Source organism: Podarcis pityusensis, assembly GCF_964106645.2.
Source record: "Podarcis pityusensis genome assembly, chromosome: 14".
In the NCBI taxonomy this organism is placed as follows: domain Eukaryota; kingdom Metazoa; phylum Chordata; class Lepidosauria; order Squamata; family Lacertidae; genus Podarcis; species Podarcis pityusensis.
This window is the reverse complement of record NC_138039.1, coordinates 43956723-44243542: the sequence shown is the minus strand read 5'-3', so window position 1 is coordinate 44243542 and position 286820 is coordinate 43956723. Positions and strand designations below refer to the sequence as shown.

The window sequence follows — 286820 nt, the reverse complement described above, 5'->3', positions numbered from 1 at the left end:
CTACATAAATTAAGTAGGTAAATAAATTTGGAGAAAGCAAAATGTTACTTAGAGAACAATCTGAAATATTTTCCTTGAAGCTTGAATTGGTTTTATTCTCGGTTGTTTTATTTGACGCTTTATTGTGTTGTAAACAGCTTTGAGATTTTTTTCTTTAAAATTTAAAGTGGTGTAGAAATGAAATTAATAGGAATAAGAATTCCCACTGAAAAAAGGTGCCTTACTGAGAGAAGGATAGGGGGAGTGTGACCCTGTTACTGTTTCTCTCCGCAGCTTTTTTTAATTATCAACCATGGTGAACTCCTGACATGGCTCTGCAATATGGGAATAAAGAGTTCTTCAGTGGTTCCATCCCTACCTGCCAGGTTGTTTCAGATAATAGGACTGGGAGCCTGCCTGGCCTCTTGGCAACTATGCTATTGGGGTCACATGAGGTATCATTTTGTCTTTCATGCAGCTTCTATATGAAGCTGTTGAGTATAGTTATAAGGAGATTTGAAGCAAAGTGTCACCAGAATGCTCACACTTGGAACATTGGAGTTAGACAGCCTCCTACATTGTACACCTTTTGTTGGATGCTAAAATCTTTTTTTTATTTTTACATGTTTCTCCAAATGGTTGAGTGAACTTGGTGATAGCATCAAATTCCTTTTTTGATAACTGTTTTATCAGTTTTTGTTTGCTGTATTTTTATTTTGTTGTACACATATGTATTTTGTAATGTTTAGTGATTTATAAACATTTGAAATAAATCTGTGACATGTATAAGTCTGCTAATCAGGAGACCTGAAAGCACTGTGTGTTCATATGGGCAGGCAGCTTTTATGATTTACTTCAACAGGAGCAGCTCATTTCAGAATTTTTTTCCTTTTTTTGGTATGCATTTCTAGTCACAGAGACAACAATATGGGCATATTTCATTAACATTGGTGGTATGAATAAATAAACCTGCTGCATCATTCAGACGCTGTAAATATTGGGATAACAGATGATTTGCATCCTGAAAGAGTAATGCATATTCTCCTTATTCCTAATAGCTGCTGTGAAGTAATGTGAATTCATTCCTGGTGTTGTTATGTCCATGAGCAAAAAGAGCAGCAGCCTGTAGTAAATCTACTACAGGCTTTACTATATTGGATCAATAGCTGAGGATATATTTGGCTTTCATCCACAAGCTGGATTTCTGAACCTGTTTCCAAAGTTGTGAGAAATTGCAGCAGGGAAGATATAAGGAGGGGGGAAACCCCTCTCACTCCAGGCCATAAGACAGCCAGAAAAAAAAAAAAGCAGACTAGTGATGGGATAGGGGAGAGTAGGAGAGTTGCCTATGATTGAGAGCGGAAAAAAATTTATCGCTTAGGCGGACTCATTGTTAAGATTGTGTTTATGGAAAACAATCTTACTCTGCTACAAGTGATCGCCGAAGAAAAGAAGCTAGTAGGAAAGTCTTTCACTGACATCGGCCAATTAGTCCCTTTGTTCTCCAGTTGTTTGTGGTGTCAGGTGTCAGTAAAACTTCTGACAGAACCTTGTTTTTGTCACTCTCCTGAACTTTAGAAGAGCACCCTACATTGTAGTATTTGCTTGATATTAACTTGTAAATAATTTAGGAGAGTTGCAGACCAATCCCATACACATCTGCCCAGAAGTAAGGCTCATTAATTGGTGTGGAACTTACTTCTGGTTAAGGGTACAGCAGGATTTCAGCCTTGTCAAGGAAAATGGCAACATTTAAATTATGGAATTAATGAACAATGTAGGTCATCACATTTTTTATATTTACATTACTGTATATTATTTTATTATTTTTTATTATATTTAATTTGAACACCACCCTTCATCTGAAGATTTCAAGGTGGTTCACAGCATAAAAATATAATACACAATAAAACCATGAAGAAAAACAAAACAAACCAATCACCCCTTCTCACAGAACACATTTAAAAGGACATAGAATGTTAATCAGCCAAAGGCCTGGTTAAAGAGGAACTAAAGATGTATAATGAAGCTACCAGGCAAGCCTTCCTAGGAAGAGCATTCCACAAACTGGGAACCACCGCAGAAAAGGCCCATTCTCATGTTGCTGCCCTCCAGATTGCAGGGTCCGGGTAGCTTCTCATGGGGAAAGGCAGTCCTTGAGGTCTTGTGGTCAAAACCAGCACTTTGAATTGGGCTGCCAAATTCTGCACCAGCTGAAGTTTCCAAATCATCTTCAAAGGCAGCCCCACATATCACACATTGCAGTATTCTAACCTAAAGGTTACTAGAGCATAGATGACGGAAGTTAGGCTATCCCTGTCTAGATAGCCTTAAGCAAATGATCCAGAAATGCCCCCAAGCCACGTACCTACTCCTTCAGAGGGAGTGTAATCCCATTAAAAGCAGGCAACCTCCCATCCATACAGTCTAAGGAACCCCCCCACTTACAGTACCCTAGTCTTATCTGGATTGAGCCTCAGTTTGTTGGCTCTCATCCAGTCCATTACTGAGGCAAGACAACAGTCCAGCACATCCACTGCCATACCTGTAGATATCAGTGAGAAGTAGAGCTGTGTGTCATCAGCCCATTGCTGACAGCATACTCCAAAACTCCAAATTACCCCATCCAGTGGTTTCATGTAGATGTTAAATAGCATAGGGGATAAAATCACACCTTGATAAACCCCACATTGAATGCTGCATGGGGCTGAAGAGCACTCCCCAAGCATCACCCTCTGGAAACGACCACCCAAGTAGAACCGGAACCACCACAAAGTAGTGCCACCCACCCCAACTCAGGCAGCAGCTCCAGAAGGATATGATGGTATGTTCTGTCAGTTTTTGTAGCAGACTGGAAGTCTTTGATAATGAGATTCAACAATATGTATATAAACTAGCCAGAAGTATAGAAATAGACTTTTGAAGTAGAAACAAATTCCTCTCAGTTTGTTTGTGCATCCTCAGTAGACTGTGAGTCACAGTTTGACACAACACTTCCTCATGATAGATCAAGAATGGGGAATATGTGGCCTTCCAGGTGTTGTTGGATACAGCTCCCATAGGTTTTGACCATTTACTATGTTGGCTAGAGCTGGATGGAAAGCAGGAGTCACTGTGTCCCGATCCCTACACTAGATGATTCTAAAATCTTTGTTCTCCAGGTTGTTTGAGAATTATGCAGGATTGGTTCCCCACCCCCATGGCTCTCCCTATCAACATAAATTAACCTGTGTAAACGTTGGAACTATTATTAATTACATTATGCAGATTTTTTCAGAGAGCAGATTTACATGGGATGCTTGGCTACATTTCAAGTTAACACATGCAAATGTCTAATGGTGTTTGCATGCAAACAGGAAGTAGATATAGAAGGCACAGTAAAATATGGTCTTGGTTTACCACTGTAACCCACAGTAATTTCCAGGCAGCATTTTCAGAAATGTACAAATCTTGTTTTTTGCATGCCAGACTTAGTTCTCATCTGCAGTACTCACATTTGAAAAGATCTCACTTTGCATTGTAGCTGTTGTTCTGTGTTTATAGATGGGTAGTGTTTTAGTGTAGCAACTTGAAGCAAACATGATTGTTAATTTAGTATGCAGGTGGTAGTCTTGCACTTTAGGAATATTCACTGCAAAGCAGCATCTCTGCTCACTTGGGGGGGGAAGTATTCTTCAATGTTTCACAAGAATTGTTTTAACCTATCAAGCCATAGGTCCTTCTAATCCTGTACTGTCTGACCAGTGGCACTGGACTCAGCTAGATTGTTAAAGAAAAGGTGTTTTATATGCATTGTATATGCAATATAACACTGTGACACCAGATGCCGCCATGGAGTCCCGTCTTTCCCTATTGGATTTCCCTGTGTGAGTTTATGACGTGTTTAACTGAATCGTTTCTTTGATATGTCTCGATCCAGCCATTGATCAGTGAGATCCCCATAGGAAACCCTCAAGCATGTTATAGTGGACAAGCTTTGGGTAAGGGATTTAGCTCAGTGGAAGAACACATACTTCTCATGCAAAAGGTCCTATGTTCAATGTTTAGTATATTCAGGTAGGACGGCAAGACTCCTTTCTGAAACCCTAGATAAGTTTCAGAAAGTATAAACTGCTAGTCAGTATTAACAATAGTGGGTTAAATGCTTGATAGAACTCCTTTTCTGTGTGTGCATATGAGAACCATATCCTGTTTGTCACCAACATCTGGTAATTAGAAGTATCCTGTCTCTGAACACAAAAAAACTGATTCTCAGCTATCATAGCTAGTAGTATCACAACCATCATAAAATTTGTGCCTTTTTTTTGGTCATCAAAATTGATGTTCATTACCATATCTTTATTCATGCTCTGTTCCTGTTCAGTGAAAAAATAGACCAGGATTCCCTAAATATACGGGACGCGGGTGGTGCTGTGGTCTTAACCACAGAGCCTAAGCTTGCCAATCAGAAGGTTGGCAGTTCGATTCCCTGAGACGGGGTGAGCTCCCGTTGTTAGGTCCCAGCTCCTGCCTACCTAGCAGTTCGAAAGCACGTCAAAGTGCAAGTAGATAAATAGGTACCACTCCGGTGGGAAGGTAAATGGCGTTTCTGTGTGCTGCTCTAGTTCTCCAGAAGCAGCTTAGTCATGCCCCAGAAGCTGTCTGCGGACAAACGCCGGCCCCCTCGGCCTGTAGAGCGAGATGAGCGCACAACCCCAGAGTTGTCTGCGACTGCACCTAAGGGTCAGGGGTACCTTTACCTTTATCCTAAATATGCTGCTGTTCTCCTGGCCCTTGGAGATTAGACTGAAGATTGGCATGGTGGCCTTTGCTTCAATAATAAGACTTGAAGCCCCATATTTGGTAAATTGCTTTAAAAAACAGCTAATTGTTCTTTGTATGTTTATTGCTGGTAATTATGGTATGGTTTCTTAAATTAAAACAAAAAGAGATTGTGAACAGCTTCAAATGAACCTCTCCAAACTGAGTGAGTGTGCAGTAAAATGGCAAATACAGCTTAATGGTAGGCAAGTGTAACGTTGGGACAAAAGATTTAATTTCACGCATATGCTCATGGGGTCTGAACTGAACAAGACCTTGGGGTCACAGTAGATAGCTCAATGAAGATACTGTTCCAACTGTGAAGAAGGCAAATTCCATGATAGGGATCATTAGGAAAGGAACTGAGAATAAAACTGCTGCTATCGTAATACTGTTATGCAAATCTATGGTTCAACCGCACTTGAGATACTGTGCACAGTTCCAGTCACTTCACCTCAAAAGGGGCATTGTAGAGGTGGAAAAGATTTAGAAAAGAACAACTAAAATGGTCAAGGCAATGAAGAGACTCAGCTATGAGGAAAGTTCACAACATTTGACACATTTTAGTTGAGACAAAGTTGAGTCAAGAGGTAACATGATAAAAGTTTATAAAATTATTCATGACATGAAGAAAGTGGATAGAAAAAAAAGCCCCCCCCCCCTTGTAACACTAAAACTCGTGGACCTCCAATGTTGGAGGGTTTAGGACAGATAAAAGGAAGTGCTTCTTCTTGTAGTACGTAGTTAAATTATGAACTCGCTCCCCCAAGAGGCAGTAATGGCCACCACTTTAGATGGCTTTAAAAGAGGGTTAGACAAATTCATAGAGGGGAAGGCTATTGATGACTACTAGCCATAATGCCTGTGCTTTGCCTCCACAGTTGAAGGCAGTATTGCTTCTGAATACCATTTGCTGGAAACCTCAGGAGAGAAGACAGTTCTTGTGCTTGGGCCCTGTTTATGGGTTTCCCACAGGCATTTTGTCTTGCTCTAATTAAGTAAAGTAGCAGCAGTGGTAAACACGCAAGTCAGCATGATAAAGGACAATTCAGTGGTGTCTGGGGAGGTACTGCTATTTTACATATTATTTTGCACAGACTGTTCCTTGGTGCTGTACAGAATGCAGAAGTAACATGCTGCTTACCCAGGGAAGTTAGTCTCTGAATGGAGAAAGCAGAGCATGTTGAGGGAATATTGTCCACCATGGGACAACTGGTGTGAGGAAGCACAGAAGGAATCTATCTAGTTCCTGAAAATGTTCAGCGCACAAACTTGGGGGGCTTTTGCAACGAAGAATTCGGAGAAGGAGGGGGAATTAGCTTGGTGAGAAGAGTGGAAGGCTGTCCTGGTGAGAGCTGTATGATTGTTGCATAATTAATTAATTAATTAATTAATATACCATCCTTCAGCCGAAGATCACACACATATGGAGAAACTGGAATCCTTAAATAAAAGGGTCAGGAGCTAGAGGAGCTAGGGTGGTTGAGTGCTAGAGTATTTACCTTAGATGTGGGAGATCCAGGTTGAAATCTCTAGTGAGCAGTGGACCTCACTGGGGAATCCTGATTAAATGTCTTCATTTTCTTCATTTAATCTGTTTATGGCTATTGAGCAGCAAAAATACTGTGAAGGGCAGGATCCAATTGTAGCAATTCATTGGGTTATGATACAGAGACTTAAGGAAGGATTCCTAGATGATGATGGATAATGACCAACTTTAATTGGCAGGAGGAAAAATGAGAAAACAGCAAGTCCCAGCATATTGCAAGACGGGTTTTCTTGATAGAAGGGTAGATGTGAGGCAACTGAACAGGAATTTGTGTACCTTTGAACATACTATTCAAATACTGGTGGGGCTTCCTGAATACTACTCCATTTCCCCCCTGCACCAGAGATCATCTTTATATATATATATTTTCCTGTACACAGTACACCAGAATGCATAATTCTTTAATAGAATTTTCAACAAGATATTATGGGCATTGGTTTACTTGCCTTAAAGGAGGTTTATACAAATTATTGGCAGAAAAATAGATTACTAGCAATAATAACTATATGCAGAGATCAGTAAAGGTGTCTGAACTTGGCAGCCAAAAATTATTTCTGCTAGTCACTAGGCCTGGGTGACATATTGCCCAGGACCGGTATGAGGACCAGACTGTGATACTGGCTTCACCCGGCGGTATATCATTGGTGAAACTGCCACCGCACCTGAGTTCCTCTCCTAGCGACTTCCTCCAGCAACCTTTGCTAGCAGAGGGACTCAGGAGTGGTAGCAGTTTCACCACCAATATATGAGTGAAATTGCCATCCCACTCTGCCCTCATACTGTGCAGAGGGAGAAAAAAAAGCTGCATTGGCGAGGCACCAGTACAGCTTGTTCTTCCTTCTGCATCTTTAAACTGCTTGGCTGAGGAGTGTGCAGTTGCTGCTCCCCTCAGCCGAGCAGTTAAAGGATCCCCCAGCCCAGCACTGGCTAATGTCCAAGCTGGGGGAGTACTGGGGATGGCTCTGCCAGGGATGGGAGCCCTCCCCATCCCTGGCAGAGCAGTGCAAAGGATCCGCTGTGCTCTCCCTGCTTGTCCACAAGGATGGCTCAGCTTGGGATTGGGAGCCCTCCCGCCCCACAGCTGAGCCGTACAAACAAGCTGCATTGTCCCAGCCCACTAGGCGCTGGGGTGAAACTGCCTCAGCTCCCTCAGTGAGAGTTGCAGCAATTTCACCCAGCGCCTCTCAGGCTGATGCCAACGTAGCTTGTTTTTTCAACACCGTGGTATATTGCCAGACTGTGATGTTTGGTGACATACCGCAATGTTGAAAAGCTGATATTGCCCAGCCCTACTAGTCATTGGGAATGTAGTAAAAGTGCTCCTGCACACAATAGATTGTCTTTCTCTCTCCACTGCTTTTGCTAGTGTATGAATAACTAGGTGCACTTAACTGTGCATGAATTCAGGCTGTAAGCTTTCACACTACACAGTCATATGGCATTTGAGCATATTTGCTCAACAGGAAGAAAAACATTGTTTTCTTGTCTGTGTTGGTGAGTGCTGCTGAATACAGTGGTACCTCGGGTTAAGTACTTAATCCGTTCCGGAGGTCTGTACTTAACCTGAAACTGTTCTTAACCTGAAGCACCACTTTAGCTAACGGGGCCTCCCGCTGCCGCCGCGCCACCAGAGCACGATTTCTGTTCTCAACCTGAAGCAATGTTCTTAACCTGAAGCACTATTTCTGGGTTAGCGGAGTCTGTAACCTGAAGCGTATGTAACCTGAAGTGTATGTAACCCGAGGTACCACTGTACCTGTCTGGTGGGGAACAGTATCTGAAGTGGGCTATTGCCATCAAGGTAGGCCCTGCTAATGCTTCTGTGTATCTGCTGTAGAAAACAGGATGCTGGGCTACATGAACCTTTAGTCTTATCCTAGTACAGTGGTGCCTCGCAAGACGAAATTAATCCGTTCCGCGAGTATCTTCGTCTAGCGGTTTTTTCGTCTTGCGAAGCAACCCTATTAGTGGCTTAGCGGATTAGCGCTATTAGCGGTTTAGCGGCTATTAAAGGCTTAGCAGCTTAGAAAAGGGGGGGGGAGCGAAAAAAAATCTCAAGACTCGCAAGACATTTTCGTCTTGCGAAGCAAGCCCATAGGGAAATTCGTCCTGCGAAGCGCATTGAAAAACGGAAAACCCTTTCGTCTAGCGGGTTTTCCGTCTTGCGAGGCATTCGTCTTGCGGGGCACCACTGTATAGCTGTTCTTATACACAAATTTGAGGATATATGTTTCCTGGTTTTCCTCCATGTTTGCCCAGTTAGCTGCTCAGAACCATATTTGTGATGAGAAGCAAACTGGCTCTCTCTTTGTAACTTTAAATAAAAAAGTAGTTCTTCGAGGAGAAATGAGAGCAAGCAAACAAGCATTCTCCTCAGTGGTATACAACCTGTGAGCGCTGCGGCATGCACACAATAACAAGTTAGAGGCTTTAATATTTAATAGACTGGAAGAAGATGTCTCTTCTTGCCTGAGGGATAAACAGCTCTAAAACATCTTGTCTTCCCCACTTATCATATCTAAAATACACACATATCTTCCTTCAGAAGCCAAGTATCCTATAATCTCTTGCTATACCTGTGTACAACATGTTTGCAAACAATTGCAGCAATATACTGTGTTACTATGTCCTCTCCAGGTTTCTACTTGCATGAGGCCCCGTGTGGAAAATACCTTTATAATTGCTACATACACAAATAAAGTATCTCAATAACTTTATTGTGTCAGAGCTCTCTAAGGTAGATAAGAAGAGATTATTTTTAATTGGACTTTCAGAACATCTTATATCAGATTATAATGGGTTTGTCAAGCTTAATTTGGTCTTTTGTGACCATGGAGTTAAAGGACTGCTTTTCTATATAAAATAAAACAATTGCAGGGTGGAGGGAATACCTTCCGCTTGAGGTCAGTTATTACATGAACTGCATTACTGAAGACACACAGATAATATATTTATTTTAATTGACTAGATATTGCAGGCTAGGGACTGGCAAGCCATCATAGCAGATGGAATCTAGCTTTAATAGATGTCATCCAGTATTCACTGACCGCCCTGGGGATTTCACACTTCTGTTTATCTCCTCTTAACTTGCATGAGCTCTGCAACTTACTCAGAATAGTACATTTCCTCAAGTCATGAATTTTTGAGTATGTCGGCCACCCTAACGACACATACTTCTCGCCTCAAAGAAAAAGCACCCTTCTAGTCAGTCTACTAATTTTTGCTTCTGGACAGTTTGGCAGGGTTGGTGTCCAGGTAAATGGTCTGGTTCATGCATGTGTACTTATCTTTATCTTAATACTTATGCACTTTATTAAATCATACAGTATATGTGCTTGTAATTAGTTGCCAGCTTCCATCCTAATGCAGCTCAGCACAAATAATATTTTTTTCTGCACAAGTGAAAGTATTGCTTAATCATTTAAGCTGTTACATATACTTTATGTATATCTTCCTAAATAACATAAAGACATCGTTTTGTTCTAAATCAGCATGTTTTGAAGCAGGGTGGCTAGTCTTCTTTGGCTTAAGGGCCACAATGACATTCAGCTACCACTGCAAGGATCAGCGCCTGCACATAACCACACAGTCACCATATGTACAGCACACACAAACATACACATAGCAGTTCACACATTAACCAGACATGCAGTCTCACACAACTCTTTGCATACATGTCTACCCATACACAGAATATTTTCAGCCCTTCCTACTGCACTACTGGGCTGGATATGGTTGAAAACTGCCTTTTACTCTGCATAGAAGGATCTGTACAAAGTATAAGGAAGCATTTCAGCTGCAGCATTGCAGGGAGGGGGGAATGCCCTTTTTTAATCTTAAAGAGCAGGCAAGGGGTTTATCACAAATACTGACACTGTGCTATCCACCTGTCTTCTGTGGACATCAAGATCTCCTAAAGCACAAAACAAAGGGGTTAAGGTTAAACAAAGTCCTTTCAATCCCAAAACAAAAATCCTTTACTGTAATAAAAGGAAGAAAGGGCGCCTAGATATTCCATTGTGGCATCCAGCAACATAGGTTTAAGGTGCTATTTGATGATTACCTTATATATCTGAGTATCTAACACTGGATAAAAGCTGTTTCTAGGTGGAACCTGGTTTTCCCTGTTCTTTACATTAAGATTTTAAACTATTATGTTTGTCTATAGCCAAAAAGGAACACCACAGAATGTTTGGTTTCATGTGCTCATAGTTTCCTACATTTGACCCCCCCCCCCGCCCCCGCCAGTGGAAGTTGTTGTTGTTGCTGAGTTATTTCTGTACCACTTTATATTTTAAAGGGGGAAAAATCAGAGCAGTCTATAACACATTAAATCATCAAATAAAACAATCCAGAATAAAACAAATTCAAGCTTCAAGGAATATATTTCAGATCCTTCTCTAAGTAACATTTTGCTTTCCTCATATTTATTTACCTACTTAATTTATGTAGCTGCCCCATAACAAAAGTGCTTTAGGAAGCCAGTGTGGTGTAGTGGTTAGAGTGTCAGACTAGGACCTGGGAGATCAGGGTTTAAATCCCTACTTAGTCATGAAGTTCACTGGGTGACCTTGGGCCAATCATAGCCTCTTAACCTACCTCACAGGGTCGTTGTAGGGATTAATTTAGAAGAGGGGTGGTTTTAAGGAATGTTAGAGTGATGTTGGACTGAAAATAAGTGGTTTCCAGCTGCATAGGTTAAAGTTAAGGATAGATTAAGATTAAAGATTAAGATTAAAGAAGTTTAAAGAAATGGAAATTTGGACTCGATGGCCCTTGTGGTCTCTTCCAACTCTATGATTCTGTGATTTTAAAAGGGAAAACTTTAAAGTTACAGGATATTAAGATCAAGGATTAGGTTTAAAAGAGTTGAAGTTATATATTTTAACATTTTATTAAATTAAAGATTGGGATTAAAAAAGTGGAAAAGAAACTGCTGGATAAATATATGTGGATTGGAATACAAAAGAGGGAGGTATGAGGAAGTCCAGAAAATAAGTAACTTAAAATTGGTAATGGAAAAGAGAGTTCGTTATTAATTGCTATGTGTTTATATTGTTAAGTTTTGTATTGTTTTTTGTGTGTGTTGTTTTTCTTTTTTGTTTGTTTAAAACCTTAATAAAAAATTATTAAAAATAATAATAATAATAATTTAGAAGAGGGGTGGTGAACCATGGAGAAAAAGGTGAAGTATAAATGCTCTTCTGCGTACCTGCTGAAGAAAGCTAGATCTCAGTTGCCAACCTGTATCCAGAGATCTCCATGTGGTTGCAGTTGGACCCGTGTCAGTCACAAAGTGTGCCTGGGGAATTTCAACACTGCTTTTATCTCCCCTCACAAAAGGTTGTACTCTCTCTCTCTCTCTCTCTCTCTCTCTCTCTCTCTTTCTCTCTCTCTCTCTCACACACACACACACACGACCATTGCATGCACTGAATATCTCTCTAGTGCTGTGCAAAGCTCAACTTGAAATGGTTACATAGCTTTTGAAATTGCGTTTAATTCATTTGTGCTCCCACCAAGAATTCTGCATTTGGACGGAAAGTGTTCTGCCACCCCCTAGAGAAATTGTATACCAGGGAAGTAGATTATGCAAGTTCAGTTTTATTTGATGTTGCTCTCTGACCCCACATCCTTATTTCAGGATAGGTTCATCAGAAGAAATGTCTGAACCAATATTCTTTATAGAATGTGTTCTCCAGCTACAAAACTTAATTTAGAAATTATCTTTAGTTGCCTGTGCTTACCATCAATTTTTACCTGGAGATGGCTTCTTATAATAATCAAGCAGGAAACAGGTTAACCTATCTGGAGTGTGTGTGAGTTATGTATATTTTAAATGTTTCTTTGAATCTTCTCATGAAGGAGGAATAAAAACAAGCATTTTATATATGTATAACTCATACATCTATCACAAGGGTAAATTGATGCATGAATACGTAGCTACCAGAAACTATATAGGGGTTAGTTACATCCAGTAGCCAAGAAATTCCTTGGCTGTTAGCCCAGCTTAAAAGGAATCTAGACACCACACCCTGGACACATTCACAGATGGCTGAAGTTGTCCCTGCCTTGCTGAAAGCTTGCAAAGTGATAACTTTCAGGTCATGTAGGCCAACTGGATCCTGGCCCAAGGACTTGGCCGGAAATGACCTGTCATCCAGAAATTTTGCAGCTGGTTTCTTCAAATCATGTTCTTCCATAGCTTAATAGCTCCTGAAGATGGATCAGCCAGTCAGAAGTGGAGAAAATGTGGTAATTCCAGGGCAACAAATGGAAATATATTCAAAATTAGTGGTTATGTCATGTTTGAGTTGCAAGCTAGAGCATTTTTTTTTTCATGTAACCATTTCCATGCTAAACCTTTGGAGACCAACATACTGTGCTCGTCTTGTCCTTGTCATCCAACCAGCTTCAATCATTTTGCAGGTATCCAACCTTTGGCTTTGCCTTTCTCTAGGCAACAAGAATAATGCTAGGACTGCATATATTTAGTTGACTTTGCTAAAAGAGTCTCTGATTCATCAAGGGCACAGAGAACTGAGAGGCGACATGCCAGGGCAATTTTAGACAGCCATTTTGTGTTATTAAATTATATGTATCTCTTCCATGATGGAACCTCCTCCTTTACTCCAAGATAGAACTTAAGTCATTAAAGGCATGTTAGCCCACCTATGAAAATTTCTTGGTGAAGGGATGCTAGATCCATGTTCATGTAGAAGAAATGGCCGACCTAGAGTTCTATGCAGAAGTGCCATGCAGTGGGTGTGAGGAGTTGTCACCAGTAGTGGAAAAGGAGCAGATTGCAAGATGGAAAGCACAGTTTTCCAGATTTGTCTGCAAATAGGATTCCTGATTTTCAGCAGCAGAGTTTTTGACCCCAGAAATGGGAGATATATTAGAGCTCTAAGCAGTCAGAGGGATTCTAGGTTGCAAGGGACTGCTTCATTCAGCAATACCTTTGTCTAAAATTAAAGTGGGGTTGTGGCCACATTCTCTGAGATGATCATTTCTCACCTTCACTGTCCTTTCCTTTCCTTCTAATTTCAAAGGAATCAGATTCCTAGATAGTAAGAGAAAGACTAACATTCTGGGAATTGAAACAAATTTATTTGCTACAGCATGAAAAGTGTTTTAGCTCTGGTACTTGGCACCAGCAAAGAGCATCATTTATCATTAGCTCTGAAGTGGAAGCCAGAAAATTCTGGCTTCTGCTCCGCTGTGATGGATACATTTCAGCCCAAAAGGTGGCTCTAGTCTTTCATGAGGGGCACTGTAGGTGCTTTGTGCTGTTTGCATGTGAAATATATTTGATTCAGTACAGCTCAAAGTTTGAGTAACTTTTTGAGATGCAGCCAGCTTAGAGGTTTTTGGATTTGTCTCCTGTTCCATGGTGTTTACTGGCCCATACAAGGGTCAATCCTGACAAATCTGGTCTTTCTTGTAAGGAGTTCTTGTGACTGCTGAAGCCAGTATGCTTACTAGAATTGTGTAGCCTGCCCCATCTCACAGGCTCAAAGTAATTTCATCTTGCTAGTGAACTGACTGAGTCCACTTCTGCAACTCTTGATTGTAAGAGTATTTATTTTGGTCTGCTCAGAAGAACACTCAAGGAAGGAGTGGGGAATCTGGGAGTTCAGTCAATAGTAAGAGGACAAGGCTGCCTTACATCCTTGCTGGGTTTTGAGGCACACAAGCAGTGTTAGAAACTCAGATATATAAGCTAGGCACCAAATGGCTTCTTAGACCAAGTTTACAGTCTCCAAAACTGAATGTCTAGTTGACATTTTTTCGTAAGGCACTCTAAAGTCTTATTTTTCAAATAATGGACTGTGTTAAACATTCTCAGTTAAACATCTGGCTAGTTCAGATGACAACCTTGAGCTAGGTTAAGAGCTTTGAGAACTTAAAGAAGAAAAGCCACTTGATCCAGGGACAATCCACATATTTATTGGCCTATTCCAACCTCTTTTTCTTAATGGTGACTGCTCCTGCCAAGGCTGCACAGAAAAAGCATTTTGGTTCCAGAAATTCATTCTGATTGTGCAGATAAAATATAACTGATAGAATTCTACAGGATTGAGCATAAGTGTGTGAAAACAGTCCAGATCCAATGATCCCCATCTCCAGATAGTGGAGATGTCAGGCCCCATCCTGGTGCTTGGGCACCTTCACTTGGTCTCAAATGATCAAAAGCCAGGTGCAAAATGTGCCTGGTGCCTGGCTAATTTTGAATACTGCACACAAGGTAAGAATAAGGAATTTGGTTGGCTTGGTGCCTACCTTGCCTGCTGCTAGTTTGTACAGTACCTCATGTCACTTCTGGATGCTAACACAAGGTCTGCCATCTTTAACACTAGATGACAGAATTTGGAGGCAAGTTCCTGGTGTGGGGACCTCTTTTGCTACCTGATTAGTTCATCTTCAGTAAAGTGCATTGCTTATTAGTGACTGGTACATATTTGCAGGCTTGGGGAGGCAACTGAAATGAGGAAGACCTTGGTTTTTTGTGTTGACCACCTGCCCACCTTCTTTGGGGTATTCATTCTCTTCTGCCCATTTCAATGTAATTTGCACGTCTTGCTTTTCTCAGTCAGGCCATATATCTCTTGCTGAGTTGTGTCCTAAACATCAACTATTCTGTAAGTGACAAGCAGAATCAGCTTTAGAGCAAGTATGATAATGACAAAAATGTAGAGTGGCTGCTTTATGGGGTAAGGTATTGTTTCACTAAGGGGAGATATAGGCAGAAATAATTGTTTCACTAGGTCATGGATGGGGAACCTGTGGTCCTCCAGATGCTGTTGAACCATTACTCTCATCAGCCCAAGGCAATGTGGTCAATAGTCAGGGAAGATGGGAGCTGTAGCTCATAGTCCAGCAATATTTGGAGAGCCATAGGTCCCCCACAGACTTTTGATCTGACCTACCTCTAGATTCCTATTTCTTTGAAAGCAGGATACAAAATATATACTAATTACAACCACGTTTATGATGCTACACATAAGCATTATGGAACAAGTTTATTCTATTCTTGAGCTACGGTGATTGAAATGTGTGAAGTTAAGATAAACTACAGTTGTTTAGTGAGATGTGGTTCCAACCACATGTGTCTTGAGTGCTGCATTGTCACTAAGAGAATAGTGCTGTTGGAGTACCCCTGCTCTAGGGGGAACCTTTTCCTATTTGGCTACTTACGATGTTGCATCCATAGGCAATAAAGATCTAGGCAGGTGGGCTGGAGTATGATGCCTTTATGTGTCAGGGTATTATTGATACCAGCAGTGCATGTTTAGTAACTTCAGTATCTGTGGTGGAACGGAAAGAGAGCTTGTTGTCAGCAGGCTGGTAAGGATGTGTGACTGGGAGTTTGATTCCATGGTTTCCTTGGTGAGTTTATGCAGTAGCCGAACCACTGCTGAATAATCAAGAATGAAATAAATTTACATAGAAATATATATCCAGATGGCTTTTGCTTTTGTTTGGGGCTGGTGAGCATTCTTGATTGCTAAGGATCTGGTACTTAGCCAGCTTCAGAAAGGCTATAGCTAAAAAGCATTGAGGATTTATGAGGCATTGCTATAGCTTACTTCAAGGTGACATTCCTCTGCTTTCTCAAATGTTGTTTTATGTGTGCTGCTTTTACATGTTGATTTTTTTTCCTCCATGGAAAATACCATGTAGTCCATAACTTTTGTTCCTTATGTATGTACACCAAGAAGCTGTTTCACAACACAGTGACCTAATACAGAACACCTCTTTGGCATTAGTAGAGATGAAATCCTTATGCCTCTTACAGTTGTAAGCACTCTATTGATCTTTCATATTGGGATCAGATAGATTCCATTTAAGTCAGTGGTTTTCAACTTGGGGTGCCTTGAATGATGGTCAGGGGTGCTGCGGGCTACACTGGCCTCTGTCCTGCTTTCCTCCCCTCCCTCCCCTGATGCCCTCTTGCATCTCTGCCTCCCAAAGGCTTGTTGCAGCAGCCCTGGCTACAAGCTCCCCAGGCAAATGATGCCTCTGGGGCAGTATGAGGAGACACCTCTCTCTGTGGGGCAGAGGGGACAGCTCAGCAACCAGGGTGGCAACTGCAGTTGCCCAGAGGACTCCCAAGGAGAGGGGAGAAGAGAGAAGGCTGAGGGAACACTCCACAAGGCAGAGTGTTCGAAAAAGGGTGAGAGGCTGCCAGCTCTGCAGGCAAGGGGTGACATAACTGGGCTCCTGCGCCTGACGGGGGTGCCACAGAAAGAATGCAGTTGATCAAGGGAGCCGTGGACCCCAAAAGGTTGAAAACTTCTAATTTAAGTAATAGTTGGTGTTTCTTGGGTGTTGTTTTTTTTTTAATGAGATGCATTCAACTCTAGTTTAATGGGAAAATACATACATTTGTCAGGCAGGGATACTGTACAGGGGTCCATGAAGACCCAGTGGGCACTCACAAATTTAAGGTACCTTAGTTGTGCATTTTTCTCTTCAGTTTTGTTGCAGGAAGTATGTTTCTGCCTTGCTGTGTATTGGTGGCAAGCACGAAGTTATCAGCCTTTGAAAGTCATCCCATTACTTACTAGCTAGTGTTGAGAGATGAAGTCTGTATGGCACAGTCCTGAAGGACTGGTTGCCTTTGCTTGCTAGTAAGAGACTTTAGGGTTGCTCAGTATCTTTCCTGCCTACCCTAGGGATTAGAGTTTTTAAATATATAGGATCTGTAAAGTCCTTACAGAAAGTAGAAGGATGGGAGTGTTTAAAAATTAAGCACTGCTTGGTTTGATATATATACAGTGGTACCTCGGGTTACATACGCTTCAGGTTACGGACGCTTCAGGTTACAGACTCTGCTAACTCAGAAATAGTACCTCGGGTTAAGAACTTTGCTTCAGGATGAGAACAGAAATTGTGGTCCGGCGGCGCAGCGGCAGCAAGAGGCCCCATTAGCTAAAGTGGTGCTTCAGGTTAAGAACAGTTTCAGGTTAAGAACGGACCCCGGAACGAATTAAGTACTTAACCCGAGGTACCACTGTGTGTGTGTGTGTGTGTGTGTGTGTGTGTAAATAAGGAGAAATATAAATAAGGATAACTAGGGAGAAATAAATTTCAATGTATGTTACATTGCTGGTATACTAAATTTATGTAAATACATGAGGTGTAGCATTCTTTTTAAACACACCTGCTTCTCCAGGCCAATTGTGGTCTAAGTGTGGACATTTCCACTATATAAATATCTCCTTTCCAAGTTGTCTTTCTGCTGGCTGCTTTGTGTTAATAGATGAGAACCTCTCCTAAAGAGTGTAAAAGACTGACCTCATTTCTTTCCAGTTTTGTCAAAATAATATATAGGTTTTTGGATGAATGTTTGGAGCGTGCTTTAATTTTTTGTGTTTTCAACTGTGTCGTTACAGTAGGCAAATTATATCAGTGCTGTAGGGTTCCTCACTTCAGTTTGATGTAACGATTGAGAAATAACAAAATTAATTCTAAGCAGTTATAATGAAAGAATGTTATAGTGCACCTCATGGAAATACAGTTGTTATATGAGTGATAGTTTGGAAACAGAATTATTAATTTCCTCACTCCCTTTACAGTTTTGGAACTCCAGAGACATGGAGTATCTCCTGCAGTCCTTTATGATCTACTTGGTGGTGAAGAGAGAGTGTAGTTGGGAGAGATATTTTGGGAGGACAAAGCATGGGGTCTGGGGATGTTTGGTTTTTAAATAGCCTGTATAAACCTGCAGGTCTTGAAACTGAGAGCTGTCATTCCTGCCTTGACTGTAAGGTGGCACAATAATCAGTGGTCTACAAACTTTGGCATGTCTTAGTAATCAACCTAGACTCTTGCAGGGTAGGCTTTTCTGCTTCTAGCTCCACAGAGGCAGATGTGGTTTTGTGTCCATTGCCCAATCAATGGATTTTACAGAGGAAGAGCAGCAGGTGGGATTTGCATATATGAAGGGGTAATGACTCTTTTTAGGCCATGATACAGATTCTGTGTCCTAACAAAAAAACAGGGAAACCAGAGCATGACAATTTTTTTGAAAGTGACACTCCATTCCCACCTTTGTTGTGTTAACGGAAAATCTGAGGGCTCCCTTGGACAAAAAGCAAAGACACCAGCCAGAGCAAGTCAGAGCAAAACAGCAGCCAGTAGGCCCGGTCTTTATTTAGGAAAAGACTGTCGCGACAGGACTCCCACCGCCCACAAGGTGAAGCAAGATGGAAGCCCCGAACAAAGGAAGACCCCAACTTTTATTAGTTCCTAATCCCCTAAGTTACACCCCTAGAAATACATCATATTTACATCATAACTACGTTAAAAAAACAGGAGGAGCCAGAGGAGGGGTCGCACAGGTAATCCGAGTATCCTGACACCTGGCAGGGCCCCCTTCCCCTCCTTGCCATAAGCCTTTTCGGAGAACAAAAGGGAAAGGCGCGATTTCCTGCCCCCTGAGGGGACTCCGGTCACAGTCCCTTTGTCATAGTCCGCGCTGAATACACTAGCATATGCAGTTCATTGTGTCCTTGATAGTCTTCCGTCTGAGTCCATCAAGGCGACTATCAAGGTTGCTGTGTCAACAGGGGGAGGGTTGCAGAGTACGTGCCTGCTCGGTCAAGGGATCATGGCTGATTGGCAACAAGCCACCCCCCTTTGAAAGTCCTTGTAATATGGAGTAAAATAAAAGTGGTCCGATGAGAATCCGACGTACGGTTGATTTATGGTGAATTTATGAAGAATACCGTTGCTGAAGTTCAAGCACTTTCACTCCTCAGGAAGTGGTTGCTACATTTTGATTAAATCAGTCACGGTCAATTGAACCCGGAAACTTTGTATTAGGAAGCTGTCAGAGACAGAGAAGCGAGGGCCTGCCGCCTGCAGTACCAGCGTGGCCGCCACAAGGGGCGCTGTTCGGTAACACTGATTGGCTGAAACGGCTGCCGGCTGACCTGGAGTTTATGCGCCTGGTCTACTCGTACTAAAGATAGGGCAGAGCGGAACGTGGAAGAAATATAGAAATAAATGCTATTTTTTTAAGAAGATCAGCGCTTCCTTATTTACGGAAGGCTTTAAGGGATGGCCCTCTAAAAGGGACATCCCTAGGGTCAGGAAGGGGAGATGTGTGCATGTGTGAGTGTGGTGCTTGTGCAACACGTGTCAAGGAGATGGGGGGGGGGTTTCCGGCGACAGTTCCCCCCTTCGGAGATAAGATTGCGAAGGTAGGGAAACCGCGCAATCCTTTTCTCCGCATAATTCAATAGAAGTTTGGCATGTCATACCTAGAGTCCAGGGTCCGGAGGTTGTGTAGGGGCCCCATTTCGAGTGGGGTTGGCTGAATTCCTGATGTCGGTGGTCTATAGGTGGTAGTCAATCGCGGGCGAAGGGTAGAAGGACAAGAACCGCAAGTTTGACAGCACATCGGGAAGCAGTGAATTGCGCAGCAGAAGAAAGCAATGCAGATGGTAACAGTGACCAATACTAAGAGGCCGTTTCCTAAAAGTTGTTTTATCCAAGCAGATCCAGGTAGCCAGCTCCAAAATTGAGTGTCTGACAGGCCCTCATGTTGGATATTTCTAAGTTCATCGGTCAGTTTATGAATATTATTGAGATGACCAGTGATGTTCAAGGTCTGGTCAGAGACGTGTGTGCAGCACTCAGTTCCCACGAGGGCACAGACCCCTCCAGTCGAGGCGAGAACGTAGTCCAAAGCAAGGCGGTTCTGAATCGAATTCTGCCTGACCTCCGTTAATTCCGTCAAGATAGATTGGGTAGCTGCATTGGATTCTTCCATAAAGTTTAGCAGTATGTCGGTCAGTTTGAGGATATCAACGTGGTTGGAGCCGGCTCCATACGCAGGAAAGAGGGCTCGGCCGTAAGTCTCCCCATTGGCTGCGACATCAGAGAGCTCTGACAAGTCCTTTGCTCTCTTATTGCGCCTCCTTCCGGGGGGGAGCTCTTGAGTAACCCGGACTCCAGGTAAAATCAGTCCAAGATAACAGGTGCCACGGGAGTGGGGGCTGGCCCATACATAGCCGCGGTGGCCGCAAATCCAGAACAGCCCCTGCAGGCACGAATCTATGCGCCCAGTACGGAGGGTGCGGAAGAAGCACTGAGAAATTGGGGAAGGGTCCCAGGGGTCAGGCAAGTTCATCACACGTTTCCATGCAGACAGTAAGCTAGGATGGGTGGAGGGGTTGCCTTGGTGCCATAGGGTAATTCTACCATTTAATGCGATATCAAGGGTGTACTTACAGGTGCTCTCCCCGATGACTTTGTCGTTGCCGCTGAATTTCCGGCAGAGGTCGCCTGTTGTGGGTCCGGTCAGGTAGATGTACTGGTGGGTTAAGTTCACAGCGGTCAGGTTCCAGGACCGTACATCAGCGGAAAGATGTTGTTCTAGGGTGAGGGGCACTCCAAGGAATGGTATGCCACTGTGGAGGTGTGAGGGAGCATTGGCGCAAATCCAGCATTCGTTGGTGGTTGTTTGCCTTGCAATTTGAGAGATCAGTTTTACATAGGTGTTGGAATGCCAGGTGGACAAGAGGTCATTGTTGCTGGAGTTTTGGGACATTGACAGTTCCCCCCTTTGTCGAGGTGCAGTACCGGCAGGATGAAGGGGGTCTTGGCGTAGTAAGTAGGTTAGGTTTGTGGTAAGGCCGCCACATCTTTGGGGGCCGGTGGTGTCCCATTCTGCTGCAGGTGTAACTGAGTGATGCCAGCCTTCTAGGTACGCCTTGCCGTCCCAGTTGGAGGCGAGTCCGATGTCCCAAATGCAGCAGTACCTTCGGAGGCAGACCCCTTGTAAGACGGTTTGACGGGGGGTAGAATCTACTCTTTGGCAGTAAAACCCGTGGATTAAACGGTCTGTGGGGTGGTTCTGGTCAGTATAAACGGACTCACCGCCGCCATTGTCGAGGACAGTCCAGTTCAGTGCCTGTTGTGGTGTACCATCAGAGAAAAGTACATAAGAGCCGTTGAGGCAATGGGCACGGTTCCAAGGGCCGTCTCTGGTGAGGATGAGTTTGCCGAGTGGCCTGAAAGATGGTGAGCGAATAAAAAGTTCCCAGGCTTGGTGTGTAGCTAGGATCGGTGAAATGGAGTGTCGAAGGAGGACGCGGGTCTCTGGCAAGCAGAATTCGAAATCTCCAAGGCGGTCTAATGTTCCTCGTTTCACCATATCAACAATTCCAAAGTCTAGGAATTTGTATTCAGTTTGTAATCCAGGGCAAGAGGCATGTGTGATCATGGTGTTTTGAGAGAAGGTGGTGGTCAGATGAAGGAGGAGAAGGGTGGGTATGGTGGTGGTCATCATAGTAGCGGAGGGAGTAAAGCTGTCAAACGGCAGAGCTGTCAGATGGGGAGCGGTGGAGCGGTGGAGCTGTCAAACTGCAGAGCTGTCAGATGGGGAGCGGTGGAGCGGTGGAGCTGTCAAACTGCAGAGCTGTCAGATGGGGAGCGGTGGAGCGGTGGAGCTGTCAAACTGCAGAGCTGTCAGATGGGGAGCGGTGGAGCGGTGGAGCTGTCAAACTGCAGAGCTGTCAGATGGGGAGCGGTGGAGCGGTGGAGCTGTCAAACTGCAGAGCTGTCAGATGGGGAGCGGTGGAGCGGTGGAGCTGTCAAACTGCAGAGCTGTCAGATGGGGAGCGGTGGAGCGGTGGAGCTTTGCGGAGTTTTAGGCGGATGGGGGGTTGGTCGTTTTGGCTAGCTGTGGTGATGAGTTCGGAAGACCAAAGTGTTGACGTGTGAGCTGGGTCAGGTCCGGTCTGTTGGGCCCGGTTCGTGCCCCGATCTGGTCCGGTCTGTTGGGCTCGATGCGTGCCCCGATCTGGTCCGGTCTGTTGGGCCCGATGCGTGCCCCGATCTGGTCCGGTCTGTAGGTCGTGTTCGGTGTTGATGTCGTCTTCTGCTGGTCGGCGTGGGATGTGGTAGGGCGACTCGTCCGATGTGGGCTCGGGTGGTGGAGCCGGCTTGCAGCGGGTATGATGCAGCCAGGCTGTCTTTTCTGCTACCTTAACAGAAGTTGGAGTGGTTAAAAGTACTTGGTAGGGGCCCTCCCAGGTGGGTTGTAGGGGTACCTTGTGGTGTGTTTTTGCTAGTATCCAGTCCCCTGGGTGGTATGAGTGGATGTTTTCGTCTAGGGGGATGTTTTGACTTGAGGCAGCATATCTGTGGAGGTGGATTAGTTGTCTCTGGAGCTGTATCACATATTGAGTTAATTCAGACTCTCCAACCTCTAACTCGGATGTTGGAAACTGGGTATTATATACCGGGGAGGGTCTCCCAAAGAGTAATTCATAGGGAGATAGGTTTAGGTTCCCTCGGGGACAAGCTCTGAGATTATGTAAAACCAAGGGGAGAGCGTTGATCCACTTAATTCCAGAGTCTTTACAGAGCTTTCCTAGTTGTGACTTCAGCTGTTGATTCATTCTTTCAACCTGGCCTGAGGATGGGGGATGGTATGGGGTGTGTAGTTTCCATTTGATCCCTAGAGCTTTGGCGACTTGCTGAACTATCTCTGAGGTGAAGTGGGAGCCCCTGTCGCTGTCTATATGTCTCGGGACCCCGAAGCGTGGTATTATCTCATGTAGTAGAGTTTTTGCAACCATTTGGGCATTGGCTCGGCGAGCTGGGAGGCATTCCACCCATCCGCTCAACTGATCAATGATGACGAGGGCATGCTTATAGCCTTGACAGGGGGGCAAATCTATAAAGTCAACTTGAAGACTTTCAAAAGGAACAAAGGCCCATGGTCTGGCTCCAGGTGGGCTTCTGGCGGTATGCTTTGGATTAAAGGTTTGACAAGTGTGACAGTTCTTTACTGCTGTCTTCGCGGCAAGGGCTAGTCCGGGGGCATACCAGCAGCGTTGGACTGAGTCTATAAGCTTGTCCCTTCCCCAGTGGGTACACTGATGCAGAATTCTCACATGCTTGGGTACCCATAGTCTGGGCATTATAAGTCTCTTGTCTGGAAGATACCAGATGCCATTCTCAAGGATGGCTCCGTGTTCTGCCCACCCCTTTTTTTCCTCAAGGGTGGCGGTTTTATACATTAAGTCAAAGTCTACGTCAGATGGAACTTGGGGTCCCTGGAATTCATTATCTGAAGACAGTGGTTGGAGGGCTGCTTCTTGTGCCATGTGATCTGCGCAGCTGTTCCCTATAGATACGGGGTCTTTCCCCTTTGTGTGAGCTTTACAGTGGACTACTGCTATTTCCTCGGGAAGGTGTATGGAGTCCATAAGGCGCTGTACTAGGGGTGCGTGGGCGATCTTAGTGCCCGCAGAAGTTAGGAAGCCTCTCTGCAGCCAGATTTGTCCGGTAGCGTGAACTAGACCGAAGCAATATTTGGAGTCTGTATAAATTGTGACCCTTTTCCCTGCTGCTAACTCACATGCTCGGATTAAAGCGATGAGTTCGGCCGCCTGTGCGCTATACTTGGCATGGATAGGGCGCGCTTCCAGGATATCTGTGTCACTAACAACTGCATATCCGCTTTTCCGCTCTCCCCCTACTATTTTCGAACTCCCGTCAGTGTACAGTACTAGGTGAGGGTTATCTAAAGGGAGATAGTCAAGGTCCTCCCGTGGTTTCTCGGCATGTCGTACTACTTGGCTACAGTCGTGGTGTGGGGTGCCGTCGTCAGGGAGAGGTAGGAGGGTTGCGGGATTGAGGGAATTCACTCTCTTTATGGTAACATTAGACGGACTGAGGAGGATGGCTTCATATCTGTTGAGCCTTTGTATCGTAAAACGTTGGCACCCTTGCAGGCTGAGAAGGGTAGCGACAGCGTGGGGGACGTTTACGGTTAGTTCATGTCCAAGGACAGTTTCTTGGGCTTTTTCTAGGAGTAGTGCTGCAGCTGCCACTGCTCTAAGGCATCCAACGGTTCCCATTATGGTGGTGTCTAGTTGAAGGCTGTAGTATGCTACAGGTCTATTCCTTCCCTGAAAGGGTTGTGTAAGGACGCCTGAAGCTACTCCTTTGTTTTCGTGGACGAATAAAGAGAAGGGTAGTCTATAATCTGGGAGTCCAAGGGCGGGCGAGGACCTTAATTCGCGTTTGATAGATTCGAAGGCTTCGAGTGCCTCTGCAGTCCATTGCAATTGATCTGGGGCACTATCATGCGTCATTGCAGTGAGGGGTCGGGTGAACTCTCCATAACGGGGAATCCATGCTCGGCAAAATCCGCTCATTCCAATGAAACCTCTGAGCTGCCTCTTGGTCTTTGGGAGGGGTAGTTTTGCTATAGCATCGATCCTATCGGTCGTGAGGGCACGGGTGCCCTCTCCGAGGATATGTCCAAGATATTTAACTTCCTTTTTGCAGTATTGTATCTTTTTTGGAGATACCTTGTGTCCCTTGTGCGCAAGTATCGTAAGCAGGGCTATAGTGTCGGATTTGCAGGATTCTAAATCCCTTCCACAGAGTAAAATGTCATCTACATAAAGCCGGAGAACGGAACCTCCGGGGAGATTGACGTCTAACAAGTCTTGGTGTAATATGGAAGAAAAAATTGCCGGAGATTCCACATATCCTTGGGGCAGCCGGGTCCACGTTAGTTGACCGGTCTGCCATGTAAAGGCAAAAAGAAATTGGCTCTCCGGATCTACGGGGATGCTGAAAAACGCGGAGCATAAGTCTATAACGGAGTAAACTACAGTTCCCTCCGGGATTGTGCTCAGAAGGTGGTGGGGGTTGGCGACAACAGCATGTCTCGGAATAACAAAGGAATTGATCAGTCGAAGGTCCTGTACTAGGCGCCATTTGACGGGATTTGTATTGGGTTTTTTGACGGGGAGAAGGGGGGTATTACATGGGGAGGCGCAAGGAACTAAGACACCCATTTTTAGAAATTCGTCTATCATTGGCGTAAGTCCTTCGATTGCTTCGGGGGGAAGGGGGTATTGCTTGGTGCAGGGGAATGGTAGATCTTTTCTGTAGTTAACTTTGACTGGGGTTGCAGATTTTAGAAGTCCGACTGATGTTGACTCAGTTCCCCACAGCCAGGAAGGGACATTGTTAAGGAGCTCTGGAGGTAGGTCAATGGTATTGTGGTTAGCTTCTTGAAGGATGCCTTGGAAATTGAAAAGGGAGTCGTCCGGCATGTGCAGGAAAATCCCTTCTTGGCCGCACTGTATGGTGGCATTTAGTTTGCAGAGCAGATCCCTCCCCAATAGGTTAACTGGACTGGAGGTGAGTAGAAAGGTGTGTTTAACTGATAAAGGCCCAACGGAGACGTTCGCAGGTTTGGAAAGGGGGCAATTCCGGGGAATTCCATCAAGCCCCATGACGGTTCTAGTTTCTTCACCCGGGGGCAAATGACTATTCGTTAGAGTTGAGTAGGTGGCCCCAGTGTCCAGGAGGCAATCGTAAGACTGCCCATCAATTTGCATGGTGCACATGGGGTCAGAGGAGGATAATTGCAAAACCGGGCAGAGGAAAGGGAAAGAGGCGGGATCTGCTTCTAATTGTCAATGTGTCTGATACTCTTCAACCATCATTTCGTGAGTTGGGTTTGCGGGGCGCCCTCCCTGCTTAAATGGGTTGGCAGTGTCATGAAGTTGGTTTCGTGGTCGCGGCTGAGGTAGCGAGGGTTCAGCGCGGGATTGCGTTAGATTTGAGGATTGGATAGGTCCGTATGGAAGAGTAGGCTCTCTGTACCTAGGGTGGGCATTTTCTGGGTAGTATGGTTTGGGGTTCTTATATTCGACCTTTCTGGCTCCTGTCCGAAGGGGGCAATTTCTCTTTATGTGCCCTACTTCTTCACAGTGGTAGCAAATGCGGTCTTCAAAGAGTTCGGACCCCCCTGGTTTAAACCTTTCTTTCGAGGTAGACATTGCGGCTGCGTAGGCCAACACCCGTGGGGAGTCAGGTTTTTGGTCTTTTCTTTTCCGTTCATCCCTCGAGTTGAAAACGGACTTTGCGATGGAGAGGATTTCATTTACGGTTTTTCCATCATATCCTAAGTGGGAATTTAGAGCCTTTCGAATGTCGGCTGTAGCTTGGTCTTTAAAAAATCCTTTGACTATTACCTCATGTTGTGGGCTCTCCGGATCTATTCCACCCCAGGTCTTAATAGCGGAGACTAGCCTAGAGTAGTAATCAGAGGGGTGCTCATCCGGTCCTTGAAGGATAGCTTGGACCTTGGTCCAGTTTACTGTTCGCTGTCCCGCAGCTTTAATGCCGTCTAGGATGGCCTTCTTAAAAATTTTTAAACCCCATATTCCATGTTCGGTGTTATAGTCCCAGTCTGGGTCGTTAAGTAGAGACTGGGCGGTCAGTGGGGTCATCGAGGCGGGGCGATTTGGTTGGTACCCTTCCCGGGCGAGAGCTTCTCCCGCCTTCGCTAATATCTCTCTTTTCTCTGCCTCGTTAAAGAGGGCCCCAAGCAGCATATGCACATCTGCCCAGGTGGGGTTATGAGTGGAGAAGATGGTAGCTACCTGGCGGTGGCATTTGTCGGGGTCGTCTCGTAGGGAGGGCATCTTATCGGACCAGTTCATTAAGTCCGAGGTAAGAAAGGGCTGGTGAGTAAAAACCATGCGGGGAGGATCTCCTGCCCTGGCGGGGGGTATTGGTAAGGCTCGCAGTGGAAAGGCACCCTCTACCTCTCCGTTTTGCAGATTATCCCGATTCCTAGTTCTACTGGAGACGGGTCCCTCTCCTCCTTCGGTCAAAAGTTGCCCATTGAGCAGGGGTCCGAGATTTAGATCTAATTGGTCTCTTGTTAAGCTGGATGAGCTTGAGGAGGGGTCGGGAAGTGGTTGTGTATTTGGAGTACTTTGGGAAGGTGCAGCAGCTGCAGGGCGAGGTGTATTCTCCCTTGGTCCTGTGCCCCCCCCACCGGCTCCTGTTCTGTCTGCCGCCCCGGGTCCTGGTGGTCGAGGTGCTTGAGGTTCGGGGTAGTAAAAGGGGACGAGGGTCCTATCCAGCTGTTCCTCCTGGGCTCTAATCTCATCATATGGGGGGGGTCCGGTTGTTTTCAAAACAGCCATTTGTCGGACAATTTGTGCTTGCTGCCGTTGAAATAGCTCGCGGGCTTCAGCGAAGGCATTTAGGTAGTACAATTGCCGGGGCTTTTCGTCAGCCAGGTAAGTTTTAAGTGCTTGCATCTTCAGGAGGTTAAAGGAACCATGGGGCGGCCACCTGGAAGCTGGTTCTAGATGGTGGGTGAAGGCAACCCACGAGGTGTTGCAAAGGTCCCTCAACTTTGACTTCGAAAGTCCTTTCCTCCCTCTCAATTCCTTCCAGTTTAAGAGGACAAATTGGAGGGGAGTGTCAGAGTCCTCCATCTGGCGGGAAGGCTTCGCGAAAGCCTTGTCGCCTGGAGGAGTCCAGTCGGAATGTTTAGAAGCCTGGGCTCCCATTCTTCCTATGTAGGGGTAGGGGGATAGGGACACACACAAGGGAAAAAGTGACGGGGGAAAGAAAAAGGAGGGGGGTAGAAAATATCCTCAGTGTTTGGAATATCTTAGACTATCGCAACTTTCACCTATCTTCAAGTTGCAATTTCATTTTAAGAAACTCTATACATGAGCACAAACTACACTGACGGGACGCCTGGCCCGAAAACCTTTTCCTCGGGACGCCTGGCCCGAAAACCTTTACCTCGGGACGCCTGGCCCGAAAACCTTTTCCTCGGGACGCCTGGCCCGAAAACCTGTACCTCGGGACGCCTGGCCCGAAAACCTGTACCTCGGGACGCCTGGCCCGAAAACCTGTACCTCGGGACGCCTGGCCCGAAAACCTTTTCCTCGGGACGCCTGGCCCGAAAACCTGTACCTCGGGACGCCTGGCCCGAAAACCTGTACCTCGGGACGCCTGGCCCGAAAACCTGTACCTCGGGACGCCTGGCCCGAAAACCTGTACCTCGGGACGCCTGGCCCGAAAACCTGTACCTCGGGACGCCTGGCCCGAAAACCTGTACCTCGAGACAAATTTCCCTTTCGTGTTGCTTCACAGAACTAAACCCTAGTGTGGGGCCCCAAGTTGTGAACCACCCGCTTTCTTTTCCACGACAGCCTCCTGCCTAGCCTGAGACTAAGTTCGGAATTCCCTACTGAACGCTTGCGCAGTGCAATGCCAGATCGGGGTCCGAGAAAATTCAAAGTTAGAAAGGAAGCAAACGACCTTGCGTTCTCACATACCCGGGTCATCCCTAACAAAGGTCGCCAGGCAGGAGGGGCGGCTTCGTTTGCATAGTCGGGGTAAGGGGAGAGAGCAAGAGGGTATTAGAAAAAAACGCCTCCGGGCGACTTCCGAGAGAGACGTCAGAGAAAGATAGTAAAGAGCCACGCTTTTCCGGACTCAACTCCGAGACGGAAAGCGGGGGAGAAAAAGGAGAGGGAGAGATGCTTTCAGACGTTTCTGGACGACTCCGAGAGACAACGTCGGAAAATAGTAGGGCCCCGCGATCTCCCTGGTCACCCTCCGAGGGGGAGAATCGGGGAAGAAAAGGAGAGAGTTTAGAACGCACCCGGCCGACTCCGAGGGGTAACGTTAGAGATAGAGGAGAGAAAGGCCCGGCTGTCGTGGAGATATTCCGTTTCCAACCCCCTCCCAATGTATTTACTTCAAACCATACTCACGTTCGGTGATGTCCCTCGCGGATCCCGGGATCCTTTTCTTTAGCCGGCTTTCACCTCGCCTTTGCTCTCTCTGGTTGGGCTTTTGGTGACGGTTGATTACCGCCCGCAAAGAGGAGGCAGGGAGAGGAAAAAAGATCCCTGGGCTAAGGTTGCCCAGTGGCGCCTGATCCCCTCTATCTCCCCTCTCACCTTTGCAGGAGAACCAAGTGTCCCTTCGTGGTTGCCAACTGTTAACGGAAAATCTGAGGGCTCCCTTGGACAAAAAGCAAAGACACCAGCCAGAGCAAGTCAGAGCAAAACAGCAGCCAGTAGGCCCGGTCTTTATTTAGGAAAAGACTGTCGCGACAGGACTCCCACCGCCCACAAGGTGAAGCAAGATGGAAGCCCCGAACAAAGGAAGACCCCAACTTTTATTAGTTCCTAATCCCCTAAGTTACACCCCTAGAAATACATCATATTTACATCATAACTACGTTAAAAAAACAGGAGGAGCCAGAGGAGGGGTCGCACAGGTAATCCGAGTATCCTGACACCTGGCAGGGCCCCCTTCCCCTCCTTGCCATAAGCCTTTTCGGAGAACAAAAGGGAAAGGCGCGATTTCCTGCCCCCTGAGGGGACTCCGGTCACAGTCCCTTTGTCATAGTCCGCGCTGAATACACTAGCATATGCAGTTCATTGTGTCCTTGATAGTCTTCCGTCTGAGTCCATCAAGGCGACTATCAAGGTTGCTGTGTCAACAGGGGGAGGGTTGCAGAGTACGTGCCTGCTCGGTCAAGGGATCATGGCTGATTGGCAACAAGCCACCCCCCTTTGAAAGTCCTTGTAATATGGAGTAAAATAAAAGTGGTCCGATGAGAATCCGACGTACGGTTGATTTATGGTGAATTTATGAAGAATACCGTTGCTGAAGTTCAAGCACTTTCACTCCTCAGGAAGTGGTTGCTACATTTTGATTAAATCAGTCACGGTCAATTGAACCCGGAAACTTTGTATTAGGAAGCTGTCAGAGACAGAGAAGCGAGGGCCTGCCGCCTGCAGTACCAGCGTGGCCGCCACAAGGGGCGCTGTTCGGTAACACTGATTGGCTGAAACGGCTGCCGGCTGACCTGGAGTTTATGCGCCTGGTCTACTCGTACTAAAGATAGGGCAGAGCGGAACGTGGAAGAAATATAGAAATAAATGCTATTTTTTTAAGAAGATCAGCGCTTCCTTATTTACGGAAGGCTTTAAGGGATGGCCCTCTAAAAGGGACATCCCTAGGGTCAGGAAGGGGAGATGTGTGCATGTGTGAGTGTGGTGCTTGTGCAACACGTGTCAAGGAGATGGGGGGGGGGTTTCCGGCGACAGTTGGCAATGGTTCTTTTTTAAAAAATATAAAAGTTGCTCTCCTGGACAGTATATTTTCTTTTATGATTGCCAAAATTAAACTTCTGGTCACCATTGACAACTGCATTTTGGGACCCTCTGACTGGGATACAGTTAAAACAAGGTAGCTGACTACTTGATCAAAGGCATCCTTACCATCATAGAATATGTAAGTGTGGACTTTTATTTATTTTATTTATTGAGTTTATATCCCACCTTTTCTCCAAGTAGGTCAAGGTGGTGTACATGGTTCTCTCCCTCTTCATTTCATAAGCCATCACTTAACCTGGCATCTTAGTTTAAGAGAAGCCCTTTTGTGAAGTCATATTCTATTTTTGGCTGTGGGTTGAATCCAATATCAGTCACAACCCTGTGTGTTTCTGCAGATGTACTCGGCAGGCAGTCTTATCAAAAGTTCAACACTATTGATACTTGCACTTCATTGGTGTATTTATTTTGCCCTAGCACTTGAGAGTTATTCACTGAGTGCACCTTTTCATAAGGATGATGCAAGTCTGGGCAGTAGAAAAGGAGTGTGTATGTGTGGATTGTCAATGCAGAATTTTGGATGGATGGGTCCTGAAGATTTGGAAGAAGAGATAGTGGCTATGTTAAGTCCAAAAAGATTCACTTTCATTGAGAGGGTCCTAGATCCCTTGCTATATGTTCATGACCTAGTGCATGAAGCTTTAAAGGGACTTTGAAGTTGGTGGTAGTCAGGTATGTGCCATTTGACATTATAACACACTAACACAGCTTGCTCATCTGGCAGTGGCTGATGTAATTTTTTTGGAGACTTTTTCTCTGCAGTCCAACATTTGCACTTGCCAGTAGTTTTCATTGCATGTCTGGCTCTGACAATCTGTTTAGTTCCTGAGCCTAGCAGGAGTTTTTGCACAGGAGGAGAACACAATGTAATTACTACCTATAGGGAGATTAATGATTCCCAGCTCTCTTCTTTCCCCATCAGCCTGTCTCTCGTATTTTATGTTGAGCAAATATACTGGTCTTGTTTGCAGCTCAGAAGAGATGCAGAGGCTTGCCATTGAGAGATGTGGAGCTAGGCTTCAGTTCTTCCCTTTTCTCCCAGTACTTCCTCTGACATGTATTCTGGTCAGCAGGGTATATTCTCTCATGGCCTTCTTTGAAAAGCTCTTTATAAGATTTTCTTTCCTTCCTTCCTTCCTTCCTTCCTTCCTTCCTTCCTTCCTTCCTTCCTTCCTTCCTTCTCTGTCTTCAAAAGCTGCAGGGAGGATTGAGCTACACATGCTCTCCCTTCCTTCTGTCTCCTTTCTTCACCCCGACAGCTGATAAATGATACTACATTTGTTCCATGGCAGAGTGAAATATGAAATCCCATAAAGCCACCTCACTTATTAGATGGTTCTCAGCAAGCTGCTTATTATGCTCTGTGGCATAATGCAGATTACAAATGTGACCAAATGATAATTAGCAAAGCTGGAGTGGCAATTAGTGTTCTTCTGCTGAGTGCTGATTACCTTTCAAAGTAGAAAGCAGCTGAAGGGTTTGCAAGCCTGCAACTACCCTGACTCTAAATGCACCAAGAAGTGCCCAGATCTGTATACAGGGTATTTTGTGGTGAAACAGTTTCCATCTTCCAAGATGAAGTGACCATGGTTTCTTGCTGAGTATTTTGCTTTAATATGTGAGAGGAGGGAGCATCTGCTCAGGATTAGAGAGCAGGGTTTTCTGGAGCAGCTGGTTAGTTCCATTCTCTGTTCTCACAAGCAACAGGTAGAGGTTTCTAGTGTCTTCTGTGGCAGTGTGACCTTGATCCTCAACTTTAATTGATAGGTCTCCACCTGGGAGCTCTTCAGAGGGTGTCAGTCCAGCTGGCAGAAATTCTGAGAAGTGTAAGAAATTCTGAGAAGTCTAAGTGTAAGAAGTGTAAATGTTGGGGCTGTAGATGACATTCCTTTCTAGGGTGGTGTCAGAGCTGTTGCCAGAATCAAGGCAAAATGTGCTTTAGATTGTTGTGAGACTGCTCTAGGGAATTGTCCCAATAAACAAATTCTCTCTTAGTCAGGATAAAGGGGTATGCTGCCACCACTGAGACCTTTTCTTGCTCCCAGACACCTTGGAATCTTTGCAATCTTTGCAAATGCATTGTGATTACAGTGTAGCTACTTAGTGTCTAGGGATGCGGGTGGCGCTGTGGGTTAAACCACAGAGCCTAGGACTTGCCGATCAGAAGGTCAGCGGTTCAAATCCCTGCGACGGGGTGAGCTCCCGTTGCTCGGTCCCTGCTCCTGCCAACCTAGCAGTTCGAAAGCACATCAAAGTGCAAGTAGATAAATAGGTACCACTCCGGCGGGAAGGTAAACGGCGTTTCCGTGCACTGCTCTGGTTCGTCAGAAGCGGCTTAGTCATGCTGGCCACATGACCCGGAAGCTGTATGGCGGCTCCCTCGGCCAATAAAGCGAGATGAGCGCCGCAACCCCAGAGTCAGTCACGACTGGACCTAATGGTCAGGGGTCCCTTTACCTTTTTACTTAGTCTCTGCATGCCTGTTTCTTTTCTGTCTCCATGTCAATCTTTATCAGAAGCCAGTTCCTAAGCTTGAAACTAAGCAAATTGGCCTGATTTCACAAATGCAGTCATTGGGGCCTGGCTCAGCAAAATGTGACATACCCCACCATGCACAGAAGACTGCACTTCTTTTGCCAGGAGACATTTTAAAATGCAAGAGATATAAGCCGGGCTCAAATCCTCATCCTCCCAAGCATGACTTACAGCAGGGATGGCTAACCTGTGGCCATACAGATGTTTTTGAACTACAGTTCCTATCAGTCCTAGCCAGCGTGGCCAATAGCCAGGGAAGTGGAGAATTTTAGTTCAGCAACATCTGAAGGGCCAAAGAATAAGCAGCTCTGGTTTAGAAGATTGATAACATGAGCTGAGTGTTCAACCATGTTCTCCCTCCTCTATTTGCTGGTTTTACTTTACCCATAGTTTGACATCAATCAGGCAAACTATAGTTGGCACAAACTTCCAAACTATGGGTTGAAGTAGATTTGAAAACCATGGTTTGGAAGTTAAAACTAACCATAGTTACCTGATGGTTTGAAGGGTTGTCTTGGCTATGTGGGAAGTGTACTGAGAAAGTGGTACATCCATAAATACAGGTTAGATTTATAGCCTTGTTCTAACATGCTAGAAATGTGTAGGAATGTTTTTTTTTTCTGCGAGAGAGCATTTGGTCTTGAAGTGAGGGCTGAGGGAACTGGTACAATCAAGATACAGACTTACTGCCTCTGAGAGAACTAGGCCATAAGCTTTGCTACCTGCCTGGGCAGATACAACCAGCTCAGTCACTGCAGATTAAACTGGCATCCAGTATTAAATGTTGATGAGATTGGATTTGCTTTGTTCAGCTGTCCAGAGCAAGGATATACACAGAAGGAGAAGAAGCCAAACGCAGGCAAGCAGGCAAAAGGCCCTCTGGGTGTTTCGTTCTGCTATGTTAACATGACTGGAAGTGAAAATCCATCCCCAGAGCTCAGCATTGCCCACGTTCTTGGGCACCGAACCTTGCCAAAGGGGAGGCAGCTGTTTCCCTCAGTTATTGCTCGTGTGATGGGGAACATTTAATGAGAATGTGTTCACTGAAGGATAAACATGAGGGCTTTTGCCTCCTCATCCTCTTTCAGGGGCACTAGCTAACATAGAATTTGTCCTTTCCCACCATTTTCTTACTAAGTTTTTGGACACAATTATTCCTGAGAGTTGAAGGGAGCTCAGTATATTTGCGATGATACTGTACAACTCTCCCCTCCCAAGGATTGTTTTGGGAACATTGTAGAGATGTAATTCTGATGTGCAGCACTGGGCACACAAGAATCCACTTGCTCTCTTTCATTGCATTTAATTACTTTATAAAAAGACATAGCTAGTTGGGGAGGGGGAGGGGGAGGGGGATGGCATCAGCTAAGGAGGATTATCTGACAACTGTTCAAAAACCAGAATTAGTTTGAATGTGTGTGTGTGGCTGTTGGCAGTATTGTTCCATAAATAACTCCTGATTTTATGTACATGAATGTCCATGGGAAAGAGAGTGTGGCAAAGGGGCTTGGAGATTTTTGCTTTTGGTTCATCTGAGACCAAGAACAGCAGGCTATAATCGCCAGCAAGCAGGCAGATTTCCCAAAATGACAGCTTGAAGCCTTTATCCCCCTGATTGGAATGTGTCTGCTCTTACCAGAAGATACCCAGGGCCATCACTTGAATGTTGAGTGGCATTTGGAACAATTTTTGAATTAACTGATTATTTGAGGCAGCAGAAGCCAAATTGGAAACCTTGTACTCAAAAACTGATTCTGTCTGAGCAGGCAGCATCTTCATGCTGCAGATTCTCTTTCAGGGGTGGCTGAGGGATTTCCTTTATAAGGTGGTTACTTAAATTGGGAGAGGGAGATAGTTCTCCTTTGAAAAGAGATGGGCAGGTTGGATAAGGCCCTGAAATTGCCCTTTCTTCATATGTGACATGTGACCTGCGTATTAGAGGTGATTTTCCTGCTCTTTGTGGTAGCAACGTGATCGCTTGGTGGCAGGCTTCAGGGGATAACTTGCATCTGCCATATTGGAATCTGTTTCTATAGAATACACACTGGCCAATAACCAGGCTGACTTGTGCCTAGTTCTCACCAAGGCGGTAAATGTATGTCTGGCTTGTACCACATCAGACTACAGATGCAGGATTTGTGTGTTTTAATGCTCCTTCCTACAAAAATAACTCCAGAGTTGGGGAGGGGTAATCCTTAAATATCAAGGAGAAAGAGGTCTAGCCCATCCCTCTACCCATTGTGCCAGTTTTAAGTGTGTGTGTGCACGCGCGCGCACACACACACATGCATTCTGTCCATATGAGGTCCCATCTATAACCCAGAAAGAAGCTTACTACCTGGGTGAGAGCTAGGCCTTGGTCTCCTTTTCCCTTTTAAATAAGAGCTGCATGTGTAAGGAGGCATACAAGGAGGAGGGGGCTGGATGAGTCAAAACTTAATTTGTAAAATGCTATAATTTCCATTCACAAGTTGGGGGTGCAAAAAGCACCTAGATTCTGTCCTCCAGTGCTGAACATATTGAGTAAGAACTTGTGACATCTGCTCCTAAAGCTAAGATCCAAGTGGCAAATACAGGGCCTAAATGCCAGACCATCTCAATTTGGGGGTGTTGCAGACATAAGGAAGACCCAGCTTCCCTTATCCATCTGTATTCATTTGTATTTTCTCTTTTTCCAGATGGAGTCTCCAGTGTCCACCCCTGCAGTGCTACCATTGCATCTTCTTGTTCCTGTTGTCAACAGTGATATCTCATCACCATGTGAGCAGATAATGGTACGCACTCGCTCTGTAGGGGTGAACACATGTGATGTGGCTCTTGCTACGGAGCCAGAGTGCTTGGGCCCCTGTGAACCTGGCACCAGTGTCAATCTGGAGGGCATCGTATGGCAGGAGACAGAAGACGGTAGGTGTCCTTCAGTATGTTTGTTTTAAGAGTAGTGCTGGTCAACTGATGGTTCAAATGCTGTATCCCAGCCTAGTTCAATTTGTGTGGCATTGCACAAAATAAATGTTGCCCCAGAGGACTCTGCCATAATGCAAATTGCTCTTAATTGGGTCAGTATTGTTCCTTTGGAAGTGGTGTAGTCCAGGGTAAAAGCTGCTTCCAAGAAGGCTCCTCTCGCTAGGCAAAATGAGAACACACTGTAGAGGCTTCTGGGGTGTACCACCTATTCTTGCATCCTATCTTCTTCAGCAATCGCACTTCTTCACAAACAGTGAAGCAGCACTTAGGTGTTGAGATAAAAGACTACACCACATCTAAAAACTTGGTCATGCCTGTTGCCTTGATTTTGCTGTTCTGGGTTCCTATATTTAGGCACATGAAAGATTTTTTCCCTTCACCTTTAGAGTGCCTGTTTTACTCTGATTATAAGCTAAGGGGGGGGGGGATCCCTTGATCTGAGGCCAAAGCATCTTACCTGCTACAAATTTGCACCTTGTTTGAATTCTACATTCTGCCCACTTCCTGACCTTGTATTTTCTAAAACCTCCTCTCAGGGCCATTGTTCAGATTAGTCTTTTAAGTTGGAGGTAGAATGAAAGTTTGCCAGATGTGCCTGCTTCTAAAAACTGTGAGTGCATTTTCTACCCCGGCAAGCCAGTCCATGTTCTGCCACCATCACTAGCCCATTGCCTCTACTCCTTAAGAGATGTGATTCATCTACACAGACAGCCAGTAGAAACTGGGAGGTAGGCAATTACCTTGAGTGAAAGTGATGCAAGGACAGCATCTTGCTGAGAAGTAAAATATATCTCCTTGGCCTCTTACATATCCATCTTCATATGATGCCAGGCAGAGTGGAATTGACAGGTTCTAAGCAGTTATTATTTGAGAAGAAAGCCCTGACAGGTGCTCTTTCTCAGATTGGTAGGTCTGCACACTGGTGTCTCCAGGGCTTTTTGTGGAAAGGCTGAAAGAGATGATCAGTGAGCACTGGATCACCTATTATTTGCTTTTTGTAGTAACCTTCTCTCGATTGATGCTACCCACCCCCTTTCTTCTACACTCTTATATTTACCAGGCACATATCAAAACTTTGATGTGCAGAGGATTTGCCACAGGGACTCATTCTTCTGGAATATCAGAATACTGTGGGACAAGCCCATTATTCCTCTGGATTCTGTGGTAGTGGCACCCATAATTATGTAGTTTACATATCTCATGATATGGCAATGTTCAGTCCTCCTATATGTGTTTCAGAGAATGCTGCTTAGGAGGCAGGCAGAGTATGGCACTTGTCTTATGCTGCTGGCTGCCTTCCCTCTTGCTCTTAGCTTTTAATAGTTTTTGCAGCCTGTCCTTTCATGTTAGTCTTTTTTCTTTTCTTCTTTAAAGATCAGCTATGATTTCAGGACTTGCCTAGGAGGTATGCTGTGATTCCTGTAGCTCAGCTATTTTTAACCTGTACTCATTCAGTGCAATGTGTGCAAAGATCTTGCCTGTGAGGCTACTCTTGGCTGCTGCTTGGTCCCTGCTGTCAGAAGTGATGATTTTCTCTCACATCAGAGGCTGTGCATCCTTCAAAGCAGTTTGGAACTATTGCATCATTGGCTGACTTGAGTATGTGGAGTCTGGTTAATGTATGTGGCAAGAGGTTCCTGCCACCCTCCCCACTTAATGGATTTCAGGTTAATGTTTACAATTTTGGTAGCTTAGGTCATTTCTCTTACATTGTGTTAGATGCTGAGCCAAAATATACATATGACAAATAGCAGAATTTTATTTCCAGTTATTATCAAAAGGAATTGAAAGATACCAATAATAATAATAATAATAATAATAATAATAATAATAATAATAAAAGAATCAACACCAGGCTTATCCTTCTTTGGTTTCTTAACATGTAAGCACACCCTTCTCATGAGTCCTAGTTCTCTTTTCTGTGTGTACAATGCTGTTGGTGCTCTAGTGTCCCCAGCTGATGTTGCCACATTATGGAAGCTGGTAGAAGTTGAAATGAACAACAAAGCAAGGAGTAGCCATCTTAGTACTTCATGAGAACAGATAAAAACTCTCCACAGGATTTCAGCAGGTTTGATCAGTGTGGGCGGGTAGCAAATCCTCAGTAGTAGTTAACCAACAAGGTTAGTTTATGAGAACACGTTTTTTTAATGACCTCCCATGGGTAGTTTCAGGTTTGTACTCTCACTTGGTTGTCTGCGGCAGGTAAAAAACTCTTTCAGGTTGTCTGGCAAGAAAGGGTAAAATAAACTGGTACATTCTGTCCTTTCAGGCCTCTGTGTCACAAATGACTGATGTCTGTATTTTTGTGGCAAGGTGAATTGCTACATTTTTTGTGGAATTGTTTGCATGGCTGGGCTACTATCTGCTTCTGAGGCCGTCAGCTTATGCAAAAGTTGTAGCACTTCTCTATGTTCCATAGGTAGCTATCTGCTTAGCATGGCAGCTGCCTTCTAACTTCTGCTTGTTCCTTCTGCCTGCCTTTCACAAGGATATGTTGTGTTAAATACTTCTATGGGCATTTTAAGGCATTTAAGACAGCTGTCTTAGCAGTTTTCCTAATTCTGTTAGGCGTGATTCTGATCTGCCGGGATCTTTAATGGATCTAATTATACTGGAATGCAGCACACCACTTGCTGCCTTATGAGTTGCCAGGCTCCCATTTTCCTTTTGCTGTGATTAATGCCACTGGGGGTTGGGGAGGAGGGAGGAAGCCTTGTAACTAAAGAGAGCCTCCGGTCTCTCCAGACCTGCTCCATGTGGGGGAGGTCCAATTTCAACCAACCCCTAAAACTGATGATTCAGGCACCATCACTGCTCACCTGGGAAATATCTCAGCCAATAGCAATAGTGCTTAGAGCTAAAAAGCTATTGTCTGACATGGAGATCTTCATAGCAACAAGGATCACTGCATGGCAACAGCAGCTGCTGCACAAAGGAAACGCCAGAAGCGTATTTTCCTGAATCTCGTGCCTTTCGTTTTATCTTGGGGTTGTGATGTTCCCTTTTTTTGTTTTGAGAGGGGTTCTTTTTTGTGAAAAAAGGTGGCAGTTCACACAGTCTCTGGGCAGAAGAAGGCAATGCCATTATGGTGATTTAGTGCATACAAAACCACTTGAATTTTGCATTACTGAAAACTCAAACTTAGCAAACTGAGTTGTATCCAAATTAGAGAATATATACAATTTTGAAACCTTGCATAGCCCTAGCTGCCACAGTTTTAACATATTTTTTTTATTTTAAATGAAATACAGTCCTCTCCCCGCATCTCCACCCCAGCTGTCTGCCCTAGGGGCTAATGATTGTAAGTCATGGGAAACAGAAATGATGGGTTTTGTGAAAGCAGACAATTTGGAAAGGAAGAAAAATGTTTCTTAAGCTGTTGCTTCTCTTCATAGCAATGGAGACTTGGGGCTGGTTAAAAAAATATGTGGAGATGTGCACTTCAGTATTGGAGTCGGTTAATGTACATTTATGTATTTATAACTATTATTTATAGCTATAACTAGATACTTTACAATCCAAAATAATCCTGCAGGTTTACAGTCTAGTAGATATCGAGACATAAGGTAAAGGGGCAAGGATGAGGCAATAGACTTGAAAGAAACAAAGGAAATGTGGTGGATTCAAATAAGTGAATGAAAATTAAATAACGTTAAAAATGTTGGCAAAATGGCACCTGGGAGGTGAATGCGTGTCATTTATCCCCAGTGATGTCATGAGCATTCAGGGTCTGTGATGCTTGTGTTGTCACATTCCACACAGTAGTCATTTTCTCCATATGTGTGCCAGGGAAAAATGCATTATGCTTGCAACAGAAATGTTTCCTTGGGGAAACCTTTCTGGATACCCCTACAACATCTGAGTTACAGCTGCATATCTATTACATACAAAAACAATAGTCTCAAAAGACTCTTGGTCTGAAAACAATCTATGTCTCTTAATAGTTGCCATCCCTCTGCATCTGAACTTGCCACCAGTAAAAGGGCTGCAGTTTGGAGTCTCTGACCAAGGAGTCTTAGCTCAGCAGCTGGATTTGTGATTTTTAGGTGAGCTGCTGCTGCATCTCTTTGGCCCTATAAAAGTAGGGATTATTATCCTGATTTGCTTTTAGAAAGCACTAGGGATGAGCTTAGGAATAGCATAAAAAAGCAGGGTTACTGCCAGAACATGGTAGGTTTGTAATGCTTTGATAAGGTCTCTCCTTCTCCAGTCTTACAGCAATTCCAAATGCCTTAATCATAGTTGGCTCCAGATTGCTAGTGCTGGCTGAACATAGCCCTTCCACTTCTCTCTTTCCCCCTCCCTCCCCAACTAGGGTGGTTCTTCAGAGGCAAAGGCTGCATCGCAAATCATCTTGCATTTCACAAAATAATTCTGAATGTATTTGCTGGGAGGGATTTTTTGTGTGTGATTGATTGAGGTAGGTTAAATCTAGGACACGGTGTGTCGGGCAGGAGTTACAATTAGTCTTGTGCTTTGTTTGGTTGCCAGAGCAGCAGGCAAAGGGAGGGGGCAGCTCAACCACCGCTGAGGTCTCTGCTTTACAGAGCTCTTCATCTTTCTCCTGTGATCATGGCAGCAGGCAGACTGCCAGAACGTCCTTCCTAATCTGACCTGCCAGCTCCGAGATGGAAGCAGCTGCTGGCGTCTTGCCACGCAATTAACTTGTAAGGCTCTGCAGGAAAGCAGTGTGTGAAGCCTGAGCATAAAGCTTTACAAAGCAGCCTTGCATTGAAGAGCCGGAGCCTGCTGGATGATGGTGACACCTGCAGGAAGATAGATCCTGGAACTTCAGGAAGGATGTTGGGTGGAATGGGAAGTGGTGTGGGCGGCAGAGGAGCCAAGATGCTGAGAGCTTTCTGAGGAGGCAGGGAGCCTTCTCCAACAATTTAAAAAATAAAAAAATAAAAATCCAGGCTTTGTGTGCACTTCCTAACATTCTGAGTTTCACAGTCCCACAGTCAGAAGAGCTCTCACCAAGACAAGCAGCCTGCCAATGAACACATTGCAGACCCCCAGTCCCGTTGGTTTCCGGACCCTTGATCATGTAGGTCGCCCTCCTCTGCACCCATTTCAGCTTATCAATATTCTTCTTAAATTGCAGTGCCCAGAACTAGACACAATATTCCAGGTGTGGTCTGACCAAGGCAGAATAGAATGGTACTGTTAGTTCCTGTGACCTGGACACTATACTTCTCTTGATGCAGCCTACAATAGTATTAGCTTTTTTTGCTGCTGCATCACACTGTTGACACATTAAACTTGCTAAGACCCCTAGATCCTTTTCACATATACTACTGGCAAGCCATATGTCCCCCATCTTATATTGGTACAGCTGATTCTTCCTGCCTAAGTGTAGAACCTTACATTTGTCCTTATTGAAACAATAATGTTCAGTTGGGCCCAGTTCTCTAATATTTTAAGGCCATATTGAACCCTGAATCTGTCTTCTGTAGCATTAACTACCCCTCCCAGTTTGGTGTGATCTGAAAATTTGATGAGCATCCCCTCAATTCCTTTCTCTAATTCATTTACAAAGTTGTTGAACAACAACAAGCCCAGGACATAACCCTGTGGCACCCAAGTTGTTGTTTTCCAGGATGACAAGGAACCATTAGTGAGCACTCTTTGGGTTCTGGCAGTGTACATGGCAGATGTTGGTAGGGACCCGGAAGAACAGACTCAGATGCTTCTGTGGTAAAACCCAGAAACTGTAGGTCATTAACAAGTGCTTGCTTCTGTTTGAGAGAGAAATAATTTTTGACCCCAATTTGAAAATGAAGATTAAAAAGGTCCCTATGTTTTTCACAGCTGGTTATTTCAAATATTTGCTCCTTCTGAGACTTCATGATTGACCTGTAAACTAAGTCTGCAGACAAAGAGTATCCTGAGTGAGCACTACAAATTTTGAAACTGGACAGCTGAGCACAGCTGGCCTAGGAGTGCTTATGAGTCTATTCTATACAGTCAATAATCCTTTACTGAGATCCCCACTCCAGTTTTAATATTTTCTTGATACGGGATTAGAGAGACTAGTTGCTCAGTAGGGCATGTGTTGTCTAGTACAGAGTCTTTACCCCTCAGGTTCTGCTCCTAAAGAGGGAGACTCAAAATGAATGCAGGGTGGTGCAAGTTTCAGCCCTCAGAAGTTGTTTGCCCTTGGATGGGCTTTGAGCAATGGTGGAGAATCTCCAACATATGGACCTGACATCTTAAAGCATTAGCTGTGCGACAGTTACAGTCAGAGCTGACAGGAATACTCCTGATTGTTCATTTGCAATGGGGATTGCATTTGGCACTGTTCAAATTTGGCACCAAGGATAAGCTCCATGGTTTTCCATGGAGAAATCCATCTAACATCATGAAGTCAGGTGTGTAGTCCCACCCAGCTGTTGGATGTGGCCCTCAGAGGGTTGGCCATGTATTTATCAAGTCTGCAAAAAAGAAAAAAGAAAAAAGTGGGGCCCACCTGTGGACTTGATTCTTCTGTAAATGTGTGATCCATCATATGTTTTGTGGAATACAAAGATGAGATTAATGGATGTGTTTATAAGCTCTTCAGCTGTTCAGTAATAGAGCTGCTTTGGGCACCAGCTTTTGGGCAGTTTGACTGTTTGGCACAGAAAAAAATGTGTTGGAAAGGTAAGGGTACCTCTCCTATTGGACCTGTACATGTGCCCAGAGGCAGGGTTTGGCTGTAGCTGTGAATTTCACCCCACAAAAGCACCTGTGTTTCCTAATAATACTGCTTTGTGCAGAATTGAAGATACGACCAGTGCATTAAATAAACATAGTGCTGTTTATGTGTGCTGTTTATAGCAGCAATATTATCAGAATCCTGACCTTGAGGACTATTCTGAACCGTCTACAGCCACGCAACCAGTAAGGTGGGGGTTCTTCAGTTGTATTGATGGCCAAATAACTAAATGAATACAAAGCCCCAAGCAAGTGCTACCTGAGTTCTGCTGCAGGCTTTGGTAACTGTCTCCACCCACACTTGTTCTGACCTGTTCAGCAGGATGTTTCTGCATTGTGGCTAAGTTGTAGGCTGAGGATGGGGCAAGATTTGCAAGAGAACTGAGTGTTCACAATCCTCCCTTTTACTCCTGCAGGTATGCTGGTGGTGAATGTCACCTGGAGGAATAAGACTTATGTGGGGACACTACTGGATTGCACGCAGCATGATTGGGCACCACCCAGGTAAAGCATAAGGCAAAAAGGCTCTTCCTGTAGTGTGCTTGGTGACTTTTTCCTCTCACTCATTATGGGATTCTGCTAGAGGATGGATACTTTGATTTTAAGCAACACTAAGAAACTGTCATACTGTAAGGAGAAGGGAATGTATAGGCACATGTAGCAGGCTGGAATAAGAACTAAAGCAGTTGCCCTGTTCTGTCCTAGGCAGGAAGAATTATTCTGATTTAAATTTGAAGTTCTCTGTAGCCAGTGTTGCTGTCCTATCTTGATTACCATGCAGTTTGCCATTGATGCAATTTCTCCCTAGAGAAACTGAGTTCAGTTACTGTACCTCATCTCTTTTGAGGGAGTTTAACTGTTGCACTCCTCTTTGTATCAGTATGGTTCCTGGGGACAATCATCTATTAATTTGGCTTGAGTTCACATCTTGTTTTAGAAGTTGTGGAAGAGTCCTTCCATTTTTAAATGCTTGAAATAGATATGTTAAAAGCTAGAAGTCTCAGGATTCTAACACGGTTCTGCAGGTGTCTGAAAAGAACCCTAAGGGCCATACAGTCTGCCTCCTCCTGATTTAGAAAACAGTGTATGTATGCCTCCTGCTTGCCTACTTCTGGGAAACCCAGCCAAGGATGTGTGTATATAGTAGCTTTGCAGATAAGAGCAGGAGAATTGTGCCAGAGACTCTAGTACTCTCTCAACCACTTTGTGGTAGCTTTTGAGGCAAGAGCCAATTGCAGAGGGTGGGCATGGCTTGAAGTCTAACCTTGAATGTTCCTAAGCCCTGTTCTGTTATCGCCTAGGTTCTGTGATTCTCCCACCAGTGACCTGGAGATGCGAAATGGTCGAGGGAGAGGCAAGCGCATGAGACCCAACAGTAACCCTCCCATGAATGAGAGCACAGCAGCCTCTGATAGCAAAGGGACAAGTAACAGCAGCAAGACTCGGGCAGGGGCCAACAGCAAGGGACGCAGAGGCAGCCAAAACTCCTCAGAGCACCGCCTCCCACCCAGCGGCACAACTGAGGATGTCAAGGCCAGCCCTTCGTCAGTGACCAAGCGGAAGAGCAAGCCCCTTTCTGACATGGAAGTGAATTCAAGTTCTGAGGACTCCAAGGGGAGCAAGCGTGTTCGCACAAACTCTATGGGTTCAGCTGCTACACCAATGGCTGCGGCAGCGGCAGCTGCTGCAGCAGTTGCCACAACAACTGTCAAGGTAGAACCCACCATTCTCGATAGGAACTGCCCCTCCCCCATTCTCATTGATTGTCCCCACCCCAACTGTAGCAAAAAGTATAAGCACATCAATGGACTCAAGTATCACCAGGCTCATGCACACACAGATGATGACAGCAAACCTGAAGCTGATGGGGATAGTGAGTATGGGGAGGAGTCATCTCTTCCAGCTGACCTGGGCAGCTGTAACGGTGCTTCTGGTAGCCAGAAAGGCTCAGTCTCCCCGGCTCGATCAACTACCCCCAAAGTACGGCTGATGGAACCGCACAGTCCATCACCATCAAGCAAGTTCAACCCCAAAGCTGCTTGCAAAAAGAAGCTTGGTGGCGAAGGAGACCCTGACTCTGGTGCTCTGTCCAATGATGGATCTGAGGATGGCCCTCTGGTAGCTGATGAGACAAGCAATGATGGCTTTGACTCAGTGGAGAAGAGGAGCAGTGACAAGGAAAAAGCTAAAAAGCCTGTCAGTGTCAAGCCTGAGAAGATATCATCAAAGAGCATCAAGTCTGCTCGACCCATAGCCCCAGCCATCCCACCACAAATCTACACCTTCCAAACAGCTACATTCACTGCTACCAGCCCTGGCTCCTCCACTGGCCTCACCACCACAGTGGTTCAAGCCATGCCCAACAGTCCCCAGCTGAAACCTATTCAACCCAAGCCAACTGTAATGGGAGAGCCTTTCACGGTCAGTCCAGCACTTACTCCTGCCAAGGACAAGAAGAAGAAGGATAAGAAGAAGAAAGAGTCCAAGGAACTAGAGAGCCCCTTGACTCCTGGGAAAGTGTGTCGAGCTGAGGAAGGCAAGAGCCCCTTCCGGGGAGAGCCCAGTGACCTTGGGACAAAAGGGGAGAGTCTCCTGAATGGCTCATCTGACCCCCACCAGAGCCGCCTTGCCAGCATCAAGGCTGAGGCAGATAAGATCTACAGCTTCACTGATAATGCCCCAAGCCCATCCATTGGGGGTGCCAGCCGACTTGATAGTGCAGCACCCACGCAACCCATGACTCCGCTTCATGTTGTAACTCAAAATGGTGCTGAAGCTAGCTCTGTGAAAACAAATAGTCCAGCCTATTCTGACATCTCAGATGCAGGGGAGGATGGTGAAGGCAAGCTGGAGAGCATGAAGGCAAAGGACCCTGAGCAGCTTGCCAAGGAAGGGGCCAAAAAGGCCCTCTTCCCCTCGCAACCTCAAAACAAGGACTCTCCCTATTATCAAGGATTTGAGGCTTATTACTCTCCAGGTTATGCACAGTCAAGTCCTGGTTCCATTAATCCCAACAGCCAAGCCACCATAGACAGTCAGGCCCTGAAACTGAAGAAAGATGAGGAACCACCGAGCCCAGAGGTAAAAGTGAAGAACGAGGTTTGTGAGGAGAAGAAGGCAGACCTGGGTCCTTCCAGCCAGCAGCCGTCTGTCATCCAACAGAGGTCCAATATGTACATGCAGTCTCTTTACTATAACCAGTATGCCTACGTGCCTCCTTATGGCTATAGTGAACAAGGCTACCATGCCCATCTGCTCAGCACTAACCCTACCTACCGTCAGCAGTACGAAGACCAGCAAAAGCAGCGCCAGAGTCTGGAGCAGCAGCAGCAGCGTGGGATTGACAAGAAAGTAGAGCTGGGGCTAAAAGAGAGAGAGGTGGCACTCAAGGAGGAATGGAAGCAGAAGCCGTCTCTACCTCCCACACTGACCAAAGCACCCAGCCTGACTGACCTGGTCAAATCTGGACTGAGCAAGACCAAGGAGCAGGGGGGTGATGTAGCCAAGTCAGTCATAATTCCCAAGTTGGAGAATTCCTCAAAGCTCCAAGGCCAAACTGTAGAAAGCCTCAAGGGGAAGTTAAGTGAAAGCCATCTGGGGAAAGAGACAGAGTCAAAGGCAGGTTTGGACTGTGGACGGCAGGCTGAGGTGGACCCAGTACTCTGGTACTCACAGGTAAGCAGGAGTCTTTTGGGGAGACGCAATCTAGCTGTTCTCTAAATCAGTTCAGTAATACTGAGGAGCACAGGGCTTCAGACTGGTTCTCAGAGACAGTTTGCTACTTGATTGAGTCAGACATAGCTTCCAGTGGGTATTGTGTTGGACCAGTGGCCGAACACTGGAACCAGAGTTATCCCACTTTGCTAATTAGCAATGTAGTGGCACAAACTGGATTAGGGGATAGAAGCAGACTACTGGAAAGTCGAGTTCAGTTTTGGGGGGGATTTGAGATGTGGAGTGAACATTGCTGGGTTCTGTTCAGATTTTGTTGAGGCTCAGAGATGTGTTACATGGAGTGAAAGAGGTTTCACAAATATCTCTAGCTGAATGACCTATACATTAGTCTCTCTTGCCTCCCCTCCCCTTCCTCTCAATCAATAGGGGATAGTCAGGGATTTTGGAAAGTAATGAACACATTTTGATACATGATATGGGTGGGTAAGTGCCAGCTGCCTCTGTGTTGGTTAACATTGTGAACTGTTCACAGAGGCTGCAGAGAGAAATATTCTGTGGGGAAGGAAGAGAGGGCTAAACCAGTCCAAATAAGATTGTTCGTGTGTTTTTCATACTTTTGTTTCTGTTAACCTCTTGTTCCTTTGCGGTTGTCCATCCCCTTACTCATACCTAGGCTAGGGGCAGAGTGATTGTGACTGAAAGTGATGAAGCTGGAATTCCATTGCCAGCACTGAATGCATTGACATGTTGCTCTTGGACAAGTGTAGTTGTCTGGGTTTGGGGGCCTACAGCCTAGACAGTGGTGAGGGCTATGAGGTGTGAAGCTTTCCTCTTTCTTTGGTCAGAGCCAGTGCTTTTTTCTGGGGGGACGCAGGGAGACGCATATCCCTAAACATTTTGTGAATCTAAGTTTGGCCTCATTGAGGAGCAGTATTTCAATATGAGTAGGAAAATGAGAGTACCCCTAAACATTTTTTTAAAGAAAGAAAGCACTGGTCAGAGCTTCATGCCCAGCTTCTTTTTTAAAAAACCCCCAGCTCTGCCGACATAATTCCCACACTTTGGGAGTGGTAACAAATTCAATAAGATGATTCGTCAGAGCTCAAGAATGAGTAAAGAATGTTTACCTAAGCTTGTGCATAACTTGCATTCTAAAATTTGTAGGAATGCAGAATATCAACTTCTGGACAAGGATTTGGGTGATGGCAGGAAAGCACAAAAGAGGCTACTGTAGGACAACAGTAACAAATAGTTAAGAGGAAATATGTGGAGGGCAGATATCTTGCTCATTGTTCTTTCACTGGTGAGGCTTTGGTGGATGCTACCTGTGGTCTCCCACTTTAATTGCACCCACAAAGGCCCTTAATTTTAAGTCAAATCTGAGATTTCCAGGACTTCAGAAATGCCTTTGATTCTAGACACCTGACATCCTTGACTGTATGTTGCTACAGGAAGCTGAGCCTCGCATGTGGACTTACGTTTACCCTGCTAAATACTCTGACATCAAGACGGAGGATGAGCGGTGGAAGGAAGAAAGGGATCGAAAGTTAAAGGAGGAGAGGAGCCGCAGCAAAGAGCCCATTGCTAAGGAAGATGGGAAGGAGAGCACAAGCTCCGACTGCAAAGTGCCCTCCAGTGAGGAATCGCGCTTAGTGGCGAAGGAAGCCAGACCCAGCACCCATGTCCCAGTGTCTTCACCCCTCAGCCAGCATCAGTCCTACATCCCTTACATGCACGGCTACTCCTACAGCCAGTCATACGATCCCAACCATCCCAGTTACCGCGGCATGCCCACTGTTATGATGCAGAACTACCCAGGTATGGGGGCTTGAGGTGGACCCTGAGAATAGCAGAACTGTATAAATCATAACGGGGTGGGATCTTCCATGGGGAAGGGGCCATCGTTTTCATCCTTGGAGATGTTTGATAGCTGGAAATTGGAGTGAATATGTCTGGTATAGTGTGGTGACTATCCAACAACAAGAAGATGCAGAAGTGGTACGTTTGGGTTAGACCAGGGTGGGTAAGTTGTGGCCCTCCCGATGTTGCTAGGCTACAAGTCTCACAATCTCTGACTCTGCTGGCTGTGGCTAATGGGAGGTGGGAGGGCCACAGGTTCCCCATCCCTGGATCACAGACCAACAAAGCAAGTTTTAAGATCAACAGTGCAATCGCACTGTATAGCTATTAAATTATTTTGCAAGTTAGCTTGCAAACCGTGGGTTAACTTCCAGAATAGTGTGTGTAACCTGTATGGCCTTCCAGAAGAAAACCTCTAATGCAATCTTCAATATGTAAAAACATCAAGAATGTGTAAGCTTAAGAGAGAGAGAGAGAGAGCACGCAACATAAAATAAGATTTGAAATTCAGATGCAAACAGAGCTTATTTAAAATGTTTTCCTTAAATAAAAATCCATCTGATCTAATGTTTCCGTCTAGCTCAACACAAAACAGGTGTCAGGTATTGTAGCAAGCCTGGATAATGAAGTTAAAAGTACCCCATTGAAATGTCTACGTCCCAAAGACTGCATTTATTATCAGCTTCCCCAGTAAAATGAAATAAATATACTGGAACCAAAATGAAGAATGTATACTGAAATAGAAACCTCCCAGATACACAAGCTGATGATAAACAGTGTTAATATTTGAACCGTGAGAAAGTATCTAAACATATGGAGCTGCCTTTTATATGGAGTCAGACCATCTAGCTCTGTACTGTCTGCTGGGAGTGGATCTCCTGAAAGTCAGGCAGAGGGTTTTGGGAGTTGTATTGGAGATGCTGGGAATTGCACCTGGGACTTGCTGCAGACAAGGAATGTGCTTTGCCACTGAACTACAGTCCCTCTTGTTTTTAAAAAGAGAGGGGAGTAGGCAGACTTGTGTATATTTTGTGAATTTTTCCTGATGTTACTGTTTCATCTTTTGTAAAGTGCTTTGAGGATTTTTTTTCAGCCAAGTGGTATATAAATTTTATGAATCAAAAATAAAATAATATTTGTACAATTTTGCTGATGCCCAAGCAAGTAATGCTAGTTAATTGGAATAGGCAAGATAGTGTGCAATGCATCATCCACTCCTCAGGTACTAAAAGTTCTACCAAAGGGTCCTTTAGGCTTCTGAATCTGCTATGGATGGAGCAATGGCTGCTTTAAACTTGTTACTGCAACCCAAAATAACTAGGAACATTTTTTTGGGCAGGATTGAGATGTCAAATTCTCTTGGATCTGATTGAATGTGTGCAGTCTCCACAATCCGCTTCTAAACTTCTCTCTGACAGAATCCCTGGTTCAGGTCTTTCAACTTCTCACCTCTTCTGGTTAGGGGATATTTAAGGGCAGTTGGTCTCTTTAATAGCTTGCTCTTCTGCTGTGTGTGGGAAAGTACTAACCAGCATCTCCTCCACAGGCTCATACCTGCCCTCCAGCTACTCATTCTCCCCATACGGCAGCAAATCCTCTGGGAGTGAAGAGAGCGAGAAGTCCCGCGCCAGCCCCAGCATTGGCTGTAAATCCAGTTCTGAATCCAAGGCCCTAGACATCTTGCAACAGCACGCCAGCCACTACAAGAGCAAGTCCCCAACGGTAAGTGGTGTGCTGGAATGGGAAATAGATATTCAGTGCTGTCCTTGGCACAGAACTATCCAGGTGTAAATGCCGTACTTTCCAGGCTGATTCTGGAACCGGGAACTAAAACAGTGGGCTGTTGCCAGGGATTCCCTAGCTTTTTATTTCCTGGAGTGTGAGTGAGTGAGTGAGTGAGTGAATGAGTGAGTGAGTAACAAACATGGCTTGCAAGGAAGCCACAGAAGAGCTGGCCTCATTTAGGTACTTGGCTGGCCTGTTCTTGCAGATTCATGTCTGGGCTTCAGCATGTCTGTCTGGTTACTTTTACAGATAGGCGACAAGGCCTCTCAGGAGCGCTGTGGGGTGGGAGGAAGCAGTGCAGGCTGCAGCGGTGTAGGGGGCGCCAGTGGTGCTGAGAGAAGCGTTGACCGGCCTCGCTCCTCTCCTTCACAGCGTCTGATGTCCACACATCACCATCACCATCACCTGGGCTATTCATTGTTGCCGGCCCAGTACAACCTGCCCTATGCAACAGGTGAGAGCATATGGGGCATTGGCATTGGGGTGGGTGGGTGGGAAGGGGAATCCAGAAGCACTGTTGGTGGGAGTTGGGGGCTGTGGTGGTGGCAGAGGCAGGTGCCCTAGCAACTGTTAGTCACACCTTCCTGGGTGCCCTGCTGCTGCTGCCTTACCCAGCCATTGAAGCTCCTCTGAGGCACTGTGCAACATCTCCACTGTAAACCTGAGTCAGCCCTGTGCTGGAAGCTGCTTTAGTACCCCTCATACCATTGTGCATTATGCTTCTGCTTCTCTGCAGGTCTCTCATCTACAGCCATTGTTGCCAGTCAGCAAGGCTCTGCTCCTTCCCTATATCCCCCGCCCCGGAGGTGAAAATGGTAAGGATGCCCCTGTTATGTCATTGGCTTGGGGAAGGGTATGAAGAGAGGCAACATCACAGGCTGCTTACATTACAGCCTGCAGGCAGAGTGGGTCTCTTTCTGGAATCTAAAGTAGGCTGCTAGATGGCATGTTACGATTAGTAACCAACAAGTAAAAGGGATTGGCGATTTACAGTGGCACCAAAGTGCCATACAGAAGCTTCTTGTGCAACCTGCAGCCAGGACATAGAGCTAAGTGAAACATGCCACAATAAGCAGTGGGTCTCATGCAGCGCCATTAATTACTTTCATTCCTGCACTGTATGTATGTGTGTGTGTACCTACCTACCTCCAGTTGGTCCTAACCCAATATTTCAAATTTCCCAGCTGTCATGGCTACAGTAACTGTGTGTGATCTGTAGTGTTTTGCTTCTTCTCTGCAAGAAGCCTTCTGAGTCAAGTGTTTCTCCAACTGAGGATAAAAAGATTACTGAAAAAACTCCTAGTTTCTGGTTGCTGTCACTCCAGCACCATCATGTGGTTGAAACTGAAATTGCTTGAGCAGTTACATTTCTCCTTTTTCCCCCAACAGGACACGTGATCGGATAACCTAGGCTATACTCAGTCATGTGACTGGCTCACATGAGGAAGCGCTGGAAATTGCATTAGACATCAGTTGAATGGTGTTGATTGTTCTGCTTGACGGTCCTGCCATAATGTGAGGCAGACTCCGCCCCCTCCCCTACCAAACACAAGCTGAGCCCTGTACGTGTGAGTTGTGGAGCTGGGACTTGCAGAAATATTTATTCACCTGACTTGGGGTTGACTGGCCAATTTCCAGAACTCCTCTGGAGCAGGGACTTTGTGGTGGTGGGCCAAGCAGTGTGGCATCACGGGACATTTGGAATGCTGGGGAGGGAGGACACATTAGCCTTGGGTTCCATCCAAGGCTCTTTTGCTCCTGTGCTGCAGCCCAGATGGCTACTTGGGTGTTGACGGAAGGTGAGAACATCCAGATTGGTGTATTTATACTTGTGATAAGTGGTCATCTGGCACAAGCACATATATGGGCACCTGCAAAGAAGACCACAGGAAAGAGACGATTCTGTTGAGTCAAGATGTCCTGGGAAATGTGGGGGCGGGGAGGCAGCAGGGGCTGCAATGAGCACAAGCCAGCTATGTGCTCCTTTGGCAGGAGCAATACTGAAACTGTAGCACTTTGCCTCCAGGATTGCTGCACCCTGAAAAGCCCTCCCTTCCATTCACTGTTTTTCCAACACCTCTCCCTGCTGGCAGGTCATGTGTGTTGCAGTGGCAGATGCTTCTTTTGCTCTGCAGCACAAAAAATACACCCAGTTTGCATAAAATAGGGCCTTTTGGCAGGCTGGCCCTGCTCTCATTGGGAGGGTCTCTACTGCTGCCTAGCAGTCACCTGCTTCACTCTGCTGGAAGGTTACTGGCTGCCTGTCCTTCCTGTCTTCCCCAGCCCCTGCTTTAAAACAAAACACATATTTTGTGTTCATAACAAAAAAATGTGCTGATGGGGCTGGTTGAATTTCAGACATGCAGTTCTTCATTCTCCATACCTTGCAAGACCTTCCCTTCCCTGCAGGGAGTGAAGGGATGGATGTCTTGGCCTGCGATATTTGGATATGGAAGCTCTTGGTCATGCGGAGATGGAGGAGCAAGCCTAGGAGCTGGCTGCCCACCTTTTGAAAACCTGCAGTGGGTGCGAGCTGTACTGGCCCAAGGCCGTCAAAGAGTGACCTCTTGTTAAATGTCCCATGCCCTGTTCTGGTGCTAGAGGAAGCCTTCCCCTGTATCACAAGATGATTGTCTGGATTTCTTTCCCTTGGTCTGTTGCTTAGTGTTCCTTGCTGAAGCTTCTGCCTGGAGCACTGCCCACATTTATGGGAATTTCCTGCCCGTTTCTTGCAGGGTGGTCAGCTTGAATAGCAACTGGGAAGGTCTGCTGTGCCCCACCTAGCTGATTTGTGTAAATCAGGTGCTGTGTGTCCCAACAATGCAAGCCTCCCCAGCTCAGTCTTTCTGTTCCTGTCTGTATGTTGTGTGAGGCCACCCTCTGCCTCTTGGACTTTGTACATACTGTAAAAAGGAATTGTTTGAAATCTGTTGTTTTTTTCTTTCTTTCCCAGCCTGGGAGTACTTATAGTTCCATTCATGTAGAAGTAGCCTCTTTGAGCTTGGGGAGAGGTTGATCCTTCATGGCAAAGCCTTATTTGCCTGCTGCCTTACAAAAGAAAGCACATGGTGACCTTTGACTCCAGGAAGGAAATGTGCTGTGAATACCATCTGCCATTCCAGACCGTGCCACTCAAGCACATCCCGAGAGCTCTGCCTACAGAAGCTCCTCAGTGGTGACTGGCTTTGGTATCCAAACGGGAAGTGCAATGGGAAAACCTTAATGTGGGCATGGGAGATACACAGTCTGCTTTGAGGAATGTTTTTCTCAGAGGTTGCTATCTTATCAGCATGTTGTCCTTTTACTGCCATGTGTCAGCTGTGTAATGACCTGAAGCTGAGATAAGGCTCCAGTGCTTTTAAGCTTTGTTCATCATACACAGGAGGATACAAAAATTGTTCTCAGAATGCAAACTTCCAGGCTGGTTTTCAGCTATGAAAAGGGGACATATGATGTCCAGCTGGTCTGAATGGATTGGTGTCCTCTTCATTCCTTTTAGCCCAGAGTGTAGTAGGAGGAAGGTTTCTATAGAAGCACCAACTTATAATCATTTCTATGCTGCATTCCTCATGGTTTTAGGAAGTCACTTCCTCTGTTCAGGTTCCCTTTTGCCCCTTCACTTTAATTAGTACATTTCTGACCCTGGAAAAATGTCTGCCTCAGATCAAAGTCTTTTTTTCATTGGAACTGGTATGCTAAGGTTTCATTTAGAACTTGCAGCCTATGCTGTATAAAAAAGTGTACATTATTTGCTAACATTTGGGTTTTTTATGCACACTTAAACACACACCACCAGTGCTGTGGGCCTCTGTACATGCAAGGTACTGAGAGCAAAGTAAATAGTTAGAAGAGATAATCACAGACAACAGGTGGATCCTCTTTTGATCTCTACTTCTCTCAACGCTGAGGAGTCTCATTGCCTTTTAATTTTTTACTGTCCTGGCCCTATTAAACTGGAGTCAGATGCAGCATTGACTAGACTGAGCCTAGATAGCTTAATCTAGATGTGTAAGCACTGTGTACTTTTGTGCTAGAATGACTGCATCACTGCTTATTTTTATAGAATTATTCTATGACAGATGGGAGATTTAAGGAGCAATGCAGGGTACTGACTACTGGATACCTTTTCAGTCACTTTTTTGATTGCACTAAATTGCCCACACATAAGGGATAAAACCATTTTATATATAAAAAAATGCAATCATCATTTCAAGCTCTGTTCTTTTCAGCCCTAATGAGGGTTCTGTGCTTAGCACACAGTGCTCACGGCTAAGGTGACACTATGCTACTTTTAAAAAGATTCTTAATCAGATCTTCAGTGATCAAAATGAGGCGGAATGGTGCTAAAACTAATCAGATAGTGCTTTATCAAGATGAAAAATTGTGTTCTGGACAAAGGTGTAGGAGATGATAGAGGGCCATCCGATGTCAGCATCATGGAGGAACCCATGAGGATTGAGGAAACTACCTATGTATTAAACCTCTGTACTGCAACATGCGTATGATGGTAACAAAATCAAACAGCAAAAGGTAATAAACGAGCAAACTTTTTCAGGGATAAGGTAAGTAATGTTCTTCAGTGATCACTGTTAGGGCCCTGTTTTGCAGTATTTTTATTGCTGACCTAGGGACACAGAGGAATGGGTTGAAGCTTGCAGATGAAAACATAATACAATAGCACCAGTTCAAAAAAACGTATTTGAAAAACCACACAAGACTATCAGGACAATCTTTCAAACTAGAAAAATATGAATGGGATTCTCACTAACTAAGCATTTGGTGGGTATATTTGTTGGAAGTTAAGAGAAAAATAACATTTGCTGATTACACCCATAGTATTCAAATGGAGACATGGGCCATTTGAAGAGGCAAATTACTTTGGCAGGGGAGCTGAGACAAGTGGAACTTCTCCTTTTGCAAAAGACGCTGGTACATTAAGTAGATTGCTTTTCCAGTGACCTCATCTTCGTAATCAAGCAGCTGCTTGGTTATAGAGAGGGTTTGTGTGTGACTTTTATACTTGTGCCTGCAGATACTTGCTCAGACTGGATACAGTAGAGCTAAGGGATGTGGACACAAGCTCAAACTGGATTACATACAGTGTACCACTAACTGGCAAATACTCATTAGCAACAAGGAGGAAGGGGTAATTAACTGGCTGTTGTAGCTTGCCAAAAATGACACTAGAGGGTAGCAAGAAAAACTTTCTCATTCACTGGATTTGTTTTGCTTTTTAAAGATAATCATGTGTATGAACAGAGAAGTACTTTAAAGTTGCAAGATCAGTGAGTCACTAGTGTAATATTATTATGAGAAACAAATGTCATTTAGGATCTAGCTGATCACAAATTACTACTAATAGAAGTACTGGCATTTTTATGTGCCAGCTGCAGCAAGGACACAAGTGAATAAAATACAAAGTGAACAGAAATAATTTCGAAATGCCAGAAATGCATTTTGGCAGTTCTGACAACCAGGGGCAGGAGGTTCTGGAACAGGGCCTCCAGAGCAAGATACAAATTGTTTCATAAGGGAGCATAATAAATTTCATGTCCTCTAAGGAACCTTACCTTTTCCCATAGTTTTAAGAAATAGGCTGAATGCAAATATATTCATGGACCAATTAGTAACTTACTTAGCAAGTTTCCTATGCCCTGTATAGGGATTCTTCTCCCTATTTACACAATATTCACCAAGTGCTTATAGTCCCACATAAAGCAAATTGCCATTTGTATTTACCATCTTTTCTTTTTCACCAATGAGCATCTGTGTATGAATTACTTCTGACAACCAGATCATGGTAGACATTGAGAAAATGTGTGCAATGAGTACCAGGACTTTTCTCTAATGCACTGAAAGTACCAATGCTTAGAGTTGCAAATTCCTCAGTAGACACCTAATCCCTCTCTTTACTCGTAATACAATGCCAGCTTCCATTGGGTGGGAGGAGACAACTTAAGTTTATTCCCATACATTCCTCTCCAGAACCCCAATTTAAACACTTCCCATTTCAAGCAGTAGCCCCTTACCTAGGTGAGAAACATACTGGCCACTTCTGGGGTAAGACCCCATAGGATTCTGCAGAACTCCACCTATGAAGACTAAATAGCAGATACCTAGCTACAAAAAAAGCATATTGCACATGTATTCCCTCCTAGACTGTCTATATTTTTGCTTTTTTGTAATAGTTGAATCATCTTAGCAAAAATCAATATAAGCAAGTTTTGGATACCATTGTTTCACATTGACATCAGTTAAACAGACAAGGAAAGTGTTTGAATCGTATGTTATGAATGAAGCTTGAAGGAACTGGCTGTCTTAAGAAAATATAAGCAGGATAGTTGTCTTCCATTCTACAAAAGAAAGCCGTTAAGGGAAGGATGAGATGAAGCTTCAAGCACCAAATAGTTTTCAGAAAATTTTCCTAGTTGTTTATTCAGCATTAAGCACTAATGCATGCAGTAGTGCTTAATTCCTAGTGGGAGAGCATAGGATTGCTTTGTTTATAAGCATACTGCAGTCCATTCCTAGGTTTCTCAAGAAAAGCTGGCTGCAAGGGCATCAGTCAGAGCTGCCAGCATAAAATTTTCCCATCACCAGCTGGGGAGGCTAGATTTGAGTACTTGTTGCTTTATCCTCCAATTATAATTTTCACCCATTTATTCAAAATCTCCACTCAGAGTTTTACATCCACTTCCACTACAGAATGCAGTGAAAAACAGCAGAACTATTACAATTCTGGGAAAGGGGTGCTTATGCAGTTCTTTCTCTCTAAAAATCAGGGTCAGCTTCACATGTTTTTTGAATGCCCCTTTTTATTGAAAGCTGTACTAATGCAGTTTTAATACTAACCTAATAAAAAGGCTAGAAAGAGCACAAAGCTTCTCAGGAACCCACAGTGTTGGTTACTCCAGGGGGTACCACCACCTAGGCTTTGCTAACAGTGTTACTGTTCCTCACATCCCTATGCCCAAAGCATGCCTCCTGCTTAAGTCTGAGTGAACACAAAAGTATACAGTTATTTAAAATGAAAGCCAAATAACCAAATGAACAGAAAAGCCCAACGCTAATTTAACAAGTCAGATCTGTGTCCCTCTTCACCTCTGAGCTCCTTGCCCATTGGGTGGCTGGACAGGATGTCTGTCCACTAGGCTAACCAGCAGACAACAGAGCTGTATGAAAGGGCTCCATTTACCTTCCATTTACTATTGTGCGATTACATGTGCAGACTTTATATTATTCACTAGGTAACACATTTCAATGGAAAAGTCAACTCAGAAGATATACAGGTCACTCTAACAATAAGAAATGCAGTTTCAGTCCAGAAGAATTTTGTTTTTCCTTTCCTCCGAAGAGGAGTTTTAGCCCCCTCTCGTCTTTGAAGCATGTTCGGGTCCCACTGAAGTGCTGCACTGGGTCTAATCATCATCAGAAGAGACCTGATCCAGGGGGTATACCATGAACAACACATCTGGTCGTGATGGGACACAGGGATGGCCAGGCCTCACAATTTCAAAGCCCAAAAAACTGAATGTCTTCAGTAATGCAGCTGCAAAGACAAAGATTGGCAACATCAGATAGGTGTGGTTGTAAACAAGCTGTGCTCCTAATGCAAATTCCATGACTTTAATTGTATACAGAAGAAACCATTCAACAACAGTCTGTGAAGGTTGAAAAAAGCTTCTTCCCTGGCTCGGAATTGTCTAGTAGGTCTTGCCATATTTCATACCCCTTTCCTTGTCCGTTCTGCGCTGCAATCCTGTTGGTTACTGGTTCGTAATACCTGTCATCCTACTCAATAATAGTTCAGCCGTATTTCTTACCTCTCCCCTACTCCCGCTAGCCACCAAAAGGAAAACACAATGTTACACTAGAAAGAAGCAACTCGGTTAGGTGTTAAGGATAGCCAAATGCCAACCATTAATGGCAAGTTCACACGTAATACTCAGCCAGACCTGGCAAAGTGTGAACATGCAAGTATGCAGATACTCATAATAAAAATCCTAGCCACTTCACTCTTCTCCTGCCATTGCATTGCACAGGGCTAAGCCATCGTTTGGCTTAGATCTGGACACAACCTAATACAGTGGTGCCTCGCAAGACGAAATTAATCCGTTCCGCGAGTCTCTTCGTCTTGCGGTTTTTTCATCTTGCGAAGCACGGCTATTAGCGGCTTTAAGAAAAAGGAAACAAACTCGCAAGAACTCGCAAGACGTTTTGTCTTGCGAAGCAAGCCCATAGGGAAATTCGTTTTGCGGAACGACTCAAAAAATGGAAAACGCTTTTGTCTTGCGAGTTTTTCGTCTTGCGAGGCATTCGTCTTGCGGGGCACCACTGTAGTTTGCCAGCCCCAGACAAACCATAAGCAGTAAGCCAGGAATGAAGTTTGGTTATAGCTCATGCTTTCTGGGGAGGCAAGCCATAATTCGGATGTAATGCTAAGGCAGACCGTGTCTTAGCCCTGGGCTCTGCAACAGGGATGATCAGGGGGAGGAGTGGCTGGAGTTTTACTGCGAACCCTAGCACACTCCTATATTCACACTTAGCTGTGGTTTGGCTTAGTGCGGATCAGGATCCAATAATTACATTGATGTACAATCCTCTTTTTAAAAATAAAGTCTGATTTTGAAACTGATAATCTAAATACAAACCTGAAAAGACCAGAGTCCTGGAGCCAGATTCTAGACTACCTCTAACAAAAAACTCCTCAGAACAGTTTTAATCAATATGCAATTTAATTCCTTTGCTTCTAGATAAGCTTACTGTGAACAGGTCACTCAATGCACAAAAGAAGCAATTCAGAGGAAAACTGGCATAGAAAGGATTTGCAGTTCCTCTTATAGTACTGCCACTGTTACAACATGCACCTTCAATTAGTAATTATATGCTTTACACTGAATCCCTAAACTTCCTTGATTTAATCTTCTATCTATAGATGCTTAACGCATTTTCTAAAGGTCTGGAAGAGGACAGAGGCATTGAAAGTCCAGTTCGTCAACCTCACTTAAACCTGATTTAAGAACTTGGGCATCCAGCCAAATACAGCTATTGCACAGACATGCAAAGCTAACAAGAGAATGTTACTTCCTTTCTCATTTGAACCAAAGAACTGTAGTATTCTGACTGGAAACATATGTAGCAATCTTATTTGTAGTTACCCAGGAATAAGCCCTATTTTGAGCATTCTGAGTAAGTTGCACTCAGTCCTCCAATATTTCAAGAAATGCTATTAACACCATTCAGACTATCCCCAGCAAAGCCCTTTAAAAAAACAACACCCCACACACATTAGTTTAGAATACAACACTTGGCACCTGCAGGAAAATTTACCCCCCCAAGTAAGGGCTACTCTTGCTACTCTGCAAGCCCCAAGGTTAAGATTGGTGGGGATAACAAGAGGCTAAAGCACTAACCTCTGTCTTCTCTGCTTTTTCGGAAGCAAATAAAGACATAACTTGCTTTCATTTTTTCTTCAGCAAATTCCAACAGTGCTAATAATCTGCCAGGGGAAAAGGAAAAAAAATCACATCATACAGACACAATTTCCCTGAATTTGTTAGCTTATTCTAGGGTCTTCAATGTGACTGTCATTCACCCCAACCCACTATTTTGCCAGACTGTCAGAGAAGACACAGAAGTGCCAAGAAAAAGGCCTTGCATTTTTTTGGGGGGTGGGGGTGGTCAAAAGTAGAAATTTAACATGGCTGCTAATGAGCATATGCACAGCAGCACACAGGAGGAAGGCAAGATGTTACACACAGGTCCCATGAGTTGTAAATATAAGTTCCAGAAGGGTATGTTATTGTCACTAAATCCTTCAATTTCCTTGGAAGTTCCCAGAGAGATGGAATCTGTTGCACTGGTGGGGATAAATATGACTAGACTCAGGTCACTTTATTTCAGTAAAGCCAGCACACACAAAAAAATGTAAAACCACTTAAAACATCACAGCATGGACATCAAGTAAGCAGGACTCTTGGGAGGGCATTCTGTAAATGGGGTGCCACTACTGAAAAGACCCCTCTCCCTAGTAACCACCTCAAGCTCACCCTTAGCCTGGAGCAATGAAACCCAACACATTCCAAAATACTGCAGATTCAGGGGTTGGTCTACTCTGCGTAACCCTCATGCCAAATTCTGAAATACTGTACAAGCCAAAGCACAGGGTGACCTCAGCCCTAACCCTCTGCTTAGCCAGGCATCGCTTGCCACTGATTTAGCAAGCTGCAGTTAAAAATCAGGCTTTAATCATTGCTTAAGTGAACAATGGCCACAAGAGTCAAAAGCAGCAGCAAGCAGAGATTAACTTGGAAGGGATTTTGTTAATATGATAATGATCCATTTTAATTATAACCTTCAAGCTGCTTATTTTAGCTGGCTAAAAATAAACAGTTATGCAATTGTACTGAAACCATGCCAACAGTAGAAGTACTGTCAAAAGAGTGCTGTTAAGAGGATGGGATGAATGGGCTGACACATTTATAAAAAGGAAATATAAAGGATAATTTGCCCTTAAAAATTGTGTTGTTACCTTTTTTTGGATATCAAGTTATCCGTGTACTAGTGGAGCCCATGTGCAGGAATCCAGAGAGGGAAGAGAATGTCTTCCAACACTCGCAGAGAAATATGGAGCAATCAGACATATCCCTCCTTCCACAGCACCCAAGTACAAGATAGTGGGGTGCTCATTTCTATACTTACTTCCCTCAGCAAAACACAAAGGCCAGCAAATCCCTCCCAGTCATCACCTGGAGGGATAACTGGTTTCCATTTCAAAGCAACTGAGATGGGAAGGAAATGGGTTCTACAATAACACCCTTTTGGTGAGCTGTCTGAACACAAATTTCTACCCCGCTCTCCGAAACAAAGCGAGTCTGCATTCTCCACAGCAACTAGGGGAAGGGACAAACCAGGAAATACTTTCATGAGTTCTTAATCGTGCTCCCTCTCCTTGAACCTGAATTTCAGTGTCTTAAATCATTATTTCAGTCCACCCAGCAAGCACAAACAAGGACAGGACAAAGAAGGAAAACAGATTACCAATTCTGATCTTGCCAACCAAGGGTGGAATCCCAAGTTGGGCAAGCAGACTTCTACTTGCACAATGAGACTTCAATATCCTCTCCTCCCTGCCAGCACACCACTATAATGTTCTCAAGGTTCCCCTCCACCTCCGGAAGCAAATTTTGTAGAAGGCTACAGGGCTAGGATGGGGAGAGCTCCGTTAGTGTGTGGTAAAGAGGGTAATGAAATCACACTGCACAAGCAGAAGTCTGTTCTCACGCTGGGATAGTATTGGATACAACTGAAAAGCATGTACTGTCCACAGCATATATCAAAATAAGATAAATTCAGCATCTGTCAAAATGGGTAAATTCATTAAGAATTGGTTACCTCAAACTCAAGAAAAACTACTCTAGCAGGGAACAAGAAGGTGCTGTCTCTAAATTAATCCCTCTGAGGCAGATACAAGCAGCATCAGATGTGGAGGGAGAAAATAATGAATATATTTCAACACTTAGATCTGGGTTGCTTGATTTTAGAGGAGACCAATGATACAGTGTTAGAAACTGAGATATGAAAGCTAGGAGCTGAATGGCGCCTTAAACGTAGGCTATGGGTGCTGCAACAGAATGTCTAGGCATGCTTTTTTATAACAAGAATACAAAGCTGAAAATGAATGAACTGCAGCTAAAACCTTACATTCATTTTTCACTGCCAAAAACAAAGCCATACTTCCCCTGCCTACCCCCCTAATATTCTTATGAGGGTCCCTTCTCCAGTCATCGAAGTGGCTGGAAGTGGGGAAGCAGAAAAGGGTCCTCCTTTTATTCCAGCAGTGGCAGTTTTAATCTGAAATCTTAGGCGCAGTACTGCTCCCAGTGCTCAGAAACTGCTCGCGTTCATGAAATTTCCTGTCACAAAACGCTCCTAGAACAATGGGAGCTTCAAAGGCTGCATAGATATAATGAGTGTAACTGAAACCTAGTGGCAGGGTTTATTCCACCATGCAGCTGGACAAATTTTTGTACAGTGTCAAAAATAAATTGTACGGTAAGAAGTTAGTTTTTGCAAATCAGGCATATGGGATTTAATAAGGAACTAAGTAGCTTCTTTTAAAAAATAATGAGAAAAGATTGAAGATGAATACTGGTGTCTTTCAAATCATCAGAACCTTAACAGTGTATTATAGTATATTATAGTATATAATGAGGCTAACTACTTAACTAGTCAAAGGCATTGATTCATAGCGAATTCTACTTAAACAGTATATGTCATTACATCCCAGCAGAAAACTGCTATGGTGGTTCCTTTCACATTGTGCTAAGCATGTTAAAATTTCTTTTGTTTCAAGATGCGGTAGGGGAGGTTGGAGGTCAGCTTCAAAGTTATGGTTTGTGGGGGAAGGAAGTCTCTGAACCCAACTCTAAGTTAAGTAAGGAAGATAACTTATTCCCACCCCCATTCTTTTCAAGGCGCCTCTATTTTTCTTAGTCTCTTGTTGTCCTTCATTTTCACAAATTTCCTGTCTTTTCTTCTTTCCCTGTTCTTTTTTCCTTCCTTTCTGTCTCTCTACAAAAAAGTCGGGGGAGGGCACTGTGCTGGCCACTTGTACAGTTGGGGGCAAAAAGCTTAGAATAAACCCTAGTGTTTGGGGTGAGCCATGAGGCAGCCAAGCATGCTGATGACAAAATTTGTTTAAAGTGGTTAAAACAAACAAAAATTGCAACGCGCTAGCTCCAAACATTTTTCTCCCATCTGGGTGAATGGGCATCAGAATGGCAAATGCAATTTAATGTAAACATGTGCAAAGTGATGCACATAATTTCCACCAGTTTTCCTGGACAGATGATCTATATTCCTGGATCCCTCTTTCAGCAATTTCACACCAAAATTCTTTTTAAAATGTTCAGGTGGATGGGAATCAGGTCTGTCCATTCTTTATGTCAACAAGGCCTGGAATTTTGCCTCTTGTCCCCACTTTTTGCCTCAGACTCCTTTCCTGAGAAAGTTAGTTTAAGCAGAGGGATCTGTACTACATTTTCCACTGTAAAAACAAATGCAAATAAATTATCCAGCTTCTCTGCAACTCTCCTTTTCCCCCTTCAGCACACCTTTGATTCCTTTGTCTACAAGCACTTTAGTAGAGTATGAGACTCTTAATCTCAGGGTCGTGAGTTTGAGCCCAACACTGGGCAAAAGATTCCGGCATTGCTGTTGGTTGGACTTGATGACCCTTGTGCTCCCTTCCAACTGTACAATTATATGATTCTATAATACCATGATAGCTATAGGCTCAAACACTTACCCTTCTTTACTCCCATCAGCTAATACGCCATCAGGGATTTCCACAAAAAGACTCTGATTGGATAGCACTGCATCCCAAGAGGAGACCTTTACTTCCGTAACTTTGTACTGGAAGTGGACAATGTGTGGTTTCCCATCGTGCACTGGAAGATCTTGGTTAACAGTGAGCTTCTCATCCTTAAAGAGTCACAGAAAAAGATTTAAAAGTGTTAAAAGGAAGTGCCAACGAGAATATAATATTCATTTTTTCTTCATTGCCATGAGGACTAAAACCTAAAAATACTCTATTTTTAAAACAACTACTGAATGTCAGTGCTTCTACTTAATTAGAAAGTTTGCTCAGTTACAGCTTAAGTTAATTTTCGTAAGAAACTATTACATATGTTGCTTTTGATGACACAGTCCAACATCTCTGAAGACTGGGTCTTTTGATCCCCAAATCAAAGTCCTATCCCCTGGGCAATCTTCAGGTGGGTACACCTTACAAAATAACTTTCTGCCAAGAGAATTATCAAAACCTGAACAAACTTATTTTGCCCTAAACCACTAGACATTCTCCTGGATAACTTAATTTGTGGCATATAGAACTGCACAGGGAATAGTTTAAAGCTCTGCTTCTTCATGAGCATGGGATCTTCTCTTGTTCAAATCAGAAAGCAGGACAGCAGCTACAAAGCAACTATTGTCAACTGTGTGTTGTTGTTGCTTTTTAAAGAAAAACAGCCAAGCATATTTTTTCTCCATTTCTTGACTGGATACAGAATATGATCCAACTATGAACTTGACAGATAGATATGTACATTTTAACAGAATCTTAAAATCCGCATTGTATAATAAGATTAGCGAGGTCCAGTCACCCCTGCAAGTTAATTAAATATTAATAAAATAGGTTGGGTTACAAAATTAATTTTTGTATGAAGACTTCAAGCACCATCTTAGAAAATGCACTCCCACTTCTGGAATAGCTCTTCTAAGACCACACCAGCAGTGATTTCCGAGTATTAACTAAAAGCAAATATATCATCTTCAAGATTAGTTTAAATCGTATAAAAACCCAGAATTAATCAACCAAATTAAAACCCCCGCTATCAACTAATTTTTTTTTTAATTAAGTGTCTTTTAATCCACTGTGTGACTAACGCCCTAGTATTACAAAGATTACTTGAATGGCAACTCTGCATTTCAGGAGAATCTCACTCAACTGCTCTTCTCACCATGTTTTCGTAGTACAACATACTGAACAAAATGAGTGTCGTTACTATGCAAGCATCAAATGATGAGCGGTTGTGTCAGAACAATATTTAAATGAATTGTGTAGGGAAGGTGAATATTTCCCTTTATAAAGACACAAATATAAGGAACCATTTGCAATCAAAGAACTGCTCAATTCAACATGAGAGGCAAAAAAAGAAAAGAAAAGAAAAAAGAAATCACACCAGCAGCATATGATAACCAATATTCACAGGCATTAAGAACTAGTAATAGTCAGCCAGTATTCTTTGGTGAGATCCAAAGATGAGTATGAATAGGCCTTTTCTACAGCAGAGCTTCAACACTGTGGCTTCCTGTTTAACACTGGCCTACATGGCATGTTTGCAAATATAACTCTTCTACTCCTGGAAAGTAGGAAAAAGCAAAACTTCAGAGACCAGATGGCAAAGGCTTGGGATTTGCTAGTCACAGATTTATCAGGATCCACAGTACAAAATGAGAATGGTGAACAGTTTCAACCCGTCAGAATCAGCTGTGGCTACTGGTCTCTTCAGATTAATCTATAGATGGCTCTGCAACTGCCCACCCTTTTCAGTTTCTAATCTGAATACTGAAAAGAAATTCATTTGCCTCTTTATTCCTTTTTCATGGCAATAAAACATTCAGAAACCCATTCTATGAGTCAAAACACTAGCTTTGTAAGTGTTATGGAAACACAACTCTGGGGAGAAGAGCAGTTGGGTAATTATTTAGAGCAATCCAGAGGGAGAATTGAAACCTAGTGTTGTTTTCTCCATTATACACACTCCAAATCGGTACTGGCTTGGTGCAGACTGCCATTTCGCTATGCTTCCTAATTTGCTGTATCATAAAAAGCAAGCACTGGGGGGTGCTGAGAAAGGGTACCCAAAGTCCATTATTTGAAGAAATAGCCCAGACTATACAGTACTGGAAGTAAATGCTTGACCTATTCTGTTTGAAGAGCTTTGAATTTAAGAATATCCATTGCATTCTTTGATGTGTGTATTCTTGAACATAAGTACATTCCCTCAAACAAGGCTTATTTAACAACATCCAAAGACATCATCCCAACCACACAAAAAAGCCACATCATACAAAGGCAATCAGTCTCTAGACATTAAACTAGGCTCACCTTATATATCAAAGCTGAGAGAGAAGGATCCCTGCCAACCCCTCGCCCACCGGGGATCTTCGACAGTGGGTGAGGGGCATCAGGAGCACCACAGAGGCCCTGGGACAATGTGCCTGCAGCACTGTAGTTGGGGGCAGTTACTCAAAGGCAAAATACTACTGGAAGAGAGGAAAAAAAGCACAAGGTTAGATTTGCAAGGCTGGACAGGATTCAGCTGAGACTCCAAGCATGTCAGCTTAGGCTGGGCCCAATGCATTCTGCAGGGCCGGCTGGCCTGCCCATGAAGTGAGGTGGGGCTGTTGCCTCAGGCGGGGGCTGCTGCGGCTGCACCCTGCTGCTGCACTCTCCCCGCTGCGCTCGGACTGCTGCTGTGGTTGCAACCTGGCTGCCAGACCTGCAGGGCACAGCAGCAGCAAGAAGGGTGCAGGACCAGACATGTAGGGTAGGGGGCAGTGGTGGCAGGGTGTTTTTCCTCAAGCAGCAAAAACGTCCCAGGCCAGCCCTGGCATTCTGGGTAGGCAGCTCTTAGACAAGTGGCAGAGAAAATGATTCCTACTGAACAGGGAGTGTGAATAGCAAACCCCTTCTATTGGCAGAAGTCCCAGATGACTAAAAACACATGATCAGATGAGCATACATTTTTCAATAAACAACTAGAAATAGAGCGACAAGATTCTTGAAGGAGAGGGGTTAGGTTTCATGTTTTCAGAAAGGGAAAGAGAAGAGTGCTGGTACTTCAAACCTTGTAACACATTATTCTAAGATTAGTGCAATGCTGCCACTCACAAGTGATCTTATCTGATGTAAATAATAATAGATGTGGTCCCTTTTGTTACATGAAGGCATGAAAGCAAAGGGGAGGGGAAGCATGCCAGTGCGATTTCAGATGTTATAAATTATTCCTGGATACTGCAGGTGCCTCAGATGTGGGGACTGCCTGAATCTCCTTTTTAAAAAAGTCTACCCAAGAGAGAGTCAAATTAGTCAAACATATTTTCTGTCCAAATGGCTCTTCTCTGGGAGAAAATCAAGACAAGTGTTGTTCACTTATCTCTCTGAAGGTTTCTTTTTGCCTAGCACACCTTGAATAAATTTGTCTCTGCACCCTCCTACAGGTTTTTTAATGCTTCTTACAATGTTTGAAGCAGCTCTGAAATTAGGAGTTTTCTGTCTTCACTTTAATAAAACATGAACAGCACACTTCCCATTTGCAATTTTGACATGGTGAAGTTACCAGAATAATATAATTAGCATTTCTTTCTAATCAGTTCCTAGTTCCTGTAGATATTTCACAACAGCAAATGCTTAGTGTTCCACCTGTTCTTTTACCACTGTACTCAAACAAAGCAGCACAAGATTACCATTTAATCATTTTGGTATGCTGGGCCCTGACATAATGCTAGGTGACAATAAAAATAATACATAATAAAAATAATACACAGCCAGTAAGAAAATATGCTCAAGCTGAAATAACTATTGCATTTCTTGTTCTATCAGATATTTAATGATGCCAAATATTTTGGCCCACTTTCTGCCCCATCCCATTTGGGGAGTGGGATGGTATTTGTCCCAATGTGGAGGGACACAGGGAGACTATGAAGTGAGAGGCCTGTGTTCATGGGTTCCATTTGCAGAAGCACACCAGTGGACACCTTGTGGGGGTTGCTGAGAGCTGTCTATTCCTGCCACATGCGTACATTCATGTTGCATGTCATATGGGGCTCTTCACAATGACACTGTTGTACTTGCATTTGACATTTGTGTTTTCCAGTTATGGCAACAAAGGGGAACCTTGACCCTGGCACTGAGGTAATACTGCCAATCAATGCTGCCCTTCCATAGCACACCAACTCATTTGGCACCACATAATATCTATACAGGTATGGCTAAATAGCAGCAGTCCTCTGCACTCATATGGAGGGCAGTCCTTCCAACTGGTGCAAGGCCATTTAGCATCCTATACATGCCAGACACTTCTGTACTAAATAGAATTAGGGCCTTTCCAGCACATATTAACTGCTTCCATACATTATCTCAAATTTTTTGACAAGACACCGGTAATTTATGACAATTGTTTATCATCCTCATTTTACAGAACACTTGTTATAACACAGAGAACAATTCTTTCCTCCCAGGATGGGCAAAACAACCCCCTATTGAAGGAACATGAGCCAACCTACTAAGTGGTTTACTTAAGGCAATGTTACAAATTCGCTCCCAAGGAACTTTCAGGCTCAGAGATCATGCTTCTGACCACTGAAATAGGAATGACTTAAAGAGTCTGAAGGTACCTGCTATACTATGCTGTATTTCCTAGAACGTTTGCGGAAAAACAGGCAGCTTTTCAATCTTTCACTCTGTTCTGAAGTAAGAATACTTTCTACCTGAAAACTTCCCAAACCAGTTCCCACATGCCAATGTCAAAGGGAGCTGCACATACTTTACAGCACTGAGCAGAGCTCAGACTCAACAAGTTTCAGCTAGAAAATGCAGTCCTCACATGCCAGCTATACTAATTTCCAATACTGGAGCCCCAAGCTAACATACCCTGAACAACAACTAATTAACTTTACTGAAGCCAAGTTAAATTGACTGTATGCCCAACTTGAAAAGCAAATTGCTTGTACAGAACAAACAAGCATTCTTACAGAAGTTAATTCTGCCCATGAAGACTGATCCAAAGCAGCTGTATTGAAACTGTCAGCAACTAAACTTGTATACATTAACTCGGTCTGTCTTCATCACCCATATACACTGCAACAATTAACTGACAAGCAGCTCTTCTTTTGTGCTGGTGTCTGGTAGAGGCTGGTGTGGCGAAACACTTGACTGTGCATCTCTTCCCATCCCCCTTTGGCCTCCTAATATGGCTGCCAGATGTGCTTGTTTTCGCCAGTCAACAATACAGCATTATTGCTGCTGGAGGAAGCTTGAATAATCTAGTGAAGTGGTGAAAATCAAGATTTGTTTTCCCATACAAAGCAGTTCATTCTTGAAGTGCAAGGTTGTATAAAGAACCTTGGAGAGATGGATTCATCACATCTCTGACTAAAAGATGTGCATGTCTACACAGGCACATATACCTATACTTGAAGTTCCTGCAGCCCAATGAAGGGCAATTCTGCAACAAACAGTAGCTGTACGCATTATGCAAATAAGTACAGTATATCTGCATATTTTGTGGAATAGTCTCCTTCTGCCAGTCATGGGGGCAGCTATGCAGAACAATGAAGCCCCACCCCCTGACTAATGGGAATCTTGCTCAGCCCTCTCTGGCTTCAAAGTGATCAGGCAAGGCCCATAAACTTTCAAACTCACCTCCATAAGAAATTAAAACTTTTTAAAAGGAAAGCTGAAATTTTCAGGATACTAAATGTTTTGTCCAGTGATGGTTTCTGTGCTTTTACAATGTAAATCCAAAGAACCCTGAGCTTCTTCAATAAAAGGCACATATACCACCATTGTTGTGAACCTGTATGGAAGTACCACCTAATCTGTGGTATGCATTGCTTACTAGTATGCCTTCATATCGTTAGTCCAAAAAGTGGAACTTCATATCACTTACACTACATGCTCACCATTAGAAAAGCACAAGAAACAGCTATCTCACAAGCAGAAATAAAGGAATCAGAACTTAAATCACCCTAAGGATAGAGATGGAGTTAAAGGGTGTGTTATCAAGCCATCATTGTCCATGGTGGGTGTACATTTCCCCATTTTAAGGGGGCATTGTAGTGTTTCAAAACAAAAATCTGCTAAATATGTTTGGCCAGAAAAATAACAAAATCAATCAATTCTCTGAAAAAGAGTAATGTATGGCTACAGCCTAAATAATAAGCCATACTGTGATGATCTGCCATTAATTCAACAATTTTCATACATCACAAGGATATGATCAGCCTACCCTAGTCAACCTCCAATCCCTCTTATTGGGATACTGGAATCAGAAATTACAGGGAAAAACACTGCAGACATTATATTCATGCCTTTGAAAAAGGTCTATATTCTGAAACAATCAAGATGAGAAAACAATCTGTATATGATACACTTGGATATTTGATTGTATAGATTCATCCCAACTGGCAATTAATGTCATCTGATATATTCACTCAATGATGAAGATAGAAAAAAAGTCAAGTATTGCTTCTCCAAAGAAGGGCTTTCATATCATAAAACAAGAGGCAGAAATTCCAAGGTTCCTGTGAAAAAGCAAAGCTGAAATAACTGGGTCAGTAACAACTGGTAAAATTAAAAGACCAACCACAGATTACGTACATCATATCAACTGGAAACCACCAAGTGACGGAAAACAGCATACAACGGAAATTTTAAATGGCATGGACAAAGAAGCCCGTGTGCGTGAGTGAACAGAAGGTTCACTGGAACTCCATCCCTTGTTTCAAATAGTACCACCTAGTGTTCAGAAACTCATTCTGAGATGCAACACCACACACAAGAGTTAACCACAGAAATAACTTAATTACCAAAATGGCAGTAGTATGTACACAAAGAAATCAATCAATCTATCAGCCAATAAAGACCTAGGAATCTAAGTAGAGAGGATAAAGTCCTATCCAAAGTAATATTGATTCTGTTTTATCCACAATAGCATAAACTGCATTCATAACAGCAGCAGACAATTTAACCAAGGAAAACAACAATACCCATCCAGTTGTAGGCTACATCTAGGAGAGTGCATGTGCGTCCCCTGCCTAGAAGCCTGTGAGGATCACTGCTAGGTAGAGAAATTGTTTTCCATATACCACACAAAGAACGTAAGTAGACAAGTGGACTTGTACCACTGGGGATTCGTTTTTAAGGCTGTTTCAATGTTCTTATGAGGAGCTCTTCTGCACACTAATGTCAATAATCACTATTAGGCTGTAGCAGAAAAAGAACTTTTGAGCCTTTTGTTAACACTAAAAAAAAAAAAAAATGCTACTCCCAGAATGAAAGAAAGAGGAAAGGCCCAGGAAACTGATAAAACACCAGAATGCCACTGAGTTAACTGTGGGGACTTCCATTATGGAATGCCCTATCATGACTCTGATAGTTTAAGTAAACAGAGTTGTAATTGTGAGCTTCACAAACATCCTATTTGTGCACTCTATGAATGTTACAGAGTACAAATTATACAATTTTGCTTGCATACAAATACCAAACCTGGAGCACAGAAATGGTGAGTATAAAGAATTGGAATCATAGAGTCAGAAGAGACAACACAGGTCACCAAGTCCAACCCCCAGCTGATACAAGTAATCTGCTGTTACAGCATTCCTCATAAGCAGCCATGCAACCTCTGCTTAGAATCCTCTAACAAAGACAAAGACCTTCCACCATAATTTGTTTAACTGTTGAAAATGAGTTTTCCTTGATGTTTACCTTTCCTGCAAACTGGAACCTGTTGGTTCAGGTCATACAAATTTGCCCTATGATAACAGAAAGAATGGGGAAACTCAGCCCAAGGGGCTCAAAGCAGCCCTCCAGGCCTTTTTGTTTGGATCCTCAAGCCACACACCCTCTTCCTACATATTCATTCAGTCCTAGCCTATTTCCTCCTTGAGTGTTGTCACCTGTCTAGGTGTTCTTGAACTGTGATCATGTCTGCCTAGAAAAATGATAACGGAATAGGCCCCTTGCGTTGAAAAAGATTCACCACCCCAATCTATGTGAGAGCCCTTCAGATATTGGACAATTTCTATCTTACCACTTCTTAATGGTCTCTTCTCCAGACTAAGTATACCCTGTGTGCAATCCACACACAGAGTTGACTCTGTATTTTTCAACATCTACTGATACATCTTTTCAATAAGATACATACAAGGGTACAAGCAAAAGCAATATTTACCGTAACTGGAAATAGAACACTAGGTTCGTCAGCCAGCCAAAATTTCAAAAGAAAAAACTAGCTGTGCTGCCAGGTAAAAATGCATTCTAGAATGCAGTAATGTTTTGACATACTAAACTTGATGTTTTTACAACAAACATATTATTTAAAATAGGAAGTCTAAAATTAGTTTTAAACTGCTTTAATGCTTTATTTCATGATGCTCTAATCTGCCCTGGGACCTTCTGGTGAAGAGCAGGTGTTATAAATCAAACAACAACAGGATCTTACACTTTGAAGCGAGAGTGATACTTGCAAGGCAGATTGTTCATAAACTCCAGTGTATGTTAAAGAGGATCACTACCACACACCACTATTGCTGACCTAATTTCTAGACCTCTGAATGGATAGAATTACTTAACCATTTACATAACACAAGAGGCCTTAAGTAGATTTTTAAAAACATCCTGATGAGTCTCTTATGTTCATCTTACTCAAATTTAACAACACATCAGAGCCCCTTATTCCACTTTGTACATTCTGAATAATGGCGAGTAAAATAACTTTAAGATTGTATTTGTGCTTTTTTGGAAGTTCAGCTACATGTATGTCTTGGACAAAGCTAAGAACTCCTTCCTTTGAACAGCTGTAAACAAAGGGCCTTCCTGTTTTGCAAAGCATCGAGTTTTTCCAGATATGCATGTAAGCACTTGCCAGCTCAAGTGACAATTTGACTTCAAACTTTTAACTATTCAATTTCAAATTAGAAACTAACATTTTATGTTGGAGAAAAGAAGCTGCATGCCTGAGAAGGCTGTTCCCAAAAGCATTTTAAGCAGCTTCCTTTCTGTTTTAAAATCTGGGCTCTGCTGCCAGGTGGGCTATTCATACATTGGCCTTCCCAAAGAAATATTTGCCTCTTTGAGTCACCTGAAGACATTTTTGACTTTCAATTACTTTCCAGTCTACGTGTGTACAAGTGCACATACATACACAGATGAACCCAGAGCTTTTTCAAATAGCCACTCTTGGGGAATATACATGGTATATAAGAGCTAGCAAATATATGTAGCATATCTGGCAAATATCTGCAGGTTTCTCTCTTGTATAAAGAGTTATTTATCAAAATACAGGATATGAGTGGCTGTAGTGCAGTTTGGAGCACAGCTAATAGCTGGATGGAGGCCAGTATGATGTGGACATGGCAGGGGCCAACAGTGAAGCTCACCAAGTGCCATGAGCAAGTTTATGTCTCAGCCTAAACTTCCACAAAGGACAGTCACACAAGTAACTGTAAAAGTGCTTTGTAAATATTCTGCTTAATCTCCTGTATTTTTCTCCTTAGATTTCCTTCAGGCACCTTCACTCAACTCACTTTTGGAAGGCTTGCACCTACATCTAATTGCAATTTGATTATTGACCAATCACCACAAGCAAAATGTGGGGTGCAGGGTGAAAATTATCACAAGACCCGGAGAAGAACTGCCTACTCTAACTGGTTGTTAAGAGTCTGTCTTCACCCTCCTAGTGCAGAAGACTGAGCACCCTAAAAAAAACAACCCCCTCATGTACTGCAATTATTAAGAGCCTTAGTATAGCTATCCAGTTTTGGGGGTAATTCTGTGTTTCCACAGTAGTACAGTAAACATTATTTAGGCATACCCTAGGGAAGCTGGTTATTCATCAGCCCCAGATACCTAACTATTCAATTACAGAACCAGACCAAACCACAATCCCAAGAGTGTGCGTCCACCTAACTTATTTGTGCATCCACCTTTCTGAAACACGGAGCATCCATGAATAACACAACTAAGCACCCTGATGCTGTTTGGTGTTCTTACAGCCATTTTGAATGCAATGTGATGTGCTGTCACAAACCTTCCCAAAGTCTTCTGACCAATGGTGTACCAAACCATTAACTGAGTTCCTGGTGCAAGATTTCTATCATCACTATACCTGTTTCCTGTACCATTTCCTTATCTATTTCCCTCCTATTGATTTCGGACTTATTCCTCCTAGTCTGCACACATTTGCACCTTGCTCTAACTTGTTAACCCCGGATTTGCTTCTTTGTTAACATAGTATGAGTGCACCCAGTGAACAGTCTGGGAACACCTGATGCTTCATTGAAACTAAGCATTAATTCCTGGACGGGGAGGCTGTAAGGGAGTCCCCACAGAGGTAACTGTCGTATGCCATTTTAAAATGCAGAGTCACCCCATGGATTGGGGATTGCAGAGTGTCAGGATCTTAGCTTCAAGGGGGCACGGGGGGGGGGGCAAAAGTGGTTACAGGATTTAACAGTGGATTGCAGAGACGGGGGTGGGGTGGAGACGGGATGGCAGTGGGACAAAGCTGCCTCTACCCATTTACCAGAGGCTGAAAAGGGGGAAGCGAAGACGAAGAGGAAAAAGCTCTCTTCGAAAACAAAAGTCCTGCGATCGCGGTGACAAGAAAACACCCGCCACTCCTTCGCCCGGCACTTCTGGACGGTTCTGGGGTAGACGTGCAAATCTGCAGCAGGCGCCCCCCACCCTCCCTCGGTCCACTGCCGCCCCCCAGCCCCACCCGCCCCTTTTGCACGAGCGCGTGCAAAGCGCCCCGCGCTGCAACCAGCCCTCTCCACCAGCGCGGGCGCGCGCCCACAAAAATAAAATAAAATAAAAGCAATCCCCGCCGCCCCCTCCCCACACGCATTTCGCTCTCTGGCAACTCCACCCCCCCCTACCCCCCTCCATTTTGTATCATCCGGGTCTATTCTGGGGTTACTGAAGGTAGGCCGCTTCCAAAGGAAGGCCACGATCCTGAAGGGCGGCGACGGGAGCAGAGCGGTGAGGAGAGGAGATGCGGGGCGAGGTACCCCCCCTCGTCCGCCGCTTCCTTCGGGGTCCCTGAGGCGACGTAGGCCGAAGCCTCCCCTCCTCCGCCCCCTCAGTACCTGTCCTGGGTGTTTATCATCCTCGGGGCTCGGCAGGGCGGAGGCGGGGGGGAGGTCGGGAGGAGGCGCTCGCTTTCGGGCCTCACAGCAGCTCCTCCCTTCGCGAGCGCCCAGCTCCGACTGACGGACTGGCAAACCAGGAGCGCGAGCCGCCGCCGCCGCCGCCGCCTATGATGCCTCCGCCCGCCCCGTTACTCATCTGCATAGCCACGCCCCTCCGCCAGGCTGCCTGGGAAACAGGCCGCTCGAAACAAAGGCGCGCGCGCGCGGCGGAGGGGGGCAGCCGCGCGTACTGCGCAGGCGCGAAATAAGTTGACAGGCGGCACGTGGACAGTTACGTGGGCTTTTTTCATCCCGGGGTTGGTAGAGGTGGGCTGTTGCCTGCGCGCGCCAGTTTAGGATCCACGCAGCCCCGGCTCCAACGCTGCGCGCGCCTTACCTGTTGCTCTGCAAAGCCACCTATTCTTATTATTCTGGAGAGTTGGCCTTGGTCAAGATTTGACGTTTTCATCCCCAAAAAGTTTTTGATCTGAGTTTCTACTGAAAGGAGGCTGCATTTTAATGCTGTATTTTAATCTTGTTTTTAAGTTTTATTTTACTTCAGTTGTTTTATACCTGGTGTTAGCCGCCCTGAGCCCGGTCTTGGCTGGGGAGGGCGAGGTATAAATATTTTTTTTAAATTATTGTTATTATTATCATTGCTGCTAATGCGGCAATAAGTCGCGTTCTCAGGTTGGGCTGCGCTTCTTTAGCTCGAGAGCTCGCCTCTGAGCGAATAAGTGCAGGGTTCAGACACGTGTCGCTGTGCACGCAGAGCCCATGGCCCATTAAGTTCAATGGAACCTACTCCCAAGTACTCGAACATAGGTGGCTGGGTGGCCACGCCTTATACTTCTTAGAGGGCAGACCCCTATTTGAGGGCGCCCCCTGTTTTAAGGGATGTCTGCTCAAAGTCCTTTTTTAAAAATGAAGGGAGAGCAGGAGGGGCCTTGGAGTTGCCCACCAGCAGTCAGCACCTGGACAGCACACTGAGCAAGCACACAGGCCACTTGGTCAAAGTACAGTCATACCTCAGGTTACGAACGCTGCGGGTTGCGCGTTTTCGGGTTGCGGACTACGCCGAACCCGGAAGTACCAGAACGGGTTACTTCCGGGTTTCAGCGCTCGTGCATGCGCAGAAACGCAAAATGACGTAACGCGCATGTGCAGAAGCGCCAAATCGCATCACACGCATGCATAGACGTGACACTTCAGGCTGTGAACGCTGCGGGTTGCAAACGTGCCTCCCACACGGATCACATTCGCAACCAGAGGTATCTCTGTTAAGGTGGGAGGTGACATGCATGTATTTGAATTATAGTAATTATTTGTTTTCATAATGTGGATCTATGGGTATAAATTAGAACGTGCAATTCGAACATGCAATTTTAATGCAAATCTGTGTCACCCTTTTTTCCTGAGATGCCTTTCCTCTTTTCGCCACCCTAGTTAATATGGTTTTACACTGCCATAATCGCCCTCTCTTGTTTTAGTTTGGTTTTTTTTAAAATGATATTTATTAAAATTTCAGAAACAAAAAATTACATAGTTAAAGAGAAAAGAAACAAGGGAAAATATATATAAAAAAAAGAGAAAAAACATACAAAATACAAAGTACAGAAAAATAATAATAAAACAAAACACTTAAAAACAAATTTATCCTTCCGTATCTTACATTTCGTTTCCTTGCTTCCCTGACCTCCTCTCACCTCCCTTTTTTGTATTCCAGTTCAATTGGTTAATTCAGCAATTCCTTTCCCTCTTTGTTTATGTCTTAGTCCTTTAGCTTAATATATTATAACTTTAGATTCTCACCTATTAACCATCCATTTTTACATACACCTTTATGACATTGCTGCTAGAACCACTTAATTTCATTCTAACATTCATTAATTTTACAATATTTCTGTAAATAGTCTTTAAATTTCTTCCAATCTTCTTCCACCGACTCTTCTCCCTGGTCTCGGATTCTGCCAGTCATTTCCGCCAATTCCATGTAGTCCATCACCTTCATCTGCCATTCTTCCAGAGTGGGTAGATCTTGTGTCTTCCAATACTTTGCAATAAGTATTCTTGCTGCTGTTGTGGCATACATAAAGAAAGCCGCTCTTGTTTTAGTTTGATGTTTCCTTGCTAACTACCTCAAAAAGCTAACTAGACTAAGGTTGCACACATTTAATTAGGTTGGGACTGGGAGTAGGATCATCTGAACACAATTAAACTTCCCAGGAAACATGCATAAGCTTGTACTGCCTAGCTGCAAAGCTATGCACGCTTCATTTTGAGCATGGCTGGTTTTTCTAAAGTTGCATAGGATTAAGCAGCACAAGGTGAATCACTGCAGGATGTGACCTTTGCCCTGTTTCTGGGTTAAATGTGCTGTGCAAGCAAGCACTTGTCATGGGAATCCCTCTTCCGTCTCTTGACACCCTCCACTGAGCCACAGCCAGACATCAAGTGTTAAAAATGCCTCTTCTTTAATGCTGACGATACAAACTGACTCTTATAAGAGCTGAAGGCTTAACGGTGACAAGCAAGACAAAGGCTTCTCCCATCACAAGAGATCACCAGCCTAATGCCTAATCCTATTTGCCATGGGACAGGGAGGAATTATTTAATGGCCACTCACACTTATTACATAATAGAATTTGCTAAAAATATATTCTAGGGGGTATCTGATTTCAGATGAAACCACCACAGGAAAGATGTGTCCTGTTGCTAAGAAGAAAGGAAGAGGAAAAGGGAAATCTAGTAGGTCTTTAGAATAAGAGATTCCAATAACTAAAATAGGAGACAGGAGCAGGAAAGAAAAGAGCACTAAAGGGGAGAATAAAACAGTTGCTGAGGACCACAGGGATTGTAAACCACCATGCGACCCTCGGATGAAGGACAGTATAGAAATTTAATAAATAAAATTTATATTTGTGTGTGAGAGAGGAGAGAAAGAGAGAGAATCACATACAGAGGTTCACTATATCAGGAGAAAATGCTGGCGAAAAGGTGTCCATTTGTCAAAACCTTACAAAAATATGTTTATTAGAGGAAATTTGCATGGAAATGCTGAAGAATTTTCACTGGATTTTTTGTTCTTTTATGAGGAGATTCATCAGTTGCTGCAGAAATATGGGGAACTGGATTTAAGACTGGAAAAAATGGAAAACCAATAGAAGCAACATTGACGGATACTTCCACCTGTATTATCTAGGATAGCTGTCTTCTACAGTGGTACCTCTGGATGAGAACGGGATCCATTCCGGAGCGGTGAAACCCAGAAGTAACGTGTTCCGTTACTTCCAGGTCACCACAGAGCGCAACCCGGAAATGCTCAACCTGAAGCAACTTCAACCCGAGGTATGAGGTATGACTGTACTTCCACCGTCAGAGGAAGATATCTGAGATGCCTTTTCCAAAATCTGCCCCTGAGCACAGGCTCCTCTGTGCTCACACCCACCCCAATGCCAACTGTATCACAGGTGACTTTCTTTCTCACTTCTTTAGATGCTACAAGTCTGCTTCTCCCTATGTAACAGCTTGTTCACTCTACAGGAAGTCAAAATCAATTGGAGTCCGAGTTCAAAAGAGGCCTATTACTGTCATTCTCCCCACCCTCCTTCTCATTTAATGTCCTTATTAGAGGAAGAGCTCTATTTATATTGCTCAGGAAAAACAAAACCAGCCTTTCCCCCAGAGGCTGCTGATTGTTACTAAAGGAAGTTGGAATGTGCTACATATTATTTTTAGGATTCACATGGGAAAAAAGCTTGTACTGTTTCATTTCCAACCACAGGGAAATAAGAAAATGGTATCAAGTGCGACATGTTTATTTGATACCAGACTTCAGTCTGCTTCGTACTTTACAGGAGTGTTAACAAAATAAAAATGTTTCTTCCCGTAGCACCTTAGAGATCAGCTACGTTTGTTATTGGTATGAGTGTTGTTGAGGATGGGTTTTGGGGGGGTGAGGAAGAAAGAACCAGGTACTTTGCAATGAGCTCTTGGATAAAAGGTTTGGAGGGATGCCATAAATCAGAAACACCCTAAAACTTTAATGCAGATATAGACAAAGTGCTGCCCTACAGGCGTTGCAGGTTTTGTTGGGACTACAATTCCCATCCAGTCAGCATAGCTAATGGTCAGGGATGATGGGAATTGTAGACCAATGACACGGCTGGGATAGCTCAGCTGGTAAAGCATGAGACAGTTAATCCCAGGGTCGAGGGTTCAAGCCCCATGTTGGGCAAAAGATTCCTGGATTGCAGGGGGTTGGACTAGATGATCCTCATGGTGCCCTCCAAATCTATAGTTCTATGATTCTGTGACACCTGGAGGGCATCATATTGGCTACCCTGGCTTTAATGCATTATTGTGCAACCCTGGAAGTAAGTTATATTGAAATAAATGAACCTTAGTCTCTGTCTCAGGTATGTGAGGTTAGGACAGCAGCTTTGTATTGAGCCTCTTGGGCTTGCCGATCGGAAGGTCAGCGGTTCGAATCCCCACGATAGGGTGAGCTCCCGTTGCTCTGTCCCAGCTCCTGCCAACCTAGCAGTTCAAAAGCATGCCAGTGCAAGTAGATAAATAGGTACCTCTGCGACAGGAAGATAAATGGCGTTTCCATGCACTCTGATTTCTGTCATCGTGTTCCGTTGCTCCAGAAGTGGTTTAGTCCTGCTGGCCACATGACCCAGAAAGCTGCCTGTGGACAAACGCCGGCTCCCTCGGCCTGAAAGCGTGATGAGCGCCACAATCCCATGGTCACCTTTAACTGGACTTAACCATCCAGGGTTCCTTTACCTTTTTTTAAAAAAAAAACTTGGAGCAGAACTATTGAATTTAATAGCTCTAGTTAATGATAAACTTAGGTGTGTCCATTAATTTTAATGGGTCTACTCTGAGTAGGGCCAAAGTTGTATACACTCCTTTGAAGCTGACCCGGAAACTACAACTAATCCAGAATGCAGCAGCTAGACTGGTGACTGGGAGCAGCTGCCGAGACCACATAACACCGGTCTTGAAAGACCTACATTGGCTCCCAGTAGTTTCCGAGCACAATTCAAAGTGTTGGTGTTGACCTTTAAAGCCCTAAACGGCCTCAGCCCAGTATACCTGAAGGAGCGTCTCAACCCCCATCGTTCAGCCCAGACACTGCGGTCCAGCTCTGAGGGTCTTCTGCTGGTTCCCTCACTGCGAGAAGCAAAGTTACAGGGAACCAGGCAGAGGGCCTTCTCGGTAGTGACGCCCGCCTTGTGGAACGCCCTCCCATCAGATGTCAAAGAAATAAACATCTATCTCATGTTTAGAAGACATCTGAAGGCAGCCTTGTTTAGGGAAGTTTTTAATGACTGATGTCTTAGGTAAAGGTAAAGGGACCCCTGACCATTAGGTCCAGTCGTGACTGACTCTGGGGTTGCGGCGCTCATCTCACTTTATTGGCCAAGAGAGCTTCGGGGTCATGTGGCCAGCATGACTAAGCCACTTCTGGCAAACCAGAGCAGCGCATGGAAACACTGTTTACCTTCCCGTTGGAGTGATACCTATTTATCTACTTGCACTTTGACATGCTTTTGAACTGCTAGGTGGGCAGGAGCAGGGACCGAGCAACGGGAGCTTAATGTATTTTTAATCTTTTGTTGGAAGCCACCCAGATTGGTTGGGAAACTCAGCCAGGGTATTATTATTATTATTATTATTATTATTATTATTATTATTAGAAATTGTTTAAAATGCTGGATTAGGACTGAGAAGACTTGGGTGCAAATCTCCATTCATCTTTTAGGCTACATTCACAGAAGCCTAGTACCCAGATCTTGAGAGAAGTCATTGTTTTGTCTACTCTGCATTGGACAAGCTGTACCTGGAATTCTGCTCTGGGTGCCACATTTGGAGAAGGACATTGACAAACTGGAGCGGATCCACAGCAGCACATCCAGGGGTCTGGAGACCAAGTCCCACCGAAGAGTGGAAGTGAAAGAAGTCAGTGAGGGAGAGCTGAACATTTGGCTGCAGCTGCAGCCAGCTGCCTGGCGAAGGAAGGGGATGGAGCACCACATACAAGAGAATTGTCTTGGGGATGTTGCTACAGTGCAGCTCTCTTCTTATCCTAGCCCCCACTCTGGTCATAATTTCTTAGAGTCTCTTCCAGTGGCCTTCTGGCATCCCCCCAAAGAGCTGCTGCAGCAGGAAGGGCAACAGGCCGTGGGAACAGATCCTGTGAGACAGCTCGCGGCAGCGGACAGAGCCAGCTGCTTCCCCTCCTGCCACCCCCACTTTCCCAAGCCCTGTTCAGCACGGAAGCTGGAAACAATATGCCAAACGTGAGCCAAGCACTGGCAGTCCAAACAGAGGCAAAATAGACGCACGCGCTGTGCCATGCACCCTGCTTTGCATCCAGCGGTGCCCTTTGCACCTTTCCACAGGCTGCATGTGCCAAATGCGCTATTTGTGCCACGCTGTCCAGCTTGAATATCCCACACCACTCGCAGGCATTGCTAAGCATGTTTTCATGCACAAACTTTAAAATTGCAGGCAGGTTTGAACCAGCTATTTCCTAGCGCTGATCACGAACTGTCGTGTATCCGTTTTAAAAGGTTGTGTGAACCAAATGATCAGCCGCCCAGTTTAGAACTGGCCAGCTGCTGGTTTTGCTGACCCTGCTTTTGCCTAGAAACTGTGCTGGACCTAAGCCTACAAGGCTTCCTGGGCACTCTATGCAACAGTTCACTCAGTATACCTTGATGCAAACTTTTGGGTGGTTGCTTACACATGAGCCAGAAAAGAGAAAATGCATAGCCAAAAAGGAGATCCATTTGCATTAAAATTGCATATGCTATTTTGCATGTTTAGATGCAAATTCAGAACCAGAAATGCCATAGTGGGGCAACCCATATGTCCTGTTCAACCATGTGCTTTCTCAATCTCCTGTCCGAGTGCAGTTAATTGGTGATAGGCATCTTCCAGGCCCCTCTTGCTCTCCATTCTTAGACTTTTAAAATCTTTCAACCTGACTTGGACCAGAGAGAGAGAGGACTCCTTCAAAATAGAGGACTGTGCTTTGCAAAGTAGTAAACATGAGCGATCCCAGTACAAGCTAGGCATTCAGGCTGTGGTCCGAAGATCTTGTATAAGTTCTTAATATCTGCCACTTCTTGCAGTGGAAGGCAAGCCCTATCTGCACTCTATGTTTAGGGGCTCTCCTAAAAACTATCGGCACCTTTAAAAAGCTGCGGCTCCCAGGATTATTTGGGGGATGCCATAACTGTTTAAGGTGGCATAGTATTGCTTTAAATGTACAGGGAAGATGGGGCTTCAGACACACCTCACCAGGAAGGGCATTCCACAAGCAGGGAGCCACCACTGAGAAGGCCCTGTCATGGGTCAACAGCAACTGGGAAACCACCAGTGGAGCCACCACCAAGGGTCCAAGATATTTGATATTGGGGGAGGCGCTCTTTTAGGTCCCCAAGCCATTTAGGGCTTTGTATGCTAGTAGTAACACCTTGAATTGGTAGCCCATTGACAGTCAGTGAAATGCTTTCAGGACCAGTGAGCCTCACTGGGCTGCCCTACATATCTTCCTAACAGCTGCTAGTTAAAAACTGAGATAAGGTCACCTAGTGAGCTTCCTTGCTTATTTATCTATTTTTCAACTTGTAAGTCATTATCTTTAAAACACAAAGTAACACAAAGTGACTTACGAAAAATGAATTCATATAAACCACCATAAACCTAAAACAGAGTAAATACTGAAAACACATCTGTATTTATGAAAAGGTAGCACTAACATCCCACCCACTGAAGGAAACCACAAATAATTAAAGGCCTAAGGTCTGGTGGAAGAGGAACATTTTTGCCTGGCACCTGACAATAAATAGATGATCAGGAACATGCTAGAGAGTAAAACCTATTGAACTCATTGAACCTATTGACTTACTTATGAATAAAAATGCTTAGGATTGCAGCATAAGGATTGCACAGTCTTTACCCAGTAATCTGGGAGTAAACTCCATTAAATAAAGCGGGACATACCAGTACTTCATAGTAGACAGTGCAAGGCTCCATTTACAATAAAGGAATAAACACTCCACACATTTCCTTTAAAAAATGGCTGGCTGCCAAAGCGTTGCAATTAAAGAATTTAAAGTGTATACCACATGCAGGGAGCCAACTCTGAAAGGCCTGTTCTCATGTCAACACCCTCTGCACCTCTCTCAGAGGAAGCACACAGAGAAGGGTCTAGGATGATAAATACAGGGTCCAGGTTGGTTTGTGTGAAGAGGGGCAGTCCTTGAGGTTTCATGGGAAAGTGAAAATTTGAACCTAGTGCAAACACTCTAACCACTGCACAACGTTGCTGAAGCATCAGCGCTGCAGGTCACAGTGTTCCATGGGTGGTCAAGTACTTCTTCAGTGTGCCTGCTCAAACAGCCATTGTCCCCACACCACTGGCTTGAAAGGTCTATAAAGCTTACCAGTCAAGCTGGGCCTTTGTCTGTTTATTTACAACAAAAGCTGGATACTGCCATTTCATTTTTAAAAGTTAACAACATTTATGTCTATATCTGTACAATAATAACACATCTCTCTGTCCTTCATCCAGGCAAGCAAAAAGCATTATCAGAGATCAAGGGCCCAAGTCTAGCCAGGCAAAAGCACTCAAGGATGATGTAAGCAGGACTGGTGAGTGCTATAGCCTAGAGCAGGCAAAGGCAAACTTGGCCCTCCAGATGTTTTGGGACTACAACTCCCATGATCCCTAGCTAACAGGACCAGTGGTCAGGGATGATGGCAATTGTAGTCCCAAAACATCTGAAGGGCTGAGTTGGCTTTTGCCTGGCCTAGAGACCTAAGGCCAGACAGAGGGGTCTGACGGGCTGAATACAGCCCCTGAGTGCAAGGTTCCTAGCCCATGATTTCCCCATGCCTGATTCCTGATTGGCTCACAACTCCAAACAACCTAAGGATTAGATATTAACTTTGTGGGTTTCTATTGTGGAAGCCTGAATAGGTCATCTTTCTCAACAAAGAGGCTGTGCCAAAGTGCCAGATTTCGAGGAAGATCTGGGCCTCTTTTTTATTGTCTAGTTTGGGTCTCTTCCGCATGCCCTCAATGAGAGAAGAAAAGCATATGCCTACTGCTCGCCAGTAGATGGTAGCACAGGCTTTGGCACTAGAAAGGCTCTCGGCTATTGTTATTTGCAGCTGTTGCATTGGATACAGTGGTGCGCTTGTGAAGGGGAGATGTTCAGTTTGGAGATCTGACACCCATCATTCTTGTGACTGCAGATCTCCATGGAAGTCTGTGCTCCTGCAAACTAGACAGGGCATAACAATAACATATGAGTCTTGCTGGATCAAAGTGAAGATTCGTCTAGATCCACCATCCTCTTCTTGTTCATACTGGCCAACTAGACTTACTCTTTAATTTTGCTTATTAAAAATATTTGTAACCCCTTATAACTATATGGATACCAGAGCAGAATGCAAGGCATGGCATAAAATGAACAGATGATGCAATAGTAGAAATACTGGAAAGTGTGGGATAACTCTTGCTTTGATACAAGGCCCTGTTTCTTTTGGAAGACAAGCTGGATTACACATAACTTGGAGAGTGAATCAGGGCCTCTTTACTTCATCTTAAAGTCTAGAGCAGTTCTTAGGGTAGGAGGTGTTTTTCCAGATGAATGGGGCTTCATTAAGATACTCGGGCTGTGACCCCCATGTATCTCAATCTGTCCATACTTTTCCACTGCCCTTCCTCCCTCATCTAGCTTATCTAGGGAACTGAACCATCTCATGGCGATTAGTGGAGCCCCGTTGTGGTCTAAACCACTGAGCCTCTTGGGTTTGCTGATTCAAAGATTGGCGGTTTGAATTGGTGTGACGGGGTAAGCTCCCGTTGCTCTGCCCCAGCTTCTGGCAGCCTAGCAGTTTGAAAGCACGCCAGTGCAAGTAGATAAATAGGTACTGCTGTGGCAGAAAAGTAAACAGCATTTCCATGCACTCTGGTTTCCATCACAGTGTTCTGTTGTGTCAGAAGCGGTTTAGTCCTGCTGGCCACATGACCCGGAAAGCTGCCTGTGGACATACGCTGGCTCCCTCGGCCTGAAAGCGAGATGAGTGCCGCAGCCCCATAGTCACCTTTGACTGAACTTAACCATACACTTTCTTTTCTTTCTTTCTTTCTTTTTACCTTTTATACGTTCAAAGCAATATTATGCCACTTCAAACATTCATGGTTTGTTAAGGGTGCTAAGAGTTGTTAGAAGACCCCTCTTCCCCTCACAAAGCTACATTCCCATTATCAACCAATTCCTCTTCCCAGGGAACTCTGGGAATGGTAACGCTATAAGAGGAATAGGGCTCTCCTAACACCTCTCAGCACCCTCAACAAACTACAGCTCCCAGAATACTTTGTGGGAGTGTCACTGAGAGAGAAGGTACACATATCTCCGAAGCTAGCCTGCTGCTCTAGGGCACGGTGAAGGATGCTGTTCCATCACAAGGCGGTGGTGGTGGAATTAGACTCAGTGTACCTTTAAACTGAAACCCACTAATTCACACTTTCTGAAGAAATACTCAAATTGAAACACAGCCATCTTTTGAAACCTGCACTTAACCAATTTTTGTAAATGCAGTTCCCCAACCAATGTTTACAAAAAAGTGTGCATAAAATTGAAAATACCCGTGTAAAATATTATACAACAATCCATTTTTTAGGGGGGAATGGCTTTCAAAAATATGTACGTTTAGTAAAAACTGCATATAAAAAATGGGTTTGTTGGGAAAAATCTGCACTAAAATGCTGATGACCTTTCATGAGGATCTTTTTTAAATGGCAAATCGCTGCAAAATGTGAAGAACTGAATTTAAGATGGGGGAAAATGAGAAACGGAGAGCAATAAAATTTACAGATCTTCCTGTCCCTAATCCATCCCTATCTGTCCCTATTAGTCCAGGTGGCTTCTGTACCTAGAATGGGGACACCCACCCACACATACATGCCATTACAGTGGTACCTCGGGTTAAGAACTTAAGTCATTCTGGAGGTCCATTCTTAACCTGAAATTGTTCTTAACCCGAGGTACCACTTTAGCTAATGGGGCCTCCCGCTGCCGTCACACCGCCGCCACGCAATTTCTGTTCTCATCCTGAAGCAAAGTTCTTAACCCGAGGTACTATTTCTGGGTTAGCGGAGTCTGTGACCTGAAGTGTCTGTAACCTGAGGTACCACTGCATCTACTTCGATTTAGATTAGAAGCAGATTTAGGGGAGTGCAACCAGTTTGATCACACTGGATGCAGAGCCTTGGGGGGGGGTGGCCTAGAAGATGCCACAACTATTATTTAGAGTGTGAGATATCAAGGTTGCTGCTGGAAATTGAAATCCCAGGGTCTGCCACTGGAGATGTGGAACCTTTATGCCTTAGGGCAGGGGTAGGCAACCTAAGGCCCATAGGCCACAAGGGGCCCATGGGGGTCATTTAACTGGTGCAGCGCAGTGCGGGGACTGACTTTTGCGGCGCCAAAAATCATGTCTGCACTTGCACAGATGCCGAAAATTGCAGACAGACGTCAGAAATCTGGAGCACATGCAGGGATTTCTGCTTGAGTGAACTGGCCCAGGCGAGGTAAACCTTGCTGACCCCTGCATTAGGGTCAGCTGTTGCTCTCTAGGTCTTGCTCCCCAAGCCACACCCACTCTTCCAGGCCACGCCCCTCACCAGCACCTTGCTTCCAATCATCCTTGAGGATTTTTGCCAGGCAGAAATGTGTCCTTGAACTCTGATAATTCTGCTTCCTTGTCTTGATGGTGAATACAGAGTGTGCATATGAGAGAGAGGGTTTGTGTGCATACCTTCCAACATTTCTCCAATGAAAATAGGGACGACCTATTCCATAATATTAATTTCATTATTTGTACCCCGGCCATCTGATTGGGTTGCCCCAGCCACTCTGGGCGGCTTCCAACAGATATAAAAACATAATAAAACAGGGCTGCTTTCAGATTGCTCAGGAATCAGATAATTCCATACTCTCTAACATTTCTCTGATGAAAATAGAACGTCCTACGTGGAACATTCCTGGATCAAATCAGAAACCAGGGCGGCTTCTGTAAATCTGGGACTGTCCCTGGAAAATAGGGACACTTGAAGCGTCTCTCTGTGTGTGTTGAAACTACCCTACTGTACTAAGGTAAAATTTGCATTCGTTCCTCTGCCCCCTTTTGTCTCTGGCCCCAAACACCACGGGAACACTGCCTAGAAGGGAACATGGCCCTCTGGTGAAAAATTTTTTTCCCTGTCCCTGCTTTAGGCAGCAAATGTCTTGTTTCAGCCCTGGCCACTGCTACCCTCTCAGCTGTAGTTCTCTGTGCCCTGCTCTTGAGAGCAGTGCTGGCACCTCCAAAGAGAAACGGCTGCGCTTGTGGATCTCAGTTTGGAAGAAGAGCAAAAGGCAGCCTTTGCCTCCCCCCTCTGCCTCCTCCTGCCTTGGACCCAGCATCACATCCCATCATCTCAACTTGAGCAGAGACCGGAGAGCCTGCTCAATATTTCATGACGCGTCTCCTGGCGGCCTTCGTAAGTCACATTCCCTCTCCCTGCCACTCTGCATTTCTTTCCATGCCCTTGCTCCTCTCGGCAGCAGGAGAACCAGGGAGGGGACGGTCGGAGGCTGTGCACCCACTACCTTTAAAGCACATTCCTCCTCCATCCGCCCAAAGAATCCCAGGAATGTTGTTGATCCCTCAAAGAACTACATTTCCCAGCAACCTTGACAAACTGTTGTTCCCAGGATTGTAGGTGTATGTGTGTGTGTGTACGCGCATTTGCTTGCTTGGGATGTGATTCAAAGGTTTGTTGTGTACACAGCCAGAGTTTAACAAGGATGGAGCTCTATGAATATTAGGAATAAACCGCTCCTCCTCCCACCCCACTTCCCTTGCTAAGATACTAGCATTTTTCAACAATGGGGCTGGGTGGAAGTTAGATCAAAACAGGGGTCAGCAAACTTTCAGCAGGGGGCCCGTCCACTGTCCCTCAGACCTTGTGGGGGGACGGACTATATATTTTTTGGGGGGGGGAATAAAAAATGCCTATGCATTTTAAATAAATGCACACATTCTACTATTGTAAAAACACGCTGATTTCCGGATCGTCCGCAGGCCGGATTTAGAAGGGGATTGGGCCAAATCCAGCCCCCAGGCCTTAGTTTGTCTACCCATGGATCAGACTCTACTGGTAGATCACTGGGTGATCTGTTGCGGATACGTAAGGGTCTCTGACTCTGACAACTAAAAGCTTCCCCCCCAAAAAAAAAAATTAGGCTGCTTGGGGAAAATTAGGAACATCGATAGCTTCTGTATACGGAGTCAGATCATGGTTGCATCTAGGTGAGTACTGCCTAACCGAGGTGTGGGGAAGTTCTGGCTTGTGGGCCAGTTTGGCCTGGGATGCCATTTTCTCCAAACCACCCCCACCTGCCCCCCCCCAATGTCATATATGATGTCAGGTGTGGGGCAGGTAGAGACATGACTGCACTGCACATCTGATCACTGCAGAAAGGAGTATTGAAGTCGCTGCTGGAGATTAGCTGCTAAGATCAGCTGTGCAACCAAGTTCTGCTGCAGTTGCAAGGATTTTTTGATGAGGGAAGCCATGTGCTTTAAATGTATGGCGTGTACAGAGCTAGAATGTTGACCTGTTGGGAAAATAAACAATCCAGGTACAGCAAATGTCCTATATGTTACTTGCAAAGCAGTCATAATTAACCAACCAGATTTTCAGAATTCCTTAAAGAGAGTGGAGTTTGCAGTCCATATTTCCAAGGGTGAGTTGTTGTTTTTTTGCCTCTGAAGCAGCCAACCAAGGATTTAATCACCAGTCATTAAGGCAAATATAGTGGATTATGTGGACATACCAAAATAATGAGGTTTGTTATTTTGAGGGCATCCATCATCTTGATGAGGTCAACACAGCGATGAGCAACTCACAGGACAGTGGCACCATAGTTCTTCAACTACAGAGGATTATGAATCAAACAGTACCATCCATGAACACTCACTGCTCACTTTGCCACAAAATTACACACTCACCCTGATATGCATCTGGGAAGTTACGTATCCTATATTATAGTCCTGTATTTGAATGAGTCCTGCCTGGTCCAAGTCAGCTTTAACGATAAAGCATCCTAAAAAGGAAAACCAGGAATCTGAAGTTGTTCAGAGACTGAGCAGGCACACAGTTCACCTCTTCGCAGTTTCATCCACTACAGCGAGATGTATTGCATTACTATTGAGATTCTAGCAATTATTTCTAAAGTTGCATCTGTGCATCTACACTTTTTATGCAAGCCGGTGTCCCCTTTTGCCTTCTTCCTTGGCAATGTGGTGTAACCCACTGGAGTCATTGCAATAGAGTGAAACTGCTCCAGCCTCAACCAGCAGAGGGAAGCAATGTATCTGTCCCTACTTAGATCACTGATGGATGGGTAAAGAAGGCTGAGTTCTGTTTTGATGTGGAAGCCAGGCACTAAAAAGTGCTTTTGAGCATCTCATACACTGTTTGAATCAAGTATGATTTGATTTTTTAAATATGAAACAGAAGACTTGATGATGATGATGATAACAGAACATAACAAAACAGAGCGAATCAGACATGTCTTTGACATCTGACAGGAGGGCATACCACAGGGCGGGTGCCACTACCAAGAAGGCTCTCTGCCTGGTTCTCTGTAACTTCACTTCTTGCCATGAGAGAACTGCCAGAAGGCCCTCAGAGTTGGACCTCAGTGTCTGGACTGAACGATGGGGGTGGAGATGCTCCTTCAGGTATACAGGGCTTGGTCCATTTAGGACTTTAACAGTTAGCATCAACACTTTGAATTGTGCTCAAAAATGTACTGGGAGCCAGTGTAGTTCTTTAAGGACTGGCATATGTGTGTATACTAGTTTAGCTGTGGTATTTCATAGACTTATAGAACCCATAGAAATGGAAAAGTAGCCCTAAGTGTCATCTAGTCCAACCCCCTGCAATGCAAGAATCTCAACTAAAGCATCCATGATAGACGGCCATCCAACCTCTACTTAAAACCCTCCAATGAAGGAGAGTCCACAACCTCCCAAGGGAGTCCATTCCCCTGTCAAACACCTCTTACTGTCAGAAAGTTCTTCCTGGTGTTTAGTCAGAATCTCCTTTTTGCAACTTGAAGCCATTGGTTCAAATCCTACTCTCCAGAGCAAGAGAAAACAAGCTTGCTCCATCTTCCCTGTGACAGCCCTTTGAAGATGGCTATCATATCTCCTCTCAGCCTGCTCTTTTCCAAGCTAGACATACCCAGCTCCTCATAAGTCTTGGTTTCCAGACCCTTGATCGTCTGACATTTGTGCTACACACATCCAAAAGACATCACAGGAGTCACAAAACCCTTTGGTGCAATTTTTAGAGAGGGCAGCTAATCTCCAGAAATTGCATCTACTTGCTGTAGAAAGTGCTCGGAACATAACCACATTTCAAAATTTAATTTTGGTGGTGGGATCCTTCTTTGACAGACAAGGCTTCAGGAACATAGGAAGCTACCTTAGATAATTGATCCATCTAGCTCAGTATTGTCTGCAAAGATGGGCATCAAATCTCCAGAGCTGAAGTTATTTAACTATATTACTTATAACTATAACATTTAATCATATGTATTTTTAATAAAAAGAGGTGTTTGTAAGTCATTCCACTGCCTTTGCACTCACTTACCAGAACACTGGAAGGTAGTGTTGTGGAACAAGCATTACCAAGTTTGGAGTTTTTGCCTATGGTTCCATTCCTGTCCCAATTTTCTTGCAGATTTGTGTTCTAAATAAAATGGGGATGGGGAGAATAGCATATGCAAATTTTATCCACAACTGTGTCTTCTATTTTTGCAATGAATGTACGTGCATCAACCCTAGCTGCCAATCACTTCTTTTAAAGTAGCGTAAACTTACTGGCTTGAGGAGGATGAGGTCCTGTCCTGTCCCATAATCCTACTGCAGCAACCCTTGTTAAACATTACTTTCTTGTGGGAATAACATTCGGATTTGCTTGTGTTTTTTGGGTTTCCTACTTCTTATGCCATTCATTAACTTGTTCAGTCACATGCCTGGAAAGACAGGCTCTATGCCATCAGGCCATCCAAAGGTCCAGCCTGCTTCCGTATGCAGAGGTCATGATCCTGGCACAGAGACACCTGTGGGCAAGTTAGCACTGTTCCTGTTGTAATCTGGTGCTGTAATTGCTGCCAGTAACAAAAGACTTGCACCCAGAAGATGAGGACACCGTCCTGGGAGGCTCCCTAAGGTCAAATCACCAAGTGGTCACTTTGCAATGCTTTGCCTGGGATGTTTACTGCCTGTCTGCCTTCTCGCTCGCCTGCAGCCAACTTCTGTGCCACTTTGATCTCTAAGCTCCGGGGTCTTTACAGACTCTGGATACCACTTTTGGAGGATCACAAGCAGGGCATCCCGGAAGCATTTGGTTGACCAGAATCCTGGACTAGGCAGGTGTTTGATTCAATCCAACAGGGCTGTAGTTACATTATGTCCAAATAGAAGAATAAATAGGCAGTAAGACATCTCAGGTGTTCCAGTACGTACTTGGGGTTGGGGTTCCTATAACCGCCAACATTTCTCCAATCAAAATAGGGATGTCCTATTCCATTATTATTATTATTATTATTGCTGCTGCTGCTACCACTACTACTACAGTGGTACTTTGGTTCTCAAACACCTTGGTTCTCAAACACCGAAAACCCGGAAGTGTGTGTTCCGGTTTTCAAATGTTTTTCGGAAACCGAACGTCAGATGCGGCTGTCAGCTATTGTTTCCGGGGTGCCTGCACCAATCAGAAGCTGCACCTTGGTTTTCAAACGTTTCGGAAGTCAAACAGACTTCAGGAACGGATTAAGTTTGGCACTTTTGTTTTTGCTATTTATTTTGCGTTTTTGTTTTTGAGGCTTTTTCGGTAAATTTATTTTTGTGGCTGTGTGGAACCCAGCTCAGCTACTGATTGATTGTGTGACTACGGAAATGGATAAAAGCCCCCCATCCAAACAATGACTATCATCAGTGCAGGTAAAGGAAAAAAATTACTTTTAATTTTTATCATCTACAACACTGTCTTATTTATTTTATAATATAGTACATTGATTATTGCTTTCATTTTATGGATCAGTGGTCTCGATAGATAGTAAAATTCATGTTAAATTGCTGTTTTAGGGGTTGCTTTTAAAAGTCTGGAACAGATTAATCCGTTTTGCATTACTTTCTATGAGAAAATGAGCCTTGGTTTTGGAACGTTTTGGTTTTGGAACGGACTTCTGGAATGGATTAAGTTTGAGAACCGAAGTATCACTGTATTATTATTCTATTTATTCCCCACCCATCTGACTGGGTTGCCCCAGCCACTCTGGGCAGCTTCCAACATATATAAAAAAGATAATAAGACATTAAACATTTTTAAAAACTTCCCTAAACAGGGTTGCCTTCAGACAGCTTGGGGGTTGGATAACTCCATACCCTCCAACATTTCTCTGATGAAAATAGGGGTGTCTTATTCCAGGATCAAATCAGAAACTGGGACTGCTTCTGTAAATCCGGGACTTTCCCTGGAAAATAGGGACACTTGTTGGGTCTGGGTTCCTTCTCTGGGTTCACCAGAGGCTGCCAGCCTTTTCTGTGATCTAAGTTTTATTTACACAAATTTATTGACTGAGAATAAGATGGGACGGTTCACTCATACAGATCCTGCTCCCCACTCCCCCAGGTTTCTAGGGATGAGTCCTAATGCCATACTCCTGGATCCAGCACTGAAACCCTCTTGTCTCTTTCAGGGGTGCCAACTTGAATAAAATTTTGTGGGGGCCCAGGTAAGCCCTGGCCCACATAATCACATAACGCAGTGCACACACCCCATTTGAATGGGAATGCAAATGAACTTTATGATGGGCTGGCCCTCTCAAATATTTTATTGTGGGGGTCGAAGCCCCCACGGCCCCTAGGAGTTGGCTCCTATGGTCTTTTTCCAGCTTCAGTCCCTGAAATGACTGTCCTGTGGTTTCTTTCAGACACAGACCTCTTGCAGTTTATCACCTCCAGCCAGTCTCCAACTATTCGTTTCTGTGCCAACTCATTGCACCAGCTTACATTACAAAGCAGATATGCAACAGACCTGGCTAGGCTATTGACTTAAGATTGATTTGACCTCTTTAGCAGTCTCTCTTTTCTCCAGCATCTAGTGTTGCAGCTGAAGAACCCGCAACACTGATTATTGTGCATATGTAATTCAACATCACCCTTGGACATCTTCCATTCCTTTTCATCGAGTGAATGACTTTCAGAAGTTCCTGGATCCGTGTGCAGCCAAGCCGTGTGGTGAATCACTGATTTGCAACTGTCAGCCTTCTCAGTGAAGAAGTCCTGGCTCCACCTACTGAGGTTGCCCAGGAGCCAGCATGAGAGGGCTTTCTGTTCCAATTGAGCCCTCCTTGAGCATGAAGGACTTCCCTGAGCTCTGTCCTCTCCAGGCTGATATGTGAGCTGCACTCTTACAGAGTTTGAGGGACGCGGGTGGCGCTGTGGGTTAAACAACAGAGCCTAGGACTTGCTGATCAGAAGGTCAGCGGTTCGAATCCCCACGACGGGGTGAGCTCCCGTTCCTCGGTCTCTGCTCCTGCCAACCTAGCAGTTTGAAAGCATGTCAAAGTGCAAGTAGATAAATAGGTACTGCTCTGGCGGGAAGGTAAACGGCGTTTCCGTGCGCTGCTCTGGTTCGCCAGAAGGGGCTTAGTCATGCTGGCCACATGATCCGGAAGCTGTACGCCGGCTCCCTCGGCCAATAAAGCGAGATGAGCGCCGCAACCCCACGACTGGACCTAATGATCAGGGGTCTCTTTACCTTATCCTTACAGAGTTTGCAGCCCAAGCCCTGCACAGAACTCTCCAGGTTGTCACTGAAGCCTCACCTCCGCACTGCTCAGGCTGTTGCTTAAAAGAGAACAGGTGTGGTTCTATATTATTGGCCATTCTTGGATCTTGAATTCTGGCTTGCGCCTTCATCCTGCCTCCTGGTTCATCCTTTGGTTCTGATTACTACTGACTTTGTCTCACAGTTCATACTACTGACCATGTCCCAGCCCGGGACAAGTGCATGTTTCCTTAGGATGATATCAGTGGCTACTGTTATTGTTGCAGGTACACATCAAACCCCTGCGTTTATAGAAGGAGAAAGATTTTGATTGCTAGAGGCTTGAGGAAAAACAAACGGGTTGGCCAATGCATTCTTGACAAATGTAGTACAGCAGGAAAACGGTTGCAAAAGGCATTAAAAATAAATTCTGCTATTAATAATAATAATAAAAAATAAATGTTTTAAAAATAAATGTTTAAAAATATCACAAAATGGTACACATGGGGTGCAGATTATGCGTCAGTATTTTGCAGAAGACACTCAAATGCAACTGGAGCTTTAGGTTTGCACAATTAAAGTGGATTGAAATCCTCCATTGCCCACTTTTAAATCCACTTTTAGAAAGAGAACAAGACTTTTTGCAGTTAGGAAAGTGCCAGGGAAATGCACTGAAAAGTAAAATGAACTGATGATTAACGGAATGATGTATAAACACCTCACAAGCAAATGATGAATGATCCTGCAAACAAACCAGAATGAATGCTCATTAAAGACATAGTCTGATCCCTGAATAAGATATGTATAAGCAAATGCTCAATAAACAGATAATCTGCAGGACTTATTGGATTGTGTTATTTGTTATCCGTGATGTTATAGGCACTGGCCAGCACCTGCCCACAATGTTCATACAACCACATTCTGCACAATTCTCTAACAACAGGTGTAGAATATTTTTTTAATAGTTTGAGCACCAGGAAAATGCAATATTCCCAAATCAGAAGGGCTTCCTTGAGTGTAGACTAGTTTGTCTTTTTCCCTGCAACAAATGAGAAACAATTCTGTGTGTTTCACTTTGTCTGAAAAGGCCCCTTTTTTGTTTTGCTTTTTTATATACTTTTAATCCCCTTTTTAAAATGCCTAAGCACCGATAAGAAGCCTCGGAAGGTACTTTGGTGACAAGCTTAAGGAATAACTTACGCAGGCTGTGCAATGATCTTTCAAGTCCTGGGGCTGGAAGGCAAGCGAAGAGGGGGAGCCTGGAAAGGCAGGAGGCCTGTTCCTTTAACTGTACCAGCTGGAGAAAATTCCAAGCTCTGGGAATGCAGCTTTCGCTCAGTGAGGCGAAGGAGCTGGGAGCAGGGTCTAAGTGCTTTGTGGCTGCTGGATGCTGATGGGATGTGATGGCTGCAGCCAGGCGTGCAGGTGGAGATTGCACTCGGCTGCTGCCTCTGGGATGGGGGTGGGGAGAGGTGAGCCTCAAAAAGCAGTGGAGATGGAAGATGCTACAGAGGGAACGGCAGCATTCTCCGGCAGGCACCTGCAAAGGGCGCCTGCTCCTGCCCCTCTGGCACCAGCCAAATGAGGGCTTTGCAGGCCATTGTTCATAGAGGGGAGAAATTCAATTAAGGTTTGCTTTTACATGCAAACCTGCCAAATTTGCACATTCCAAAAACATGAAAAATAGCCATCCTTTGAAATTTGGGCTTCTCCAAATGTTGCAGTGCAGTATTCCAGTTTTGTAATGCGTACAAAAATGCATATGCTAGGGTAAAGTGTGCATAAAAAGGCATATATTAGTGGAAACAGCATGCAAACCTGTATTATATTATGGGATATTGTTGTGTGCACAACACACGTTTTAAGCACATGACTTGGCGCCCTCCGTTAATGAGAACACCTGGATCCTCCTTTCCTCACGATAAAGACTCTTGTGAGGAAGTGGGAACTGTAGCTTACCCAGCCACAAAAAGCTACAATCGCCAGCACCTATAGCAAACTACAGTTCCCAGGATTCTTGGAGCTGAGGTCAAGTGTTTTAACTGTATGGTGCGCATGCAGCCTTTCATTTGACTTTTCCAAGGCCAAGCTGTGTCTTGTTGTCAGAGCCAGGCTGAGGAAGAGGACAAAAAAGAGGTGGCTCCCCGTGTGGTGAGCTAGAGATCATCATCATTTTTAATTTTCTATCTTACAATACTCAAGGCGGTTTACAAGCTGAAGAAACAAATAATGTACATCTTATAACAATCTAATGCAATGCAAAAATGTGATAATAAAACATAACTTTAAAATAGGCAACCTACATCAAAAAAGTAACATTCAACAATCACTAGAATAGTATAAAATAATAATATCAGCATATAAAAGTTAAACAGAAATCCACTCAACAGTTACAATAAATACAGTGTTACCTCGGGTTAAGTACTTAATTCGTTCCAGAGGTCCGTTCTTAACCTGAAACTGTTCTTAACCTGAAGCACCACTTGAGCTAATGGGGCCTCCCACTGCCACCACACCGCCGCTGCACAATTTCTGTTCTCATCCTGAAGCAAAGTTCTTAACCCAAGGTGCTATTTCTGGGTTAGTGGAGTCTGTAACCTGAAGCGTATGTAACCTGAAGCGTATGTAACCCAAGGTACCACTGTATGATGGTACTATAATCAATAAAACAACGGCAAGCCACAGTACATAAAACAATACAATACACATTGAGAAGCAGAGACTAGAGGGTAGAGCAAGGCAGGTGGAAGGAGGCCTTGCCTGATGGAGTCTCTCCCCTCACAGTTCTTCCTTCAGGAACAGCACTCTGAACCAGCCCCGTCTGTGAAATCAGCCACCTCAGTGAGCCTAGGGACCCCAACCCACCCTTTCCTGCAGAAGGACTAAATCAACCATTTCAGTCCTCCTGTTCTGCCAATAAGGATGGAAGAGAAATTGGATCCAGGTTGTATTTAAGGGTGAATTTACCTAATCTACTTTTCAGAAAAAAGAGAAGGATATGTGAATCAAAATACAGCTATACTTCAGAATTCACCCCAATTTTGAGTTCTCCAGCCAAGAAATGAGTGCAAAAATGCATATGCTCATGTTAAGCATGCATATAAGCATATATATGATTGAAAACAGCATACCAAAATGTGGGGAAAGTTATACTGTTCAGAACTGCTTGCAAAAATAAATGTGTTTTCTAAGGCAAATTCGCACTAAAAGGCTGGTGAACCTTCACAAGAACTTCCAAAAAAACAATAATTTGCAAATGGCTGCGGAAAGGCAGAGAACAGAATTTAGAAAAATGAGAAACAGAGCAAATCTGTAATGGACAGATTTGTCCAGCTATAGCTACCAGGCAGCAGCGAGCTTCAGCCATGTTGAACTGGCTTCATGCACTGATGAAATGAGACCCTCACAATCCCTACTTTCCCCATGATAAGCCCCTGGAGAGGAATTGGAGCAGATCCATTGCTGTACCAGCACAGTTGAGGGATGCTGAGAGCCCATCAGCCACTGACAGGAGAGCTGAGACAATCCAGGCATGGCTGAAGTGAGAAGCGGGGCCTTTTATGGAGAGGAAGGCCCTGGCAGGAACCTTTATCTGCCCCCGTCCCCCAGGGAATGCAGCCCACTCCACTTTCTGCTGCTGCCAGATAGGGCTATAGAAAAGGCCCCTGGAACTTCCTTTCTCCTCAGCTGCCTGCAGCGACTGTGCAGTCAAACAGGGAGAGGGACTCAGCCTCTGCTGAACTCTGGAGCCTGCAGGAATATTTTTGGGGCAGCGGGAGGTTGGCAAAGTAAATACTCTGAATAAATAAATAAACACAACTTTATCAAAGAACATTGGATTGTTTTCTATGGGGCAGCAATCACTTTTCCACCAGGGAAGACCTGAAGGAAAGACTTAGAGCCCCACATGGACTGGGGCTCTATTGTTGGGTGTATTCTGCAACACGTTCTTGAAGCAATAATCTGCATTAGCGGAGGATTGATTCTGCTTTACTTCGTTCTGGGATGCTTCCCCATTGCAACCCCATTATTGCTGTCCGGAAGGGCTATAGCGCAACGAAAGCAAGGAAAAAATGAACTGGAACATTTGTGATGTAAAAAGTTACAGGATTTCAGCGGGAAGTTGCAGGGCATGGTGTAGATACATTTTATGAAATAAATAAGAAAAGAAATTCAGGGGCGAGGGCAGCTGCTTGTCTTGACACCCACCCACACCCACAGCAGACCCTCCAACTGTCCCTATTTTCCAGGGACAGTTCTGGATATACAGAAGCTCTCCTGGTTTCCGATTTGTTCCTGGAATGTGGCTTCTAGAAGCTGTCAGCATACAACAGCGACCACAGCCCAGGAAATGGCTTCAACTGGCTGGCTAAACCAGGTGAGGGTAGCCAATGAGTCTGTTATGTACTGAGTTGAATAGGATCCAAAATGCAGCAGTCTGATTGGTCCTAGAACAATGCAGCAGTATTATTGGTCCGCAGGAGCCACCCAATCCAGCTCCAGGTGGAAGTGAATCCACAACCTGACTGGCCTACAGGAGAATCCCAGAATTAGCCAATCACATGCGGCCCATTGTGTAAATAATGTCTATAGAGCAGATATTTTGGGGGAACTTTCATTCCTCACTACTATGAGCTGAATAAAGAGCATGAAATCCACACTCGACTCTGAGTATATTTCAGAGTCTCAAACTCTTGGTGAGTTAGGAACTTCTCCTGAATGCAAGACAGGCTCTGGCGGATTGAGCAGACAAGACCAATAGTGAGTCCAATGGTCAAGAAGGCAGTTTCTACACGTGCTGTACAGGGAAATGAGGTGTAGATGGGCAGAGCCGTCTTTCCCATAGGGCTTAGTGGTGTGTTGCGCCAGGGCGCCGGCTTCTCAGGGGCGCCCCAGCGAGTGGGGGAGCTACTAGGCTTTGCCGGCAGCCTCCCCTTTACCTGCACGCTCACCAGATGTGCCTTGTCAACTATATGGCTGGCGGGCGTGCAGCTTGCCTCCCAAGCCTCTGCGGGGATTGCTCTCCTGCAGCAGCATGGGGGAGAGTTGCGCCCCTCCAATGGCTGGCAGTATGCAGCTTTGCTCCCCCCCCCATCCATGGTAATTTGGGGGCGTTGGGCGGATATTTGACGCCGGCACCGCATCTGCTAAAGACAGCCCTGTAGATGGGCGTTAGGAACCAATGGAGTAGCCTCTGGGGGTAAGGTCAAACTGCTGCACTGGCAGCACCAAAGTGACCTCCCTGGGGTGCAAACCTGGGCATTGTGTGTATGAAGGTCCAGGGCTGCCCAGATAATAAGGCCACCCTCTCGGCTTCACAGATGTGGTCCACAGAAGTCAGAGTCTGAGGTTTGAAGCCATCTCAGAGAGGGAACGATGGAGCAGAGTTGGGAGTTGAAATGTGTTTCAAAAGTAGATGAGGTAGATTGGGTTTTCTGCAAACGGCTATTCTGATTCAGCAGCAAACTCTGGCTTTCCCTGAATAAAGCGGCGGGGCGAAAAACTCTGCTTGGGCGTGGACTTGGGATGAGCAGAGCTGTTCTTGGAAAATGCAGTGTAAAAGGGAGTCTGGATGAGCCCCAAGGAGGCATCAGTTGCCTTTCAGAAACATTCCTTTCACCCCAAACTCTTACCTTGCTTCTCAATTTTAAATTTAGAGTATTCTGCTCCTTTCACATTCCTTCACACCGTAGGCGGCTAACAATCAAACAATTGATCAGCACCTCTCTCTCACACACACACACCTCTTTTTGAACACTTGCTGGCAACCAGGCTTTATGAGATACTTTTATGTACATTTTGGACTGTGAGAATAATTATTTCCCCCTATTAAAATGAAAAAATAAGAATCAAAATCAACGGAAAACAGAGCAATACCTTTGGCATACACTTGGCTACAGGAGTTGCCAGAAAGAGGCATTCAAGGTGCCATCCAACCATCTTTCTCCATTCTGGATTTGTGTATGGTTTACACAAGGCAGCAGAGGTTTGCGACCAGAGTTTTCCTTCTCCTAGATGGGCTCCCTTCCCAGGTTGACAAGCCCCATCTGCCCCCCACTTCCCTCCACAGCACATGCAGAAACCGCCTTCTTGAACCCACTGATGGTCTCATTCACTCAGTCTGCCGGAGCCTGGAAGATAGAATGCTCATCTAGCAAAAGGGTATTTGTTCTGATCCAGCAGCACTTATCTTAAGTGATGCTCTCAGGTGCCCCTGTTGCCAAAGGCGAGATAAGAACCTGCATCACACCAGGTTAGACTGCTCCTCTAGCCCCTATATTGCTTTCTCTGACTGGTAGCAGCTCTCCAGGGTCTCAGTGAGAGTTGCTTTTCCACCACCTGCCTGTCTGAACCTTTTACCTGGAGTTGTCAGGGATTTTCTGCATGTAAAGTGTGTGGTCCATTAGTGAGCTATGAGCCCTTCTCCTGCTAAGCCATTCCTCTCCAAATTATGAACAAGCAAAACCGCATCAAGTCCGGAAGCATGAAACACCGCCCCCCTCAAAAAAACAACAAACCTTTTATGGTATATGGGGCATGCATATGTCCAACTCAAAATGTATGGAGCAATGTTGAAAGTGTGATAGTGGAATAACTGCCCCCAGTACTGTCATGAGCACAAACCACTATGAATCCACAAAAGAAAGGACATCTGGAGGTACCCGCAAGTTTGGAAGCCCCAACAGGGAGGCAGGAACCTCACCTTCCAGCCATTTTAGGCACACAGCAGAATGAAGGAATCCTAGGATGTGTTGGCTGTGGTGGGAAGTTTCATCTTGGTGAACGTTCAGGTTGCATTTCTGAGAAGCCTTTGCATCATCTGGCTGGATTTGCAGAGATATGTGGCTTGTGAAATATTCATCATATCTCTCTACTCGGGACATGAAATGGCTCTAAATTACTCTAAATATTTCATTGTCGGGGCCGGGGATACAATCTCATCACTTGAGGGCTGACACGCAAAAGCAGTGTGCGATGTGTGTGTCCTAAAGGCATAAGCTATATTGGCCGCCTCATAAGGGCCTCGGCCTCTCTTGTTGTGCAGTTGGGCATGGGTAAGCTGAGATGCTTACGGGAGAAGACAGGGGCATTCTGGGAGAATTTGGTGAGGAGGGAGCACTTGCCAGGTGTTGTGGAAGGCCAGGCACCTTTCCCTTTCGCCATTCTCCTTCTCTTCATAGTCCTTTCATCTTTCAAGCTCCATCCTTTCATTTTCTCCTCCTCCTCCTCCTCCTCCCCCCTCATTTCTCCCCTCGCCCAGTGGTGAGCAGCTCTCGTTAACGCGTTGTGAAAGGAACATTCCTGGACCCATGTCTTGTTGAAAGCAATTCTCCACCACATTAAATGTGTAGGATCTGCAAGATGCCCTGAACAACCAAGTTTATTTCCAGGGCTGAGGGGGGGCAACAGGCTGTGCTTAACAGTGACTGCAGCACAATCTCTGGGTTTATACAAGCCAAACATTTAAAGCCCATTCCTCACAAGAATCCTGAGAACTGAGGTTTGATAAGGGTGCTGGGAATTGTAGCTCTTTGAGGAGTAAACTATAGCTCCCAGGATTCTTGGTGTGTGGTTGGATGTGCTTTAAATGTGTGCCACCCAAGGCTGTGTTCCTAACCCCATTTCTGTGAGATTAAGCCAGGCTTCCTCAATCTCAGCCCTCCAGATGTTTTTGGCCTACAACTCCCATCAACCCTAGCTAGCAGGACCAGTGGTCAGGGATGATGGGAATTGTAGTCTCAAAACATCTGGAGGGCCGAGGTTGAGGAAGCCTGGATTAAGCCCTACTGAATTCTATAGGACTTGTTTCTGAGTAGACATTTTTAGGATTGCACTGTCTATGTATTTTATTTCCTCTAGAGCAGGGGTAGGGACTTTGGTTCTAGGGATGGATGGATGTATCCATTTCTAATTCCCTCTGTTTCTCGTTTTTACAAACCTTAAATTCAGTTCTCCACATTTCGACCATTAGATTAGGGGATACAGCTCTGCAAAAAATTTGATATTGGGAAAAACTGCATGCTAACACCTGTATGTTAGGAGAAATTTCCCTTAAAATGCTGGTAAATTTTCAGTGATGTATCAGTGGTATTTGACACCTGTAAAACTAGCAAAAATGTATAGAACTGCTTCCAATGTTTGCTGGAAATGTAAGAAGAAAGAAGGCACGTTCTACCATATGTGGTGGACGTGCAAGATAACCAAAGCATTCTGGGGAATGATTTACAATGAGCTGGAAAAAATGTTTAAAATGACATTTGTGGAAGAAACCAGAGGCTTTTTTGTTAAGCATCCCAAGGGAGCAGAAATGACTATTCATGTAAGCGATGACGCAGCGAGGATATTACTGGCCCAAAGATGGAAAGAAGACAAAGTTCCAACTAGAGAGGAATGGCTGATGAAGATGATGGACTATGCCAAAATGGCAAAACTGACTGGGAAAATCAGAAACCAGGAAGAGAAGAATTCCAAGAAGGAATGGGAAAAAATTACAATGTACTTAAGAGAACACTGTAAACAACTAAAAACTTTGGCAGGGTTTGAGTAATGCTTGTATTATACGTAAAACTATGGAATAATGGATTGTTATTATTTTTAACAAATTTGAGAAAATAAGATAAGCAGTTGGGAAAAAAAGATTGATAACAGTAACCATGGAAGGGCAGAGGGAAACCAAAGGATTCAGAGAATCCGAGATGAAGAGGTGAATGATGTGTCTGAATTTAAATTTGTTATGTAAAACTCTGTGTGTATCTGTATCTATATCCATACTGGTAAATTTTCATGAGGACTTCTCAGGAAAAGGTTGTCAGGGAGGCTGTGTCTCTAATTTTATGTTATGCCATGATACCCTTGGCAGCCCTTTTTTTGCTTTGCCACCCCACTCATTTTGCGACTGAGGCCTGCAGCACTCTCTTAAAACTTGAAATGCGTCCAGAAATGTTGTTGGCCCCTCATCTACACCAGTGTTCCTCAACCTTGGGTCCCCAGATGATGCTGTACTACAATTCCTATCATCTCCAGCCAGCTTAGCCAATAGTCAAGGACTATAGGAGTTGTAGTCTAGCAACAAGGTTGAGAAGCACAGCTCTGCACTGACTGGCAGAGTCTTTCCTATATCTCAGGTGGGAGTCCTTCCGAGCCCTACCTAAAGATGTGAGAGATTGAACCTGAGACCAGCTGCTCTGTCACTGAATTTCTGTCCACTGGGCTGCCGTCGCTAATGAATAAATTAAAACTCATTGGATAAGGTGGTTTTTTAATGTGTCATGTTATGTGACAGACATAACTATAGGAGGATCTACTCTGGGATCTGGTTTTTGCTCCTAGTGGGTCCTTTGACTAGTTTCACCCAAGGTTTCCCAAACTTGGGTTGCCAGCTGTTTTTGGACTACAGTTCCCATCACCCCTGACCACTGGTCCTGCTAGCTAGGGACGATGGGAGTTGTAGTCCAAAAACAGCTGGAGACCCTGGTTTGGGAAACCCTGGTTTAGGAACAAGTTAAGCACAAAATAATACCTGCCATTGAGCAAACACTGTGTCTTTTCCTTCTTGTAAGAAGCTGGTAAGGCTGCCACCCTAGGCAGGAGCTGGCAGTCTGTTTTGCAGGGCAGGAAAGTCCCAACAGGTTAAGGCCAAGAGAAAACTTTTCCTAGCCTAGTAAGGCTCTGGCTTGCTCTGTGAGTTCCCCCAGCGCAGGCTCCCTCCCTAGAGACCTGGGCTGCTGCTGCGCTCTCCCTTCTGTCTCTTGGGCTTTACTATTTAAGGCAAATCTCTCCAGGCTCTCAACCCATCTCCATCCTCTTTTTAAAAATAACTTGCTGGGAATAAACAGCTCACAGCACAAGCCTATAAATCAGGTATTCCCAGGCCGCACCCAGCCAAAGCACATGGAGAAAGCGGGGAGAGATGGTCTCCAAAACCAGAAAGGAGACCCATGCTTCCCCCAGTCCTAATTAGGATTGTCTTAATTGGACGGGTAAAGCCAGTTCAATTGCTATTGGGTGAGGTTTTGCCTGTTTAATTTCTACCTGTTCCATGGCACTTAAATGCCCAGCTGGCCTAGCAGCAGGGGGCAGGGGCAAAACAGCTCTAAACTGGGTTGGGATTCGCCTAGGACCGACCTCATCCATTTTTTTCTGGACCATGGGCATATTTGAGTTTTGGAGTGAGCACCATGGACGCCCCTCCTCTCTGGTTGTTGCTGTCCTGGATTACACCCACCTGAAGATCACACACGCCACTTTCCCAAAGGATCTGGGTAAGATCTGGATCTAGCGGAATTATTCTAAGCCTTTAAAAGCCCATAGAACTGGAAGAGGAAGTGGGAAAAGAGTATCCCGTTCCCAGCTTCCTTCTTCACCTCTATGCATTTTCCAGAAAAGGAAAAGTGTTGTGTACTGAGTTGAATAGGATCCAAATTGCAGCAGTCTGAATGGTCCTAGAACAATAGGATTCAGAATGCAGCAGTCTGATTGGTCCTAGAACAATAGGATTCAGAATACAGCAGTCTGATTGGTCCTAGAACAAAAGGATCCATAATGCAGCAGTCTGATTGGTCCGCAGGAGCCACCCAATCCAACTTCAGGTGGAAGTGAATCCGCAACCTGATTGGCCTACAGGAGAATCCCGGAATTAGCCAATCATGTGGGGCCCATTGTGTAAATAATGTATATAAAGCAGACATTTTGGGGAAACTTCCATTCCTCACTACTATGAGCTGAATAAAGAGCATGAAATCCACACTCGACTCTGGGTATATTTCAAAAAGGCAGCCACTCTCACCGCTTTGTGACAAAAAGGGCAAGCGCAGGCCACTCCTAGGCTCCGTGGGCACCAGGGAAAGGCCTCGTGGACTTTCCACGTTGGTGACCCCTGGCATAGGGTGAGAGCTCAACTCAGAACACAGATTGGGTTTCTCCATCGTGACGAGCAGGTTTACATATCACCTGGCAGCAGCCATTACATCATGTCTGTGACAGGGGGGGAGAGAAGGGAAGCAGGGCCATTAGCTTGGTGGAAATGCCTGATTATATGCATTTCCATGAGAAACCCCTGAAAAATCCCCTTTCCCTTGGCTGTGCTCCAAGAACAAGCCCCACATGGTGGTGGGAAATGGTTGGAAGAGGTGGTTGTGGGAACAGGGATGGGGAGGAGGAAAGGATCAGCACCCACATTCGGCCCTGTGTTTTTTTCACCTTCAATAACCCATTTCCCAACTTTATACCATCTTGGCTTGGCCAAAGTCCTAAGTTACACACATGTTTATTGTATCGTTTATTGTATCTTTACTTACTATCTCAATTACAAGAAGCTCCCATGTTGTGCTCATAATGAGGTCAAGCTGAGAAATGGAGACCGATTCAAGTTTCATGGCTGAGCAGGGAGTTGAACCTGGATCTGCCAGCTCTACTCTGATGTTCTAACCATTGCACCACATTGATTCATCATGTTAGACCAGAGTTGGGTAACCTATGTGGTTCTTCAGATGCTGCTGGACTTCCAACTCCTACCAGATTAAACCAGCACACCCAGTGGCGAGGGATGATGGGAGCTGCAGGCCAGCACTGTCTGGAGATTCACAGGTTCCACACCCCTGAGTTAGACCCTCAGAGGCAAGTGGTGGCAGTTGCACACTGTCATGGACTGATTGGACAGCGGAATGATGGGAAGAACCAGCTTGGGAACCACCAAGGGCAGAAGACTCAGAGCCCAGGGAGTGTTGGTGGGATGATGATGAGTGGTCAGAGAGGGAGAAGACTGGGAAGAGGAGATGTCAGAGCTTAGTGAGCGGGGAGAGTCTGTAGCAGAGAGCAGTGCAGACTCAGAGGCAGAAGCTGAAGCTGGAGGATGGGGTGAGAGAGGTCAAAAGGCAGTGACGAGTTAGGCTGGTAAGAAATCACAGGTATCTCTCCTTCCTGCTGCAATAAGCTCCCCTCACCCCTGGTCTTACAGAACCAGAAGACAGTTACAGATGGGTAGCCGTGTTGGTCTGCCATAGTCGAAGTAAAAAAATTCCTTCCTGTAGCACCTTAAAGACCAACTAAGTTAGTTCTTGGTATAAGCTTTCGTGTGCATGCACACTTCTTCAGATACACACTGATGGACTTCCATTTCATGCGGCTCAATGTGGTGCCTTCCATGGTTCCAGTTACAGATGGGTAGCCGTGTTGGTCTGCCATAGTCGAAGTAAAAAAATTCCTTCCTGTAGCACCTTAAAGACCAACTAAGTTAGTTCTTGGTATAAGCTTTCGTGTGCATGCACACTTCTTCAGATATCTGAAGAAGTGTGCATGCACACGAAAGCTTATACCAAGAACTAACTTAGTTGGTCTTTAAGGTGCTACAGGAAGGAATTTTTTTACTAGAACCAGAAGAGACATGAAAAGGGTGGAGGAAAGACAGGCACAGTCTCTGCTTGCTTGGAAAAAACCCTGGAGAGGGGGGGACTTAGATGGCTGTGAGGAGGTGAGGTCTTTCAGTCTTGGCAACTGATTTTCATGGAGTAAGACCACTGGGAATGAGCTGCTCTGCTTAATAGGCCTGACACACAACCAAGTCTGTGGCGATTGTGCTTTTACTAAGACTTAACTCCAACTCTGAACTGTGTGATTACTGACCTGCATGCTCCTGTAAGACATACCTGCATGCTCCTGTAACACATACCTACAGCTGCATAAATCTTTGCAGCCAGTATAAACAACATTTGCCTCTACAAGTGTGCTCTCGGAATGAACTCCCTGGTGGAACAGAGATAGAAAACCTGGGTGGAATGTAGACACCTATAAAAAACGCTGTGAAAATGCTTTTTAAAAAAACGTTTTGGAAAATATATTGAATTTGCCATAGCCCACCATCGCCATCTAGTGTCACATTTGTATAATGCACACAAAACTTTTTATTTGAAGCTGTGTAGCTGAATCCCTGGTGTCAGAATTGAAAAGCCACATGGAGGAAAGTTCGTTCAGCAGGATGCAAAGCCCATGTGGGTTTTCAATTCTGACATCACGCTTCCCACATGTTTTTTTCCCTCTCTCTCTCTCTCTCTCTCTCGGGAATCAATCTGACAGCATTCTCATAGAGGAGAAGATTTTATTGGAAAAGACCTGAGCCTCTAGAGGCATCACCCCCGACATTGTGTTGTGCTGCCCCTGCCCAAACAATGGGAGGTTCCAAGCAGCCTTGACAGGTCTGTTTCCTTTGGAGGAATGAGATCACTGGGAAACGGATGCTGGTTTTATAAGCCTCTGTTTATTTATTAATGTATGGATTGGACAGGCATGACGGGGGCACAGAAAGCAGCTCAGAGGGAAGATGGTGCAAGGCCTGAACAAGTCCCCTGTTTGCACCATGACTCAGCCACAGGCATCTGCTGTGCGGGAATCAGAGCCAGAGAACAAGCTAGGAAGCGGGAAATGCCTTCACTGCCCAGACCAGGGGTGAGTACATATTGGGTGATAATGTGCATTCGGTGCTGGGTGCAGGCGCCTTTTCGGGGTGCTGACTGTATACACAACCTCATCCCTATCCAACCCTATTTGCCAACCTAAAGTGCCTTCTGCTGGGATAGTTATAATCTGTTTTGTGCTAAGAACGCACTTCTCAAGCATCTGCTTCAAACATGCGTACACACAGTGCTTTGTCAAGCCGCCTCCTATTGGGGCAGGCCTACTGCTATGGCAGGGCTGTGCCACGCCCTCCCCCCCCCCCACATTTAACATCTATGTGAAAGAAATAGGCAAAACAGGAAACAGTGCAGTAACTTAAAGGTAAAGGGATCCCTGACCATTAGGTCCAGTCGTGACCGACTCTGGGTTTGCAGTGCTCATCTCGCTTTATTGGCCGAGGGAGCCGGTGTACAGCTTCCGAGTTATGTAGCCAGAATGACTAAGCTGCTTCTGGCGAACCAGAGTAGCGCACAGAAATGCCGTTTACCTTCCCGCCGGAGTGGTACCTATTTATCTACTTGCACTTTGACATGCTTTCGAACTGCTAGGTTAGAAGGAGCAGTAACTTAGTCACCTCTTTAAACCAGTATATATATCCTCTGTATAGTTCCCGGCCACTCTCTTTGGAAAGACTGTTTCTTAGCCAGTTCTTGATCCACAAGAAGACTCAAGGATGCATTCAGATGTGCAGATTATTGCATTAGTTTTCGTTTCCTTTTCTTTTTCATAATTTTTAAATTATTGAACATTTCAGCATAACAATTTATCAAAAACATATCAACCTCATTCCCCCCCCCATAAATTTCCCTCCCCCCCTGAAAAAACCCTCCCTCCTACCCCCTCCTGGACTTCCCTCAGCTCCTCTCTCTGGTTTTTGAGCACATGTTACTCTCTGCATATTCTAAAATTGTAACGATCCTTAATTTATCTGTCTATATGTTACCAATAATAAATTTGTGTCTGTTTATTCAAAACCTGCCAAGGAGATCAGTACATTTTGTTGTTTCTTTAAGTACTTTGTAAAAGGTTCCCATTCTTCTTTAAAGTCACAGTTGTCCTTGTCGCATAATTTATGTGTCAGTTTCACCAGTTCCACATAGTCCATCAATTTCCCTTGCCACTGCTCTTTTGTCGGGATTTCTTCATTCTTCCATCCTTGTGCTATTAAGACTCTTGCCACCGTTGTCGCATACATGAATGTGTTCTTCAATTTCCTTGGCAGGTCTTTTCCTACAATCCCTAACAAAAATGCTTCAGGCTTTTTTTACAAATGTTAATTGAAACATTTTCTTCAGTTCATTATATATCATTTCCCAAATGTTTTAAATTTCACTACAATCCCACCACATATGATAAAAAGTTCCTTCTTTTAGTTTTCCTGATTACGATGCAGGCACTTCTGTCCCAGATTCTAATGTTCCTTTTGCACTGCATTACATGTTGTGCTATGGAACTGTGGCTTTTTGAGCAATATACTCCCATGACGCTAAATTTTAAATTTGAAAATCAGGTTTTTTCCCCTGCAAGCAAATAACATGGAAATTAGCACTTAACTTCCCATAGATTTCCAGAAGTGGCTTTCATATCATGTGAAAGATCACATAAAGTGTGAAAAACCATCAGGTAGAGAATGTTTGGGAAATGGAATAAAGTGTTTGTCTGTCTGAATGCAGCCTAAACCTGTACAGAGATAACAAATTCAGCTAACTGGGTCCTGGTGTTCATAACTACTTTCCTTGAGCACCCCAGCAAAATAGGATATGTGATGGATGGAAGCATTTGTAGCCAACAACCAAGCCTTCTTGGCTGAAAACCAGCCTTTGCAAGTAGCCCAACTTTTGACTGGAAATCTGGATCTTCAGAGTCAGTTGCAGGCTGCCCAAATTGTAGCAGCTGTTCTTGCACTGCCACCCAAAAGATGTTCATTTAGCCTCCCTGAAATGTTCTCCAGTTTTCTGGCTCAATGGTGGATTTACCTGAACCTGTGACCTGGAGACTTTGTGAAATATACTCGGAGTCGAGAGTGGATTTCATGCTCTTTATGCAGCTCGCAGTGGTGAGGAGGAATGGAAGTTCCCCCAGAATGTCTGCTTTATATACATTATTTACACAGTGGGCCCCACGTGATTGGCTAATTCCAGGATTCTCCTGTAGGCCAATCAGGTTGCGGATTCACTTCCACCTGTAGCTGGATTGGGTGGCTCCTGTGGACCAATCAGACAGCTGCATTTTGGGTCTTATTGTTATAGGACCAATCAGACTGCTGCATTCTGAATCCTAGGACCAATCAGACTGCTGCATTTTGGATCCTATTCAACTCAGTACATAACACCAACCTTGCTAGTAAACCACTGGGAAACGTGGGTTCAAGTTCTGTTTTCAGGTTGAGGCTAGGTGTGGTTATTTAATTCTCTTCCTCAAAGATGCTGCAGTAAAGTGGACCACACCTAATCTTCTTCTTGGTTCCTGGCCTTCTTTGAGGAGCTAAAGCAGGTGTTTTGGGACCCCCAGAAAAGAGAAGCCAATCACTGCATCTAGTGATCTCGCCAACCAACAGGGTTGGTATTACACTGTGCCAGGGCCTTCTGTTTATGTGTACAGGATTTAGAGTGGAATGAGACTGGCCTTGCTGATCAGTTTCAGGATCCCATCAGAAATGGGTTAGCCTGGCTGGACATATGAAATATACTCGGAGTCGAGTGTGAATTTCATTCTCTTTATTCAGCTCATAGTAGCAACAAATGAAACTTTCCCTAAAATGTCTAGCTATATATAAATTATTTACACAATGGGCCCCGCGTGATTGGCTAATTCCCGGTTGCCTCTGTAGGCCAATCAGGTTGCAGATTCACCTCCTCCAGGAGCCTGATTGGCTGCTCCTGCAGGCCAATCAGGTCACTGTTTCACTTCCACCTGGAGCTGGATTGGGTGGCTCCTGCGGACCAATCAGACTGCTGCATTCTGGATCCTATTGTTCTAGGATTCAGCTCAGTACATGATACCATATCATACCAGACTTAATTAATTGCTGTCTATGCATTGTGCCACAACTGCTCTGTCATGGGTCTGATAGTTCCACCAGGATTTGGCAGCGGAGGAGCAGGAGGAGCAGAGGCTGGAAGGCTGGCACTCAGAGATGACGGTCCTCCCCTTGTGACTCTAGGGGAAGCAGATCTGCCATCCATCTCTCCTGTAGAGTCTCATCAGGGAGGCGGGAGGCCTTTCGCCAGGTGGCAGCAGCAGAGCTGGAGGTGGAGGGACAGGACACAGTCTTGTCACTAAGGACCAGGTGCTGCCTTTGTGAGTGGGATCAGACACACACGCCCAGTTGGAGCTTGGCAGGAAGGGCACGTCAGCTGTTGGGACGCCTTCATAGCTTCCATTCAATTCTGAACCTCTAGCCATGCTCGTGTACCTTGGAATCATGACTTCTGGACCTTGTGCTTGCTGCTGAGCCTGTACCACTATTAGCCTGAGTAAAGATCTCTGGCTTACTTTCAAGTGTGATCCACTGTCATTGGGTTTGGGGATGGGAACATCACACGCACATACATGTGCCAATAATTAGGGTCGATAAAATGCATTTTAGCTTCCCTTCAAGCCTAATGGTGGGGCTGGTCTTCCTGGAGACTGCAGCTGGGAAGGCAAGAGTTAACCGTTGCTCCCCAGCTACAATCTCCAGGATGATTACACAAAAAAAAACACACAGCGCAATAATTAGGCTTGGGAACAGCCTGTACTTCAAGCCTAGCTTCAGCACAGAGGGAGTTGTAGACAGGACCCTGCGAGCACTGGGAAAAGCAGGCACCAGTCACTAGCCATCCCATAGTCTATGCCGGCCTTTGTCAAACTGCTGCCCTCCAGATGTTTGGACTACAACTCCTATCAGATGCCCCAGCCAGCACAACTGTCCGAAACATCTGGAGGGAGTCAAGTTTGCAAAGGCTGGTCTAAACTGATACTGCCCTGTGGCTGCCTCTTGGTCCAAAGGGAGCTCCTGCCCTCTGCAGCAGCCTTTGGGGTCCAGCATATTCTCATCCAAGCCCCATCTCCTCCTCCCCACCTGGCTTAATCTCTCTGCTTATCCCCACCCCGGTTCCTCTTAGTGGGATTTCTAGGACAACCTCTTCCAGAACGATGCCTCGTTTCGCTCTCATCTCCCCCAATTTGTTAATCCCCTTGTTAGCCACATGACTGAGGTGAGGCCTTCAAAGTTCAAAAGGATACTGTACGGTGTCCATTACGGATCGGATTGCATCTCTTCAAGAGAATCGTGAACTTCTCCAAGGCGAACACAGGAGGAAGGAGCCTAGCAACCAACTACAGACACCCCTATTCTAGACTGACGCATAGAGAGGAGCATGAGGGATGGAGTTGGGGCCCATTGCGTGGGGTTCAGGGTGTAGGGGAACCATTTGGCCTGAAGCTGAAAGGGGACCACAAATTTCGACACTTGTTAATTTTTTTTTGACATTTGATAAGTTTCCCAACTTGCTTTTTTTTTTTTTGCTCACAAAACCAAAAATGTATGACACACTCTGTCAGCTTAAGAGTTGCAAATTTAAGGAAACAGGAAATGTGATTTAGTAACAGACATAATATTTGTTGACTGATATAGATTTTGTCATGTTAAAGACTTCATGTTCATAAATATTAATAAAAATATACAGTATTGGTTCTCATGGCATAAGATTAGACCATGATGGATGTGTCCTCTCCTATCAGATGATTATATTACCAAAGAACTTGCCTTTTTTTGTTTGTTTCATGTGTTTTTTTTATGGCTATGGACCTCTCTGGACCAGTAATGGACACACATGCATAAACAAAGTCTCCCATGGGTGTGAGAGCTATAAGTTCTGCAGAGCCCTGCATGACATGCAGAGGGAACTCTATGCAACATCCTGACTACGGAAGCCCCACATGGTTGAGAATTCGTAAGAACAATGTAAGGACATCTAAGGAGAGTCCTGGTGGGCTCAATGGTCAATGGTCCTTCTAGTCATTCATTCTGTTCTCAGAATGGCCAACCAAATACCAATGCGAATTTACACTCAGCTCAGCTTGGCCTGAGTTCCAGCATTTTGGTGTTTATTTCAGGGAGTGGGCTTCCGTTCCACTGTTTGATATGCTTGCTTGGTTCAACCGAAATTTGTCTGCAGTGAAGAATCATTATTGTGCTAATAATAATTTATATGCTGCCCATCTGACCGGGTTGCACCAGCCACTCTGGGAGGCTTCCGACAAATTACAAAGCCACAGTAAAACACCAAACATTAAAAACTTCCCTAAACTTGCTATTTTCCTATTATTGACGTCCTATGTTGTTTATTTGCCACTAATTTTATTATTAATCATCTTCCACACACATCTCAAGGTGATGTACAAAATGCAAAATAAGTAAACAAATAGCTTTCACAACAGTTAAATGTCATACAAAAAATAATAGCAGATACATTTAAGAAAAATACAAAATCAATATCCCTTTGACAGAGACCTAGGAAAACTTGTGTCTTCTGTTGTTTCTGGAAAATGCAGGAAGTGAGGTTCTTATATTTACATTTTTCCAGAACTTCCATAACCCTCTGACAGTAACTCTAAGCTCCCTGATTAATGTGACTGAAATAGTTTGCGATAACTTTATATAATGTACAGTGGTACCTCGGGTTAAGTACTTAATTTGTTCCGGAGGTCCGTTCTTAACCTGAAACTGTTCTTAACCTGAAGCACCACTTTAGCTAATGGGGCCTCCTGTTGCCGCCGTGCCGCCGGAGCACGATTTCTGTTCTTATCCTGAAGCAAAGTTCTTAACCTGAAGCACTATTTCTGGGTTAGCGGAGTCTGTAACCTGAAGTGTATGTAACCTGAAGCGTATGTAACCTGAAGGGTATGTAACCCGAGGTACCACTGTACCATGTAATGGTACTCTGTATTCTCAGTGTTTGAGTGGAATTCCCTCTTTGCTTAGGGTCTCATGGTTTACTGATATTCACCGGAGCAAACTATGAAGAGAAGTAGGGGTGTCTACAGACCCATGTGTCAATGTGACCACGGACAGAGTTTGTGACCCCACTCTTTGGTTGTCTTTGACAGTACTGCAGCTATGTCATTTTAGACATAGCTCTGTGGCAACCCAGAAGTAACGGAGCGCGTTACATCCGGGTTTCGCCGCTCGCGGATGTGCAGATGCTCAAAATGACGTCACGCGCATGTGCGGCAGCAGCAGCACGTGCCGTCGCGTCTTACGTTCTATTCAGGATGCGAACAGGGCTCCGGAACGGATCCTGTTCGCATCCCGAGGTACCACTGTATTTATTTTTAAAGTCCTCATGAAATTTTGCTAGCATTTTACTGAAAATTTCTCCAAACATACACATATTTGCATGCATTTTTGCCTAATGCACACATTTCTAAAAGCATTTTCCCTATTATAATGCATTTTGTATCTTATTGTCACGAATATATGCATTTTTATGCACACTTGGTGTGTGCATTTTTTTCCTGTACTTACAACTTAGCTAAAGAACTGCATTGCAAAATCTGGAGAAGTTAAAATGTCAATGTGATTTAGGTAGGATAGTTAGGTTTTAAGCTGAACCCGGTTCCTTTCCCACCCCACCCCTACCTGATAGCACCTCTGGGCTAGGAAGCTGGCACAAAGTGTGAGACTGCCAAAGAGCAGCATTCATCAATCTTTCCATGGCATAAAACCCAGAGGGAACAGAGGTGGAGACTCAGCCTTGATGAATATGCCACAACGCTAGCCAGAACGGAGTCTGTCGGAGGCAGAGAAGGACAGATCTGGAGATCATCAGCTCCACACTGTCACCACAGAAGTGCTATGTGATGAAGTGGAGGCTCATGTTATCAGAGAGTAACCGCTAATAGCATGGCTGTCAGGGCAGGAAGGAATGCCGCCAAGTGGTACCAGGACCAAGAAGTTCCCCATGCCATTTATAGAGGCAACCAGTTTCCTATAGAAGCCTTTCAGCTAAGGCTTCCTCTCTTATGAAATGAGCTTTGGGCACCTGTGTGATATTATCTCGATTTGTTAAGGGTGCTAGGAACTGTAGCGCAGTAAGGGGTAAACTACAGTTCCCAAGATTCTTGGGCCGGGGGAAACCATGACTGTCAAAGTAGCATAAATGTGCTTTATATGTATGGTGCAGATATGACTATGCAGAACAGTGGAGTTCTGTCTTTTGGACCCCCGCATTCCCTGCTCCCTCTAACTTTGATTCCCTGGTCTGTGTAGTAACTTAGATGGCAAGTCCGCTCCCCTTCCCTGGGGGGCGATGTTGTGGACTGGCATTCAGAACCCCCCAGTGATCCGGCTGGAGGATGGAATGATGCCATCTCCGGCCGTCCAATTGGCACGGCTGGGGGTGTGGCCACAGGCTGTTTAAGGTTAGGCATTGGATAAGCCTTTGTTTATGGGAGGGGAGATTGTAGCCTCCACCTGCCCCTCCTTGATAAGTGTTATGTACTGAGTTAAATAGGATCCAAAATGCAGCAGTCTGATTGGTCCTAGAACAATAGGATCCAAAATGCAGCAGTTTGATTGGTCCTAGAACAATAGGATCCAAAATGCAGCAGTCTGATTGGTCCTAGAACAATGCAGCAGTATGATTGGTCCGCAGCAGCCACCCAATCCAGCTACAGGTGGAAGTGAATCCACAACCTGATTGGCCTACAGGAGAATCCCGGAATTAGCCAATCACGTGGGGCCCATTGTGTAAATAATGTATATAAAGCAGACATTCTGGGGGAACTTTCATTCCTCCTCACCACTATGAGCTGAATAAAGAGCATGAAATCCACTCTCGACTCCGAGTATATTTCAATAAGGGTATACTATAAAAGGGATTCAGGAGTGTGGAACCTGTCCGAAGCCTGGTTTTGTGGTAGGGCCATGCCACAACCCATCGAGGACCCTGGGGTGCCCCAGTTTGATGTATGTCATAGGGCTCCCACTACTGGTGGTTTACCCTTAGTGTGACTCCCTGCAGACGGGCAGGAGTCGGGATATACTGTAGTCTAGTTTCACCCAATGCCTAAGCCAAACTGCTCACATCTGTAACCAATGAAGCTGTAGCCTATTTTAGCCCATTAACCTAAAATATTTGAGTCCATGTGTATTTCTTATAAGGGAACTTGTGCTTGTCTATACAACCCATCCCAGTACAGTGGACGCTCGGGTTGCGAATGTGATCTGTGCGGGAGGCACGTTTGCAACCTGCAGCGCCTGCAACCCACAGCGCCGCGTCTGTGCATGCGTGGGTTGCGATTTGGCGCTTCTGCACATGCGCAAAGTGCAATTTAGCACTTCTATGCATGCGTGAGTGCCAAAACCCGGAAGTAACCCATTCCAGTACTTCTGGGTTTCGACGCATCCGTAACCCAAAAATGCGCTACCTGAAGAATCTGTAACCTGAGGTATGACTGTATATGTGGCTCAGCAGGTACATTAAACATTAAAGAATTAACCACCATTTTCCACGTGGCTCCAGCTGATATTTTGAAGTTCTTATAAAAAGGAAAGTAGATCCTGCAAACCTCAATTCTTCCCATGCCTACATTAGATCACACATTCCAGCTACCAGTCTTGCTCTTACATTAATGTAACAGATGCAGTAAATCTGAGAAAGAAAGAAAGAAAGAAAGAAAGAAAGAAAGAAAGAAAGAAACTATCTTAAGCATCACAGTTGTGAAAACACCCTAAGACATGGCCTAGGGCACTTCCAGAAGTCCTGCTTATTGAGCATTCATTTGTTTGCAGAGAGATTCAATGACGTTGGCTGTTTAATTATTTGTGATTTGTTCGCAGGGAGGTTAGATGATATCACACCAAAGCAAGTGTTATCCCACCATTTCCACTGCATTTCTCACCACTTTCCTTATCTCAGTACAGTGCTGTACAGTATTTTGAGAAAGCGGGTTTGTTGTGCAAAAACACCCAACAAACAATAATTGTGCAATCTGAATTTCTGGTGTGCGATTGAACCCCAACACCTGAAAACATTGGTGGTTTGGAAACACCCGTAATAAATCCCAAACCTCCTTTTAGCCATCAGTATCACTAACATGAATTCATTTCCCAATGCAGCGCTTGCATTGGCCGGCTGTGGGAAACCTGCAAGCCAATGCAGGCACCTGGGATGCTGACTGCTGTCCTGGTCTCAAGAGCATCTCAAAAGGTACAGGGGCCCCTGACCATTAGGTCCAGTTGTGGCTGACTCTGGGGTTGCGGCGCTCATCTCGCTTTATTGGCCGAGGGAGCCGGCGTACAGCTTCCGGGTCATGTGGCCAGCATGACTAAGCCGCTTCTGGCGAATCAGAGCAGCACACGGAAACACCGTTTACCTTCCCGCCAGAGTGGTACCTATTTATCTACTTGCACTTTGACTTGCTTTCAAACTGCTAGGTTGGCAGGAGCAGGGACCGAGCAACGGGAGCTCACCCCGTCGCGGGGATTCGAACTGCCGACCTTCTGATCGGCAAGTCCTAGGCTCTGTGGTTTAACAAAACTGTTAGCCTTTTTTTCTACTGAATAGAAAAGGATAGAAAAGGATAGAAAAGGATAGCAGTCGGAAGTGAGAATTTTCTAGTGGAAAAATCAGATGGAAGTCAGATTTCCCACATCTTAATTGCTCTTTTCCCGCATCTTATTGCCCTCTCTGGGGAGGGAGAAGGAATAATATCCCCTGGTTTTTTTTACAAGGTTTCCTGTGAGAAAAGCATTTTATGATGGGAAACATCTAAAGGGGATTCCACTCCCCCTTTCCGTCACAAGAGTCTTCCCACTCCCACTGCAGACCAGCGTTAGAAATGTCGTCCTTTCCTCCTCTTGCTTTCTCAGCCAAAGTGCTGCTGCAGAGAGATTAAGGGAGCTTCTTGAGGTTCTACCCTAGGTGAGCAAGCTGCAAAATGTCACTGCTAATCAGGAGGAGGTCTGAGGGAAGACAGCCGCATCTGCAAAGGCTCAAAACATGTCTGAGATGTGTGCGTATGGGGAGAGGGGCAGTTGGCGTGGAAGGGAGATGTTGCTGGTTCTGCTCTTGCTGTTTCAGTAGGACTTGCTTCAGAGGAGGGATGAACGGATCTCTCCATTTTGGTTCTCTTCATTTGCCAGTCCTTAAATTTTGCAGCATTTTAAATTTAGAAAGAACATCCTCACAAAGATTCTTCAGCGTTTCCGTGTGAATTTCCCCCAATAAACACCTTCTTATATGCAGTTTTGACTAATGTATGCATTTTTTTTCAAGCAGTTCCCCCTAGTATATTGCATCCCTGGATATTATTTTCACTAATATCTTCATTTTTATGCACATTCCCCAAATAAATGCATATTGGTAAATACTGTTTGGTTGGAGAGCGGCGTTGCAAAATTGGGGCAAGTGTGAATTTCAGGGAGAGCTTATTGTTTTGAAAAGTGCAAATTTGACAGGTCCGGACTTAAATGCAAACTGAATTGAATTTCACCTCCATTCCCAACACTGGCCGCAACCTGAGAGCCACTGGGTGCAGAAATTCCCTCTTAAGCTCCTATAAGCCATGAGAGCAGCATATCTATTCTAAACAAATGCTGCTGCTATCAGGAAGCGCTTGAAATACCCATAAAAGCAGATTTGTGTGATGCCTTAAAATATCTGAGATAACCCCCTTCTTCCTGGCTTAAAATTGGCCTCCAAGGAAGGTGAATGGAAGGGTTTGTGGGGGCTGGAATTTTTAGCAAAACAGTCAGTAAAATCCCAGAGGTATAGAACTATGTAACTGAAGCATGGACTCAGATGGGCATTTAGGCTTCCCCCCTGCTTTTTGCTGAGCTTGCAAGGAGGAAAAGTACTCCCTAACCATGTGCAGAGTGCACCCCTCACCATGCCATTGCACTTGGCTTCCCTCCACACAGAGTGTCAGCTCTAGATAACACTTGCCCCCAGTACCCCCACCCCCCACTGCCCATGATTTTAAGTTTGGTTTCAAATTAGGAATATTATTTATTTGTGTAGCTGAAGCCATTACAAAAAAACAAGATACATAAAACCAGTGCTTTTTCCTTAAAAAATTGTAAGGGTACTCTCGTTTTGAGTCAAGAAAATCACCATTTTATAGTTAAAATCGGGGAAAATAAATAAAGTAAATGGACAAAAGTACAAAGATTCACAAAATGTTCAGGGGTATGTGTATCCCTGTGTACCCCCCCCAAAAAAAGCACTGCATAAAACAAAACAAAATACATTACACAGTTAAAATAATTATTAAGACCAGGCATTCTGTCAGATAAGGGTTTGCTCCCCTGAATAATTTAACTTATCATCCCCACAAACTTTTCTCCGTAAGACTGCCGGTCTAAAGGCAAAACAAGCCACTATGAAAGAGAAAATGGTTATTATTGGGAATATTCTTGGCTCAAATGGTCATGAGCTGATCCAGTTTGATTTAACTAGACTGACAGCTGGAACCAGAACTGCAGCTGAGGCATTTGAATTTTTTTTTAAAGTCAGGTTTCATTAAACTAGCAGGGTTGCTTAATGAGGTAAGTTGCGTTAGAGAGAATACAGTGGTTTTCAATGCTGGAGGTGACTGGAATGTCTGGGTTATGTCCAAATTAGTCAAACTCAGAGTAGACTCACTGAAATTAATAAGCACGCCTAACTTAGGTCTGCTCTGAGTAAACACTTATTGAACACAACCTGCTATGCTTAATATGCGTACACTTGAAAAGCACCTTTTTTTTTTAACTAACCTGAAAACACAAATAAAATCTCTGAGGTCATATTGTAGCAAAAATGGAGAGGTGATTTTAAACACACACACACACAGTGCCACAAATGAATAAGTTTGGAGATTAGCCTAAGTCCCATCTGCCCTATTCATTTAAAGCGATATCACACCGCTTTAACCAGTCATGGCTTCCCCCAGAGAATCCTGGGAACTGCTGTTTGCTAAGGTTGCTGAGAGAGAGACCCCCATTCCCCTCACAGAGCCACAGTTTCCTGAATGGCCTAACAATCAGTCTCTCTCCCCAAGGAACTCTGGAAATTGTAGCTCTGTGAGGGAGGGAAATGCGGCTGACAGTAGTTGACAAGAAAGAATGGGAAGAACCAGTAATCATATAGCCATTGAAGGGTTAACTCAGACATAGGATGAGAGCATTGGGCCATCAAGTTCAATACTGTTTGCTCTGACTGGCAGCTGCAGTGGTTCAGAGCTGGGAGTTCCACTTTGATTACTCAGAGCCTTCTCTTGTTTTCACCCTGAGCTCTCGAAATCACCACCAGCATTTTCCAAGGGGTGACAGCAAAAAATAGAAGCTTGCAAACTGAGTGTTAACTTTGGTCGGATTTGTATTGCAAAACATCAGGCCTGAATGCTGGCACCTCTAGCGCTGAGTAGCTCCACAAAAAACAAAAACTGAAACAAAACCAAAAAAAACGGGGTAAGAGGGCAACATTTTTCTGCCTAAATAGATTTGAGCATGGCTTCCCTCCCACACAGGCAGCCCCCAGTAGCTCTTCTGGCCTGACCTTTATTTGCCTGGGCAACAGCTAGCCTCTTGCTCCTTCCTCTCTCTGCTGCAATTTGTTTGTTGAGCTGTTTGCCTGCCTGCCCGCTTGCCCTTCCACCTGCATCCCAGAATACAAAGACCTCCTCTCTGACCCTCACTCTGAGTTGTCTGTACTGCACTAGACTTGCGTGGATCTGCTGTGAAAGACTGCAAACACTGCCTTCCTTCTGGAAGCTCCTGGTTCTGTCTGTATTCAGTTCACCCGAGGCCCCGATTAGAGGAGTCCAGGTGACCTATTTATTGAGCCTCCATTGCGATTTGCTTGCACAAAGCTTATGCGGAGGTTAGATTAAATTAGTCTTCACTGAGCGTTCGTTTTGACTTGGTCTGCTGTGTTGATCCTGATTTGCTTGTGGGATATTCATACGTCTTCACGTTCATTCATTCATCCCATACTTTTTAGTGCATTTCCCTGCCACTTTCCAAACTGCAAACATCGGATATTTTTGTAAAGTGGATTTGTTGTGGTAAAATTCATTTAAATGGCACAAATTGACAGTATATGTTTGAATTCCCCCCAGTGACTAGACTGCACTAGCCTCCGTATGCATAGTTAAGGGACTCTGCGTAAGTGTGTCATGCCCAGAGAAACAATGTGACAGCACTGTGCTGTGCAATTATCCCAAGAAGAAATGGGGGTTGAGTGGGTGGGTTAAGGCTGTGCAAAGGCCAGTCTGGAATGGAACATTCAGCTTGGGGGCTGTGGCCAGTCTGTGCTGTATTTCCCAAAGGAGGATATCCTGCTCCTGTCACAGGGAGCCATCTGGCAGGTGCAATATACACAACCTGTTAGGATGTGCCATCATCTCCCAAGGCAGGAATCAAGAGTTCAGGTAACTATTCGTTGTGTGTGTGTGTGTGTGTGTGTTTGTGTGCGTGTGTGTTATGTGCAGTTGAATCATTCCACAAAATAAACGAGTGAAACGTGACAGCTGTCCCTAGCTACTACCCCTGGAAAAGTGGTGATGGGGGGGTCATCAAATTCTGCAGGTACAGGGAACCTCTGGCCCCCCAGATATTGCTGGACTACAACTCCCATCATCCTTGGCCACCGTCATGCTTGCTGGGGCTGATGGGGATTGTAGTTCAGCAACGTCTGGAGGGCCAAGGTTCCCCACATCTGATGTACTGGGAAGTTCTTCCGTGCATGTTCCCCGCTCGCCCGTGAAATCAACACGAGTTGTGTTCTTGTGCAGTTGTGCTCTTGGGACAGTTGTGTTCTTGCACAGCTCCTCTTCATTTCTAAGACTTGCATGCTGGAGAATTTTCTGCTCGATTATTATGCCCTAACACTTAATTCAAGGCAAGCCTCCAGCACCAATGCTCGTCTTTGGCACACACTTTGGGAGAAGGTTTTCCAGTCAGAGGATGTGGTTTTACAGTGTGGCTCAGTCCCCAGTATTTCTTTTCTCTCTAAAGAAAATAATCCCTGGAGCTGCCAATTTGGTACACGGCAGAAAACAAAAGGCAGTGTGAAAAAAGGCAGTACAGGAAAATGAATGAGAAACCAGGAATTAATATTAAGTAGCATTTTTTAAAAAACAAAAAATTGGATATTGTGTGTGTGTGTGTGTATATGCACCTTTTGTAATTTTTGTGGTTAATTTGTATGAGTGCACACTTGTGAGTTCTTTCGTGTGAAGGCTTGGATGGATTATTTTCAGTGCATGATGACAACCACGTAAAAAGATGTGGTAATGCCGGAATTCTAAGCCATCACGTGCGAATGTCAGTGTGTCTGTATTATCTGCCTATGGTTATATACAGTGACATTGAGTAAAAGTGATCTTCCTGAGCTTCAGCGTCCTACCAGCTTTCGCTGCTAGATTGGGCACTGCGTAGGCAAGGCAGCCTTCTTCAGAGCGTTGCACATGAAATTTGGCTCAGGAATCCTTCTGTTGCTGACTGCTGCTGCATAATCATTCCTTTTATTTTATTTAACAAAATGTGCATGCCACTTATAACTGTAAATAAAAGCACTAAGCAGTTTCTTGTACTTATATTAAAATTTTAAGAAACCTGTTGGACTCAGCATTAAGAGATTCAAAACGAGCAAGAAGTCCTCACATACATATACGATCTGCGGAACTCCCTGTTACAGGATGCAGTGACTGATTGCCATTATTATAAGTGGTGGTTTGTTTGTTTTAAAGAGAGAAGTACACACAGCACAAAGCAATACAATAGCTGTATTCTCTGTTTTATTGAATTTGTATGTAGCGATTTTACTGCATTTTCAATTAAAACAGAAAAAAGGGGGAGAAACAGGACCGAAAGGTGAAAAAATGTTATACAGAAAACCAAATTAAAATTTAAAAAGAGAAGTAAAGTTATCAGTTCTATAGCTACCAACAAAGACTATTAATTAGGGTCCACATTCACTGGTTCCAGTAGTCTGAGGTAGGGAACCTATTTCCCCCCCAGATGTTTCTAGACACCAACATCTAAAGTCCCTGACAATGGCTATACTCGCTGATGGGAGATGCTGACAGCATCCAGAGGTCAGAGGTCCCACACCACTGCAACGAATTCTCGTGTGGATAAATGTTCATTGGTTCAGTGTAACATTTTAAGAGAATGTAGCTTTTAGTGTCAGACATTTCCCACACCTGCCTGTTTGAGCCTAGAAACAGCAAGGAATATAAGCATAAATATAAATTATAAATTCCTGTGCCCTGAGACACAAGGCAAGATGGACCGGACCTCCGCTTTCCCACATAGTGTAAGGCATGGATAGGCAAACTAAGGCCCCAGGGCCGGATCCAGCCCAATCGCCATCTAAATCCGGCCCGCAGACGGTCCGGGAATCAGTGTGTTTTTACATGAGTAGAATGTGTGCTTTTATTTAAAATGCATCTCTGGGTTATTTGTGGGGCATAGGAATTTGTTCATCCCCCCCCCCCAAAATATAGTCTGGCCCTCCACAAGGTCTGAGGGACAGTGGACCGGCCCCTTGCTGAAACAGTTTGCTGACCCCTGGTACAAGGGGTAACAAGCCCAGATTTGTGCCAGAATCAATGTAGACTTAACAGGGACATCTAGTAATGACAGCACATAGCTACACGAGAAATCTTAATCCGCACAATCAAACGCCTTTCTGCTCTCATTTAGGTTTTGTGCTGGGGAGTGAAAGGCAAGACCAGGGTGGGGAGGAAAATTAATGGTGGGTTCATTCGGGTCTGGATTCCCTGAGAAGCTACCTGTACGCTGGTTGCTTTCTGGGAAGGGGGTAATAGGAATGGCCAGGGGTGAAATTTGTGTCCTGTGATTTATGGCAGCAAAGAGCCCCCCCCCTCAAAAAAAGCTCTCCTCCTCAAACAAGCAAGAAGAGGAATACAGCACCTCTCCTGTGGACTCCGCACAAACTTCTTTATATCGGTGAGACATGTAGACCAGAGGGATGCTGAGTATCTCCACACAAGTAGTTGCGTCTCCGTCCCCCCACCAATATTTGTCCTTTTGTCCTGAAATCTAATGCATGGGGGAAAGCTCCTGCCAGCACTGCAGAAATGCATTTTACCCCATCTGTGGATGCAGGGCCAGACCAAGACATTTTGCCACCTGAGGCAAACCACAAAACGGCACACACACACCCTGCCATGGAAGAAGCGGGGAGTGAAGGAACAAGCGGGGATCAAATCAACTTTACCCAGCAACTGAACTGGGAATCAAAGGCTGTCACAGGGGGAAAGGGGCCCACTCAGAAGAATTGCACCAGGTGGGTGCCAGAGCGCAGCAGGCCCTGCCATTTCCTCTCCAGGCCTGGGGTGGGGAGACCAGCAGTGGCTCCTATTCACCAAGAGGCCGCTGCGGGGGCTTCCAAGGAGAGTGGGCAAGGGGCAATGCGTCCCTTGGAGGCCAGGTCGACCTCCCTTGTGGATCCTGCCACTCGAGGCCATCACCTCACCTTGCCTCATGGGGGCGGGGGCAGCCCTCTGTGGATGCTATTCAGTGCTGGTCCTACTCAGAGTAGAACTGCTGAAGTTAGATTCTAACTAACTTAGGTTCATTGGTTCCAAAGGGTCTGGTCTGAGTAGGACTTAGCTCTGAGTCCCTACAGCCCTTCCCGCCCCCCCGCAAGTAATATGTTTCCTGATCCTGCCACTGACAGCAGCAGGAAATTAGGTACTAAGGTTGTATCTACAGGTAGTCTAATTTCCCTCCTGTCAACACACACAAACAGGGCTGGATTTAGGTTTGATGAAGCCCTAAGCTACTGAAGGTAATGGGGCCCTTTATATGTCCAGCTGTCCTTTGTCAACAACAAATTGTTGCTGTTTTTTGTGTGGAATATACAGTGGTACCTCGGGTTACATACGCTTTAGGTTACAGATGCTTCAGGTTACAGACTCCGCTAACCCAGAAATATTACCTCAGGTTAAGAACTTTGCTTCAGGATGAGAACAGAAATCGTGTAGCGGCGGTGCAGCAGCAGCAGGAGGCCCCATTAGCTAAAGTGGTGCTTCAGGTTAAGAACAGTTTCAGGTTAAGAACAGACCTATAGAACGAATTAAGTTCTTAACCCGAGGTACCACTGTTTGCTATATGGTATAGGTATCTAAAACCATTTGCACATAACAAAATATGTATTTTATCAAAGTAATTGTTGAACTGAAATACAATTACTGTATTTTTTGCTCTATAATACTCGCTTTGTCCCTCCTAAAAAGTAAGGGGAAATGTGTGTGCGTCTTATGGAGCAAATGCAGGCTGCGCAGCTATCCCAGAAGCCAGAACAGCAAGAGGGGTTGCTGCTTTCACTGCGCAGCATTCCCTCTTGCTGTTCTGGCTTCTGAGATTCAGAATATTTTTTTTCTTGTTTTCCTCCACCAAAAACTAGGTGCGTCTTATGGTCTGGTGCGTCTTATGGAGCGAAAAATACGGTAAAAGTGTATTAATAGTGAAATACAATTAAGAAGTAGTATATTAATAGTGAAATAATTATTAAGCTCTAACATAAAATAATTTTTTATTCATAACAAACTTAATAATGCAAACACATGCAACCAGTCCATGCAGAATGTAGGCACCCTATACAATGGTACCTCGGGTTACATACGCTTCAGGTTACAGACTCCGCTAACCCAGAAATAGTACCTCGGGTTAAGAACTTTGCTTCAGGATGAGAACAGAACTCATGCTTCGGTGGCGCAGCAGCAGCAGGAGGCCCCATTAGCTAAAGTGGTGCTTCAGGTTAAGAACAGTTTCAGGTTAAGAACAGACCTCCGGAATGAATTAAGTACTTAACCGGAGGTACCACTGTATGTAGAAATGAGCAAACCAGTGATGTTTTAGGGAGCAGGCGGGGCCCATTACTTACATCACAGGCGCCTACACAACACAAAACAAAACACTGTTGCTGTATGTAGGTTTTATTTTATTTGTTTTTTATCTTATATTTTGGAAATGTACATCCAGGTTTTTTTTCCTTTAATTTTTTTTTGGGGGGGGGGCAAGAGAGTGGGGCCCTAAACTATAGCTTGTTTAGTTTATACCTAAATCTGGCACTGCACACAAACCTTGGGAAGGCGGAAAAACCTGGGTTGAGCATTTACAACTCAATCCTCCACAGATTTACTCAGAAGTAAGCTCCACTGTGTGCATCGTGGGTTAAGCTGCGGTAAGTTTTGCATACCATGGCAGCGACCTTCTCGCCTGTTTACCCGCCCCGCCCCCCCCCGTCAAGCAAAAGTCGAGGGGGGGACCCACATTCCACAAAAAAGTAGACGAAAGAACGGAGAGGGAAACTTTGAAAATACTAATGCATCCCTTTAAGCGGGCGCAGGGTGGGATGGAGAAATAAGGTTGTATCAAGGGAGATAAATTATATCTCGCGATCCTACCAGTGTCAGTGGGGCGGCCGCAGTAAGTATTTTCCGACATGCAGCTGACACAGCGAGAAACAATCCTCGTATCCACGTAGTGGTGCTGCATGTGCGACTACGGCAGTGGTTCTGAGCATGTACAGAGCGCCTTTCCCTTTCCTCCCAAGGAACCGCTGCAGGCAGCCACTGACAACAACGAAGCGCCGATGACAAAGCAGAGCATCTGCTTCAGGGAATAAATAGTTCAGCCACTCGGATGGTTCCCCCCCCCCCTTTAAACACTGGTCATGCTGGCTGTGGGGCTGGTGGGAGCATCTGCAGGGCCACCGCTGGTTCCCCAGCCCTGGTTTTCACAAGCAGTTTGCGTAAAGTTTCTCCAGGCCTGAAGCATGTCAGCCCACGTGTACGTATTTATTATATACGTATGTATGTGTACATCTGAAAGCTTTTCCCACGAAGAAAGCAGGAGTCCTTCGCTTTAAAATAGCACTTCGTGGGAAAAGCTGCGCGTGCTTGTTGCCATGTTTTCTATATAAAGTTATTTGTTGGCTTTGTTTTCGTGGAGGAACATGCAAACGTCTGCAATCCCCCCCCTCCCGCGGCCCTTTCCCCCGGAGCCTAAAAAGTTGCGATCCAGGAATAGCTGTGCTGCTTTGATTCTGCTGATTGCATGAAGGGGTCCGAAAAAAAACACATCCCTAAGTTGGGGAAGCGAGTCGCCGTGCGCCTTCCTCGGCCCACGGAGGAATACGAAACGAAAACCCCTCCCTCTCCCACCCCCACTCCTATTCCACGCAACGCCTCGTTTACTGCACTTTCAGAAAAGCCCGAGTCCCCCACCCCTAACTAACTCCCTCCCAGGACCCCAACGCACCACCCCGGGCTCCTGTAGTGGCTGGGCTTCATCACACGTCGTCGAGGCAGCCGGGGGGGGGCGGACGAGGCTTGATGCTTCGCAGGATCCTGAGCGGACGCATCTAAGTAAACGGAACAAGGTCAAACGACGCGAAGGGCGAAAGGATGAGCCCCGCCGGAGATCTGGGATTTGGGTGGCGCTCGGGGGGCGTGGACTGGTTGACCTTCGGCGCCCGCTGTACACTTCCGACGTTTTGGCATTATCATTATTATTATTCCAATAGATTTTAGTGCTTTTCAAAAACATATAATTAATTCAAATTTAATACAATTGCAAAAGTTGCCTTTTAATAGTTTTATACTTCTGTTGCATTTATAGCCTTCCTTTTCCTCCAAGGAGCTGGAGGCGGCGTAGTACATGGTTATCCCCCCTACGAAATAGGTTAGGGTTAGGCTGAAAGGAAGGGAGTGACTGACAACAAGGTCACACAGACACACACCCCAGTGCGCTTTGTGGCTGAGAGGTGATTTGAACCCTAGATTCCCCCAGGTTGGATGGCCACCTGTCGTGGATGATTTAGTTGAGATTTCTGAGTTGCAGGGACTAGATGACCCTCGGGGTCCCTTCGATTCTATGATTCTACAAGCTCCCTAAACACAAGCTTGGTCCATGTCGTCTCCGCGCCTCCCACCTCGCCCCTCATTTCGCTGCAGCATTTGGGTCGCTCGTCCTCTGGCGGCCCTCGAACAAAACATTGGAAAAAGACGGTGTGCGTCCCCTGCTACGCCCATGTACACACGTATTATTATTATTATTATTATTATTATTATTATTGATTTTATGCAGCCTTGTTGCTTTACATTTAATTCTCTGCGTAGTATAAATTCTCAGCGTATGGTTCAATTCTAATATGTAAATTTAAAAGTTCGAATTCTAACATGTGCATTAAAAAGTTCGACGGAATGCACCAATGGAATGCGGGAGAGAAGGGCGCCCTCCAACTTCCTTCCGGGGGGAGTTCTCGGGGCGCCTGTAAATTCGCTCTCTCAAATAGGGTTGGGGAGCGGCTGGCTAAAAATGCCCGCCGGAATCCTGGGAAAGGAAAAATCTGGAAGAGTCCCTTGTCCCGTCCTGCTCCGTCTATCAGAAGCCAAGTGATTTTAATTTAGACATTTAAATAATCTTAGAGCGGGGGGAGGGGGCTGCTCTTTAGACGGCACTTGCTTTGCGTTACTTTAAAACGCGTTTTACCGCTGTCGCCTTTTGGGGAGGGGGCGCGGGGCGTGTGTGTCTTTCTTTTGTTTGTTCGGCTGATGGGCGTGGGTGTTGGTCTTAGACGGTCTGCCCCAAAGCCCTGACGGCCCCTCACTTGGTACGGACTGGTCGTCTGCAAAGCGCTTTGCACAGGAGAACTGCCTGCCTGCCTGTCTGCCCTGGGCGCCAAGTCCTAGGGGCCTCGCTCCCCCCCCCCAATAAAATATTTGACGGGGCTGCCCTCGCAAAGTTGATGTGCCAATCAAACGATGTGCCTGCGCTGCGTCTTGTGATCGATTATGCGGGGCGGGGCTTCCCTGCACACCCGCCCCCGCATATTGTATTGAAGTTGGCACCCAGGCTACCTGCCCACCTGAGGGGGTCCCCAACGCCGGGAGCGGGCACTTGGTTCGCCCCCTCGGGGAAAGGAAACCCCTCTGAGGAGACGGGAGGGGGAGAAAAAGAGAAGCGCGCGCGAGCCCTTTAAGAAAGTTCAATCGGGCGAGTTCATCAAAGTTTAAAAAGTTTCGCGGAGGAAGGAGCAAAGACGGGGGGGGGGTGGAGAGAGGGAAAAATGGACACCCGTCGAGGGCCGAAGAAAGTTTGCAGCCGGCGGCGGCGGCGGGGATTGGCTGGCGAGTTCCCCTGGCGACGGTGATGCAGGGCGAGGGGCTGGGCTGGCGGCCCCGCCCCGCCCCGGCCGGGCCGGGCGCTCCCTGTGGGTGCGCGCAATTGAAGAGCTGAGGCGAGGAGCGCGGGCTGCGCGGGGCCCGGCAGCAGCTGCAGCTCGTTGGCCCCCTTCGCCGCTCATTGGCCGGCGGCGCGAGCCAGCTGGATGTGAGCCTGGGGCGCGTCAAATAAGCCGCACTTCCCCCCGCGCCCACCTGCACAGCACCAGCGCACGTCGGGACCCCTTCCTTGTCCTCAGACACCCCTCGGGCACCTACCTACCTACCTGCGTCCCCCCGCGTCCCCGGCTCGCACCAGGCACCTGCCCCACCTTATCCCCGCTTAAGGCAGACCCTCGCCCTCTCCGCTCCCCTCTGAGGGGAGGATAAAAGAAGGGGGAAGAAGGAGGAGGAGGCGCAAAGGAAAGGAAGAAGGCGAGGCAGCCGCCCAGGACCAGCACGCGAGCCCCCCTGCCTTGCTTTCCTCGGACTTGCCCTGCACCCACCATGAGCAACCTGCCCAAGGAGAATGAGCACAGCAGCAACAGCCTCGAGGAAGAGGTAGGGGGGGGTTTTGGGGGGGAGCCCCGTCGGGGATGAGCCTTCCCTTGGGTTGGCCAAGGTCTGCGGGCTCGGAGGGGGGAAAGGCTGGGCTGCGTGGTGAGGAGGTTCGTCCTGAAGTTTTCCTCTTGTGTGCGCGCTCTTTCCCCGGGCCAACGAAAATGCCTCTTGCTCCTTTTTTTGCGGTTTCTTGACTTTGCGAGCAAAAGGCCTATGGCCGTTTTCTGGGCTGGGTGAAAGTTTGTTTTATAATGCATCCGCTATGGGAGTGGTAAAAGAGGAATGCATCCCTTTTCTCCTAGTCTTCCTAGGGAGGAGGAGTGCTGTTGGTTCTTGAAGTCTCTCCTTTGTGCACGCAGCTGGTGGCGGTGATTGCTGCCTAAGGGTGGCTTTACTGTAAAAAAATGGAGGGTTTCCGAAAGCCTGTCTGCTACCTCCTTACTTAACCTGTGGCCTCCTTTCTTAACCTGTGGTGCTTCTCTTTAACTAGTAGCAGGAAGCCCAGACCTACTGAGCAAACAGCCTTTGGAGCACCAAACCTGCACTGCCTACTCATAAAACCCTGCAGTGCCTGTTAAGACTAGACGCTGCATGGGCGTCTCTGCTGATTTAGAGCTTGGCTTTGGACCTTGGCGTAGCTTGGAAGAAGCAGACGGATGCTTGGCTTTCCTCTTCCTCCTCCTCCTCCACATCTAGGTGTTCCTTGTTTCCTTTTGTGTAGTCAAAATCCAGATGCAGTAGTGTATATTTTAATTTTTTTATGAACATATTATAACTAAAATTAAAAAGAATAGCCCAAACTAACAAAGCAAGTCACTTCTGCGGACTTTAGAAATTCAAGTCATGCCTATATCCAAGTCTTAAGTTTCTAGTTTGGAACTGGTGAAAGCTTTGGAAACAACCATCCTAACGCAGTTTAATTCCATGCAAAAGGGCCAAAGCTGTCTGGTACCTTGTGGCTTCTGGACTTGGCTTGCAATGGAGAACCTGTCATTGGCTTCCCTTCTGCTTGCTCCCATCTTCCATCCAGTCTTCATTTCTTGTCTGCATCACCACCACCTTGTGAAGACTGTATGTCCTTGACTGGCCATCATAGATCTGAGCAAGTCGCACAGACACCTCATTAGGTAGTGCAGGTTCTCTGTGAAAATTCCTCTTTGTGGCACACTCAAGCTTTTGTGGTTTTCTATACCTGTTTGTGCAAAGTAAGTAGCTGTAGTATGAGCCATAGGAAGCTGATTATATATATATATATATATTAGGACCCGGTTGCCTCCATTTTGTGTGCGTGGCTATTGAAATGCCAAGAAACCTCAATTCCCCTTGGGCTGCTGCAGTCGATTACTTGTCTTCCTCCCCACCCCCATCCCTCTGAAAAATAGCCGTGTAGGTTTCTTGGCGCAGAATGGCGGCCATTCTGGTCCTAAACCCTTCTAAACATTGTAAAAACTCTACAGTACATTCTTAATATGCGTACAGAAGAAATGGGAATAACCTATTGCTAATACTTTGCTTGTGCCTGCAATCTAAGAAGGTTGGTGGCTCTCCCCTGCCCCTAAAAAAATCCTTATTGAACCCGTTATGTGATATGCTTCAATTGGGTTGGCTGTCCTCCTTTGATGTTCTCTTATATACTAGGTAACTCTGTTAAAACAGTACTGTACAGTGTCTTAATTCTATTGAAATAGCTGCATGCTTATATATGGTTTGGAGGGCTCTGGGACCAATTTGCTGGCAAAGCCTCAGAGGTTCATGGTAGGCTGCTTCTAACACTTTCTGTATCTTAGCTGCCTTACTTGTGCGTACTAGAGGCAGAAATGCCCCCCTTTGTCCACAGGGCAGCAGGTCATTGCTAAGCCGTCTTTCTGCAAGGTGTTTATGTAGGGCCACAGAACAGTAATATGATGGATTGGGTTGAAGCGTGTTAAAAACAACAGCAGCCAGAATAGTCCCTTGCATCTGGGATTGGAGGATACGCTTAAGCCTTCAGTTTCCATTGCAAATGAACTTGGTGGCAGGTCCTAGATTAGAACTTGCAAATCGCCAAATAAACGCCTGGCAGTTCAGAGGTTTTTTGCTAGGCCAACCATGTAGGAGGCACAATTCTGATTGTATGCATTTTGCATTAACACCGTTTCTAGTTCTGTAGTCTTAGGTACTTTAAAGCAGGGAATGGGCTGGATGGAATAGTAGCCCCCTGGCCAAAGTGAGCAACTGGCCAATTTCTAGCATATTGCTTAGTGTCTGCTAGTATACTGGGATTCAAGCAAAAAATGCATAGTAGGTGGATTTTGATGTCATTTTATTTTGCCTTCAATATATAAAAGATGACAACTATGAAATACATGAACTGTACAAACTTAAACGAGTAGCAAAAGTTTTAAATATAAATTTAGATAATTTGTTTTTCTTGCGTGAAATAGGTTAAATGAAGTGATGAATAAAATGTTCGGTTATATTATGTCATTGTGGACTTGTCCAGTCATTCAAGTGAGACTTTAGAAAGTTCTCCGTAAATCTGAAGTGGCTTTTGCCTGCCGTCTCCAGTATACGGTATTAAGTGGGCTTTAATCTCATTCAGGAAGGCATTTGTGTATTGCCGTGACTATGCATTCAAATTTAACTGAATCTAGATTGCCATGAGCATGCAGTCCTGCTTTTCAAATTTAACACATTAGAGGGCACAGGCGTTGTAATAAAACTTAAGTGGACCAAATACTTGACCCATCCCTGCAATAAACTTAGCACGTGTGATTCTCTAAGGGAAGGTCTTGGTGCATCTGCATTGCCTGCCAAAGATGCCTGGTTCAGTCCCCAGTATCTCTAGGTTGGCCTGGGAAGAGACCCCTTCTGGAATCCTGGAGAGGCACTTCCAGTTGCTGAAGACAATACTGAGCTTGATGGCAGATTGCTTTGTTTCTTACATAAAGTTAATTTTGGGGGAGAGAAGGTAATTGAGCATTCTCAGGCACGTTAACAGATCAGAATAAGGCTTACTCTTATGTGCTTTGTAACCCCCATTCCTATTGCTAAGAAATTCAGTAGTTCTGATTGAGCTGTTCCTAAAGGTGTGGAAATGCAGAGGTCAACATTTATATATTTGAGGATGTTTTTCTGCATTTAAGTACAAAGTGGTATGTATGGGAGAGCACTTTGTATGTTGCGCCAAGTAAACTATCACTATTGGGGTTTAACTTGATTTATCTGGAAGGAAAAGTAGTATGAATTTATGACTGATGCTATGATTGAGATCGGTGCTATTTCAATATGACATGCTGTGTGTTCACCACGTTTTATTTATTTTTATTTCACAGGGGGTTCCAAATGCTGTCAAGTATATCGGTAGTAGCTTTTCTGGTCCTCTAATAGTGCAAATTGTGGACAAGTGATGTGGTGTGTATCTTTAAGGAGAGGAAAAACGGATTAGCTAAAGGAGTTCTCTGCAGTTACTCATGAACAAGAGGAATTTTGTGGACATGCTCACCAAAGATGATCTTTGTGTGCTTGTTTTCTGAAGTGCACTACAAGTGTATTTACATATATGTGGGTCTCATTGCTGGTTGCGAATGTTATGCAGGGGCCCTCCCTGCCTGTTGTACTGCATCTTTAAATCCTTCTCCCCCCCACCTTGCTGCGGAGATTCTGCATCTGTCATTGAAGGCATGCAACTGCCCCTCCCTGGCTATGCAGTTAAATTCCCCAAATGGTGCTGGTCTGACTCTTAACTACATGATGAAATATGGGAAGATTGGTTGTGCCGTCACCCTGTCCTTCTGGTTGGCTGCTGTGGGAGGCAGGGTGCTAGACGGGATCGGCCTCTGGACTGATGCAGCAATACTCATCTTCTCTGGATGCAAGTGGGAACCTGGTGCCCTCCAGATGTTGTTGGACTCAATTCCTCTCAACCAGTATGGCTAGTGGTCAAAGGTGAGGGGAGTTGTATGGTCCAGTAGGATTGGGAGTGCTACAGTCCCTCACCCCTAGAGTACAAAGGAAGGATATGTTGTTGTTGTTGTTGTTGTTTTAATGTGATGGGTGGAAGCCTGGAACTCCAAGAAACCTTCATGAATAGGGAAGGACTAGTTCAGGCTTCAGATAACGTGGTCAACTTAGATGGAATCGCATGGATAATTCCAGGAAGGGTGGAATGAACCACAATGCTCAATATGTTTCAGATAAGGCTGCAATACAAACCCCACATACCTGGGAGTAAGCACCACTGAATTCAGCAGGACTGATGTGTTTAGGATTGTGCCCTAAGCTGTTATAAAGTTGAGACCCTTCCCTGTAGGGCAAGGGTCTCCAGCGGGCAGCAGGGTGCGTGCCATTACCCCCACACACACACCCATGATGCCCACAGAAGGTCTTTGTAAATACCGCTTCAAAAATTCCCAATGCTCAAGAGATTGTTGCTTTTTCTTCTTGCTGGGACTGGCTCAGCCTCTTACACCAAATGTCTCTTTAAGCACACCAACATTTATCTTGATGTCTGAAGTGGAAGCCATCAATCCATCTGTCCTGAACAGAGGAGAGTTTCAGAGAGGCCCTCTCTCTTGCTCTCTCTGTAAGTGCCTTTTGCCCGTTCAAGGAATGGCTGATTGTGTGTATGTGCACAGGGGCACAATTTTGTGTTTTGGCAGCCATTTTCTATTATGCCACACCTTTCCCCCACTGCAGCCATTTTGGGGTCTGCTGCTCACTGCCATTTCTCAAGGTTCCAGATGTTCCCACTGGCCCCAAATAGTTGGCATCTCCTGCTGTAGTGGGAACACTGAGTTTTCTACAGAATAGGATGGTATTTGGGGCAGGGGTGCACAGTTCATAAGGGTGGTTTTCTTCCACCTTATAGTGGAAATGACCCTGTTGCACTAGACTTTTTTTACACCCTGCAGAGCCAAGTAGGCACACTGTCTTCTTCATTCTTGAGGTTATCTGCTATAATGCAACTCCTAGTGAAACCAATTTGAGGCCCATAATCTGGTTTGGTGGAGCTCCTCCCCCCAGAAAAAGATATATAATAAACAGTAATACCAAATGTTGTTCTGATTGTCCAAATAATACATTCTTAAGTGCCCTATACTTACCATTTGCTGTATTTGTAGCTTTTAAAGGGCCGTGGCCAGGTAAATATACATTTTTCCATTCTCCCAGGAAACAACAAGTGAAACAGTTGGAGAGGGAGTTAAATCTTTTGCCTGTAGAAAAACTCCTTCCATGGAAAGAACTCTGGGGTGGAGGTACCTAGGTTGGTTGTTCTTGCTATACAACGGTTCTCGGGGAACCTGCAGGACTTCGGGTAGGATCCACACCATACATTTAAAGCACTGACTCCCTCCGCAACAATCCTGGAACCATAGTTCCCACCACCTCCTAGAGTTGCAATTCCCAGTACCTTTAAACTAAAGTTTGCAGGATTCCGTGGGGGGGGGGGAATCATGTGCTTTAAGTGTGTATTGGATGTGCTTTATATGTATGGAAATACTGTGGTGTATTAATTATGTATTCATTATTAACTTTGTTTATAGCCTTATACCCATAGATTACGGGGTGGTTCACAATTATGGCTTTTGTAGACCAGAGTATCTGATGGAGTGTACTTTAGTGCTTCCTACAGATACCTCTTTATTCTTTATTTCATTATTAATTGCCCACCCTTTACTTTAAGGTCCCAGGGTGGGTTACAACAATTGAAATACAATATTAAACTCCAAAGCAGCTTGAAATCACAGAAGTAAGGTGGGTACCTGTAGAAGTTTGTAACTTAACAAGTGGAAAGGGCTTTGTCAGCATTGTTGGCCCTGGTTTTGGAATATTATTATTATGTTTGCTATTTATACCCTCCCTAAATAGGCTTCCCTGGCGGTTGCGTTGCAGACCTTTTGGCCTTTGCCAAAAAAATCATCTGCGCACACATACATGTGAACTTGAAAGTTTTAAGCAGCTTTGTCTGTTATTGTAACTTGTACAAGTCATTGTAAGGTAAAGGTAAAGGGACCCCTGACCATTAGGTCCAGTTGCGGATGACTCTGGGGTTGCAGTGCTTATCTCGCTTTACTGGCCGAGGGAGCTGGTGTACAGCTTCTGGGTCATGTGACCAGCATGACTAAGCCGCTTCTGGCAAACCAGAGCAGCGCATGGAAACGCCGTTTACCTTCCCTCCAGAGCGGTACCTATTTATCTACTTGCACTGTGACGTGCTTTCGAACTGCTAGGTTGGCAGGAGCAGGGACCCGAGCAACGGGAGCTCACCCCGTCGCGGGGATTCGAACCGCCGACCTTCTGATTGGCAAGTTCTAGGCTCTGTGGTTTAACCCACAGCGCCACCCGCGTCCCAACAAGTCATTGTACCCACCCGGAAATCCTAACTGGAGGATGATGGGTGGTATGTAAATGAATCAATGAACACATCATTTTTATTTGTAAGTCAGCATCCTATTACACGCTGTGCTGTAGTATCTATTGTCCATGAACAATTTATTGTGGTACAGAATGCCAAGTCTCTAAAAGGAGCCATAGTATGCTTCCTCCTGTGGAAAAGCTGCTCATCTTTTGCTTTCTACAGAAGGAGAAAAAAGGGAATAGGAGAATTGAGAGAAGGGATGTGTGGTGACTATGAGGGACTGGGGAAAGGGAGAAGACAGCTCTGTCCACTGGGCTATGTCCTTCCCATTCCAGGAAGATGCTTACGCACCAGAAAAGGCCATACCTTCTGAAGTTGGGACAGCGAACAGTCTCCCACTTCAGGGAACAGGCAGAATTGGAACCCTTTGTCTGGAAGCACTTCTAGGCTGTGCACGGTGACATTTTCTGGTGATAGGCTGCGGCAGAAGAGTTGCTGGACCCTGAACATCTTTCAGAAGCAATATTGGGACTAACTTAGAGGCAAGTCTGTTGTTTCCAGTTCTTGTGTAGCTAACAGACATTCAGAAACACAAGTGATGCCACCTCAGATTTGTAACCCAACCTCTGTCTAACAAACTCGGGGAAGCATACATGGAACTATCGCAGTTCATTGTAGCCAACGTAATGGAGGTCAGACTTGGCAATGGTAACCTTCCTATATAGCAGTTTAGGCTGAAATCCTAACCTTGCTTTCCTGGAAGTAAGTCCCATTGAATTCAGTAGGGCAGGGCAACAGAGATAGGAAACCTTTTTCATCCAGAGGGCCACATTCCTTTCTGGGCAACCTTTTAGGGGCCACATGTCTGCTGTGGGTGGGGCCAGAGCCAAAGTGAACTGAGCAACAAATGTGAATTTTATCTTTGCACAGTGCACTAGATTCTAGACAAACTTGCCCACCCTTTTCTGTTACCCATCCAGACAAGCAAGAGGTCTAATTCTCTTCGAACACCACCCAAGTTCCAATGTTACATGAGAGGAAGAAAGACTTTTCTCTATCTGCTTTTCCCCTGCCACACATAATTTTAAAAATTTCTATCATGTTGCCCCTTATTCAACCTTTCCCTAAACTAGAAAGTCCCAGGAGCTGCAACCTTTCCTTATAGGGTGCTGCTCCATCTGCATAGTAATTTGGTTGCCCTTTTTCTGAACCTTTTCCAACTCTACAATATCCTTTTAGAGGGGTGGAAACCAGAATTGTATATAGTATTCCAAATGTGACTTCAGCAATAGATTTGTTTAATGGCATTATATCTGCTTAGGGGGAGGGTGGCCTGGGAAGGTTCTGAGGGCCAAATAGAGAGGCTTGGAGGGCCACATTTTGCCCCCGGATCTGAGATTTCCCTCCCCTACCCCTGCTAACACAATGCCATTGTTTCTTGGTATAGACAATACTTGTCCTAGGTTCTGACTTCAATGTGGCTTCCAGCCCTTGGCATGGCTTGATCTCATTGGATACCAGCTAATGCTTGATCCCTGTTCTCAGTATATAGCTCTGACAAGCCTCTTGCCGTTTCCCTTCAGAGACCTCACTGAAGTGTCCTGTTCATGCTGACATGATGTGGATCCAGCCAGATGAGTTGGATTCCGTGTAAAATGAGGCATGTGGCTGGCTGCAGGCTACTGCAGCAGCAGCATACATGATGCTTTTAATGGCATTTAATAATTAAGACCTGGATCCCATCTGCAAAGAGCTTACAGCATTAAACTGCAATGGTAGGAGAGTACCATGCAATGAGCGGAGAAAAAATAGGCCATGGAAGAAATGAAGGAGAGGAGAGCAAATGCATGTTGTGGCCTTCTAGGCTTTGTTTCAGCTGGGATGAGAGTTTAAAGGTAAAGGTACCCCTGCCCGTACGGGCCAGTCGTGTCCGACTCTGGGGTTGCGCGCCCATCTCGCTTAAGAGGCCGGGGGCCTTTCGAACTGCTAGGTTGGCAGGCGCTGGGACCGAGCAACGGGAGCGCACCCCGCCGCGGGGATTCGAACCGCCGACCTGACGATCGGCAAGTCCTAGGCACTGAGGTTTTACCCACAGCGCCACCCGCGTCCCTCTATGAGAGTTTAGGTTTGTGGAAAAGCCAGGTTTCCAGAATAGATTTGAAAGGAGTAAGGTGACCTTATAGAGTGGCATCGCATTATGCTGTGACTCCCAGCTCCTTCAGATGTGTATCTTATGGTGTTGTGAAAGGTTGACATGTGCTGAGAACTGGGTGTGATGCAAAGTTCTGCATGCTTACTTCCACTATGCACAGAGTCAGTGCACATCATGGCTTCACCTCAGTGGTGTCGCGTGGGGATGACATAGGGGCAGTGGCCCTGGGCAGAGTTTTTTGAGGGATGCGTTTTGCTTCTCGTGCTGCCCTGGCAGCCCAATTTGCAACGGCAGCTGCTTTTTGCTGGCGAGTGAGCCTGTCTGGTTCAAGTAGCAGAAAGAAGCCAGGGCTCCCCCTCTCTGGCTGCTGCTTTCTCTTTGCTGCAGTAAATGCAGTCTAGAGACTACCAACATCATAACAACATCAGTTTATTCTGTAACAGATAACACTCCCAGGGCCAATCGGCATATTCCTTGTTCCGGTTTTGTGGGTACGAAAGTCATGCTTCTGCATACATGGATCAAAAAATGGTGTACAGAATGGTAGCACACAATTGCTAACACCTGTGATTCACTGGAACACACAGATCTCAGGCTGCTGGGAATCTCATGAGTTCATACTTAATTGTATTGGAGGCCAGTGGTCTCTACATTTGTGAAACACGAATGTAGAGCTTGTATTTTAACACACTCCTATGCCCCCTCAAAGCCGTCGCCCTGAGGTTTCTGGTGGTGCTGCTGGCTTGGGTGGGTGTCCATTCACCAACTGAGCCCCTATGCGCACCCTGGCACCTCCACCCCAGCTGCCCAGTTAATGGGGGATAGGGAGCGCAACACTTGCCTCACCCCGGACGTCGGCAACCTATGCTATGCTGCTGCTTCATCTTCGGGTCATTGTAAGCAGAGGTGTGTAAATCATCCCTCATAGGGCATTTTCACCATTTTAAGTTGCCAGGTTTTGAGCTTGGTTTTGCTGTTGAGTTCCTTGTTAAACCCATGTCAGGGGAAGGGCCTAATTATGCTTGCCAGGCCTCTCCCTAATTGGTCCAATTGGTTCACCCACAACTTAACAAGACCCATGCTCTTTAGAAAAGGAACAAGCTTTGAGCTTGTGATCACTGAGAGTTGTGCCAGTGTGAAGCTGTTTTGCGCCCTAGGCAAAGCTAACTGCACCCACCAAAAGAAATTGCTAGCTTCGATTTTCAAAAACAGTTGTCTTGTATAAAAAAAATAAAAATATCAGAAATGAACAGCTATAAGAAAAATAAATCTGCATAAAACTGCGCCCCTCAAAGGTCAGAGTACTGTGCCCTTCTGAGGTCTGTGCCCTTGGTGGCTGCCCAGTTGGCTTAACGGCAGCACCTGCCCTGTGGGTGAGGTACTAGCGGCCAGTGGCAAAGTTACTTACTTTTAGACTTGGGGCTTTATGATCTAGCAGCGGGGACAGGAAGTGTTCTAGATTAGGATGTATAAAACTTGCTTCAAAACACTGCTGCATTTGGGCTGCTCTTCCTGCTCACACGGTTGAGCCGGGGACTGAGACGTCTACCTCAAAATGCTTGACCAGGCACAGTCCTGAAGACCTCGTATCAGCAGAAGATTCACCTATTAGCAGGGCTTGAGCACATTCTGAAATTTGGTGTGATGGGAAGCAGCATCTTAAAATCTCTGCTTCTACTCCTGAAGCGCAATGTCTAGCAGTTATGGCCGAGGAGAGAGGCTTGGAAAGTTTCTGAGTGATGGCAGCTGCAGCATCTCAAAAGGGACATCATTCCTTTTCATGCTTGCTCTGCTTGTTTTATGCAGGTCATGGAATTTGGCTTTCTCTTGGCGCAGAATATTATGTAATCTGCGTATGTACTGATGCATTGCGCACAGCTTTGCCTTGGGAAAAGTTGGAAGCCTTGATAATAGCGCAGGGTGTTGCATGTTAAGCCCCGCTGCCCAAATTAATTTTGCCAGATTCCTCTTTGCTTCAGAACTGTTGGATTTTTACCACTACCTCTAAGTTAAAACATAATTAAAGGAACCCACTGCCCGCTTCAGGGAACTCGCAGTACGGATGAAGAGAACAGGTTGACTTGCAAGAGAGACAATATTCTCCACTCACAACGCTCTTTTGGCTTCCAAGTGTCTTCTATGGACTTGGTGTCCTTTGCTCTGCAAAGCTCAGTATTGTCTGTGTCTATAAATATCTGTCTGATTTCTTAACTGCAGATGCTGTGAATTGAATCTGGAACCTTTTACATACTAAGCTCATGCTCTGCTCAGTGCTGAACAGCCATAGTGACATCATTCGTGCATCCCTATACGGACAATCTCTAAGTTTATGCATCGTATTTTGTGGGGGGGGGGGGAGATACAATATACAGTCATACCTTGGGTTAGACGCTTCAGGTTGTGTGTTTTTGGGTTGCGCACTGCTCCGAACCTGGAAGTACTGGAACAGGTTACTTCTGGGTTTCGGCGCTCGGGCATGTGCAGAAGCACTAAATCGCGCTTTGCACATGCGCAGAAGTGCCAAATCACAACCGACACGTGCACAGACGCGACACTGCAGGTTGTGAATGTGCCTCCCGCACGGATCACGTTTGCAACCCGAGCGTCCACTGTATTGCAGTGAAAGGAAGAGTGGATTACCTAGGGGTGAAGGCTAGTACAAAGATGCATCTGGTGACATCAGTGTTCAAAGCTAGCCAGGCACGAGGCATGTTTTGCTACTGACATGGGTCCAGTTGTGACTATGTGGAGATTTCTGGATGCTAGGTTGGCAACCAGTTTTAAAACCTCTGTCTTAGTCCTTAGTTAATACTATTTCCATTTCCCCTGTGTGTGTTTCTCCTTCTTGCCTACTGGAACAAGTGACTTGTTGTAAGAGCAAGCTACCGTCAAGCAATGTAGTTGAGATCAACAGAATCATAGAATCATAGCATTGGAAGAGACCCCCAAGGTCATCTAACCCAACCCCCGGTGAATACACATTCCATTTTGACGACCAATAATCCAGGTTTAAGGTGCCGTTTGGTGCCTAGCTAATATACCTGAGTTTCTAACATTGGGTGGCATGATTGTAGTTCAGTGGTTAGAGCATCTGCTTTGCATGCAGAAGGTATTGAGCTCAATCCACAGCATCTCTCGTTTGGGCTTGGAAAGAACCCCTGAACCCCTGGTGAGCCACAGCCAGTCAGTGTAGACAGTACTGAGAGAGATGAACCGATGGTCTGGCTCTGTATAAGGCAGCTTCCGTCCTATGCTCTTCCCATTACCCTGTGTTGTGAGCAAAAGATACTGGCCCAGTACCTAGATTGGCACTTGCATCTTGATAGCGTGTATCAACCATGTGCCATTCTTCTAGGCCAAACAGTAGAACTTGAAGTACACAGGCTCCATGGCTAATCCTTGCTGACCTCTGATGGATACTTGCTCCTGTTGGTCTACAGTGCTTATCTTTACACTTATAGCTGTTGAGCTGGCTCTCCAGGCATTGCATTCTTGGGATATATTGGTGGCAAATGCCTTCCTGTTATGGGATTGTCGCCTGTTGTATTGCATCTGGAGGACAAACGTGTTTGTGAGTATCTTCAGTGTGTTCCAAATGTGCAGGTGTTCCTAATTTAAAAAACAACTACCAACTGTTCGTGAGAACAGTTCTAGTTGTTCAGACCTTGAATCCCAAGGCAAACCATGTTTCAACAGCTTATTGATTAAACCAAATCCATTAAATCAGAAGGTGTGCCCCTTATGACTAGTTGGATGTTTCCTTTTCTAAGAATGCTAGAACTTAGAAGTTGAGAGACGCTGTTTTCATCGCAGAGATATCACAGCTAACTTTGCAACTGGATCACAATTCTTTGGCTCCTATCTCACAGCTAGGCTCTTGCCTAGCTGAAATAATTGCTGTCTGCTTGAAAACAGAGCTTGAATCCACATTTCCCGGTGGTTTACTAGCAAGGTTGGGAAGGAGAACAGGTATGGGTGAAACCTCTCTCCCTTTATGCCAGACAACAGGTGCACAGCTTTCAAATTTGCTGAGAGTTGCTTGTTCATTTTGACTAACTCAAAAGCTGTGTTATATTCACTACACTTTTTCAGTGTTTTTTTGTCTGTAACACCACACTCCTTTATCTCGGCTCCTGAAAACCCTTTTCCAAACCCCATCGGTTTGCTTAAGCCTCTTCTGTGCTCTCCATGCCGAGGTCAATGGCAGTCGTGCACAAGAGTTTTGCTCACCCAGAAAAGGAGTCCCAGAGGATGTATCAAATCCACCATGTGGGGAGCCACTTTAACTTAAGTGTATTAATTGGGAATTAATTGGCATTGTTCTAATTGGGTTATTATTGGGAAAATATTGGAAAACCAATAAAAAATTATTTGGGGGGAGGGAGGAGTCCCAGGTCTTCCATACAGCTTTGAATCCAAGGAGAGTCACAATCACATGCATTGTAGTTTAAGGGTTGCTGGGAATTGTCCCTCTGGGTGAGTAAACTACAGTGCCCAGAATTCTCTGAGAGAAAGAATGTGCTTTGAAGTTATAGGGTACACACAGCCTGAGAGCTATTGAGGTTTGGATTTGAATGCAGGTTGTTTTAGCATCTTCTGTTCATTCTTGGAAGAGCCAGCCTTCATGTTCAAAACCTCCCCTTGTCAGGTCAGTGATTTTCCCCATCCGTATTCTGGTTTTAATTGCAATAGCTAGGTCTGCTGTGATTTGGAAAAACAAGGACGATGGTCCAACTTGCCCACCACCTTTGCAGCCCTCAGTTTTGCTGTTGTTGTTTTGCTACTGCCTAAGGCCACATTAATATCATACATTTCAAGCGCTACAATACAGCAGGGGCAGAATTTGGTTCTGAGCTTGGACAAAATTTGGCAAAAATATTACTTTCACAACAATTGGCTTTTTTTGTTTTTTATTTTTTTTGTGCCCCTCTTGGCTGAGTGCCCTGTACAAGGGAACTGCCCGCACCACCCTAAATCTGGCACTGGGTACAGCTTTAAACAGTCATGTCTTCTCATAAAGACTTCTGGGAGCTGTGATTTGTTAAGGGTACTGAAAGTTGTACAGAGACCCCTATTTCCCTCTACAGAGCTAGAGTTATTTGTGGGGCCTCGACTGGTTAAAGTGGTACCATAGTGATTTAAGTGTATCGTGTGGATGTGGCCTTGGTAACAGCAACAGGTGGGCAAGGCTTGAGGGTAAAACATTAACCAAATTAACTGTTTCTTCCTCAGCTTGGTGAAGTAAACAAAGCAGAGCCAGCCTTGGCCCTACTTACTAGTTTCAACTTTGAAAAGTCACACCTTACAGGAAGGAATCGCCATTAGTCTGGTGACGTGTATGACTGACTCAGAAGCTAATGCATCTTGGGTCACACCCACAGCATACATTTAAGGTGGGTGGCGCTGTGGGTTAAACTTGCCAATCAGAAGGTCGACTGTTCGAATCCCCGTGACGGGGCGAGCTCCCGTTGCTCGGTCCCTGCTCCTGCCAACCTAGCAGTTCGAAAGCACGTCAGAGTGCAAGTAGATAAATAGGTACCACTCCAGCGGGAAGGTAAACGGCGTTTCCGTGCGCTGCTCTGGTTCGCAAGAAGCGGCTTAGTCCTGCTGGCCACATGACCCGGAAGCTGTACGCCGGCTCCCTCGGCCAGTAAAGCGAGATGAGCGCCGCAACCCCGGAGTCAGTCACGACTGGACCTAATGGTCAGGGGTCCCTTTACCTTTACCTATGCCACTTTAACACATGGCTCCCTCCCTCCATGTCCTTGGAACTATAGTTTAATGGTGCCAGGAATCATAGCTCTGTGAGGGGCCTCCTAAGAGCTCTCAGCACCCTTAACAAACTACAGTTCCCAGGGATGCTTTGGGGGGAAACCATGACTTGCCCTGACGTGGAATGCTTTAAATCATTTTTATATTAATAATTGGTACACTCACACAATGGTGTTAACTGGTTTTTATACATAAATGGACTCCTATGAGGAGAAGGGCAGTTAAAAAACTTAATAATAGTTGCAGATTGCTTCAAGACCCTCCCTAGATGTTGGGCTACAATTACCATTACCCCAGCCCATTGGCCATGCTGGAGGGAGCTGATGGGAGTTACAGTCCAACACCTTTGGAGGACCTAAGGTTGGGAAAGGCTGCAATAGGGCACAGCAATTCCAAACAAGGCAGCCCTGACCCGAAATGCAAAGCTCTTGGCTTTGGACATGTGGTTTGGCTTGGCTAGGAGTGGGGCTCAAATCATCTGTAAAAAAAATTGCCACCCTCCGGTGTAATCCAGAGCAGTGAGTGGTCTAACAGCAGCTGGAGGCTGAGGTTTAATTTACCCAAAGCCGCCATACCAGCTGATCTGGGTCCCATCCAAAGGTTCTACATAGTTCAGATGAGTATCTTGCTTTTGCCACTGACCTCTTGCCCCATTGTAGAATGCAGCTTGGATACAGGCGCAATATGCAAGCAAGCTTCCATTTGCTCTTATTTTCCTTCCCTCTCCACTTGTCCGCAAATGATGACCATGTATGGCGAAGGCATGAGCCAGAAAGGGCATGTAACTCCCTTCCAAGGCCTCTGCTTAAAACCGATAAAGCCGTCTGAACACAAGTTCCTTCTGTTGTTCCGATGTTCAGTGTACAAGCACAGCACCCTGGGAGACCCAGCCAATGGGGGCATCTTCTTAAAGCAGTCCCTGTGGGGCAGGTGACACTAACCTGATGGCAGTGCTTGTGCTGACCTCTGGACTCTTTCAGCGGGGGGGAATTCCTAGGAGGACACCCCTCACTTGATCAGTTTGTTTAAGGATACACTGATGGAGGCAGGAAAATGGTGCTCCGTCTGGAATTTGCTTCCCTGAAGTGACCACTAGGAAGACCAGACCTTACAATGACTGACCATTGTTCCATGTAGCTCATTCCACGGAGCAATGGATCCAAACTACAAGAAAGAAGATTCCACCTAAACATTAGGAAGAACTTCCTGACAGTAAGAGCTGTTCGACAGTGGAATTTGCTGCCAAGGAGTGTGGTGGAGTCTCCTTCTTTGGAGGTCTTTAAGCAGAGGCTTGACAACCATATGTCAGGAGTGCTCTGATGATGTTTCCTGCTTGGCAGGGGGTTGGACTCGATGGCCCTTGTGGTCTCTTCCAACTCTATGATTCTATGATTCAATACTGTCCACCCTGCCTGAGACTGGCTCTCCAGGGTTTCAGACCAAGGGTCTCTCCCAGACCTACCTGAAGATGACTGGGATTGGACCTGGGGCTTGCAAGATGCAAGGCATGTATCTTAACCTCTTCTTTTCTTGTGGACACTTGAGTGCTCTTATCCCTTTATGTCTAAGAATTGTTTGCTGGCATGTGCAGGCAGCCCTCAAAAGTCAAGTGACCTCAGTACTCGAGGCATGATCTCAATTTGGCTCCAGATTAATCCCTTTAACCATGTAAACACATCTGGTCAAAGCAGTTTGCTGTGGGGGGGGGTGTGATCATATAAACAAGTTGCAGCATGTAACTATGAATTTTAAAAGTGTCTCCTGACCTAAAACCTTTTCATGCTCAAAGTGCAATAGTGCTAATGACCAGCAATCAAGCTTCCCTTTTCTTTAAAAATCTAGGCTGAATTCTGTTCTTGTAGGGTCATCTAAATGGCAGCTTCAACATATAAAGGTTTATTTTCCCCAACCTGCAGACCACCAGATGATGGGACACCCAACTCCAATCAGCTCTAGCCAGGTTGACTAATGATTGGAGCTGACGGGACTGGTAGTCTCTGATCGCTTCCAGACAACCTGTTTTGTTCAGCGTTCATCTTGATTTGTTGCACAAAATTGGTGGGAAGATTAGATGATGATGAGTCAAGCAAATTCACTCCATTTTCCAGTGCATTCCCCTGTCTTTTTCCCTATTATGAAAAGTTTGGTTTGGGGAGGGCAGGGGGTAATGGTTTATTGCACAAGAATTTCAAATCTGCTTCAATTGCACAACCTAAATTTCCCAGGGGGATTGTCACTATTTTGGAGTGGGATTCAGTCTTGAGGCACCCAAAGTTATCGGGGTGTACCAGGTTGAGTTTGGCTGCTTCCTGGCAAGAGCTTGGCTCTAGACTTCTGCTGGAGAACCTTTCCTGGAACTTCCCTTGATCAGCTTATTTTAGGGGGAAATATAAATGCCAAATGGTCTCTGCTAGTTAAAGCTTGCAAGAGTCCTAGGTTTCTGGTAAAGCTCACAAACAGGAAGGTTTAGCTGAGATACCGCAAGTGTTCATGCCTTAAATTTGTCGCCTGCTCCATCCCAGAGACTTAGAAGTGGGTAATGGCAGTGTCTCTCTTCATAGTGTGTCAGGAAAATGAGAGGATGGTCCCCACCCTGTGGGTCTGCCCACCAAATGAAGACTTCTGAATTTAGAGAAGCTTTTTGGTAGTGGCACCCTCCCTGTGGAACGCCCTCCCACCAGATGTCAAAGAGAACAACAACTACCAGACTTTTAGAAGACATCTGAAGGCAGCCCTGTTTAAGGAAGCTTTTAGTGTTTGATGTATTACAGTATTTTAATATTTTTTTGGAAGCCGCACAGAGTGGCTGGGGAAGCCCAGCCAGATGGGCGGGGTATTAATAATAATAATAATAATAATAATAATAATAATAATATAATTATTATTATTATTATTATTATTATTTATTTTGACTTATCAGTACAGCTGGCAGATCAACCTATATTCATTATCGCCTGGGTTGTTTTTTTATGTGATAACCTTTTTCAGATTGGCTTTTTCCTGCATTCATCTTCTATTTTCCTATGGATGTGTACCATACCTTTAAAGCACATCCTTTCCCTCCCAGAATTCTGGACATGGTAGTTTATTAAAGGTTGCTGGGCATTTTTAATTAGGTGAGGGGTAAACTGCATTACCCATAATTATTTGAAGGAAAGAATATGTGTTTTGAATGTGCTTTAAATGCATAGCATGTGCACAGCCTAAATTGTTTGCTGCCTTGAGTGTCATTGGTGGAAAAACAAGCTATATATTGTAAGAAATCTTCCCCAGTTTTTACAAGATAGGGTTGCTATATTTCAAAAAGTGAAAATCCAGACACAACTGTTGTTGAGCTTTTTTGAGCAACATCTAGACTTCTGACATGGGTTGCCACCTGGATTTTCCCACCTGGACACTGCTTCCAAAGGCCATATTCCAGCTATGCCCAGGAAATTCTAGACGTATGGCAACTCTAGGTTATAGCACATCAGCACTCCAGGCAGAGGAATGTTTGATGGCGTGCTTCTTGATCCAGAAAGAGTTAATAGACAACTAGCTTGGATAGGAAGCTAGGCTAGAACATTTCCTTTGACAGGCTTGGAGGCAAGTTGTCATGTCAGCATCTGTATCCTGAAGATGTGAAGCCTATGCCAGGTAACGTTTACTGCCCTAGGAACACAAGAAGGGCTGTTAAGTACAGTGTGCTACTTCAACATACAAAATCTGATATTGTTATTTTCATGTTACTTTCCATCTTGCGTAGTACTATGATTACTGTCTGGGTTGTTCTTTGTTTTCTGTACCATTGAGATGGATATCCCTTTTTCAGTAGGAGATGACTTTATTTTCAGCTTCAAAACTTGAAATTATCCTCTTTAAAGGGTTGCTCTGTCAAAGTTATTATTTGTTAATCATTGTACTGGTCAGTTTTTCTTAAAGCAACTCAAAGCTCTGTTCTAAACATGAGAAAGGGAGAGCAGAGACCTTGAATTTGCCTATCAGTCACCACTTGGACAGTAGACTTAGTTTCATCAACTGGTCATGACTGGGGTTGATTGGAGTTTAACAGTATCTAGAGAGCATCAGGTCCGCCACCCTTGTAACATAGGACAGGGAAGCAGAAATTTGCTTGTTTGGTGCTTGCTGTGACCTAGATGAGGTGGGCCATCTAATATGATCAGGATAAAGCTGCAAGCTTGACAGAAATCTTGTTAAATCCTGAAAGAAGCTGCGGGTCTTCATATGCGGAATGCAAAATGTTTGCAGAGGTTAGGCTGGGATTTGGTCAAGAATAAAGTAGCACAGGTAGCTGTCAAGGATCAGCAGGATCTCCCTACTGCAAAGTCAAGACTTGTTCAGCATGGCTGGGGGAACCTGTAGCACCCCAGTTCTCAATGAGCTAAGGGAAGGGCTGTAACTCAGTAGTAGAGCATCAGCTTTGCATGCAGAACGTCCCGGGATCAATCTCCAGATAGGATCAGGAGGGAATTCTGCTTGAGATCCTGGAGAAGCCACTTCAAGTCAGTGTTGACAATGCTGAGCTAGATGAGCCCAGTGGTCTCATTCGGTATAAGGTCACTTCCTATGTTCCCATCCCCCCTGGACAATGGTGATGCTGGCTGTAGCTGGTGGGAGTTATGGCCCTCCAGATGTGACAAAACTCAAATTCCGCATCCCATGTGTATAAAGGTTAGAGAACTCAGGAGCAGAGAAACTCAGAGCTTCCTCTAAAAAGCTAACAGATCATCTTAAGCAGCATAGATCTCATGTGCAAAGGATTGTTCTTGCAGTGGGCACAAAAGTCCTGCAGAACATCTGACACACTTAACTAATTTACGTAGCCTGTTCCTGTTGAGCATATTTGGACCAAGTTGTGTTGAGCTCTGACAGACAACAAGATGCAGGGTAATATTAGGGCTAAATGTTGCTAATGTCCAGGTATTCACTAACTTTTTATTCTTTTTGGATTAACCAATTATTTTGCCTTGAGCAAATCACACCTGTGCTGCTGTTACTGCTGCTTTGGGATGGGCAGGTGTTATGCCAATTCATGAGGATAGTGATGTTATTCTCTTCTTCCCCCATACCCATAAAGCACTCGTATTGTCTGGTTGCAAAAATATTGCAAAAAATAATATGGTGACAAATAGGGATGGAAGGATCTGTCCATTTTGGTTTGTTCAGTTTCTCATTTTTCCAGTCTTCAGTTCAGTCAGTTCTTCACATTTTGCAGAAGTTTGCAGAATTCTTCATGAAAATTAATCAGCAGTTGACTGCAGCTTTCTCCTAAAAACACATTTTTATGTTGTTGTTGTTGTTGTTGTTGTTGTTTACACATTTTGGCAAGCAGTTTCCCCTAATGTATTTTTGCATGTTATTTTAATCAATGTGCTCGTTTTTATGCACACTTCATCCTAACATGTTTTTTTTTTTTAATATAAAGATCGTTTGGTGAACGTCACAATAAAATTTGGCTAAGTGCGAATTTCAAAGGATAGCAGTGTTTTGGTTCATATATTGTTTTAGAAAGTGTGAGTTGAATGGGTTTTGCTTTAAATGAGACTGGAACCAATTTCCTCCCCCATCTCTAGTGACAAAGTAGCAGATGGCTTGGGGAGGGCTGGAGCAACCAACCTCCCTTCCAAGCAACTAAAGACTCACCCACACTTCCGCTTGACCCACTGCTTCTCCCCAAGAAACCCTGCTGTTTGCTGCTGAATCGGAGCAAATATAAATTGGGTTTTTAGTGCTAAAGAGCAGGTTTTCTGGGGGAAAGTGGCAGGGCAAAGGCAAAACCACTTGGATCCATGCCTAGAGAAAATGGGACAAGAGGAAAACCACTTGGACCTGTGCTTCCTAGGCATGAGACAAGCAAAAGTGTGGATGAGCTCTGCAGTCACAGCCTCCACCCTAATATATATCTATACCCCCCTTTGACTACTTATCTCCTAATACCCTCTGCTGCAGTAATCAAGTCTCTCTATTCTGTTCTACAATCCTGCAGGGGAAGTACTTAGTTGAGTGTGTTTGGGTTTTAAGAAAGCAAAGGAACACATTGTCTATATGGTTTTGCTGTGAGCTCTATAGTATAAATTCCTGGCACTAGATGCAAGTGGCCTTGGTCATAGGATATCTTGGCCAATGTGCTTCCTGCTCCTCCATGTCAGAGCCAGTGTTGGCCTTAACTTTCCTAGTGGCTTGGAGCGCACACTTCCTGTTGCAGTCATAGTGGTTAAGCATGGGTGCTAGAAAAGTCTTTCTTCCTTGCAGCAGCAGGAAGTGTTTGAAAGACAAGCTGCATCAAACCATTTCCACCCCCACCTTCCAAGGAGCTAAGGAAGCACGCTGCTGTCTCCTCCCCACTTTCACTGCTGGATGCCTCATAGCTGGGCATACCTCTTATGAAACAGCCTCTGCTCCACCAGTGGGGTCCTGCACTCATTCAGGGAGCCCCAAATTAGCATGTTCTTATAGGGTGGCCTTTCTCAAACTTGGCTTCCACGATGTTGGACTACCACTCTCATGATCCATATAGCCTGCAGGGATGATGGGAGTGGTAGTAGTCCAACATCTGGAAACCCATGGTTGAGAGAGGATGTTCTAGGGCAAGGGGTGTCCAAACTTTTTTCAAAGAGGGCCAGATTTGATGAAGTGAACATGCATGAGGGCCGTTCAAAGTTGTAGAGCTTTTTTAAAGGATTTAATACGATTTTACCCCAGGAAATAAACTGCCACAAGGGGCCGGATTAAACCAAATGGCGGGCCGGATTAGGCCCCTAGGCTGCACTTTGGACATGCCTGTTCTAGGGTGTCTGTGTGGAAGCGGGGGGCTTACCTCTGCCTTGGTCTGCCACTCTCAGCCAGAAAGTGTTAAAATGTGATTCATGGCTGGTTGCACAAAAAGCCTTGACTATTGCAAGTCATAAAGGCAGAATGTGCAGAGTGCAGCATACTTGGCTCCCTATGCACCAGTAGGAAATATGGGAAGTTGGCCCATAGCAGAGGTGGGGAAAAGCAGATGTCTAATCAGTGTCTGCTTTTTCCCTTCCTGTAAGTACCTTTAGGATTGATGCTCAGTACTGGTAAATAGGACCATCAGTACTGCCGCTGAACCAGGGCATTGTTTATAAGGATCACCTGTCCTGGGGTGGTAAGATCTGTATAAGACCTGATTTATCTTTCAGATCCTACAGCATTAAGATCTGGGGGCATAGTTGATGGTTTCACAGTGGCACTGGCAACCAAACTTGGGAGCTGGAATTTCCCTGCTCCTATCCTGCAGTCGCCCCAAGAAGCCAGTTCTGAACCAGGCTTGACACCTCTCATCTGTCTTGCAGTTCAGTGATATTTCATGGGCTACATTAAAATCTCTGCTTTAGAGGTGGGCTTGGAAAAACCATCATCGGTTATCTGCTGCTGCCCATGAACTTGCTCTGCAAAGGAGGATCCTTTGTGTTCATATAGGACACAACTCTGCTGCGCGGCAGGGGATAGAAAACATAGGAAGCTGCTTTATTCAGAGTTGGATCATTGCTCCAGCTTGGTAATGTGTACACAGACGGGATCTCCTGGGATTTAGGTGGTTCTGGGCAAGACTCTGGTCTTGAGAGATGCCAGGGGTTGAACCTGTTACTTCAAGTATAAAGCATGTGTTACAGCTCTTGAAAGAGGAGCATTATAATTCTTGGTCTGGATATGCATACTCTGTAGACCAGGGGTCGGCAAGGTTTACCTTGCCTGGGCTGGTTCACTCCAGCGGAGATCCTTCTGTGGGCTGGATCACGCATGTGCGTGAACACGCAGGGCCTCGATTTTTGGCGTCTGCACAGACGCAATTTTCGGCATCTGAGCATGTGCAGATGCGATTTTCAGCACCACGGAAGTGAGTCCCCGCACTGCGCCATGCTGGTTTAGCGCAGCGTGCGGGGACTCGCCGAGCGGGCGGCTCGTTTCGGGGGCAGTTCGTAGGCCAGTTAGACTCCCATGGGCCACTTGTGGCCCACGGGCCTTAGGTTGCCTACCCCTGTTGTAGACACAGCAGCCACTATTTCTCTGCAGCTAGGGAAATGGAGCAGTTCTGTAGAAGCTGCATCTATGCTCCATTTGGCAGCAGTTGAAAGGCCCTTGGGCCACCTAGAAGCAATTCTTAACACTCACCAGGTGAGTTCTTGCTAGGAGCACTGCCAGATTCTAGGGGCCTCTTGCCCTCTGTATGCTGAGCTGCCCTGGTTGCTTTGCTCTCCTCACCACCATAAGCTTACCAGTCAGGTGGAGGGTCCTTTTTTCTCGAACCTTTAGAAGGTTTCAGGTAAGCCAGAGAAATGAATATGGTCAGTGTGACTGGGGCCTTGGGAGCACTTAATTGCACAGTGCACTGACCAACACCTTTAAATCTACAAAGAGAAAGGGAGAAAGAAGTTGTAGCAACCATTGCCAGACTCAGTTTGCCTATGCTGGCTGTCAACACCAGTCCTGTTTCCCACTGCGCCACTACCCTGGTTTGCCACAATCCCTGGTGGTTTTATGTCCCCCCTACTCTGGGCTGCTGGAGCCCAGTCCTTTAACCCTGAAGTTCAGCTTTAATGACGCCACTGATGTTTATGAGGCTAACCTAAATTAATAGGCGCAAAAAAGCAGTTTTATCTGTGGATCCTTTTGGGTGAAAGGTTTAAACTGGTTTGGTTTCTTGAGTTTTGCTGTTCAGACGATTTGTTTCTCAAGATGTGTATAAGCCGTGCAACAGTTTACAAATGAGGCAAATAAAGACATAAAACCCCATAAAATAACACAAAGCTTTTTAAAAAAGCATATCACTGAAGAACAATTACTAATGGCAGTGACAGTAGCAGCAATGGGTCTCTCTTCCACCAAGTGCCTGCAAAAATATCCTCCTGATGTTGTTCTTGTAGGCCATTGTGCAAACAGTATTAGATGGACTTCAGTGGTACCTCAGGTTAAGTACTTAATTCATTCCGGAGATCCGTTCTTAACCTGAAACTGTTCTTAACCTGAAGCACCACTTTAGCTATTGGGGCCTCCTGCTGCTGCTGCCGCGCCGCCAGAGCACAATTTCTGTTCTCATCCTGAAGCAAAGTTCTTAACCTTTAGCACTATTTCTGGGTTAGCGGAGTTTGTAACCTGAAGCGTGTGTAACCCGAGGTACCACTGTATTGGCTTAATCCAGCAGGCTCTCTGGTTCCTAAAGGTGCATCTTAGCTGACCACCTAAAACTAGAGAGATGGGGCTAGGCATACCTCAGTAGGGAGAGAGTTCTTTGTCTTAGGAGCCATCACTGAAAAATCCCTGTCCCAGCCTGCCATACCACATATCCAGCCCCTGGTGGTCCCTCCATAGTACGAGGTATCTGCCCAGACCTTGCACTGACCAGAAGAGAGCAAGGACCTTGGATGCAGCAGGTTTCTCAGCAGCTTTGCTGGGCTTCTACTCATGCCTACTTTAGTCCCACTGGATGCCAAAGAACTCTTGTCGCCGTTATGAAGCGTTGAGAAAACACTGGGGATGAAACCCTAAAATCTAAGGAGGCGATGCCTTGGCAGTTGCCATCTGTGCCCTTGAACCAAAGGTGCCCCATGCCCTTGTTCAGTTACTATACTGTCCAGCCTGCCATTTCATTAAAAGACCCAACTTGTTTGATTAACAGCTAAACAAGCATGTTCCACTCTGATTAAGCAGGACTTAAATGCATCTGCTATTCTCTCCAGGACTGGCAGTTTAGGAATATGCTATTAGCAGCTAATCTTCTTGAAGGTTCCAAATGTTCTCCTTCCTACAACTCCCCCCCCCCCCCCGCAAGTGCTCTTTGTGTGTGTTTTGATATTGCTCAGTGCCTTATAAGTCCTGGTGTTTAAAACTGACTGCTGCAGCACAGCATTCCATCTGGCTAGCGTCAAGGGGCTCCAGCTGCATCTTATCCTGCGTCTCTCGGGATCGACCTGACAAAAGGCTCTGGAGAGCAAAAGATTGCTCTCCAGAGCCTTGATTCGTTGTGACCAGGAATGGCTTATTGCTGCCTGTGCCCAAGCTCTGCCCCAGATAAGACACGATTGGAGAGTGTGCTGCTTTTGCCTGGTTCCAAGTCTCAAGAAGGTACGACGTCTATACTGTGTTTAAATGATGCTGTCAACTCCCAACAACAGTTCTACTCAAAATGTCTGGTATACCATTCAGTCTGGGTGAGCCATGAGATCCCTTAACAGTACAGGCTGCCATTTTTTGTCCCCTAGCACATAGGCGACCAGTAAAAACCTCTGTGCTCTACAGCGGGGTGGGAAGGGGACCAGTAGCTATCCAGATGTTGCTGATGTTCCCAGTTCCCATCAGCCCCACGCAGCATGGCCACTGGTCAGGGATGATGGCAGTTGGAGAGTGGCTGCTTTGTATTGGCAGAATCTCCCAGATTTGGTCTGTGGCTTCTTAGTAGCTTAACATGAGTCATCAGTGTGATGCAGCAGCAAAAAAAGCTAAGGCCAGGGGTCAGCAAACTTTTTCAGCAGGGGGCTGGTCCACTGTCCCTCAGACCTTGGGGGGTGGGGTGGGCTGGACTATATTTTGAAAAAAACAAAAAACGAATTCCTATGCCCCACAAATAACCCAGAGATGCATATTAAATAAAAGCACACATTCTACTCATGTAAAAACACACTGATTCCCGGACCGTCCGTGGGCCGGATTTAGAAGGCGATTGGGCCTTAGTTTGCCTACCCATGGCTAAGGCTATTCTAGGCTTCATCAACAGAAGTTTAGTGTCCTCATTAAAGGAAGTAAAAGTACAGCGCTATTCTGCCTTGGTCAGACCACACCTGGAGATACTGTGTCTAGTTCTGGACACCACAGTTTAAGGAGGATATTGATAAGCTGGAATGTGTGCAGAGGAGAGCAACTAAGATGATAAAGGGTCTGGAAACCAAGCCATAGGAGGAATGGTTGAGGAGTTGGGTGTGTTTAGCTTGGAAACAAGGAGACTTCAAAGGGCTGTCACATAGAAGTTGGAGCAAGCTTGTTTTCACCTGCTCCAGAGGGCAAATCTATCTAATCTGCACTTTCCAAAACAACACGAGAACCAAACCACAGCCAGCTTTGGAAATTTTGCACTGATCTGAATTTTGCAATGCAAACCCAACAGTGTTTATAAAAATGCATATTAGGAGAAAAAATTGCATCAAAAGGAAGACATTAGTGAAAATAATATATGAGAATGTTTTTTCATGTGATTTCATGTGCATTCTCATGTTATTTTCGCTAATGTATTCCTTTTTATGCACCCTTTTGTTTTTGTTAGGAGAAATTAGTATTAAAATGCTGGTAGATTTTCATGAGGGCTTTGAAAAAACAAAATTGCAAATTGTTGCAGAAATGTAGAGAGCTGAATTTAAGATTGGAAAAATGAGAAACTGGGAGAATTGAAATCAACAGATCTTTCCATTTCTACTGCCACCCATACCTGGAGATGCTAGGCGTTGAACCTTCTACATGAAAAGCAGATGTTCTACCACTGAGCTGCAGCTGCTCTTGCTTCTACTGCATTGTCACTCTGGTCCTGTAAGCTTCTACAGATTGTTTCCTAACACTGAGGGAAGATGCAATAGATGTGTGAGCAGTTGGGCCGATTTAAGCTACTATATTATTTGATTTCAAAGGCTTATTTTTATTCTGGACCTGGAATCTGCTCTGCGGTACAGGTCACCAGCTCTACAGTGACCCATCAAGCCGAGAACACCACGTGTGCCTTTGATGAGACGGAATATGTGCCGCCTCCTGCCTCCCAAAAACAGATTCAACGGTGTAGAAGGTTCAGTTGTATATAATAGATCACACTTCAATTAGTTTTCAGAGTGTACTCAAAAGTAATCTTAGACTGTGGACTTTTTGCAGGCCCTTCTCTTTAGATGGCAGTGTGTATTGTTACTTCAAAATGTGGCAGGCTAGACCTTCTGGACTCTGGACTTCTGCTCTGATGGCACCACTGCCAAAGTAACTTAAAATCCTCTGCAGCAGAATTAAAGAATCTCCCTTGCTGCTGCAGCTAACTTTGCGCTGCACAGAACACAGTAGTAGGTGTTTGTTCCCAGATGTCTTGGCCTACTTACAGTAATCTCACGACCCCCCCCCCCCACTTGTTTCTGACCATCGCAGCCCCTCCCCACTAGCAACACGGCCGAACCTGGGAGTTGCAGGGAAGTGGGTGAAAAACAGCAGAGTAGACCCGACCAGTATATTTAAGTCGTTAAACTGAAGGCTAGTTCGTAGCTTGTACAAAAGAGACAGTTGTTGCATTGGCTACTGCATCAGCTGTGTTCCAGTGTACAGTGCTGCAAATGCATTAAGAAGGGTCCTTGCAGTGCGCAGAGAGCCTCCATGTGTAAAAACTAGATGTTGGGGAATGGAGTGTGTCCTAACCTAGCCTTTTCCCTGAAATGTTACCTTTTTATATGCAAGGAATATTTTTATTTGTAGGACACCTTCGCCTCAAGAGGTCACCGGCCAAACATAGTCTTGCCACCTTGCTGAGAACTAAGCCAAGGTTTTGTCTTGCAAAACAGTGCACCTTTTGCTCTACAAGCTTTCTGCAGTACCTTGGCAGATATTGAAGGACATCTCTTTATGCTTAAAAGTTTGCTGCTTGAATTGCACTCTGTCTGCTCGGCGAAGCAGGTTGGGTAACTTTAGAGTCTGACACGGGTGGTCTTGAAGGCCCCCATCTAAAGAAGGGAAATGTTTATTACTTTACCCATCCCTGTGTCGTTTTGATGAGGGGCTGTTGAGTCGAGTCCTTGGCCAAATCCTCTGTGATACTACTTTAGCCATCATGCCTTCCTCCAAAGAATCCAGGAAACTGTAGTCTGTTATGGTTGCTGGGAGATTCGGGCTAACTTGGCTAGCTCTAGTGTGTGTGTGTGTGTGTGTGTGTGTGTGCAGTATTCTGCACATTAATGGCAAACTCCTTCTCCAAGTGTGAATTCTTATGTAAGTGGCATTGTCCATGCACAAGTAGGAATTGTTAGGGGGCTTATGGAGACTCCAAGGCTTTTGGAAGTACAAAAGATCATTGGGAGTAAAATTAAACGGTGGGGAGGTAGTAAAGGCTGAGCATGCTCTGTAGACCCAGAACGCTGACTGGGCTGTTGGGAGAGAATGGAAATAGAATGGCAGAATAGAATGGAGTAACCTGGGAAAGGGCATGGCTTGAACCCTGAAGTGGAGCCCTTGATGTGTGCTAAATCCCCATCATGCTTTGTATATTTTCATTCTACCCGAATGTTGTTTTATTTGTGCCTCACCTAGAAATGTGAGCATTACAGGTGGGTATATAGATAATTTTGAAGAAAATGGTAAGCATATCAGTAAAGCATTTGCTGAGGAAGCTGCAGGGTGATTCCTGGAATGCTGACTCAAGTTCTGAAGCTAACAGGTGCCAAAGTGCCTTGTTACAAGCGTAGCAAATTTGCAGGCGCAGCCAGCCTGCAATATTGGTGGACGTGGTAACTGGTCTTTGGAGACTCCAAATGGTGAAGAGTGACCTTCGTGCCAGTTCACCCTTGGCATCAAGTGGGTGGCGGAATCTCTGGAAGGCTCCCTATTTGAGAATGTGGATCTCAGGCTGAGAAAGGGCCCCCATCCCTGCCCTAAATGGTTAGGGTCCAGAACCATCTTGACAGGGGCGGACTTTGGTAATATGGTGCCTTGAGCGAGCGCAAAATTAGGTCTCTCCCCCCCCCCATTACCCCCCTTATTTTCACAATAATTCCTTTGGCTACTTTGAGTAGCTACCCAAATGGGTAAGGGTAAAGGTAAAGGACTCCTGGATGGTGAAGTCCAGTTGCAGACGACTATGGGGTTGCGGCACTCATCTCGCTTTCAGGCCGAGGGAGCCGGCGTTTGTCCATAGACAGCTTTCTGGGTCATGTGGCCAGCAGGACTAGACCACTTCTGGCGCAACAGAACACAGTGATGAGTGCCAGAAATGCACGCTACCTATATAAAGTTGTTATTTTATTTTTATTTTTATTATTTATTACAACCCCTTGGCTTGCTTCCTATGGGGGGAACTGTCTGCACTACCCTAAATCCAGCACTAATATTGACCTACCAGTACCTTAAGATCTACTTCTGAGGTTCTGTTGAGACGCCAGCCTGTAAGAAAAGTTAGGACAACAAATAGAGAGAACAGGGTTACTTCAACAGTGTGCTGCAACCATGTAATCCGGTACCAAGCGAGGTTGGAGAAGCCACAACTCTCACTAATTTTAAACAGACCTTGGGGTCTTATTAAGAGATATACATTGGGTTGTGGCTAGCTGTTTTACTTGGAGTAGACCCACTGAAATCTATGAAAACTAACTTCCTTACGGCCATTCGTTTCAGTGGGTTTACTCTGAGAAGGAATAGCCCTGGATGTTGTGTTTAATCTCTTCTTCCATTGAATGACACACTGGTCTGTGCACCTTACATGGAAAGAATATTTTAAATATTCTGTTGGGATTTTGTGAATTTGTATGGCATACTGTTTTAAACTTTGAAACCACCTGTCATCTGGAAATGCCAGGGTGGTTTACAAAACATTAAACAAAGTAAACTAATAAAACATAATTAAAAAGGCACAACACGAAAAGAATTATAGAATTCCTTTGGCAAGATGTGCAGCAGTAACTCAGAATAATCATAAAACTTTGGGCAATATGATCAATGCCACCAGTGGCCTGGATTAAATGGATCTGTGTTAATGATAATTAAATTAAAAATAAAAGGTGGGGAGTCATAAAATGGCACCCACAAGGATTATAGTAAATTTATGCTGAGCTTCAACTGGTGTGGACAGGACAAAGCAGGATGTACACAGAAAAAACCCACAACACACCCAAGTAGTATAGCAAGTCAACTGCAATTCTACTTACAGTTGTCTAGAAACAGAGTTAGGCTCTTGCATCCTTCCTCCTCACTATAGGAAGAAAGTTGTTTCTGAACTAGGCTGTCTTATGTTAGTTTTAAAGGAGCATCTCCCTGATCTGCCACCTCAGTCTTTCACTAGAAACCATGAGGGTTTGGGTTGCACTGTCAAGCAGATGTATTCAAATATGATACGGTCTGGATTGGTCACTGCTCTTGTTCCAGCAAGTTTAATAAGACTGTGGGAATAGAGCATGGGTAGGCAAACTAAGGCCCGGGGGCCGGATCTGGCCCAGTCGCCTTCTAAATCCGGCCTGCGAACGGTCCGGGAATCAGCTTGTTTTTACACGAGTAGAATGTGTCCTTTTATTTAAAATGCATCTCTGGGTTATTTGTGGGGCCTGCCTGGTGTTTTTACATGAGTAGAATATGTGCTTTTATATAAAATGCATCTCTGGGTTATTTGTGGGGCCTGCCTGGTATTTTTACATGAGTAGAATATGTGCTTTTATATAAAATGCATCTCTGGGTTATTTGTGGGGCATAGGAATTCGTTCATTTTTTCACCCAAAACATAGTCCGGCCCCCCACAAGGTCTGAGGGACAGTGGACCGGCCCCCTGCTGAAAAAGTTTGCTGACCCCTGGAATAGAGCATACCAGGCTGAGATTTAGTGGGCAGGACATATTTTGCTGGTTACCTCTAAAGAGGCCCGGTGCAGCAGTTTCAGACAAAGAGTGCTCACTTCTTCAACACTGCCGTCTCCCAGAGAGCAAAGCAAGATTTGTAAATGTTGAGCCTAGTTTGTGCTAGGTCACTTTAGAGGCCAGGTGTTTTTATTTCAGCATGATCCTTCTGAGCAATCATGGGGTCAGAAGTAACATGGACAGTGTGTGTCGTTCTGGATGCCTGAGCTGCCACAGAAAACACAAACTGCTTGGTCATCTAAGGCCAGCTTTGCTTCCGGATCTGGGAATATTGCTGCAATAGGAGCTGAAAAAGTCCCCCCTGAAAAAGGAACAAGTTGTTTTGACAACATATTGGTGTAATTTGAAGCATATTTCACTGCTATATTGGGACAGAAATTAAAATAACTAAGTTATCAAACTGTGGCTCTAGTTTTATTTAAAGTGGGCTTTTATTTATGAAGCACTTCCCGTAAGGCCACCCCAAATCAATTTACAATATAATGAAAACAGAGAATACTCATATATAAAAATTGTTAAAACAAATGAACATATAAAAGCAGTTTTATAAGGCAATTATATTTATAAAACCAGTTTAAAACAACAGCAGTAAATACATAAAATCAGTTCAAATTCAGAGAAATATCAGCTGGGATAAAGACTGCCATTTAGAAGGTTTGTTGAAAGAGGAATGTATTTTTCAGGAACCAAAAGGCAATAGAAAAGGAGGTTCCTGCCTGATAGATGTCTGATATGGAATGCATTTAAGGGCCAAATAATAAATAAATAAAATAAATAAAAAAGATACTGGAGAAATAGAGACTTTACCAAAGACACAGAGAGAGATGCCATGCACTTTGCAAGGGACATCAGAGCAGTGTTGCCCCAGACAAGCACTACTGTGAATTAAAACTTTCTCGCTTTGCTCTTTTGAATATTCTAAAAGTTAAGCTTTCCAGGTGTAGAAGAGTAAGAATTACAAAACCTACCTAGTTTCTGCTCTGGGGCTGCCACATGATTGGAAGGGAGGGAGGAAGGTCAAGAGCAGCGATTCAGCAGGCAGCCAGTTTTGAGAATTGCACTTCAGTTATTAAATTTGTATCTTGCCCTTTCTCTGAAAAGTTCACAAGGATTGTAAATTACAATACTAGCAGTTTGCTGGTGAACAGCATGGGGAGGAATTGTGCATCTAACCCACTAGTGCCTGCTCTGACTGACAGCAGCTGTCCAGGAAGTTTCCCTTTAAATCTGCTTCTTGATCTCTTTAACTAGAAAAGCTTGAAATTGAAATATTGGCCATTATGCATACAAAGTATTTGCTCTGCTGCTGAACTTTAGCTCTTCTCCATGCTATTAGAAAAATAAAAAGAAAGATAACACCATCTTAATACCCATGAATGACTTTAACAAAATACTGGGTACTTCACACAGACCATGCTCAAAGCATGGAAAACAGAAATAGGCAAACTATTCCCAACCCCAACCCCACTAATTCCCCTGGCGTACCACCCATTATTCCATCATGCAGCACAAAACCTCCAGATAAAAACCTGGCAAACCAAAGGCTTATATCATCTAATAGACTTCTATAAAAATAACAAACCTTTGTCAACACAAGAAATACAAGACAAACTAGAAGACACCTAAATGTCCTGGTTAACACATCACCAATTACATGCACTCTTAAACAATCCAGTAGTAAAACCAGCAGCAACTAGGCCCCTGACAACCTTCGAAAACATCCTCCTAACAACAAAGGGACATGGTAAAGGGATTGTATCCGCAGTATACAAAATACTACTCCAAAATCCCACAAACTGCCTAGATACAATCAAAAAAACAATGGGAGGCTAACATAGGCTATGAGATTAACCCCACTCAATGGACCAGAATGTGGTCTAAACCCACCTTTAAATCCATTTCAATAAAAAGAAAAGAACTCACTCTGAATATCACCTACAAGTGGTACCTAACACCAAGAAAACTAGTGCTAATTTGCCCAGGAACCTCACCAAAATGCAGGAGAGGGTGCACCTCCACAGGCACATACCTCCACATGTGGTGAGTGTCCCAAAATCCAACTATTCTTGACAACAGCCATACGAGAAATATATAAAATAACCAAGCAAGTATTAGAAATCACCCCAGAATTGGCCCTACTAAACATCTTCCAAGACAACAATGCCCACTTATACCACAAAGAACTCATAACCCACCTACTCTCAGCAGCCATAAACAATTTAACCAGACACTGGAGAGACCTGTCAGGAGTAAGCATGGACCAATGGTACCAAATAGCATGGAAAACAGCCTTACTAGAAAAATTAACCAATAAACTGAAACTGACACGGGGACAAATAGAAGACGATGCCTTCACCCCGGTATGGCTCCCCTTTATCACATACACAGCCCAACAAAACAATGACAAAAATCCACCAACAGCATACAAATCAATATGGCTAACCTGATCCAAAACACCCACCCACTCCACTCACACATGAAAACAAAGACCACCACAGCCAACCACAAATGAACAGTCACACCCTAGGCCAACCCCAACCTCTCTCACCACCAAAGGAACACAAGTGAACAGCAGAGAACCTGCACAAGCAGTGCCGACACAAAACCCCACATATATTAAGTATAATAGAAACATCACCACCTGACCCCACCCCCACTCATCTTTTCCCCCACCTCTTTCCCCCTATTCTTCCTAATGTCTCAACAAATGAAAACGATTTGTAAAAAAAAAAAGTTACATGGGGGGGAAAATACAAGAGACATTGCACATACCTTTGTAAATCAAGAAAAGCTTTAATAAAAATACATTTAAAAACAAAAACAAAATACTGGGTACTTAGTAAGGGAAAGACTCCACACACTAGTACTTTTTTAAAAAAAGGGTTATTGCTAAGTACAACAGTAAAAAATGACATCTAGGGCTTGAAGTTACATTTCTAGTTGACTTTGGTTAAATCACATTTCAAAAAAGCCAACTGGCAAACTGCCACAGAAAATCTTTTACATCTCTCCATCCTCTGCCCAGCTTCAGGGATCAATTGCTATATATACATATGCAGGTATCTAGTCTATACAAACAAACACAAACAAACAAACAAACAAACCTCTAATCAAATAATCCCACCTACTCTCCAGCTAGAAATGGGACAGAAATTCATTTAAGGCAAATTTATCAAATTATGATTTTGTGAAACAATATGAGAACTGGAACACTTCCGTCCTTCCAAATTTGCACTTTTCCGAATTTTGTTTGAAAATAAGGTGTGCTTTGTGATTTGAAAATATCGCGTGAAAATTGTGTAGAAAAGTGTGTGTTGGAAGAAATTGACCTGAAAATGCTGAAGAATTTTCATGAGAGCTAAAAAAAATACATCAAATTGCTGCAGTAATGTGGAGAACTGAATTTAAGATTTTAAAAAATGAGAGAACCAAAACTGACAGATCCTTCCAACTGGACAGTCTCGCAGTCAACAGTGGCTATTAACTCTCTTGAATATTCTTCGCAGAATGATTGCACTCCTGCATTTGTCAGTCATATGACTTGGCGCTTGAACCTTGGACTGTGACTAAGATACCCAGTGATGCGGTACAGTGATCTCTAAACCTGCTTGGCATTGTTCCACCTCTTCTAGGTGCGGACACTTTTTGTCAGTGGCCTTCCCGTGGACATCAAGCCCAGAGAGCTTTACCTGCTTTTCCGGCCATTCAAGGTAAGCAGCAGCACACGCATCCCAACAAGCAATTGTGTCCTTAGTCTATTGATATGGCAGCCTTGTGCCCTGTTGGCTATAGAGAAGAATTATGAAGTTGGTTCAAGGTCACCAGGGAGCAGGGCTGAGCAGGTATTCAACCCCAGATTCACCACCACCCCTCCAACTCCCAACCCCCAAAAGTCATAGAATTGGAAGGAGCCTCAGAGGTCAGCCAATCCAACTCCGATGCAGGAAATACTTCTTGAGCATCCCTGACCAGCTAACCAACCACCTTCCCGGATGGATGGGCCAATGGTCTGATCCAGTGTAGGAACTTCCCTTTGTTAAGTGTGTAACTGCCATTAGTAACTAATGGGATTAATATTTAGGGATGGCAACATGTCGGGATGCAGGTAGAATGCCCTCTGTCCAGCATTTGTCAGTTAGCTGGCTTTTAGTGGCAGGGTTAGGAAAGGGTTCTGCTTGAACTCTTGAAGGAACCCTTGCCAGTCAGACAATGTAAAGGTAAAGGGGACCCCTGACCATTAGGTCCAGTTGTGGCCGACTCTGGGGTTGTGGCGCTCATCTCGCTTTATTGGCTGAGGGAGCTGGCGTATAGCTTCTGGGTCATGACTAAGCCGCTTCTGGCGAATCAGAGCAGTGCACGGAAACACCGTTTACCTTCCTATTTATCTACTTGCACTTTGACATGCTTTCAAACTGCTAGGTTGGCAGTTCGCGGGGATTCGAACCGCCGACCTTCTGATCGGCAAGTCCTAGGCTCTGTGGTTTAACTCACAGCATCACTCGCGTCCCTAGTCAGACAATATTGGGCTACATATAGCAATGACTTGACTCCGTATAAAGCAGTTTCATAGGGTGGAAGGGCATAGCCCATCTGTGGTGGGGATGGTGGTGACGGGGTGAAAGTGTTTCTAACATAGTAACTACGTCTTAATGTTAACTCGCTTTTCAGGGCTGCAAAAGTATTTCTGGCACTTCGTTTAAGGGTGCTGGCCTGGCTTTGCATCCTTTTCTTTCCCTTTTAAGGAATCCAATAAGTAACTTGCTGGCTTCTCTCTCCTCAGGGTTATGAAGGATCGCTGATCAAGCTAACATCAAAACAGGTAATGCCTCCCTCAGTCCTCATTCTGGCAGCTTCCCAGTTCTGCCCTTAACTGCTTAAACTGTAGATCAGATGCCCTAATTAGGAAGAGGGAGGGGGGTGCAACCCTAGGATTACAGTAAAGGGATGGGCAATAGCATACACTCAAATAAAGCTGGGGCTGCTTTTATCCCATCCAAAGCCCCTGTCTGAAGGCTGTTCAGTTCTAACTGTGCTGCATGGACTGGCTGGCACTTTCTAATGGTCTACATATTGCATGTTTTGTGTACATAGTTTCCCTTTCCCTGCAAAAGTGCAGTGTCTTTCCCAAGACATTGCTTTATTGTACAGATATGGAAACTATGGCCGGAGTCTGAGTATTGCTGGACTCCAGGCTCCCATCAGCCCCAGGGATGATGGAGTCGAGCCCAATGATCTGGAGTGTGCCACAGGCTCCCCATCTCTGCTGTTCTAGCTAACAAAAACACCCACATCTGCCAACACGGCAAAGAAGCAAACCTTATCTTAAGGCGTCCTTTGTGCTGCTGAATACCCTGTCGGATACACCCAAAGCTGCAACAGAAGCTAGTCTGCCTCCAGTGCAATGAACAAGCTGGGCTCTGGGCTCAGCAACAGCAGGTTCTTCACATCTCCCATCCCTTGAAATGGAAGCTAGGTAGGCTGAAAGGCATAGAAGAACTTGCTGGGGCACCAGGTCCCTTGCCAGGCTGCCTGTTTGGAGCTACCAGCTCTGTGAAGGGCACCTGGAATGGAATGGATTGGAAACGAAACGAAATGAAACCATCACCACAAGCTGTACTCAGCAGTGTGGCTAGATCAGTTAGTTCCAAGCACACATCATGCACATGTTGTTTAAACCATGTGTTCTTTTCCCTAGCCGGTTGGCTTTGTTACCTTCGACAGCCGGTCTGGTGCGGAAGCTGCAAAGAATGCACTGAATGTGAGTATTGAGGACCATGCTGTTCAGGTACTTGCACAGCCCAATAGCCAGAATGACTTGGGCTCAGCATGCAATTCCATCCCATCTCATATCCGGTAACTTCATTGAAAGGGAAGTGCTGTAGATCTCCAGCTACTTGGGACTCATACCAATAACTATTATAACACATACTTGCAAACTTTGCAAGTTCTCCTTCCCACGTGGTGGAATGATGCTCAAAGCAAGCTAATCTGGAGTTGGAGCACTTCAGGGCATTAGTGAGCTGTGTGGGTTAACTGTGTTGCACCAGTTAAGCCCAGATGACATGGCTGCCATGTGTTTTCTGCCCTTCAAGGCAGGACTGGCCCAAGACATTTTGGCACCTGAGGCAGAACCCCAAATGGTGCCCCCTCCCCTCTGCAAGGGAAGAAGGGGTGAGGGGATGTCTACACTGGGAACAAGGGGGGGGGAGAAGGATCGACATCGGGATCTGCTGTGTCTGTGGATCCTACCACCTGAGGCAGTTGCCCCACCTTGCCTCATGGGTGGGCCAGCCCTGCTTCAGGGGAAAACCTAGGAATCTGTGGCATCTGTTGAGATGCATGGAAAGGTCTTCTTTTCCTGGCTCTCACCTGTAAGCTATTTAATGCAGGAACAGCTTTCGCAGTGGGGTGGAGTCACAGCAATAGCCTCCCAAGAGCAGAATTGCTTCTACTTGCCAGGAGAGAGAGGGGACAGGCTTGCGTCCTCGTAGTCCCAACTTCACTGCCACTTTGTCCCAGTGATGACTGTTGCCACAAGGCTATTGCTGTGGCGCTCTCCCCACCCCCAGCAGGCAAGCAGCTGCCGATGAAATGAGCTGGGAGCACAGCTGGCAAGGACCAAACATACTCAACCACTCATGGACTGCAAAGGCCAATTGATGCTCTGTTGTGTGTGCTGCTTGCCGGGAGCCTTCAAAAACACTTGTCGGCAGTCTGAAACAGTAGGCTCTGTTCTTGCTACCAATACTGTTACATACATAGACCCAGCCTGATCCCTGGGAAAGGCACACAGACAACTTCTCCTTCCCAAGCTTTTGCATTGACAAGAAAGCACATTTTCTGTATTGGCCTTGCACGTTTTATGTACCGCTCTTCAGCCAAATTGTGTTCCAGTGTGGTTTCCAAGAAGATTGACTGCATGGCTTTTATTCCATTCTGTTCTTTCTCTCTCCTGCCGCTGCAGGGCATCCGCTTTGACCCGGAGAACCCCCAGACGTTGCGGTTAGAGTTTGCTAAGGCCAACACCAAGATGGCAAAAAGCAAGCTGATGGCCACACCGAATCCCACCAACCTCCACCCTGCCCTGGGAGCGCACTTCATTGCACGGGACCCTTGTGAGGAATATTGTGGAGCAGGGGGAGGGGTGCAGGCCTGCACTGGGGGGGTTGGTGCCCTAGATCAGCCTTTCCTAACCATGGGTCGGCACATGTTGTGGAACTACAACCCCAGCCAGCATGGCCCCAGTGGTCTGGGATGATGGGAATCGTAGTCCAACATTATCTGAGTGGTTGGGAAAGGCTGCTTTAGATGACGGCGCAGGCTGCCATTTCCTGCTTTTACTGAGGGTTGCCTCACACATGGCAGCAAATGTCTTCCCCAAGTGAGCACTGATGGGGTCAGCTGTAGCAAAACTTTTGTATTAATTGATAATAGCATCTGTTTGCAAAAAAAGAGGTGTTGAAGGGGCTTTAAAACGCAAGGAGATTAAAATCATTGTATACCTTGGTATGAATGTGGCAGCTATACCTATGCATAACTCTTTTGTTTTTACTGTGTGTTTAAACCCATGTGAAGCAGCCCTTAGCAAAACACCTACATCTGCTGCACATGGAGGGGAGAGTATCTGAAAGAATTGGAGCTCAACCTCCTGGTGCGGCTGGGCCCAACTCCCATTAGCCCCACCCAATGTGACCAGTGATGGGAGTTGGAGTGCAGAAGCACCTGGAGGCAAACAGGCCGGGGGGGCGGGCGGCTGCCCTAGATTCATCCCTCGTCTTTGAGTGTGGGGTAGGAGGAACCTGTGTGCACACACCTCTGTGAGATGCTTGAGCAGGGCTGCTTGGATGGATGGATGGATGGATGGATGGATGGATGCCACTGGGTGGAAGCCCTTTGGTCCTGAGCTGGGGTTATGAGATGTGGTGCAGATGTGTGTATTTGCATCTTACCTTGCTGCTCTTTCTGCCAGAGGTGCTGCTGCCCCTACACAACCCAGCCTGTTTGGTTTATTTCCCTCTCTCTCCGTCCATGTCTTGAGTGACGTGCTGTTGCTCCCTCATGTCTAGATGACCTGACTGGAGCAACCCTGATTCCAGCATCTCCAGAGGCATGGGCTCCCTACCCACTCTACACCACGGAGTTAACCCCTGCCATCCCACATGCTGCTTTCACATACCCAGCTGCTGCCGCTGCTGCTGCACTTCATGCTCAGGTGAGTCCATAATGCCACCCCCCCTTTTTTTTGATGAGCAGGAATCTGTCTCCTTCCCCCTCCAGCTCCAACAGAATAGCCTGCACCTTGGTCCTGTCATTGCAACTGCAGGGAAATTCAGGACCCGGAGCCTGGTTGGGGTTTGATAAGGTTACTAAATTGTCATTCCCCTCCGCCGCTCACCCAGACAATAGTGGCTTGCTTGGGGAATTAGCGGAGGAGAGCACAATTTGGTGACAGAGGAGCTATCTCAAAGGAAAAGCTATCCCTTAAAGAATCCTGTACCCTAAGCCCTTCAACTGCTAGTAGTCTACAAGAGTGGCAGATTTGCATTAAAATAGGTGGTCTAGTCCCTCTCAGTGCAGTGGTAGGGAAGGGGAAGAAGACTTGTGTTGGTCTGCTATGTAGAGTTCAGGAAAAGGACCTGGCCTAGAATTTGAAAGCATTGAAGTGAGGAAGATGAGATGCAGATAGAAACACTGAAAGGACTGGGAAGTGCTTTGCTGTGTTGCTGTACTGCTGGAGGCTGTCCCAATAAGGACTACGCAGTACAGAGAGCCAAAACCCTCTGTCTTTGGCCAAGCTAATGGCTTGCACTCGATTGAATTAGTATAGCCTCTTTTATAAAGGGGAAATAGATGTCAACCTTTTGGCTCTACAGTCTCACGATGCTCTTGCATTGCCTCCCATAGAATAGCATAGCAGAGCATCCTGGCTCTATTCTCCCTCCATAAGGGATCCCAAAGTCGAGGAGAGTTCTAGAATGCATTGCTTTACACAGGCCAAATCCCCTCCATGTGACTCTTAATGTGCTTGCGCCTCCCTGGTGTGCAACTCTTTCTGTGTGCGTGATGCTTCTGCACCAAGTGTGTCAAATTTATAGTATCTAATATAATAAATGCATTTGACTACATTGTGTGGCTTGTGCAGGCAGTGTGTTCAAAAGTTGAGTACCTCCTGCCTGAGAGAATACTGTGCCTGTTGCAGGATATCAGCCGGGGACAGTGCTGGATGTGATGCTTTGCTGCTCCTGCAAAAGGGGGAGCTCGTAACAGTGGTGTTTCCCCCTCACCCCTCCTGTCCACTTGGGTAGATCATTTCCCTGGAATGAACCCAGCAACTCGTCCTTTGAGATGAATGAATGTGTTACTCATAAAGCTTTTATAGGGTTAAACATTACTTCGCCCCTCCTTACTAAACAACTGTCAGCGCAGCATTCTGCCCAATACGTGAGGCTGGAAGCCTGGTGTGTGAATGTTAAGGATGGGAGAAGTTTGCTGACAGGTGTTGGAAGGAAGCCTAACCAGGAGATATTTGCCAAGCCCTTCTGCCTATGTGGTTAAAGCAGCCAGATGAGGTGTTTTGTTGCAGTTCCACGTAACACAACAAGGGTGAATAGTCTCCCCAAAGTGGTGCAACTTTGGCGGGGACAATAAAGACCCAATCTCTTGAATGCTTGCTCCCATCTCTGGCATCTTTTGGGGCATTTTTCTAACAACTGTATCCTCGTCTTCCTTTGTCACAAGTCAAATCCCAGGCAGCCAGGAATCTTACAGTGAATGATGAGACATTGTTGCAAGACTACAGGCTTATCTGCACTTACCTGTGTCCGAGTGCTTTATTTTTTTTGCCCCAGAGCTTTCCTCACAAAACCCCACTTTTTAGCACTCAATTGGAGCAAATGTCAATTTGAGTTTTCCACAGAGTGCTGTTTGATCCAGTTGAGCTTTAAAGATCAGTTTTTTGCAGGGGAAGCTCCAGAGCAAAAAAGCAGGGCACTCAGACATGGAGCTTTAACACACTGACCATGCCTGGAACAAGTGGTGGAAAGTAAAATGCAGATAAGCACCCTCTAGACATCAGATTAATCAATTTTCTGCTGCCGCTAAGGACAAACACAGCCAATTCGGAAAGAATTTGCCCTTGCTCTGAACACATGCACCCTTCCAGTGCAATCGCCAAGGAAGCACTTGTGAGTCCTCCCATTCCTTTGCTTTCAGCTCAACCCTAGTCAGAATTGCTCCTGGGCTGTGGGAAAGAGTTCTGCAGAGAAGCTGCTTGCAGAAAGGTACATGAAAAGTGGGCAACTGCCAATGACTACAGACTTGCTGGAGTGTCTCTAGTACCAATGTTTCCCTCTACTAAAACACACCACTTTATTTCTGGGGTGGGAAACCTGTGGCCACATTCCCACAGGTGGTTGTGCTGCAAGTCAAGTCATCCCTGAACATTTGCCTTGCTGGCTGGGGCTGATGGGAGTCTGAGTTCAGTAACTTCCGCCAGGCCACAGGTTCTCCACCCTCTCCGTAGCCGAATGAACTAACAAATGACAATGCAAGAAATCTTCCTCTGTAGCCCTTCTTGGAGCCCAAGAAGAGAAGAGGCATCTCTAGATGGGTTGTTCCAGTGGTTTGAACAGCGATGACTACGGATTCTGTGTTTGCTCCTGAATGCTGATTCCCTCCCACCCTCTTCCCCGTCCCACCAAATCTCCTGGCAGGACCTACAGGTTGTCATGATCAGTGGCAGCTGCCAACAAAATGCCTCTTGCCCCCTCCCCCCCAAGGGGCTCCCACAGCGGCCAACTGGTGGTTGAAATGATCCCTCCTTTGATGTCTTCAGTGACCTGCCGCCAGGATGCCTACGCAGGCCAGCCCTGAAGCTCAAGGCTGGCCCTGGAGGTGTGGGACACCATAGTCCTGGCTTGCCCCTGCTAGAGTGGAGTGGCTGTACAACAGCTTCATTCCTAGAAGCCTTTAAGGATGGTGGGTCCCGTCTCTGGAAAAAGGCTGGTAAGGTAACATCATCTCTCTGCCATTTTGGGCACAACGGGGTTTTCCGCAAGCTTCTTTTTTTATTATTTTTCTGCCCCATCTCTTCCTTGGCAACCCAGTGCATGGGCCTCCACGCTATCCACCCACCAAAAGCCCAGGCAGGATGAAATGCCAGGTATTTCTCTAACCCACCTATTGCCAACTTGGCACACATGACATGGCACCACAGCATGGCACCCCTTGTGTTGAAAGTGGCCCCACTGAGCAGGGATGGATTGGTCCTGCCTGTGGGAGGGGAGGAGCCTCAGCGGGTGGCAATCCTGCCACATGGTGCTGTGCTCCCTGCCACCTTTTTTCACTCACCACAGTCACGTGGTGGGAGGGGGGTTGAGATTGTAGTCGTAGCAACAGCACACACGGATTTAATTTCCCCCGCACAGCCAACTGGTGCACACACACACATCAGTCACGCTATGGACTCTGTCAAGGAAGGGACAACCCATCCTTGACAAGAGACCAGAATATCCTTCTTCACACTCTTTCCAAATGTAAAAAAATCCTGATTTCCTTTAATATAATTTTGTTCTTTTACTCCTTCACTCCAGTCTGATACGGTTGCTGCCTATGTCATAGAACTTCATAGGAAAGGGGTGAGGAAGATGTTGGAGAGGGTGGAAGTAGGGTTGGACAAATCTGTTAATTGTGGTTTCTCTTGTTTTTCCAGTCTTAAATTTGGGTTCACGTTTCCACTAGTGCGATTTTTTTTTTTAAGGGAATTTATCCTAATATATACTTTTTTATGCAATTTTGCATAATGCACGTCTTGAAAACCATTTCCCCTAATAATAATGCATTTTTGTTCACATGTTTTCATAGCTACATGCACTCTTGTGCACATTTTACCCCATTTTATACATATTGCTTAGCTGAGGAGCTGAATTGCAGACTTCGGAGAAGTTGAAGTTTTGAATCATAGCTGAATTTCAGTTCCCATATTGTTTCAGTGAAGCATGAGTTAAGAAAGTTAGGCTTTAAATGCAAGCTGAACTGAATTCCCTCCCTTCCCTAGGTGGAAATTAGGGCTGCAGTGTTTAGTAAAACAAAGGGTTCTGCTGATCTGACATGCAGCTTTTAAAAAAACTTTACAGATTTCGTAAGAACTTACATTAGAGGATGAGAGCACCAGTCTTATAAGACATCTCCCTTTATCAGGGGATACCTCTAAAGGTGATGCAGGCATCTTTTTAAAAAGTGTGCTGCTTCACAGTTGCTTACTCATGTGCAACTGTGATCAATTGAGTAGAGTCATGTGATGGGCCCTCGTGATATGGACTGTTAGCCACAGTCCGTATGTATCCTGTATCTTCCCTGTCATTGCATATCGAATAATTGTGTTTTGATGTGTTTCCCCGCACCCCACCAGCCAGCTTTGGTCCAAATTGAGAAGAAGAACACCCTAGCTCCCTTTTTGAAGCTGGTAATATGTACACAGCCCATATGTAGAAGCAGCTGGCTTACTAAAAACACTCTGGAGAGAACCGCCCATTCCGCCAATGCTCTCAGTCTGGTTAACACAGATATCAAAGCAGCCTTCAGATACACAATTGTCATCTTCGCACAGGCATAGAGCCAACCTCTTGCCCTTCCATTGGGTTGTATGTGCACCTTGGGTGGCTGTCTCTCTCCTGGCAGGATCCTGCAGATCTAGCAACTGGGGGTTTTCTTTCCAGGGTTAAAGAGCACTGCACAGCCCGGCCAGGGAAACTTCCTGTTTCCATTCAGTTGTTGAGCAGAAGGAACAAAACTAATTCCAGATGTGCGGGGGAGATGGATGTAGGAATCTGGGAAATGCTTAAGCTACAGCTTGGGAGTGGTGGGAGTTTGTGGAAGGGCAGAAATACAAAACATGACAATGCTGGTGGCTACTATCAGGTGGGAGAACTAAATGCAACTTTTAACTTGCAAGGAAGGATAATGGTAAGAAAAAATTGAAGTTGGCAGGCATGCTGCAGAGCAAGCTGTACTCACAGACTGTGCAGATGTTGGAGGGAGTAAGAAGTCCAGTCCCCCAGATGTTAATATTGGCAGCAGATTTTATATATAAATTATAGTGCATCTAGTAGTACCAGTACGAAGGTGTGTTACTCCTCCTGAGCAACTTTTATATTACATCACATCCACATTGTATATTTGAAGCACTCTTACATCACTCTTAACTGTTATGGCTTCCCCTGAAGAAACCTGGGAACTGTAGTTGTTGAGTGGGAATTGTAGTTCTGGGGGGGGGGGGGTCACCTAAGTCTTGACGCCCATAACAGACTTCAGTTCCCAGGATTCTTTGGGGGAAGCCATGATTGTTACAGTGGGTATATAATTTAAGAGTACTTTAAATGTATGTTGTGGATATAGTCTAAGTTGCAAAAGGTCTTTAAGCAGAGACTGCAGGATGCTCTAGCTCTGAATTCCTAGCCTTAAAACGGGGATTGGACCTTCAAGGACTCCCCTCCAACTGTATTATTGGGTGGAGCACATATAGTACTAATTATATTTACATTGGTCCTACTATTATGCCTTATGAGGAGGGCAAAGGTCCAATTGCAACTGCCTTCATGAATCCTCAAAGATATGTTCCTCTTGGTTCCTGTGCAGTAAGAAATTTCTATTTGCTTTAGCTTGGGGATGGGCAACATGCAGCCCCTCAGATGGTCCTAGGCTGTCCCAGCTAGCATGGCCAATGCACAGGGATAATGGGATTTGTAATCCAACAATGACTGGATGCCCACAGGTCCCCCATTGTTGCTTTTACAGGTCATGGTTATTGGGTTACTTCTGGACCAAACGCTGCTGCAGCTGTCCAGATGTTACCTCTTCTCCCCTGTTAAGTTGCCCTAGCCCCAAAACTTCTCAGCATTTTGCAGGTGTCAAAACAGGGGCTCTTGTACATTTGATACCTCACTATTCTCACACAAAGGGTCCCTGCGCACAAGCCTCGCACACTACTGCACATTTTCAGGCTCTGCTTGCTTTATTTGTTTACTCTGAAGCAGCCTCCTCTGCAGCGAATTCTGGGGTAGGTGTGTCTCGTGTGCAAGAGAAGGCTATCTGCAACAGTTTAGTCATTGTAATAAACATTGTAAGTTTTGAAAAAACCAAAACTTAAAAAACCACCACACCTTAATCTGCCAGTGGTTGTTCTTGTAAAATAGCTGCAACTTGAAATGTGGTTGGTCAAGTTGACTAGGTGGTTAAGTTGTTTGGGAAGCAGTAGAGATTGGAAAGGAAGCAGGTTGTAAGTGTTGCACATGTGATCTATTTTTAAAATCTCAAATAGGAACATTTATTTACCAGGGACTTGGTTCCAGACGAGAAGTACCAGCTCTGATAAATGTGGACAGTTGGAGCACATGAGACTACTTTGGTTGTGATGGCGAGGAACAGCCAAGAAGTAATGCATCACTGCAGAGTTGTAATGTGGGTCAGGAAAGAGGCCCATGAGCTGTAGGTTGAGTCTTAAGACAGCCATTGTTGCCACCATGTCCTTTTTGTGGCAAAACCTACAGCTCTGCAGGTCATTCATCAAACGTGACCTCCAAGGCATAAACTTCCTTAGAACTGGGAGTTGAGAAAAGATGTATCAGTTGCCTTGAAGGGGCAGAGAAGACATTATGGGACCTTGCTAATGTTATGGGCTTAGCAAGCTTGAGTATGTCTCCCTGTGTCAATTATTCAAAAGGTTGCAGGGAGCAATACATGATGAGTGGCAGTCCTGTTTTCCAGAGGATCTTGAGGAATAATGAGCAGCCTAAGAGAAGTAGCTTACGTAGTTACCTTCATTGGATGCACTGATACTTCCCCCTCCTCTATCATACTCTGTCATTCTCTTCTAGATGCGCTGGTATCCGCCCTCTGAAGCTACCCAGCAAGGATGGAAGTCTCGTCAGTTCTGTTAGTTTTAGTGAGTATCTGGCTTGGATGACTTGGCTCAAAATAATAATAATAATTTATTATTTATACCCCGCCCATCTGGCTGAGTTTCCCCAGCCACTCTGGGCGGCTCCCAATCGAGTGTTAAAAACAATACAGCATTAAATATTAAAAACTTCCCTAAACAGGGCTGCCTTCAGATGTCTTTTAAAGACAAGATAGCTGCTTATTTCCTTGACATCTGATGGGAGGGCGTTCCACAGGGCGGGCGCCACTACCAAGAAGGCCCTCTGTCTGGTTCCCTGTAACCTCACTTCTTGCAATGAGGGAACCACCAGAAGGCCCTTGGCACTGGATCTCAGGGTCTGGGCTGAACGATGGGGGTGGAGACGCTCCTTCAGGTATAATCTCTCATTAGTGGGGATCGCTGCGCAGCGATCCCTCTTGCTGTTCTGGCTTCTGGGATAGCTGCGCAGCCTGTATTCGTTCCATAAGACGCACACACATTTCCCCTTACTTTTTGTGAGGGAAAAAGTGAGTCTTGTAGAGCAAAAAATACGGTAACTATGTGGAATGGGAGGGTTACATATTATTGCCCGCACATGGGAATACCAGTGAAAGCAAGACTCCCTCATGGCAGGTCCCACTGCCCCCTTCAGTCATAATGTTCAGAAGCACCTGCCATGTGAACAATGTGATGAATGCTGACTGATGTCGCAGGTGCTTCTACATGTTATGACATGAAGTGGGAGAGGTGGCAGACTCCCTGGTTAGGGGGGTATTGTCTTTTTCTTACTGTGTTATCTATTTTGTGTTTACGTTGCAAACCACCCTGTCATCCCTGGATGAAGGGTGGTATATAAATTTAATAAATAGTGACAATAGTAATGTTAATCTTTAAGTTAGACTCTTGGGGTCTGGGGTGGAGGATTCTGTCCTGGTTACAGTGTTTGAAGACCTCCATTTTTTTGAAGTCTGGTCTCCTCTCTGAGCAAACAAGCACTGATAGGGAGGATGGACGTAGAAGGTATCCTCCTTGCATCATAGTGGGACTTAGAGGAATGGTGTTCTCAGCAATGCTCTCTCCCTTGTTTTTTCAAGAGCTGCCTCTTGGTCCACGTTTCCCCCCTTTGTCTCTCCATGGAGTGATGTGCCAGAGATGAAGTTATCTGGATCGCTGGAAACCTTCCTTCCAAGCCCTTCTTGTGGGCACCAGCAAGGTGCTCAACTGCAGTACCTTGTCCTTCTTGTGAACGAAGATGTGGGCTTTCCCGTCCAGGACTGTGAACATAAACTGCCCACCCCCTCACCCAACTCAGTGGACTCTGCATGGTCTGTGTTCTCGCTTGCCTTCCTGCCTGCCTGTCTCGCCCTCCGCTAACTCATAGCAAACTTCCATTTCTGAGTTTCTCCTCCTGCTACGCTGAGGCCTAGTTGGAGAGACTCGGTTTTGGTGACAGACCCCTTTTCTCTTCTCGTTTTTTTTTTTCTTTTCTGGTTTCCAGCTGGGTTCCTGGCACAAAAACGTGGTCTAGCTGTGTGTACGGTGCAATATCCAGGGCCTTCTTATCCTAAACATTGTTTATGCAGTTCCGCTGGAGGAAGCGAAAGACAATCAGTTTTGCATGTTTTCTGGCATGAATTTAAAACACTTTAACTTGGGTGTGTGCGTGTGTGAGTGTGCAAAGCTTGTTTTTGTTCTAGCATTTGTGTAACCATAGCAACGGGTCTTGGCCTAGCTATTGATCACTGAAGTTTTTCATCTTGCTTCTGTGAAGACTTTGCTTCTGGAAAACACTATCCTAGTTTTTGCCCTCTCTCTCTCTCCCCCCCCCCCCCCAATCCCCTTGGCTTTCTTTTTCCTCCAGTTTTCCCTTTCCAATTTCTGCTTTGACTAGAATTTGAAAAAGAAAAAAAAGTTTCTTCTCAAAAGTACAATGCACTGGGTTTCTTGTCCATTTGCCCTTCTCCAGTTAAAAGTCAGGGTTGTTTTTGTGTGTGTTTTCAGTCAGACTTCTATATATAGAACAGCTGTAAAATATTTAACCTTTTTTTCCACATCCCTCTGATTGGAGAGAATCCAGTCTTGCCAAATAATCAGCCATCCTTATGGGAATACCGAACAAAGATGTACGAGTATTTTTGTACCATGTGTAATAAGGAAGTATTTATGCATCATAAAAGATTTTGTGGTTTTTGTGCAATTAATTATTATTAAAGAGAAACTGTAATCTGTAAGATAAGTTAAATGTTTAGTTAAAAGCTTGAAGAGAAAAAGACTTTTTTCTGTAACTGATTCAGTCAGGCATAGTAACAAGAAGTTGTGCAATTTTTGTTAACATTTTATTGCTTGGTATTTGGAAGTGCTTTAAGTATTATTGGACCATGGCTGTCTCGCTTGTATTAAGATTCTTGAGAAATAAGTTGCTATATCCTATGAGAATGTGAAACTGGATAATATATGAATTGTACTCAGTGGTGTGTTGACTCTTTAGTGTGGTGGGGGCAAGGGTGGAATGTGGCTATTAACTTTTTTAAAAAATAATATTTATTACTTTTCCAACAATTTAAACACACACAAACAAAAAATAAAAAGAAAAAACACACACAATACAATACATTACAAAAACACTACATAACACCTTAAACTAACAAGACAAAACAAAAACAATTTAAAAGACATCAAACAATTTCAGTATCTTATCTTTCATTCACTTATTTCAGTGGCCTCCTCACACCTCCCTTTTTGTATTCCACTTCTGTTGATTGTTTCAGCAATTCCTTTCCATCTTCCTCTGCTTTCTATCTTTTAATTATCTTAACAGATTCTAACCTTATTTTTCCCTTTAATACTCTATTGATCTATTTATACTTAATTCCTTATAACATTTCTACTAAAGCCATATAACTTCATTCCAACATTTTTCTAACATTCATTAATTTTACAGTATTTCTGTAAATAGTCTTTAAACTTTTTCCAGTCTTCTTCCACCGACTCTTCTCCCTGGTCTCGGATTCTGCCAGTCATTTCCGCCAATTCCATATAGTCCATCAACTTCATCTGCCATTCTTCCCGAGTGGGTAAATCTTGTGTCTTCCAATACTTCGCAATGAGTATTCTTGCTGCTGTTGTTGCATACATAAAAAAGTTCTATCCTTCTTTGACACCAATTGGCCAACCATGCCCAGGAGAAAGGCCTCTGGTTTCTTCAGAAAGGTATATTTAAATACCTTTTTCATTTTGTTATAGATCATCTCCCAGAATGTCTTAATCTTTGGGCATGTCCACCAAAGGTGAAAGAATGTACCTTCAGTCTCATTACATTTCCAACATTTATTGTCGGGCAAATGATAAATTTTTGCAAGCTTGACTGGTGTCATGTACCACCTATAAATCATTTCCATTAAATTTTCTCTTAGGACATTACATGCCGTGAATTTCATACTTGGGAATGTGGCTATTAACTTACAGAGCTCACAAACCTGTCGTGTTTTGGAAATGTGGCATGGGGTTACATTTGCGCCACACCTTCAGAGTTCTTGCCTACCACTTTAGTATCCATAACTTCTCGCAAAGAATGCTGGGAAGTGTAGTTTAAGTGTGCTGAGAGTTGCCAGAAGACTCCTATGCCCCTCTCAGAGTTAAAATTCCCAATTCAGACCCCCTTCCCAGGGAGCTCTATGAATTGTAGCTCTGAAGGGAACAGGCTCTCCTGACAACTCTCGGCACCATTAACAAACTACATTTCCCAGGATTCTTTGCAAGAAGGCATGACTATTAAATGTATACATTGGTACCTCGGGTTAAGTACTTAATTCGTTCTGGAGGTCCGTTCTTAACCTGAAACTGTTCTTAACCTGAAGCACCACTTTAGCTAATGGGGCCTCCCGCTGCTGCTTCGCCGCTGGAGCACGATTTCTGTTCTCATCCTGAAGCAAAGTTCTTAACCCGAGGTATTATTTCTGGGTTAGTGGAGTCTGTAACCTGAAGCGTCTGTAGCCTGAAGTGTATGTAACCCGAGGTACCACTGTATATGTATGCTGGATGTTGTGCATCTGCCTCCCTCACCCCTCAGTCCTCATCCTCGCTGTGGTGGTACACCTCTGAGTAGAACAGAATTGCTAGGCCACGGAGGGAAACATACACCAGAGGCAATTTGGACAGGAACATGTATCACACCCTCCAACATTCTTCGGATGAAAATAGGGACATTCTGTTCTGCATCGGTATCACTGCTTGAGCATTTCTCCTGGTCAAATGCAAAAGTTATTAGAGGAAACACACAAAACGGCAGTATGTTAAGCGCAGAAATCTTTCTGTTCCTATCTCTAGGAACCGAAGCTGTGTACCTCCGAACTACCAGTTGCTGGAAATGCCCTGCTTCTGAGCTTCCTTTTGACAGAAAAGGGTGCTGGACTAAATAGAGATTTGGTCTTGCTGATTTGGTGGTCTGTGCTGCACCATTTCAGACTCTGCTTGTGGGACTCAATGCCCTTTGTATCAAAGAGTCGTGTCATGTAGAAAGCTGCTGGGGGGAAAGTCCCTAGTTTTTGATATGGAGAGAATTTTGCACTTAACACCTAGATCCAGACTTAGCCGCTTGGTTGAAAACTGGGCCTCACTTCTGCATGGCTGGAACGTAGCCGGCCCTCCACCTGCCTGCCCAAATGTCTACCAAAAAGCCATCCAGTGACTGGTTTTGGTTGTTGGCTTCTTCCTTCCTCATCTCTCTGTTGCCTTTGTAGTCCTCAGCAGGGAAGATGATGGGGACTAAACTGGAATTAGTTAGCTCTGGTTCCACGTGCCGTTCAGGCTCCTTGTCTTCTGCCCTGGTAGTCTGAGTGGACACTTAACCACTGCAGAGCCTAGCCATATGATCAATTCTCATACCTGCCCTTTCCTTGAATGAATTCCACTTTGTGTTTTATAACCGCCTGACACGTGCCTGGTCATCTGCTGTCCCTGTCCTCTTTGCTTCGTGGTGTGCTTGCATCGAAGCCCAAGCTGCCATGACCAGTGCCCACCAATTTGGCACCTCTGGAGGAGGGAATGGTCTTCCCTTTTTGCCTGCTGTGTGGATGCACCTGTTCCATTAGAGGGGCAAGATGCGCTGCCGTCACCAAAAGGCAGGGACTGTTTTCATGAATAAATGATAACAAGTAAACCGTTCATGTTGAAACAACTGCTCAGCCAAGCGACATTCTCCCCAGCACCAAATAACTCTTCCCCACCCCCCTTCCTGCAGTGCAGGTGTCTCCCTAGTGGGCAGGACTAGGAAGGGGGAGGTTGCAGGCAGCAGTTGGAGGGAGGGTTGAAGTGTTTCCGCAAATGCAGGTAAAACTGCACGGCCCCTTTCCCAAATCCAAAGCAGACATTGTGTCTCCCAAATACAAACTATTTCAACATTTGAACCCAGACTTCTATGCATTCTCCATGTTATTGGGAACATCAGTCACTGGATTCTTCTGGTTATAATAATACAGTGGTGCCTCGCAAGACGAATGCCTCGCAAGACGAAAAACGCGCAAGACGAAAGAGTTTTCCGTTTTTTGAGTCGTTCCGCAAGACGAATTTCCCTATGGGCTTGCTTCGCAAGACGAAACGTCTTGCGAGTTCTTGCGAGTTTGTTTCCTTTTTCTTAAAGCCGCTAAGCCGTTAATAGCCGTGCTTTGCAAGACGAAAAAACCGCAAGACGAAGAGACTTGCGGAACGGATTAATTTCGTCTTGCGAGGCACCACTGTAATAATAATTTATCATTTATACCCCGCGCATCTGACTGGGCTTCCCCAGCCACTCTGGGTGGTTTCCAACAAAATATTAAAATACAGTAATGCATCAAACATTAAAAGCTTCCCTAAACGGGGCTGCCTTCAGATCTCTTCTAAAAGTCTGGTAGTTTTTGTTCTCTTTGACCTCTGATTGAAGGGCGTTCCACAGGGCGGGTGCCACTACCGAGAAGGCCCTCTGCCTGGTTCCCAGTAGCTTTGCTTCTCGCAGTGAGGGAACAGGCAAAAGGCCCTCAGTGCTGGACCTCAGTGTCCGGGCAGAACGATGGGGCTGGAGACGCTCCTTCAGATATACTAGACTGAGGCCAGTTGTGTTTGATGAGACATGGGTCTGCAACCCTGCTGTGTCTGGTGTAAGGATGGTTGATCTTGACTTTGGCTGTATCCCCTCTTGCCTGCTTTGAAGTGGCATCTCCATCTGCCCCCTTATCCTTGCTGCTGTTGGCAGAGGCATACCCACAGCTTGGTCAAACCAGTCCCTGCCACAGGCACAGGGCATAAAAAAATCAACTTTCTGGCTATAAAAATGCAATATAAAAGCACAAAATGCATAATAAAAATAGGAACTAAACAAAACACACAGCCCAATAACCCCCCTCCCCCTACCCCATTCCACAAACATATTTAAAAGAAGTATATGGTGCTGCTACTCAGCCAAAACCCTGATTGAAGAGGAACGTTTTTCGCCTGATGACTAAAGGTGTATAATGAAGGTACCAGCTGAACTTCCCTGGGGAGAGCATTTCACAAATGGGCAGCCACTGCAGAACAGACCCATTTTCGTGTTGCCGCTCTCCTGATCTCTTGAGGAAGCATGCAAAGAAGTACCTCGGATGATGGTTGCAGGGTCTGACTAGGTTCATACGGAGAGAGGCAGTCCTCAAGGTATTGCAATCCTGAGCCAAAATTGACTTGCCACTTGTATACTAGGCTTTTGCCAAGAAGGCAAAAACTATTTTTTTTCTGAGTGGTGATGGTCATCTTCTTGGAGCTAAAGCAAAGAGTCTAGCTTTTGGTTTCACCTGATCTTGTGAGTCAATGAGGGATATCCAATGATGATGATGATTTATTGCATTTATAGCTCACCTTTCCTCCAAGGAACTCAAGCAACATCTGGAAGGCCAAGGGTTCCCCACACCTGCTCCAGATTATTTAAAGGGCATGAGAACATATTTTTTTTAATGAAAGTACAACCCATGGAACATGGGGTCTCCATTTATTCTGCCTGTGTTATGAAATAAGGGGTCACCTTTCCTGACAAAGCTCCTTCAAGAAATCGACTTGGCTGCCCTTTGGCTTCCAGGAAGCTGTCCTATACCTGGCATATGTTATTAACCTCAGCATTGCCTGCATTGAGTGATGGCAGCACTCTGGAGTATAACAGGTATTTTCCCCAGCCTTACCTGTTGATGCCAGTAGTCAAACTGGGGACATTTGCAGTTGGAACATATGTACTAGAGCCAAGCCCTTCCCATATATGCAAGCCACCTTATACCAGCCAGTGGCACTGTGATCTAAACCACTGAACCTCTTGGGCTTCCTGATCAGAAGTTGGTAGTTCGAATCCCCACAACGGAGTGAGCTCCCGTTGCTCTGTCCCAGCTCCTGCCATCCTAACAGTTTGAAAGCAGGCTAGTGCAAGTAGATAAATAGGTACCACTGCAGCTGGAAGGTAAATGGTCTTTCTGTGTGCTCTGGTTTCTGTCATGGTGTTCCATTGCGCCAGAAGCGGTTTAGTCCTGCTGCCGACATGACCCAGAAAGCTGTCTGTGGACAAACGCCGGCTCCCTCTGCCTGAAAGCGAGTTGAGCGCTGCAACCCATCGTTGCCTTTGACTGGACTTAACCATCCAGGGGTCCTTTACCAGCTTCTTTGCCCATCTAGGCATTGTGTGCAGACTCTTAAGCAACAACAGCTCTCCAGGGTCTCAGGCAGAAATCTCTCCTATACCTGCTCCCTTGCGCTTTTAACTGAAAGTACCAAGGGCACATGTTCTGCTGCTGAGCTACGGTTACACCCTCTGTCCCCTTCACACAGGAGGGGTACCTGTGGCTGTTCAGCTGTCATTGAACTCCAGTCACCATCACTCCACCAGCCAGCACAGCCAGAAGTCAAGGATAATAGGTGTTGCAGACACACAATACCTGGAGGGCCACAGGTTCCCCATCCCCGAAAATGTTGCCTCCCACTTCCTTTCTTTTTACTCCAGTGGCTTCTCTCGCCACCAGCACCTGCTCAGTCTGTGCATTGATTCCTGCTGAATCGTTTCCCCCTCCGCTCCTGTCTGTCAAACCAGCCACAGTACTCAGCTTTGCTCACCTAAGCATGAATGGCCCCTGGGGACCACTAGAGCCAACCGTGGGAGCACCCTGCCCTCTGAATTATAGACGAGATTGTTTAAATCCTGCATTAACATGGGCTGAGCATGAATAATTCACACGCTCCGTGCTTGCAAAGGGGTCTTGCGCATGTGCGCACACATCCTTCATAATAATCAAAGTAGGTCATAGCAGCAGCCAGGGCCCTGGAACAGAAGCACACTGCAATAAACCCGTGTGTGTGTGTGTGTGTGTGTGTGTGTGTGTGTACACCCACACAGCTGTGTTGACAGGCAGAGCAGATTCTGTCTTAATCTGGTGTGTTCATAACCAGCTTGTTGGGAGGCAAATTCCATATAGCACAATGGCTATCTGGTTTTGAAGACAGAATCTCCTCCTTCTAAAAACAGACACAACAACCAGGTCAGCTGTAAGTTGTTATTCACTTAAACCAGGGTTGGGGGAAATTTTGGGGGCAAGGGCCACATCCCCCCATGGGGAGCCTTCTGGGAGCCGCATACTAGTGGTGAGCCAGAGGCATGAATTGGCAGAGCAATGATCTTTCCAGAGGAAGAGGAAGGACTCTAGGACCCTGTCAGAGGCATCATGCCTCCTTCCCAAAGCCCAACTCCTTGCTTAGCCTGCTTTGGGAAGGTGGCAGGAGGGCTGCGTTAGATGTCAAATTTGGTCTCACTCCCACCACCAGTGTGACAAGACAATGTGCCTCCCGTGGGCGCCGTGTCGAAGAACTACTCTGGCCCACCATGGCTGTAGCCAGGATTCTTGTTGGAGGAGGGGCATAAAGATCAAGTGTAAAAATACCCCCCAAAAGCGGACATTACGGAGGGCTGGCTTTTGTTGGGGGGGACAGATTTCGGGGTGGCAGCACAAAATCACAGTTAATTGAGTATTTTAAATGCTTTTCAATCATCCCCCCCCCCCCCCGCTATGCCCATGCAGCCCACTTGGTATGAAAAGTTGGCTCTCCCTGATGAAGACGCTTGGGTCTTCCTGGTTTTTCGAGAGAATTCTGAACATGGCTATGGTGCCATCTAGGGGAAGGTCTCAGTTCAGCAATCCAAGAACTATGTACAGCAGATGCTTGGGTTGCGAATGTGAACCATATGGGATGCACATTCGCAACCCACAGCGTTCGCAACCTGCAGTGGCGCATCTGTGCACACATGGGTTGCGATTCAGCGTTTCTGCGTATGCGCAAAGCACAATTTAGCACTTCTACGAATGTGCAACTGCCAAAACCCAGAAGTAACCCGTTCCGGTACTTCTGGACTTCGGCGGTCCGTAACCCAAAAAAACGCAACCTGAAGCGTCTGTAACCTGAGGTATGACTGTAGTTAAATGAAGGCCTGAGTTTAGCGTGAGAGGTGGGGTGGGTGTGGGTGTGTACACACACACACACACACAAGCACATACGTGTAGGCTTGCCAGTTGGAAGGTTAGCAGTTTGAATCCCTGCAACAGAGTGAACTCCCATTGCTCTGTCCCAGTTCCTGCCAACCTAGCAGTTCGAAAGCATGCCAGTGCAAGTGGATAAATGGGTACTGCTGCAGCGGGAAGGTAAACGGCGTTTCCGTGCGCTCTGGTTTCCGTCAGTGTTCCGTTGTGCCAGAAGCAGTTTAGTCCTGCTGGCCAGAAAGCTGTCTGTGAACAAACGCCGGCTCCCACAGTCTGAAAAGCAAGATGAGTGTTGCAACCCCATTGTTGCCTTTGACCGGACTTAACCATCCAGGGGTCCTTTACCTTTACACATGTACAAGCATATTATCAAATAGGAATGGACACAGCTGTCAGTTTTGGTTATCTCTTTCTCACTCTTCTGATCTTAAAATTCAGTTCTGCAATGTTTATGCAGCAATTTCCAAACGTCCATGTAAGCCCCATTATAAAGACCTCGATTGGGCCTCAAGTTGAGAAACATCGTTAAACTGTGCATGGGAATGCGGCCTTTTTTCAAAGGGAAAAAACAAACTTTCCTCCCCTGGATTTTGCTAGTACTAAAATAAGAACTGCATCCGCCAGTTCCTTTTGCTGCCTGGGAATACCTGTGGCCTATAGGTCATTATGTATATAAAAGGAAAAAGACAAGGTTGTTGTCCCTTCTCTACTTTTTTTATTCATTCTAGCTCTGGAAACATTAGCAATTACAGTAAGAGAATAAAATAAAAAGAGGCGCAAAGATGAACAGAAATTGGGAGGGACTCATATTCTTATGTTTAATATATAGTTTTAACATTTACAGAGCCTATATGATCTTTAACAGAATTAGTGAAACTTGCAGCTGAATCTGGATGTTTAGTGCAATATGCATTGAATAAAGTAAAAGCAGAAAATATGGATATAAATGACAGCAGATTCCAGGGGGAAAAATTGATTATAGGGTATTGGTGGTGGTGATCCCATAAGAATAACAAATAAGAGCGACACACACACACACACACACACACACACACACACAGCAACTGGCAATCTTACAAAACAATGTGAGAAACTGTATCTTTTTCAGGCCAGATTGCCCGAAGATTTTTCACTTCATTTCAACATTTATCAACTGAGATACTGGCTCAGCGAATTAACAAATGGCAGTGTCTTCTCAAAAATCATTTGGATCAAGAAAAAGCCAAGAAATAAAGGGGGATAAATATGCGGGATAAAAAAAAAAAAGCTGTCATCCGTGGGTTTCAGACCTAAATCTGTATTGTATTATGTATTGCAAATTGCATTAACTGGATCACTGAGCAAACTGACACTGCACAGATCAATCCAATCTCTGCCCAGGGAGAAGCAGCTTATGCCACCACCTTATTTGAAGCCCTGCAGTTCATACTAGCCAGGGTGATGGTGGGTATATCTTCTTTTTCTGTCACAGAAGAGATGTCCACATCAGGCCCCTTTCTGGGAGCTGGACTGGCATAATATCCAGCATTTCCTTGAGATGATGGTGGCATTGCCTCTGCTCTGCTTTCTGTGCCTGCAGCAGGGACCTCCATAGTGGTGGCACCCTGTCAGCCCACAGGAACCTCTACTGGATCCTAACCTTCACCAGAAGTGTAGGCCAGGGGTTAGGATGACAACCTAAGAGATTTTACAACATTTGATGAATTAATTAAAAAGGCTGATACTAATGTATCATCCAAAATCTACAGGTTGCTCTTAAAATAGAACAGTGGGCCAGAAAAAGTTAGCAGATTAAATGGGAAAAATGGGCTCAAAGTATTGCCCGGGGGGGGGGGGGGATGATCCCACGAGACACATGGGAAATTTTGTGCAACAGAGTCCATAAATGTTATTTGAACATGATGATAAGGGAGACTTGTTAGACAAATATACTATTTTAATACCATTTTATGTGCTTATAAGGGATAATGCATAATCCTACAGTTCTTGGTTTCAGAACTGACTTGTATCCGAAAAAAGGAACATAAAAAGTTATTTCCAGTTTCAATTCCTTGTGGACACATCTGTATACATAATTACTTCCTACTCTCTCTCTCTCTCATATATATATATGAATTTAAGACAAAAAATAGTTTCTTTGTTACAGCACACAAATAGAGCTCCTGTGACATTCACTTATACAGTGCTTCTCCAATCTGAAATATTGGCTTTATTGATTTTAATCTTGTTCCACACTCAAAGCATTGGTTTCTCCCTTGCGTGAGCCCTGTGATACTTAATGAAGCTCTTTCTTACCCTGAGAGCTAGGGACAGGGGATCTGGGGCCTTCCAAATGTTGTTGGTCCACAACTCCCATCATCGGTGACTGTTGGCCATGCTGGCTGGCACTGGTGGAAGTTGGGGGTACAACATCTGAATTGCCGCAGGCTCCCCAGCCCTGCTTGACGCATCTATTTGGTTTCTCCCTCGTATGAGTTCTTTGGTGATAGGTGAGGCTTTTCCTCACACTGAAGCTCTTTCCACACTCCAGACATTTGTAAGGTTTCTCCCCTGTGTGAGTTCTTTGGTGAGTAGTCAGGCTTGTGCTCAAACGGAAGCTCCTTCCACACTCCAGACATTTGTAGGGCTTCTCTCCTGTGTGTATTCTTTGATGAGAGGTGAGGCTTGGTCTCACCCGAAAGCTCTTTCCGCACTCCAAGCACTGATATGGTTTCTCCCCTGTGTGAATTCTCTGATGGTACATGAGGGCCGAACTCTGACTGAACCTCATTCCACACTCCAAGCACTGATACGGTTTCTCGCCAGTGTGATTTCTTTGATGGTACGTGAGGGATGAATTATGACAAAAGCTCATGCCACACTCCAGGCATTTATATGGTTTCTCCCCCGTATGAATCCTTTTGTGTTTACTTAGGTATGAGCTCTGGCCAAAGGTACGACCGCACTCCAAGCATTTATACGGTTTCTCCCTTGTGTGAGTCCTTAAATGACAAGTCAAGCTGGTGTTCGAACGGAAGCCCTTCCCACACTCTGAACATTTATATGGTTTCTCCCCTGTGTGGATTCTCTGATGAGAAGCAAGGTCATTCCTCTGACTGAAGCTCTTCCCACACTCCAAGCATTCATGTGGTTTCTCCCCTCTGTGGATTTTTAGATGGGCAGTCAGGTGAAAGTTCTGCCTGAAACTCTTTCCACACTGCAAGCATTTATATGGCTTCTCCCCGGTGTGCATTTTTCGGTGCCTATTGAGTTGTGACCTCCAACCGAAGTTCTTCCCGCACTCCTGGCATTTAAATGGTTGCTCCTCTATGTGGGTTTTGCCGTGAGCTTCGTGGTTTGGGTTCGAGTCAGATCTGTTCTGAGACACAGGGCAGTTGCTGGTTTCGTTTCTTTCACCTTGGGTTGCAATTTCATAGCAGCCACTGGCTTTTGAAGCAAAGGACCGACTCTCACGCAGTGCTCCCTCATTCTCCATATCTCGGATGTCACCTTCTAGAACGAAAACAGGGAACTGATAAGAATTTGAGTTAGGCCAGGAGTCTCGTATCACCAAACCATGTCAGATAACTGTTCTGATTATAGAAGAGCTGAAATACTTAGGTGGGAGGCAGTTTTTTGCACACGTTTTCCAACCTCTTCTATCTAGCATTGACTGACTGCTGGTGTGGTGTAGAACAAGGGGTGAGGAACAATATACTGGCCATAAGGCCAGATCCTTGCCTACCCTTCTCACGGGCTTTAAATGAATAGTGCAGATGATGACCTTAAGGGAGACTACGAGACTGTATAAACTCATCAGAAAAATATCCACAAGCCTTCTGAAGCACCAGAGGCCAGTGTGTTTGACCTTGGGCTGTCTCATATTCAAGCCACAATGGATTTTGAGGTGGCCGAGGCAGGTGACATCACCTCAGATTCATATCTATTTTGTGGCGAATGTACAGCTTGACTTTTTACAGTGGTGCCCCGCAAGACGAATGCCTCGCAAGACGAAAAACTCGCTAGACGAAATAGTTTTCCGTTTTTTGAGTCGTTCCGCAAGACAAATTTCCCTATGGGCTTGCTTCGCAAGACGAAACGTCTTGTGAGTTCTTGCGAGTTTGTTTCCTTTTTCTTAAAGCCGCTAAGCCGCTAATAGCCGTGCTTCGCAAGATGAAAAAACCGCAAGACGAAGAGACTCGCGGAACGGATTAATTTTGTCTTGCGAGGCACCACTGTACTAGCTAATCTGTAACGTGGATGGTGGCAACGAAAGCCATTTCCCCACTCCTTTTACAACACAGGTGAGAAACCCTTTTCCAGATCGGGTGTCGCATTTTCTTCTGGGCAACTTTCTGATGGCAGCATGCCAGTGGTGGGCGGAGCCAGAGGCAAAAGTGGGTGGAGCAAACAATGTAAATTTGACCTGGTTTCTACACACAGACGCACACACCCTTCTCCACCCTCCAGTCAGGCAAGAGGTATTATCAGAGTTCAAGGACACATTCCAGCCAGGCAAAAACACCTGAGGCACAAAGAGGGTCCTGAGGAGAGCTCTGGAGCCAGACAGAGAGGTCTAGAAGGCTGCATTTGCCCCCTGACCTGAAGTTCCCCACCGCCTTACATTATACCCTCAATAATTTTGTCCAGCAGAGCTTCCTCTGCAGTGACACCAAAGCTGTGCAACCTGTTCCCTAGGGACACATGACTCCCTCCTCTCTCTTACTGTTAACTTTTAGGCAGTAAACAATGACAGTGTGGTTCTGTTAGGCTAATGCAGTTCTAAAATGGCTCTGGACTATATTTCTATTTATTATGGCTCTGAATATACCCCACTGTCAATGACCTGATGCTGACCGAAAAGTCATTTTCACTATGCTGCGGCTTTAACATTGTATATTCATGTCTAATTATTGTTTTCCCCTTTGTGGATTTCAGTTAAATGGAAATGCAGGATATAAATGTTTTAGTAAATAAAAATACCGATACGTCCCACTAGACCGGGGACCTGAGATGCTGAATGGCAAGAACTGTGCCAAAACATGTTAAGAAATGTAAAGAGGTATTTTCATCATCTAGGGACTCTTAACTCCCATCATCCTTGACCATATTGGCTTGGGCTGATGGGAGTTACGAGTCCAAAAACATCTGCAGAGCCACAAATCCCCCAACCTTGAACTAGGCAGCCTTACCAAGAGAGGCCACAAGTCCACAGCTCTCCTCCATGACTTGCTTGTGCAGAGCTCTCTGGTCAGGATTCAGCAGAAACCACTCTTCTTCGGAGAAATTCAAAGCTACCTCCTCAAAGGTCACCCGGCCCTGAAAGAAAAATAAAATGTTTCCTCCTCATAGATAAGACAGTAATATCCAAAAGGCCAGTTATGGCAGAGGTGCAGTGGGGAAGATGGCTATTATCTTGCAGGATTTACACCTTTCACGAGTTGCATTCATAGATTTCCTAGTGGACAGTTTTGAAAGACACAAACAGAATGAGAAAGATTCATCGAGTTCCAGAAATGTGAGCAGGGGAACAGAGAACACCAAGCTTCCCCTTTTGTCTCTGCAGAGAGTCTTGCCCCTACCTGTTTAGGTCTCACAGAAGCCATTTCCCATCTACCACAGAGTTGAGATGGCTGAGTATGTTTTTCTCGCACCATTCCATTACCTGTAAAAAACACACAAAGATAGTGGGAAGGTAGTAGAATAAGAAATAGAATAAGAAATGCATATCCAAGTACAAATGCATATCCAAGCCAAACCATGCTGTGATGCAAACGGGCAGGAGACGTTGACTATGACAAAGTTCCTCTGCAGAGAGCTAAACTATGAACCAAAGTTTGGATGCCATGCTAAGCCAAGCCACGGCTGAGCTCAGCTCAGTGGAGCACAGCAGCAAAACGACCAGAGAGAGAAGCAAAGCAGTCATGATCTCCCAACTAGCAGCCTCATACTGTGTCAGGTGTGGCGAACCTTTGTCCTTCCAATTGTTGCTGCACTACAAATCCCATCACCCTTGGCTATTAGCCATGCTTGTTACAGCAGATGGGAGTTGTAATTCAGCACCATCCAAAAGTCCTAAGGTTCCCCAGACCTGCACTAAGCCATAGCTTGGATTAGCAAAACAAGTAAGCAAGGCCCATATATTTTCTGTTGAATGGATTTTGGATGTCAGCACCCATTTCAGCTGTGTGTGTGTGGGGAAATCTCTCATCCACTCAATTCCCTCCCCCCAGCCTAAAAAAAACTTGGGAGCTCTTGGCTGCAATCAAAATATGTCAAAAACTTGAGGCACGCTAGGGATTTCTTGCATAATAAATAGGGGCAGACCAATTTGAAATATGCCCCATTAATCCTTACACTGTAAGGTGCTACCTCTGTTGGTCTCCTGCATGACCCCTCTTCCTGGTGGACTGTGTCTGATGTCTGATGGAGCCTCCTCTGTCTCGGGGAAACCAGAGCCCACTTCTGCAAACAGTTCCAGCTCCTGAAACAGCAATGAGAAGCAAAGACACAGAACGGGAGAAGGCTTAGAAAAAGTATGATCAGAAGCAAAGGCTTGGATTTGGGGTCATCCCTCCTTGGATGATTTCCCCAAAGAGATAGGCAATTAGTGAGGAGTTTTAGGGTATCCTCTCTCACATTCCTGGGCTCATGGAACTACCAGGATGAAGTGCTCTCACCTGCTGCTCTTCTGCCTTACTGAGGAGAAAACCTTCTGCCAAGGCCACTGCCTGGGAACTGGTCTCGGCTCCACATTCTCTGACCCAGCGCTCCATCTCCACTGGAAGGATGGTCAAGAACTGCTCCAGGATCACCAAGTCCAGAATCTGATTCTTTGTGCGCTGCTCTGGCTTCAGCCATAGGCGGCAAAGATGGTGGAGCTGGCTGCAAACCTCTCTGGGCCCCTTGTCATCCTGGTAGCGGAACCGCCGGAAGCATTGGCACCATACAACTGAGCTACTTGTGTCCTCGCCCGGGGTCTTCTGCACCACCATTCTTTCCCAGGATCTCCCACTGCTCCTATTCCTGATGGCATTGAGGCTGCCTCTTCCTTCCTTGGGGCCGGCTGAATCCTTCTTGCCCATCTTGGCTTGGTGCTCCTCCTCTTCCTGCAAGAGGATCGCTCTTCCCTCCTCCCAGTTTTTGCCGTGAGGTAAAGATGGCCCTAACTGGTGCCGTTACCAAGGCCTGCAAAGCCAAGACATCATTCTGTAAGTGCATTATTACTTTGTCAAGGCAGGGAGATTTCCCATAAGCTCAGAAGCGACCATGTCTTGTCCCAAAACTAAAAGCAGTAAATGCATATTGTGAGACACGGACTGGGATGAGGAAGAATTCCTTCACTTGAGGGCTATAGATTAAAGCCCTCGTTCTGACTGAGGTTCAAAAGGTGCAGAACCTGTCACACTAGTGCAGCTACCAACTAATACTTCTACTAGGAAGAAAGGGAGGTGGAAAGGGGAGGCTGAGATTAACTAAAGTCTTGAAAGGCGGTTCTTGCACTTAAAGCATCCAATGTGATTGAGGGTCAGAAGATGGAGCGTTCCCCGCTTCCTCCCACCTTGGACCTTTCTGTGGTGGCAATGGTCTCTCCATTTGACTAGGGCTGCTGAGGGGTGTGACTGAGGAAGGGGTGTGTTTGGGGTGAGTCCTGAGGGCCATAGAGAGACCACATTTGGCTCCCCACTTCTGAGACATTGAAGTATCCTGTTCACAACAGTAGCCAGACACCGCTCCCAAACTTTGTGCCCATCAGGAACAGGAAGTTTCTCTTCCTCTCCTGTTTTCTTCTCAGTGTCTTTCTCCCTATCTAGCGCAAGCCACGACAAGGCAGGAACCCTGCCCACAGCCATCCCTGCAAGAGCGGACGGTCCATGAACTCCACCTTCCGCTCCTTGGTAGAAAAGTGGGATATACAGTACTGTAATAGCAAGCAAGCAAGCAAGCAAGCAAAGGATACCTCCTCTCTGCAGGGTTTGAGCCTGGGAACCTTTTCCAGAATCAGGATCCCACCCCTACTCACCCCCCATTTCCTGTAGCCCCCAGGCTCCCCTTTCCCCAAACGCACAAGGGCGGAGGCTCACCAGATCGCAGGAGGAAGGAAGCGCCGCTGCAGCGCCTACGGAAGCCAAGGGGCCACTTTCCGCTCCTGGAAGAAACAGGGCAGGAAGGGGCGTCCAGGGATGGGGCTGCCTTTGCTCCAGGGTTCACTTCCTCTCTCCCTCCTTCTCCCCCCCCCCCAATAAAATAAAGTCTCTCTAGGAATCCGACTCGATTCATTTAACCCAGCGTTTCCCAAACTTGGGTCTCGAATTGTTTTTGGACTACAGTTCCCATCATCCCCGACCACTGGTCCTGCTAGCTAGGGATGATGGGAGTTGTAGTCCAAAAAAAGACCAGCGGGCGACCCAAGTTTGGGAAACCCGGATTTAACCCTTTGAGGGCCCCGCAACAGGAATCCTCTCCCTGGAGCATCCAAAACGCAAGCAAGCATTGCGCACTGTGCAGGTGGTGCTTCTTGATGCTCCATCCGTGCGCGCCAGGCGGGGAGTCCGATAGGAACCCGGAGAGGCGCCTCCGCGTTTCTTTTATCTTTATTTCCCGTGCCGGTTGCCCTTCCTGAACGCCCTTCCTATCCCGAAACCCATATGGGGAAAGGGGCGTTTGGCTTGGGCAAGGCGATGGAGAGAGGAGATGCATGCATGCTGGGATGGTGGGGGGAAGCAGGGCTGGCCCACCCACGAGGCAAACTCTTCTGGCAGCATCCTCCAGAGAGGCAGCAGGATCCCGATGCACATCGTAGAATTGGGACCCTGAGGATCATCTAGTCCTGCCCCCTGCAGTGCAGGAATTTTGCACCCTTCCCGTGTTCCTGATGTAGATCTTCACTTACCCCGCCATTTTGTGGTTCACTTCAGGGCGCCAAAATGTATTGGTGTAGGTGGGATCCTTTTCTCGCTACTCAGTGCAACCCAAGGCAAGTGAGACTCCGTTATTCAGTCCTCAGGCAAGCCTGACCCTGCCAAAGTTTCCCGTAGTGGAGTGTGTGAGAAGGCAGAGGGATAAAGTTGTCTTAAGGCCCCATTTGCGCTGAACATTTCAAGCAGCATCATGGCACTTTAAACAGCCAGGGCTTCCCCGCAAATAATCCTGGGGACTGTAATTAGTGCTGAGAGTTGGCAGGAGACCCCCATATTCGCCTCAGAGAGCTACAGTTCACAGAGTTTATTGGGAGGAGAGAGACTACAGTCTCTGTATGAGGGTGAGCAGGAATACTTGCACAGTATTTGGAAAGAGGCTTGTCTCTTTTCTTCCTGGGGCCTTTGGAAAGGCTAATCTGCTGATAATTTACATGAATTTAATTTGGCTTAAAGAATTCCAGTTACCAATATAACCACTTACTATTCTGTGTATATTCTTGCCACCAATGAATAATATGGAGCAACAAAATCATAACACACAAGTCTCTGACCTGAGGAGTTTACGGCCTAAATTTTGACTGGGAGGAAGAATCCACAGAAGCAGCTAAGACGGAGATCAGGGTAGCCAGATAAAGATGGGAAGTGCCTTTCAAATCTGTGTGCAGGTGCCTCTAAAAGGATCTGAGCCTCTTCCTTTCTCCTGGAACGTACAGGTGGATGACAGAAACACATTTTTAAAATGCACATTCATCCGGTCTAATTGGAGCCATGTAGGAAAGTGGATTTTTAATAGCAATTTGGTCGTACTGAGTTTTTTGTGTCTACTTGTGATGTCTTGTCACCTGCATTGAGACAAAGATGAAAAATGCTAAGAAGTAAGCCCTACACAAAATCAGAGCGGAATCCCTAAAATGGTTGGATTGTTGGATTATGCCTCAGTTTGGCAATTCCAACTGCTGGTGCCAGTTGTATGCTCTGCTTTCTTTTGGATCACGTCAGCAAGGCCGTGAGCAGGGTCTTGTTTTCTGGGCAGTCTAGCAGTGGCGTAGTGTGGGGGGTGCAGGGGGGGCCGGCCGCACCGGGCGCAACATGGGGGGGGCGTGCTCGCACTCGCAGCTCTCTGCCCCTACCTGGCTCACTCTCTCTCTCTCACTGCAGTGCTGGCTGTGCGAATCCGATCCGAGCCACTGGGTCGCCGCCCACTGTGGAGGGGGTGGGTGCCAGGCGTGCGGTGCGGAGAGAGAGCGAGGGACTATCTGGGGGAGGGACAGTGCAGCGGCCGCCCAGCGCAGCGCTGAGCGCGGGAGAGAACCACACCAGACCAGACCAGGCAGCAGCAAGAAGAAGCTGGCAGCCGCAGCAGGTTAGGGGTTAGGGGGCGCAAATTACTTGCTGTCAGGGGTTCAGGAGCAGAGGCAAGGGCGAGGGAGGAAACAGAGAGCGAGGGGGAGGAGGCAGAAGAAAAGATGAGTGATGACGACGACCCGAGATCTCCGAGTCTTTCCAGTGAATCAGAAGATTCACAGAAAGGAGCACCAGTGGCCAGGGCAAGGGGGGAGCCTAGGGGGACACCCCAGGAAGATAGAGCCAGAGGGGACTCAGAGGGGAGCAGTTGGAAATCGGGACCAGCGTCACCGCCAGAGAGCAGGGAAGAGGAAGGGCGCCAGGGATCAAGCGCTGGCAGCTCACAACAGGGGGGAGGGCACGAGTCAGGAGTGGCCACACCTCCATCGGGGAGCGAAGAAACGGTCAGACGGAAGGTGGAAGGTTTGGCGCGCGCGCCAAGTTCAAATGCACAGGAAGGTGGCGCAGTAGGCAGCCCGGAAAGGGAGCCAGGTCCTAAAGCCCGGCGCAAGGAGACAGGAGGGTCCGGGGGGTCGGCGTCAGAAGAATCCCGGAAGGAAGAGACCCCGGGGGGCAGAGGGACCCAGAGAAGAACAGTCAGGCGGAAAAGGTGGAGCAGGGCTAGGATATTAAGTTGGTGTACAAGGGGCGGAGACTCAGACGGAGCTTCGCCGATCTAACCATGAGACGTAGAGTTGCACGCAGCAGATTGAGAATGGAAACTGTAACTCAATAAAGACTTTTATTTAATGATCGCTGGCTAGCGTGATCCTCTGTGAGCTAGGATCTGGAAGCAGCTCTGACAGTAAGCTCCGTCTCAGTCTCCGCCCCTTGTACACCAACTTAATATCCTAGCCCTGCTCCACCTTTTCCGCCTGACTGTTCTTCTCTGGGTCCCTCTGCCCCCCCGGGGTCTCTTCCTTCCGGGATTCTTCTGACGCCCTGGCCTGGCCACTGGTGCTCCTTTCTGTGAATCTTCTGATTCACTGGAAAGACTCGGAGATCTCGGGTCGTCGTCATCACTCATCTTTTCTTCTGCCTCCTCCCCCTCGCTCTCTGTTTCCTCCCTCGCCCTTGCCTCTGCTCCTGAACCCCTGACACTTGCCTTGCCCCGGGTTAGGGGGTGCAGATTTCTTGCCTTGCCCCGGATGCAGACAACCCACGCTACGCCGCTGCAGTCTAGGACATACTCGCACACTGCCCAGACTAACACAGCAAAACCAAGCACAGGAGGCAGCGGTTACGAGTTACCGGTCTCTGCAGCCGCAGAGATTCGCCAATGGTTTGATTTCGCCTTCTGGATGGGCACTCCATTGTATCTTGAGACTGATGGAATCCAACATTTCATGTTAATAAGCCCACCAATGCCAGGATGTTTGTGCTATCAACACTGCTTTGTGAATTTTTACCAAAACAAATGTGCACACCTTTAATGTAATTGTCCCAATGTGCACCTTCTTACGTATTCATATACAGTGGTGCCTCGCAAGACAAAATTAATTCGTTCTGCGAGTTTTTTCGTCTAGCGAATTTTTCGTCTTGCGAAGCACGGTTTCCCATAGGAATGCATTGAAAATCAATTAATGTGTTCCTATGGTCAAAAAAAGTCCAAACAAAGCCAAATTTGGTACAAAGAGAGTTTATTAAGTGCTCTTTAAAGTCACACATACTGTAAAGAGCATTTCAAAAATTGAAGGAACAATAATTTAAGTTTCTAAACATGACAGAAAAGCATTTTAAAATAACCAAAGTGTACTGTACTGTACAGTGGTGCCTCGCAAGACGAAAAGAATCCGTTCCGTGAGTCTCTTCGTCTTGCGGTTTTTTCGTCTTGCGAAGCAAGCCCATTAGCGGTTTAGCAGTTTAGCGCTATTAGCGGCTTTGCGGTCTTAGCGGATCAGCTGATAAGCGGCTTAGTGGCTTAACAGATCAGCTGATAAGCGGCTTAGTGGCTTAACGGATCAGCTGTTAAGCGGCTTAGCGGATCAGCTGATAAGCGGCTTAGTGGCTTAATGGATCAGCTGTTAAGCGGCTTAGCGGATCAGCTGATAAGCGGCTTAGCGGTTTGGGGAAAAGGGGGGGGGAGGAAAAAACCCCGCAGGAACTCGCAAGACATTTTCGTCTTGCAAAGCAAGCCCATAGGAAATTCGTTTTGCGAAGCACCTCCAAAACGGAAAACCCTTTCGTCTAGCGGGTTTTCTGTCTTGCGAGGCATTCGTCTTGTGGGGCACCACTGTACATACATTTTCTAAGACTCTGGGGGACAACTCGAAGAAGGTTCCTCTTCCACTCTTTGCTTCTTGCTGAAGAACCTGTCCATGGTCTGCTGCTTCATCCGCCTTTTCAGCACCTCCCTGAAAGACGACATGACCCTCGTATCAAAAGTGTTCGCAAGGTCACGTGTCAGGTCCTTGTCAGGGTGGTGCCGCTGTGCAAAAACCTGCACATCTTTCTACTTCTGGCAAATGTCCCTCAGTTCTTTGGAGGACAGCCGTTCCTCAGTTGCTTCCTCCTCTTCCAGCGAGGCCTGCTCCTGCGCAGCCTCTGCCTGCAGTTCGACCAGCTCCTGGGTGGTCAGCTCGTGGTCGTGCTCCTCCACCAGCTCGCTGATGTCCTCCTCTGTGACCTCCAGGCCCATGGTCCTCCCCAAGGAAACAATGTCCTGCACCACTGTTGACTCTGGTGCATCAGAGTCACTTGGTGCCACACAGTCCGGCCACAGGCTGCGCCAAGCGCAATTCAAATTTCTCTGGCTGATCCCGTCCCAGGCCCTGGTGATCATCTTCAAGCAGGTGACGATGTCGAAGTGGTCCTTCCAGAATTCCTGCAGGGTGATGTTGGTGCAATCAGTCACCTCGAAGCATCGCCTGAAAAGCTCCTTGGTGTAGAGTTTTTTGAAATTGGCGATGAGCTCCTGATCCATCGGCTGGAGCAGTGGCGTGGTGTTAGGCGGCAGGAACATGATGTTGATGAAGCTGAACTCCTCCAACAAGTCCTCCTCAAGGCCTTTAGGATGAGCAGGAGCATTGTCCATCAGAAGCAAAGCCTTCAGCGGCAGGTCGTTGTCCAGCAGGTACTGTTTGACAGCAGGGCCAAAAGCAAGATTGACCCAGTCCACAAACAGCACACGTGTGACCCAAGCCTTACTGTTGGATCGCCACATGACACTCAGCTTCTCCTTGTCGACCTTGTGTTTCTTGAAGGCCTGTGGGTTCTCCGAGTGGTACACCAGCAGGGGCTTGATCTTCAGGTCGCCGCTTGCGTTGGCACAGAAGAGCAGGGTCAGACGGTCCTTCATGGGCTTGTGGCCAGGCAACTTGGCCTCCTCCTGAGTGATGAAAGTCCTTTTGGGCATCCTCTTCCAAAACAGCCCGGTCTCGTCGCAGTTGAAGACCTGCTGGGGAACGTAGCCCTCCATCGTCACAACCTCCAGGAACTCTGCTGCAAAGTCTTCAGCCACAGGAACATCAGAACTGGCAGCCTCTCCATGCCTGACCACGCGGTGGATTCCAGATCTCGTCTTGAACCGGTCAAACCAGCCTCTGCTTGCCTTGAAGACTTCTGGCTCGCCTGAGGTTCCTGGCTGTTGCCGGACGAGGTCTGTGTGCAAGGCCTTGGCCTTCTCACAAATGACGGCCTCAGTCACTGTGTCCCCTGCACGCTGCTTCTCTTCTAACCAGATGAGCAGCAACTTCTCCACCTCCTCCAGAACAGCTGGGCGGTTCTTCACGATCCTGGTGACTCCCTTGGCTGCATCAGTCGCAAGGATCTTCTCCCTCATCTTCAGGATGGTCCCGATGGTCGATGGATTCCTCCCGTACTCCCTGGCGAGGTCTGTCACACGCATTCCACCGTCGTGCTTCCGGATGATCTCCTTCTTCATTTCCAGCGTAATCTTCTCCTTCTTCCTCTCGCCAGCCTCTGCAGCAGCAGTCTTCTTGGGCCCCATGGCAGCACAGCTCCTACCTTACCCAAAAAATAAATAAATCAGTGCTTCACATCCAAAAAATTCAAAAGCACCAAACCTCCCAGAAAACACACAAGCTTCCAGATTCTTGCAAACCCCTTCTCAACAATTCCCTGACCCCCCCAGCCACCCACCACACAGAAATCCAAACCCAGAAATCTTTTTTTTTAACAACAGCAGAGTGCCCAATGGTCACAAAAAAATCATAAAAATGCAGAAAAAACACACAAGCTTCCAGATTCTTGCAAACCCCTCCCCAACACCAAGTCCTTGAATTCCAAACACCCCAACCCAAAATCCAAAAACCCCCAAAAAAGTTTTAAAAGTTTAACTTACCAAATGGCTGCAAAAGAAGTTTTGGAAAAGCTTCAAAAATCACCAAAGTCTTCAAAAACCTCAAAAAACGCTACCACACCGCGTGCTATGAGTTGCTCCTCGAAGTCAAGTCGCAACTGCACCTCTTCAAGCAATGCACGCTGGATATTAACGGTTTTAAGAAAAAGGAAACAAACTTGCAAGACGTTTTCGTCTTGCAAAGCAAGACGATAGGGAAATTCGTCTTGCGAAGCAACTCAAAAAACGAAAAACTATTTCGTCTTGCGCGTTTTTCATCTTGCGAGGCATTTGTCTTGCGAGGTACCACTGTAATCTCACTCCTCCCATAATGTATGGATGTATGTGTTCCTGTTACTTGAGGAAAACACCCCATGCAGCTGATGAGGGATAAGGCTTTCAGTGGCTACTACCACAATGGCTGTCAGAGGCAGCATGTCTCTGAATGTCTGTTGCTTGGAATCACAAGATGCAAGAGTGCTATTCTCCTCAGCTCCTGCTTGCAGGCTTCCCATGGGTATCTGGTTGGCCCATGTAAGAACAGGATGGTTGACTAGATGGGCCTGGGGCCTAATCCAGTACCGCTTTTCTTACGTTCTAATGAACAGGACTCTAGTCCGTAAGCCTTTATGCCATCATAAATCTGCGGCCCTTTAAAGTCCTGCACAACTCTTTGTTGGAGCTTCAGAATTCCAGCACAGCTGCCCCTCATGAAACGGGAGGGAGAAAGTGGTAGCTAAAGACAATTCCAGGTGCCTGCTTGTGTCTCTCCCCATGCCATAATAATAATAATAATTTATTATTCATACCCCGCCCATCTGGCTGGTTTTTCCCAGCCACTCTGGGCGGCTCCCAACAGAATATTAAAAACATGATAAAACATCAAACATTAAAAACTTCCCTAAACAGGGCTGCCTTCAGATGTCTTCTAAAGGTCAGGTAGTTGTTTATTTCCTGTAACCCTCTCACAGGGAGGGAACCGCCAGAAGGCCCTCGGAGCTGGACCCCAGTGTCCAAGCTGAACGATGGGGTGGAAACGCTCCTTCAGGAGGGCCATTTTTAAAGTTAACCACTAGCAGTGTGAGAAGTGCTTGAAAACACAATGGAACCCAGTAAAGTTCTTTCAGTATTTTTATTTTTTTATTTTAAATGGTTTATTTTATTTCAACAGGTATACAGCACTGAGTAAGAGAAAAAAGGAGAAGGGAAAAACAAGACGAAGCAACTAAAATGGTAAATATACATAAAAGTGAACGAGCAGGATGTACAGGGATTACGATAAAGGGATAGCAGCGTAAAACATGTTCATAACAAAGCTAGTAGAGTATGAAAGCATTTGCCAAGATACATAGCGAAAAGGTAAGTAGCTAGGGTAAAAAAATCAGAGTTATTTCCAGATAAACTCATACTTAGCAGGGACCATATTAAAGCGTGGGCGGTTATTGACATAGGTCATGGAAGTCCACCAAACAGCTGCGTAATCTTCTGGTTTCATAGTACCGTGCAAAACTGTTGAGTTGGTGAGTTTTTCCGTAAAGGCAATATGCGTTGCTTTTTGAAGCCAATGTTCATTTGCAATGCTTGAACCATCTTTCTATCCCTAGGCAACCACAAAGCTGGCTGCCACCGGCGGGTAAAGGACCAGCAGTTTCAATACAATCGAAGAAGTGTTGTCTCTAAGTATAGGAAGAAGGAACTAAGCCACGTCCACTTTTGCTACAAGTACCAATGATGGTGCCAATTTCTACTGCCACAACAGACCAAAAGGTGCAAACTGGACAGGCAGGATCACTAGAGGTGCCAGAAAGTCCCTAAAGTCCCACAACTGCACCAACACAGTGTCTAATTCCCAAGTTTTGTATATTTGACTTCTATGAATGACCACCATGAAATTATCTCTGATAAAGTTCATTCAATAGTGGAAAGATTATTTTCCTACTGACTGGTCAGTCAATAGCTTGGTGTACGTATCTATCTGCAAGTTAAGTCTCCAGCGCTTAAAAATATGGGGGTGGTGCCGGTACTCATCATGAAGTTGTTACATACACTAAGTGCCACACTTTTAACATTTGGGGGGGAGGTGCCAGTACTGCGCACCCTTGAGTACCCCCAGAAAAAAGCACTGGTCAGCGCTTTGAACTGGAGTACAAAGTTCAGGTTGACACCGGTATGGATGGTTATAAGGCACCTAATATTTACTAGTTCTCTTTGTTCTTGTTCCAGGGAAATATGGTGGTGGCAACATCTGGATTCCTTTTTTTGAACAAGCACCTTTTTTGGAGCTTTTTCTTGATGATAACTTGAGATCTATCCTGCAACCTTCTTCCCCAAATAGCTTCTATATTGCACCATAATGATGCTCTTTATATAGTGTTATGTGAAAAATTGGTCCTTAGGTGTTCAGCCAGACTGAACTAGCCACAGTAAGCAGATTACACTTCAGTTTTCCCAGCGGTGCAGTTTACCTGTTAGTTTCCAGGTTCAATATAAAAGGTTGGGCCAAATATATACTACAATGCTACCAGTAAAGGTACAGAACCAGGGTGTAAAACAGACCGTCTGGAGATTCTCAAAGTCCTTCTTAAAAAAGCAGCAAGTTTCTAGCTTTTATTACTTAGACAACGTGTTTGAAAGTGGATGGCCAATGCCTGCTGAAATATATTCTCAGGGTATCACCTGAGTAGGAGCTCAAGTGGTAAAGGGAGAGGACTTCTGTGCCCTGCTATATTTCATGAAAAGTCCAGAGAACAATTTTATAAGTCCATGCAACTGCCTCCTGCTGGGATAAGGTGCTCTGAAATGGCAATAAGGTTGTTTGCTCTCAAAATAGTTTTCCTTTTTGCAGTAACCTAGGGTTCTGACAAGAGTAGTTAAGAATCCTCTAACCCTATGCTGAAGGGTATAATATTGTGTAACCTTTTCGTTACAAAGCAGAGAACTGCACCACCATCCCCAGTTAAGTTTCCCTTTTCATATGCTTATAAATGAGCAGATAGATCTCTTTCACATTGTTGAAGGTGTTTGTCTTTGCTAGTAACAACTGGTTGAAATCTTCTATTTGACAGTTTACCAGTTTTATTCCAAAGTGCCTGTAGCCTGTGGCGACAGATAATTTTGGGAGAAGACTTTTACAAATGGTTTAACAATAACTTTTTTGAAACAGAAAGAAGATTTTTTAGAAAGTGGTGGTGGGCACTGAATTACAGCTACATATCCGCTTGAGTTGAGCTTGGTTTCTTGTGTTTGCAGCACTTTTGAATAAACAAAACAAGTAGGATCAGACTGCACAGGAAATTCCTCAGCAGGAGTGTTAGAAACTCAGATATATAAGCTAGGTATCAAATGGATCCTTAAGCCAAGGTTACAGTGGCCAAAACAGAATGTGTAGTTGCCATTTTGGGGCAAGATGGCTCTAAAGTCCTATTTTTCAAGCGATTAACTGTGATTGATTCTCAGTTAAACATCTGGCTAGTTCAGATGACAACCTTGAGCTAGGTTAAGAATTTTGAGACGTTGAAGAAGAAAAGCCACTTGATCCAGGGACAGTCCACATATATATTGGCCTATTCCCACTTCTTTTTCTTAATGGTGACACCGACCATTCATAACGTAGGGATATTCTTCACAGCTGTGAGCAGGGCAGTGGGGTAAGGTAAGTGAAGATAAGCTACAACAATTTACTATAATGTCGTTCACTGCTGTTGCTCAGGCTGCACAGAAAAAAGCATTTTGGTTCCTGAAATTCATTCTGATTGTGCAGATAAAATATAACTGATAGAATTCTACAGGATGTGGTATTAGTGTGTGAAAACAGTCCTTATCCAAGGATTCCCAGGCATGCACCTCCAGGTGATGGAGACATCAGGCCTGATCCTGGCACCCAGGCATCTTCACTTGGTTGTAAGTGGCCAATAGTCAGGTGCAAAATGCGCATGGCACCTGGCTAATTTGAAACACTGCTCAGCAGTAAATGAAGTGTAGCAAAAATAGCATAAACCGATAGGATTTGTTGCTGTTTATGGCAAATATTTCTCTAGCCCCACTGAAGTTCTTTGGGCTTCCATATCCTTAGCCCAATATGAAGAGAAGGCAAGCAGGATAATAATTATACAAAAAGCAATAAGATACCTGTGTTAACCCCTAAGAAACATTCCCAAAAGTTCTCTAACTGGTGGATTTTGTATTTTCAAAAATGGGGAATCAGTCTTTATCCTAGCATCTCCTGGTGTCACCTAAAACCTATGCAGCAGCTGAGGAAGCTTATTCGAGTAAGACTACAACCTCTTCCCATACTCTACTTAGAGCAGGCCTCACCTGCTCTAAACAGTATCATGCCACTTTCAACAACCATGGCTTCCCTCAAAGAATCCTGGGAAATGGAGCTGGTTAAGGCTGCTGGGAATTCTTAGGAGACCCCTATTCCTCTCAAAGAGCTACTGTTTTCAGAGTGGTCCGACAGCTGGTTCCTCTTCCCAGGGAACTTTGGGAATTGTAGTTCTGTGAGGGGATTAGGAGTCTCTGGGCAACTCTCAAAACACTTCTGAGAGTTTATTAGCTACAACTCCAAGGATTCTTTGGCAAGCCGTGACTCTGTAAAGTGGCATAGTACCGCTTTAAATATAGTCGCACCCAAAAGCTACTATCACTCGGAGACTTTATGATATCGAATTACAACAAGAAAGCGCCCTACTCCCAGAGACGTATAGATGTTTAAAAGCTTGGCCTAATTTTGCAGCTGCCCCTTACTTAACTAACATCACTAACGAAGCCTATAGATGGGCTTTCTCTAGAGCCCGCTTTGAGACAATGCCCTCAGCAGTGCTGTACGGCAAATTCACGCGGGTTCCAATGCATGCGCGTCTCTGCCCTTGTATGTCTAATAAGGTAGAATCTGTCACACACATTCTTCTATCTTGCGAATTCTATAGTGAAGAACGAGTTCAACTTATTTTACCGCTTCTATCAAAATTTATACCCCTTCAATATTATTTGGAATCCTCCCCTGAAATTCTTCGAAAATACCTCCTGGAAGATTCCTCAAGCTCAATATCATATGAGGTGGCTAAATTTTGCACTTTAGTAATTAAGAAGCGTAAATCTCTTCTGTTGAATGGCACATTGCGAAGTTCCCTTGTGTAACCTTTTTTCTTTTCTGAAGTTGTTGCTGATTTCTTGTTGTCTGATCTTGTGGTGTTTAGTGTCACTGGCTTTGGCCGCAATAAACTTGAACTTGAACTTGAATATAGTCGCACCTTGGATCTCAAATGCCTTGGCTTCCGAACAAATCGGCTCGCAAACGATCGAAACCTGGAAGTGATTGTTCTGGTTTTTGAACATTCTTTTGGAAGCTGAACGTCCGACATTGCTTCCACGGCTTCTGATTGAGTGCAGGAAGCTCCTGCAGCCAATTAGAAGCCACGCTTTGGTTTTCAAATGTTTTGGAAGATGAACAGACTTCCGGAATGGATTCCGTTCGACTTCCAAGGTGCGGCTGTATAGTGCAGATGGGGGCTGAGGCCAATGCAGTCTTTGGGACACTAAGCTAGCTCCCCATCCACTTCGCTTAACACTCAAGTGTGGTGAAGCAGTCCGGAGAACTCAAAAGCTTGCTTGCCATTTTTAATGACATTTTGGTTATACCTGGGCTGAGTTACTGCAACAATATACACCCACGGTCACAAGTAAAATGATGTATTTAAGAGTGATATATCAGCTACAGTTGAAAGGAAACACAGCATAGAAAAGAACAGAAGCCACTGAAAATAACCCAATCAAAGCTAATGATTAACACAAAGCAACCACACCTCACATAAATTGTGCCACTGCTCCAAGACTAATGTGAAGCCTGGCACTGCATGTCATCTGCAAGCTTGCTATAATTGGGAGTGTACGACGAGATGGCTGCTCGCAAACAGTCATCCAGATGCTTAGGCGTCAGCCGTGTTCTGTTTTTTGACTTGATAAACTTTCTGGCAGAGAAAAGGGACTCGCACGGATAAGCTGACCCAAAATAAGAGTTTACCTTTGCAGCAGTCTTTTTCAACAAAGGGAACTTCTGGGAACCAACCTGATTCCAAAAGTTGTCGTGGCCTGAATGAGATTTCAAAACCAAGTCATTTTGCAAGTCCACAATCTCCAGCTCTATTTCCTCCAGCCCAGCTTGGCAGAGTTCTGCAATGGCCATGGCAGTCACTGTGACATCGATGGAGTCGAATGGGTTTGCAAAAAAGGACACGACAGGCTCGATGTCAATGAGCTGCTCAAATTGAGTAAGGAACTGCTCCTCCAGGATCTCCAGGTAACCCACAAATGGCACACCATTGAAATCATTCTCTCCAATGACTTGCTTCATTGAGGGGAAGTAAAGGAGCGATTTCCTCTCCAGGTGTGACTTCCACAACCTCAGTTTATCTTTGAAGGCATTGACTGCAGTGACCATCCCAGAAATATGCTTGTCTTTACCCTGAAGCTCAAAGTTCAAAATGTTCAGTTTTTGCATCAAGTCAGCAAGGAAAGCCAAGTCCATTAACCAAAACCTGTCATCAAGTTGTTCAACATACTGATCTTTAGACCTAAAGAACTCCTTAATTTCTTCAATCAGGTTTAAGAATCTGGCCAGAACTTTTCCTTTACTCAGCCACCTGCCTTCAGTGTGCAAAAGGAGATCATTGTGCTCAGCATCAACATCTTCCAGAAGGGCTTTATAAAGCCTGTGTTTTGAGGAGACGGCCCGGATGGAGTTTATTATCTTTTTAACCACATCCATTATGTGTTTAAACCGGAGTACTTTAGCACATAATGCTTCCTGGTGAATGATGCAGTGATATGAAACAAACTTTGGAAAAGATTCGTCCTGCTGGCACTGGGTGATAAAGCCACCGATACACCCTGTTGCTGCTCCCTCGTCGGTGGTGATAGATGACAATTTGTGAAGAGGCAAATTTATTTCCATGGCAAAGTCTTTGAAAGTCTGAAATATATTCTCACCTCTTGTTTTTCCTTTCAGAGGTAGTATTCTGAGTAGCTCCTCTATCACAGAAAGATCACTCAAAACCATTCTCGCAACAACTGCCATCTGAGACGGGTCTGTTATATCTGTCGATTCATTAAACTGAAGTGCGAACCAAAGGCAATTCTGAAGATCACTTTGCAGCTGATAATCCAAGTCTCTGGATATAGACTCAATTCTTCTTGTGATGGTGTTTCCAGACAGCTGCAATTTTTGAATCGCTGCAAGTATTTCTTTTTTATTAGGGAAACCTTCGAACATTGAGTCACCGGCGGTCAAAAATATCTCTTTCAACAAGTCCCCATCCACAAAAGGTTTTTTCCTCTTTGCAAGCAAGCTTGCAATTTTAAAAGATGCCATCGTATTATTCTTGGATTGCACCACAGGTCTGGTGGCCGGTGTCGGTGGAATCGCCAATTTGGATTTCATTTCATGGACCTTTTTTTTCCGAAGTTCGGAATCTAGGGGATAATCTTTTGCAAAACTGCTGTGGTTTCTTTCATAGTGTCTCTGGACATTGTGCTTCTTTGAGACGGCAACAGTTGAGGAGCAGACTAAGCAGACGCACTTGCCATTCAGATCCACAAAGCAATACCTCTCTTCCCACTCCTTGTTGAAAAAGTAAGTCCTCTGCCTTTTAACGGTCGGCGGCTCACTTATTTTAATAACAGCTAGTATAGCAGGGGGAGGAAAAGAAGAGAACTTCAGTTCAGCTACTACTCACATGTAGGGCCAAACTGCAAAAAATAAAAAATCCTTATTAAAAAGCAAGAGTACCGTATTTTTCGCTCTATAAGATGCACCAGACCACAAGACGCACCTAGTTTTTGGAGGAGGAAAACAAGAAAAAAAATATTCTGAATCTCAGAAGCCAGAACAGCAAGAGGGATCGCTGTGCAGTGAAAGCAGTAATCCCTCTTGCTGTTCTGGCTTCTGGGATAGCTGCGCAGCCTGCATTCGCTCCATAAGACGCACACAAATTTCCCCTTACTTTTTAGGAGGGAAAAAGTGAGTCTTATAGAGCAAAAAATACGGTAATTAATACCGGAATAACTGATATAGGAGCAAATCAAGTCTCTGAAAACAGTCAGTCACCAAAGCCAAAGAAATAAATGACTATATGAAAAAGCAAATAACTCTACAAGAACAACACACCCAGGAAATCAGAGTCCAAATTCTACTGCTGCCATGGGGTCCACTTTGGCTGTGCCTCTCACACGCACCAGTGGTGGTTGGTGCCCACTGAGATTGGTAGGGGGAAAGGCAGGAGGACCAACAGTAGGTGGAGCCAGAGCCAATGACAGGCAGAACCAATTAGTTCTAGTTTTGTCCCCATCTTCCTCTTTGCTGTGTTCTACAAGGGCAAGACTGAGCCTATGGAGGAAGAAGCTGATAGGCAGAGAAGCTGCCTGGACTGAGTGAGGGTACAGAAAGCAGGCAGGTAGACGGAGAACCTTGTGGGTGCCACGCACATCCCGCTACTCTTGAGCATGTATACGTTTCCTCCCCTGTGCTGATTATTTCCATGGGTAGTGAGCTGCATACTCACAGTTACGTTCTTTCCACACCCCCGTATTTTAAATCATTTCTCTCCTATGCAGATTTTGCAACAAGCTTCAGGATTTTAGAATTTTAACTCCCCCCGCCCCCAAACACGGCACTTACGTTTTTCACTTCTTTTCCTTATTTTCCCTATTTTCCCTTGGACTGTGATTTCATGATAGTCGCCGTCTTCAGAAACGGGGGATTTAGTCCTCCTTTTATGGTTTATTTCGGTTTTCCTTTTCTGCTCTTCACTCTTTTTGCACCGCCCTCTTTCCGGCGACATCCCTCGCGTTTCTCCTTTACTCTCCACTTCCCATCTTTCACCTCCTGGAATAAGGGCAGGACAGGGATAAGCGAGTTTAAGAAATGGGGCCCTAAAAATAATTGAGCTACAATTAGCCATTGTGATAAACGACTAAAATATTAGGTGGGAGATCGTTCCTTGCATTAAGTGACAGCTGCCATGATATAGTTGGACTAAGTTCATGGAGACGAGGGTTCAGCTCCCAGCTAACCGGATGACCTTGTTAACACTGGTTAAGGCAGCTTTTGCCAACCTGGTGCCCTCCAGATGTTTTGAACTACAACCCATCAGCTGTGCTGGCTGGACTGATGGCAACTGTAGTCCAAAACATCTGGATGGAGCCAGGTGGTTAAAGGTTGGGCCATCAGGTTAGACACAAATGTTATTTTGGGTTTGTAAACAGGTCTCATCATCAACCAGGGAAGAAGAAACATTACCTAGAGGGGCCATGATCCCACAGCTCTTCATCACGAGCTGCCTGTGCACAGCTCTCTGTTCTGGATCCAGCAAAGCCCTCTCCTCCTTAGAAAGGTACATAGCAGCCCCCTTCAAGGTTGCCAGATCCTGGGGGAGAAAGACAAGAACCTTTCCTTCGTAGGAATATAACAAGAGATGTTATCTTTCAGCAAAAGCTAAAAGCTAAAAGAAGTTAGTAATTTAAACAAGTTAATTTTATTAGAAAGTGGATATTGGAAAACTGCTAAAATGAGATTTAATGAAAATCAGTTAGGAAGGATTTGAGGAAGTCATTTAATAATGGAATTTAACTTGGATTTTTAACTGTAAGAAGTTTTGTATGTTTGTTTTTCTTTTTAATATGTTTTGTTATTTGTTTGTTATTGTGTGTTGCGTTATATCTGTTATAAATTTGGAAAACTAATTAAAAAAATGGGGGGGGGGGAATAAAATAAAATGATGCACAAAGTGGAGACAGTGGAGGGAGAGAAGTTTTTCTCCCTGTCCCATAACACTACAACTTGCGGCCATCCAATGTAGCTGAATGTAAATTCAGGACAGAAGAAAGCACTTATTCTCACAGCAGAAGATGCAGCCAGCTGGATAGGTTTTAAAAGGGTTAAATGAATCCATGGAGGACAAGCCTATCAATGGCATGTTCTGCCTCCTCTCTGAAGGCAGTATGCCTCTGGGTACCAGTTGTTGGGCATCACAAGTGGGGAGAACACTGCTGTCCTCATGTACTGTTTCCGGGTGAATGTGAGAGCAGGTGCTAGATTAGATGAATCCAGCCGGGCTCTTCTTACGCCCATGAGAGATTTGTTCAGGTCTAGGGAGGTGACAGGACAGAGGCACAGAATCCGTCTTAAATCAGCTTCCTCAACAATCCTCGCCCCCTACCTTATCAGGTTGCCCAGAAGCCGTTTCTCGTCCACCGCACAGAAGAGATTGCTGAGCACGTATTGCTGGAAGCGTTCCATAGCCTGTAAGAGACAAAGTGGTGGGAAGCCAGTTGCACATGATGGAGAACCTGTGGTCCTCCAGATGTTATTGGGCTCCATCTCCCATCATTCCTGGCTATTGGCCATACTGGCTTAGACTGAGGGGAGCTGTAGTTCAGACATCATTTGGCAGGCCACCCACATCACTGCAGTAACATATCATTGCTTCAGAGATTTAAGTGGTGCATGTCGAAGCACACATGAATGTTACAAAATGTCTTGTCAAAATACATTTATACCCATTTTATATTTAATTTGGGTGAAAACGCTCTTCCCCATTTTCATCTTGGGCACAATTCAAAGTGCTAGCAAAGTCTTCCAAATACTGAACATGCAACCCATTTTTTTGAATTACGGCAAAAGACTGGAGACTTGGGAGACCCAGGGAGGCACAAAAAGAGCCCACAGGTTTCTTACATCCTCAATAGGGGAGACCAAGTTCAAATCCATACCTTGCCAGCTGGTCCCACCGTCACCCTCTGGCATGATCCCCTTCCGTAGGGGGCTGTGTTTGGTGTCTGTTGAAGTCTTCTCTGCCTCGGAGAAATCAGCACCAAACAGCCCCTGCCCCTGAAAAATCAACAAGATCCGAGACACTGACTAGGGAGAAGACATTGATTAGAGAGAAAAGGAGTGATCAGAAGCAAAGGCCTTGGGATTGCAGATATTATTTCCCCAAAGAGCTGGGCAATTAGTGGGGAGTTTTAGGGTATCCTCCCTCACATTCCTGGGCCCCTGGAACAAAGTGCTCTCACCTGTTGCTCTTCCTGCTTCTTCTCTTCTGCCTGAGTCAGGAGGAAAATCTCTGCCAGGGCCACTGCCTGGGAACTGGTCTCTGCTCCACATTCTCTGACCCAGCGCTCCATCTCCGGTGGAAGGATGGTCAGGAACTGCTCCAGGATCACCAAGTCCAGGATCTGGATCTTCGTGTGCTGCTCCGGCTTCAGCCACTGATGGCAAAGGTCGTGGAGGCGGTTGCACACTTCCCGGGGGCCCTCGGCATCTTGGTAGCGGAACTGCTTGAAGCGCTGGTGCTGCACATCAGCTCTGAGCAAGTTCTCGCTCAGAGTCTTCTGCATGGTTTTCTCCCAGGATTCCCCGCTGCTCCCAATCTTGATGTTTTCAGGGCTCCTTCCTGATTCAGAGGCAGCGGAGTCTTGCTCTTCCATCTTGGAAGCCTCCAGCGTGAGAGAAGGCTTGCGTCTTTTGCCTGCCAGCTTTTCGTCTCAAGGCAGAGATGTCCCTAACTAGTGGTGTTGATAAGGCCTGCAAAGCCAAGACATCCTTCTGTTAGGTCCATTAATGCCCCAGGCAAGGAAGACTTCCCCCCAACAAATACAGTGGTGCCTCGCAAGACGAAATTAATCCGTTCCGCGAGTGTCTTCGTCTAGCGGCTTTTTCATCTTGCGAAGCAACCCTATTAGTGGCTTAACGGATTAGCGCTATTAGCGGTTTAGCGGCTATTAAAGGCTTATCGGCTTATCGGCTTAGCTGCTAAAAGGCTATTAAAGGCTTAGCGGCTTAGATAAAGGGGGGGGGGGAGCGAAAAAAAAATCTCAAGACTCGCAAGACATTTTCATCTTGCGAAGCAAGCCCATAAGGAAATTCGTCCTGCGAAGCAACTCAAAAACGGAAAACCCTTTCGTCTAGCGGGTTTTCCGTCTTGCGAGGCATTCGTCTTGCGGGGCACCACTGTATGGATGTTTCCTGCTACCAACATGGACTCATCCCAGAAGGAAAAGCAGTGAATGCCTTTTGCTAAAACCTTGAACCTCCTTCACCCACTTCCCTCCCTCTAGCAACCCCTTTTCCTCACTGCCTTGTTCTCCTTAAGCCTGTTACTCTTAAGCTACTGTGAAAATAGTTTAAATCAAGGCTGCTGCTTGATGGTTGCAGGGTGGTGGTGGTTGTTTTAGCAGAAACTTGGGGGAACTGAGTTCCCCTACCTTTTAAAAATTAAATAATAATTATTATTTTGTCTGGGGATGCTGGAACAGATATACAGTGGTACCTCGGGTTAAGTACTTAATTCGTTCCCGAGGTCCGTTCTTAACCTGAAACTGTTCTTAACCTGAAGCACCACTTTAGCTAATGGGGCCTCCTGCTGCTGCCGCGCCGCCAGAGCACGATTTCTGTTCCCATCCTGAAGCAAAGTTCTTAACCCGAGGTACTATTTCTGGGTTAGTGGAGTCTGTAACCTGAAGCGTATGTAACCTGAAACGTATGTAACCCGAGGTACCACTGTACACCCAATGCCTGAACCAAAAATCCACCTAGATCTGTAATCAATAAAGTTGTGGCCATTTCTAATCCATATCATTGCCTGCTTGAGTTATATTAATGACATTTAGCCCCTGCCCGGGGGTGAGGGTGGGGTGGCGGCACTGTGACTGGGGCCACGACAAAAAAAGCACTGGATGGGTGATACTGCACTTTATTAATTATCTGCCTTTTTGTCCAATGGAACTCAAAGAAAACTGCCCATTTCTAAGGAAAACCCATTTTATTTTCTCTATTTTAGTTATATTTGGAGAACAATGTAAAACAAAGTAACATTTCTCTGGTATACTGGCAGGGTACATGCAGGTTCTCTTTCTCGCGCAGCTGAGAACTGCCTTGTGAGAGCAAAAGCAAAGGTTTGCACAGGAAAGTAACCAGTTCCCAAGCAGCGGAATCCTCAAGCTCTGCAGCAACCGAGAACGACCACAGAATCACAGAATTGGAGAGTTGGAAGGGACCGCGAGGGTCATCTAGCCCAACCCCCTGCAGTGTTAGAATCTTTCGAACCCACGACCCTGAAAGTAAGTATCTCACGATCTACCGACTGGGCTCTCTCTCTTCCCTCTTGTTTTCAGCCTTCCCCTTTAAAGGAAATTGCGTCCTGCTTAAAAATACCCCCCCCCCGGCAGCACTGCTCTGCCCCGTGCAAAAATGCACCGGAGGAGGCGAGGTTTGTTCGGTTTTCAAAGGGGATCGCTCATTCTAATCGAAGTAGAGGCATATATAATCGAAGAACCAGGTGGGTTCGTTTTGCGCCCGTTTTTAAAAATCGCCGAATTCAAGAGGCCTGCTTGTTTTTGCAGAGAAGACGACTGAAAACGGATTCCCCAATACTGCGGGGAGCGGGGAATGTTGTCCATTTTGGGGCGAAACAGAGAGCTAGGCTCGCCTCGCCCTTCCCAGCTCCGCAAAGGACCCCTCCCAGTTTGCAAGCGACCCACATTTCTTGCGCCTTTTCTCTCCACTCACTGGCTGGGCTCTGGGCCAAGTATCTCCCTCTGGGTCTTCCCGCCCCACTCCTAGCTTCCTCCCCCCCCCCCTCTCCTTGCAAGCCTCCCGGGGCTCCCCTTCGCCCAGATGAGCCCAGCGCCTCTCACCAAATCGCCCCGATGCAGCTCTGTGGCAAGACAAAGGCCGCTCTCTCTCCCCCAATGGTGGATCCGGGAGGGGAACGGGCTTCGTGGGGACGGGCATTAGATATGGAGGACGCCCCTCCTCTTCCCTCTCCCTCCCCGCCCCCCTCCAAAAAAATAAATAAATCAACTCTCCACTCTAGGAATCCAGCTCCGTCGAGCTAACCCTTAGAAGGCGGTGCGGCAGGATCCTTCCTCTGCGCGCATTTAGTGGTCGACAGGCAGGAAGGGAGCGCGCGCGCTCCCTTTCCCCCCTGCCACTATGCAGCGTGCGCGGCGCAAGATGGTTGCTCCTCTTGCTCTCTTGGTTTGCAAGGAGGAAGCTGGCAGTGCAAAATACAGGACGGGGTAGGGCGGTTGGTGGTGGTGAGATTAATCCCCCCCTCCATCTCGTGCAAAAGTGATATAGGAAAAATAGAGGTGGTTGGCTTTTGTTGCCCAGCTCCCCAAGGTATTGAGCCCCCCCAAGTCCATGATCGGTCAGAGATGAATGATGGAGGCAATATGCAGTGAAAGCAAGGGAGATCTTTATTTTTCTGTTGCAACAGAGTTCCCTCCCCTCCTTGCCAAGAGGAAAGAGAGACCCCGAACCAAGAAGAAACATCTCTTTAAGGGTTTGCATTTTGGCATGGAGGAGGAGGACAATCCGTTCCACAAACAGTCAGAAATTCATCACAGAGCCTAGGGCTTGCCGATCAGAAGGTCAGCGGTTCAAATCCCTGTGATGGGGTGAGCTTCCATTGCTCGGTCCCAGTGCAAGTAGATAAATAGGTACCACTCCAGCAGGAAGGTAAACAGCATTTCCATGCGCTGCTCTGATTCGCCAGAAGCGGCTTAGTCATGCTGGCCACATGACCCGGAAGCTGTACGCCGGCTCCCTCGGCCAGTAAAGCGAGATGAGCGCCGCAACCCCAGAGTCATCCGCGACTGGACCTAATGTCAGGGGTCCCTTTACCTAAGGTGGGGTTACTGTGACTCAGGCAGGTCAAGGGGTGATATTCTTGAGGATTTAGCAAGTTTTACATAGTTTACACAAAACGTTAGCATTTGGTAAGACCATTGGGATGCCTTCAGACATCCCTCAATGCAGAGCATCTGGGCAAACAATTACATTTAATACAAAGGAGGTTCATAGATATAGGAGAGGGATCGCTTCTGGAACTTCCCCTGATTGCTATCTGCCTACCTGTTCTCAGGCAAGGGGGATTAAGGAGGCAGAGGAAATACTTAAGAGTCTTTAGGAGAGCCCAGATGGCTTTTGGATTGCTCTCCTGTACTGTTTTAGACATGCGGTTTATATACTTACATATGTGTGTTCACTTTGTGCAGTTATCAACATTTATTCTATATTTAAGACCTTAGAATTCCTATAACAAAAGCAATCCATTACAATCTATTGCAGCCTAACAGGATGGCCCCTCTGGAATTTGTCACACATACACACTCATGCCCCCTTGCACACACATGGACATGACTTTGTAAAATCTGAGCTTGGCTACCCAGAGCTTAAATACATGGCCTTTCACACACCTTTCCAAACACATGCATGTGGAGGGGATCCCTAACTTGGTGGTGTGGGGGACTTGAAATGCAAGACGAAACTGTATCAGTATAGGACACAGTATTTTACATCGACATAGGGAACAATCCTGTATTATACAGGATGAGGCGCTGCTCTGGGTTTGCTCTGCCCCATCCCCCCAGCAAATCCCACCTTGTTGTGCCCATCTAGAGTGCAATACAGTGGCAAAAGTCGGAAGAAGATCAAAAAGCAAAGGTGACCTCACCAATCCATGCTGAGAGCAGAAATCTATAACTGGGCAATACCTTTATTAGGGCTGACCTCAGTTTCACAAACTGCTGACACACAGCAGGGAGAAAAAGGGGGGGGGAGTTCAAAAATTAGGCTGGATGTTGTAGTTGGTTGTTGTTAGCGTGTTTTTAATTGTTAGAATACCAGTTGTCAGAAGAGACATATCACTTTGTTTTACATTTAATAAATAAACATCTAAAATAAAGGAACAAACTGTTTTCATCAGGAATGTAGGGGTTTTTATGCATTATGTGAATTTATGCATTATGTGAATTAGTTGGACAATACGTTTTGACAAGTCAGAGAATTAAGGTTTTTTTAAAAAAATCAAGTGTTATAGTAAAAACAAAAAAAATCTGAAGGGCAGCAGGTTGGCAAATAATCCATGGCCCACAGCTAAAGGGATCCCACCCCCTCACTTGACAGTCGCCTCCTCTTCCTTCCCTGGTTGCTAGCTGGAGTGCTCCACATTTGCTTGGGGCAAGTATTTGTGCCCTGATGCACCTCACTTAACAGAATAATGTCTTGGGCTTTCCAGGCTTTGGTAGCAACTACAATAATCTTTGCAACAAACAACAAGCATACCGGTATTTTCCTTGAAACAAAGATTGGTGTTTCTTCTTGGAGGAAACAGCTTCTACACACCAGCTTTTTGGATTGTCCTATTACATAACTGGGATGCGGGTGGCACTGTGACCTAAACCACTGAGCCTCTCAGGCTTGGCGACAGGGTGAGCTCCCATAGCTGTCCCAGCTTCTGCCAACCTAGCAGTTCAAAAGTACACCAGTGCAAGTAGATAAATTGGTACCACTGCGGTGAGAAGGTAAAGTGTTTTCCTGCACTCTGGCACTCATCAGTGTCCAATTGTGCCAGAAGTGGTTTAGTCATGCTGGCCACGACCCAGAAAGCTGTCTGTGGACAAACATCAGCTCCCTCAGTCTGAAAAGCAAGATGAGCGCTGCACCCATCGCCTTTGACTGGACTTAACAGTCCAGGGGTCCTTTATCTTTATGACCTTCATGTTTTCTGAGAAGGGAACCTTTTCCTTTTGTTTCAGGGTCTGTTGACCTTTGCAGAGGCTGGTGTATTTATTTCACTAAGCAGGAACAGGCTGTGCTTGGGTTCTTAGTAGAAAGCTCTGCAGATGCAAATGATGGAGAACAGTGGGATCGTGGCCATTTCTGGTAAATCTCCCTCTTACTTTCTCTGGTAGATGATCATATCCGTTTACAAGATTAGCAGGGTTATTTTTATTTCCTAAAACGTTTCTATTTCACAGTTCCATATAACAAAAAATGCTAACAGTGATTAGACACCAACACAAAATGTTAAAACTGTAGCATTACATCAGAAGTATAGTAGGAAAGGTTGGGAATGATGGGAGATCATTGAACAAGTGACAGGCAAGTGTGTCCAGGGGGAATGGAACAGATTTTATCAGTTAAGGATTAGTTACATGTAACATATATAAAAATACACAGATCTGTGTAGAGCTGAAAACTTACAAAATGTTGCTTGAAAATTCCTCATATTCTGTATTTTTACCACTCTAGTCAATACAGTGGTACCTTGGGTTATGAACTTAAATGTGTTCCGGAGGTCTGTTCTTAACCCGAGGCGCACTTTGGCTAATGGGGCCTCCCGCTGCCACACTATTTCCGTTCTCATTCTGGGGCAACCCAGAGCAGCTACTTCTGGGTTAGCAGAGTTCGTAACCCAAAGCGTTTGTAACCAGATACCACTGTAATCTCATCTTCAAGTGTGTCATCTGCTTGTATTCTTTAGTACATCTCAGATGCTTGATTTGTCTTCTCCTTAATTTTTTCAATAAATCACTTGGGAGAAGATCCTGACCAGTGAAGGCTTTTAAGGTAACTCTCCGAGCATTGTCCATACAAAACATAAATTTCTACCCCCCCCCCAAGCTGCAGTTCTCCAAATATTTATTGAGTTACATATAATATTTTGCCTTTTAATGTGAGCATTCACAAAGCAGCCTACCACTGGCCTTACAGAATTCTGTTCCATCATCCCTTGGATCGTGCATGCTGGGGCTGATGGGAATTTGAATCCAACATCTGGAGAACCAAAAGCCCTCCAGCACTGGTACAATGAACATACATTTGGCAAAGCTACAATGAACACAGGGAACTGCCTCCCACAAGGTTTACCACTGGTCCAAGACAAAAGCAACTGGGACATGTCGTGACTGATCAGCTTGTGAACCTTCTACCCTTTCTCTATCAAAGTAGTTCTTACGTTACATAAGGCCTCCAAGATTCAGCTGCAAGTCCAGTGGTACCAATGAGCCTCCTCTGTTTTGACACTACAGAACACTTTTTGGCTTTTTTCTGTGACACAAAACTGGGTTCTCGGTTTCTCTCACAGAATGGGACACACCATATACCACTGTTCTGGGTATGTAGTAATCTCTGATCTGATCCTCCACTAATTTAAGGGGGAAGCATTTTTCAAGTGACATTGCACATTCACCTTCCTAAATGCCGCTCATAGTCAATCCAGCTACATACAGCACAACTGTGTGCTTAGTTTGTGCATGAAAACCCCTCTTCTCATGGGCCCCCGTAAGCCAGATCTTGGCCTGGGTTAAGAATGTCCACAGCAGAGCCCCTCCACACAGGATTGTATCAAACTTAGATGACGCAAATGTGACACACAAGAACAAAAGTCACGGCTTTGTTTCTATATATTTATTTTAAAAGTGAAAATTTGACAATGGCTTCAGATGGCGCCTCTTGGGGTTTTGAAGTTCATCCCTACAGTAGGCTGTGTGACCTGCAGGTTGGATAGGCTGCCGAAGTCCTGGAAGAAACATAGAACAGGGAACACTTAGCAAAGACACACAGGCAGATTTCAGTGTTGATAAATAAAGAGGGCATTCCCTTATCCTGACTAGCCGAAGGAATAATGTCATTTAACTTTTGAGACTAACTTAAAAGGTGTACAAAACTGACACAATAAACAACAGCACTTTGTATTTGTGGAGAACACAATAATGATCTCCCAAGCAGTCTGGCTTAGCCAACAAGATCCAATGGCCATTTAACACTGCAGCATTCAAGAAAAATACCCCCAAGAATACTCTGAATACTGCTGCCTGGCAGTGTGACTCTTGGTACTAAAAAAAACAAAAACATGCACAGAGAACATTGCATTGACAGTGATTCTCAAGAAGTAGCTAGCTGACCGTTATAAGAGCAGTTCCTATTGGGAGATGTGCCAATCCCCTTGCCCCACTCACCAGGAGCTTCAACATCTCCTTGGTATCAGGGTCCACTTCAATGATCTCCTGATCCAGGGCAGAGACCTGATGGGGAAAGAGATAGAGGTTAGATTTGGTTTAAATAGTGGTCAACAGACTATAAACACAACTAACACCAGGACAACACAGCACATGTATGTGATACAAACATTATACCAGACAATGGTTCCGTAGTCTGCTTGAGGCCACTACTAATGACTGGCTTAAAAGAAAAAATGGAGGAGGAGCACCCCAAAACAGTGTGCCAATAGCAATATCAAAATATACACCAGTCCACAAATATTATGACACTGGAGTGGATTTCTCTGGTATGGGAATGGGCTCTGTACAATCATCTCCCAACTTTACAGTCAAAGTTTTCATTCTGGTGCCATCAGTCACACTAATCCCTTAACAAAGGGAACACATTTTAGGATTGTAACATATATATGACAATTTCCCTCCACCTATGTACAGTTACCATTCATTAAGTGCATTGTGACACCAACAACAGTTGTAAGCAGATAAATTCATGCATAACATGCCAGCAGTACCAAATTAGATGGAGCTACAGTCAAAATTTCAAGATTTGGGCTGCCTTGCACTATCTTCTGGCAACTTTCAGAAGAAAATGAAAATGCTTAAAAGGAGCAGAATCTTCTTGACAAAAGCCTATCACCGGCAGCTACAGAGCTCTAAGAATAGATCAGGAAAGGGAAGTGACAGGAGACAGCACTTGGCCAACACACACAAACACACCCCAGAGTATGGCGACTGGGAAAGTATTTCATAGTTCATCAAAGAAACCAGAAGGGCTATTTCTATTGCTCCATTAAATACGCAGATTCTTGGTCTACCAAGCATACACAAGGATCACCCATGACAACTGCTCAAGGTTTAATAATCTAGGCTTATATTTACCAAAATACTAATTAGAAACATCAGGCAATGACACATTTGAAACATGATTTTACATAAGCAGAGGAGCCAGTGTGAGAACAGCAATCTTCAGTACATGGAAGCAAATTACTAGGCAGGAAACAAGAACCAGACACTCCTCACATTTCAACTTCCCAACTGCATCCTAGAAGTCATACCAGTGGTATCCTAACTAGGTGGATAATCCATCAGAAACAACACTAAGTCCCCAGGAAGTGACCCCCGTCTTGATTCATTCCAAAAGTACCAAAGGTCTGTCGATTACAGGCTTCTTGGATCTTGCTTTTTTAGCCAGAACAATGGTAAACATCTCATAATACTTCATGCTACATTTTTAACAAGGCTTGTATTGTATTGCTTGTATTGGCTACTCTCAATAGGATCAATAAATATGCTGCTTTAAACTGTGAAAAGGCAAGTTGTGAATGAACAAAAAAGCCCTTGGTCTTGTTCCTACAAACACTCATAAGAAAGCCAACCAATGCCAATGCAGAGCAAGCGAGAAACTAGCCCATTCCTCCTATGCAGCTTAAGTGAAAATCCACATCAGATGGGTAGTGCCTAAACAAAAGTGAAATGGAAGCCTGTACTCAGTCCTAGCCAACTAGGGTTCTGGCCTAGAATTTGGCTACAAGCAGTCAGAAAAGACACTGACACTGAAAGTTATTCGAAAAGAAATGGAGTGTTTTACTGAGAGGTTGTGTACATAAGCTGTTTTGCTCTGATGCTTCTCTGCAAAAAGATTACCAGCCACTAGTTTTGAAAATCAGGAGTAAGGTTTTTGTCATGACACAGGTAGATAAGTGTCCAGCAAAACTGCCCCTTATTACTAAAAGGCATTTTTAAAAAACCACACAGCATTTGAGAAGTCTCAAGTAGTGACCACACTACTGCATTAAGCACACAAAAAAGTTGTCTGAAAAGCTCAGGGTTTGGAAGGGATGGAAAGAAGCCCCCCAAACACGGGAAATGCTTTCAGGAATTCTCTGCCTGCAGTATCAATGATCAGGCCACAAGCAACAGGCCACAATCACTTTCGATGCAGGTTTATCAGTCCTTCTCCATGTCAGTGAACAAGCACAGCATATCCTAGCTGCAACTGTTCTGAGGCTTGCTTTCCTCTTCCCTCTCCGTTCCTTTTGTAACATGTGTATTAACTATGGGCCTGTGGACAGGGATTGTCTCAGCTAATAATGTAAGTACAGCACTGAGAAAATGGTAGGAACTTTGTGTTACATAAGATTACAGACAGCCTTTATTAGACTAGGTTCTATACTCTTACCTAAATGTGTCCAATTCTCAAGGACCAACTCAAACAACAATATGCAATGCTAGTTTCATATCCAAGTATGCCATATCCTAGTGTCCATCACCCTTTTGAGGCATTCCTAACTGGCTTTCAGCATTACATTCACCTGTGACCTGATTTGTTCATTGTTACAACACTGGGAGATAGAAGTTGAGTTAGCAGTAAGGCCACCTAGGTGTATGCTGCATTTCTTAGAGAGCATGTACAGTATGCCAAGTGTACTGGACCAAGAATGTCAAAATAATACATGCAACTTCTCAAAGCATGCAAAAAAAGGAGAGGCAATAGATTCCTTGCTGTCTGAAGAAAGTGGAGAATCTATGCACCACAAGTAACTCATCTGAGCTTTCGAAACCTACCTCAGGGACATAGTTGTCTCTTCTTTCTCTTTCCTCTTCCTGCAGCTTGATGGAGATGCCCCTAACTGGTCCTCTTTGAATGCGTTTCATCAAATGGGTAACATACCTGCAAAGAGAGGGGTGTCTGATTAAGTTTGACTGTGATTCTCTCAAGTCCCATTAAGGAAAAACTGAAGACACACACAAGAAATAATCTTCCACCCGTTCTAACCTTCTGGCTAATTAAGGAGAAGCCCACAGGAGTGTCTGAGAAGCTCAGGGTTTGATAGGGATGAGAATTAACCCTCCAAACACGGGAAATGCTATCAAGAATTCTCTTCCTGCACTATCAATGACCAGGCCACAAACAAGACCAAAATCACTTTCGATGCAGGTTGTTAAGAAAGGTGTTTATAGCTCACTGGAACCTCCCCAGAGCTGTAAGATTTTCATTTTGTCACCTAGCATGTGCTAGCAGATCAGAACCAAACAACCTACCCAGCAACTTTATTGCGCAGCTTTTTGCTAGGGATGATGGCGATCTCCTCACATACTCGCTTGTTTGTGTGGAAGTCATTCCCAAGACGGGTATAGTATTTTTCAATTATGACCCGGGCAGCCTTTTTCACCGTCTTTGTGCGCACTCGTCCCTGGGAGAGTCAAAGGACCAAAAAAAGCAAAATCAGTAAGATGCAACAGAATGGCTACACAATAAATTTTGCAAGGGGCTTAAAATCTTCAGCCTAGCCTTTTCTGTAGCAGTCTTTCTCAACCTGTGGGTCCCCAGATATTGTTGAACTACAACTCCCATCACCCCTAGCTAGCAAGGCCAGAGCTCAGGGATGATGGGAGTTGTAGTCCAACAACATCTGTTGACCCACAGGTTGAGAACCGCTCCGCTGCAAAGAGTGGAAGAATCCCCAGGCAGCTTCCCTCTCAATGGCCTTACTATCAACACACTCAGGTCCAGAACATGATGAACTGGAAACAAATAGGGAGCAGGGGCAAGGTGGCAGACGTGTGCAGCCTTATCTCAAAAGGGTTCAGAAAAGGTGACATCGGTAGAAACAGTCCCTTTGAGGCAGTCTTTCCCAAACTGGGACTCTCGGATGTTTTTGGCTACAACATCCATCAGCTCCAGTCAGCATGGCCAAACACCAGAGACCATGGGAGTTGCAATCCAAAACACCTGGAGAGGATGGGACTTAATAAGAACATGCTAAGGCTTCACATTCACAACTTTTTGACTGATGTTTAAACACAACCTCTATCAGGAGTTCATGCAACTGCATTTAATAGAATTCTATTAAATAGAAGGGAAGCTTATTTACGTGGCATACATTGCACTGTGCTACATACAAACATTATGCCTTGTGTCACTGCTTAGGCCATGGTTTGGCAAGGGTGAGACAGAAGCTTCTAAACTTGGGGTAAACTTCAGTAACTCATAGAGCAAAGGGTCAGCACTACCCATGCATGGCCAGAAAACATAAAAAAGCACCACTACCCCCAGGCACAGCAGGGAAAAGGTCCCAAGCTAGCTGCAGGGAAGTCCTTGCCCAGCCTTAAATTGTCCACAAATCCAGGTGGGTCACATCCAAATGAAAGTGTGGACAAACCTTAGGCACTTTGGCAAGGGGAGGGCAAGAGTCGGGGTGAGCTACTTTTCAACAGCATTTTTAATGGTCGGTCAGCTAAGGTCGAGGAAGACTTGAGGTGAGAATACCATATTTAAGAGACACACTCCTGAGACCTTTTCTCCTATACCTGAATCGTAAGCCTAAAATCCCCTGATACCCAGATGCATTGCTGCACACGCGTATACACATGCTGCCCCATCACGCCAAAGGGAAACTTGATTCTGCCGGATTTCTCACTGTCTGACAGGTACTCGGGGATCAGGGCGCCCCAAGGTCCAGAAAGAGAAGGCGGCTGCCCTATACTCGGCTCCTTCCCAATCCTTCCTTTCCCTTTCTCTCCCATTGCGAGTGAACAGAGGCCTACGAAAAGGTTGCACGGATCGCCTCCGCCGCCATGACAGAACCCGATCTCCCACTGGATCTCCCAGCCGCCGCCCCGCACCCCCTGCTCTACCCCTAAATGCATGCAAGGCCTGGCCGGCCTAACTACGGCCTTGGAGCCTTCACTCAAGGAATGCAGCAATCTCTGTACCGGAAGAAACAGGACACCCCCCACCCCCCAAGTCGGGTTCAGCCCGCAGGGACAAGAAGTGGGGGCTTAACCTCCGGACTACCGACCGGGCGACCTGCAGCCCCCTCCGCCGGTGCTAATTCCACCCCGCATTCCCTTTCCAATGGCCCCCCGGCGGCGGATGACTTCGGATTCCGCCGCCCTCCTGCTCACCATGTCGACGGCGGCCGGTCCAAAAGAGGGCAAAGCATGCCGGGAAGAGAGCTATAAAGCGCTGGGGGCTAGAAGGACCAGCCAAGGAAAACGACGTCGCGCGTCTCCCCAGCGCCGCCTAGCGGCACGGAGGGAGCTTTTTTTACAAGCCGGCGTGATATAGAGGGAGAGAGGCTCGGGGCGTTTTGCAGCAAACCTTCACTTCCGGCTCATGTTGGACGAAGGTGACTGAAGCCGTAAGAATCCATTCAGAATAAATCCCCGCTTTGCATTGCGGTACTTGAAATTGCTGGCTGTTATCTGATTTCATTTATTACTTAAGATATTTATAACCCGCCTTTCTCCCGCGCTGGCATTCCCTCCAGAAAGGTCCGTTTCTCGCTTAATCATCGAATCATGGGACACCCCGGGGTCATCTAGTCCAACCCCCCTGCAATGCAGGAATTCTGCCCACAGCCGTCCCTGGGTGGGCTCGAACCACCAACCAGACACACTGTACTACTGTGGGCACTGGCAAATGGATGAGTTTACTCCAGGCAGAGCCCGCCCAAGGCATTTTGTCACCTCAAGCGAACCCTAAAATAGCTCCCCTCAGCTGCCAGGGAAGAAGGGGTGCTTGAAGATCTACATCAGGAGCGGGGGGGGGGGGATAAAGATACACATCGGGATCATGCTGCCCCTGTGGATCCTGCCACCTGAGGCAGTTACCTCGCCTTGCCTCAGGGATGGGTCTGCCCAAGACTGCAGATGAACTACAACTCTCATCAGCCCCAGCTAGCACAGTCAATTGTTAGGGCTGGTGGGAGTTGCAGTCTTGAGCTGCGCGTCTCCCCGTGCTGTTTTAACTGCCCCTTAATAGATTTACTGCCGAATGAATCTCCACCTCCTGAGAATTTGGTTGTCAGGAGACATTTAAATGAACAGGAGCCCAATGGGGGGGGGGGGGGAGAGGGAGTGGCAAATCATCCCCATCTAACATAATTTCAGTTTTAGGAGTACAGGCTTATTTCAAAGCCTTGCAATAAAAGCTAAAATCTGCGGCCCTTTACAGTCTTGACAAAACAATTAGTTTATTCAGTTAATTAGTCACTCGGTTTATCAGTATCAGCCCAGTTACTCTTGTTCTCTGGGCAGTACAGAAAAAATATATTTTAAAAACAATTTCAAACCAGTGTGTGTGTGTGTGTGTGCGCGCACACAAATACACAGTGCTTTTTTTCTACTCATTTTGAAATACTGCCCCTCAATGAGGTCAAACTTAGATTCACAAAATCTATATATATATATATGCACAATTCTATAAAGCACCACTAAAACATGTTAGTGTGGTATAGGGGTTAGGGTGTTTGATTAGCACCTGGAAGGAAAGGGTTAAAATCCCCATTCACAGAGAAAGCTCACTGGATGATCTTCAGCCAGTCACTACCTAGCCTACCTAGATAAAATGGCTCCAATGAAAATACGGGCATTCTGAAGAAAAGTGGGGCATTCCAGGATCAAATCATAACCCGGGACAGCTTCTCTAAATCAGTGACCTACCTGGGAAAGAGAGTCTGGAGGAGGGAGAACCTTGAGCTCTGTGGAGCAAATAAATAATAAATAAAATTTTATTTAAAACAAAATAAAGAAAGGCTTCTTTTTTCAGGGCAAAAAGAGTTCCGTTGTTCTTCTAACCCTACTGCTGGGCAGTGGATGTCCAAAACATTTTTTGTAAATTATTTCCCCCCACTTGATTCTTTTGGCCATAGGCTGTAGCAACGATGTTAAACCATTAGACTTTTTATTTATTCAATCAACCATTCCATCTTTAAGAATAAAATTCTTCCAAGGTGGCTCACAATAACAATAAAGTCACCAAAAAACAAAACGAAAAAACAAACCCACCACAAACATGCATGATTAAAATGTAAAACACAGTCAATGTAAGATGAGAAATAAAGTACTTACTCCACATCTAAAGACTACAAGAGAGGTTGACTTGACTGAATTCCTTGGGAAGGATGCCACCCAACTCTGGAGGCACCACCACCCAGAAGGCCCTGACCTGCTATCAGCCAACCTAATTTATATTACTGACAGACAGAAGAGCTTCTGAAGCAGATATTAGGAGCTGGGCACAATCATATGTCCTGCTGTATTTGATATCTGGAGGCCAGAGGTTGACAAAAGCACATGGAAGCTGCTTTATACTTGGCCACACTACTTTCTGATCTAGTGAAGTATTGTTTAGTCTGACCTGCAGAGGCTTTCCAGGGTCATCGTAAGAGAAGGGGTTTTTCCATCACCTTTCAATGGAAGATATCATGGACTTAACTGGGAACCTTCTGGATGCAAGGTGTTATGTACTGAAGTTCTCACCCTGGGCCAGCAGGGGGATACTGTAGATAGTTATGCAAATGAAGGATCGAAAGTGACGTTCAGTGATTGGATAGTTTGTATGCAAATGAAGGATCGAAAGTGACGTTCAGTGATTGGATAGTTTTAGAAAGTTGCTACAGTTACGTTGTTCTGGAGCTCTATATAAGCAGGCTGACTGAGCTCCTCAGTTCAGTTCTGTTCTGGCCTCTGAATAAAGAAGAGCTGTTTGAAGAATCGCTGTGTCGCCTGCTATGTCTACCCACTACTTAACACAAAGCATGTGCGCTGTCACTGAGCAACAGGCCAGAGCTGCTTTCATGCACCTGGGCCAAAGAATTTCGCCAAAGCTTTGCAGAGGAGATGGAGAATCTGCTCAGTACCTCACCTGATGTACCGCAACACCACTCAAGAGATTCCCTGAGTGGTGGCTTATAGACACTCGACAGGCACTGACACCCAGAGGGTGGCTTTCCCTTCAAACGAGGGAGCCCTCCCAGTCCTTCTACAGCAAGGTTAAATGTTTTTAGTGGATGAAAATGCTGCCTTCTTCTCCGTGTCCCCTGAAGCAGGCATCAGGCTGGTCTCCAAAGGTCCGAGGTTCCCCCTTAAGCATACAGAGGTGCGAGGTTTGCTGCTGATCATCGTTGCTTCACGTCTGGGCTTTTCAAGAGCACCTCCCCCTGCCAAATCCGTCCTGACCAAGGAACCATCAACATGTCTATGGCAGAAGCCTCCAGATGCAATCTTGGCCAGCAGAGAAGTCTCTTTGCTGAGTTGCCCGGCCAGATCTCTTTTTCCCAAAGTGGAAGGTGAGCATGTGGTGGTTGTTATCACCTCTTCTTGGGTGGACTCACTCTCACTTCCCCAAAAGCTCTTGCCCATTCTGCTGTGATTCTTGCTGCTGAAAGGTTCACGGGTCCTGCTGGGATTTATGCTGGGGTTTCTCCTGCCAGAGGCTGAAAGGGGAATATGGTGGTTCTCGCATGCTTGCCTCCTTCTCCCATTCCTTGCCTGGGAAACACAATGCTGATGGTTAGGCACTTCTTAGGTGTGCAGATGAGACAGAAACGGTGGGCTAGTTTTATAAATGGACTGAAGTTTTCACTGCCACCAAAGAAAACTAACTACCTTGGTAGTGAGGAAGAGCAGTGTGTTGCTGTCAAAGTTTTGCTGTAACTTCAGAGTTGCATTATTCAGCTTTGCTCCGCCAATTAATTGCCGGCTCTAAGCACACTTTGGTCCCATCCATCCACTTTTGGGGCACTCCCACCACAGCCATGCAGGGAACAGAGCCCTTTTTGCACCAAAGCAGTATCTAACTTAATCATAATAAATAACTGATTGAAAATGAATGGTATGTCAGTGTGATAAAGAACGAGGTGCAGTGATCCTGTTAATTATACCTTCCCACTCCTGCCATTTAATTGCTGCTGTGACATTGTTAATTTACTATTTGGTTTTGCTATTTAGTAAAGGTTGATCATGAGTTCAACAGCCAACTTCTGTTCTGAGACTACTCAAAGTACATACGCGTGTATCTTTTCAGGACCCAGAATGCAACTGGAGCATCCCATAATGAGAGCATTGCCACATTGGCACTAAGACAAAAACATAAGTGGCGTGTTCTCTTGCTGTAGATGTTTACACATTGCCTAATAATGTATATTAAGTTACCCCACCCTTAATATACTTTTAACTCACCTTTAAATTCATAGATTCAGGTATCGTATCTGAAGAAGTGTGCACGCACACAAAAGCTTATACCCAGAACAAACTTAGTTAGTCTCTAAGGTGCTACTGGACAATTATTTCATTTATTTATTTATTTTACCATAAATTCATGTCACTGTGATGGTGAACTCCTAGTTTGTAATGGAGTAATGCATGGGTGCAGAAACCAAATCAAGGAAAATTTTATGATGGCCGCAGACCAGCATAAATAGAACTAAACATGAAATTGAAACAATAGATTGGCCTTCTTCTAATCTTACATTCTGGGGTGGGGCAACCACTTCAATCTGATATGTGTTATTTATAGTAATAAAAAGCACGCTGGCCATAAGAGTGGGGGAGAAGATCCAAGATCTACATCGCTAATATACAACCTTGATCACTGGGATCCTCTGATGGGGCAATTCAGGTGATTCCCCGCAACCCTGAGTTTCGGTTGGCCTTCACTAGGGACCAAGCCTTTAGCATGGCAGCCCCTGTCCTGTGAAACGCGCTACCTGTAGAGGTTAGGCAGGAAATGCCCCTGCCTTATTTTAAAGCTGAATTGTTTTAGGCAGGCCTTCAGAATATTTTTTCTTTTTAATCTATTGCTGTTTCAATTGTGTTTTGCAGATATTTATTGATTGATCTTCTTGCATTTTGTGTTGTAAGCCACCTCGATATATTTTATGAAAGTGCGGGTTAGAACTCTTAAAATAAATAAACAAGTATTGGTGGGCACAGGGGTGTGTTGGCAGCCCCTAGGCTAGTGTCTATTAAAATGAGGGGACTGTAGATGGATTTTCCTCCTTCCACTTTCCACGACCGGTGCAAATCCAACTCTTGTTACCTGGCAGCTCACTGTCTCCCGGGGATAGCGGGCAATGCTGCTACGGATTAGCTGCTCCTTGTGCCAGTCTTGCTGCCAGCGTTCCTGAGCAAGTTCTGACCTCCTTCCTTCCAGACGCTTCGCCAGCTCTTGGTTCTCCCAGTAGATGTGTGCAAGATCGCGCTGCCGCTTCCCCCAATTCAAGCTGTACGGGGAAGAGCAGATCACAGGGGAGGGGGTGGTCTTCTTTTAAAGAAGGAGAGGAGGAGCTGTGGACCTCCAGAGCTTGTAGGACTCCAACTCTCATCAGCCCCTGCCAACATAGCCAATGGCCAGCGATGATGGGAGTTGGAGTCCAAAAGCGTACAGAGATCCACAGCTTCCTCATTCCATCTTGAAACCCTTTATTCTAGATCTAGGTTTCTTGCAGCATGTCCTGGCCCCCTTTGAGCCACAGCCAGCCCCAAATGATCTGAATTCAGATTGCATTTGGCTCCACCCCCTTCCTGGAAATAGCTTATTGATGTCAGGAGGTGCCCTTTGGCCAGGGATCAGCAAACTTTTTCAGCAGGGGGCCGGTCCACTGTCCCTCAGACCTTGTGTGGGGGTCAGGCTATATTTTGAAAAAATATATGAATGAATTCCTATGCCCCACAAATAACACAGAGATGCATCTTAAATAAAAGGACACATTCTACTCATGTAAAAACACACTGATTCCCGGACCGTCCGTGGGCCGGATTGAGAAGGCAATTGGGCCGTATCTGGCCTCTGGGCCTTAGCTTGCCTACCCATGCCTTTGGCATTACAGTGGTACCTTGGGTTACAGACACTTCAGGTTACAGACGCTTCAAGTTACAGACTCCGCTAACCCAGAAATAGTAACTTAGGTTAAGAACTTTGCTTCAGGACAAGAACAGAAATCGTGCTCCGGTGGCACAGCGGCAGCAGGAGGCCCCATTAGCTAAAGTGGTGCTTCAGGTTAAGAACAGTTTCAGGTTAAGAACGGACCTCCAGAACAAATTAAGTTCTTAACCCGAGGTACCACTGTATTTTCCCTCCCACCATCAGACTAGAACTTGGATCTCTCTGGCATCTCTGCTGAACCTACCCTAGTCACTGTTTAAACCAGGGTTCGGGAAACTTTTTCTTTTGTCAAGGACTCCATTTTCTCATGGGTCACCTGCCAGGGACCCACCTGCTGATGGTGGGCAGAGACAGGGCTATAGGTGTGCAAGACGTGTCCTCATCCTCGTCCTCCTCTCTCCCACCCCATTCCCTCTTCCTTGTCCGCCCACCCACCCACAATACTTGTCTGAGGGCCACTAGTTGCCCATGCCTAATTTAAACCCACTACTTACAGACCTGTGAATGCAATAGAAGTTCCAGTTGTCCACCCGTCCCGGCGACTGCTTGATATGCCAAAGTCTGGCAGAATGTGAGCGGTTTTCCTGGTCCCGAACAGCTTGGCGTTCTCTTTCCAGCTGAAAACACACAACATGAGAGGCTGATGACAATTTAATTTTCCATCTGGAGATTTGGTTGGCTGAGCCAAAAATATGTGAGCCCAACAATTGCATTCAGTTCTGGAGTGCTGAAGACCACCTTTCATTCATTAGACTAATACCATGATTTGTGATTGCCCCATCAAGGTTATATGTCTGGTAGATCTTGAAATTATTTGTTTGCATTTGCAAGGGGCAGTTATCCCAGGATATCCCCAACCCTCTTGGATATAAACTTCTGGATTGTGACTGCATAAACAAGCCCTCACTGAGCATCCAGTTCAGTCCATTCCACAATACCTGGAGTTTCTTCAAATTCACCTGAAGATGCAAAGGTGTAGGTGGGGCTTTTGTGTTGATCACAGGAACTGCTAGTTCCACCTGCAAGGTTGAGAGAGTGTCAGGAATATCTGAAGCTAATGATCTGGATTCACACTGTTTCTTGTATTTCTTTGACCGGTCAGTTTAGATATGATGACAGCATTGTTACAGCTCACAAGAGCTAGACATGGCTACAATTAAATATTTTAACAAGATTCCCAGATCTATCATGTCAGCAAATCAGGCTCAAAGATAGGATGACAGGAAGCCGTGTTATGTCAAGTAACTAGAACATTGGTATTACCCAAACTGTCAGGGAATGGCTTCAAACAGGAATCTTCTCCCAGTCCTGTTTGGAACTGCTGGGGATTCTCCTGCAGCGTTTAGGTACAAACAGCAACAAAACCCATGAATGACTCGTTCTGGGGCTATTAAATTTCACCCTGCCATGGGGAGTAGGTCACCCTTTGAGTCATTCCTTGGGAGAGTTGCAGGAGTTTGGAAAGCTCATCTTGGAAGATGTTTTTTAGGCATTTGAAATTGTTTTCATCCAAGTCCAGCTTCCTGAGACCCAGGGTGAGAGTCTGGTGATATAAGCCACTCTGACCTTTCTAAAGGAGAAGTGGAACAGAAGAAAGCATAATGATAAGGCTGCAACATTTAATAATTTTATTATCAAGTAAAACATGTCCCCAAGTAACTGAGCAGCAGATTTAAACCACTTTATTTTATTATTTTAATGAAGTACAAGTTATTGTAAATACTGCTGATGGAGAGCTCTATCTTCCAAGAGGCATCCCTTCCTGCAAGGGGAGGAGAGAGCTGTCTCTTCTACATTTACACCTGCTGTAAAGTATCCTCTAAAACAGATGGCTCTCCATATGTTGTTGGACACCACCTCCCATCAACCCCCCAGTGAGTATGGCCAATGTTCAGGGATGATGGGAGCTGTAGTCTTAACAGCATCTCAAGTGCCCACAGGTTCTCTTCCTTAAAAGTCTTTACCTGTGCACCTGCCCACCACCCCACCCCTCCCCGCTCCCTACAGTTTGCTTTGGGGGTACAAGTGAGGAATATGCCAGCTGTAATAAGACACCCCAACAACATCCCTTTTGTAGTCTATAGTGTACCTTCCTGCAGTGCTCCTGATAACTGGCTTTGTCCCATTTCTCCTGCAGGTACCTGTTGGTTGCTGGTAGGAGAGGCTGGTAGGCTCTGTACATGCCTCACACAAAGCCCTGTATAACTTGCTGACAGCACTGAAGACAAATGGCTGGAGTGACCCAGCTGGGAAAGAGGCAGGCAGCTCCACTGGGTCCTAACCTCCACCTCTTCTCTGGGATAGTTGATGCTTCAACTGGCACCTGCACAACCCTCAGCTGAAAACAGAGCATGCCTTCCTTTTCATAGGCCTTATGACAAGTCACGCTGGTGGCTTGGTCCACAAGCTTTGTTCAGGTGGTCCGGGGCATGTCCCCTTTAAACAAGAACGTTGATTTTAAATTCTTTCTTATACTGTGTTTCATTGCCTTAGCATTTGAATTCCTTGAACGAAGCTATCTGGTTCTAAAGTGCACAGAGGTTTGGCCAGCTAGATGCCTGTTGGGAACCCACAAGCAGAACCGGAGGACAAGAGCTGTCTCTCCTCCTGGGGTTTCCATCAACTTGTACTGAGAAGCATTACTGCCCCCAACCATGTAGGCCCAACAGTCTTCATAGCTAGCCTTATGCTACAGGAATTTGTCTAATCCTATTTAAAGGCCGTCCAAGTTGGTGTCCATCACTGATTTCTGTGGGAGTGACTTCCATAGTTTAACTTCCAACGTTCAGGTGCATTTGCTGTCCACAGGTACCAGTGTTTTGAGACAAAAACTTTTCTCTATCCACTTTCCCTATGATATGCAGAATTTATGAACTTCCATCATGCCAACTCTTACTTGCTTTTTCTCAAAATGTTATACGTGGGGCTGCCTCTGAAGATGGTTTGGAAACTTCAGCTGGTGCAGAATTCAGCAGCCAGGCTGCTCACCGGGGCAAGATGTTGAGCATATTACATCCTGACTGGACTGGCTGCCAATTTGCTTCCGGGCCCAGTTACATGTGGTGGTTTTAACATCTTAAAGCCTTAAATGGCTCAGGACTGCCTGCAATACTTCAAGGACTGCCCCTCCAGATATAAACTGACCCAGACCCCCAATCACCATGCAAGGCCCTTCTTTGTGTGCCTCCTCCATGAGGTCTGGACGGTGGCAACATGAGAACCGGCCTTCTCTGCAGTGGCTCCCTGTTTGTGGAATGCTCTCTCCCCAGGTAGGTTCCTCTGGTGCCTTCATTATAGACCTTTAAGTGCCAGGCAAAAACATTCCTCTTCAACCAGGCTTTTGGCTAACATCATATATCCTTTTAAATGTGTTTGTGGGATGGGGTTGGGAGAGGAGGAAATTGTTTTGGTTTTTTAAATTATGTATATTGCATTTCTATATTGCATTTTTATGCTGTGAACTGCCCTGACATCTATAGAGGAAGGGCAGTATACAAATTTAATAAATAAGTCATAGTAGTAGTTAAAACAATAATAGGCCCCAAGTGCTATCACCTTTCTTATTTTGGCTACCCCTTTCTGAGCTGTTACGGAAATTACAGAATTTTCCTTAACAGAACATACTCCCAACTCTACAATATTTTTTGAAGTGAGGTGACTAGGATTGTACACAGTATTCAAAATGGGGTCAACACCAGATTTGCACAGCAACATTACTAGAGTTTTATTTTCAATCCCCCCCTAATGATACCCAGCAAGGAATTCACCGTTTTCACAGCTGCGGCACACTGGGACCGTGCTGAACACCAGCTGGATATGCTTCAGTTTGTACATTGCTGACAGCTTTTGAAGCACTATAGTCACCTGAAAAACAGCTTCTGTTCTTTAGTCTCCAGAAGCAGAAATGGGATCACACTTCCATCACATCCTGACATGGCAGCCAGCAATTAGGATGTCATGAAACAGTAGCATTAGGATGATGGCTTTGTTTTCTTTATATTACAAAACCCTACTAAAAGTGTATAAATTAAAAATTGTCCGGCTTGTTCTGAGCAAAGCCACTCTTTTTAAATGCTCTTTTTATGTATGCCTGGCCCCAGAGAACACGGATTAAAATTAACTTAACTTTTGTCTGGGATGACAGTTGTTTATTTGCCAAATGTAAATGGCAGACAATCACTCCCTTCACTTATCTTAACGTCTCATCCGTTTCTTTGATGTGCTGAGAGACAAGAGCTATATATGAAACTAGGATTTGAGCCAATACATAATTTGAGGCTTTGCTGCTATGGAAATTATATTGCCTTGTCCACCTGACCGACGATAGGCCCTGTCAACCAATTCCAATTTTTGCCCCAACCTTCTTCCTCCCTACTGTATTCTGTAATGGCAACACTCAGATGAAAGTTCCACCTGTACTATAATTTTGAAGCATTAAACAGTCATGGTTTCACCCAAAGAATCCTGAGAACTGTAGTTTAACAGTACCAAGAGAGTAAGGCTGCCCTGTTCTCCTCAGACATACAACTCCCAGACTGGCTTAACAATCAAACCCTCTTCCCAGGGAATTCTGGGAACTGTAGTTTCCGGAGAGCAATGGGGGTCTCCTAACAATGCTCAGTTCAACCAAATGCAGGTCCCAGGATCCTTTGCAGGAAGCCATGCCTGTTTCAAGTGGTGCAATGCTGCTTTAGAGAGAATGGTTTTACAGAATGAAGGTCTGTTTTCATAAGAGCAAGGATGCCAGGGAAGTAGCCAATGGTCAGTCACCACCACACAGAGCAGGCTTCCAACACAGGGGACGTGACAGCTGGCTTTCTCCGCAGGGTCCGCCGGCAGCCTCTCCCAGGGTGATGCTGCAAAGCCAGGTGTCATCACCATGGAGCGTTCCTGGGCTTCATTCATTATTCACATGCAACTCGTGTGGAAACTTGATGCCTTGGCTGGTCTAATAATCCACAGGGAACAATGCAAACCTTTGAAAGGGAACGTAGGCCAGAAAAGGCAGAGGCTGCTTCAGTGCACCCACCCGCGTGTAAATAGATTCTGGTTGCTTTTGTACTAGCCCTTTCCTCTAGAATTGCCAGCCTTTGTTTACTTTCAAGTTTCCATTTGAGAACTCGGATGATGCTGTTGCCAAATCGTTTGGGGGCAAAGCACCACAGAGGCATGGCAGCCCTTGTGCGTTTTAGATTTCCTGTTGTACAATGCATTGCTTCTTGCTGAGTATGGTAGTGGGATTACTGCAGTAGTGCTTCTGAATGGCTCCCTGAACACTTTCCTTTAATTTACAGTAGGATAGTTTCTGTGGCGGGGAGCCATTCAAATGAAATGAAAGAAGAGAATGCTATTTTCCTACAAAGGTGGTGGGGGGAGAGAGAGATGTATTTTTTAAAAAAATAATCCTCCTATATAAACTGACAGTGTAATGAAAGGGCATTCGAGGGACCATTCGAATTACAATATTTTGCATCAGGAATCCCACGATGACGCTCAACAGGAAGCAATAAAATGAGCACCACTGACCAACAGGAAGCATTCAAATAACATTGGAGAGGACCTTTTGCTGAATGGGACTTGATTGCTCATAAGCATCAGAAAGGATCTTTGCCATGGTGAAGTGCATCATATTAAGGTGCCGTGCAGACAGAAAGTCCAGCTCATTACAGTGCTAAAGGTCTCCCCAACAACCTGGTGTGATTACTCCAACTACTGTAGGGACCAGCTGGGAGGTTATGATGAAATGAGACAGATCCCAAGTAGTGTATTTCCAGTGAGGAGGATGCAGCAAGGCACTTTAGGGGTGCTCAAACACTGCTTGCGGGCTTGCCATCTGGTTGGCCGCTGTGAGAACAAGATGCTGGAGAAGATCGGTCACTGGCCTGATATAGCAGTCACTCGGTTTATCAGTGTTTGATCTAGGGAAGGGATGTACCAACACCTGACCAATGAGGAATTTGTCAGCAAATAGCAGAAAACCATGGCTAAAAAAGCCACCTCTATTGGTCTGTCACCCCCCCCCCAACTGTATTACCTGGGTTATGAAGGCACCCTAAAGACATTAAAGCTAAGATTATGGGACAATGCACACAGTGACTTGCGATCTCAGTCTGTAGTCCGCTGGCAGTAGGAGTACAATATGGGCATGTCTTTAACATCTTACATTAAAAACCTGACAGTACCAAATTATCGAAGGCTTTTCACCAAAGCCAGACTAAATGTCTTTCCTTCTGCAGTGTTGGATGGCAGGTTGAGAGGAGTTCCCTACCAGGGCAGACTTTGCTCGTGTGCTCAAGACAAAGCCAGGGCTGAACTGATATTACCCTTGCTGGTACCTTTCCCGGGAAAATCAGAGGCTCACTATGTCAGGTTCCTATTGGAAGACCGGACAAACGCTAGAACATTAGCAGTGGCAAAGTTTTTATCGGCGGTTGCAAGAACCAATGATCCCTATATTCTGAACAAAATGCTTGTTTAACCTGGAGGTAGGCTGTATGAATTGTGTATTGCTTTGTAACGATTTGTTGGGTCTCTGGACCGTAATAAAGGTTGATGATGATATAGCAGGCTTTTATGTTCTTAGCATCCTGTTCTCACAGTGACCAGCCAGAAGTCTGTGGGAAACCCTCAAGCTGGGCTGGAGAACAAGTGTCCCTTCCACTATCAATGTCATGTTTCTCTGTATCAAAAATGCGAAAAAGAGAAAGAAAAAAAGTGGCTCGTTTTGTTTTGTTTAAAAGACTGTTTGGAAGCTTCCAAGACACATACATTCTCTCTCACACACACCCTCAAAGGAAAAAAGGGCACCTGAGGATTTGCTGCAACGTGTTTATTATGTGCCAAGAACATCACAGCTTACTCCACGCATCTGTAGGAGAGTGCAGTCTTGCCTGCATATACTACAATGAGGTAGAGACTTCACATACTGCTTCACAAAACCCCACAAAGAGCAGCTGGAATATGCAACATCAGCTCAGCAGGAAGAAGGGAGAACTTAGGACACTGGTTCTTTGGCACACAGCTTCCAAAAGAGGGGAAATAATAAAACAAAATCAAAACTTCAACTCCCAGCACGATCTATGGGCTGTGCTGCTGGCTCGACTACATTCCTTAAGGGTACCCTCTTGTTTCCTCAGAACAGAAAAGGGCTCCTACTAAAGCACAGCCCTTTAAACCAGCTCAGTTATAAAAAGAAAATTGAAGTCTTGGAACTTTGTGATTAAAAACCTTTATCAAGCCCCCTTAGTGCAACGAACTATATACAGCAGCTCGAAGTTCCATTTATCCGGTCCAGTTTCAAAATCCAAAAATCCTATCCTTCTGGGTTGCAAATACTGCTATTCACAACTGGCAAACTTCATTTTTTTTTTTTTTTAAACTTGAACAGCTCCCAGACACAAGTTGCAATGATGTTAAAAGCTGCCAGGAAAGAAAAAAAATCTCGTCTCAAACGACTTAAAAACCATTTCAAGAGTGTAAAAAGGAACTGGTAAAAATCCTGGAGCGTAAAATATGAAATATGATTTGGTTTAAGTGAAGAACAAAGTCTCCTTGTTGTTACAGTAAAAAACTCCAGCTGAACAATCTGTGTATTCCGTTCAGATGGGGGGGTTAAATGAATGGAAAGGCACTGTATGGCAACTGCAAAAAAACTGAGCCAATGAGACCTGCATTATTACCATCAGTATTGCAAGGAAGATAAAAAAGGGCCCTTGATAAATAAGAAACCGAGGCGAAGGCATCTGCATTAAACACCTTCTCAACACATGGTCCTTGGCGCTTCTCAGCAGCAACAAGGAACCAAAGTCTGGGAACTGCAGAATCATTTGAGGGGCCCTCCCCTCTGAAAAAATCCCCAAACAAACCCTCGACAAAAAAAAAATTCACTGTGCATTAGTGCAGAAACAAATAAAGACCAGCAAGTGCAAACGTGAAGGCAAGATTCCCCGTTAGTCCTTCCGACGGGCACCCCAAGCCTGGGTGTGGCACCGGCAAACATCTCCGGGCTCTCTTCCGGTGGCGGGTGAACAGGAGAACTTCCTCCTGCAGCGACTGCAGTGGCTCCTGGTGCCCCCACCTCTGCTCTAGCTGGAGTCTCTGTTCTTCTGGTTGCGCATCAGTGGGCGGTGGTGATGCAACATCTCAATGGAATGTTTCCAATGCCAGCAGGTGCGACAGAAGTACTTGAAGCAGACCTATGCAGAGGGGTGGGTGGGTGGGAAGAGACAGAGAGGGATCTAGAAGCATCAGTCTGGCTCCATGAAATGCTGTGACATGCAGCAGGAACGGGGTGGTGGGGTGGTTTTAACCGTAAGATTATAGAATTTTGCTTACACACTTACACCCACCCACCCACACCCCAGGGATATAAAAGGAACTTATTTCAATCTCTGGCTGGAACGCCAACAAGGTTACCTTATTATTCTGGAATGCAATTTATCAAGAGAGATCAGATAATTAGAGCACATTCAAAAATCTCCTACTAAATGTGTGGACAGATACTACGAAGGCATTTTGCCAAAAGGAAGTTCTGACATGGGAGCTGCCCACTGCCAGGATCTCTATAGCACAACAACAGAAGGGTTAAGACACCTGAATTTCCTGGATTATAGATAGGCTACCTTTCCAAGCCTATCTAGGAGAAGGATAACCCTGACCCCAAACCTCTGCTGCCTTGCGAGAGAAGGCAAAGGAGTAAACCATACTCATATCCAGAGTGGAACTTCTAAGGTGGTTGGATGGCACCTTGAATGGCGCCTCCTGGCAATTGCTGCAGCAAAGCTGGTGCCAAATGCATTGCTCTGCTTTTCTTTGGACCGTATCAGGGGGCCTTGTCCTGGGCTGCCCAGATGATCTCCAGACACACTGCCCAGGCTTACGCCCCGGGGAGGTCACTTTGGTGCTGCTTATGCAGCGGTCTGACTTCACCCCTGGAGGTGCACTCCATTGTATCTCGAGTCAGAGGGATGCTAACAACTTCCAATAGCCCCATCAAGCATGGGCCAATGGTCAGGGATGATGGGAGTTGCACGTCAACACCTGGAGGGCCAGAAGTTCCCCACACCTGCTAGACACGTACGCCAAAAGCTTGCCTCCTACCATCACAAAACAAAAAGTTTGGGCTGGGAGTTAGGGAGACATCCAGCTCTTCATCCATGAAAAGCCTGCCAAGAAGTTGAAAAGAGGTTGCCCTTGGGCAAGTGGAGACTGTTCTCATCTACGTTGGTTGCTGTCCTTTGGAATATCTGAGGTTGCCTTATACAGCGTTGGACGATTCGTCTTTCTAGGTCAGTACTGTTTACAATGACTGGCAGTAGTTCTCCAGGGTTTATGAGAGGGACTCTTCCCCAGTCCTATCTGGAGATGCCAAGGATCCAACTAGAGACCTTTGGCATGCATGCAAGCAACGCAGATACGCTACTACTGAGCTACAGCCCTCCCCCCCGCCAATTAAACAGAACACAGGACACCAACGACAGCTGCTTCACCTGTACAACAGAGCAGCTTCCACTCACTCCAAAGATGGTGAAAATGGGCAAACATTTTAAAAGGGGAAGGAGCCCTCAAGAAGTTTGTTCTGTGCACTACAGGAGAGTGGGTGGGGTAGGAAACGCTGCCCCTTCAACCAAGTCTAAAGTGGACGGGGGAAAAACCCAAGAGCCTTACCTGGTCTCTGCAGAAGAAGGGACCTGGCTGAGACCTGCAGATCTGACACATGGCATCTTCCAGGTATGGATCAATCTGAACCTGCCCCGGAGGCAAGGAAAGGAAATTAAAGCCAGAGGGAAGGAGCCCAGGGGACAAGGCAGCACAGCTGGAGTTCACAGTGCAATCTTAATGGTGAGAGGGGGAAAGAGGAAACGGGGGCACGCACTTCAGAGGAAACAAGCAGGAGCAAAGGCTGAAAGAGTTCTGAGTCTCCTGCGAAAGCAGCTGCAAGGGCTTGATGTTGAAGAAGACCGGTGCTACTGCCAGATTCATTTGGCTAAAGCAGGCATAGGCAAACTCGGTCCTCCAGATGTTTTGGGACTACAACTCCCATCATCCCCGACCACTGGTCCTGTTAGCTACGGATGATGGGAGTTGTAGTCCCAAAACATTTGGAGGGCCGAGTTTGCCTATGCCTGGACTAAAGCTTTGCTTTCATTTCATCCACTGGAGAAGCCTGCCCCTTTCCCCAGAAGAGGACCACAGGGGTAGTGGTCTCTGCACGGAACATGAAAATCAACTAGGTGCAGCCTCCCATAATATGTATCCCACCCCCCACCCTGCATAAGAGTGAATGGTTTGTTTATACACATTCGTCATAGTGGCTTCTGAGGCACTAAAGCCAGTTTGGAGACTGACTGACTGGCAAACTTGTTTCAGTTACTGTGTAAGGAGAAAAAGATCGCCCTTTCCCAGCATATTTAGAACACAGAAAGCTGCCGGAGTCAGACACATGGTCCATCAAGATTGCAATTGCCTACAATGACTGGCAGCAGCTCTCCAGGGTCCCTCCCGCGGGGGATTGAACCTCAAACCATCTGCACGCAAGGCAGATGCTCTACCACTGCGCCACAGCCCTTGCCTCTTCTACTCCCACCATTTCTTTGCTCAAACAGGGTTTTTTGCAGGCCTGGAGAGGGCCTGCCACAAACTCCATGTACAAAGGCTGCTCCGGAAGGAGAAAAACTGCTCTTTTTGGTGCCTGTTATATGAAGAACCGGGTGTGCTTACTTGAGGTTAATGCACCCTTTTTTGAGGCCTTATTACAAAGCGACTGCTTTGGTAAGATTTTAATCAGGAGCCAAGGGCAACACTTCCTTAACACGGTTATTCTCTGCGATCTTAAATTATGAAAGGGATGCTTTACATATAAGGAATTTCTTGAAATAAATGCCTTTACAAGCTTGCTAGTGTGGATATAAATATATTATGAAATATGTTTGATGTATTTATGACTGCTTCTGATGCACCTATATATTGATCTGTTTACTGTTCCCACAAGCTACTTAAGAGCACACTTTGGAAAACCAGCATATAATAAGCTTGATGATGCTAAGATTCCTGGAATATCCAACCTCCTCTGCAATGCTGGAAGAAAATCTCTGCCAGGAAGAGACAGTACTGAGATAGGTGAACCAGTGGCCCAACTCCTCGTGCCTTATATCTGCTATTCCCCCCCAGCTCCCTGCTTACTTACTGAAATCAGTATTTAGGGGAAGAAGTCCTACTAGCTTAATTCCTATTCACACCCCAGCTCTAGCAAGCTCTCGCTCTCTGCTGATGTCCCCCCAGGATATATATTTTATCCCACCTAGAATCTCTGTTCTATTTCTAGGGACTATGCAACAGCACCCACTTTAGGGATCCTTGCCAATAAGCACAACACAGGAGCTTGTCTTTTCCTTTCGTGCCTCTCACCTTTTTTGTAAACTTGGTTGTTTTGATCTCCACAAATGCAGCACTCACTGCTTTCAGATAGCTGCGCTGGTTGTTGAAGGTGACACGGCCAGATCCTGAAACAAAACCCAGCCCATTAGTGCAGTGCGCAGCTCCAGGGAAAGATCCTGATACGTATCTACCAGCATAGTAATGCAAGACTTATGAGTCAGCACGAACGTGACTTGCTTGCCAAGGTCTACCACAGCAGGAAGGGAGAGGGGGTTCAGAGGTTAATGGAGGGGAGGGATGCTTGAGGAATTCAATCTTTGCAAATTCCTATACGGAACGTCCTGATCTGCAACCCACAGACTAATGTGTAGATTGGAACCTAGCCACCAACAGATTTCACACGACAGCAGCAAGGCAACCCGCCTCTCCCCTTTATTCTCACAACTAAGCAGAGATTTGAACCATAGTCTTCCAAGTCCTAGCTCTTAAGTGCTACATCACTCTTTTTTAAGTGATTTAGACTTCTTCAACAGTGCAGATTAATGTAGAAAAAGAATGAAACTATGGGTGAACACATGAGAAAGTGACACTGGCCCGAAATAGTCAGATTTATCTATTTCCAGTAGCAGCCTGCTGCCTATTCATCTTCACCAACTATACTCAAGAGACTTCTAGTGCTGAATGGACGGTTCAAAGCCTTTCAAGTTAAAAGCCAAAATAATGCTGTATAGATTTACAGCAAGGGAAGCTAATCTGTGACTCTCCAGTTATTGTTAAGATTTCAGCTCCCACCAGAACCAGCCAGCATGGCCAATTGCCAGGGATGATGAGAGCCATCAAGTCAAACAACATCTGGAAGGGCAAAAGTTAGCCACCCCTGATTTATACCATCACCATCATGATAACCTGAGGCAGAGATCAAAAGCTACAAAGCAGGCAAGTCTTTGGCTGGAACAGCCTACCCAGAGGGAAACAGTTGAGTTTAAAGGGCTGTTATCCAGCGTTCTCGGTCCACTAGCACGTGGCTGAGTTTTAACGCTGCACAACGGAGGAATCAAATGCAGTGGCTGCGCTAGCAGAAACTCATTGCCTTGCAGAATGTGCAGTCTGCTGGGAAACAAACTTAACAACAACCTTCTCATGCACTGTCTTGCAGAACACCATCCCGAAGCCACAAAATACTGCCAGTCGAACAAGGGAACCACCAAGTGCCTTTAACTTAGCACTACGTGGGATACAAATCAAAGTGACCACCAACCTTTTCCCCAGTCATGCTATCCCAGCAGTAATATGCCACCCTGTGCAAGGCCATTTGACACTCTTCCCACAACCCTCATGGCACTGGCTTAAGCCAGGCTTGGGGAAGGAGGCATGAGACTCTGGCAGGGTCCCAAAATCCACCCACCTCTGTCCCAGAGCCTGATAAGTGCTTGCCCAGCTTTGGGAAGGAGGTAGGAGGACTCTAGAACTCTGCCAGAGCCCTCATGCCTCTTTCCCAAAGTGGACAAGCACTGAGAAGGCACCCTTTTCAGCTGCGCATCTGGTGCGACCGCACCACTCGCATTGCCCTAAAATTGCCTCTGTATCCAGGGTCTTCAACTTAGCCATTCAACACCCTTTTCAATTACAAGGTACCATCTGTACCTATTTTTGGCCATGGTAAGGTACCACCAAAAGGCCCAGAAACCAACAGAATATGAACGAATAGTCGTTGATTAGCCTCACTTACCAATAGGGTACTTGTGCTTGTCTGTGTCGATACCTGCATACACGACGCCAGCGAACAGGTCATTGAGGATCCCTGCTAAAGCTTCGGCATTGAGCATCCCATGAAGAGCTCCCACGAAGACTGTTTTGCCAGGGTCAAGCCTCTGGGTGGGGCTGCGCACAAAGTTGCTGTCTGCCAGGACCCATGGGATCACTTGTACCTGAAGTCACCCAAGAGAAAACTGTGTTCGAGTTGAGTCCACAAGCCAAGTATCCTCCCCCTTTGAAAAACAAACCAACCAACTTATTTCTAAGTGCACCTCAAATGGTCTTCCCATGCCCTTATGCCAAGTGCACTTCAATCATTGTAACCTTCCAAACCGCTGAGTCAACACACAAATGGCTGCTCTTACATTCAGACTATCTGACTTTTGTACAACTGGCCTTTGGTGAAAGGTGCCCTGTTGGGATCTGAGCTATTAAGAGACACAAACTAAGCTGATGGGAACTGTAGTCAAAACCCCTGTTGTGGAAGGCATAATGCCTAGTTCTGGGCACCACAATTTAAGAAGGATGTCGACAAGCTGGAACATGAACAGAGGATGGACGTAGGAGCTGTTCAACATGGGAATGGTCTCCCTTGGGAGGTTGTGGACTCTCCTTCACTGGAGGTTTTTAAGCAGAGGTTGGATGGCCATCGGATCATGGATGCCTTAGCCAAGATTCCTGCATTGCAGGAGGTTGGACTAGATGACCACTGGGGTCCCTTCCAACTCTACTATTTGACGATTCTATGGAAGCCAGGAAATGGCTAAAGAATAGTTCCTTTATTCCACTTCCCAATTCTGGTACACTCTGGTTCACTACTCTATTTCAACCGAATATTGTGTCCTGTTAACAAGGGGGCTGCAGTCTCTTTTCCATTCAGTTCCTCTATGCAGTTAAAAGCATATTCTGCCTTCAAGACTGCATTTATTACGCATTCCCTGTGAACAGCAGGGTTGGCATGACCCAGTGATAACATATGCTTGCACCATGGAAACAATACTTTGCAAGCAGTACATTTATGCAACACTTGCCCAGAGTATAGTAGAGCCAAGATATGCGACTGAAGAGCAACACAAGATGTAGTCGTAGCCCTAATCCTTTGTGCACTGCCCAAACCAATCTCACAAGGGTCACGCCATCTAAATTGAGCATCCCACTTGAACACCTGAATTCAACTAGGGACAGAGGTAACTTGTTATAGATGTGTGGTGCTAGTATCTTAGGGATGGTTTGCTTAGCAGAACACAACCTTGCCCTTAATTTGGGACATGCAAATAAAACACAGAAGGGGGACTGAGCATCCTGCTGGTGTGTTTGCAACCCGTTCATCTGACTGGGCTACCCCAGCTACTCTGGGTGGCTTCCAACAAAATATAAAACACAGTGAGACATCAAACATTAAAAAAACTTCCCTATATAGGGCTGCCTTCAGATGTCTTCTAAATAAAAAATATTTGTATTTTTTTGTGGCTGGTTGCCAGCACATATCCAGCCATCTCTCTGCAACCACAGGCACTAGAAACAATATTTAAAGAAGCTATCTTCAAGATGATACTATACAATACATGCTGAATACACACACACACCCCACTGGCAATGTCACAGGGCAAGAAAGCAGAAGCCAACCAGCAACGCGATGCATTCTTCATGGTTTTACTGCTTGTGCAGCCATCCTTCAGCAACAAAGACCTCCTATTGGAGAAGATCAATGAGGAGCCTTGCTGCCAATTCTGTCAACGCAGAGTCACAAGCAACCTCTTCCAGCATCTATCACACTCCACAACACATTACCCATCCTCTGACCCACTGGCAACACAAACCATGTGCTTAGAGACCTTCAGAACCAGCACTTTCCCAAATGCGCCACTCTCTATCCCTATCTCTCTTCCTGTCTAGCTAAAAGCTGCATGTGTTTGGAATCAACAACTATGCAACATATGGCACAATCAGCCTTTGTGCAAACTGGGAGCAAATCCACCCATCACCGAGGGTAGCTGCCTATGCAGAAGTCACCCTGGAGAACGAGAGGCCGCTGCCAGCGCTTCGAAGGCAATACATGGCTCCTAAATAAAGCAATACGAGGTTATAGCCACCTAACTGGGTGCTTTGTTTCGACTGCACAGCGGCACATCCTCTCACCTCTTTGCAGCGCATCCTGCGGCTGGACATCTTGAAATAGTACTCGCTCAGGCCACTGGGACTCAGCACATCACGGGAGCAGTTCTGGAGCAGAGCACGCACAGATTTCTCTGATTCAAACACCAGATATGCATAGCCTTGGGTGGAAGACAAGAAATTTACTTAGAACGCAGGGTACAAGCATGCTCCCTTCTTCCCTAGGGAGTGTTTTTGCAGTGCAGTTCGTGTTAAGAATTGCCCAGTTGTACTCAATGACCCGACTTAGTTCAACAGCGACCAGTTTGATGTTTTGGGGATGCTCAAAAGCAATGCCAGTCTCCTGCCTGCCTGCTGGTTCATTAGGCAGGCTGCCTCTGAACATTGAGGCTCCATTTACATCTATCAGTGGCTCATGAGCCCTCTTCTCAATGCTTTGGAAAGTGCAGGATCAGAGAAAGACAACATTTTGTCTATATACCACTTTCACAAATACATAGCAGGTTATTTCCACCACTGCATAGAGATGGGGGGAAATAATGATATTAGGCTATCTTCTTGCAATGTACAGAATCTCATTCCCTTTCACCGCTTCCATTAATGGAAGATGGAAGAGTTGGGTCAACTGAGCAATTCTTAGGCACAGCAGAGATTGAAATCCTCTACTCCAGACTGCCACATTTGCCAGAGACGCAATTTTCTCCCCATTAAGTACTCAAATGGTGCACAAAGACTGCAGTGCCAAGCAATCCAGGGTGCTTGCAAACCGTAAGAAGTGAGCTTTTTCATTTTGCTAACACAGTGCTATTTCTAGATCCTGTTCTGAGCTAACAGCGGAAGACAGTCCCTGTGGGTGGGGATAGCCAGGGTGGGATGGCTATGCTGGGGAAACCACTGGTATGTCCGACTTCCCATGGCAGGCAGTTGGGGAGAGAGAACAGAATATACTTATCATGTACTTTTCCCAGAAAAGAGGGCTTGCTATTCCAAGCAGGAGATTCCCCGCTCCCGGCAAAAAGGAGTGTGCACACACTAGCACTGGAGAGAGTCAGCATGTAATTGTGTACTTTAAATCAAAAGAGGTGTATGGGCTAAACTGGTGTCCCTGTGCACACGCCCAATTAACGTGTGCGTGAGCTGAGCAGTAGCAGCCATAGCTCTGTCTAAAGTAAAGGCAGCTCCCTCTGCCCTAACAGCACCCACTTCCTTCTAAGTACAGCCACCATCACCCCTCTTGGGACCTGCTAGATGTCCTAGACGTCATCCCTAACTACTGGGCATCCCTATAGGTCATCCTGGCTAAGCCGGTGAGAGTTGTAGCCTGCAACATCTGGAAGGAACCAAAGATGGGAATGCATCTGAACTGCCCGACGAGTAAGGAACGGTGCCAAAATTGGAGAGAGGGGAAAGTGGGGGGGGGGGGGGGACCGAGCATGGAAGTACTCCAGGTTTCTCAAGACTGAACATTAGGGCTGATGCATCTTGAACATCAGAAAAAAAGTCACTTCCCCAAATGCCTTAATGGCAAAGCAAGGTTTTCTGCTTGGCTCAGCAGAAATTCAAGCCTTAATACAACTGACTGGGGAGAATGGCAACAACAGCTACGGCTTCCTCAGCACAAATAAACCCAAAGCTCTGTTCTTTTCCCTTTGTCCTGTGTGACAGCCACCGTGTGAACACCGCTATGTGCAGCCCCTCACCCCGAAAGAGCTGGCAGATTACATTAACGGAAAGAACCTGTGCGCCCGAGTGAGGCCTGTAATCCTATGGTGCTCTACCTGTCCGGTCACCTCCATGCAGCCATGCCAGCCCAGCAGCCCTCAGTGCTCTCTATACATAGCATGGATAAAAAGGTTCCTACCATGTCTGTATTACCTTTAGGCATATTACCTTTGGGAGGGTAGCGGGGGTGCTTGCTATCCTTACCAGGCCACTCCACTCTCAGCGAGCCAAACACACGGAAAGTGCTGATCAGACCCGCTGCACAAATGAGAGATTTAGTTTAGAGGGGTAAGAGAGAGAGAAAACCTCAACTCCCGTGCATGGAGTTATGCTCTGGGCATTTTTTTAAAAAAACCCAGTAAAATATAAACATACAGCAATGTAATTCAATAAAACTTCCCCATGGCTCCATCAAACATTGCATCAATAATGGTCGGCTAACAGATGCGTGTGGTGCTGTGCTCTAAACCAGAGACTAGGGCTTGCCAATCAGAAGGCTGGCGGTTTGAATCCCCGCATCGGGGTGAGCTCCCGTTGCTTGGTCCCTGCTCCTGCCAACCTAGCAGTTCGAAAGCACGTCAAAGTGCAAGTACAGTGGTACCTCGGGTTACAAACGCTTCGGGTTATGTGTTTTCAGGTTGCGGACCGCGGAAAACCTGGAAGTACTGGAAGGGTTACTTCTGGGTTTTGCCGCTCTCATGTGTGCAGATGTGCTAAATTGCGCTTTGCGCAGAAGTGCCAAATCGCGTAACGCACATGTGCAGACGCAGCGCTGCAGGTTGCGGATGTGCCTCCGTCACGGGTTACGTCCGCAACCCAAGGTTCCACTGTAGATAAATAGGTACCGCTCTGGCGGGAAGGTAAACGGCGTTTCCGTGCGCTGCTCTGGTTCGCCAGAAGCGGCTTAGTCATGCTGGCCATATGACCCGGAAGCCGTACGCCGGCTCCCTCAGCCAATAAAGCGAGATGAGCGCCGCAACCCCAGAGTTGGTCACGACTGGACCTAATGGTCAGGGGTACCTTTACCTTTAACAGACACATGGGAGGGACAAGCACAGGGGAAAGTTTCCTGGCCAGCAAAGAACCTCAATGGAGGACAATTATAAACCACTGGTAGGAGTGTCACTTTAGGGGGTGGAACTTAATTTTTGACTTCTGAAAATGTCAGTTAATGCCAAATAACAACTAATGATGATATACAACATAACTGCAAGTACTTGATTTCTATGCTATTTTGCCAAGCAAAACTAAATTTTATTAATTTAACCAAAATCTCTTTTGAAATCCCAAGCTGTGTTACAACTTTTTAGCATCCCTCATTTTTGGAATGTGAAAGCTGAAAAACTCCATTGCAGTAGTAAGGTACGAGTTGGTCGGGTCAGTCGTTTGGCCACTCAATGGATTTCGCACTTCTGTGCTCCATATCCAACCCAAATTCTATTCGCTACTCCTGATATGCATTTTCTGCCTTCTCATGTAATGACACTTGAATCATTCCCGTTTTTGTGCAATTCAGTACAGCAGCTCTGATATTTTAAGTGGCATTCTGTGAAACACATAATAGCAATTACGTGGGGGACTCCACCGTTAGTGTCTTAATTATTTGCAGAGCCCACACACTCCATGTGAACCTATCTTTATCCTGACTTCCCTTGTAAAGCAGCCTGGGGAAGCCACAGAGAGGGGATTTTTCTTGATATTATCTGTGACTGACTGGTCTGAGTTTGCCCAGCAAGCTTCTTGTCCAGCAGAGGTTTAAATCTGGCTGTCACCAAGCCAAGTCCAATGTTCTATTCACCACAATTCACCACCTCATGTTCAGAGCATAAACAGCACGCTATGTCTCTGTTCTAGGCCACAGACCAAGGAAGACGAATATAAGAATATACTTCAATGCATGAAGCTGGCTCGTATGGCCTACTTTAACTGGCACTAGCTCTCTCACAAAAGTCTTTTCTGTGCCAAATAATGGTAGATAGCAATGCCAGGGATTTGAGTGTGGGACCTGCTGGGAGCAAAGCGAAGAGGCTTAGTACTGAGCTATGGGGTCTCTCCTATAATTGGTGAACTGCTTCTGGAATTCATGTGGTTCCAAAAACATGTGGTGCTTTTTGGTGTGTGTGTGTTTTCTGTGCTTTGTTCTGCTTTGCAGCAATTTTCATGCTGACGTTTCTAAATGTTGCATCATTTTTGGTATTTTTTTGTATGCTCCTGGGCGGGGGGTGGGTAAGCTTTGCCACCCCCAAAAAAAGTAGCTCCTAAATTAAATAACCATAGAATTGTATAGTTGGAAGGGACACTGAGGTCACCTGGTCCAATATCCTGCAGTGCTGGAATCTTTTGCCCAACATGGGGCTCTCTTGCACCACTGAGCTATCTCCAGGTTTTCAGATAAGCAACACAATACTTTATACTGAAAGCACACTAACTTTAAGAATAGCTAGGCTGAGCAAACAATTGATTAACAGAGGCAGCTGTACTAGCTAGCATTGTCAACTGACTAGCTCCAAGAGCAGTTGACCTGAATAGGCCACATCCCTTGAGGCTGTAGACTTGGTATGGGGAGCCTGATGTTGATGCACTAAAAATCCCTTCATCCCTGGCCAGTGCTCATGCTGGCTGGGGCCAACAGTTGAGTTTCCAACACTACCTGGGGGGGTCACAGCTTCCCCACCCATGCCCTGGCTCCCTTGAATAAGAGGCAGATTAAGTCAGGATGAGCTGTTCTGAGGACAGACTGTGGAAACCCCTTAATCTTGCTCTGAAACATTAATAACCACCTTCAGACCAGGAATGGGAAACCTGTCTCTCTCCAGACATTGCTAACCGCAGTTCCCATCATCCCTGACCAGTGGCAATGATGGCCGCTGCAATGGGAGTTTTAGTTCAGCAACATGAACTAAATGCATGTGCTTTTTGTCCGAGACTCTTCTGCGTCCCCCCCATTCCAGAGAGGTTCAGAGGGTGGCAACAAGACAATGGGCCTTTTCTGTGGTGGCTCAACGATTGTGGAATGCTCTCCTCAGAAAGGCTTGCCTGGTGCCATCAGTGCATGTCTTTAGATACTAGGCAAAAACATTCCTCTTTCCCGAGGCCTATGGCTATTAAATAACCTACGGTTTGTGAAAGTGTGGGGAAGTGGACCGTTATTGTAATTATTATTTTGTTATTATAATTATTATTTTACTATTTGTCTATCTGTCGTTAGGTTTTTCAATATGTTTTTATCATTGATGTTCTGCAAAGTGTTTTTAATGTTGTGCACCACCCTAAAATCTTCTGATAGAGGGCAGTATATAAACTGAATTAACAATAACAAGAACATCTGGAGAGCAGCAGGTCAGCCAGCCCTGCTTTAGAGAAACCGGAGGGACAGTCTCTACAGTGCGAAACGTCCCCTGTAAATTAGGAACAAAGGTCACAACAAGACAGTTATAATCACACCTTAATGAAGTGGGGTGGGGAAAAGAGCTAGAGAAAGCCAGACCCTTCACTCCACAACCTGCCTTAGCAGTTACTTGCCTTCTGTGATATCCCAGGGGACTCCTCCTAAGAACACCTTGCAGGAGTAGATTGGATTCTTGTAGTTTCGGGGCGGAAGCTGCCCACTCCATGTGCAGGTTGCCTCGTTCACAGCTGAAGACAAGAACCAAAAGAGAGAGAAGCTTCGTCTAAGAGCTCAGCATTCATCTTGCACCCAACTCTCCCCCGTGCCAATCTCCCCATGCAAGGCAAGTCTCTGACTCACCCGCTGCCTGCTTGTGAAGCCTGGCTTCCCTTTCGATACTGAACGGGTCGTCCACGGAGTCTTGGATGCCCCAGGAAGGCCAGGTAGATGCTCCAGACCACTGCTTGGGGATGCTGGTTGGGGTGGAAGTGACTGAAGCAAGAGTAGCTTGATCTTGATCCAGGTGGGATCCTGCTCCACTTAAGGAATCCCTGGCAATGCCACCAAGAGGCAAGAATGACATCGGTGGGGAGATCCGGAGATTCGACTGCAAGAGAAACGTGTTAAGAAACACAGTTTGAAGGAGCCAGGTATGTATAATTTCAATGCAGCGGTTAATCTAAAGCACCCTAATATCCCTCATCTCTCTCTATGATCCCACCTTAGCCAATGGTAGGAAAGATACAATTATGAATTCAGGATACTTAACAAAAGCAAGGGGACTGGGGTGGTGGAACCATTTCAAACTATGAAAGGACACAGTATCTTTTTCAGGCTTTAAAAGGGTAAAGGTAAAGGTACCCCCGACCATTAGGTCCAGTTGTGACCGACTCTGGGGTTGCAGCGCTCATCTCGCTTTATTGGCCGAGGGAGCCGGCGTACAGCTTCCGGGCCATGTGGCCAGCATGACTAAGCTGCTTCTGGCGAACCAGAGCAGCGCACAGAAACGCCGTTTACCTTCCCGCTGGAGCGGTACATATTTATCTACTTGCACTTTGACGTGCTTTCAAACTGCTAGGTTGGCAGGAGCTGGGACCGAGCAACGGGAGCTCACCCCGTCGCAGGGATTCGAACTGCCGACCTTCTGATCGGCAAATCCTAGGCTCTGTGGTTTAACCCACAGCGCTACCCGCGTCCCTTTTTTCAGGCTTTACCGTGTACCAAAGGTGATAGAACATCATGGACTCCTCATATATTTTCTCAGCTTAATATAATGAAAGTGTAAGGAATGTCTCGAAAGGCAGGTGGGGGAGTCTGTTTGAGTCTTCAAGGTAAAGTATTAAATTACCAGAAGATTATCCACAAGGAAAGTACTAAATGACCCTAATGGATGAGCCAAATGTGCGATTTAAGGCAATCTAATAGGTTGAATGATAGAAAATTTCTGCTTTTGTCTACGGCATGCTTCTAGTCGTGTTGGAAGTTTCTGTGCAAAGCACAGTAAAAAAGATGCTTAAAAACCCAGAAGCAAGGTTGCAACATTTATTTCCTTCCAAGCTTTTTCTCCCCATCCTTACCCAAACTGCTATGCATCTATTCTTTCTTTCAGAGCCAAAATGAGTATCATGTGATTTTTAAAAATATGGCTTTTAGCTGATATTGCACGCTTGTATTTTATCTTGTTAAGTGAAGTCACTCTAAGACTTCTTTGTATGAAGTGACAAGCAAATGCTGCTAATCATAAATAATAATAATGGGCAAGAATTCCAAATCCACGTTACCATGGCAGGCATAATTAACTGTATTTTGGCAGCTGCCACATTCATTAAATTATATGCAGCTTTCATCTACACGCAACGAGAATAGGCTCATTAAATGCAAGCTTCCAGAGCTACATATATGGCTGGCTAAGGCCCTGCACATGAAACAAGCAACGTTCATATTAACACTGACAGCTTATTGCCACATCTCTTCTCAGACCTATGGCAAAAGTGGCAGTGCTTGGTATTAGGCTAGTATACCTGTTTTACAAAGCCCTGGACAACTTGGGTCCAGGACACCGTAAGGGCTGCCCTCTAAGCCCTGATCTCCCAGACTGATCACTGAGATTAGGGAGGCAATCCTTGCTTTGGACTTCCATGCATCTCTTGGAGACTTCTTTATGTCGGACAGAGCTGCGGTTATTTAAAATTTTCTTGCATAACTGGTCGTTTTGATGCTTCTCTTGTGTTACTTTTAACGGTTTCTGTGTTGCTGCAAAGTGCCCTGGTGTTTTGTGAGAGGGTGTTTTATAAATACTTTTATCAACTACACACAATCAATAAGGGTGCCAAAAAGTCTTCAGCACAGAATTCTACAACTCTCTGCAGAGTTAAGAAAGCTACGTTTCTAGCTTCAGGAAAGGCTTCAGATGAAGGCAGTGACAACCAACATCTCAGAAGCCTGTGTGTAAAGAGGAGGGTAAGCTTAACACAGCAAGTCAACAGGAGGGATAATCTTCTGTATCCATCTCAGTCTCTGTACTCCTACTAACCCACTAAATGATGTCTTTCCTCGTCCTTACTCTGCTCCCTAACGAAAAGTGATTTGGTGAGTTCTATCACCAGAAGTCCATCCAAAAACGCACTGCATTTCACAACCTGTTTATTTTGCAGCAGTTACAAAATACAGTCGTACCAACGCCTTAGTTGTTGAACAAATTGGCTCCCAAATGATCAAAACTTGGAAGTGAGTGTTTCATACAGTTTTTTTGTGAAGCTTCCTGCAGCCAATCAGAAGCTGTACTTTGGTTTCTGAACGCTTTGGAAGTTGAACGGACTTCCGGAACGGATTCTATTCGACTTCCAAGGTACAACTGTACATCCTGCTCCCCGCCCAATTTTCAGATCCTCTACGCCTTCTTAAAGCTATTTTGCCCTAACCAAGGAATTTAGTGTAGAAAAAAAATATCCCTTCCAACTTTGTAATGAGCAGGAAACCAAGTGTTGTGGTGTATCTTGCACAAGACCAACAGATCAATGATCAGTAGACCCAGCGGAATGTGCAATGCTTATTTAAATTGTGAGCAGATCAGGGTCTAGCAGTTTTGCAGTCACAGGTTATTTCTCCAGGAATACAATCTGAAGCAGGACTCTTATGCTGGTGCCATTTGGCTTGTAAAAAGCTATAGTTTGGGAAAGCAGAATAGCTTAAATCCACCCATCCAGCTGCTTGAGTATTCTCCCATTTCCTAGCGACTGGATGGGGAGTCCACAGCCAGACCATGTTCTCCGAAGTGCCATCAAATCAATTCAGAATTTCAGAGTACCCACCTGCCCTGCCACAACCTCCCCACCGCAAGGATACAACCTCCCCAGCAACTTACAAGAAAGTCTGAGAGATGGTCAGAACCAGAGCTGAATCCACTGGTGTCAGAGTCTGAGGGGCTGCTGGAGCGTGAATACAGGAACGAACGGGCGTTGTCCAGGCGGGAACCCCTCAAAGGGTTCGGAAGGCTATCAGTCAGCTCAGAGCCAATGGGATCCATTGTCAGGAAATTCACAGGGGGCTTCCCCAGGGGATTGCTAAACACACTAAGAACTGCAAAAGAGACAAAGTGATGCTTTATGTACTCTTCAGCCCTGGTACCCTCTGCTCCCCTTCAACCAGATGGTACTTGTTTGCTCTCAAAAAGAAAAGAAAAAATCAATTTGGGGAAAAGACCTCCTTGAGGATTATAAATCACCATCCATTGCTGTGTCAGGGAACTAAAGGACTGCCCACAAAGATATGTGCTAATTGCTCCAATGCAGATGCCCACCTATACCAAGCACACTGGCACCAATACTTCTGAGTGAAAATAAATATATGATGACCTTTCCAAGCTTTCATTTGCTGCCCCACGACTCCTGCTGTTCCACCAACTACTGCATGCAGGACCCTGTCATCTGTGGCTTTGCACACAAGGGGAATGGTGCAGACCATTTATGAGATGCCTCATGGCCACATGAACATCTCAGGCAAGGACATCAGGAGATGGATCCACTGGTCCCATGAACATGTTTTGCTCTCGAGAAGCACAACATGCCAGACAAAGCTGCAAGCAGAGGCAACGTGCAAGATATGCACGATCTCGAATACTTCAGTGATATGGGACCTCCCAAATCTAATTGTCAAGGCTGCCTCGTTCTTTTCATCTCACTGTGCACACAGACTACATTAAACCATGTGTTCTGCTTACACTAGGGCCTGTAAGCAGAGCCACTGTCATCAACAATGCTTTCAGCTCAAAGCAGTTTACACAAAGGGCATTATCGGTGACACTGGCTCTGCTTGCTGTGTGCTCCCCTCGCAGATAAACCTCGCCCAGTCCCCTCCAACACACCACTGGACTCTCTATAGTTGCACACAAGCAAAGGGGCGAATCACCAGACACAGAGAGATTGTGTTGCTTTGAGAAGCAAGAGCTCTGCCACGATGTTGGCATTTTCCTTGCCTACATCTTGACTGGGCTTCTATGTTTGTATTTTCAAGTAGAATAGCTAGAGGCTTTACTCGCAGTAAAGAATAAGAAAAGAACCTGCGCTATGCGAAGCTGGTAAGTAGGCACCTGGGCACGTTTGCGGAGATAGGAGAATTGTACCTTACCTTTTTAAAAAGAAAAGTTGCCGGCCCTCATGATTTCAAGTATGCACTTGAACACATGCAGAATCCTTTGTTGTCGTAATATTCAGCAAGTGGACCTCTGAGCCCTTTAAAAGTACACTCCTTAGTCCTTCACCCCAGGTAAATCACCTTAGCAAGGATGCTCATCTCTTAGCACTCAAGTTTTAGGAAACTTAAAACAAATGGGAAATTGCCAACATGTATTAACTATAAATAGTCTAAAACAGAAGAGTCTTGGGGTCTCCTAATTAATTAGTTCACATTCTTGTTGAGTTCAGATGTCTTATCTGTCCCTGTGTAAACAAAGTCCCTACACGGTCTTCTGTAAATACATTTTTATCCATGTTATCTATCATCTTTATGTCCAGCTTAACACTGCAAAGGCAGCACTGGATTATTGTGCTGGCAGCTGTTTCTCGCTCGCAACAGATGGAAGTCTATGCTGGCTGGGGGGCTGCTTACACAACTCATGAGTAGGCTCACTGCAGAATGTATAACAGGTAAAGTCAACCCGCTAGCATTCTATTTGCATGATTTATTATGGGTTCCAATCTTGAAGTATGGGTATCAAACGTGGATTTCCTTAACATGGAAATCTCAGCAAGAATTGAGCTCAACCAGGTGATTCCTGGCTTTTACAGTAACTTAAGGCAAACCTGATAGGAGAGAGACCTGCAAAGATAAGCTGTGCACTGGTGCCTGTGGTTCTTGCTTTGATGAGTCTTAAGGGACAGTTACCGTGCAACTGGGTATCAAATGAGTATTTATATCTGGATGCCAATGCAACACGTTTTACCTCTGTGTTAGGCTCCCTGCCCTGCAGAACAGCTTGTCTGAACATAAGAAACCCAAACGCTTCATATTCTAATGCCTTCTTTTCCATCATACCAGCACTGGACATTCTTGTCCAAGCAATCTGATGGTGGGAACAGCAAGACAAAAGGTCTCAGTGGTTAGAGCATCTGCTTGGAATGCAGAAGGCCCCAGGTTCAATTTCCAGGGACAGCTGGGAAGGACTCCTGCCTGAAGCTCTGGACAGCTGCTGCCAGACAGTGTAGAAAATACTGAGCTAGATGCAGCAATGATCTGATTCAGCATAATGTGGTTTCCTATAATGCGAAGGTGGTTTGGAGGGAAGCTGACGTTATCTCAGAGAACCATCTTGTTCGGGATGCTTATTGCTCCTATGAAAACTAACTGGCGTCTCCTCACCAATGTTGGCTTCATAGCCAACGAAACCCTGCCTGAATTTAATTTGTCCCATTTTTAGAACAGATTCAGGTAAGGTGGTATTCAATTTTAACAGAATGTGACGACAGAGACACTGTCTAGGAGACAAGCAGTACGATGCTCCTATTTGTTGTAATTACTTTTATACTGCCCTTCAATTATATTCTAGGGTTGCTTACAAAAAAGAAGTGTAAAATCCATATAAGCTGTAAGCCACAAAATCATGAAGTAGCTAAGAACAGTAAGCAGGATTAAAATTACATTGGAAAAGATTGGGGATGGAATTGTTCAAAGGTCCTTTTACCTGAAATCAGGCAATGGGTGTCAGTGGCAAGGCAAACTTTTCCGGAGAAAGCATTCCATAACTGGTGCCTCCTTTTGGGTATCTACCTGCCTCACCTCAGGTGGAAGCTTACTCACACCATCTTTGCTTTAAGCATTAAGCAAACACCTACTGAATGCTTCTTTAACTACAGAGGACCAGACACTAACACCACCCACACACAAAGTAGATTCTCAGAACTCTACAACAACAGCAATATTCTGCCTCAGAAGCTTCAGAGCTCGATGTTCCAGGCTTCATGGTGGGCCTGCAATCCTGCCAATTTCTAGATGCAAGGGTTCTAAAGCAAGGTGGCCTCCTATCTGGAAAAAGCATTTCAATATTACAACAAGGGTTTTGTGGTGGTGGTGGGGAAACCAAGGCCCTCCTAATTCTGCAAGTTGTTTCCAAAAATTGGCCAGCCAGAATGTCAAAAGGAGCTTCCAAGCACCATGGACAGAAGGGGCAGGAACGCTGTCACACAGCCAGAATCTAGAGATACCGAGTATCATATTCTGGTTGTGAGAGGTTGCACACAGGGTCAATTTCTGTTCTGCTATGGTAGCCTGGATGGCTATATTCATTGAGAGGTTACACCACTTGTACAATCACTTTCTGACTCCGGCCAGTCTATGTGGACATCATGAACTCCCTCTTGAGACAGACAGGAGGTACACTTCCACCCACAGCTGCAGCAGAGAGGCCTCCTCCTGTAGCACTCACAGAGCAAATGTCTCCTGGTGTTTGATATGTGTTTTTGCTGTCCAAATCAGGACATATCTCTGCTTCAACAGATCCACAAAGACCAGAAGACCTTTGAAGACGACTCTCGACTCCCAACTAGTTGTGGGGATTTGTATGCTCTATTGCCCTTGCAGAAAGCTGGAGTGGCATGTTTCCTACCAACTAGGGATGGACAATATCTGGTTTTCAACACTGTGAAACAAATTGTATGCTTTTTAAAATTCTATTGTTATCCAACCCTGCCAAGATATCTGGTAGATTTGCCAAATGTTGAAATGAGCACAGCCTTCACACAGGCAAGACTAAATGACCTTCCGTTAGCAGATTGGATGGGCCGACACAAAGGAGTTCCTAAGGAGGACAGAGTTTGCAGCTGCAATTCTGTGTCATAACTCATGTACTCCTTGAATGCGCTTTTTATAATGACCTTCGAAACAAATTATATCCACCCATTGTTAAGATCGCAGAAGGGAAGGACGTCTCTTGCAAGGCCCTTTTTTGTTGTTGTCTGACGTAGAGAGGTATATAACCTTTTGAACATCCAAACTGCTTACCGAGGCTTTACAAATTCATGTCATAAAACTGAAAAGGGGGAATGGGAAATGATTTACCCTGTAATAGTTGTGGAGTAGAAATGTAAACCACTATTAGCAGTATTCTTGTTATTCTTGTTTTTATTTGTTTAATGGCTGCTTGCAAAACACAATAAATCGAACTGAACTGAACACTGTGATATATCACCAGGTAAACATTGCAATATACTGATATATCACAAGGTCTGAAATATAAGGAGGAAGGAAAAAATAAGGTGGGAAGGGAGAAGCAGCAAAGTGTCTATTCCTGCATGTGGACTTCAAACCAGTTAGGGACGGAACGTTGCCCAGCCCTAGCTAAGAGCAATGTTCTCCTACAGAACCTTATTTGCATCTTCTTTTGGTATTGGTGGCAATCGCTCTTTAAACACACACACACACACACACACACACACACACACTGCCCAGTTGTCCAATCACTGAATAAGAGGTGTGTATTTTAGTTTATTGCCGATTTTAGTTTTTTCAAAATTTTAATTTTTTTTAAAATTGTTCTATCTTTTTAGCTTATCTGCTTTTGAGGGTTTAAAAAAGAGAAAACAACCAATAAATTACAAAATAATACTAACTAACAATTCCTGCCTCAACATCCTCCAACATGCCCCAAAAGGACCAGGAACCATTAACCCAGCTCTTCTATTGGAAGCAGTGAAGACTGGGAACGGGTAGGAAGATTCCCTTCCTTTCCTGATGTTCACAGTAAACACCTTCTTGTTTTAACCCTGCCTTCTAGAAGATGAGTTAACCACATATCCTGCAAGGCTCCATTCCTCAGCTGACCAAGAAATTACCTCCTTTATTCCCCTTGCAGCTAATAATTTTGAAAGCCTCTATCATGCCCTTTCTTCAGTTATTTATTTTCCTAGTCTAACAAGTCCCAAATGCTTTAGCATCTCAGTGTTAAGGTGTACCAATCCCTTGATGACTTTTCAGCTGCCATTTTCTATGTGTTTTCAAGCTCCATCTCCTTTGAGATGGTGCTGTTAGAACATTTGCACAATATTTTCAATGTAGCTGCACCCAAGGATTTGGGATAGCACTAATAAGCTTATAGTTTTGTTCATATTTTTCCTACTAATTCCTTAACACTAGATTTGCCCTTTTCACAGCCAACAGTACATTGAGACAAACTTTTCCGTTTGCTCTCCACAAAACTCAAGTTCCCTTTTCTGAGTAACTACTTCAAAATCAGAACCCCACCAGCATTTACTGTATGGGCCGAATATAAGCTGCACCTGCAAATAAGCCGCACCTTTAAAATTCGGCGGATTGGGGGAGGCTTGGGATGGGATGGGTGTCGTTGCCCCACACTCCCGGGCTGCTGGGGGGGGGGAGGAGCCATGTTGCTTTGCCAGCGTCCCCCCCATTGCCCCACACTGCTTCCGGGAGGAGGGGGGGGGAGCTGCGCCGCTTTGCCAGCGGCATAAGGTCGCAAATATAAGCCGCACTTGACTTTTCACAATTGGATTTGGGGGGGGGGGGAGTGTGGCTTATATTCAGGCAATTATGGTATATGATTTTTGGTTTTGCATGTGTTCACGCCAGTTCTGCAATTCCATTGCCTACTTGCCCAGGTTCTGGAGCTCTTCAATCTGTAGTTTCACTATATTGAATAGTCTGTAGTAGTCAAGTTGGCAAATTACATTAGGGTTCACCTAACTCCAGGTTATTTATAAGTAGATTACACAGCATTGCTCCAAATAAATTATTTCTTATTCTTTTTCCCTAATGGGATAGATCCATTGTTTTATTTCCCCTAATTCAGAAGAAAGTATGCTTATTTATTTCTAGCTTTTATTTCCTATTTCCAGTTGGTATCTGCATTGCATCTGAATTGGTTTTATATATGCATTATTGTTGTTTTAAATATATAAATAAAACATATAAAACAGTTTTTAAAATTGGGTTTTAATATATGCAGGTTTTAAAAACCATTGCTTTAGAATTGTTTAAAAATTATGCAAGCGGACTTGAGAGCCTCCTGGACTGAAAGGTGACATGCAACTGTTTAAAAATAGTGTATTTTAAAGCACCTGGGGACCTACACTCCTGTGAAACTTCCACATATAAGAGCCAATTAGCAAATATTCACTATGGGGCAGACGCAAGGACAGAGAAGGAACATGTTTCTCCATTCAAGTAAATAGGAGAGGGAATACACAATTTGCATGGAACCCCAGTACAGGACTGAATTAAAGCTTCTCCCAAAGACATGTTAAGACTTTCTCAACTGGATCCTTTTATCTTTTAGCAACATACATGGCCAAATGGAATGGAAGCAAGGAAACTGGCTTGAGCCAGTGGCGCAGCTTAATCAATGTAATGCTTTAATGGCAAAGACCTGACAGCTCAATCTTAGTGAGACAATGTTCTGCCTCTTATTGCCAGCCTGAGAACAAAACTGTGAAGCAGACAGCACTCCCAAGAGTGTACCACACTCTTGGTTAGTGGCAACTGACTACAATGGGACCCAAACGACTGATAAAAGAAGATACAATTTACTGAGATGGCTGTGTCTTGGTATGTTCATATGCTTGCCACATACAGCACAACACACAATGACAATTTTCAACACTTCTGTCCCCTAGACAGTGGCCTAGAAAAGTTAATATTCATGAAGTGGTACTTCGGTTCTCCAACTTAATCCGTTCCAGAAGTCCGTTCCAAAACCAAGGCACATTTTCCCATAGAAAGTAATGCAAAATGGATGAATCCGTTCCAGACTTTTAAAAACAACCCCTAAAACAGCAGTTTAATGTGAATTTTACTATCTAACAAGACCACTGATCCATATAATGAAACCAGTAAACAATGTACTGCAGTCACACAATCAATCAATCAATCAATCAATCAGTAGCTGAACTGGGTTCTAAACTGTGACAAAAAGAGAAACACAAAATAAATAGCAATAACAGACAGACCTCAGCGTAACACTGAAAATGGAAGTGTGGCACTCAAATCAGAAGTGTAACACTCAAAACGGAACACATTCGGCTTTCAAAAAAGGTTCGCAAACTGAACACTTCTGGGTTTGCAGTATTTGGGTTCTAAGTTGTTTGAGTATCAAGGCATTGAGAACCAAGGTACCACTGTACCTAGGAAGACTGATGCATTTAAGGTTCAGAATCAACACCAAAGAACTCAGCAAAGAGTCAGAGACTGAACTGCACATGATTTTGTGAATGCTATCTGCAAAATAAGCTTGAAGAGAAACAAAGGAGTGGTCAAATACAGAGTCTCTGGTGGAAGGAGAAAGAGGGCTGCCTTAGGTGGTCTTAATCCAGCACAGCTCACTCCAGAATGGCATCGTCAAAGGAGAAGAATTAAGCAAATCTTCCTGTACTGTAATTCTGTTGCTCTGTCCAAGAACTGCCACTCCCAAGCTGGCAATAGCCCAAGCATCATCACTTGTGACTCAGCTGTTCTATTAAGCACTGGAGAGACCCTCTCTATGGAATAATCTGGGGAAACTTTTTCTTTTCTATACCAGATCAATAAGCACAGAGAAGGACAATCTTCCCTCTTTCTAGGAGTAAATTGACTCCACGGATTCAGAGGCCAGACAGCATACTGGCTCTCTATCCTGTCAAAGAAGACAGGATTAGAAAGTCTCATAGCTGTTAACACTTGTATTCCCACACCTCTCATAAGAGCATCTAGCAAAAATATGCAAGAATACTTCTGAGCAAGGAAATAATATAAAAAGGGAGGGGCAGTTCCATGGGACCCATTGTAAAAGCAGCTAGGGCTGTATAAACATTGCAGAGGTAAAATCACAACAAAAGTAATTATTTCTCTCAGTTTGGATTGAAGCTGTTTTGGGAGGAAACGCACCAAAATCCAGTATTCCATAGGAGACGATGAGATAGATAGATAGATACAGAACAGATATGGATTATGGCTAATGTCAAAGCAGAAGCAGGAGCACACTGGTCGCAGAGGAAACAGGAATGTGTACACAGCCCAAGGGTGAATAAAAAAAGACTACCCAAGCCTTACATAGGTGGGGTGGGAAGCTTAGGAAATGCAGACATGGGAAAACATTTTACACCAACACCCCCGTCCTCTGTAAAAAGGTCTCTGCAGAAATAAGCCCCACAGACTTCAAATGGGGCTTACTCCAGAGCTTACTCCAAGGATGACGTGCAAATTTGTGAAGCATTCCATTTTTGTAACAAAAAGTTGCTTGGGAACGTTGGGGCCTTCTTGGTGGTGGCACCCCAATTAAGGGACTCCCTCCTTGCAAAGAGATCTGGCAGTTATCTGCATGCATTTTGGACGCCAGTTGACAGCAGTTCTGCGTGCTGCTGGATGCTAAACATTAATGCTGAGCCTTTGCTGTTTTAGTACTATAGAAAGCCTCCTGGTGGTTTAAAAGGGTTGATTATGTATTGCTGGCTGTGTTTGTTGTTTCGCTTCAAGTTCTGCACCCAGCTCTGGGATTGCCTGTGGCAATGAAGAACAGCCAACAAAATAATTTTAAACAAATGTCTACACGGAGCTCCCTTGTCACAGAGAACAATGTGCTGTATTGACCAAATCCAATGCCCTTTTAAATGTGTTGTGGGAGAGGGATTATTGGTTTGTTGTTCTTATTTTTACTATGCATTTGGGGTTTTTTATATTGTAACTTCATGTTGTGAACCGCCCTGGATCTGCAGGTGAAGGATGGTATACAATTTTTAAAAATAAATAATAATAGTAATAACAATAACAATAATAAAGGTAAAGGGACCCCTGACTGTTAGGTTCAGTCGCGGACGACTCTGGGGTTGTGGCGCTCATCTCACTTTACTGGCCGAGGGAGCCGGCGTACAGCTTCCGGGTCATGTGGCCAGCATGACTAAGCCGCTTTTGGCGAACCAGAGCAGCGCACGGAAACGCCGTTTACCTTCCCGCTGGAGTGGTACCTATTTATCTACTTGCACTTTGATGTGCTTTTGAACTGCTAGGTTGGCAGGAGCAGGGACCGAGCAACGGGCGCTCACCCCATCACGGGGATTCGAACCGCTGACCTTCTGATCAGCAAGTCCTAGGCTCAGCGGTTTAGACCACAGCGCCACCTGCGTCCCTAACAACAACAACAACAACAACAACAACACTTTCCCTACATTCAACGCTTTTACAAACAAAAAGCAAATTCAATAGCTACTAACCACAACGACTAGATTCTGCATCCACTGTCAAGAGGTATTGTGTCCCTGAATGCCAGCTGTTGTGTTCATCTCCAGCTTGCAGGCTTTCCACAGGCATCTGGTTGGTCACTGTGAGGATAGGATGCTAGAATAGATGGGCCTCTGACCTGATCCAGGAGGCTCTTGTTATATTCTTAACTAGGAAGAGCGACTTGGAATGTGCAGATGTACACATCTGTACAAATCCAGCAACATGTGGGGAGGAAACTGAATGGGAAGTCAGAGAGTTCATACAGCATGAGGCTACGATGGGCCTTCCAGGCTGTTGTGGGGGCTTTCCTCACCAGGTGTATTCCACAACATGGATCACAACCACAGCACACATTTGAAGCACTTGTAATAATTTTAACAGCCATGGCTTCCCCCAAAGAACATCGGGAACTGTAGTTTAAGGATGCTGGGACCTGAGGTGTCTCCTAACAACTCTCAGCACCCTTAAGCTACAGTTCCCAGGATTATTTTGGGGAGGGCAGAGCCATGACTGTTGAAGTGTCGTAGGAGCGCTTTAAATGTATGGCGCAGATCCAGCCACATTCCCGACACAAATAATAGTGCATTAGTGGTGAATTTATACTGGACTGTTTCCAGATCTTACTTTATTGGTTGTTCTCTAAAACTGCCACAGGGGCATAACAAAAGCAGTCCCGAAATTCTGCAAACATTTGTGTTATGGAAAGTTATGGGATTTCAGCATCAAGTTACACAATATGCCCCGACTGGAAGTGAAGCAGTTGTTAAAAGGTAAAGGACTCCTGACAGTTAGGTCCAGTCGCAGATGACTCTGGGGTTGCGGTGCTCGTCTCGCTTTACAGGCGAGGGAGCCGGTGTTTGTCCACAGTCAGTTTTTTCAGGTCACCCGGTGCAATGGAACACCGAAACCAGAGCAGCGCACAGAAACGCTGTTTACCTTCCTGCCGGAGCAGTACCTATTTATCTACTTCCACTTTTTGGCGTGCTTTCGAACTGCTAGGTTGGCAAGACCGAGCAACAGGAGCTCACTCTGTTGCGGGGATTCGAACCGCCGACCTTCTGATTGGCAAGGCCAAGAGGCTCAGTGGTTTTGACCACAGAGCCACCCGGGTCCCTTCGAAGCAATTGTTACCACCCCAGAAACTTTTCCAGATACAAACGGTACTGCAAACAAGATCACATTATGACCACCTCAGTAGCATCAGGAGCACAAATAATCATGAATGCAGAGTAAACAGGGATTATCTGAAGGGGCTCTGAATGTTTTTATCCTCTCCTTCATTACACATGACTACTACTAAAAGTACTATCATTACAACATTCCATATGGAGTGTTAAGAGACAGGACTAACTGTATTGGCAACCCTAGAGAAGTTAACTGTACACAGCGATTCGCACTCCACACCAACATTTCATATCTTAGGCCAGGAAATCCCTATTTAGCACCAAGTTAGTAAATTCAAAGGCAGCTTGGACAACACACTCTAAGTTTCAAACACAGTATTCCGAGTTTTATGTACAATCTAAACTTTCTATTGTAAGCAGCATTACTGATATGGGGAAAAAGGGCACATCTCTATACTGAGCCACAATAAATCCATTCTGTGAAAAATTTTCTGCCTACTGCTGAGAAAACAAAGAAAATTCCGCAAATGCTAATTGCACGCTGCTAATATATCTTGCAAATTAAGACCAGGAATTTGCTTTTTGACTGAATTATGCTCTGCCTGAAAATCAGATCTTGAATGAATTGCACATTAGCAGGTTTAATTACAAGGGTAAGCATACCATTCTTCCATATCAGAGAAGCCAAATTGCATTCAAGGATACAGGCAGCAGATTTAAGGGGGGGGCGGAATCTTCATGACCTGTTGCTATGTACCAACAGGATGAAGTTTTTTTTGTTTTTTGTTTTTGAAAAAAGGACTTAAGGTTTTAGGTACAAGAAAGCAAGTTTAGCTAAAGTTGAAAGCAGGCTCATATTCACCATAAAGCTATTATTGAATCCAGCCTTAGGGTTCAAGTTCCCACTGGACAAAAGTAATTAAGGCATTGGTTGTACTTGTAGGAAGTGGCAGAATGGTAGGGTGGGGGTTGTATCACTTAAAAAAAATAAATCCTGATAATAAAAAGAAAGCACAGAAAACAACAAGTGTTTCCCTGCTATATTAAACTTTGTTTTTGCCACGAGTTAACATGGAGGGGCGTTCAAAACTAGACTCCCCAGAAGTGGAACAGTCCATTCAGCTACATATCTAGCAATAGTTTAGTTTGGCCATGACAAAACGATTCCCTATATTCTGCTTCAGTGTTGAAATACCAGAAAATAAGCAAAACATGACAAGCCTTTAGAGATAATGGATATACCCTGACTTGGGGTCAAAAACTGTTCCTACCAGTTACATATTGCTTATAATTCCAATTTCCGATACAGCAGCAGAGAAAGCAAACATCATATTCCAATCTAGCCTGCAAAAGGGTGCAGATGTTTGTCAAGACACAGCCAGACTGTGGTACCATTGACAATGCCTTATATGACCCCGTTTATATTTAGAGAAGAGAAAACCTGGGAGTGGGGAACAGGAAAAGATGCTGGGGCTTCCCCCCCCCACTTACAAATTGGCAATTTTAAATATTATTATTATGAAATACTGTATTTTAGACTGATGAACAAAACGTTAAAGACAATATGTTCATATATTTAGTACCCCAGAATGGTGTTTTTTTTTAATATACCAAAAGACAAAAAACAAAAATACAAATGAAAAGAGAGATAAACACAGTATTAATTACAAGATTATAAAGCAAAAAATGGTCTTTGGACTGTAGACCCGACCTCCCATCTATTCCCTGTTTCAATTATGTTACTTGTTGCCAGTACACACTTTTATCATAGATTGACTAATTCTTAATTTATCTTAGATCTCGTATCTTTCTTAAAGCTACTACTGAAATTATTCAAATACTGAGACAGAGTTTAAACTGCTGTAATTATTTTGCAAATAAACTTTGAAGACCTCCCATTTTGAAACAAATTCCTGTTTTGGTTTGTTCTTTTATTTTTTCTGATAGGCTAAAAAGAGAGAGCACGTGCACAGAATTCTCAAATGCAAGAGCAAGATGCACTCTGGCCTCTTGGAGGGCACCGTCGTTGTCACAAGAGGATTTGATGCCTTCTTTGCTGTGGCCTCCCTTTTGCTGGCATAGTTAAGTGGACCTGTTTCTGACCTCTTGACTAGGCCTCAAAGGACTTGGGAGTGGAAAAAGTACAGAGAAACATAATATTGTTACCACCCTAATTCACGCTGCTGCAAATTGTTTGGATCCATGTCAAAGGCAGAAATACAAGTGATGATAGCACATCCCTTTTATCCCTCCTGCAACATGGTGGCCAAGGTTTTTGCACAACACAACCTCCAACTCCTCTTGCTTCTTACTTATTTCAGATTCCTCAATCTTCTAAAGTGCGTGGCGGCGGGAATAATAATAATAATAATAATAATAATTTATATCCCGCCCTTCCCGGTTTAAAAACTGGGCTCAGGGCGGCTAACAGCAAATATAAAACACTGATTAAAATGTGACTTAAAAACAGCATAAAACAGCATAGAATACAACATAAAATGCAGCATCAATATCAATAAAATTCAAAAATTCAGGGCTCATTTTTTGGGGGGGGGGGGGGACCCAGTCAGTAGACATCGAACTATCACCAGAGCTAACTGGCCAAGTTGGTCCTACTAGGGCCAGCAAGGAGACCAGGGAAGAATTTAAATGTGGGATCCCAGAAAGGGTTTCTTCATAGAAGAGTAAAGGGAAAAGGGAAGAGAGGATCAGGCTAATTCAAATTGAAGGCCAGGCAGAATAGCTCTGTCTTACAGAACCTGCGGAAGGAGATCAAGTCCTGAAGGGCCCTAGTCTTGTGGGACAGAGCATTCCACCAGACTGGAGCCGTCACTGAAAAAGCCCTGGCTCTGGTGGAGGATAGTCTAGCTTCCTTACAGCCTGGGACCTTTAAGCTATTATTCATGGATCTTAGGGTCCTCTGCAGGACATACCAGGAGAAGCGGTCCCATAAGCATGAGGGTCCTAGGCCGCATAAGAAGGTCTATGTTTGGAACTACATTATTTGTTTTACTGTACCACTGATTGTTTCTGCTTTTATTGATTTTTCCCTGCTTCTCATAAACTGGCAAAACCAAAGAGATGCTGGGTTTATTATAGTTCAGCAACTTGTAGCTTCTTGATAAACTGCAAAGATTATATGCTCACCTACAACATATTACAGTAATCTAGTCACAAGGTTATCCTTACTTCCCTGTCCAGGAACAGTTGTAGTTGGTGCGCCAAGCGAAGCTGCTAATGAGCCACAAATGGTCACCAGGGGTTCTAGTGACAGCAATGGATTTGGGTCTGAACCCACCAAACTGTCACCCAGGGCAGGTAAACAACCCAATTCCGAGACCTAGTAACCACCCATAAATAAAAATAATTTTAAAATGGTAGGTGCTGCAGCAATCTAAAGGAGGTACCTGGCACTTCTAGTGATGCTGTTATGCTAAAGCATTGCAAGGCTGGAGTACTTCTTTCAACAAGATTCCCATTCACAACGACACTGAGAAATTGTATTACTCGTTATAGGCAGACCGTTTGCTATTTCTGGGTTTGAACCTCTTTCTCCCATTGTTGCTCCAACTGAAATTGTGCGTTTCTGTGACCTTTACACACGATGTGGCTGCAGACATTGCATTACCATGATGCAGGATGCAGCAAAATTGGAGAAGTTGTGGACGACTGTTGCCATACCAATAAGGTATCCTTGAGCTCAGAAATGAACGGCAAGTAGAATACAAGTTGCCAAATTAGGAAATATTCTTAAGTATATTGGAGTAAGAGGGGATGGTGTCAGCATCCCTCTCCCAAAACTGGCCGGCTGGATCTTCTGTATACCCAGCTGCCCATTCCTATTCTGGAAGAATTTGTCTTATGCCGATGTCACATCCATGCTATACATTTAAAGCACTCATATACCTCTGGTACAGTCATGGCTTCCCCCAAAGAATCCTGGGAACTGCCCAGAGCCGTTACGAGACCCTACAGTGCCCAGGTTTCTTTGGGGGGGAACCATGACTGGTATGATACTACATTGAAAGTATGGTGTACATCTTACCTGAGCCATTTATCCCCCTAGGTCAGTATTATCTACTCTTTAACTTGGCAATGGCCTGGTAAAGTTATAGACAGGACTTCTTTTCCAACGCTAACTGGGCATACCAGGGATTGAACCTAGGAAACTTCTACATGCAGTGCATGTGCTCTACACCAGTGAGCTATGGCTCCGGACAGTGGCCAGGGCGGTTAACTCAACTCTTGACTCAGCAACTTGCCTCCCTTTCCTACTGTGTTCTGGCTAGCCCTTACCAGCATTGCTGCCTTTCTTCCTTGCTATATGGTCTTAACTGCAATGCAAATGGTCTGCAACCTCTTGCGCTCTCAGACCACTTCAGTCAAACTCTGGAGGGTTGGCTGGGCAAGTTGCTTCACCTCCTATCAAACTTTCAACCAGCGCACAAGTCCTAGTGCTCCCTGCCCTAGCTCCCAAGAGGTGGTAGTACTTGACACTCTACAGCCATGGCCTCTCCACCACAACCAAGATGCCACAACTACATTAACTGCTTAAACCAGTGTTTCCCAAACTTGGGTCTCCAGCTGTTTTTGGACTACAACTCCCATCAGCCCTAGCTAGCAAGACCGGTGGTCAGGGATGATGGGAACTGCAGTCCAAAAACAGCTAGAGACCAAAGTTTGGAAAACATTGATTTAAACAATTGGCTTCCAGCACAGTTCAGTACAGTTCTAGGATGTGGGTGGCGCTGTGGTCTAAACCACAGAGCCTAGGGCTTGCCGATCAGAAGGTCGGTGGTTCGAATCCCCATGATGGGGTGAGCTCCCGTTGCTCGGTCCCTGCTCCTGCCAACCTAGCCGTTCGAAAGCATGCTAGTGCAAGTTGATAAATAGGTACCGCTCCGACGGGAAGGTAAACAGCGTTTCCGTGCGCTGCTCTGGTTTGCCAGAAGCGGCTTAGTCATGCTGGCCACATGACCCGGATACTGTCTGCGGACAGTAAAGCGAGATGAGCACCACAACCCCAGAGTCGTCCGCGACTGGACTTAATGGTCAGACGTCCCTTTACTATGTGCCATTCCCTGCAACTAAATATACCAGAGAAAGGTGGTCACAAAGCCCAGATGACAAATCTGCAACAGAGGAATCACTTTCTATACCTGGTGAAATAGAAGGCTATGGACTATATACTTCAATGAAAGCAGCACCGCTGTAAGCAATGCATAATAAAGCTACAGATCACACAGCCTTTACCACTCTGGATGGTGAGAGCGAGTCACAGAGGAGCTGCAAGCCGATTTAAAGGAATCACAGCAGTAAGTAAATGCTTGGATTCAGAACTCATCAGTAGTCAAACACTGGCACTTCAAGAGTGCAGATCAGCAATAGTATTTTTAGCATGATTGCGAACTTTTTGCACTTTCAGCCAGCTCCCTGTAGATTTGTACAGCTGAGTCATTATAGAAGCTTCTAAACTGCTCAGAACCAACAGAAAAGCCTGGTACTTGGCAGGGCTTGTCCCTCCCAACCTACAGGCTGAGGCCTTGAGACGAATCTGGGCAATGCTGCAGTCCTGGTGTCCAGCACTTTGCCAAGATACCAGCTGCTGCACCAAGACATGCCGAAGGAAATTTGCCTGCTGGAAATCTGACTCTCAACAAAGCATCCAGTCTTCGCTTACTAAAGCAGTCAACTGAAGGAGATTTCTTCCTTTGCTGAATGATGCACTTGGGAAGGCCATCTACATTGCTACTTGCTTTTTAAAAACCTGTCTGGAACCCTGGAGAACCAATGCCAGCCCATGCAGAGAATACTAAACTGCGTGGACCAACAGTATGACTCAGTATAAAGTCGCTTCCTATGTTTCACAGTTTTAAATTTTGAACTCCTTCTCCAAAATAGGCTTTTCCATACATAGGCAAAATCAGCTCTCTTCTGCTGTTCCTCTGGCTCTGCAGAGTCATTGCAAAGCAGAAGAAACAGTAAGGGGCAAGGGAGGCTAGAACAGTGAACATGCAATGGCAGAGTTTTGCATGGGAACGCAGACACCCACTGCTGCTTCCTTGCTGTTCAGCCACTTCCAACACTTTTTTTTGCTGAAGGTGGTGGTGGGGACGCCACCCAGCTCAAGCACAATTCTGTGCTTGGATTGAGAATCAAAGTGGTATGTGATTCAGAGCTGACTTAAGACCACGAGACGACAACACACCCATAGTTCAGTTTTTGCAGAGGAGTTAATGTAGCTGCATGCACCACAAGGGCACACAATATTGCCAACTTGGGCCTGCTGTCAGGCTTTGCACCAGAGTCCCCTTTTGCTGAAAGATTCTCAAAATATCCAATGCCCTTCTTTATCCGTTAATGTTTTATTTTACAGAATCACAGAATTGTAGAGTTGGAAGGCACAACGAGGATCATCTAGTCCAGTGTTCCCCAACCTTGGGCCTCCAGCTGTTTTTAGACTACAACTCCCATCATCCCTCGCTAGCAAGACCAGTGGTCAAGGATGATGGGAATTGTAGTCCAAAAACAGCTGGAGGCCCAAGGTTGGGGAACACTGAATTCTAGTCCAACCCCCTGCAGTGCAGGAATCTCTCACCCAACATGGGACTCGAACCCACAACACAGAGATTAAGAGTCTCATGCTTTACCAACTCTATGTAGATTTCAATTTTCCCCCCTTTTTATTATGGACTGTTTATGTAATTATTGCTTATTGTAGGATGAAATGTGGGGCTGGCTGTTTTTTTTAGAAAAATAAGTGCTTATACACACAGGATGGAACACCCTGAATGTCATACAATCCCTGCCCTCTACTTTAACAAGGTGGGTTAATAGATGTGTGGGTGTTGCCACTCGTCCTATTTCTAATATGACTTTTCTCACATTGGGTATGGTCTGAAAATCTCTTGCTATGCATATTGTCTGTTGAACCTTAGCTACAAATTGAGGCACTACAGTGACACTGGTTAACTTAATGGATTTATTTAACAGGTTATATACATAGCTCATTGGTAGCACTCCTAACACAGACCTATGCAGAACATCTCCTGGTCTTAGGGATGGGAGTAGAGAAGGAGTCACAAAGCTGGGCTGTACACTTCAGGGAACAATGAACAGTTAATTCACTGTGCCCACATGTACAACACATGATGCCCAGATTGAACTGGCACTTGGGCCCATATGCAATGCTATTTCTGCCCTATGTCTCATAAATATGCTCCCAATGCCAAGGGGATCGTTCTGCATTGCAAGAATGCCTCTAAATTGCACGCTCATAGTCAATGGAAACAGTTATCTAGGTTGGTGAAATCTTAACTTTTGTGGTCAGGGCAAACTGTGGGAATCAGAGCAGACTTCTGCCACAGGCAGAATTTGAGCAAGTTTTGCATCACTGTAAAGATACTCAAGCGGGGTTTGCTTTGCTTGTCGGGGCTCCCATCCGAGGGAAGTTATTTTTGCAGCAGTATCTTACAGCTGGTTGCAGTGCAGTTAAGAAGTACTGGAGTCATATATTGCTGCAATATAATGGAGTCTAGTGCAGCAGGTCTACAGTACAGAAGTAAGTTACGGAGCACGCTTTGTTCAGGTAGTTGCCTAGGCATGTCTGGTTAATGCTGGGCCTCTTTGAGGCCTTCTTGATCACATGAACACTGTATGGAAATCCTTACTGATACGTTACCCCTTCACACATTGCCTCCCCGACTTGTATTATATGCACTTTTAATGGGACATTGGGTACATCCAGCAGACCACTTCATTTCCTTAATCACCACAGTCCCCACCTCCCCTACAGAGATTGTCAAAGTGGCACACACAATTTTTACAGACGGCTACAGTTGAGCAAGTGCCAATACTGCCCCACCTTAAGACGTCTGCACCAAGCTCTTGCCCCAGCCCACTGCGGCCATTATTCTATTGCAATACAAGCAAGCCCGTTAAAAGCACAATATATGCCCAGCAGAGTTAATGGCTGCATTTACAGGGCTCTTTGGGAATCAGTTTGGTAGCGCAGATGTCCTCTGAGCAACCAACATCTTCCACTAATGCAGCCCTGCATTAGTTTCCCTACAGAAGCTAGTTGTATTAATGCAACACATCTGTTGCCAAAATGAGCACAGCCCAAAATGAAAACGGTGAAGGAACTAAAGTACTTCTCTGACAGGCAACTTTTGCATTTGAGACTAATAACATAAATGGGCCTTCTGCATGTGGTTTCAAGCCCACCCGTCCCACTTCCTGGGAACACCCACCTGTTCCCCACCCACCCCCATTACGTGAGCAGGAGAGGCATACAAGCCTTTGCTTAAGCCATTCTTGCTAGAAGTTTGCAGAACCGCTCAGAAGCTATTTAAGATGCTGATGCCAAAAGCATTTACAAAAGCCTGACGGGACCAGCAAAAATACTGCCGAAACATCACACTGATTTGTCCTGCCACCCGTCAAAACCAGTGGTAGTTTCTAAGGCTTTAGCAGGATAAAAATATGTTTTGGTTTCTTCTGCAAAAGCCAATACAACACACATTCTCAAAGAACTGTACTGAGTATCATTGTAAACTTTGAGAAGCCCAGCTGAGCAAAAGCAGAATAGTTTTCAGAGGGCAGTGACTAGACTATTTTGGGTTTCTTTTACTTAGCTTGGCTTCTCCAAAGTTTCATCTTCCTGACTCATCACAGGCTGGCAAATCACAGAAACTCTGCAGTAGGAGAGGACAACACTCGAAGAAACAGGTGCAAATGCTTGGCTCCCCCATGAAGGAAAACTTCAAAAGGATAATGGAATGTGAGAGTTTAGTGCAATCACATCCAACCAGAGATACTATCCTAACCTGGTAGATACAGATCAGTAATCTCACAATAGGAATAGAGGCATCTCTCACAGGCCCTTGACCCAGGAAGAGCTACCACCCACTGCCTAGAGTCAAGATTTGGGCATCTGCTAATGAGCCTAAATGAGGGTCCTTTCCTTTGTTTCTACACCCCCTGCAGGGGGCAGCTTCAATTGCTGTGGGAACTTCTGGTGGGTTGAAAGGCACAGTAAAAAACAACAACAGTCTAAATAAATACAATTAAACTCCTTGCCATCATCACCTACCCACGTTGCAACAGCCTAAAATATTACAGCAGCCCACGATTCAAAGCCACTTTGGGGAGCACAACTTTAGTCCTCCAACCAGCTGGCTCTACAGGAGCATCACAGAAAACACTACTACTGCCCCCCGCCCAATATTTACCATTGCAATCTCAATGCAGTATCAGGTTAAGACACTTATCGCTCTCTATTAATTGGGGAGGGGGGCAGCTACAGTTTCCCTTCCCCAAAAGGTCTCACTTAGCGCCCCAATATTACTCTTGAGGGAATGGGTGCCTTAGTAAAACAGTAACAACAACAATGTTAAGAAAAAAGCTGTCGGGAATAATCAGAACCTGCCGTTATGCCAGGAACATCTCTTGGTGACAAAGCTGCAAAAAAAGGCAATCCGGCAACTGTTGCTGTGCGTCAGCAGAGTCACTCACCAGACTGCAGGCTAGGCTGGGCTGCAGCATCCGAATCCTGGGAGCTCCATGGCCTGTCCCACCCTGGCTGGCTGAGAGACTGCAGCCCAAGGCACAGGTCAGTGGTGTCTGGGAGACCACGCGGACCTTCCTGCACAGAAGGTGGGAAGAGCATTCTGCTTGCTGCCACTCCCTTGGAGTCCTGGAAGTCTGCTCAGACAGGGGGAAGAAAGAAAGAAAAATACACACAAATAAAAATACACTCACGCACGAGCTCGGGAGTTTAGGAGTTTTGCAGAGGGAGAAGCCCAAACCAGATCTCACGATATTCAGCAGCTATTATTTCTACAGATAGTGATGACATGGAGGGGTGGCGGGGAGGAGAGGAGCAGAGCACCAGATGGCCTGCGCCCAGACCCACGTCCACCCTCCTATCCCGCCGGCACTAGTGACTGGGCCGGCATGTGATCAGGCTCTGCTGATGCTTACCGTTCTGCCAGAGACGTCACTGGGCCATGCAATATAGCCACATCTTCGCTTACATGATAGAGGTGGAGAGCGAGCCTGCCCATGGGAGCCGAGGCAGCATGCAGGAGGGGAGAAGAGGCGAGGCCAGCGGACACAGTTAAACAGGGAGCTGTAGCTCAGCTTAGAGCGGGGAGGTGGCTGGAGGCAGCAGCCATCCCCCTCAGCTAAAGCAGAGCAGCAGAGGCAGCAGCACAGCAGCAGAGAGTGATTGTGTGTGTGTGTGAGAGAGAGAGAGAGAGAGAGATCACACTGTTGGCTTGGTGCTCTCCAGCTCCCCTGGCCCCGCCTCCCCACCCACAACCCCCAAAAAACCCTTTCGTCCTGGAATGTTTCCAGCTGCTGGCGCAAGCCCTGGAAGCAGCAAAATGCAAAGCTTCACAATTCTGCTAGCATCGTCTGTTTGCTTTAAACTTGGCTGCCGTGAGCCCTCACAGTCTCTGCATTGTTTACCGCTATGGGTAACCTTCAAATGAAAGAAAGATTCTGAGCTACGCGTTGGGAGGTGCATGCACACTTAAGGGGTAGTGGTAACAGAGCCTGACGTTTAAACAGTGCTAAGGTTAAAGTCAGCATCCCCCTGCCTTAATAATAATATTAAAAAAAACTAATTTGGAAGGGGGGGGGGACAGCCACACCCAAAGCATAACCTGTGACTACACTGCTTTCCCATCTAAAAAAAAATAAAAAATCTCCAAAATAAATGGCACAGGGATGTAGGAGGAAAACGCAGTTATGTTTTGCAAGTCTCCAAATTCCAGCATAATGCAGAACAGGGTGGGAGCCAGACCAGAGAACCTTGTCTCCTTTGAAGCTCTAGTCATAAGGTGTTCCAGCAGTAACATCCTGCTCACACTGCCACCCACCTGAGATTTAACCGCTGGAACAAACACCAAAGAGCACAGCTACCTGTGCCAACCTCTGGAATTGCTAAGAAATGGCAGTTTCATTCTCGACTTAGACCAGACATGATGCCTAAAACCCTAAAGGTGAATTACAAAGCAGCTACATTTTTAGTACAGAATAAGGAGGAGGATCTTTGAGGATGCAAAATTAGCTTCTTGTTGAAATCATCCAGGTTTTTTTTGGGGGGGGGTGAGAGGGAGACAGTCAGTTATCAATAAACCAACCATTTATCATTTTTCATGGTTAAGTATTACATGAAGTCAACATAGCTCTTATGTAGTAGGCAGCTTGCATTTTATGCATTATCGCCTGATAAAATCCTTCCTCTCCAGCCCAGCAAGATTCTCTACACACAAAAGGATCCCTCCAATTTAGGGATAAGGCATTCGCTGCCTTGCATCATAACCACAACTCATGTTTTGAAAAATTAAGCTGTATTACACTTGTTTTGAGTTTTATTGTAAACGAAATTTGCAACGGTAGTGAGTTGCCCTTAGGATGCTAAATGAAAACCAAAGGTTGCTGGATCCCAGTATTCCTGACATTTACAGTTAACTATTCGTGCATAACTTTGTTAACTATTGATAACTGATTACATTAAGTTTAGAATAGTCCTGTGTTTTTTTGCTGGTCTCCCACAGCTGTGGGAATTCTTTTCTCTTCCCCCTCAGAAGTTTTTTTAAAAAAACTGATAGAATATTTAAAACCTTGCAATTTAGGTTGTCATTTGTTGGCTAAGATTAAATTGGAGAGATGTTATTGTAAATGGATCATATTGCATGTTATTTCCATTTTTAAAAAAGAGTGTGCTCTGAAAGTTTTGGGATAGAGGTGAATGCAAATTTAGGCTAGGAAGTCCTATTCTGGAACTCATGGGATTTTAAAAGCTATGACTTAAACATGCATGCTAGCTGGGTAGAAATTTTATCAAAACATTTGGGGGGGGGCTTGGATCAGTTGAGTGGCTGAATTGTACATGCCTTTAGAGTGCTTATTGCAAACACAGAACACTGATTAAGGATTCTCTATTAGACACAGCAGAGGTCTAAATACAATATTTAAAAAATCTGCACAAAGTGACATTTGATGGGCAATATCGGTTGATATATTTCTTACAGAAGGGAGAAAGGAGAACACAATTCCTTGTTATCTATGTTTAGAATATGCCTAATAAACTATATGCTGCAACAGCAATGTTTAAAATGAGAAAATTGCTTGGGAAGGGCAGATGGTATAAGGCAGATCGTATAAAGTCCCTACACCCTGGCGGGCAATATTTAGCCGTGTGATTTCGCCAAACCACAGCCCAGAGGTGAAAGTGCTCAGAAGAACATCTGAATCTGCTCACAGTCTGTATAATTTTTTAAAAAATAATTTGTGGCTGTATTAAGATGCCACAAATGGTGCACTGGGCTGACCAGCGTTCAACATGACTTGGAGAATTTGTGTCCATGATGGAACTTCAGCATAAGGCTCCACGTTTGAGAGCAAAACTGGTAATTACCTAAAAACTGGAGAATAGACTTAGTAGTGTGTTTGCTGCAGGTCCATGCAGGCACAGGGGGAAAACCCATAGAACACCACAGCAGCACACAACTGTTTCCTAGGAGTTTCAGTTTTTAGCAAGAAAGCAGCAGTCTCATGGTTGCCAAGATATTATTGAATGTGTGGGCAATGTCTGAAGTCTCAGAGCCAGAGGGAATGCTGAATAAAATTTATACTATTCCTGGGGATAGAGTGAAAGGCAGGGCTTGGGTGCCCTCACATGGCTTTCCAACTTTCTTGTGGTTGCAGAATTATGACAACTGCAAAGTATTGATGCAAACTTGCAGCGATATCATTTGCACAGTTCACAGTAGTCCAATTTTATCACTTGCAACTCTTCGGGTTGTATCAAATCTACTGCTAAATGAAAGTCGCTAAGTGGTAGATTTGCTGCACTGGCAGGACGTCGTTGCACAAGGAAAAATTACATGCACTACCAAAGATGGCTGTGCAATGGACTGCACAGCTGTTTCACAACTGTGTTGGATTCCTTTGTTGTGCAGCCTTTAAACTCTGCAATCTCCTACAACGTTAGGTTACGTCCTACAACGTTAGGTTAGGTTTGTGTTAATAGCCTTACAGGGCAATCCTATGCATGTCTGCTCAAAGACCCACTGAGTTCAGTATATTCCACAGACTAGCTGCTTTCAGGCAGGAACCTTTTGAACTATGTCTACACATAAGTGCTACTCTGCAAGTGTGGTATACAAGCCTATTCTAGAGCTATACTCTCAAGAACAGCCATTTCCTTAAAATGCAGAGAAACAAAGCATATACCAGTATTTCTGAATGCTCACTCAACATGATCTCCTTTGCGGAAATAATAATCCTTTAATCTGAAATCCTGTTAAGCATTAATACTATTCTCAGAAAGGAGTAAAACTTAAATCTTTTTAGCAAGTGCCAGCTTATTCCCTTGGAGAATAAAGCCCAATCTTCATTCTCTGAGGGAACATCTCAATCAGCTAGGTAAAGCTACCAAATTGGGATTCTATGACTTTTTCTAAACCCAGAACTCACCCTAAAACTTCATATTTACTTTTGGCAATATAAGGGCCACCTTGTTTTTCCACTTACAAAGGAATCAGTATGTTCCATCAAAGGATGGAGGACAGACCTAGGCATTTGCCCAAGTAGTAGTAGTAGTAGTAGCAGTAGTAGTAGTAGTAGCAGTAGTAGTAGTAGTAGCAGTAGTAATAATAATAATAAAATAATAATAATAATAATAATAATAATAATAATAATAATAATTTATTTATTTATACCCTGCCCATCTGGCTGGGTTTCCCCAGCCACTCTGGGCAGCTTCCAACAAAAGATTAAAAATACATTAAAACATCAGTCATTAAAAACTTCCCTAAACAGGGCTACCTTCAGATGTCTTCTAAACGTCAGATAGTTGTTTATTTCTTTGAAATCTGATGGGAGGGCGTTCCACATGGCAGGTGCCACTACCGAGAAGGCCCTCTCCCTGGTTCCCTGCAACTGCTATTTTATGTTTGAGCACTTCGCTTCCCAAAAGGTCTGTGTTTTCCACTGTCCATAGTTATGAAAACCTGGACAAACATCAGTTATTCACAACACAGTAAACCAATTATTCTAAAACAAGCTGCTCTGTTGGTAGAGCATGAGACTTTTAATTTCAGGGTTGTGGGTTCAAGCCCTTCCAATTCTATGATTCCTGTGCAGTACCACAGAAGGATGCAGGGAGGACAGCATGCCAGTCTACAGAAAACCAGGCTTCTTCTTGTAACTTTAAAACTATGTTTTTGTGATATCCCATGGTTGCTTAATGGCTGTTTGTGGGCTGAGATGTCCACTTGGGCTAAGGGGTCCACTTGCCATGCTCATTTTCAGCCTGCCTAAAACACGATGGTCTCTTTAAAGGAGTCAAGATCTAGGGGAGAGGCTCTCTTAGAAATTAACCTGGTATGAGCTTTGGAAGCAACCCCCGCCCACTTCTACGATTTTCAGATTGCAGGCTGAATAGTCCTATAAGCATTTACATCAACAGGAGCAGATGGTATTCCCCAGGTGTCTGCAGGAGATCAAGTGATATTGCTATGAGAATGATGCCAGGTTATAAATCCTTCAGAGGCTCATGGCAGAGAAGGCAGTGCCACTGGGATTAGCAATTAGTATGACTGGAAACAGTGGGTAGATGCAGCCAATAAATTTCACCAAGTCATGCCCACATGCTTGATGAGGTGCCGCCTGAGCAGAACCAGTCAAATGTTTCATTTTATGAAAGAAGGCTCAGCTCCTGCAAAGCTGTTGTTCAACCTCCCAAGAAGTAATCCTCTTAAAATATTCAAAAGACCTTGTTAGCCCAGGTCTGGATTGCACAATCTGAATTTAACTTTCATCAAAAGGGTCTGGAGATGGCTACGGGGAGAGATTTAAGGCTCCATCAACAGTTTTACTGACCCAGGAACAGCATTTTCGGACAAATGCACTTTAAAGCTTAACTTCTCAAGGTCAAAAAACTGCACGCAAATTACTACTGTGGGTGTGTGATAAGGGAATTTACCACCTGCATGGTGGCGGGCTACAGTTCTATGTGCGCATAATGCCACCAACATTAGTTAGAAGAGATCATTCACATATTATGGTTACGTGTTTCAAGGTTAAGGCTGACCCAACAACAAATCCATACAGCCCCATAAAATCTGATACGTAATGAATGCTCTGAAAAGGTAGGGCCTTGAATGCTGGAAAGAACCAGTCTATTCTATCTTTCTAGGTGGGGTTTTTGTTCTGTCCTGCAGCAGTGAAGAACCTTTGGCCCATGGGCCAAATTATTATTTATTTTATTTATTTAAGTTTATATACCACCCGTCTTCCCACAGGAGCCCAGAGCAGCAAACGAAAGGTGAAAGAACAAAAAAGTATATTAGAAGGCATCCTAATCTGGTCACCAAGGCAGGCTTTCTTCCCCCCCCCCCCAAACCATGCACACCTGAAATCATGTGTTACATCAAGTGTGGAGCAGGGAAAGCCGTGACTAAAAAGAAACAACCATGAACTCTAAGTACACTCTAAATTGATCCTTGGTGAGTGAGTGTTGCTGTTAAGTGCCAATAAGCTTACCAGAATTCTACTGCATTACAGAAATCCTGATCAGAAACCCATATGCAGCCAATCCCTGCCAGAGGTAGGGCTTGCTGTCAGCATCAATCAGCTGATGGGTGCCAAAAGCAAGCCCTACAGGGAAACATTTCCTTTGCCAGCATGGTTTGATTTCAACCCACTTGGGCAGAAGGTAAAGGTAAAGGTAAGGGGACCCCTGACCGTTAGGTCCAGTCGCAAATGACTCTGGGGTTGTGGCGCTCATCTCGCTTTATTAGCCGAATCAACCCTGGCGATCAATGGGTGACAGATGTCGCAGCCAGATCGCCCTCACATCCGTTTTATTAGCCGAGGGAGCCGGCATACAGCAGAAGTACTATATATAAACTTGGGGAAAGAAAACAGTTCACCTGGCATTGCAGTGACATCAGCTAATGAACAGGTGGGCTTCCCCACCCTCCTGTTGAAGTGGCCTGGCACTTGTGTGCAATGCAAATAATCGCCAAATCAAAAGGACCTAAACAGCACACAGTCCATTATCTGTGTCCTAAAACAGGATTTGCTATGGATAATTCACTGCCATCTGGTTATTTATTATCTAGCATGTGGACCCAAGAAGGTCCACTGCCTCCATTTCCCCCAAACATAATGCAGGTAGAGATCATAGTTATTTCTGATAAAAATAACATAATTGCTAATTGCTTTACAGTGGTGCCTCGCAAGACGAAATTAATCCGTTCCGCGAGTCTCTTCGTCTTGCGAAGCATGGCTATTAGCAGTTTAGCGGCTATTAACGGCTTAGTGGCTTTAAGAAAAAGGAAACAAACTTGCAAGACGTTTCGTCTTGTGAAGCAAGCCCATAGGGAAATTCGTCTTGCAGAACGACTCAAAAAACGGAAAACACTTTCGTCTTGCACACTTTCGTCTTGCGAGGCATTCGTCTTGCGAAGTACCACTGTACTTATACAGCGAGGATGGGGGATTTTATCTAAATGAGCACCCAGGGTACAGCTTACATATATTTAACTACTTGTGGAGCATTTTGTTTCTCTCTAAATACTATTACCAACTTTGGGCTCGAGCTTTGGGAGATTTATAAATCCCTGGCTGCTTCCTGCATCCAAATCCTCAAGGCTGCAGAACAAGACTCAGATCATTTTCATAGGCTTGGTCACTGTCTTTGGATTAGCTATCTGTAGATTTAAGGACTAGTTTACGACTAATTTAACACTGACTTGCCTGTTATCTACTGGCACATTCAAGAAAAAGAGCACTTCGGCTACACAACTACAATGTAAACTGAAGCTTTTCTAATTTTACAAAAACTATTTATGCCTGCAATTCTGATTTATTTTTTGCACTGCTCATTACAAGCACAAAATGAAAACAAATGTGTGCTTTCCAACCTCATCAGACAGGCCCAATTTTTAACCATTTAGAAGCATTGGGTAGTAGCATTTGTTTTATTTTAATGATGGTGCACTTTGGCTTGTGTTTTAATACAACAGTCTTTACCTATGGAATGGGTCTGGTCATGCAGCAGAAAGTAGGGAACAGGTGTGCTTGGGAACTTGAAGTTTACCCACAGTATCAGGAATATAATCCTCATCTGACTCTGCCAGCTATTCCTCCTGATCGCACACCTTGCTACCAACTTATTTGCTAGCTATTTAAACCATCAAGGAAACTCACACATTGACTGTAAATATTACAACTCCATAGAAGCCTGCAGACTAACACGCCCCATATTTTAAAATATTATAATCAACTCATTAAGTCACCTGATAATAGATCTCTTTCTTTTGCAATGGGTGTTGTGCAGACTCCCTTGAAGTCAAGTGAGTTCCCCAGCATGCCGTTTATTTGTTGGAAAATCTTTGCGTTGCTGCACGTGGTCAAAGCTGGAACGTCAGAGTTGTCCCAGCAATCTTTTATGGTCCTTCCAGTACTGTCCTTCTGGAAACAAAAGCGACCATATTAGCACCACAGAAGGGAGGGGGACCTTAGGTCAGAGAGCCTGAATGCAGTCCTCCATGCCTCTCCATTTGGTCATTGCATGCTTGTTCACATTTGGACTACTCTGGTGTAATTTGAATGGAGGGGAAAGAGTAGTGTACAAGGAGCAACTTTGTGGTCTTTCCCATTCATAATAGTAGATGCTCCCTTTTGTGTGTTGCCCCTGGCTTTTGGTGTGTTGATTCTATGCCAATTAGGTAAGCACGGACAGTGCAGGAATAAAGATAGCTGTATACATACCTCAATTCCTTCTTTTAATCTCTACCCAGGAACTGCACAAAAGCACACAGGCAACTGTAAATTCTCAGCATACATTTTTGCAGTTTTCTGGTTTTGTACAAATTCAAGGGCCAGAATGTGCAATATCCAAGGCAGAATTTTTGAATTTGGTTTGCTTGTGCAGTTTTCTGGTTTTGGTACAAGTGTTTGGGATCAAGGGGAGGGAAATACAGTGGTGCCCCGCAAGACGAATGCCTCGCAAGATGAAAAACCCGCTAGACGAAAGGGTTTTCCATTTTTCGATGCGCTTCGCAAGACGAATTTCCCTATGGGCTTGCTTCGCAAGACAAAAACGTCTTGCGGTTTTTTTCGCTCCCCCCCCCTTTTTCTAAGCCGCTAAGCCGCTAATAGCCTTTTAGCCGCTAATAGCCGCTAAACCGCTAATCCGCTAAGAGGGTTGCTTCGCAAGACAAAAAAACCGCTAGACAAGAGACTCGCAGAACGGATTAGTTTCGTCTTGCGAGGCACCACTGTATTGCTCCATTAAGGAATGCACAGGAAACAGGTGCCAGAATGGCTGGAAAAGGAATGAGAGCATTGAGGAAGTACTAAGTGTGGAAATAGGCAGTACCAGAATGTGACAATGGATCCACCCCACCCCAAAACACTGAAACAATCTGCAAGCCTAAATGGAGAGAACTGGAGCCCAATTTATCAGATTATCCCTGTACTGTACCGAGTGATCCCTTGTTAGGGAAAAATCTAGGTGTGAGGCTGTTACAGTGGAAAGGCATTGAGACTGTTGTTTGAGAGTAACACCATGGGGACTATGCAAATTAAATGGAAACACAAACAACTGCAAACACACAATAAAACTCCCGCTGCAGACAAGCTCCAAGACTCTCTGCCCTGTACCAGTCACCAGCTTCACACAACATCAAGTGCTTTTGTCTGACAAAGGTTATCCTTGAACTGCCACCCTGCCTCTTGCCTGCCTGAATAGAGAGGTGTGAACACAGAAAGGCACCTTTTGACTTTTCTATGGCTGGAATATAGCCTACTGTACAAAGGCAGGATTCTTAAGAAGAGTTTGGATTTGATATCCCGCTTTATCACTACCTGAAGGAGTCTCAAAGCGGCTAACATTCTCCTTTCCCTTCTTCCCCCAGAACAAATTCTGTGATGTGAGTGGAGCTGGGAGACTTCAAAGAAGTGTGACTAGCCCAAGGTCACCCAGCAGCTGCATGTGGAGGAGCGGAGACATGAAACTAAATTACCAGTCTACCACTCTTAACCACTACACCACACTGGCTCTTAATCTTTGCTTTGACCACTTTTGCCTCCAGCTCTGCCTGCCACTAGGCTTGTCCCACCACCCTCAAAGGGTATGTAATGCTTGGGTTGAAATAGATTAACCATCTTGGAACGACATAATGAAAGTGATGCTACAAGCAACAAATTTTAACTGAACGCTTTCAGAATGTGCTTAAGGAGTCAGCCACAACACCTTTGGAATCAAACTATTTGCGCCACACAATGGTAATAAACCAAATACTTAGCATACTCTCAAATTAGCATTTCCAAGTTTGTGTGAGTGGGCGATTCAGAGCTAGGGTCATTTTTGCTTCCTGTCAATGTAGTCTTTTCATACCATTAATCAAATGATTCCAGTGTCCTCTACTCCACCAACTGTGCCTGCTCAAGGCTGCATCCTCCACACACCAACACAGGCACACAAATGTATGTTTTCAGATATTGCCAAGAACAGACCTGGAGACATGGGGATCGGGCCTTGACTGCTTAAAGTGCAGCATATTAATAAAGCAGTGACTGCAGATCTAAACTCACACCCCATAACTCTTGCAACGGTTTCTTAACTTCTGAGACTCTGTGCTTGAGTCTCCAAAGCTTTCTGCACCATGAGGACTAGAATGCTTAATGAAATCAGGACTCAGCAATGTTGAATTCCAGCTTCTCCTAGAACACACTGCTGCAGCTACTGTGTGGTAATCAGCAAGCGGCACAACCACCAGCAAGGAAAAAACCTGAACACAGCACAGTCTTTAAAATATCTGTACTATCAGAGAACACACCACAAACAGCCCTTCTAGAGTCAACAGCTAATGAATACAACTGAGTTTCAGGCAATTGACTGAGGATAACACCATCTAGCAAGTATTATTCCTGACTCCACCACCCCTGTTCCTGAAGTTTAAGGCCAACAATGAAATACAAAATCAGTTAAGCTATCCAGCCTTTTTTTAAAAAAAGAAACTTGTACAGTGGTACATTCTTATTAAGTTTCATATGCAGTACACAAGCAATTTATTTATGCACTATCAATTCAAGTATCCTCTCCAGTTGCAATTTCCAACAACCCTAAAACTACAGTGCCCAGAATCCTTTGAGGCAAAGAACGTGCCTCAAACGTGCTTTAGAAGTCCCTTCTCTTTGCGGGGAAGTTTGAGCTATCTCAGAATTTCTAGACTTAGCGTCCACTAACTCACCTCCAAGGAACTTATTCTTTGTCTACTAGCAGAAAAGGTATTTTTTCCCACCATGGTGCAAACTGAAACTGTGAGCGTTGGATAAAAAAGTACTTCAAAGGAAAGCAAGCCCTCCCCCACAAAACACAGGATCAAGTAACTGAAAAGCCAAGCAGATTTCATTTAGTGGGTCAGAACCAGGGCTTTTTTTCGGCAGCATTTCACAAGAGCTCAGCTCCAGCGCCTCTCAGGTGAGCCCCATTACCATTATAAGAGAACAAAGGAAGCGTTCATGTTGAGTCCCGGCACCGCTTTTTCTATAATAGCCCTGGCCAGAACCCATACAAGCAATACCACCATTTTTATCATTTTGCTGTTTAAAAACTTTTGTAGCGAAAGAAGCAGAAAATGGGGAGGAAAGATGTGCAACTTATTGCACGTGCGAAGACTTTCCACTCGAGTCCCACCTAGTTCAATGGCCCGTATTCCCAGTCATTCGCACACAGGTTTGCAATCTAGTAGCGTGCGCCTAGCGATGCCTACTCAGAAGTAAGTCCTGCTGAATTAAATGGGGCTTACTCCTAGGTAACGGGTTAGGATTGTAGCCTAAAGGGGGGGGGGTGTCCCACCGAGTTCAATGGCCCGTATTCCCAGTCATTTGTACACAGGTTTGCAAACTAGTAGCGTGCGCCTAGCGACGCCTACTCAGAAGTAAGTCCTGCTGAATTAAATGGGGCTTACTCCTAGGTAACTGGGGTTAGGATTGTAGCCTAAGGGGGGGGGACGGCTGGGGGTTTGGGAAACAGAAAAGCGGGTGGGGCAAGAGAAGCGGAGAGCCAGCTAGAGAAAAACGAAACCAACGGGGGAAATGCAGACAGGCACAGATGCGCACAAGAAAAAAGGGAGGTAACTCCACGCCCGTGTTCATCGGAATTAAGAGCAACTTCGCTTCTTAGAAAGCAAAGCCCATTAGTACACAAACCGAAGTAGGGGAGCGGAGACGAGAGGGAGTGTTGCCGCTCCTATGCGTTCCCCTCTATACGGCCCTTTTATTTGCTTACGATAATAGTCAATATTCACGCTGAAGGTCGTGTGAACGCCGCCGCACCCCGCTGAGGGTCCCCAGGGCGACTAGCTCTGGGCGACTCCCAAACCGAAACGAAACACCTGCACTCGGGGGGGGGGGGGGCGGAGAGCCAGAAGCCGCGCGCGGCTCGAGCACGTGAGAACGCTGGGGAAGCCAGACCCGCCCCGGCCACCCCCTTCCTAGGCAGGCTACGAGGCCGCGTCTTCCCGCGTTGCAAAGCCCTGGGGGGCCCCCGCCCTCCGCAGCCCTCTGCCCACCCGCCGCGGTCACCGAGGGGGTTTTGCAATCCCCGCTTTGAGCCTCTCGCCGTTGCTTCGCCCTCCTCCTGTCTCGGTCCAGCCTCGGACTCACCGGGACCGTAAAAGCCATCCCAAGGCAACCCGCTCGGAAACCCCGCGCGAGCGCTGCACGCGGGAAACTTATACCTGCGCGTCCGCACGTGGCTCCCCTCCTCCTCCTCCACGGGGCGGAGGAAAAGGCGCTAATTAGGGGGTCATCGTTAAAAACAGGGAGAAGCAAAGCCCTGCGCGCGCGCGCTTCCCCGGGGGGTCGGGCGAAGCGTCGCCGGGTCTGCCCCACCCTCGCGTGCAGGAGTTTGCAAACGCTCCCTGCCCGCCAGAAGGGAGTAGTTTTCAGCACAGGAGGCCGGCTAATTAATCAGCCGTTTGCCTCAGTGCCTCGCGGATACTTTTGCACGCTCGAATGGCCACGCAAAAGCTTAAATTAGATTTATTTTTAACTGCGCAACGCCACCCATAGAAATGCACCAAAGCTATCAAGCTAACCTGTTTATTTGGAAAAAAGCAATGCATGCATATGTGCTTTATTCCGCCGCTGTCGACCTCCCCACCCGGTGCAAGGCGGTTTGCACGACAAATTTGCAACAGCTGAGGCTGCGCACCTCGCAGATTTGGGAGCAAGACCCGCTGGATTCAGTAGGCCTTACCTCTGAGTAGAGGCTGCACTGTAAAAAAAACTTAAAACGCCTTGCCAAGAGCCCTCCCAAGCCAAACAGATAAAACAGCTATGGTTTTTTAAAAAGTCATCTGAAGGCAGCCCTGTTCAAGGAAGCTTTTAGTGTGGGTGTTGTTTTTACTATTATTTTTGTTGGCACCTGCCCAGAGTGGCTGGGGCAACGCAGTCAGATTGGTAGCATATAAATAATAAAAATATTATTATGAGGAAGCCTCTGCACGCGGGGACCACAGCTGTGGCGTCTTCCCAGTAGCCAGCTAGATTCCTCTGGGAAAAACACGGGACCAGGGCTTTTTTCTGGAGGGGGGGCGCAGGAGTACGCATACCCCTAAAAATTTGTGACTCTAACGGGAGAAGAAGCAAAAATTCTTAAAATTTTTAGTTTCTCCTCTAGCACGGTGAATCATCAGTTCCATTGAATATCACGGTGAATCGTCGGTTCTGTTGCTACCCCTGATGTCCATTTACTGTATTTAGTTTTCCCTATTTGAACTATAAAACTCTGATTTTCTTGAGTCAAAATGAAAGTAACCCAAACATTTTTTTTTTAGAAAAAAAAGTGCTGCAAGGGACATAAGAGTAACAGTACGCTTCCCCTTTATCCCCCCCCCCCCCGGAACCAGTAATCAGGGGCAAACCATCTCCTCCTGTGGAGCTTTAGCTTCCTCCTCCTCCAGCAATTTATCTAATGCCCTTCTGAAGCCATCCAAGTTGGAGGCTATGTGGAAGCGTGTGTTGTGTGTTGAAGAAGTGCTCCTTCCGTCTCCTTTGTGTAGTGTGAACACCCAACCTCACAATCCACACACACCTCTGTTCATAGGAGCCAACTCCTGGGGGCCGATAAATAAAATGTTTGAGGGGGCCGGGCCCCTGCAAAGTTGATGGGCATTGCCAATCAAATTGTGTGTGTGTCTGTTTGTCTGTGTGTCTGTGTGTGTGTGTGTGTGTGTGTGTCATGTGATCAGTTATGCGGGGTGGGGTTTACTTGCACTCCCCCCTCAATATTTTATTCAAGATGGCACCCCTTCTTCTGTTGGTGGGCAATAAAAGATGGGCTTCATCCTGTTTATTGTTCAAGGGCGTTGTGATTTTGGCTGCCGAGTCTGGCAAACCTCCTCGGGGTCTCTCATCTGATATTTCTTCTCCCATCTCCATTTTTATGGCATATGAAGTGTATTTGGGAGGTGTTCTTAGCATCTATCAGCTGTGCCGCCTTGAATAAAATATTAGGAGTGGCCAGAAAAGCCCCACTCTGCACAATTGATCACACACACACCATTTGAATGGCAATGCCCATTAACTTTTAGGGAGGGAGGCCCCCTCAACATTTTTATTGTGGGGGGGCAAAGGGACCTTGGCCCCTAGGAGCTGGCTCCTATGGCATCAATGGTTAAAAAACACTTATAAACCAGTTAACCATCAAGGGGTGTAATGGAAAGTTGGCACGGTTAATTCCATAATTTGCTAGACTTTGGGGGAGTTTATTATTTTGCAGTTTTAATACAACTGCATACAGTAGTAAATCAGCTTGCAGCCTAAAAGCCGGGTGTCTCTGGAAGTCCTCTCCCCAAAACCAAGGCAATTCCAACTAATACAACACTGGCAGTAGCAACCTAGTGTCTCAGGCAGAGGTCTTGCACTTTACCTGTTACCTGCCCCCCCCCCCTTCTTAACTTGGTGAGAACTAAGCCTAAAACCATCTACATGCAAAGCTTGTGCTATACCACTCCAGGGGTCTGCAACCTTTAAGACAAAAAGAGCCACTTGGACCCGTTTCCGAAGGAAAAAAAACTGGGAGCCGCAAAACTCGTCATTATAAAAATAATTTTTTTGTCACTTTTTTAATTATTTCTTTGTTTGACCCCTCAGAATTACTCCTCCTCATAGAAATAAACGTTAAATTAACAAGTTACCTTTTTGTGTGTGTGTGTTCTTCACTCCCCTTCAAAACAGTGACCAGCGTACATGCCCCCTTTCAATGCAGTGACCAGCGTACATGCCCCTTAAAATGTAGGGGCGGGCGGGCGGGCGGGCGGAAAGGTGACGTCGGGATGGTGCGTGATTAACGCACGCACCGCCCCCATGCAACGTCACAGCCAGTACAGTGCCCGCCACAGTGGGCCTCCACAATGCGCCTCCTCCCCTCGCTAGTATCCGCCCCGGAGCCGTGGCAAAGGTGTAAAAGAGTCACATGCGGCTCCGGAGCCGCGGGTTGCAGACCCCTGCACTAGGCACGGAGAGCTGTAACTTTCTCTCTCTCTCTCTCACACACACACACACTATTTAGTATAAGATAAGAGGAAAATAACCACCCAAGCTTATTAGAGAGAAAACTACTGTAGTTGTTCCGCATAAATGGGCAAACGCCCCGTTCTGCTGAGCTGCACTGTGTGGTGTAGTGGTTAAGAGCGGTAGACTCATAATCTAGTGAACCGGGTTCGAGTCTCCGCTCCTCCACATGCAGCTGCTGGGTGACCTTGGGCCAGTCACACTTCTTTGAAGTCTCTCAGCCCCACTCACATCACAGAGCGTTTGTTGTGGGGGAGGAAGGGAGAGGAGAATGTTAGCCGCTTTGAGACTCCTTCGGATAGTGATAAAGCGGGATATCAAATCCAAACTCTTCTTCTAAGCAGGGCCCATGGGATAGCTGTACCTAACCGTTCATCGCTGCTGGCCTCCCCACAGGTCAGAGAGTACTAAAAAAATGTTTTAAGAGCCTCAAAGGACCAGCCTTCCTTGCCTGCAGTCTTCTGGTGTTTCTCTCCTTCTGCAGCCAGTATCCTGCCCTCCAGGGATCATCATAGCAAGTGTCTGCTAGGCCTGGAATGGTTAGTTCAGCTTTCCTCATTGGACATGCTGGTTGCAGCTGATGGGAATTGCATCTGGTGGGCACCAGTTTGAGGAAGGCTAGGTTAGTTGAATAGTTCGATGAGTTTTTAAAAAATCCTTTGAAAGACTTAAGCACGTGCCCCATTTAACCGAGAAGCATATTTTACATTTTTAATATTAGTGCAGACTAAAGCTGCAGATGGCAAGATCTGCAGATCTTGGAAACATTCTCCCTTCTCTCACAACAGAAGCAATGTCTCTTCTAAGACTATGCACAGCATCATAATTTCTGTATACTGTACTGCAGACAAGAAAGTCCTGGGTGGTGTGCTCAGAGTTTGATAACTACTGGCTTAGAAAGAGGGACTGGTTAAATTTCATGTAGTATTCATGAGTTTTGTTCCCCCTCCCCTCTTTTCCTCAGTTCTTGTTATAGAAATGAGTGCTTTATATCTGACTGATGCTGTGGAGAACTGGAGGAGACACAATAATTTTCAGAATATAATTTTTTAAACTATAATGTTGATGGTTCCTTAAAAAATTTTTTTGCCTGCTCCTCATGAACTGGCAAAACCAAAAAATAAGCTAGTTTCCTTATAAATGGAGCTAACAAAAATGTCAAAAAATAAACTCAGTTTCTCATTACAGTGGTACCTCAGGTTAAGAACTTAATTCATTCTGGAGGTCCGTTCTTAACCTGAAACTGTTCTTAAC

At 45.3% G+C, this 286820-nt stretch overlaps 8 protein-coding genes and 1 long non-coding RNA gene across 31 annotated transcripts in view; 3 read left to right on the top strand and 6 right to left on the bottom strand.

The window, feature by feature from the left end:
• ZNF609 (zinc finger protein 609) overlaps positions 1–52765 on the top strand; it is a 117420-nt gene extending 64655 nt beyond the window's left edge. For 2 of the 3 annotated variants that reach the window (XM_080980266.1, XM_080980267.1), the window contains exons 3-10: positions 35535–35760; positions 42936–43023; positions 43821–46194; positions 47646–48012; positions 49601–49776; positions 50089–50293; positions 50576–50654; positions 51229–52765. In XM_080980266.1, the coding sequence (XP_080836392.1) occupies positions 35535–35760; positions 42936–43023; positions 43821–46194; positions 47646–48012; positions 49601–49776; positions 50089–50293; positions 50576–50649 (3510 nt within the window). In that variant the 3' untranslated portion in view covers positions 50650–50654; positions 51229–52765. The remainder of the gene's footprint in view (positions 1–35534; positions 35761–42935; positions 43024–43820; positions 46195–47645; positions 48013–49600; positions 49777–50088; positions 50294–50575; positions 50655–51228) is intronic. The other variant, XM_080980268.1, reaches the window with a different exon arrangement.
• A 1670-nt stretch (positions 52766–54435) lies between these two features.
• Positions 54436–65949, bottom strand: OAZ2 (ornithine decarboxylase antizyme 2; the record flags this gene model as incomplete). The annotated part of the gene is given in 6 exon segments (XM_080980113.1): positions 54436–57388; positions 59253–59338; positions 63149–63324; positions 65513–65593; positions 65595–65670; positions 65816–65949. Coding segments are annotated over 6 exon segments (684 nt in total). The 3' UTR covers positions 54436–57257.
• Positions 65950–127929: 61980 nt separating this feature from the next.
• Positions 127930–175666, top strand: RBPMS2 (RNA binding protein, mRNA processing factor 2). 3 transcript variants are annotated; one of them, XR_013979552.1, is made up of 9 exons: positions 127930–128425; positions 161914–161991; positions 163062–163100; positions 163977–164039; positions 165246–165396; positions 166348–166493; positions 169116–169285; positions 173155–173222; positions 174293–175666. XR_013979552.1 is itself a non-coding variant. In XM_080981566.1 (8 exons), the coding sequence occupies exons 1-7, from the start codon at positions 128372–128374 to the stop codon at positions 173215–173217; spliced, it is 594 nt and encodes a 197-aa protein (XP_080837692.1). In that variant the 5' UTR covers positions 127931–128371; the 3' UTR covers positions 173218–173222; positions 174293–175666. The 3 variants fall into 3 exon arrangements, 1 of the variants encoding a protein (XP_080837692.1); XR_013979553.1 differs by having other exon boundaries at positions 169116–169290; XM_080981566.1 differs by lacking the exon at positions 169116–169285 and having other exon boundaries at positions 127931–128425.
• Positions 175667–183405: 7739 nt separating this feature from the next.
• On the bottom strand, positions 183406–191666 carry LOC308462588 (uncharacterized protein). Of its 6 annotated transcripts, none has more exons than XM_080980379.1 (6): positions 191586–191666; positions 189373–189880; positions 189050–189176; positions 188275–188357; positions 187885–188011; positions 183406–186205 (listed from the first exon to the last, which is right to left on the bottom strand). In XM_080980379.1, the coding sequence occupies exons 2-6, from the start codon at positions 189775–189777 to the stop codon at positions 184989–184991; spliced, it is 1959 nt and encodes a 652-aa protein (XP_080836505.1). In that variant the 5' UTR covers positions 189778–189880; positions 191586–191666; the 3' UTR covers positions 183406–184988. The 6 variants fall into 6 exon arrangements, with proteins under 6 accessions (XP_080836505.1, XP_080836502.1, XP_080836506.1 ...); XM_080980376.1 differs by lacking the exon at positions 191586–191666 and adding an exon at positions 190777–190930; XM_080980380.1 differs by lacking the exon at positions 191586–191666 and adding an exon at positions 190777–190930 and having other exon boundaries at positions 183406–186202.
• LOC308462786 lies at positions 191622–200433 on the top strand. The gene is made up of 2 exons (XR_013979354.1): positions 191622–191699; positions 198429–200433. It is a non-coding gene; the product is annotated as an uncharacterized lncRNA (long non-coding RNA).
• LOC308462567 (tigger transposable element-derived protein 1-like) lies at positions 194581–211227 on the bottom strand. Of its 2 annotated transcripts, none has more exons than XM_080980334.1 (7): positions 210950–211227; positions 208328–208838; positions 208025–208142; positions 207472–207554; positions 206553–206679; positions 205932–206138; positions 194581–196923 (listed from the first exon to the last, which is right to left on the bottom strand). In XM_080980334.1, exons 2-7 carry the CDS (start codon positions 208739–208741, stop codon positions 195410–195412), a joined length of 2463 nt encoding a protein of 820 aa, XP_080836460.1. In that variant the 5' UTR covers positions 208742–208838; positions 210950–211227; the 3' UTR covers positions 194581–195409. The 2 variants fall into 2 exon arrangements, with proteins under 2 accessions (XP_080836460.1, XP_080836459.1); XM_080980333.1 differs by lacking the exon at positions 194581–196923 and adding an exon at positions 202500–204937 and having other exon boundaries at positions 210950–211194.
• A 4268-nt stretch (positions 211228–215495) lies between these two features.
• RPS17 (ribosomal protein S17) lies at positions 215496–221151 on the bottom strand. Its single transcript, XM_080981896.1, has 5 exons — positions 221012–221151; positions 219146–219297; positions 218669–218774; positions 216062–216127; positions 215496–215622 (listed from the first exon to the last, which is right to left on the bottom strand). The coding sequence occupies exons 1-5, from the start codon at positions 221012–221014 to the stop codon at positions 215542–215544; spliced, it is 408 nt and encodes a 135-aa protein (XP_080838022.1). The 5' UTR covers positions 221015–221151; the 3' UTR covers positions 215496–215541.
• Positions 221152–222792: 1641 nt separating this feature from the next.
• LOC308463485 (uncharacterized protein) lies at positions 222793–230993 on the bottom strand. Of its 2 annotated transcripts, none has more exons than XR_013979603.1 (5): positions 230640–230993; positions 227714–227794; positions 227274–227392; positions 225930–226113; positions 222793–224380 (listed from the first exon to the last, which is right to left on the bottom strand). XR_013979603.1 is itself a non-coding variant. In XM_080981894.1 (5 exons), exons 1-5 carry the CDS (start codon positions 228955–228957, stop codon positions 223883–223885), a joined length of 975 nt encoding a protein of 324 aa, XP_080838020.1. In that variant the 5' UTR covers positions 228958–229116; the 3' UTR covers positions 222793–223882. The 2 variants fall into 2 exon arrangements, 1 of the variants encoding a protein (XP_080838020.1); XM_080981894.1 differs by lacking the exon at positions 230640–230993 and adding an exon at positions 228865–229116.
• A 2596-nt stretch (positions 230994–233589) lies between these two features.
• Positions 233590–282884, bottom strand: CPEB1 (cytoplasmic polyadenylation element binding protein 1). Of its 12 annotated transcripts, none has more exons than XM_080981548.1 (12): positions 282728–282884; positions 278276–278450; positions 270471–270659; positions 250496–250710; positions 247492–247738; positions 247266–247379; positions 243897–244001; positions 242046–242182; positions 239881–240079; positions 238182–238276; positions 236442–236522; positions 233590–234970 (listed from the first exon to the last, which is right to left on the bottom strand). In XM_080981548.1, the coding sequence occupies exons 2-12, from the start codon at positions 278346–278348 to the stop codon at positions 234860–234862; spliced, it is 1566 nt and encodes a 521-aa protein (XP_080837674.1). In that variant the 5' UTR covers positions 278349–278450; positions 282728–282884; the 3' UTR covers positions 233590–234859. The 12 variants fall into 12 exon arrangements, with proteins under 12 accessions (XP_080837674.1, XP_080837667.1, XP_080837673.1 ...); XM_080981541.1 differs by having other exon boundaries at positions 282654–282855; XM_080981547.1 differs by having other exon boundaries at positions 243948–244001; positions 282654–282855.
• Between the last annotated feature and the right edge of the window lie 3936 nt (positions 282885–286820).

Bases quoted from the DNA above. Each gene is read 5' to 3' on its own strand.
- RBPMS2 (XM_080981566.1), top strand. From the start codon at position 128,372: ATGAGCAACCTGCCCAAGGAGAATGAGCACAGCAGCAACAGCCTCGAG. The intron at 164,040-165,245 runs GTGAGTATTGAG...CTGCCGCTGCAG, and splicing joins CTGCAAAGAATGCACTGAAT to GGCATCCGCTTTGACCCGGA. The intron at 166,494-173,154 runs GTGAGTCCATAA...ATTCTCTTCTAG, and splicing joins CTGCTGCACTTCATGCTCAG to ATGCGCTGGTATCCGCCCTC.
- LOC308462588 (XM_080980379.1), bottom strand. From the start codon at position 189,777: ATGGGCAAGAAGGATTCAGCCGGCCCCAAGGAAGGAAGAGGCAGCCTC. The intron at 189,177-189,372 runs GTGAGAGCACTT...TTGCTGTTTCAG, and splicing joins GTAAGGCAGAAGAGCAGCAG to GAGCTGGAACTGTTTGCAGA. The intron at 186,206-187,884 runs GTAAGGCTGCCT...TTTTCGTTCTAG, and splicing joins TGGACTTGTGGCCTCTCTTG to AAGGTGACATCCGAGATATG.
- LOC308462567 (XM_080980333.1), bottom strand. From the start codon at position 208,741: ATGGAAGAGCAAGACTCCGCTGCCTCTGAATCAGGAAGGAGCCCTGAA. The intron at 206,680-207,471 runs GTAGGGGGCGAG...TTTCTCCCCCAG, and splicing joins CTTCTGGGCAACCTGATAAG to GATCTGGCAACCTTGAAGGG. The intron at 206,139-206,552 runs GTAATGTTTCTT...CCCTTATTCCAG, and splicing joins TGGGATCATGGCCCCTCTAG to GAGGTGAAAGATGGGAAGTG.
- RPS17 (XM_080981896.1), bottom strand. The intron at 218,775-219,145 runs GTAGGTTGTTTG...CTCTCTTTGCAG, and splicing joins CTGCGCAATAAAGTTGCTGG to GTATGTTACCCATTTGATGA. The intron at 216,128-218,668 runs GTAGGTTTCGAA...TTTCCCCATCAG, and splicing joins GAGACAACTATGTCCCTGAG to GTCTCTGCCCTGGATCAGGA.
- LOC308463485 (XM_080981894.1), bottom strand. From the start codon at position 228,957: ATGTACAGAGCCTACCAGCCTCTCCTACCAGCAACCAACAGGTACCTG. The intron at 227,393-227,713 runs GTATTGTGGAAT...GTGTGTTTTCAG, and splicing joins TGAATTTGAAGAAACTCCAG to CTGGAAAGAGAACGCCAAGC. The intron at 224,381-225,929 runs GTAACAAGAGTT...TGTGTTTCCCAG, and splicing joins GGGAGACAGTGAGCTGCCAG to GCAAGGAATGGGAGAAGGAG.
- CPEB1 (XM_080981541.1), bottom strand. The intron at 242,183-243,896 runs GTAATACAGACA...CTTCCACCCAAG, and splicing joins CAAAGGTAATATGCCTAAAG to GCTATGCATATCTGGTGTTT. The intron at 234,971-236,441 runs GTAAGGCTCTTG...CCCTCTGCATAG, and splicing joins CCTTCTTCTGCAGAGACCAG to GTCTGCTTCAAGTACTTCTG.